The sequence below is a fragment of the Lontra canadensis genome, unplaced genomic scaffold (assembly GCF_010015895.1).
Source record: "Lontra canadensis isolate GAN:19392208 unplaced genomic scaffold, GSC_riverotter_1.0 scaffold25, whole genome shotgun sequence".
Taxonomy (NCBI): domain Eukaryota; kingdom Metazoa; phylum Chordata; class Mammalia; order Carnivora; family Mustelidae; genus Lontra; species Lontra canadensis.
The window spans coordinates 4064209-4346415 of NW_022631019.1; the positions used below are offsets into that span (position 1 = coordinate 4064209).

Below are 282207 nucleotides of genomic sequence, written 5' to 3' on the forward strand. Positions count from 1 at the left end.
CCCAGCCTCCTGAAGCCGCCCCCCCACCCCGCAGAGAAGTGCTAAGTGGCACCAGGTCGTCCACAGGTGCAAGTTCCGTCCGGTTCAGACGTCAAAGGCAAGAGGGGGCTTTCCAGGTGCTGCTCTGATGGTCCTTCTTCCAAACAGCCCGGTGCCAGTGCAGCCTACGCGCATCCTCAGTGTAAGACGAGAGGTCAGTGAGGACCGAGCTGGTTCTAAAGAGACCCTAGGAAAGGTGTCCTGGGTTTGAGAGCAATTTTTTCAGCATAAAGTCATCAGGTGAGGAAAAAAACAAAAGATGAATGACTCTTGAGTCCAATCGTTTTATCTACGAAACCCTGATTACACTCAACAGACCAAACGAAACCTTTGAACACTGGACCACGGGAATGAACGAGGGTGTGGACGGCATCAGAGGAGCATGGAATGAGCGTGACCCCCCGTGGCAACCGTCCACAGGCAGACCCTGCCGCCGGGACCCCCTGCCTGTCGGCCATCGCCGGGCAAGGACCAGGGGAGCCCCCGCATCCTGTTATGCTCGCGAATCCACTGGCCAGCCTTCCTTCCTCTTTGGTAGATTTTTGTGGCCCCCGTTTCCCTATTTTTATTCAGATTCCACCAACCAGGTCTTTGAAGGGCTTTGTGAGGAACTGACTGTGTTCTGTTTTAATGGTGTACAAACTTCTCCCTGCTGCTTTGACCCTTTAGAAAATAAAAGACAGTAAGTACGAAGCAGCATACAGAACACTAGGGCAAAACTCGAGGTCACGCAGCTTTCAAAAGAGTTAAATTGACTCCAGATCCACGAGTTGCACAGGAGACACCGTCTGCGACAGATGCGCGCCACTCCCCGCCACCACCATCAGTCCGGCGTCAGGCTGGAGACGAGGTCCGCTTTCCCGGGAAAAGCGCCTTCCCTCACTGACGATGTCAGCATCAGTTTATCTTTCGGTAGAGTTTGGGTTTTGGGTGCACTTTCTCTTCACACGTCTCCTCGGTTTCTCTCGCTCCAATCTTCTCGGATGCTCCAGGAAGTTTACAGTTATAATCGGTGGTGATGTAAGGTATTGTCCCCTCCAGCCCGCGCTGAAACAGAAACACAGAGAACACGTGGAAACACCCACCCTGCGCATCAGAGTTTGCGGCGCTGCATCTCTTCCCCAGAAAACACGGTGGAAAGGGAGAGTCCAAGTGAGGTCCCCGCACCCCTAAGACCTCCGGTTCCCCTTCCCGCAGGGGTCCACCCGACCCAACGGGCCCAGGTACAAAGGCGACTGCCACCGTTCGGTCCAATCCCACTGCACAGACACAGCGACCAGCAGGAGAAGGGGGCGCGCAAGCGTTTCTCTCAAAGAAGTTAAGACAAGCAGCTGAGAGGGGAGGATATCCACCGCCTCCCCGGGCCACCACATGGATGTCCTCAGCCAACATGACCTTCCCGTGACCTTCTCACAGGTACACCCACAGACCGTCGTCAGGAAGGAGTCCTGGGGAGACCACCTTTGTTCTCTCCTCCCATTACCTGCTTCCGGGATAATGGCCCCACCCTGGGGCTCTGGGCCACCAATGATGGCCATTCATGGCCCCGAGCCTCTGAGGCCGCTTGGACCCTCCATTTGCCTCATCCAGCCTCTTCAACAAAGTGTGAGTTCCCACACGATAACCTGTTGCTGTGAGCTCTCTGGCTACCTCCAGGGCTGTCCCTGGGAGTGGCACTCACCTGGCTCTTGAAGACACACTGTGGAATGGAAACGGCCCCGACCAGCAGACAATTGACATTTCTCAGCTCCTCCGGGGGCACAGGAGTGAGGATGTGGTAAAGTCTCTTCTCCATGTCGATCCCTCTACAAATTCCTTGAAGACACAAAACACACACAAATAATCCTTTCTGGAAGATATTCTACCTCCCTCCCACTGAGAATTGTAGAATGGCTTTTCAAGTAAGAATTTCAACTTCAACTGTGTTTCACTTTGAAAATACAAAGTTCCAAGGGATGGGAGTACATGACCACTCTTAGCCAGGAGTGGTCGAGTTCTCTTGGAACCCTTCCCTTGTTCAGCCGTGAGCAACCGAAGTGCGCTATTGCCGACGTCCCAGACTGTCTCAAGTAAGGCACACCCAGGCCAGGAAGAAAAGCCACCGTGGGGAACACGCAAAAGACTCAACCTTTCCCTGTCATCAGTTCCTTCCTCATGGTGTGTACCAGGTGACACAGCTTCTGTGGAAACACTTTTCACAAGTCGTGTTGTCTATGTCTTATGTAAGGGTTTTGCTCATTTTCGGCTACTTAGGTCCAGCACCCTTCCAGAAACGTACCCTGACATTTACTGACCTCAGTGAGCCAGGGGGTCACTGCACGTGAGGCGGGCTTGGCGAAGGAGGAAGGGCGCAAAGCAGTGCCAGGCCAACAGGCCCGGGCCGGAGTGACGGGAAACACCAGGATGTGACATACTCACATCTGTCCTCAGATCACCCGACAGTGCCAAGCCCAGCAGAGCAGCGGTGGCTCCGACTGGCAGAGTAAGAAGAGATGAGACGGAGGCATCGGACAGATTCTGGACACAAGCTCCCACCCCTGCCAGTGGCCTGGATGTGTCAAATGAAGGCAAGGGGTGCCACGGTGGACCCAGAGGTCTGGTGTAAACACCAGAGTGAATCTTCCAAGGACTCCTCACAGGCCCGGGAACAGGAGACGGTGCAGCGTGGGAGGGGATTTGGGGAGAAAACTAGGACCTCAGTCTTGGACCTAAGTCTCAGATGCCAGTGAGATACCCAAGCGGAGAAGTGAGTGGGGCCTTGAGCTCGGACATACAGCTGTGCCGATCCTGTGGAAAGTCAGCCTAAAGATGGATCTAGGGCCCTAGCAGGTGGACAGATGGCCTAGGGAAAACATGTCAAGGGACAAGAAGGCCATGACCAGGCCCTTAGAAATCCCAGATTTAGAGCTAGCAGGAGCAGCAGAGAAAATGCTGCTTCCTTCCTGCCCGCCAGCCCCCAGGCCCACTGTCTAGAAGCCAGAGACACTCTGACCACTCCAGCCGAGAGACAGCTCCAAGGTCAAGACCAGCCATATACAGTTGGAGAAGGGGATCGATTCAGTAGGTATATAGACATGTTTTACTTTGACTCACCAAACCCCAAACAATCACAGATTGGAGTCTGGGCGAGTAGGATGGGCCCATTTGCGTATCCTCTGACATCATCCAGGATCTTGCAAAGACCAACCCAGCTGGCATTCACAGCGTATAGTATATGGGTGGGAGCGACATCAGCGTGAATAATCCGGAGCGCAACCGCATTGAAAGGGACCTGGAAAATAAATCCGCACCTCCCTCTATTAATTCCACTGGAAAAGCTACTTCTGGTTTTTACAAGTTGACGAGGCCGCTATCTAACGTCACCCTGGCCAAACTGCCCACCAAAAAGCATCTAAATGGAACAGAAATGCTAACGAACCCCGGTCAGCGTTCCCCTACTTTAATATACAGAACCTGGGAAATTCGTACGACGTTCCTCACCGGCCAACGCTCGCTAGAAATCCATTTCTTATCTAAGGAGACACATTAAGACACAAATCTGAGGATACCCTAAATGCGCTGAAGTCAAGGGGGACCGTGAAAACCCCACTCGCTGAGAGGTCTCCTAATGTCAGAAAGCAAACCTCCGTTCAGTGAGAAAAAGCCTCCATCATTTCACTATGGAACATACGGAAATAAGAAAAATGGATCGAACTCCAGGAGCACAAGTGGAGACCTGAACAGCACAGAGACTAGAGGCACTGACTCCCCACCCCACGCAGTCAACGTCGACAAATCACTTCTGACCATCCCCCCAAAAAACTTAACAACTAGGATGGTTAAAGTTAAACTTAACCTCCTGGTGATCGGAAGCCTTCCCGATGACATAAGCATACACTCTATGCGTTGTATCACATACTGTACTCTCACAATAAAGTGGGCTGGAGAAAAGAAAGTCATTAAGAAAATCATAAGGAAGAAGACATTTACAACATGGACTGACTGTATTTATCAAAAAACCCCACGTGAAGGGGGCCGCGCAACTCAAACTGGCGCTGTGTAACAGTCAACTGTAATGACCTTTAACGTGTAGCTCTCTGGCAATTCCCAAATTGTGAAGTACAGAAGTATTTGGTTTTTTGCTTAGATTCCAAAACCAAATTTGAAATAGTAACAGGCAGATACAGTTACTGGTGTATAAGCTTCAAGGTCCGCTGTAGAGCATCTCAGGGTAAACGACCCCACTGACCAAAACCCCATTCCACTAACTGCCTGAGTGTCTCCAGGGGAGACGATCTCACCACCAGGCCTGGGAGACACGTCCTCGTGGGCCAGCCCCACTGCTCCTGCCTCAGGAGTGCCCCCCGAGGGTGACCTCAGGCCAGCGTCTCCGAGGCTGTAATCAGGGAATGAAAGAGCTCCTCCCTCCGCGGGCAGCCAGGAATCCACCAGCCATGTCCAGTGCTCAGCAGAACGCCGCACACAGGGAGCGCTCAGTATGGACAGCGGAGGGTGAACACTCTGGGCTCTAGAGTCTGGCTGCCTGGGCTCCAGTCCCAGACCCCACTTTTACTAGCCACCTCAGGCAAGCTGACTCAGGATCCCTGACCTCGGTTCTTGCATCTGTAAAATGGGGAAATAACAAAGCCATTGTGAGTAAAGAAGGTACCACAGGCTTAGAACAGAGCACGGCAGATGGTAAGCATTTAGGAAATGCTGCCTAGTGCTATTCTAATCTTTTGACATCTGGAATTCCAGTATCATGGTCGTTTCTTTCTTTCTTTTTTTTTAAAAGACTTAAATTTATTTGAAAGTGAGAGAGCACAAGCAAGGGGAGTGGCAGAGGGAGAGGGAGCAGAAGAAGCAGGCTCCCCGCTGTGCTGGAAGCCCGATGTGGGGCTCAATCCCAGGATCATGGGATCTTCACCTGAGGCGAAGGCAGACACTTAACCGACTAGAATCCACTTAACCCTAGAATCCACTTTTCACAGTAATATGAAATGCTTTCAAGACTGGTCTCTGGGGGGCTCCTGGGTGACTCAGTGCGTTAGGCCTCTGCCTTCAGCTCGGGTCATGATCTCGGGGTCCTGGGATCGAGCCCCACATCAGGCTCTCTGCTCAGCGGGGAGCCTGCTCCCCCCCCCCACTCTGCCTGCCTCTCTGACTACTTGTGATCTGTCAAAATAAATAAATAAAATCTAAAAAAAAAAAAAAAGACTGGTTTCTGGGGGGCTCCTTGGGAGGTGCAGTTGGTTAAGTGCCTGATTCTTTATCTCAGCTCAGGTCATGATCTCAGGGCCCTGAGTTTGAACATGGCATTGGATTTCCACATTGGGTATGAGACTACATTTAAAAAAAAAACAATAAAATAAAGGAAACTTAAAAAAAGAAAAGAGAGAAGTCTCCAGATGCCAGGAATCACTGCGAACACTGACTGAAACCATAGAGCTGTCCTATGAGCTCTGGCACGGCCTCCGTGCTCTGGCTAAGATATGGACTCACAGCCAGCTCCACAGCGGGAGCACCGGAGCTGGACTGCCCGGTGCCACCTCTGGGGTCAGCCAGACGCTCTAGAGCAGCAGAGAAGCACAGTTGTGCCCAACACAGGGCAGCCGCTGAGAGCACGGACTCTCGAGCGAGGTCACTGCACCCCTGTCTGTAAACTGAGGCCGTCACAGAACCCACACCACGGGGGGGGCGAGTGAAGCGTCACCCCGCAGCTAGAGAACACGCGCTGGCAGCCCCACAAGGGCTCGGTGCATCCACAGAGAATTCCTTGTCCAAGTTCGGGTTACCTGATAGGGCGTCAGGCCATGTAAGGGACACAGCGGTTTTGGCACGGGAGGCTGCAGCTGGCCAAGGTAACCGAGTACCGCCAAATCCCGAAGAACCTTGTTGTGGGACTCTCTGCGAAGCAAATCGGGATGAAGCAGAGCTTTAACCTCAGGACAGAGTCCATCAGTCATTACACGGGTTATGCACCGAAAGACTACACAGTCCCACCATAACGCCTGCAGACCCTCTCCACAGCCCCACTGGAGAACATGACCTGTAAAGACTCTCCTTCAAATACTCCTGGAAACCAGAGCTGCAGGCCCCCTCTGGATACGGGTCTTCCTCGGTTTACAAGGTGGTTCCACCCTCAGAAACCCCAAAGAGGGGAAAATACCGGATATCAAAAATGCCTTTATAGGGCCACCTGGGTGGCTCCGTGGGTTAAGCATCTGCCTTCAGCTCAGGTCACAAACTCAGGGCCCTGGGATCAAGCCCCACGAGACCTGCATCAGGCTCTCTGCTCAGCGGGGAGCCTGCTTCCCTCTCCCCTCTCTCTGCCTGCCTCTCTGCCTACCTGTGGTCACTGTCTGTCAAATACATAAATAAAATCTTAAAAAAAAAAAAAAATGCCTTTAAGATACCTCGCCTACCGAACGTCACAACTCAGTCTCACCTACTTTATTTTTTTTTTAAATATTTTATTTATTTCTTTGACACAGAGAGACACAGCAAGAGAAGGAACACAAGCAAGAGGAGTGGCAGAGGGAGAAGAAGCAGGCTTCCCGTCAAGCAGGGAGCCCAATGTGGGGCTCGATCCCAGGACCCTGGGATCATGACCTGAGCCAAAGACAGAGGCTTCAGGACTTAGCCATGCAGGCACCCAGCCTCACCTACTTTAAACGAGCTCAGGACACTCACATTAGCCTCCACTGGGCAGAATCACCGAACACAGAGCCTATGTTGTGTGGGTGCAGAATGGCATCTGTCCCCGTGGCTCACCGTCCGGGCTGACCCGGAGCCGTGGACCACTGCCACCACCCAGCCTCAGGGCAGAGCGCCATACAGCATCGTGCTTGCCCAGGAAAAGACCAAAATCCAAAGTACCGTTTCTACCACATGTTTACTGCTTTAACACCAACATAAAGTGGGAAAATTGAAAAGTCACACCCCCTCAAATTGAGGCTGCCTGTGTTTCCGTTGGGACAGTAACAGCTCAGAAAAGAACAGATTCTCCTTCATGAACACGGGGCTGTGAGACAGATTCAAAAACCCCTGGAGGACTCATTCCTTCTAAGGAACCGAGGGCAGCAGGCCTCGTTCTACTGCAGAGAACTACAATCTCCAGCCATGACGGTTTAATTACCTGTTTCTTGGAGTTTTCCTAAACGCAAAGTCCGACTGGACACACATCAGTTTATGTCCGGTGAACACAACTGGACTCTCCTTTTCTTCGTCGGCAAACTCCAAACTCTCCGTGAACTCCGCCAGCTGGAAACCTCTGTTGCGGACTCTGGACTTGCTCTTAGTGTACAGGCCATCCATGTCGTCCACGTAGTCAGGGGTCAGGTTCGGCATGTACTTGCTCCGGCCAGAGCTGAACTGCACGACGTGGCTGGGAGACAGCAGCCGGATGAGATCGATGAGAAGCAGAAGCCCTTTGTCTGTGAGGAAGAGGACACAAGCAGCTGGCGTGCTAATCAAACAGTGACAGGCTGCCATGAGAAAGAGGCACAGCTGTTCTGGGACAAAGAAAGGACCACGAGGAAGAGTCTCCTAAAACTGGGCCCCGGTGCTACTGCCTGAAGCCAGAGCCGTTCATGCTGCCCCTCCTCTCGGGCCACACACGCCTCCGGGGGCTTACCTGACACCCAGCCCAGGGTGTTGACGATGAGAGGGGACTCCCTCTTGTAGGAACTGAACACATACTTTATTATCTCAATGTAATTCTCATAGTTGTTTTTACAAGACGGCTTCCCATAATACACCATTTTCTGTGGTGTCCTCTGGTGGGTGAAAGGTGGTCCTAGGAAGATGAAGGTAAGAGTTTGAATCTGTGACTATTTAAAAAAAGATGAGGTGGGGGGGCGCCTGGGCGGCTCAGTTGGTGAAGTGTCTGCCTTCAGCTCATGTCATGATCCCAGGGTCCTGGGATTGAGCCCCACATCAGACTTCAAGCTCAGTGGGGAGCCTGCTTCTCCCTCTCCCTCTGCCTCCTTCTCTCTCTGTCTCTCATGAATAAACACAATCTTTAAAAAAAAAAAAATTGCTGAAAAAAATTTAAAAAGACCTAAGAAACTGGAAAGACATCCTGTATTCATGTACGGGAAGATTTATCATTAACTGAGATGCCAGTGTCACCCAAGGCGAGCTAAAGATTCAGTCAACGCAATCCCTAACCAAAATCCAACAGCCTTTTTCACAGAAATGGAAAAAGTTATCTTCAGATTCATACGGGATTGCAAGGGGACCAAATGGCCACACGATCTTGAAAAAGAATGAAGCTGGGAGGACTCACGCGCCTCCATTAGCAGGGAACTGGCATAAAGACAGACATATAGGCCAGTGGAATAAAATAGAGGGCCCAGAAATAGGCCCTCATATGCAAGATCAAATGCTTTCCCACAAGGGTGCCAAGACCATGCCATGGGGGAAAGGACAAACAAATGATAATTGGAAAACTGGATATCCACATGCAAAAAAATGACATTGGATGCTTTCCCTATATCATATACAAAAATTAATTCAGAATGGACCAAAGACTTATTAAATATAAGAGTTAAAACTTACCAAACTCCAAGAACATCAGGAAAATCTTAATCATATTGGACTTAGTAACACTTGGATATGACATCAAGAGAATGTCAATAAAAGAAAAAAGAAATTGGGTTTCATAAAAATTAAGAACTTTTGTCTATCAAAGGACACTGTCAAAAAAACAGAAAGAAGGGGAAAAAAAAAAGAAATAAGACCTAGAGGATGGGAAAAATCATTTGCACACTGTTTATCTGAGAAGAGATCAACACCTAGAACAAACGATGCCTACACTCAGTAACAAGGCAGTTCAGAAATGGGCGAAGGACTTCACAGACATTTCTCCAAAGATCTAGAAAAGCACAGGAACAGCAAGCATGGGAACAGAGGCTCAGTTCCATCAGCCATCAGGGAAATCCAAATCAAAGCCACAGTGGGTTACTGACGCACACCTGATAGGCTGTCACCCAGATGACGAGACGTGGAGAAGTGAGAGCCCCGCGCACCCACGGTTGCAAAGTGCAGCCACCGTGAATAACAAGCTGGTGGTTTCTCAAAAGATTAGACACGGCGTTACCACACGACCCAGCAATTCCCCTCCTGGCGTCTCGCTGAAAGAACTAGAAGCAGGGACTTGCACAGGTAACCGTAAGCGGATGTTCACAGCAGCACGATTCCCTGTAGCCACCAGGTGACAACAGTCCCACTGTCCATGAACAGCTGAACACATCAACAAAGTGTGACACGTGTACACACCAGACTGATACTCGCCCACAAGGAAATACATTTTTATTATCTGCTACGATATGGACTATCTTAAAACCCTGATGCTTGGAGGGTGCTGGGGATGAGGGAAATTAGGGGATGGGGATGGAGGAGGGCATTGTGGGGGACGCATGGAAGTGCTGAGTCACTGTACGGTAACCCTTAAACTAACATGATGCTGTGTTAACTAATTGGACTGAGATAAAAACATAAAAAAATAAGCAAAAAGAAAAAAAAATGCTTAGTTAAAAAAAAAAAAACAGACACAAGGCCAAGTAGTCTGTTTTCACTGACATGAGGTGTGTGGAGTGCACAAATTCACAGGGACAGAGTAGAAGAGAGGTGGGCGGGAGCCACAAGTGTTCTTTAACAGGGACAGTGCTTCAGCTCAGGATGACGGAGAAGTTTCCGATACAGGCAGGGGTGAAGGGTATGTGACACTGTGAGTGACTGAACGTCACTGAGCTATGCGCGGGGCGACAGTTCAAACAGTAAATATCGTGTTGTGCATATTTTACCATTTAAAAAAAAAAGCAACATGGGACTTTGGTTTGGAGTCTGAACCAGCAAAGAACATTATTAGTAGGGTAACTCATGAATTTTGAATAAAGCTAACAGTATCGTGTTAATGTAATTTCTTGGTTTACAATATCATACGGGTTTACATACGACGGGCACACCACAGGAAGACGTGTTTCTGGTTTATACAAAACTCAATGGCTATCAGCTCCATGTACCCAAACAGAACCCTAGAAAAGTATCATAGTATTTTTAAGAGGCTAGAAGACTTATGGGAAGACCATGAGTGTGATAAGGGAAATGTTCACTTTTCTACGTTCTTTTCTAGTTTTTATTTACTAATTTTTTTTTCAAGATTTTGTATTTATTTGAGAGAGCGCAGGAGGGGAGGCAAAGAAAGAGGGATGAGCAGGCTCCTGCCGAGCAAGGAGCCTGATAAACGGCCTAATCCCAGGACCCTGGGATCACAACCTGAGCTGAAGGCAGATTCTTAACCAACTGAGCCACCCAGGTGCCCCTGTTTTTAATTTTTTTAAAGTAGGATCCATGCCCAACGTGAGGCTTGAACTCACACCCCCGAGACCGACGGATACATGCTCTACCAACTGAGCCAGCCAGACGTCCTTTAAATTTTTGGTTTTTTCAAGATCATTATACTTGAGGTTCTTTTTTTTTTTTTCTAAAGATTTCATTTATTTATTTGACAGACATAGATCACAAGTAGGCAGAGAGGCAGGCAGAGAGAGAGAGGGAAGCAGGCTCTCTGCTGAGCAGAGCCCAACACGGGGCTCGATCCCAGGACCCTGGGATCATGACCTTAGCCAAAGTCAGAGGCTTTAACCCACTGAGCCACCAAAGCGCCCCAATATACTTGAGTTTTATAAAACCAAAACATGAAAGAAATGTGTAATACATACCTAGAACTGGCTCCGTAATATTAAGTAAAGAAATGCAACCTGGAGGTGTAAATTCTGTCTGTCCCAGGTCACATTCCAAATAGTCAACGCAGGAAATACTGAAAATTTGAAAGAAATAAAGTAAATCTCAACTAGCTTTCCCCTGTCACAAGAATAAATCAGATCTTATAGACCTTATGCAATACGCAGACCCAACCCACCCCATGCAGCCTATTAGGTAGAATGCTCCAAAGAGGCAAACAACATAAAAACAAATATAACAAGAAAATGTGATGCAGGCATGGTCACAGTACCCGTTCACAATACGGATACAACTCTGTCTTTCCTAAAACCCGATGTTCAAAACACAACAGAACGGCTCCCTACTCTGAACCTCTGGGTATGGACAAACACAGATTCTGAGACCAGGAGACTCTTTTCGCAAAGATACTGGTAAGTGACACGATCAATTCACCCCGAGAGGCCGATGTGCCTCAGTCCAAAGCACGGTTCAACAGGGAGTGCCGTCCCCCCTCTGAGCGCCTTCAGACAGATTTGGGAGACGGTCCCCGCCGTGAAGTCAGGATGGATTCCCGTCTAGTTTCTTAAATCAAAAATCCTATCTCATGACCCAAATCTAATAAAAATCTTAACAAAAATGAAAACACTCTTACCTGTTTAACAACTGGTTAATGAGGTATCTATTAAATGTTGACTTTCCAACGTCTTGAGAGCCACAAACGAGAATGACAGGGCAGCCGTCTACTTCTTCTGGAGGCAAAACAAACATTGACGCCTCAAATTAGCCACCCACTTTAGGGCTCGACAGGTAACTCGTGATTCTCTGAGGCCCTGAGGGATGAATGCTCCCTTTATCACCAGGTCACTCACCACAGGACACGGTGACCAACTCCTCCATGGCCGACAGGGCACTCTCTGTCAAACGAAGGCCGTTTTTCTTCTTCTCTCTTCTAATACCAACAGACCTCAGGGCTAAATGTTCAGAGTTAATCTGGAAGGTTGGACTCTGAAATTAACAATTTGAGTTTTAAGAAAACATGAACACAAGTGCACATTTCTTCCTCCAGTTCTAAATTATTAAGCCTCAAACAGTCATTGAACTAGGAAAGGTAGACCTGAGGCCCCCTCTTGCCCCCCCACAGCCACCCCTTCAGGGAGTATCGTCAGCTACTCCTCCAGTCGTTTCCGTGCCTGTCCTCCTGGCTCACACGCACTTCCAAGCTGCCATCACCTCTGCAGGAGACCCCGCAGGGAAGGAAAAGGTGTCCAAATTTAAAAAGCAGCTGCCACAAGGGAAGCAAGGGCAAAAATGAACTACTGGGATTTCATCAAGATCAAAAGCTTTTGCACAGCAAAGGAAACAGTTAATAAAACCAAAAGACAACTGACAGAATGGAAGAAGATATTTGCAAACGACATATCAGATAAAGGGCTAGTATCCAAAATCTATAAAGAACTTAGCAAACTCAACACCCAAAGAACAAATAACCCAATCAAGAAATGGGCAGAAGACATGAACAGACATTTCTGCAAAGAAGACATCCAGATGGCCAACAGACACATGAGAAAGTGCTCCATATCACTCGGCATCAGGGAAATACAAATCAAAACCACAGTGAGATCCCACCTCACACCAGTCAGAATGGCTAAATTAACAAGTCAGGAAATGATAGATGCTGGCGAGGATGCGGAGAAAGGGGAACCCTCCTACACTGTTGGTGGGAAGGCAAGCTGGAGCAACCACTCTGGAAAACAGCATGGAGGTTCCTCAAAAAGTTGAAAATAGAGCTACCCTACGACCCAGCAATTGCACTGCTGGGTATTTACCCTAAAGATACAAACATAGTGATCCGAAGGGGCCCGTGCACCCGAATGTTTATAGCAGCAATGTCTACAATAGTCAAACTGTGGAAAGAACCTAGATGTCCATCAACCGACGAATGGATAGAGAAGATGTGGTATATATACACAATGGAATACTATGCAGCCATCAAAAGAAATGAAATCTTGCCATTTGCAACAACATGGATGGAACTATAGGGTATCATGCTTAGCAAAGTAAGTCAATCGGAGAAAGACAACTACCATATGATTTCCCTGATATGAGGAAGTGGAGATGCAACATGGGGGGTTAAGGGGGTAGGAGAAGAATAAATGAAACAAGATGGGATTGGGAGGGAGATAAACCATAAGTGACTCTTAATCTCACAAAACAAACTGAGGGTTGCTGGGGGGAGGGGGTGGGGAGAGGGGCTGGGGTTATGGACATTGGGGAGGGTATGTGCTATGGTGAGTGCTGTGAAGTGTGTAAACTTGGCGATTCACAGACCTGTACCCCTGGGGATAAAAATACATTATATGTCTATAAAAAAATAAAAAAATAAAGATGAAAAAAAAAAAAAAGCAGCTGCCACAAGGACAATCCAACAGAGACCATACATGTTGAACAGGTTGGTGCTTTAGAACAAAATCAAGACCGTCTCCAAAGACATAAGGTAAAAAGACAAGGAACACGTGCAGACCGGGCTGGAAGAAGGCTGAAGACAGGCCACTATGCCCACGAGCGCTCCAGCAGAAGCACCAGGAAGCCACCAACCAACCCACAGAATGGAGGAGCAGGCCCTCGCTGCGGCCGGCGGGGCTCGGAGGGAACAAGGCCTCCATGGTGAAGAGATCAAGGAAGGGACCCACTCACGACCATATCCTCATGCAATTCACCAACCGCAGGGTAAAGACATAAAAGGAACAAGAATCTGTTCCTATCAGCAACTCTTGATTCGAGGAAACAGAGGAGCAAGGCCTTCAAGGTTTCGAGGGAAAACTCTGTACTGTGCTCAACTATCAATCACGGAGGATAAAATAAGGGTATCCTGTGAAATGACATCATATAAAGGTCACTGCCTTGTATGAAAAAATAACTCTACAACGTATTAACACATAGTGGGGTGGGGGGGGAGTTACCCAAGCAGGAGCATTAGGAATATAAACAGTGGTGGTGAAGTCCCAGAAAAAAAAATTAAGCCGACAATGAATGAAAACCGAGTATCAAAGTGTTTGGAACCTTCACTTGCAAGAGGCAAAGGCCTGGTGACACGGGGTTCCCATTTCCCCCCCGACGGCCCTCACCGGGCTACTGGGTCTGCGCTAGATGAAACGGACACCGTGGGAACAGTCTACTCACGCCCCCACGCTCGCTGTGTGCCTTCTCCGCTCACTACCAACCCGACACCTGCCCACTAGCTCTGCTCCCACTCAGAGATGGCCCTGACCCGTTTCCCAGAGAGGAACGAGACAATCAAAAGAGAACTTGTGTGCGCACCAGCTACTCGGGTGAGCTGCCAGAGCTCTCCAGGCCGGCCCCTCCCACAGACACCAGAGCCAGAGGCCCTCCCTCAGTGGCCTCACTTCCGCCCTCACCTCCCTCCGCTGCGTCCTTAGCACCCTCCCCGCTCTGACCATTCCCACTTGTTGTGTTCAAACGTGGCGGGTTTTACATCCATTTTAGCATAAAACCAAAACTCTGGCCACACTTCTCCAATTACCGTGTCATTTCTTCCCTTCCCTTTACAGCTAAACTCTACAGAAGCAAAATCCCTTACTATTAAAGCCGAGAGTTCCTCCCTCCCTAGGCTCTTGACCCTGATGTGGGGAGGTCACCCCCTCAGTAGCCTACTGCCCCTGTGCTTGTCCGAAAAAGGCTCCTACCTCCCAGCTCTGTCCTCGGGCCCCAACTACCACCAGCGGCAAGTGACACAACTGTTCACTTCCAGCTCCTCTGAAGACTTCCTGATCACAGTTGCCTGGTTTTCCTCCAACATCGGTGACCCCTCTTCTCAGTCTCTCTGCTCCCTCATCTAGACCTCTTCTTGGGAGTGCCAAAGGGCTGTGACTTTGAACCCCCTTGTCTCTCTTTATCATCTTCCTTGGTGTTATTATCCTACCTCTCGGCCTTTGGGCCACTCTGCGGAAAGCTCCTAACTCCAGACTCACATGTGCAAATGCCCACAGGACAACTCCAGTGGAATGTCTAACAGGCATGTCAAGGTGAAGATCTCAATCTGCCCCTCCCACATGCCCCCATTTCAGTAACCCCCTGCACCCAAAAGCATGTATTCCTCGGTTTTTCCCCATCTCACATCCAGTCAGCCTCATAATCCCGCAGATTAGGTTCAATGTATGGCCCAAGGGAGACAATTAAAGCCGCAGAATTGGACTAAGAAATTAGTAACATGAAATAAGTCAATCAGAGTAACACAATTATTATATGATCTCGCTGATTATGTGGAATTTGAGAAACAAGGCAGAAGATGATGGGGGAGGAGAGGAAAAAATGAAATGGGATGAAACCAGAGAAGGAGATAAACCATAAGAGACTCTTAATCTCAGGAAACAAACTGAGAGATGCTGGAATGGGGTGGGGGTTGGCTGGGTGATGGACAATGGGGGAGGGTATGTGCTATGGTGAACACTGTGAATTGTGAACTAATGACTCACAGACCTGTACCCCTGAAACAAATACATTATATGTTAATAAAAAATATAAATATTTAAAAAAAAAATTTAAAAAAGAAATCAGTGACATGGTCAGCAAAAACTTGGGAGGTGAAAATAGAGATGGGAGAAATTATTAAGTACACTGAAGTACATTCATAGAGGAAATTTACACTATCTCAAGTTAATAAATCAAGATAAAAAGATAACCATTTTTAGGGGCGCCTGGGTGGCTCAGTTTGTTAGGCGTCTGCCTTAGGCTCAGGTCATGATCCCAGGGTCCTGGGATCGAGCCCCACATCAGGCTCCCTGCTCATCAGGAAGCCTGCTTCTCTCTCTCCCATTGCTTGTATTCCCTCTCTCACTGTGTCTCTGTCAAATGAATAAAATCTTAAAAAAAAAAAAAATGATAACCATTTTAAAATTTCCGACAGGCAGGGCACCGAGCTGCAGTCAGTAGAGCATGCAACCCTTGATCTTCGGGTCATGAGTTCAAGCCCCACACTGAGGGGTAGATTGTACTTAAAATTCAAAACAAAAAACAGAAAAACATAAAGAAATAACGTAAAAATTCCAAAAAGCATTTAAACACCTACAATATGAAAAGGTGGCTTCCACGGGGGAATAAAACTCACACGGAAGGGGAGACAATGTTTTTCATGATATGCCTTTCAACGCTATTTTACTGTACTCACATATGACACTGTGTACAACCTACAACACTGATCTTCCGAGGGGGCATCCCATAGTCAGCTGACATGACTTTTCCTATGAAAATAATTAGCAAAACTGAATGAAAACTGGTCCTACCTCTTGTACGAAAACGTAAGATAACCCTGGATGGCTGACTAGGAAGTTCACAGTGGAGGTTTTCAGTTGTTCTAGCATCACAATGGAACACAGAGGAGAAAAATTCTTCATCAACCAACATCTGTCATCTGTGAAGAGAATAATAAACTACCTTAGAAATAGTAACTCCATTAAATTCTACACTGTTTTAGGACCACCTTCTCCTCGGCTGAACTGTCAACTTTTTGAGAGCGGGAATTATGTTCGAAAGCTTTCTTCAGGAAACCACACTGCACACAAGGAACACACCTGGATGGAGAAGTCAATCCAGGTTTGCTTTTGCTACACAGTAGCTAGTTGTGTGGCCTGGGGCCATTTTTCTCATCTGTAAAATGGTGAAAACTAGTTTCACTTTAAAAAGAGACATAAGAGGGGCGCCTGGGTGGCTCAGTGGGTTAAGCCTCTGCCTTCGGCTCAGGTCATGATCCCAGGGTCCTGGGATCGAGCCCCGCATCGGGCTCTCTGCTCAGCAGCGAGCCTGCTTCCCTTCCTCTCTCTCTCTCTGCCTGCCTCTCTGCCTACTTCTGATCTCTGTCTATCAAATAAATAAATAAAATCTTTAAAAAAAAAAAAAAAAAAAGAGAGACATAAGAGTGTGCCATGTCTTGGCAATAGGAAGGATCTAAAAACAGCAGCCTTATTGTAATATACTTACAGGAAATTATCCAGTTTTTTTCCTTACCCCGATTAAGATGAGATCTGAGCAGAGCTCGGGCTTCCCTTTTCATCTCCTTCTTGCTTTTCTCAGGCATGGAATAATGAACGGCATTGATAGTCAAGCGAGAGTGCGTGTAGGCAGAGAAGACCTCTCGGGCAGGCTGGCCTTGGCCGATGGTGAAGCCAAGCACTTGCACCTGGCCATAGAGGCAAGTCACACGACAGATCCCGCTAAAAGTAAAACCCTATCAAAGAAGGGCAAAGAAAGGAAACTGTGACGTTACAAATTCTGTTGCTGGAGACTGAAACTTTCTAAACTTTTTTTTTTTTTAACTAAACTCTATGCCTAAGATGGGACTGGAAGTGACAACTTGAGATCAAAAGTAACATGCTCCACCCACTGAGCCAGCCAGGCATCCCCTCTTTTTTTTTTTTTTTTTTTTTTTAGTTTTTTAAACTCTTAACTGCTATTCACATACCCAAGGGGAGGGGATTTCCAAGTAACTAGGTGACCATCGGGTACTCAACCTCTCTAACCTAATTCCACATCCCAGGACAGCTAGAGAGATAGCTGGTGTATCCGGACACACGAACGAGGGGGTCCCAATGAACTGGGTCTGCCGTTCTCACGGATCCCTACCTCCACCAAGGCCCACTGCCAGCCACTTTCCTCCTGCACTGGAGGAAGACCTCGGAGAGCAGCGTCCAAGTGAGGAGCACTCCGGCTGCGCCTGTCTGAACACCAGCTCTGCCTCTACCGCGCCCCTCTTATCAAGCTACCTCTGCTGTATCTCACTGTCTTCGTCCGTAAACTTCCGGAAATAACGTAACGACTGCACAGGAGCTAGGAGTAGTAAAAGGCTTCGCAAGCCTGAAACACGTACAACACACAGCCCGGCATTTTCCAAGCACCCAGTAAATGGGACCTACTAGTATTATTTACCACTACCCCCTTCAGCTCTGAAAACCTAGAATCCCACCGCAGGGTCGGTCCTGGTCCCCCCGCTCAGCACCACCGCCAGGAGGAATGCGCTCCACCTGCGCCGGAGAACATGCAGAGCCGGCAGGGTCTTCTGCCAGCCCCTCCGGCGCGACCCACCTGCTCGAGCGGCAGCAGCAGCAGTGCGCGGCCCGGGCCGGCTGGCCGCACCGGCGGTATGGGGAGGCTCGCGGGGCCGCTCGGGGCGGGGGCTGCGGCCGGAGACCGGCTGGAGGCCGCGTTCTTGGGCCTCCGGGTCGCCGCGCGCGACACCAGGCAGCCGCTCTCCCGCCAGTCCGCGCCGGCTGCCTGAGCCTGCAGCAGCCGCCGCCGCAGGCGCCTCCGGCCGCACCAGCGCAGGGTCCCGAGCCGGCGGCGGGGCCGGCGGCTGAGAACGAGCTGTGTCCGAGTCTTACGGGCACGCAGCCACGTGGAGCGGAAAGGACCCCGTTTCAGCATCAGCTGCGAGTCAGCCATGCTGGCCTCCGGCGCCTGCCGCGCGAGAATCTCGCGAGACCCAGTCGCTCCGCCCCGCGGCCCGTCGAGAGGCTGAAAGAAGCGTCCTGGAGCCGCGAGCGCTCTCTACCGGGGGGTGGGTCGGTCCGGGCAGCGCACCTGGGCCTCCACTGGCCCCTCCGGGGCTCCCGCGGGCCTGGGGATTCCGGGGCCTCAGCCTTGGCCACACCCCTCCGGGCCATCCCTCCGCGGGCCCTATTTACATTATGCAAAAGCCCCACCCCGGCCAGATACCCCGCTTTGAGTCCTGGGCCACCACTCCGGAAATGCACTTGGAATTTTTTTTCTTGCAGAAAAAGAACCAGGATTGGCGGTTTAAGCAAACCCGGTCTATTTCCATACTGTGTTTGCATGCAGTTGTCTTCGGCCTGAACGGAGCCCCGGTGGATAACAAGGCAAACCCACCACGATTCACTCAAAATTTCAGTGTCAGAAAACAGGCTGGGAGGAGGTCAACTCAAAGCTATGTCTCATTTAGTAAACTGAGGCCCGGGTAAAAAATTCTAAGATCCACAGCTCTCAGGGCGCCTGGGTGGCTCCGATGGTTAAGCGCCTGCCTTAAGCTCAGGTCATGATCCCAGGGGCCTGGAATCGAGCCCCGCATATGGCTCTCTGCTCAATGCAGAGCCTGCTTCTCCCTCTCCCTCTGCCATTCCCTCTGCTTGTGCTCCCTGGTTCTCTCTCTGTCAAATAAATTAAATCTTCTAAAAATAAATAAAATAAAATCCACAGGAGCCTCCACATTCTGTCCCCCAGAGAAGCTTTGTCCCTGCCTCCTGTCTCTGACCACCATCCCCCTCAAATGCCAGGGCTCCCTATCTCCGTTTCTTTAAGTAGGATCAGTGCCCAGGGTGGAGCCCAGCATGGGGATTTAACCCAAGACCCTGAGATCAAGACCTGAGCCAAGATCAAGAGTCAGCTGCTTAACCCAGGCAGCCAGCCAGGTGCCCCTGGGGCTCCCTTTCTGAGCCAGGTGAAACCACAGGCACCAGAGCAAGGACAGAAGCCACAAGCATGCCAAGGAAGGGTCAGTGGCTGCCACCTGGTTTGCATCCGTGCCTTCCCCCTGCCCAGTTCCTGAGAAGGACCACAGGCCCAGAAGGCCAAGGCAAGCAGCCAGGCTCCTATGACTGGGTTCCAGCCCCACCCCTGACATAGGCATGAAATTGGGAAGCATCTGGGCGGCTGCTCTCTATTCTACTTAAACGGCAACGTGGTCAGAGAGCTTTGCTCGGCCATGGCAGGCAGAGGAGCGTTTGGCCAGCATGTCACTCCTGGCAGCTCACCTGGTCAGCCTTCTGCTCTCCCTCTCCTGCTGCTGGGCCCTCAGCTGCCACAACACAGAACTGTCTCCTGACTTCAGCCTCGCCGGGGATTACCTCCTCGAAGGTCTGTTCCCTGTGCACTCTCACTGTCCGGGGGTGAGACGCAGGCCCACGGTGACTGTCTGTGACAGGTGAGTGAGGGGTCCTGTATCGAAAAGGCCCTCTGCCGGCCCTCCTTGGTGAAGACCATGCCCTTTCTGCCCCTGGGGCTACCGCCTGAACCACCTCCAGTCCCTCACCATCCTATAGCCACCACCTTCAAGCCCTGGCTAGACCTTCCCTGGCACCAGTTCTCCTTCCTCCTCTTCCTCTCCTTCTTCTTCTACTTCTCCTTCTCCCCCTCCTCCTCCTTCTTCAACTTCTTCTTCTCCTTCATCTTTTTTTAAGATTTTATTTATTTGACAGAGAGGGAGCAAGCACAAGTAGGGGGAGGGGCAGAGGGAGAAGCAGGCTCCCCACTGACCAGGGAGCCCAATGTGGGACTCAGTCCCAGGACTGTGGGCCACGACCTGAGCCAAATGTAGATGCCCAACGAACTGAGCCACCCAGGAGCCCCTTCCTTGGCACTTCTGCTCAGGTTCCACTTTGTAATATGTCATTTTGTCCTGGCTATTAGAGTGCTTTTTTTGTAAACCCCTTCCAGTTGTTTCTAGGCTTTGTGACATAAGGAGGTGACAAGGATTAAGCAAGCATGGGGGTGCCTGGGTGGCTCAGTTAAGTGTTTGCCTTTGGCTCAGGTCATGATCCCAGAGTCCTGGGATCAAGTCCCTCATCAGGCTCCCTGCTTGGCAGGAAGCCTGCTTCTCCCTCTCCCACTCCCCCTGCTTGTGTTCCCTCTCTCGCTGTCTGTCAAATAAATAATATCTTTAAAAAAAAAAAAAGAGGATTGGGGCACCTGGGTGGCTCAGTGGGTTAAGCCTCTGCCTTCAGCTCAGGTCATGATCTCAGGGTCCTGGGATCAAGCCCCATGTCGGGCTCTCTGCTCAGTGGGGAGCCTGCTTTCCCCTCTCTCTCTGCCTGTCTCTCTGCCTACTTGTGATCTGTCAAATTAAAAAAAAATCTTTAAAAATAAAAGAGGATTAAGCAATTATGACTTTTCCTGCCTTCCATGCCCTCCCTGCTCCTCTCCAGGTTCAAACTCCTGAATCTCCCAATGACAAGCCTGGTTTCCCATGAGGAGAAGGGAAAGCAGTAGATGCTCTAGGAGTTTAGTAAACATATCTTAGATCGGTGCCTTGCCTTCCTGAAGTTGAGAGTCGGTAAAGAAGAACATCTGCTTTTCTCCTAAAGAAGATAAGCTATTTGCCATCTGTGCAAGTCGAAGATTTGGGATGCTCGATGACGGACTGGGACTCAGTAGCAGGATGCCTCAAACATAAAGCACATCTGAGATTCACACAGGAGGAAGGTTCTGGAAAGCCTAGTGCAGGAAGACTGGCCCCAAGAGCTACAGCCAGGGAAGAGAAGATTTGGGGAAGAGGAGACATGTGGACACCCACTTCTGAAGGCATCACGGTGGGAAGCACTGAGTTTCCTCTGAGGGACTCAAGGACAGAACTGATAGAAATGATGCAAGACCCTTCCAGCAGGCACAGAGGGTGGGAAGGGGAATGTGCCTACACACTCTTCAGGAGACCTGAACCATGTCCCTGTAGGGACGCAGCCAGTAGTTCCCAAGAGGCAGTGAGGAACACAGGCCCTCACCACATTCATGAGTGTCCTGGTGAGAAGCACTAGTTAAACAAGGTTAAACAGGTGTGTGGTTAACTTTTTGTGTCAGCCTGACTAGGGTATGGTGCCCAGTTGTTTGGCCAAACACCTGGCTAGATGCTGCCGTGAAGGTTAACATTTAACTCAACACGGTGAGTAAAGCAGATGTTTTTCCGTCGTGTGGGTGGGCCTCATCCGATCAGCTGAAGACCTTAAGAGAAAAGATTGAGGTCCCCTAATAAGGAAGGAATTCGGCCTTCACACTCAAGACTCAAGCAGCATCAGCCACGGAGGGCATTTCCGGCCTGCCCTGCACACGTCAGACTTGTTGGCCCCACAACCATGTGAGCCAATTCCTTAAAACCACCTTCCTTCCTCTCTGTACATCCAGTTGGCTCTGTTTCTCTGGAGAACCCGAGCCACAGCAGGTGTCTCTGATACCGGACTTCATTGGCCTTCCAGCGCTAATATGCTTATCCGGGGGGCATGGTTTGCGGTTTCTCCAACTTGTACCCCCCCACCCCACCCAAAGGCCTGTTAACACAACTGTGTGTATGGCACAGGACCCACACTGAGGTCACGGTTATGGGCACCGGACAGATGACCTCCGAGTTTCCTTCCTACCCTCCAGAGAGTGTTGCAGCAAGGCCCTGCTCTTCTTGGCTCTCAGCTTGGCTCTCTCCACAGACCCAACAGCTTCAACGGCCATGGCTACCACCTCTTCCAGGCCATGCGCTTTGGCATCGAGGAGATCAACAACTCCACAACCCTGTTGCCTAACGTCACCTTGGGGTACCAGCTGTACGACGTGTGCTCTGAGTCGGCCAATGCGTATGCCGCACTAAGTGTGCTCTCCGTGCTGGGGACGTGTCGCGTAGAGGTCCAGGCAGACCCCGCCCACTACTCCCCTGCCGCGCTGGCAGTCATTGGGCCTGACACCACCAGCCACGCTGCCACCACCGCAGCCCTGCTGAACCCCTTTCTGGTGCCCCTGGTAAGCTGGGGGCCCCGCAGTGTGTCCACCTCCCCTTCTGGCAAGTCCAGTTGCGGCTGGGGGTGGTGGGCTGGAACTGCTGGGCCCCAAGGCCCGTCTGGCCCGCTGGATCCTCTGGGTGGTCCCCACTCATGAGTCACATTGCAGGGGGCTCTGCCCTGTCACAGTCCTGGCGCCACCATTTCTTCCTCCACAAGTGCTGCTTCCAGACCTTCTTGCTTCAATGATCCTGAGAAAACCATTCTCCTTTGAAAGCACTGCCCTTCACTCTCCTCCCACCACTGTCTTCTTTATGAAGAATGGAACACCCTTTGTTTCCTGCCCCACAGACTTCTCCCCTGCCCTCCTCCTTCTTCCTGCCTTCCTCTCCTCGTCCAGGCTCAGGCTTAGGCTCAGAGAGGTGTGGTCCACCACTCAGAGGGCTGTCCCCCAGGCCTTGCGCCCTCCTCTGCTTGTCAGCCTTTCCCAGGCTTCCTCCTCTGCCTGAAAGCCTGTAAGCTGGCCTCCCCATCTTTTAGGCACCTCCCCTCCCAGCACTGTCCTCCCTCTGCCCTCTTTCCACGGAAACTTACCTGCAGAACCTTCTAGTCTTGTTTGCTTCTCCCTCTTGCCATTTGCTTTTCAACCTCCTGCCCTGGCCGCTGTCCCACCACTCCTGCTCTTGTGATCTGGAGGGCTTTCTCGGTCTCCAAATCCAACAAATGCTTTTCAGTCCCTTTTACCTGACAGGACAATTCTGTGACATTCTTGACCAGTCCTTTGGTGACATTCTTTCCTCAGCATTTATGACCTACCCTCTCTTATTTATGGCCCCTCCTCCTCCTTATCAGTCTCCTTTAGAGAATCTCTCCCATCTCTTCTGAAAAAGTGGATGATTACCAGAGTACAGGATGCTCCCTTTCCCAAGCAGGCGTTGGGAGTAAAAAAATTTCCTCTACTGTTCAAGATTCTTCTGGCTGGTCTAAACATTAAATTGACATGAGACAGATTAACAGGAGAAAGTCAAAATTACCTATGTATAGGGAATCCACATAAACATCAGAGGTTCAAAGACAGGTAAAATAAGGCTTATATGCTATTCTGAACTAAGGATAAGCTGTAGGGGTCTGGGACTTCAAAGGAGAGGAACACAATTCATAGGAAGAGAAAAGAGAGTAAATGTTTAGTAAACAAATGTTTGCCAGGCCTTCCAGAAACAAAGGGACATAGAGAGGAATTTTATAACAAATTGGACTTTGCTAAGATTCCCCCCTTCCCACCACACCTAGTTCCTATTGTATTGTAGTTCTCCCTGGTGACAGTTTCCTAACCTGGAGATCTAAATTCTTTCAGGCAGTTAGGGGAAAGGTCAACATTTCCTCCTGAGTCTTTTGTGGCTTAATTATTTCGAACCGGAAATTAGCCCACGTGCCAAGGTGGCATATCTTGGGGTAATTCATTCAGAACCCCTACCCAGGCCATGAGCCCCATGGCTCAATTTCCCATTCTCTAACTCCTGTCCTGTGTTCTAAGCTCTGAGCCTCCTTCCTGGAACCTCATCCAGGATCTCCACCGCATGGACCCAGCAGGCCCCAAACTGAGCTCACCTCCCTAGAAAACTGGAGCTTCTTTCTTCCTGCATCCTCCCCTCCTGCTTCTCTACTCAAGCCAGGAAATGGGCAGGCCTACCTACATTCCTCTGCCCCCCACCCCCACAGTTAGCCCATCACCGTGGCCTCTGCATTTACCTTCTAAATGCTGCTCAGTCCGTCTCCTCTTCTACCTCACCACTGCCACATCTCTAACTCAGACCACCAACTTCTGTCATCTAGACGGTTCCATCAGCCTTCTAAGGGTTCTCCCGACTCTGGTCTTGAGCCTTTTCTAACATGTTCCTCATTGAAATCAGAGATTCATTCCTAAAGCACAAGTTGGACCATATCACTTCTCTGGCTAAACTTTTAGGGGCTCCCCATGGCCTATAGATAAAGACCAAGTCTCTGAGCCTGAAAATTAAGGCCTTCTGCCCTGACCAGACAGACTGACTTTTGTGCTCCTTCTTCCAGACGGGTCATCTGCCTCTAACCTTCTGGGTCATTTCACTCCCTCTGTGCAGCTTCTGTTCCCTTCCCCTTTCTCTCTCAGAACTTCCCCTTGGGTTTCTTCCTCTTCTCCAGATGTACCTTGTCAGCCTCCTATGTCCAGCGGAGCTCTCCTTGAGGGCCAGGGCAGGAACCAGGTGTCCCTCCTCCCCAGGTCCCAGTACCCAGCAAAGGGCCAGCAGTGGGGGTGGGGGTGACTTAAGATGATGCCACTGAACTTGCTGAATGGAACCCCCACAGGTCAGCTACGAGGCCAGCAGTGGGATGCTCGGAGTGAAGCGATTTTACCCCTCGTTTCTGCGCACCATCCCCAGTGATGAGTGCCAGGTGGAGGTCCTGGTGCTGCTGCTGCAGAGGTTTGGGTGGGTCTGGATCTCGCTGGTGGGCAGCGATGGCGACTACGGGCAGCTGGGGGTGCGGGCACTGGAGAAGCTGGCCCCCCAGCAGGGCATCTGCATTGCCTTCAAGGACATCATACCCTTCTCTGCCTACCCGGGGAGTGAGAGGATGCAGGCCATGATGTTTCGCCTGGCCCGAGCGAGGACCACCGTGGTGGTCGTCTTCTCCAGCAGGCAGCTGGCCAGGGTGTTCTTCGAGTCCGTGGTGCTGGCCAACCTCACCGCCAAGGTGTGGATCGCCTCAGAGGACTGGGCCATCTCCAGACACATCAGCAGCGTGCCCGGGGTCTGGGGCATTGGCACGGTACTGGGTGTGGCCATCCAGCAGAGGCTTGTCCCTGGCCTGAAGGAGTTTGAAGAGGCCTATGTCCGGGCAGCTAAGGGACCCCATGGGCCTTGCTCCGAGGGCTCCTGGTGTAGCAGCAACCAACTGTGCAGGGAGTGCTGGGGTTTCACAGCACAGCAGATGCCCACGCTCGGAGCGTTCTCCATGAGCTCTGCCTACAACGTCTACCGGGCTGTCTACGCAGTGGCCCATGGCCTCCACCAGCTCCTGGACTGTGCCTCTGGAGCCTGTTCCAGGGACAAGGTCTATCCCTGGCAGGTAAGGTAGCCCAGCCTCTGGCACCCTGAAACAGGGTGATTACCTGAGGCAAGCAGAGTGATCACTCTCTGGCATAACTAGGTACCAGGGTAGGGGACAAAGGCCACCGATCAGAGGACTGATGTCCTCTCTTAGGCTTCGCTTCTCTGAACCTCAGCCCCTCCCACTCACCATGCTTCAGATCCAGGACTAAAAATCAGTGTAAAGGAGGTCCTTTGTTAGAAGCTTCCTCTCAGGAGGCTGGTTGGGAGGGTTGGGGGGCTTCCTTGGAGGAGAAGGAGGGCTCTGAATTTCCAGATGGACGGAAACCACCTCAATAGAAGCACAAGGCCCCAGGCACTTGCTTCCTGAGCCTTCTAGGTCTGGGCGACTGAGAAGGAACAGTTTTTGCCATCTAGGGCAGCTCCCTGATCCCTGTTTATTTCAGCTTCTGGAACAGATCCGCAAAGTGAATTTCCTTCTACACGAGGATAATGTTATATTTAATGACAACGGGGACCCTCTCAGCAGCTATGACATAATTGCCTGGGACTGGAGTGGCTCCAAGTGGACCTTCAGGGTCATTGGCTCCTCCACGGGGCCTCCAGTTCAGCTGGACATAAACAAAACCAAAATCCGGTGGCACGGAAAGGACAACCAGGTAAGAGATATGGTCCCGCACCAGGGGACTGCCTTATGGGCAGCCTGGAGCCTGGGGATGCTCTGGACACAGCTTACAAAGAGCAGGAGGGGGATCCTAGGTACTAGGCCAACAAGGCTCTATCCAGCCCTGCCAGGGCAGCCCCCCAGGCAATACCCAGATGGTTGGCTGCTGCTGGTTTACAAAACCAGGGGCTCTGCCCTGGGAGTGAGCAGTGAAAACAGATGCACAGAGATCATTGCCCATTCTACATGTGAGCATCCCTTCACCTGAGCCACTCCGTATGGTTAAAAACACCTGTGGCTTCTTGCAGGTGCCTAAGTCCGTGTGCTCCAGCGACTGTCCTGAAGGGCACCAGCGAGTCATTGTGGGTTTCTACCACTGCTGCTTTGAGTGTGTGCCTTGTGAGGCTGGGACCTTCCTCAACAAGAGTGGTGAGTGCCCAAGAGAGTGGGCGGTGACTGGGCACTCCTAGGGTCTGTAGAGCAGATGAGGGGATCCCCCTTGGGTCACACATGTGCAAAACCAGGGCCTTGCTCACTTCGCTGCCAATCAGGTATGGGACGGAGAACACCTGCCACCAAACTGAATTCCGAGGAAGCAGAAAGAGACAAGCAGTTGAAGTCCTCAGACCCACTACGTCTTTTACTAGAGAGCTCCCAGCCCAATTCCTACAGGAGCAATTTTATCCTAAATTCAACGTCTTTATGCAAACAGATGTAGCTATATTCCCTTGGACCCTCCCATGCTACCTGTGCAAAGTCCCTTCCATTGCCCATGCTGAAGACAGTCAGCACCTTGAACAGCTTGGCTTGAATGCAGACACTGTTGTATCTGCAGCTGAAGAATCAACGTATTCCACCCAGCGATGGAAGGTCAAGATCAGAGAGCAAATTGGGGTAGCTAAGGGCTCAGCCCAGAGCTGGATCCATGAGCCACATTCTTTCCTTTCACATCTCTGTGGGCATGGAAATGTGTCTCTTCTGTTCTCAGAGTCAGAGAAACCACAGAGTGGCAGCACAGGAAGGTGGATTTGGTTAAGGGAAGTGCTGGGCAGGGATGAAAATGCCCTTCCTCCAGGGCTGACTGCTCCTATGGGATCATAGCCTCACTGGCATGTGGGCAGAGTCCCCAGAGTGAGGTTCTCCCTAAGGACCTCTTGGTTTCCAAGCCCAGGGGTTCATGAGCTAGTTAGAACCTACCCAAGCATCTCCCGAATCTGTAATTCATACAGGCATCTGGAAGAAACACTTGGCCTGGGGACCACACTCAGGGCCACCCCCATCTCACCGTGCCCAGTAGCGCCCAGCTCCTGTGGGACAGCCCTCCCAGCACCCAGCAGGCCTATGTGGCCTCCCTTCCTCACTCCTGTTCTGCTCATCTAGCTCTCAGGAGCCTTCTGGCTTTCCTTCCAGACCTCCACAGCTGCCAGCCTTGTGGGAAAGAAGAATGGGCACCTGAGGGAAGTGAAACCTGCTTCCCACGCACCGTGGTGTTCTTGACTTGGCATGAACCTATCTCTTGGGTGCTGCTGGCAGCTAATTCGCTGCTCCTGGTGCTGGTGACTGGGACTGCTGGCCTGTTTGCCCGGCATTTAGAGACCCCTGTGGTGAGGTCAGCTGGGGGCAGGCTCTGCTTCTTCATGCTGGGCTCCCTGGCAGGGGGCAGCTGTGGGCTCTATGGCTTCTTTGGGGAGCCCACCCTGCCCACATGCTTGCTGCGCCAAGGCCTCTTCGCCCTCGGTTTTGCCATCTTCCTGTCCTGCCTGACAATCCGCTCCTTCCAACTGGTCTTTATCTTCAAGTTTTCTGCCAAGTTACCCACCTTCTACCACGCCTGGGTCCGAAACCGTGGTCCCAGCCTATTTGTGGTCACCAGTTCAGTGGCCCAGCTGCTCATCTGTCTGACTTGGCTTGCGGTGTGGACCCCGCGGCCCACCAGGGAGTACCAGCGCTTCCCTCAGCTGGTGGTGCTCGACTGCACAGAGGCCAACTCAGTGGGCTTCATGTTGGCTTTCGCCTACAATGGCCTCCTGTCCGTCAGCGCCTTTGCCTGCAGCTACCTGGGCAAGGACCTGCCAGAGAACTACAATGAGGCCAAATGCGTCACCTTCAGCCTGCTCCTCAACTTCGTGGCCTGGATCGGCTTCTTCACAACAGCCAGCGTCTACCACGGCAAGTATCTGCCCGCGGCCCACGTGCTGGCGGCGCTGAGCAGCCTGAGCAGCGGCTTCGGAGGTTATTTCCTCCCCAAGTGCTACGTGATCCTGCGCCGCCCAGAGCTCAACAGCGCGGAGCACTTCCAGGCCTCCATCCAGGATTACACGCGGCGCTGCGGCTCCACCTGACCGCGGAGGCGGGCAGGACCAGCCCAGGGATGGGGGTGAGGGGCGGGCCTGACACCTCCTCGGGCTCGGGGGTCGCGGGTCGAGCGAGGCGCGCGCGCCCTGCGCTCTCCGGGAGGCCCCGAGACCAGCAAGGTGTACGCTCGCGGAGTCCAGCCCAGGCTCCGGGCTGCCAATAAAGCGGTGAAATGTGCGTCCCGGTTGCGCTTGCTGTCTGGGGCGAGGGTGGGGCGCTACCACCCCCAGGTCGAGGCCGCGGCGGGGCCCAACCGCAGCCGGAACCCATGGACGCGGTCCCAACCTGGCGAAGAGCATGCGCCCAGCTGGCCGTTGCCAAGCAACTCCGGGAGGCGAGCCCGACGCCGAGAGAACTGGGCCCGGCCCCCTCGCCCCACCCCATTGGCCGTTCTCTGCCTGGCCCCGCCCCTAGGGCGGGGCCAAGGCCCTGCGCCTCTGGGTCCCTCGCTCCGTCCGGCGCGCCCTGACGTCACGTCCTGCGGCGCCTACGGCGGCGGCGGCGACGGCGGCGTCTCCGTACGGTCGGCCGTGCACGTAAGGTCTGGGCAGTTGGTCAGGGGTGCTGTGGAGACGACGAGGTCCGGGGTCGGTGGAGCCGACGCGGGGAGCACGGGCCGGGGTGAGGAGGTCGGGGGGAACGGGGCGAGGGAGGGAAGAGCTGCGGGCCGCCGTCGCCGCCTTCCGCCCGGCCTCCCGGGACGTGTGGGCGCGCCGTGGGTTCTGCTCACCTGTCCGCCCCCGCAGCCCTCCCCTGCCACGGGTCCTCTGGCCGTGCCAGGCCGGTCACTTCGCGCCGACCCCCCGATTCTTTTCCCGCACTGATTCCTCCCACCCGCTCCTCCTCACGCCCGTCCTGCCCCCCGCCAAGCCATGCTTCCGCCCCCTGTGGTCTCTGGCCTACCCAGTGTGGGCGGCTCGCCGGGCCCGCACCCCCAGGAGGCGTGCACCCCATTCCTGGCTCAGCTGGCACGCTCTAACCTTGACCCAGGCCCTCGCTAGGATCAATGTTGACTGGTTGAGCAGAGCGCGCCTCCCCTTTCCCCCTTTCCCTCGCTACTGCTGGGATGGGCCGCCACTGTGTCACTTTTGCCTTCCTGTCCTCCAGACAGACCATGGATGGCTCCTTCATCCAGCACAGCGTGAGGGTTCTGCAGGAGCTCAACAAGCAGCGGGAGAAGGGCCAGTACTGCGATGCCACCCTGGATGTGGGGGGCCTGGTGTTCAAGGCCCACTGGAGTGTCCTGGCCTGCTGCAGCCACTTCTTCCAGAGCCTCTATGGGGATGGCTCAGGGGGCAGCGTTGTCCTCCCTGCCGGCTTCGCCGAGATCTTTGGTCTCCTGTTGGACTTCTTCTATACCGGTCACCTTGCTCTCACCTCAGGGAACCGGGATCAGGTGCTCTTGGCAGCCAGGGAGTTGCGAGTGCCAGAGGCTGTGGAGCTGTGCCAGAGTTTCAAGCCCAAAACCTCAGTGGGGCAGGCAGCGAGTGGCCAGAGCGGGCTGGGGAAGCCCGGCCCCCGGAATGTGAACAGCCACCTCAAGGAGCCGGCAGGCTTGGAGGAGGAGGACGTTTCGAAGGCGCTGGGTCAGGTCCCCAGGGACCAGGAGATCAGTGGCAGTCACAGCCCCGAGAGGCCCCAGCTTGCTGTCCCTGCCCACAGCGAGAGCCCCTCCTTTCACCGTGGGAAACTCAAGCCGACCTTAAAGCTTTGTCCCTCAGAGGACAAGGAGCCCGAGGATTGCAAAGTCCCCCCAAGGCCCTTTGAGGCTGAAGGTGTTCAGCTGCAGAGCGGGAATAATGAGGTATTGTGCCCAGGGAATGGGGAGGTGGGAGTTAGCGGGAAGAGATTGACGCTCTTCTGGGGTAATCTGGACCCCAAGGTAGAATCTTAGTTATGTGGGTCTGGAATAGGTTTTCTTTGAACCTAGGAATCTGGCTCTAGTCGCAGCCTCAGGCTGACCTTTCTATGCGTCACAGCTGTCGAGGACTGGCAGCCTCTTGGGGTTGGAGAGCTGGCCTCAGGGTTACAGGGGTTTCCCGACGGTGGTGAAATCCGGCCTGACTTCCAGCTCCCCACAGAGAGAGCCACTGCTCTCCAAATCCAAGATTCTAACGTGACCTGCCTTAGGACCCTGATGGGAGCAGTCACCGATAAAGGGAATGTGTGTGGGATAGGCCTTGGGATGGAACTGGATGGCGCTGGCTGCCCTGGACATCTGTCCCCAGAACTCCCACTGATTAATTTGGTGACCTCGCTTCCTGCTGCCTTTTCTGCTCTAGTGGGAAGTGGTGGTTCAAGTTGAGGACGACGGGGATGGTGATTACGTTTCAGAGGCTGAGACCTTGCCAACCAGGAGGAAATCAAACGTGATCAGAAAGCCGTGTGCGGCTGAGCCAGCCCTGAGCGCAGGTTCCCTGGTAGCAGAGCCCGCTGAGAACAGAAAAGGTACAGCGGTGCCAGTTGAATGCCCCACGTGTCATAAAAAGTTCCTCAGCAAATATTATCTAAAAGTCCACAACAGGTAAACGGTCTGTTTTTTAATTTTCTTTTCCTGTCTGCCATTCTCTTGGTAGGGGAGGGGCCCGCACTGCACTCTTCTGGGCCTTGTGGGGGCCGGGGGCTCCGTTGCAGATTCACGTAGTGCCTGATGTCCGCCTGCCTCTCCTCATCGGGGAGTGAGAACCGGGCCTGGGGTTGGATTTCTTCTTCCTCCTTCTCCTACTCCGAGTGGGTGTTTGCACGCTTGTTAATAAGTCCCACCCACTGTGGACTGTGACCTGTAGCTGCCTTCTAAGGGGATGAGAGAAGCTCATGGCCTCGTGCTGTATTTCTGAAGCCTGGCAATGTGGGCTTTGGGCCAAGATGTCAGTCTTTAGGGTTGGTGCCTCCTGTGATTCTGGGGAAATGGTCGTTTGCTTACACCTGTGTTTGGAAAGGTAGCGAGAGGCCGTATGAAGCTATGCTAACTCACAGTAAAAGTGAAAATGAGTTCCGTTTCTTAGATGCACTGGCCACATTTCAAGTGCTCCAGAGTTGGGGGGGGTCCCTGGCTGCTGACTGAGCACAGACAGAACATTTCCATGGTCACAGGTTTCTTGACAGCGCTGCTCCAGGTCTCTGCGAGGCCTCCAGGGGTGGCCGCTAAGAGACGTGCTTTCTAGACCTGCCGTCTCATAGTCCGAGTCGTCCCTAGGCTGATTTCTTGCCAGGCCAGGTTGGGCCACACACGCTTTCTCAGCGTGGTGCTCTGGGAAGCCGGCGGTGACGAGCTGGAGTCATTGCCAGCTGAGGATTGCTCGCCCTGCTGTGGGGCAGCTGCGGCCACTGGGGTCTGGGGAAGTGCCAGTGTGGGAGGCCCCCTGGGTTGGTCCACATCTGCCTGATGCTCCCCCAGCAGGAGGCTTGGGGGCAGGCACCGTCTCCATCCCTACCTTGGGCTGCAGGCTCCTGGACTGGCCTTGAGACCTGGGAAGGGATGATGCCCTCGCAAGGTCACTGGGACGAGGACAGTCCGTGGAGGGGCAGGGGAGAGAACCACCTGGCCTTGGAGAACCGGTGAGAGCACTCCCGGTGCGCTCAGGTGCTCTGAGGTCACGGTTCGTTGGCTCCTTCGTTCTGCTGGTGGCCGACAAGCCTGTTGTGCGCGCTTGGGGGTAGCTTAGCGAATACAGCAGAGGCGTTAGGGCGCCTGCCTCTCAGCAGGGCCGCGCGGACTGGAACTGACAGATGCCAGCTTGACCCTGTGGGGGAAGACGGGAAGTGCCGCAGAAGAAAGCAGGGGCTGAGCCCTGCCCAGAGGTCGGGGAGTTCAGGGTGAGGTGGTGGTGCAGCTCTAAAGAAAGGAATTTGGAGGAGACTCAAAGGAGGTGGGACCTTCACCAAGAGAGCGGCTGCGGGGAGTGTTGTGGGTCGAGGGGGGCCAGAGCAGAGGCCCTAGTGTGAGCGGTAGGTCGGCAAACATCAGGGAGGCCAGAGCTGGGGAGCGATGTAAGGGGCTGGCGGGCCGTGCCTCCTAGGTGCCAGGCCTTTCCTCGGGGTGAAGTGGGCGGTGTTGCAGGGGTGGGAGCAAAGGGGCGCTGAGGTCTGACTACATCTCAGGGTCACCCTGGAGGCTGGAGTTCACTGTGACGAGACGGGGCTCAGGCAGCCGGGCAGGGGATGGCCCGGGCAGGGGACGGCCCGGCCGCGCTAGGCGGTAGGAGTGGAGGCCAGGCGAAGCGGTTGGGTTCTGGCTGTGGTCGTGATGGCAAAGCCCACAGAAGCTGAGGTGGACTGTGCGGTTTCTCTGGGGAGTCGGGACCCAGGGATTATTTCTTTGGCGAGATACTAGCCAGCTGGGCCCGTGTGGCTCTGCAGGGCCCCTCCGCGTGCAGCTCTGCAGGCTCCCGTGAGGAGGAGGGCTTCTGGGCGCACCTGTGTGGCTTCATCAGCCAGGTCTGACCAAGCCAAGTGGGGAGCCATGGCCAGGACTGCTCTTCCTCTCTGCTGTGGAGCCCAGCACTGCCGGTGGGGGAGCCGGAGGGGCGCTGGGTGCGGGAGGGGCGCTGGGTGCGGGAGCGGCGGGAAGTCGCTCAGGCCCCACACCCTCTGTGCCTTTTCCTGGCAGGAAACACACGGGGGAGAAACCCTTCGAGTGTCCCAAATGTGGAAAGTGTTACTTTCGGAAGGAGAATCTTGTGGAGCATGAAGCCCGGAATTGCATGAACCGCTCCGAACAGGTACCTGTGGGTTGGCCCAGGATTTGTGGGCAGGGCGTGCTGGCCTTTGTCTTCCTGCCGTCTGAGAGGGGCCCCCAGGAGACAGTCTTAGACAGGACTGTAAACCCCGGGGAGCTGGAGTGTCCTTGGGTGCCATCGAGTCCACTCCCTGGTACCACAGGTGGGCACATCGGTCCCAAGAGCAGGAGGCACTTGGTGGGAGGCGTTTTGGGCTTGCCCATGTGGGCCCCGGGACTCTGGAGAAGGGGTGTCTAAGTGGGGGATGGCTGCTGAGAAAGGCCACCTGCCCGCACACCATGGGCTGGCCCATGTGACGTGGCCGACTAAATTCTACCCTCTTCTTCCTAGAGGCCTGTTGCTGGGGGTTGCGGGGGGGTCTCTCAGTCCCTTCCCCCAGTCTGGCATGGTGGGTTTGCAGAGCTCGGCGACCGTCAGGGTCAGGGCAGGCAGGTCACGTGTTGCCCTCTCCCACCCTAGCGTCCCCCCCCTCGGGCAGACTCCTCCCAGCAGCGAGTGGAAGCCCGGGCAGAGGCTGCCGTCGCAGGCAGAGGCCCCCCCCTGATGCCGGCCCTGCTTGCCCCTCACACTGCCAGGTCTTCACGTGCTCCGTGTGCCAGGAGACCTTCCGCCGGAGGATGGAGCTGCGGGTCCACATGGTGTCCCACACCGGAGAGATGCCCTACAAGGTCAGGCTTGGCCTGTCCCCAGGGCGGTGGGCAGAGGGGCAGCCCCAGGATCCCTCCTGCCAAGCCCCATACATGGGATGATGTTGGGTGCCACCTCCTTGCTAGCTGTCAAGAGGCCCAGCCTTCCCTACCCGTCTTGTGTCCCCTACCTTCGGGCAGGGACACTGGCCCTTTCTGGGCCCTTCTTTCTTTCCGTGGAGGGCGGGCTCAGTGTCCCTGTGGGCCTGGCACTGGCAGCCCTCTCTGGAGCATCCTTTACCCCAGGTCAGGGAACCTCCTGGCATCTTAGGCTTGGCCCTGCTGTTGGGTTCCTGCCCCTACAGCCTCGGGGCAGCCAGGGTCCCCTGGGTGTGAGTACCCAAAGAGGTGACCGTGGGCTTGTTTTCCAGTGCTCCTCCTGCTCCCAGCAGTTCATGCAGAAGAAGGACTTGCAGAGCCACCTGATCAAGCTGCACGGCGCCCCCAAGCCCCACGCCGTGAGTGCCGGGCCGGCCGGGCACTGGGAACTGGCAATAGCGAGGAGGTGGTCAGAGCCAGGCAGGCTCCGTGGCTTCTGTTGTGTGGAGGACAGGGAGCCCCTCCCTGCCCTCACCCCGGTCTTGCTCCGTCTGTCGCATAGTGTCCCACCTGTGCCAAGTGCTTCCTGTCCCGGACGGAACTGCAGCTGCACGAGGCTTTCAAGCACCGTGGGGAGAAGCTGTTCGTGTGTGAGGAGTGCGGGCACAGGGCCTCCAGCCGGAATGGCCTGCAGATGCACATCAAGGCCAAGCACAGGTGTGCACGGGTGGTCTTTCCCCAGGCCGGTGCCTGGGCCTGGAAGACAGACTTAGCTGAGGCTTGTGTGGGACTGGAGCCGCTCTGGTGGTGGCACCTGAGGGATGAGAGAGTTTGCCGGGCAGAAGGGTGGGGGGAGAGTCTTAGTGTCCCGCGGCTCCCCGGATGGGGCTGGTGTGCTTTTCCCTGCCGGCACCACCCCAGCCCTTCTTCTGCACAGCTGGTCTCCGCTGGGGCCTGGTCCCCCGAGTCAGGCGGCCGTGCTTCAGGCGTGATGGTTTCCTTGGGCCAGGGGCAGAGTGAAGGGAGCTGCTTCCCTTGCTGATGGTGTCTGTGTCCGTCCGTTCCCCCCACACCGTCCGGGCAGGAACGAGAGGCCGTATGTCTGTGAGTTCTGCAGTCACGCCTTCACCCAGAAGGCCAACCTCAACATGCACCTGCGCACGCACACCGGCGAGAAGCCCTTCCAGTGCCACCTCTGCGGCAAGACCTTCCGCACGCAAGGTGAGGCGGGCCCAGCCTCTCCCTGTGCTGGGGCCGAGGCCCAGCGGCTGAGCCCCCCCGCCTTGTCCCCACAGCCAGCCTGGACAAGCACAACCGCACCCACACGGGTGAGAGGCCGTTCAGCTGTGAGTTCTGCGAGCAGCGCTTCACGGAGAAGGGGCCCCTGCTGAGGCACGTGGCCAGCCGCCACCAGGAGGGCCGGCCTCACTTCTGCCAGATCTGTGGGAAGACCTTCAAAGGTACTTGGTTTTGCATCCCTCGCACGTCCCTGAGCGTGCCGCGGGGGATCTGAGCGGGCTGGAGTCTCTGCGGGGAGGGGCAGCAGTGGCTTCTGTGCGCGCCTCTTTGGCATGAAACCTTGCCGGAGGATCTCGTTTCCTGTGCTTTCAAGACGAGCTTGGAGCTGCCGCAAGGTGGGGGTGGAGGCTCCGGAGGGTTCTGTGCAGGGCCCTGGGGATGCTGTGAGGCAGCCACACACCCGGACCGCCCTTCACCCCAGCACCACCTGCTCAGTTCCCTCCTCTCCTGATGCCGGGTCCCTTCCCTCCCCTTTGGCAGCCGTAGAGCAGCTGCGCGTGCACGTCAGAAGGCATAAGGGCGTCAGGAAGTTCGAGTGCACGGAGTGTGGCTACAAGTTCACCCGGCAGGTAGGCCTGGAGCCAGAGGCCCCACTCCTACCCCCTTGGGCCCCGCACCTCTCCCGGGCCAGCCCTGAGTCCTCTTGCCCCCGCCCCAGGCCCACCTCCGGAGGCACATGGAGATCCACGACCGGGTGGAGAACTACAATCCGCGGCAGCGCAAGCTCCGGAACCTGGTCATTGAGGACGAGAAGATGGTGGTGGTGGCACTGCAGCCCCCCGCCGAGCTGGAGGTGGGCTCGGCTGAGGTCATCGTGGCGTCCCTGGCCCAGGGCGGCCTGGCCTCCCAGCTCCCTGGCCAGAGACTCTGTGCGGAGGAGAGCTTGGTGAGCCCGAGTGTCATGGAGCCCTCGCTCATCATCACGGCGGCCATCCCCGAGGACTGTGACACATAGCCGCCCTGCCGTCACTGCCCGCTTGGCCCCAGCCCCCAATAAACCACACGGCTTTGGACTTCAGCGTTTCAGCCTGTCTGGCCGTCGTTCCCCAGTCACCTAGTTTCCACGGCTGTGCCGCTTTCCCACAGAGTCTAGAAGAAACGGTACCTTGCCCAGCCATCTCTGTACCTCGGGCTGCTGCTCAGCCAGCAGCTTCCCCACCTTGTCGGGAGACCTCAGCAGAGCGAGACACTTGGGTGCTTTCCTCTGCGCTTGTCTCTGTCTCCTTCTAGAACTGGGCGTGGGGCGTTGCTGTTTCTCAGCCGTGGTGCTGCCACCTGGTGGGGGTAGAATTCATTACCAGAGCTCTGGAGTCTCGGCCCCTGAGGACCTTGCTGGTGTGCAGCAGATCCCACTGGGGAGCCTGAGGATGGGGCTCTGGTTTGCAGGCCCTGGACCCTGGCTGGCGGAGGACCACAGACCAGATCCTTCCCTTGGGAGGGTCCTAACTTGCTTTGCTTGTCGAGGGGTCCTGGAGTTCAGGCAAGGCCACGTCTAGAATGACAGGAGGCCCTGCTGGTCCCCGGGTTCACCAGCCACAGGGACAGCAGGGCTGGGTGCCAGATCACAGAGGAAGACTGCGGGGGTGCTCAGCGTTATTAATAGCACTGTGACCTGACGCAAACGATTGCTTCATTTCCTCATCTTTAGTGGAATTAGGACCAGCCCAACCCTCTGTGCCAGGATGGTTGCAGTCATCTGCAGCTGGGTGGCAGACCGCCCCGGGACTTCCCTCGAGGCTGGAGGGCGGGGGTCTGTGCCTGGCAGGAGGGTGCTGGGTGTGAGCCTGGGCCCCTCTCCACAGGTTTCCTCCCAGCACAGTGGCTGGCCGCCAAGGATAAGTGTTCTACAGGCCAAAATTGTGAGGCCTTCTCATGACGTAGCCCTCCAGTCACGTAGTGTCACCTTTGCCAAGCTGTGTTGGGCCAGATCGTCACCAGAACATCACTCCCCAGATTCAGGGGGAGGGGATGGGTGTTAAGGACTGCACACAACCGTTCACAACCACCCCACCCGGAGCACAGGGCCCTGCTCAGTACTTGGCACGGAGCAGATTTCTGAATGGGGTGCTGACGGTCATGACCGAGATCTTAAGTCAGGGACTACCTAAATCCTGTCACTGGGACTTCCCCGAAACACCAGCCCCATGCTCTGCTAAATTCCTCCTGGAGTTTGAGGAGGACAATCTGTTTTAGACCCAGAACCAATCTAAGCTGCTTTGTTTTTATTTCTTGACCACGGGGGCACTCAGAGGTAAAGACCATATTCCGGGATTCAGGGACAACCACGGATGCCCAGGCTATGCACGGTCCCAAGGGCACTTCAGTGCAGTTGTTACAGAGGTGACGAACTATGGCCTCAAGATGCTTCCTTCCCTTGCTCAGGCCTTGGTCCTTCCCTTGGAGTCTACATGAGGAGGCTTTCTGGGCTTCATGGCCCAAGGGACCCATGGCTTCTCCCCCTAGCCCGGGTCCAACATTCGCCCACTGCAGATGGGGTCTCAGACCCTACCTTCAGGAGTGGGGGAAAGCAAGATGGGGGGCAGAGTGCCAAGAGGGGGAGTCGGGGAGGCCAAACCAGCTCTGGAGTGGCGAGTGAGGGCAGGACTTGGGCACCTGCATGCTGCTCGTCTGGGGCTCAGCCTCCTCTTCCCGCCGCTTCCCACCTTGTACTGATCAGAGACAAGGAAGGGCCTCAAAGCTTTGCTCCAAGACTTTTAGGAGCCCTGGGCACTCCCAACCTCTGTCCCCTCCCCCATCTGGCACGGCGACAGCCCTACACTGCTCTGCCTCTGCCCAAAGTTTCCAAGACCTCAGCAGCAGGATAAAGACCATGACACCGAGTGTATAGGAAATAGTTTTATTTCAAAAAAGTATATACTGAAGGCATCCTACTATCTTAAATAGGATCCCGGACAGCCAGGCCTATTGAACAAATAAATAGGCAAATCTGCCCCATGCCCTGAGGCTGGAACTAGATGTTGGACACCGAATGGGGTGTGTCCTTTAGTACGTAGGTCTCTGAAATCATATAAATATACTTTATAGTAAGTCAGCATTAAATACCAGTCACTGAATTTTCATAACTTAATTTGTCTCATAGACTGAAAGTTCTGTGCATCCAACACAGACGGTTCCACCCCGAGTCGACCCATCTCTGACCCCAGCCAGTGTGCAGACATCTCTAAGTGCCACCGGGAGCAGGGAGGGTGAGGGAGGGCCGGCCGACCCTGGACCCCCCCGCTGGGGTCTGCTGGAACCTGCGCTGCCGGGGCCGCCGCCTCCCCTTCCCACCCTGGTGTCCCAAACCGAAGATGGGGTCCGGGTGGAGGGGACCTGCGGATTCCGGCACAAGCGCAGAGCCTGTCACTGGTGCACACCACGCCAGCCACCATCTGAGTGGCCTCTGGACACGGGTGGTCAGTCACGTGGTAGCTCGTCACAGAAAAGTACCAAAAAGAGAGGAGTAGGAACAGGGACGGGCCCCCACCAGGAGAGAGCCTCTGCGGCGGAGGCCGCACAGAGGCCTGAGTGGGCACCAGCCCTCATTGTGCCTCTTGTGCGGTCAACAAAGGCTGGTTTTGTATGGAAAACAAGGCGTGTGCAGTGCCCCCGTCCCAACAGAAAAGCGTTACAGGACACCTCTCCCTGTAAGTTGCTGACCCCGGGAAATCGTTGACCTTGACAGAGCCCAGTTCCGCTGGAGGGAGGCCGGGACAGTTCCAGCAACCACAGCACATGTCCACGCTGGACTGCCCACCCTGCCTTCGCAGAGCGCGCCATGAGGACCAGGCCTGCATTCTTCCTCTGGGAGGGTGTCCTGCAGACGCGCATCTACCTGCGTGACACGTCCGCACACCGAGGGCGCAGGCCACAGGGGCTGGCACAGAGCTCCGCCAGTGCTGGGCAGCGCAGCCCTGCCCTCCCCCTGCCAGGGGACGAGCCATCCTGCCTGGGCAGCCTCTGCCCACACTGGAACCAAGGACAGACGCTTCACAGAGCACGGATGACCTCCAAGGGGTTGGCTTGCTGGGAAGGCACCGGAGCCAGAGGAGAGTCATCCCCAGCCCGGGCAGCGCGGAGCCAGACCACCCCTGGGGTTGGCGGGGGGCGGGGGGAGGACAACATTCCTACCAGGAGGAGTGAAGGCGACACCTGGGGCGTGAAGAAGCCCGTGCCCGAGGGATCCCACAGCCAGGCCTGCCCGGCACAAGGGAATCCCAAGAAGGCCCACAACCCCGCCTTCCGGGCACAGTGGGTGTGCGGAGGTGACAAGGCAGGGCACGACTGAGGGGCTGGCCGCGAGCTGGAGCCGCTCCAGCCCGGGGTCCCGGCGCAGGTCTGATAGCGAGGACTCCCCACCAGGGCACGATGCGGGGGACCCCAGCCTAAAGCTCTTGAGGCCATGGGGCTTCCTCCCCAGAAGCACCCATGCCCTGTGGCCAATGAAAGTGTTTCAGTGCCACTTAGGAAGGGACAGTGCCAGTACGAACGCATTTCCAACTCCGTTCACTAGGAACGGCAACTCAACAAACACTTGCTTTCCATGTTTCTAAGGAGGGAGATGCAAATATCCTCCTCTTCGGAAGCAAGACAAATCCAACTGAAGGTTACTTGGGGACCTTTAGAGAAGACCAGTCACTCCCAAGAGGAAAACGGGCCGCTGAGCTGTGGAGCTTCCCAGAGCTCCCCCGCCACTCTCCTGGAGAAGCCCCAGGCTTTGGAGGAGCGGGGAGCATCACCCCGCCCTGCAGAAGCGGCTCCAGAAGAGTCAATCCAGACTGTTTCTTGCTGCCTCCCTCCCCAGCTCCACCCCCTTCTTCCAGGAAGGGCCACACTGTGTTTCAAAACTTGCAGCCAACCATGACAGCTGCCCTGCCCAGGGTCTCCTCTGGAAGCAGCAGGCTTCTCTGCTCCCATGGGAGGGCGAGGGCACCTGCAGACATCTGCCCGGCTGCGCCGCCCAGTAAGAGGCTACAACCTGACATCTGTGGGCTTTTGCCCTCTCCCGCACACATCTAGGAAGACGGTCCTGGAGGTCTCCAAGTCCGGTGAAACACACCACCTGGAGGGGTGGGCGGACGGGGACACTCAGCGTTGGCCTCAGCCCAGGTTCACTGGCACATCCCTCAAGGGCCCCCTCTTCAAGGCCGCCCTCCTATCCGGTCCCACTGGCCTACGGGCACTGGGATCACACACCCCTGTAAGGAGTGTTCTGCTGTGACGCCCCCGAGGGGGGATGGAGCCAGGCAGGCAGAGGCCCTCTGTCTGGGGAGCTGGCCCCCTGCGATATCTGGCACTGGACACGGTGTCTAGGACCCCACTGCGGCCATCGCCAGCCTGGTTCCCAATGCTCCAGGTCAGCGGAGGCTGCGGGCCTGGGAGGACAGGCCTGGACCGCTCCCAGACTCTCAGGGGAGGACTTGTACCCCACAGGTGGCCCTCCTCTCTGAGCGGGGAGCAAGGAGGTGGGGGCAGCGGCAGCAGGAGTCGTCCCCTGCTGCAGCCAGAGACCTTTGCCCGCAGGTGGCTGCTCTTCCTGGACCCAGGGAGGGGCGTCGGCCACTGGTCGTGGTCGCAGCTGCGTATCAGGCTCTCTGAGCACAGGAAGTCTCCGGGGTCAGACCCTCAGGCTCACTCCACAGCCCGAGCCCAGGCTGCACCCGCTGAACCCACCCCGTCCTGGTGCGCGGAGGTGGGGGCTCACCGCCCCCCGCCGCAGCCGTGTCGCAGTACCTGTGCCGAGGCCCTCCCCGGGCCGGGCCAGGGCTAGTGCAGCTCGTCGGGGCTCTGCGGCAGCCGGGGCCGCACCACATCTGCGTCACTGCTGCCGCTGTCCAGCTCAAAGCCACGGCCACCCGGGGGCACCTGGGGCATGAACTGGCGGAAGATGCTGACGCTGCCGTGCCAGAACGTGGGCTCCGGGAGCCGCCCCACGACGCTCCAGGCCCGGGTCTCTGGGTCATAGGCCTCCACCACGTCCGAGAGTTCAAACGTATTGTCGTAACCGCCTGAGACGTAGAGCTTCCCTCCAAGGACAGCCAGGCTGCCCCCGACGTGCACCTGTGGGCCCAGGGAACGGGCAAGTGGCGGCTGGCAGCCAGGGCAGGGCGGAAACCACCAGCCTCTGTCCATGGAGAAGGTGCCCGGGACCCACGGGCAAGGTGGCCTCTGCACCCTTCCCAGGATGGACCAGCATCCTTCCTACAGCCCAGCTCAGGAAACAGGCCCCATGGGGATCCCAGGCCACGCCTGGTCCCTGTGATGCTGGGAGGTCGCCAAAGCAGCCTCTGCTTGAGGCAGGCTCAGCCCCATCACACAGGTGGGAAAATGGCCCTTTATGGCTGATGGAGGCAGAGCCAGGACTGGACTCAAAGTCTGGGCTCTGAACCACGAAACTGGACGGGCGCACCTTTCCCAAACCTGCCATTAATAATGGGTAGGTCATTACAGGGCAAGACAAAGTTGCATTTCCTAAACGTAAAGTTGTTAACTGGAATGTTGTGAATTGCGACAATTGTCACAACTGCCATGCAGAGGTAGCATGGGAACGGATTTGGAAATTTTAAGGAAGACAAAAAGACGGGGGTGGGTATATACAACTGTCAGGGACTACGGAAACTGCCCACATGGCCAAATGCCGCCACGCTTCCCCAGCTCCGTCACAGGGTCGGGCTCAGCACCCCTCTTCCTGACTTCCCAGGGTCACTCCTGTCTGACCTCATGCCCTCTGCTATCCCCTTGTTCACTCTGTTCCAGCCACACTGGGCTGTGAGGCTTCTTCTAAGACCACACTAGGCACACCCAGCCCCAGGGCCTTTGCACTTGCTGTCCCTCTGTGGAATGTTCCTCCCCATATACTCTCTGACTTACAGCAGGCATCCAGTAAATACGGTTCTGCGCAGATGAACTTGCTAAACTGTCTGACCCTGGGATTTATTTAAGGTCTCAGTGCCACACAGTATGAACTGAGGGAAAAACCTGTCCTCTATTACGTGAGAGAACGCTGTGAAAAAGGCCTCAACACAGTCCCTGGCCCCCCCAGGCCTATTTCCCAAACACACCATGGCAACGCGTTAGCCAGAAAACAGGACCAGCCTGTGCTTCCAAGGCCAACCTGTTTGTATATTTACCTGATTCATAGATGGGATCTTGTCCCATTCGTTCTTCGTGGGGTTATACACGTCCACCTCCGCAGAATCGTCCCTGTGGGTGGGAGGAGAGGAGGGAATGTGTCGGAGCCAGGAGGAAGCATCCTTGGGTGTGAGAAGCTGGAGAGGATGGCCACATAGGCCCCGCTCCTGTGGGAACTTCTTTGATGCCATCTGGCAGTCCAGAGGCCGGTGGGACCTTAGCCCTTGTTTGCAGGGTCCAAGTTCAGGCCCATACCAGCTGGCCTGGGTTCTGAGCTCAGAACCAGACTCTGCTTCTCAAACCTGAAGATCTCACCTTCTGGTGCCTAACCCTCCCCACTGCTCTACACCAATGTGGCCTCCCTGCCCTCACGGCCGCCCCCTGGCTGGCTTCAGATATGAACTCATCACAATTCTTCCCACCTGTCTCCTCTCGGTCTTCCAATCTGGGCTCGTCCTCCCTCCTATGGAGGACTGGGCCAGGCCATCCTCTGCCTCACTGCCCATCGCCATGCATCCCGACTACTCCTAGGCCACGGCGCTCCCCTCCGCTGTCAGCCTCCCAGCCTCCTCCTGTTCCCTGCTGTGTCCTGGATGCCCGGCAGGACAGCCACAGCCACAGGAGAGAAGTACCTGCGCTGCCCTTCCCTTTGGGGTCAGGATCCTGCAACCTTGACATATCCTTATCCCCGCCAAAAAAGGCTCAAAGGCCCAGCCTCGAAAAGCAGAGACACTAACCCCCAAAGGGCAGTGACAGTAACAAGTCAGGGCTCAGCAGAAGGGCGAGTCCGCGCACAGGTTAGGCCTCGGGGAGCGGACTGCAGCCACTCCTCCCGCTGCCTGCCGCCATAAGCACAGAGCAGCCACTAGGGCTGGACGTACTCCAAAAAAACCTTACTTATGGACACAGAAATTTGTATTTCGCGCAACTTTCTTTTTTTAATTTATTTATTTGACAGACAGAAATCACAAGGAGGCAGAGAGAGGAGGAAGCAGGCTCCCCGCTGAGCAGAGAGCCCTATGCGGGGCTCGATCCCAGGACCCTGGGACCATGACCCGAGCCGAAGGCAGAGGCTTCAACCCACTGAGCCACCCAGGTGCCCCATCGCGCAACTTTTCTTTTTTAAAAGATTCCATTTATTTACTTATTTGACACAGAGAGACAGAGCACAAGCAGGCAGAGAGGGAGAAGCAGGCTCCCCACCGAGCAGGGAGCCGGACGCAGGGCTCAATCCCAGGACACCGGGATCATGACCTGGGCCGAAGGCAGACGCTTAACTGAGCCACCCTGGCGCCCTACGTGCAACTTTTCACGTCATAAAATAACGCTTCTGCTTTGAGTTTTTTCCTCCAACCATCTCAAGATATAAAAACCGTTCCTAGTTTGTAGTCCCCATGATGAGGACAATTAGCAGCAGAAGCTGCCGCTCCCAGCTCCTCCTCCTGCGGGGAAGTGGGCATCCCGGGCAAGGAGCCTCACCCAGGGACCGAGGCAGGGCACTGGAGAAGGGAGTGGCCCAGGACGGCAGCTGGCAAGGAGCTGAGGCCCCTGCCCAGTGCTGGGTACCCCTGAAAGAGTGGCCTGGGGACGGAAGCCGCCCGGACAGGGGGCATTCTGAGCAGGGCGTTACGTGGCTAATTAGGCTGAGGGGTTCATGAACTCAGTGGCTCTGGGACAAACACTGCAGTGCATCAGAATGAGACCTGGGCTGGGGCGCCCAGGTGGCTCAGTTGTTAGGCATCTGTCTTCGGCTCAGGTCATGATCCCGGGGTCCTGGGATTGAGCTCCGCATCGGGCTCCCTGCTCGGCAGGAAGCCTGCTTCTCCCTCTCCCTCTGCCCCTGCTTGTGTTCCCTCTCTTGCTGTCTCTCTGTCAAATTGGTAAATAAATCTTAAAAAACAACGAGACCAGGCCTTTGCCCACACTGTGCCCCTGGAAGACAATCGGGCCACTCACTCTCTCCACCTGCTCCGGGGGAGGGATTGGGGCAGAGCTGAGCCCCCCATCTCCAGGCTGTAATGGCTTAGGTGAACACATAAAAAGGAGAATGAACAGTGGGCATGGAGGGCACCCTAATGCTTTCATGGGGGGGGATGTTAGTAACTGACAGAGGCTCGGAGGTGAAGGAGGAAGGCGCAGGGGACCTCGGTGGGCTGACTGGCCCTCGCGCCCGTCTTACTCTCCATCACAGGGCAGGGAGGACACTCTAAAGGCGCCCCAGCTGGAACTGCTACTGAAGGGCTGAAGCCAAGGTCCTGGCGCTCTGAGAAGTATTTATAGCTGCCCCACCCCCTCTCTGAAGACATCTACCTTGACTTGGGGGAGGGAGAGCTGGGGGAAGGGTCAGAGGATGTTTTATAACGGGATAGAAGCTGGCAGAGATCCCGGGGCGTTCTTGCAGCGCACACAAGGATGCGTGGCAAGCGGGGCCATCTCTCTTCTGGATGTGCCCACCAAGAAAGCCTGGGAAGGGAGCCAGGGGTCTGGGGGAGCAGAGCGGAGGGGCAGAAAAGGCCAGTGCAACGTAGAACGCGAGACAAGGCTTACAGCTGAGGCTAACATACTTCCTCGGAGGCTCCCAAGTCAAAGCCCCTGGGGAGAAGGCGATGGAGGAAACCGCAAGTCAGACCTTACCCTTCCCTCCTGGTCCCAAAGCTTCCAGACAGGCTCTGGGCCAAGAAGGGAGGAGCAGGGACGCACACCTGTAAGTTCTCTCTCTCCCTCTCACACACACACACGCGCTGTGCGTAGCAGGCAGGAGCCCCGGGATGCCCAATGGCCCACGAGGAGAGGGCATTTGGCTGTGGCAGGTCATCCAGACCCCTGGCCGCCCATCTCTGCCCCACACTGGCAAGGACACAGCCTGGCCCTGGGAAACCATGATACAGTGACATCACACTAGGACCGGGGTTGGGTATCCTTGGTTCAGACCCGGTGCCATCCCGTCGGCCTCCGCTGCTGCCCGTGAAGCGGGAATGACCAGCGATGCCCATCGCCTCGGACAGTCACAGATCAACTCGGAGATGGGCCACGCACAGCTCAGGGCCCTCACAAGTGCTATCGTCACTGTCCCTGTGCCCCCCAGGTAGATCTGGGCCCTGCTCCAACCCGGGTCCCTCCCCGTGGAACCCTGAGAGAAGAGCATCGGCTCCACAGAACCGTGAGGCCCCCTGTGCCAGGTCAGGAGAGAACCTGCACACACGCACCGAAGGCCCAAGTGTTGCTGTAAGTCGAGGGGTGGAGCGGAGCCCCCACTGGGCTCTCGGACCTGGCAGCCGGGCACGACACTCTGCTCGGTGAGCACGGGGTCCCTCTGACAAGGCAGCACCTCCCCACTCAAGTGAGCTCTCCCTTAAGACTTTTTAAGATTCAAAATCCCCCTTAGGTAGGACAGGTTTCTTTGTAATAAACGGTTCCTGGGAACCACCAGGGCCGAGACCAGGATCCTCCAAGTGGAAGAGAAGGCAAAGCAACACACTGTATTTAGCTTCCGGGAATCTCAGAAAGTTCTCTCAAAGGACCTGACACTAATCAACCAACCAATCAGTCAATCAAGAGATCTAACTCCATCAGTTTGGATCCCCGGACTCAGAACACCCAGAAGCCCACAGAAACTGTTCAAAGAAATGGGGCAGAACAAAGGCTCCAGGTTTAGAAAGGTCTAGCCCGGGATCCCAGCTCCAGCTGCTTCCCCATCTAGGAGATGAGGAGCACGGGGAGGAGGGGACTCAGCACGGGGCCTGGGGAGGAAGATGGGAAGAGGTCGGCCGCCGGGGACTCACCTGATGAAGTACATGAGTCCGTTCAGAGTCACGGTCTTGGGGGCAAAGGACCAGGGCGGGAGCTGGCCACAGTCCACCAGCGACCACAGGTCCGTGTCCGGGTGGTAACACTGCATCACCATGGTCTCCTTGCCGGCCAGGGAGCCGATGGCATAGAGGCGGCCACGGCACGCGGTGGTGGAGCAATTGTCCATGGGGTAGGTCATGGGCTGCAGGGCCTCCCAGGAGTCCGTGGTGTGGTCGTAGCGCTCCGTGCTGTCCGCGGCCACCACGTACAACAGCCCATCCAGCACGGACGAACTGTGGTACTCGCGGGCCTTCAGCATGGGCGCCACCTCCGTCCACTCGTTCACGCTGGAGTTGTACCTCCACACGCAGTCGTAGAGCCGGGAGCCATCAGACCCACCTGCAAGGACGTGCAGGGGATAGGTCAGCCCCTGCCGACATGGGGTGAGTCACCCGCCCCTGCCTCTGCGAACTTCCCCCGAGGGACTCTCCCAGGGGAGGAAGTAACTTTGTTGGGTTTCAATGTAAACACCCTTCCTCTCCCCGCAAAGCCATGGCTGGGGGCTGGCTTCATGCGGGGGTAAAGGCTGTGCACCTGCTGACCACAGCCCAGGAGGGCAAGAGAGCCTCAGGCCGTAAGGACACCGCTCCATCTGTGTGGGTCAAGCAAAGGCCCTGTAGCCGGAATTCTAAGTAAACAGAAACCTCGGTCTAGACACCCCCCATACACTGTCGGACACCTCAACCGAAACAGGGCATCCGTCTCAGGGCCAAAACTTCTGGGGAGCCTCAAAGCAGAAGGGTAGGGAGCACAGGGACTGGTTCAAGGAATTCTTGCCTTCCTGGGCAGCCCCCCGCCCCAAACAAGCCAGTGCCAGGACGAGTGGAACTCGGGGGCTCTGGTTCTTGACCGGGTGCAGGTTACCTACACATGCTCCGTCTGGGTACACGCATCAAGGCCCACAAGTACAACGCCCACTCCCTCCACGTTTCTTTCAGAAAAGAGCTAACCCCTCGCGCCACCCTCCAGCGCCACTAGTGGGGCTGGCTATAATCATCAACTAAACCAGGCCTACCCGGCACATTAGAATTTCCACAGTGTGAAGGGACCCCAAGCACTCTGGGGGCCACATCCCCTCCTGTCTACAAAGCTGGCGCCACAGGGCAGAGGACGCAGGACATTCTATCCGTCTCATAGCCCTGAGCTTTTTAAAAGACAAAGCTCTTACGAAGTGCACTCCGCCTACTTTCTTCCTTGTAAAGGATAATTGTCTGGGGCAGCTGAAGCCGGCTTTGTCGCCCCCGTGAAATTCCCTACAGGCAGCTGTATGGAATGACCCAGCCACCTGTCTAAACCCAAAGGATTATCTGCTCGGCTGAGACATTTATGGAAGGGGTGTGCGAAGTTGAGCGAGCCTAACTAGTTCTGGGAGGGAGTTCACCGGCCAGACTTTCATGGGCTGGGAGAGCGGAGCTCCCAAACACAGGGCCGATCTCAGGTCGGAAAGAGACCGATTCCAGCATATTCCAGAAAAGGCTAAAACTCAGCAGCAGGCCAGGGAAGAGCTGAGCGTGTCCTCAAGCCGGGATTCCTCCACTTGTCAACCGTAGGTGGGGGGCACCAGAGTTCAGAGCTGGCTTTTTCCTGAATGTGCCGGGCTGGGCACAGCAGCGCTGATGGCCGGGGCCGGCCTCAGTTCACTGACTGATAACAGGCTTCCGCGGAGCAGGGTTCTTTCCTTATATAGCTGTCACAGACACCGCCCCTCCTCACCCCAGGGAAGGAGGTAGCCCCTTGTCTGAACTGGGATTTCTCTTTAGTGAAAAATGTGGGAGATGCCCAGGACCCGAGCAGGCTGGGACCCGCCCAGCATGACTCGGCAGTGTTTTGGGGTTTGGGCCAAGTAACTGGAAGAAAACCTCTTAGCATGTGACCATGTTTACAGTCGCTGGGCAGGGAGCAGCCTAAACACCATGTGACCCCCAGCGCACAGCCTAGGTGCAAGCCCGAGGGAACCCTGTCACTGGTGACAGGATGAGTGCGTCAGGGGGGCCATGTGGCTCAGCTGGGCGGGAGAAATCCCCAGGACCCGGAACGGATATCTCAGGGAGCGCCAGCCCCTGCCTGTCTCTGGATTCCTTAGGGAGAAGAAAGCACCCATTGTATGGGGTGAATGCCCCTCTATCCGCTAGCCAAATGGGGGTGGGGGCACATCCCCGGCAAGGAGGGGGCTCATCCGTCATCTAGGCCGCCCCCCCACCAACAAAGAGCCCACAAGCAGCTGCTCGTCCCCGCTCACACAACGGTCTTCTAGGTCGAAAGCACCAGCTCTAGAAGTGTACCCACTGGCCTGCGGGGGGCGGGGAGTGGGTAGGGAAGGGGCCGCTCTCACTGCGGGGCGGTCCCGGGATTCACAGGTTCCTCCAGCAGGAAAATGCCCTCCCCCAGGGGCGCAGGAGGCTAACCCGGGGTCCTCCCAGCGGGCCCCCAGTGCCCTCACCCGTCACGTAGATGTCGTTGCCCAGCGCCACGATGCTGTAGCCCCCGCCCAGGTGGTCGGGGAACTCGGCCAGGTAGCGCCACTGGCCCGTCTGCGGGTTGTAGCAGTCGACAGTGACCAACTCGTCGCAGTCCTGGTCGCAGCCGCCCACGAGCACGAGGATCTCGGCGAGGCCGGTGGAGGGGCGCGGGCGCATGCGGGGGCAGGGCCCGCGGTCGTGGCGGTCGTAGCGCGCCGCCTGGAAGTCGCGCGCCTCGCGCAGCAGGCGCAGGCAGGGCGGGCAGCGCGCCACCAGCGGCTCGGCCTCGACGTGAGCCAGCAGGTAGAAGCGGCGCACGAAGGGCAGGCGCACGGCCTCGAGCAGCTGCGGCCAGTGCGCGGCGCGGCGCGGCGGGTCCGCGCGCACCCAGCGCAGCGCCAGCTGGTAGGCGGCCTCCTCCTTGGGGACGCACAGCCCGTCGTCGCGCAGGTAGCGCAGCAGACGCGCCAGCGGCAGGCGCTCCAGCTGCTCCGGGCCCAGCTCGCCCACGTGGCGCAGGATGAAGCGCTGCGCCGCGCTCGCCAGCCCCGCGCAGCTGAAGGCCTCGGCGAAGTCCTGCATGTCCAGGCAGTTGGCCAGGTCGAGCTGCTGCTGCAGGAAGGCGCCGCACGCCTCCTTCACCGCCGGGAACTGCAGCAGGTCGGCAGCTCGCAGCAGCGGCTCGGCGTTGTCGCCGCTCACCGCCACGCGGCCCGTGTAGCTGAAGTCGAGCAGCAGCTGCAGCATGTCGGGCGGCACGCCGTGCAGGCGCACCCGCTCCGCGCGGCTCTCGCGCAGCTGCCCCGCGAACATGGCGCGGAAGTAGGGGCTGGCGGCCGCCAGCACGGCGCGGTGCGCGGGGAAGTCGCGCCCGCCCGCCGCCTCCAGCGTCACGTCCAGGAACTTGCGCTCGGCGCGGAGCTGACTCAGGCCGCGCAGCAGGCTCAGCGCGTGCGCGGGGTCCGAGAAGGGCAGCACGGCCAGAGGTGCCGGCCGCTCCATGGCGCCGTCGCTGGGGGCACTAGGGCGCGCCGCGGCCGGGGCCAGCGGGAGGAACACCGCGCGCGCGGCGCCGCCGCTTTAAGTAGTGCCGGGAAAGGCGCGGCCTCGGGGGGGCGGGCCCTGGGGGGGCGGGGCGTCGCTGACCCCCACCCACTTAACTCCTCCGGGCCCGGCGCCGCCGCCCGCCCCGCGCCCGGGGCTGAGTCACCGCCCGCCCGCCCCGCGTCCGCGCCTTTTCGGGGCTGCTGGCGGGCCCCCGCTCGAGCCGGGCGCGCGGGGTGACTAGAGTCCTCTCTCCGTCCGGGCTTGGGGACTCTAGAGTCCGCCCGCGGCCCACCGGGCCCGGCTGCGGAGCGAAAGCCAGCGGGGGCGAGCTCCACGCCCGGAACCGAGCCACCCCTTTCGCTCCAGACTTCCCCACTGCATCCCGAGCTCCTGGGCGGCTCGCTACAGTGCCCTTTTCTTGTTTTGTTTTGAATTCCACTGGTTCCAAGCGTTGCTGGTTAGCCGTATCGCTGGGCAGATTTCAGAGGACGGGATTTCCATGATTCAGGACCAAAGCTTGAACAAGTATAAGCTTTTTAGAGTTTTTTTCTTGGCGCATTTATAAGTGACACGGGGCCAGCTGCCAGGAATCCGCTCCACTGTGTTCCTGCAGGAGTTTCAAACTTGACTAACTCGGTCATTAACTTTCGTCAGCGCACAAGGCGCAGTTTTACTTGTCGATCCACAGAGACTCGGGCTCCAGAGCTGCCTTGAGAAGGGGCCAGGCCTGCTCAGGCTCGACCCAGGACCTCCTGGCCCCCTCTCCTGGAAATGCGAGGCGGAGGGTTAGGATGCGGTGGCAAGAATTCAGAAGAACCCACTAAGAGGCTGAACAAAAGGCTCAAGGACCAGAAAATTATAATAATACAAGTAATGTAAATAATTCCGGGGAAAACAGTTTTTCCTATTCCGGGAGAGGGGACAGGAGGGGCCCTGGGACAGTGCCTTTAGCTCAAGGTCAGACAGGGGACTGCCTTAAAAACCAGGGGTGTGGGCGTTCAGGAACGTCTGTCACTTGTGAGGGGACTGTGAAGAAAGGAATCTTCCTTATTTTGGTTCCAGGAGACACAGTGCCTGCACTTTCAACGTAGCCATGGTTTTTCTTTAATGTATGCTTTGCCCACTTTAGCCAAGACCCTTATTTCAACTCCAGTCCTTTTTGTTTCTCTGAAGAAACCTGGGTTTTGGTAATTCAATAGCCCCCACCCAGGCCCGCGTGGGCCTTGCAGACATTCCTGGGCGTCACCTCACCCACTCGCCCACATGTGTCCCCGGGTGGGCCAGGCACACGGGGTGGGGGTGGGGGGCTTTGCTGTCATTTCTTGGTCCCAGCTAAGCGGGTGCAACCTTTGGAGAAGACATCTTGTTTTGATTCCGTCTCTGAAATGCAAACTACAGGCTTTCCCTTGTCCTCATGAACCTCATCATCTTGCCATGAGAATGTATCTGGTCCACATTTCGGCATGGGAAGCGCAGGCCTGAGTAAGAAAACATTCAGGTACCCAGGCAGCTGCCTGTTGCCCATAGATGGACTGTTCACACAGCAGCATTCCTGGGCCCAGGAGCCCCGCCAATAGCTTACTTGCACAGGCTTTGTGACAAGAAAGTCTGAGTAGCCAGGAAGTGGGATGTTTGCAGGGAAAAGTACTCCAGTCCCTCTGGGTCAGAGCACGTCCACCTTGCGGAAAGCAAAGCTTTACTAAATCAAAAATGTTTCGGCAGTGAAGAACGGAGTCCAACTATTTCGTGTAACTATTTAAATAAATCAGCTTTACTGTGAAGGCTTGATGAATGATGATGATGCATATGTTTACTGAAATGGAAAGATATTCACGCTGTCCTGTCGAGCAAAAAATCTGATTACCCGCAGTGTGACCCAGTTTGTTGTCTGTGTTCATGCGCCTACAAAACAATTGTGAAGGTAACATATTCTCCAGGTGGTTAGGTTTGTTTTGTACGGGCTTGCCTGTATTTTCTGTTCTGTGTATTAAGGAAATAATAATACAAGTTTAAAATAAAATTAAAGGTTCAGTTTTTGAGAAAAAAAGGTATACTAATATCCAGGACCTAAAAGGGGAGCATTTGAAGGCATGGGTACATATCTAAGTCAACAAAGGAATGCAGTCAGAAAATAAAGAAACAGATTTAGCCCCATCAGCTGTGTTTGGAAATTTGAAGAACCTACTAACCCAGGCATGCTATCTGTTCCTTTTTTCACTCATCAACCTTAAGAGTTCAAGATGGGAATGTGAGAAATTCATTTACTGAAGTAGGACCATGTGATCGATACAGTCGGCAAACTCTTCAAATGTCATTCCACAGGCAGCCATGGTAGAAACACTAGTGTTTGGTAAAAAAGGTGTTAACTCTGTCAACGACCCATGATTTAGGGGGAAATGTTTGTATTTGAAGATTAAACTTCTGGGGAGAGGGTGGCTGGTGGGCTGGGGGTGGTACGGACAAAAAAAAGATTAAACTTTAAACGATAAAAGTTTTAAAAATTTACCTCTTCCACAATCAGGAAAGTGGTCTCTGCCTGAGTAACTTCTTTATAATAATGTAATTTAACATGATTTAACAAATAATGGTACCATTTCATTTTAAACATTTACACTCTGCAGTTTTGATCTTGGAATGCTAATTTTAGGCAGATAGGACAAGAGGGCACGGAGATCATTTTACAAAAGCCACTGTTATCCTTTTCTCCCCCCTCTGAGAACATTTAGGAACACAAACTTCAACACTGATACCATCAAAAAGAGATTGTGGCTCCTTTGCTATGGTACACCCTGATTCTGTTTCTGGAGCACCTAAAGTGTGGCTTGTGATGAACTTACTCTACGTAAAATTTCCCTTAAGGAACGCTACAGTATTCAGTATATTTATTAAGTGCATTATTATATGTAAAGGAGACACTCTAGATCAAAACATTTCAACAGTATCTGGCATAGCGTTAGCTATTAATCTTTATGGTTTACCGGTATGAGCGGTAACACAGCAAATTCATTTGATCTCTGTGCATAAGTTATTTCCCTTGTTTTTTTTTTTCCAAAGATTTTATTTATTTGACAGAGAGAGAGAGATCACAAGTAGGCAGAGAGGCAGGCAGAGAGAGGAGGAAGCATGCTCCCTGCTGAGCAGAGAGCCCGATGTGGGCCTCGATCCCAGGACCCTGGGACCATGATTTGAGCTGAAGGCAGAGGCTTTAACTCACTGAGCCACTGAGCCACCCAGGCGCCCAGTTATTTCCCTTGTTATACAAAGAGTTGACAGTACATGGCTTAAAAATTGTTTAATGACTTAAAACTATTCACACATACATATATACATATACATATATGTATTCATACAGTGGTAAAGCTACTAAAAGTTGAAACAAGACTTGGGAGAATTATTTCTTTTTCCTCTCCTGGGGACGGAAGTGGAAAAGTCAGAAAATTGCTGCTGGCAATGATCCATATAAACTCCATAGTATTAAAGCTGAGCCACCAACAAGCATTTCTGGAAAAAACAAACCTTTGGTTATGTTCATGTCTGCACTCAAGCACTGAGTTATAATGGGAGGCAGAAATCTTTCCTGAATGTTCCCCAAATGAATGTAGTGTGGCCAGTGAGATTTAGAAAGGTGAAGCTATATTTGGTAACCCAATTAAAATAACTACATTCTCAAGTTACTTACTGGGAAACTATGGTATTCTTAGTATTTTAAAACTTGTCACAACCTGTGTGAACGTTGGTTTTTTTCTTCTTTTCCAAAGAACTATAATCATCAGATTTTTTTTTTTTTTTTTAAGCAGAAAACAAGGAATCACAGACTCTGAGAATCTGGCTACTGTGGAGAATGCTCTTGCATTAATCCTTGAATTCCAAATTTGCCCCTTAGAGCCCAGGTGTAGTACAGGACACCTGAGAAATAAACTAGGTAAACCAACTACATTCTCCCACGTGTACATATTATGCTATTGAATCTGGGTCAGTTATTAGTATTCTAGTCCTTCCCTGAGTCTGGGGATAGGTTGGTACATATAATGTCTAGATCTCCTCCAAACGGTTAAATTTCTAAGGGGAATCAATGGAAGGAGGCCAAGAAGGTCCTCCATGAAAATACTGGAGTGGCGGGCAGGGAAACTGAAGCAGACTACATCAGGTAGTACTGGTCACATCTGTGTACTAAGAACTACTGTAAATGAATAACTTATTCGAGAAATATGTATTGTGGGAAGCCTGGGTAGTTCAGGTCATGATCCCAGGGTCCTGGGATGGAGACCCATGTGGGGTTCTCTGCTCAGTGGGGAGCCTGCTTCTCCCCCTACTCTGTCTGTAGCTTCCCTTGCTTGTGCTGTCTCTTTTTCTGTCAAGTAAGTAAATAAAACTAGAAAAAAAAAGAAAACCTATTGAATACCTATCCTGAGCAAGAGTTATCACTGTTACATGACACAACCCAGGTTTGGAATGTTCTTTCCTCAGTGTGACTGAGTGGTTCCATTCAATATAGATCCCCAAATTCTAGGGTTTTGTCATCAAGTCCATTACTTTTTTTTAAAAGATTTTATTTATTTATTTGAGAGAGAGAGAGAAAGAGAGAGAGAGAAATCACAAGTAGGCAGAGAGGCAGGCAGAGAGAGAGTGGGGAAGCAGGATCTCTGCTGAGCAGGGAGCCCGATGTGGGGCTCAATCTCAGGACCTTGAGATCATGACCTGAGCCCAAGGCAGAGCCACCCAGGTGCCCCCATCAAGTCCATTATAATAGTGAACAAATTCTTTATTTCACTTTAATGGGAAGGAGACTTAGTATTTACTATGTGAAAAATTACATCACAGTCAACAATGATAAGTTACAAAAAGTCCCTTATTTGGGGACCCCTGGGTGGCTCAGTGGGTTAAAGCCTCTGCCTTTGGCTCAAGTCATGATCTCAGGGTCCTGGGATGGAGCCCCACATTGGGCTCCCTGCTCATCCGGGGGCCTGCTTCCCCTCCCCTCTCTCTGCCAGCCTCTCTGCCTACTTGTGATCTTTGTCTGTCAAATAAACAAATAAAAATCTTAAAAAAAAAAAAAGTCCCTTATTTGTACTTCACCTCCAATCAATATTCTTTTCAGCATTTACACGTTAAAACTAAGGATCCTTCGTGGTGGCCCTTCTTATTCAGGCAAAACAAGCTGCTCCTGGTAATCAGGCCCTGGACAACGCTGACTGACCTCAGGACATTTGCTCTGGCCACGGCGATCAGGTAACATTCTAAATGCGACTAAATGACCTGAATGTGACCACTCTCTACGAAGCTGTCGGTGACGTTTCCACAGGCCAAGTCCAATGTCGGTCTTCAATCTTACTAACTTTCTAGAGACCCTCAGTTTGTTTCCACATTGGGGAGCCCTCCAATCCCGGAAGGCACTGCTGAAACCACAGTAAACGACCATTTATGGAGAAAGGAACTAGATCAAACTTTTATAAGTTTCAGAAACTGAGGCTCAGAAAAGTACTCCTGAAATAAACCCAGTCCCTTCGCCAGCAGTTTCCTTCGGAATTGTCTTAATCGAAACGGCGAGGGCTTCCCTCCCTCAGGTTCTTCCAATCATCCTTCTGATTTAGCAGGTCCGGGGGTCAGTTTTCTGACTCGAATTTAAAATTTTACGTCCCTCCTCTTCAACGCGGTTCCTTCGTCTTCGGAGCTGCCCAACCTGTACTGAATCACCCGGACTTTTCCTCCCGTCGAACGGTTCTCAGAGGTTCGGCCGCCGGGCCTGCTCCGGGGCTTCCGCAGAGCCGACCACCTCCCACCCGGCGGCCAGTCGTCGGCCTTCGACGCGTGAACTTGGGAACCCCGCAGGCCCAGCGAGTGAACACCGCAAACTCCGTCAAATACCAGTAAAACCAGTCGGTACCAGATCCCTGAACCGCGCCTCCCCTCACCCCGCCGCTGTAACCCCGGGCGGAAAAGGCCGATAATCCAGTGAAAGTAAGAAAACAGGGTGGTCCCAAGATCAGGCAGAGGAGACAGGGGGAAAAGCGAATGTAAGACCAACATCTTCCAAACCCCGATAACCCCGGCACAGTTTTCAGAAACGCCGATCCTCGACACCCCCACGCGGGTCCTACAGACACCGGGAGGTCCTCGGTCCCGCCGTCCCAGGACCCCCGGGCCAGGAGGAGCCGGCCAGAATATCCCGGCCGCGAAAACAAGTTGGCCCCGCCGGGTCCGAGCCCAGGGGGCGGCCGCGACGTCAGCGCCCGTAGCCCCCGCCGCGGCGACCACGGCCCCACAAAGGGGCACGAACCCCCAAGTCCAGAAGGAGACGGCAGCCGCCGCCGCTGCCGCCCTCCTCGACCAAGGCCGTCAGCCCCGCCCCCACCCGCCGCAGCGACCCCCTCCCCTCGCCCCCGCGGAGACCGCGGCGCTACCGCTCGCGCCGCCCCTCCCCCACCGCAGAGCCAGCGCGAGCCTCCGCACCTCCCCCGCTCCGGCAGCCTCTGGTCCCGGAGACACCGCCCCCACAAACCGGGCAGCCGCCGCGGAGCTCTATGGGGGCTGGAGTCCGCGAGGCGGCCTTTGTACGCCTCAGAGGCGGAGTTGGGACTACTACTCCCACAATGCTCCGCGTCTACCCCCGCGCTTTCGGCTTCCCGTCGCCCACAGACTACATTTCCCGACAGCCCTCGCGGCTCTCCCGCCCTCCCTCCCGAGACACGAGCCGAACTGGGCGTCAGGTCGGGGAGCGGGTCGGGTTCCCGCTCGCCGCCGCCGCCGCCGCCCCCCGCAGCGACTCTCCCGCCTCTCCCACCGCGCCGGCCGCAGGAGCTGCATCGCCAACTCTGCTCGGCCGTGGAGCTGCCGGCCCGGGAGCACTGAGCCCCGGACGCAACGCGCCGAACCCCCTCATCATCTCCAGCCGGGGCGACCCCTCCCGGGTCCGCCCTCGCTCTGCGCGGCCGCCGGAGCCCCCAGCCCTGAGCGGCTCGGTGGCCCGGCGCCCGCATCCCGGTCCCCTGCACTCCCGTAGCCGCCGCCCCCCACCCTGAACATGGACTCCGACTCTTGCGCCGCCGCCTTCCACCCAGAGGTGAGTGAGGGCTGCGTCCCGACCGCCCCTGACCACCTCGACTCCAGTCCTGCGCTCCCCACAGCCGGACCCCCGCCGGCCGAGCGCCGCCCTCCCCTCCCCCAGCCTTCCCTCGTCGCCCCCTTGGGCGCCCAACCCCGCCCCCCACTCGGGCCCGCGCCCCGTCCTCCCTGCCGGCCCTCGCCTCGGCGTCCCTATCGCGGGCGTCCGCGTCTTCACGGCGCCCCTTCCCTCGGGCCGCCGCGCCCACCCCTCCCCGGCCTCGCGTAGCCCCGGGACCCGTCTGCGCCCCCGTCCCCTCCCCGCCGGCTTGGCTTACTCCTTCCCCGCCCCCGGGGACTCAGTTCCAGCCGCCGCCGCCTCGCGTTCCCGCTTCTCTTAGGAGCCCCCTCCCCCTTCCCGGAGGAGCTCGCGGTCCTCCTCGGACGGGGACTCCGCTCCGCGCGCCCCCGCCTGCTCCCTTAATCCCCCGGGCCCGGTAGTCCGCGCCCCGCCCCCTGACTCCCGCGCGGCCCCCGCCCCCTTCGGTGCCGGGGGGCCTCGTCCTGCCGGGTCCCCACCCCCGCAAACACCCGAGTCGAGCCCCCCACCCTCTGCTCGCTCTCTACCCCCTCCGAGTCCCCCGTCCCCCGCCCCCCGGCCGCGGGCTCTTTCGCCCCGCCCCGGCTCCCCCTCCTTCCGGGGATCGGCCCTCGGTTCTCCCGGGCGGCCCCTCTGGCGCCCCCGCCCCGGTGCCCTCTCCCTCCGGAGGCCCGCGGGGCCGGGGTGCGGGTCCAGCAGCAGGCGGGTGGGGGAGGCGGCGCCGGGCGCGTTCGCCCGCCGCGCTGCCGCCTCGGCGGTTCGCGGGGCCCACCAGCTCCGGACCCCGAATCCCGCCCGGCTTCCCGCGTCCCCTCCCCCGCGGGATGGGCCCCGTACCTTCCGGGGCCGAGTGTCGGCGGGGGGCGGCTTCCGCGGAGGGCGGGGAGGGGGCCGCACCGCCATCTGCTTTTCCTAAAGGCTGCGAGGCAGGCGGGGCGGGGGCGGCGCAGGTCCCTCCGCCCAGGGCCCGAGGGCGCCGCCGCCTTGCGCTCGGCGTCCAGGCCCCCGACCCACTTGTGCGTGTCCCCCGCCGAAATAAAAGTTCTCCCCGAGAGTTTGAGGGCCGAGGGCTGCGGCCCTCCCACTGCGGCCGGAGCGCGGGCGGTCAGTTCTTCCCGGGGGTGGGGGCAGGGTCTCTCCGGCGCAGGAAATGCCGGGGCCGCTCGGAGGCGGGTGCTCCGCCAACCTGCGCGCCCCCCGGGGTCCGTTTGGCCGCGGGTGGGAGGCGGAGGTGGTCGGCTAGAATCTAGCGGAGAAAATAAGAAGTGGGGCCCTTGGAAGGAGAGCTGCGGACAGTACGCCGGGTGCCCGCCGCTTTCTCTGCCTTCCGTCCTGGGAAGGGGCTGGGCTGGGTCCAGGAACCCACCCCCCAGTTTCCTGTCCCGCGTTCGTCCTTGCGGGGTAGTGGGACCCTGGGCCCTGGAAATGGTAGCTGAGCACGTAAGGATGGGGTTGGGGTGGGTGCTGAAGTGCGTAAAGGAGACCTCGGTAAATACGCTAGTCCAGTAAGCCCGAATAAAGCAGAGTTGTTTTGCTTAGTAGCAAATAAGGGTTCTTTCTCCCAGGGCGGCTCTTCCTCAGAAGAAAAACCCTTCTTGTTGAGGGTGTTTCTAGATTGAATGGAGACAGGACACAAGCCAAACCCTTCGTATTTCATTTTCAGGGTGCAAGTAAACCCAGCCTGAGCATTTCTGGTTTATTTTCTGAATCAGAACATTTGGGTGCTGAGCCCCTGGATGTTGGGTGCTGCTGCGGCAGGGGAGGGAGAAGCAGGAAGTGCTAGGAGGAGGGGGTCCGCCTGCAGCCCTGGCTGGGGAGGGGTCAGGCGTAAGTGAGCTTTGTAGGATCAGGGGCAGTAGACTTCCGAAATCACTTAAAATACTTTGATTTCAGGGGCGCACGGGTGGCTCAGTGGGTTAAGCAGCTGCCTTCAGCTCAGGTCATGATCCAGGGGGTACTGGGATGGAGCTCCTCATTGGGAGCCTGCTTTTCCCTCTCCTTCCACCTGCCCCTCTAACTGGCGCTCTGCCTGCTTGTGCGCTCTCTCTGTGTTGAGTAAATAAACAAGTCTTTAGAAAGATACCTTGGCTACAGCTGCCGCTGGACTTTGTTTTCAAAATGGAAAATCTGTAGCAAAAAAGTAGTTGTTAGAGCTCCTGATAGGCCTGCAGACCATGATAATGTTGGAAAATGCCACGGGAGCACTAAGAAGTAGACTCTTGCTGGTGTTTTTATCTCCTGCACGGTTTCCCAGCATGCTCGGCGGAACATCACAATACCCCTCTTTCAGCCTTCTGAGTGCAGTGTTATTTCTTGACCCAAACCTACCTTATCTTGTTTCTGAGAGTGTTTGTAAATGTAGCGGTGTGTTTTTGAGTCGCTGACAATAAAAGCTCCATTTGGCTTAGTTTTGTTTCTGGATTCCACCTGCAAGTGCCTCCTCTCACATGCACCCCGTCTTCTCGCCCGCTAACAGGAGTGCTCCCCCAGTTACAAGAGGCGCAGGACTGTGGAGGATTTCAACAAATTCTGCACCTTTGTCTTGGCCTATGCTGGCTACATTCCTTACCCAAAGGAGGTAAATCTTTCATGCTTCTGCTGGCAGTGAAACCAGTGGCCAGTGAAACCAGTGGCGGGGTGGGGGGGTCTGGGTGGGGTCGTGTGGGGGGACGCCAGACAGCTGTCAGGTAGAAGCCTTTCTTGAAAATAGCCCAGCCTGGCAGGTGGTTCCTAAAAGTCTGACGGAACACGCGGGCTTGTGTAGAAAGGATTTACTAGACTTATGAGTGTTGGTTTGCAGGTGACACGTATGGTGGCCATCTGCCCTGACTGTCCAGGGCTTACTGAGGGCCTGCAGTGGCCGGGCGGTGTATTACAACATCTGGGACGGGTGTCGATCCCCATTTTACAGATGAGGACGCTGGGGCACAGGCCTGGGGTGCCGCTGGGTGGTTAGGGTCCTCACTGTCCTTCCTGGTGAGCCACTGGCCGGTTGCTATGTGCATCGTATTATAGAATCTTGGGGACTTGTGGCCCAAATCCCATGTTTTAAGGGATTTTTTTTCCCCGTGCTAGATAATGGGTACAACTGAGAACCGCTGTTGTCACGGTGCTCAAGCTTGTCTTGTTCAGGGCTAAAAAGAAAGGAATCTGGTATTTCGAAGAGACCAGACCCCGGCACTGGCTTATCTTTTCTGTTTGCTGTGTACGTGGGTAAATGCTTCCTTTGTGCCACGCAGATTGTTGCCACTCTTTGCAAATAAAATGCTTGAATGCTGTGAAGGAACTGTAGGGATTAGCTCACTGCTTTGGGGCAGTAATTATATAGTTTGATTTTGTAGTATTTGGGATATCTGCAGTTTTTAGAAAGATTGTCAGGAATTCTCAAAACTAATTTAAATTCATTTAATTAAAAAAAAATACACCCCTTGGGAGGGCAAATGGAAGGGAGATTTTATAGTCGGGGAAGATAAGGGGGTCGGAGAGGGTATTCTTCGCAGCTTTCTAGAGGGTTAGAGGGCGTCGAATGAGTTCCTGGCGCTGGGACAGGGGCCGAGGGCTCAGCAAAGGAGGGTTTTCCTCCTGGTGGGTTAGCATTCTATCTGGAAGGTCGTGGTAAAGTACGCAGAACACCATTCCAAAAGAGCACCCCTTAGAGAGCGGTTCTGATCGCCCTTGTTGGTGGGCTGGGGGCGTGCCCGGGGAAGCTCTGCTGCTTGCCAGGGACTGGGCACGCCCCTCGACCCGGCTACCTGTGCTTCTGTCCTTTCAGGAACTCCCTCTGAGGAGCAGCCCCAGCCCTGCCAACAGCACCGCTGGCACCATTGACAGCGACGGCTGGGACGCTGGCTTCACTGACATTGCGTCCGCGGTGCCCCTGCCGGTCTCCGACCGCTGCTTTGGCCACCTGCAGCCCAGCCTCCTGCAGCGGGCCAAGCCCAGTAACTTCCTGCTGGACAGAAAGAAGACAGACAAGCTGAAGAAGAAGAAGAAGAGGAAGCGAAGGGACAGCGATGTGCCCGTGAAGGAGGGGTACATGGGGAGCCTCTTGAAGCTGGAAGCCGCTGACCCCTACGTGGAGACCCCCACGAGTCCTGCCCTGCAGGATATCCCCCAGGCCCCCGGCGAGCCCTGCTCGGGCTGGGACTCCGACACCCCTTCCAGCGGGTCTTGTATCACTGTGTCGCCTGATCAGGTCAAAGAAATAAAAACTGAAGGCAAACGGACTATTGTCCGACAGGGAAAGCAGGTGGTATTCCGGGACGAGGACAGCACTGGCAATGACGAGGACATCATGGTGGACTCAGGTGAGCACTGACGGGCTGCCGTGCGGGGGGCTGGGGGCCTGAAGGGTGGTCCCTTCCCTGGAGGGTGACAGCACAGTGTGCCCCCCACTCCTAGGAAGGCAGGTATCCGAAGGTGGACACCGAGGTGTTTAGGAAGGGGGTGATTGCGGCCAGAAACAGCTGAGGTTCCGGGACAGGCTTTAAAATATGAAAGTACAGGGACGCCCGGGTGGCTCAGTCGGTTAAGCGGCTGCCTACGGCTCAGGTTATGATCCCAGCATCCTGGGATTGAGTCCCACATCGGGCTCTCTGCTCGGTGGGGAGCCTGCTTCTCCCTCTGCCTGCCACTCTGCCTGCTTGTGCTCGTTCGCTCTCTCTGACAAATAAAATCTTAAGCAAAAAAAATGAAAATACATACAGCTTCCCAGTAAATGTCTCACAGCTAGTTCCTGGGGGCGCCGCACACGGTCCAGTGTCCCTCGTCATGCGCGGACTCCGCGGCCTGCCCTCGAGTGTGCGTGTGTTGAGGATCAGGCTTCACTGCGGCTCCGCTGCTCTGCCCCGTCCCAGCCTGGGCTGGGGGGAGGGACCCTGCTGGGGAGGGGGCGCAGGAAGCGTTTTCTGTCCTCTTCACCCGCGTGTCTGTCCCTTCAGATGACGACTCCTGGGACCTCGTCACCTGCTTCTGCATGAAGCCGTTTGCCGGCCGCCCTATGATAGAGTGCAACGAGTGCCACACCTGGATCCACCTGTCCTGCGCGAAGATTCGGAAATCCAATGTTCCGGAAGTGTTCGTCTGCCAAAAGTGCCGGGACTCCAAGTTTGACATCCGCCGCTCCAACCGCTCCCGGATGGGCTCGCGGAAACTGTTTCTGGACTGACTGTTGGTGAGCGAGCAGAGCATGGGCGAGGAATCAGAAAGGACGAGGGGCCTTTTGGCCCCTCTCTTAGTTGAGCACAGAACTCTCAGCTCTGGTGCGGGCAGACCCCTGCCGTTCAGGTGCCTAAGCCAAAGGACAGGCTGTCCAAGGTATGACCTGTACATAGCCAGTGACTGAATAAAATCCTTGTTGGCCAAAGCTGCTGCTAGAGCTGTGTTCTCTGCAGTGGAGGCGGACTCACCACCCGAGTCCAGTGGGTTCGGCTCGCCTGCGAGCGAGGGCCGTGGTAGTTGTGGATTCTTGCTATCATTGTTAACAAGCTCCCGCCGGTTGGAACCAGTGCTGTTTTCCTGCTTCCGCTGTCTTGGGAGAGGAGATGTTCAGTTTCCCAGGCCTGTTAACGAACAGCCATACGTGTAAGCTTTTTCTCAAGTGTAAGTCTTTGACCGTAAGTGTCTGTACAGCAACCATCGAGCTGCCCCTACCTTTGTGGCCTGCCCTCTCCCTGCCTTGGCTGCTACCTGTCCGTCCCCGCAGGCTCCCAGCTGGAGTCGTCTGGTCTCACTGTGAGAGGAGCCCTGGGGCGGTGGCTAGCTAGTGATCCCTAGGTTTCCTTCTGTTTGTTCAAAGGGACAGTATGTGCCCGTTTCTTGGCGGAAAAGGGGTTGGTTGGGGGGTTGAGGTGGCCCGTGTTCATAACTCAGTTTCCTGTTTTGCACGATGTAAAAAACCTGTCTTTTTGCACGATATAGCCAAAAGTATTGGCAGATTTCTGCCGGGGTGCCCTTCCCAGTTGGTGTGTGAGGTCCTAGGGGTGCCCAGGCGAGCTGTTTTCAAGCGAGAGGGCACCTGGAGTCTGTCCTCTCTTTCCCTCACTTTGTTCCAGTAGCAACGTAAAGGTTAGGCCGTCACGGCAACAGCGTTCCTCTGCTTCATGAGGTAGACTCGAGGGGAAGGCCTCGCCTGTGGTTGATTCTTAGGGTGCCCTCACACAGGCTGGCCTGTGGTTTCACAGGGCACGGTTAGGATTTGAAAGCTTTTTTGTTTCGTTTTGTTTTTTTTTGGTTTGAAATTGGTGAGTGAGTGATACGGTAACATCGGCCTCCAGGAGTGTACCACTGAGCCGTGCAGACTTGTTTAGATCTGAACTGGGGCCCTGGACTGCGGAGGCTCCTGGGCAGGCCAGCCTGGAGAAGCCAGGAAGTTTGCCTCCGGCGCCCACAGGGCTCTGTCCGAGGGCCGTGGACTCTGCGGCGCTGGAGACTCTGGGGCCTGCAGGGACAAGAAGGCTCCCACTTTCTCCGAAGTTGACAGTGCTCTTTAGCAGTTCAAATACTCTTCTCAAAATTGTTTTTGTTTTTATTTTTTATTTTTTGGTAAGTGGACGGGTGTGTTTTCATACACATGGTTTCTTCTGAAGCATGAAAAGGGAAGAATGCCCAAGTTGGTCATATTTAATTTATAGCAGGGCGGACCCCCAGCCTCCCTGCTGGGGTCTTCATGTGGCTCCCTGGTGCCGGGGGACTCTGTTCACATTCTCTCCCCGAGGCACAAAGGGGCTTGAACTCGAATTGGCTGACCAGAGCCCGTGTTGCGCTAGTATCATTCATGCTTCGCCAGCCAGCTGCTTTTTGTTTTTTGTTTTGTTTTTAATTCTGTTGCTTATATTAACACAGAAATAGAAGTAGTTTCTGAAACCCAGTTGATCGTGAAGATCCCCAAGGGAGAAGTTCTGCTGTAGAGAAGAGTAGTAAGAAGCAGGCTTAGAAACCACTTTCTCCCCAGACAGCTGTCTGGCTCTGATGAGGGCAAACGTCCAGGAAAAGTTGGAGAGGAATTTGCCAAAGATCTGCCCCTTGACGTTGCCTGTCCAGTGTCTTCACCACGATAATAGCCAAAGTTCCAAAGTGTTTTTCTTTTTTAAAAAAACTCCACGAAGTTTTAAAAGTGCATTTAAAAATACGTGTGGTTTTAGAGTGGAACTGCCAGGCGTGGCGATTCCTGTATTGCTCTTAGAAGGTTCCATGCCTGGTGACTCCTCTGGAAGGTGCTTGATAGTCATTTCGATCTGTTTCCTCCATTTCCCTTTTGTTCTTTTAACAGATGTATCTATCCCTGTGGGTGGTGTCTAGGAAGTCAGGACACCTTGGTTTTTGTGTTAGCTTGAGCTGGGCAGCTGCAATCAGCTTTATGCAAATTAGGCGTGGCCCATCTAGGGGCTCCTGGTTGGTGGCTAATAAAGTGAGGGGAGGGAAAGCTGTCATCCCAAGAGTAAGCCCCTCTCATTGGCATTGGCCAGGCCAGACACTTAACATCGTTTACATGGTTCTGTGTAATTATAAAGTTTATGTGTATAAAGCGAAGCTGTTTCTGTGAAACTGTATATTTTGTAAATAAATATATTGCTACTTTGAGGTTCATTCCTAGCTTCAGGTGTTTGTTTTCTCTGGGGGAGGACAGTGGTGTCTCTGCTCCCGTCATCAGCTTCCGTCATCAGCTCTCCCAAACCATGATGACATGGAGACTTGGGGCGGTCGAGTCCCAGTCTGGTGTAGCAGGACGAGGAGTGCCCTAGTGAACTCCGCAGGACCAAACCACGGTGCGAACAGACCGGAATGGCCTTCACAGTTGCACCACGCTGTGGGTTAGCTTGAGCCCCCGTGAGTGGTTACCTCTGAGGTTCTGCAAGCCGATTTGCAGCCTCCCAGGGGTGCTCATTTTGCCCCTTTACACTTGGGGGTCCCCATCCCTGTGCTTTTTCTGTCTCTCAGCCGGGTCTGCCCGCCTATAATCTGGATCCATTAAGAGTCAACTAGTACTTCCTTTCAAGCAGCCAAGATCCCCGCATCAACACCTCTTAGAGTCTTGGAAATACTGGCCAGGATGGGCTGCGAGCCCTTCTCCTGTTTTGGGGCGTCCAAGGCTGTTGGGGGGTGTGTCTTCTCTAAGCCAGGAGGCGAGGGCCCTGGGCTTTCGCGAAGAGATGGAGCTCGCACTGGCGGCGGTGTTTGGGGTGTCGGGCCGGGGATGGCTCTGGAAGCACCCCGGAGCCTACCAGACTCGGGCCATGCAGGTCACAGGGAACGCGCGAGGAGGTGACCCGGGAGGAGAGCGGAGGCTGGCCCGCCTCTACCTGCCGGCGGCCCCGCCCCGCCCACAGGCCCGGCCTGGTAGCGTAGGCCCCGCCCCGCCCGCTAGACCCGCCCTGCGGGTCTTCCCGCTCGGGTCCGCAGACCTGGTCTGGTCCCGCAGGCCCCTCCCCGCCTGCAGACCCCGCCCCGCCCGCTGACCCCGCCCTGCCAGTCCAGCTCGGGGCCGCAGGCCCGGCCTGGTCCCGCAGGCCCCGCCCCGCCCCGCCCGCTGGCCCCGCCCCGCCCGTCGACCGGCTCTGGGCCCCGCCCGCCCCGCAGGCTCGCCGCCGCCATCTTTGTTAGGGGCAGCGGGGCCTGGCGTCTGGAGATGCCGAAGTCGTGCGCGGCCAGGCAGTGCTGCAACCGCTACAGCAGCCGCAGGAAGCAGCTCACCTTCCACCGGTGAGGGGCGGGGGCGCCGTGGGGCGCGTGGGCCCGGCTCCCGACCCGCCCGGCCCGGCCGAGCGGCCGTGGACCCCGCCGGAGCCTGAGGCCTGGCGCGCCGGGTGGGGACGTCAGGGCCGCTGCCCGGCCGCCGGGGAGGTCGGAGGGCGTGCAGCCGGGCCCTTCGCGGAGGGGCCCGCGGCCCGGGGACAGGCGAGGTGACCGGCGGCCGGGCGCCGCCTTGGCCGGCCTGGGCGCGTGGGGAGACGGTCGGAGAGGCCGAGCAACCTGCGGAAGGCACACAGCCTCGCCGGCGGGCGGCCCGAGCGGTCACGTGCGGAGGAGGCCGGGGTGAGCCGCCCCTTCCCCAGGCCGCGCCCCGCAGCCCCCAGCCTCCTCGGCAGTTCTGGGACGTGGGCCTGTTCACAGACGCGGCCTGGCACGTGGCAGGTGCCCGGCACGTCCTGGCCGAGTGCATTTCCGAATGAATGAGCGGTGGTGGCGGCCGGCCGTGTGGCTGCCATGCGCTGGTCACCCTGCTTAGCCCTGGCCAGGCGTCCTGTCCGGAAGCAGGGGGGCATGGAGGAGGGAGAACGTTCCGGGCTGTCCGGGGAGTGGGGCCGGCCGCGCCACCTTGGCGGGAGGTTTGGGAGTGTGTCGTCACCTTCCCAGCGCTCCCAGTGTGTCGGCCCTGGTGGGTACCGGGTCCCTGCCCCGGGGAGCCCAGGGTCCAGCCACTGCCCCTTAAGGCACGACCCCCAAGGCCAGCTGCACTCTCTGTGTCCACTGCCCCTCCCATCACCATTTTCCTTCTCAAAGAGTGTTTTCATTGAAGTATAAGACCTGCAGAAAAGCACGCAAGTTCAAAGCCCACAGCCCAGTCCATTCTGCGAAGTGAACACTGGTGACTGCTGTGAATCAGAACAGCACCGGGACCCCGCTGCACCCCCTTCCAGCCCCTTGTCCCCTCTCGTCCCCAAGGGGGACGGGATGCTCCCTTCTGGCAGTCAGAGTGGGGCACTTTGGCCTGTGTTGAACCTGGCATGAGCTTCTTCATGTCTTGTGCCCCCAGCTGTGAGTCACCTGCGTGTCCTTCCTCTGCACCTGCCCTGTCAGTGACTATACCAGAACTGACTTGTTCTACGATTAAGGGGCGTTTGGGCGGCCCTGTGTCTTGGCCATCACAAGCACAGGACTGTGGACCGTGTTGCTGGGGCCAGTCTTCCCGTGCTTGTGTCTCTGTTGGTTTCCGTGGGGCACATCCCAGGAGTGGAGTTGCCTCCCGTTGCCTCTGGAACTCACACCAGCCGGACCCTGGCCCCCGCTACTCCCACAGAGGAGCTCCGCCAAGTCCCCGGTGGCCCGCTCAGCGCTGCTCCCTCCTCATCCGAAGGGACTTCTCTGCAGCGTTTGGCACGGCCAACCACTGACCTCTTGCGACACTCTTTCACTTGGCTTCTAGGGCCCCCTTGACCTCTTCCTCTGTCACAGTGCCCCTCCACGGTCTCCTCTGCCGGATCCTCCTCATTTCCAGCACTAGCCTTGGAACCCTTTGGGGGAGGGCCGTGGCCTTGTACCCTCCCCACCCACACTCACTCTCCATCTCACCTAGGCTTTACCCCCCTTTACACCGGGACGGTCCCCACTCTGACATCTTCTGACTCGTGTCCCCTGCCGCTCCACTTCGGCACTTGGACATGTAAAAGGCATCTCAGGTTTAACAAATAGAACCAAAATTCTGATCCCGCAGAACCGCGTCCCATCTTAACATATGGGACTCCTTCACTCTATTTTGCCGCTCACAGGCAAACCTTATTGCACAGTTTGCAAAATACTTCCAGGTAGGCCTGCTCATGACCCCTCCCCCGACACTCAGGTCCCAGAGCCACTGGGTGCCCTCCTTCCTCTCTCACCTTCTGCCCAGAGCTTCCGGGGACCGCCCACCTGCCCCAGGGCCACCTCCTGAGGTCCTCACCCCTCCTCTTGCTCCCGCCCTCTCAGCCAAACTCCTCTCAGCCAAACCGCCTCTGACAGTGCTCCGACCTGCTGGGCCCTCCTGTCACAGCGCCTTTGCTCTCGCTCTTCCTTCTGAAGCCCACACAGCTCGCTCCCCTGCGTCCTGTGGCCTCTGCTCAAATGTCACTTCTCAGGAGGCCTTACTGACCACTAACTCTTTATTCCTACGCAGCCCATGTCTGTTTGGTTTACTGTTTTCCTGTTCTAGAATGTAGGCTCTGTGAGGGTGGGACTCACTCAACTTACTCCTACTTCCCAGGGCCAGGGGCAGGGCCTGCATGCAGCTGACTCCCCAGGGCACCAGCAGGCTCACCCTGCAAGTATACCTTCAGAAGTAGGTATGCTGTAAACAGGCATGACAGAAGCTTCCAGAAATTGGATGTGCTTTAGCAGAGTGCAGTCACTGAATTCTCCAAGCTGTCCAGTAAAATGCTACGTGGCGTTTTCAGAATGCCTCCAGACTCTGCAGTGCTCACTTGAGCCTTGCGGATTGCTTCCTGTCTCCCTCCTCTGCCCCCAGGTTCCCGTTCAGCCGCCCGGAGCTGCTGAAGGAATGGGTGCTGAACATCGGCCGGGGCAACTTCAAGCCCAAGCAGCACACGGTCATCTGCTCCGAGCACTTCCGACCCGAGTGCTTCAGCGCCTTTGGAAACCGCAAAAACCTGAAGCAGAATGCCGTGCCCACGGTGTTCGCCTTTCAGGACGCCGCGCAGGTGAGCGCAGCGCTGCCTCTGGTGTCCTCGGCTCCAGGCTGCAGGGGTGCAGCTGGCAGTCGGGGTGGGCGTCCGGTTTGCAGGGCTGCAGAGGCCGAGGCTGAGAAGTGCAGGGAGGGCAGCGCCACCAAGCCCCTGGGATTCAGAGCCCAGCTGTCCCACTGGCCATGACCTTTGCTATAGGCCATCACGCCCGGGTGGCTCAGTTGGCTAAGCGTCTGGCTCTTGGCTGATCTGTGCCATGGGATCGAGCTCGCAGACAGTGTCCGTCCAGCTGCTTGGAGGGTTGCAGGGGCCATACGGTGACCGGCCGAGAGAGGCCTATGGTGTGCCAGGTGGGGTGAGAGGCTCTCCTGGGCTGGTGTTGTAGGTGCCAGGGTGGTGGCCTGAGCTAAAGGGAACTGAGGTCGTAAGAGTGGACGGCCTTTGCAGGCCCAGCGGGCTAAGAGGGTGGTGGTAAGTGAGGGCCGAGCTTGCTGAGCCCCAGGTGGAGGGGGGGCCCGGATTCTCTGGGTTTGGCCCTGTGAGTCTGGAGTTGGATTTCCCAGCAGGACTCTGGGGTGGCCGTCGCTCCGTGGGGCGGGATGTGCAGGTTTGGCTCCAGGGAGAGCTCCCAGGCAGCTGGGCCTTGAGGCCATGAGGGGGATTATCTGGAATTTCATAAATCCTGAAGGTGTACTGAGTCCCAGAGTGCGGGTGTCACACTGGGCACCTCTTCGAACCCGGAAGGCAAAGCAGCGGTGGAGCAAACAGCAAGGCCGCCAGGTCCCTGCGCTGCTCGATGGTCCTGGCAGCGAGAGGCAAGGCTGTTACAGGGGTGAGGAAGCGCGGGCGTGGGGGCCCAGCAGGCCCTGCGTCAGGGCACCTGCCCTCCATCTGAACTTTGTGCCCATCTGCTGGGTCGTGGCCTCCCCTCCAGGTCCGGGTTCACAGCCCTTGGAGGAGGGACACTCCCAGTCCTGTCCATCTCCCCCCTGCTGGCCCGCATACCCTTCCTGCTGGCTTTTTCCACTCTGCAGGGCAGGGGGGCCACACTTACATTTGCTCTGGTTCAGCTTCTGTCTTTGCTGGGCCCCTGTGGACAGGGTTTTGTTCCCAGTTTTACTCCCAGTGCCCAGAACATTCTGTTGTCAACACGGAAGGCCTTTTGTTTTCAGTTGACACGTAGTAGACTTAACATGGGATCTGGCCTCTTGACAAAGAGGACTCTGGCCTGAGGCTGCTCCGCAGGGTCTAAAACCTCATCTTCAGCGGGACTGAGACTCTGCCCTCTGAATAGCCCCCTCCTCTATCAGTGCCCGTTGCTAGTGGAGCCTGATGGCTTCTCACACACTTGTGGTGAGATGTGAAGGGGTATTAGTTTAACACCTTGGGGGGCCCAGAGCTAGGGGTGGGGGCTGCTGGTTCCCACCACAAGGTCCTGAGTCAGATGTTCTCTCCAAGGTCTGCCACTCCTTGAGCCAAATTTGAGTCACTTTCTACGTGCCTAGAATGTCAGGCCCAGGGGGGACACACAGGAACCAGGTCCCTGGTTCAACGGCCTCTGACCTGATTTGGGGACAGCTTTGGGGACAGTGAGCTGGTGGGTGGTGATGAGAGCTGAGCCGGGTTCAGAGCACCATCTGGCTGGATCCACGGGGTTGAGCAGTGGGGTGTGGGATGCAAGAGGCCGGGCAGCCAGCAGGTGTTCTCGGGGTGACCTACTGCACCACTGGGGAGCTGCGGACGGTGCTGTGTCTCTTGCAGCTGGTGAGGGAGAGCACGGACCCGGCAGGCGGGGCTGCATATGCAGACGGTCGCAAGGAGGAGGTGAGTGTGCACGGGTGCCCCCGTCAGGACCAAGTCCTTGGCGCAGAAACAGCGCGCAGCTGGGCCGCCCCTGTCCCCCGGCTGGCCTGCCCTGCTTTGTCATGCTTGCCCCCTGAACCGGGGTTTAGGATTCTGTTTTCCTAGAGAAGGGAAAGCAGGGCCTCCCATGCCTCCATCCTGTTTAATACCGGGCAGCCCAGGTTGCTTGGAGGACAGGCTTGGGCCCGGTTTCTGGGGGTCTGATCTCAGGCCTGGGAGGGGAGGCTGTTTCTCGGTTTCTATTGGTGTCTTGGCTGTGGCCCCCGTCGGGAGAGAAGAAAGGATTCCCTGTGGGCTGCCCGCTTCTGCCCTGCTGTCCCCAGGTCATCCCTGAGGTGGGGCGGGCAGAGTGCGGCCTGGGGAGGAGGACGGACAGTGCCCTTGAAGCACCGCCCCCGAATGCTGGCGGCCCCACCGAGCAGGTAAGGCCCCGGGGCCCAAGGCAGCACGGGGCTGGTGGGTCCCTGCACCAAGGGATTCGCTTCAAACATGTTGAAGCAAACTGGTGTCCAGGCCACGAGCGCCATGGCACAGGGCCCCGATAGCAGGAGCACCGGGCTCGGCCTCGCCTGCACGCGCCTCTGTCCCCAGGTCCTGGCGCCGAGACCGCAGGGAACCCCGGCCCCCGGGCAGCCGGCCGGCCCCGTGCAGCCGTCCGATCACAGCTACGCCCTCTTGGACTTAGACGCCCTAAAAAACAAACTCTTCGTGACTCTGAGGGAGAACGAAAAGCTCCGAAAGCGCTTGCGGGCCCAGAGGCTGGCGATCCAGAGGCTGTCGGGTCGCCTGCGGGCCCACAGGCCAGGACAGCTGGGATCCCGGGCCGGGCTGCGGCCAGAGCCAGAGCTGAGCCGCGTGGCCAGGCTTTCCCGTCCGAGCCTCAGGGCTCGGGCCGTGGACCCCGCTGTCCTGCCGCTGACATGTCAGGGGACCGTGAGGCGGGCCAGGCACACCCCCGCCACCTCGGGGGACGTGTAGCCGCATCGGCCGGGACAGGAAGGATCCGTGAGCGCGTGCAACTGGGTCCTTCCGGAGGTGACTGGGGCAGCTGGCTTTTTGGGGAGAGCTGGGCGGGGGTCCTCAACCACAGCGTGGGGTGGCGACCCGGCCAGTGTGGGGTTGCAGCGCATTTCCTTGAGGGGTGGCCGGGCCAGGGAAGGACACGAGAGCGGTTGACAGTGGCGCCCAGGCAGCAGGAGGGATACACTGTCGCCTGGATGGCGGCTCAGAGCGGCGGGGCCCCCTCCCGGCCTGCTGTGAGCGACGGACCGAATAAAGTGTCTTCCTCCGCGGCAGCTCTTCCTCCTTTATTTAAAAACGAGCCCGGGTATCCCGTTTCTCGAGTTTGCTTTCCCAAAAGACCTGCGTTCGTGCCTGTTTTCTCTGACCTCAAGAAACCTGAAGAGGATTTTCACTTTTATGATGAAAGGCGTAAAGCAGAAATAGTGTTTCTTTCGCTGCGGGCTGGCCCCCCCCCCCCCTTCCCTGGGAATGAGACTGGGCAGCGGCTGAGCCTCTGGGTTGCAGCCCGAGTTCACGCAGCCGCTGTGAACGCGTCCTCTGGGGCCCGCGAAACCAGAGGGGGTTGGTTTTGGCTCTGGGGACTCGCAAACAAACCACCTCTGGGAAAACAGGGATCCTAGCCCGGGTCCTCTCCTGACTCCAGCAGAGTCTCGTGTGGAAACTGAACCACGGCGTCGAGCTCAGCCTCCCGGTGAGCACCGTGGTTCCGGGGCGCGGGCTGGAGCGGGGAGGCGGCGTGGGGAGGGCCCTAGCGCTCGCGGGGTCTGCTCTGCCCTGAGCGCGAACGCACAGATGCACCGGACACCGTCCCCGGTTCTCAGGAAAGGTTTATTGTGGTGGGAGCGCCTTCCGTACAGTCTGTTTCAGACAAAATCAAGAGACTTGGTGCCCCAAAGAGCCACTGCCGTGGAGGGAACACACGGCTGCGGCCAGAGCCCGAGAGTTCACGCCACGCTTATTGCACGATTTACATTCAGAGCAGCAGCTCCGAGAGACTTCTTAAAATGGAGATAAACATTACAGAATCGGACGACCTGAACTGTGTTGAAAACTGGAGGGAGGGGGCGTTAGCGATGACTCCGGTACCGCCGCCAGGAGCAAAGCCTGATTTTAGCAAAAGCTGCGGGGGGTGGCGGGCTGGGGGCCTGTCTGAACCACGACCGGCCAGGGCCTCCTGGCTCGTGGGTGACTCAAAGTCAGCAGACTGGGCTGTTTGTTCAGGAGCATCCTGGCTCCTGACATGTTTTGCATCCACAGAGGAGACAAATGAAGGAAAAGGGTCTTGGGAGCAGACACCAGAGGTCCCCCGACGCCCCCCAACACGAGGAAGGAGCCCGGTGGGAGGAGGTTTGGGCGCACGAGAGCCACCTGCCGGCCGCACCTGTGAGAGCAAGCGAGGCACCAGTGGGCCTTGCTCTCCCAGGGCAGGGGGATTTGGCACGTACCTGAGCCAGGGTCCTTTCAGTCCCTGCCCCATGCTTCCCCTGTCCTCAGAGCCTCTCGGTTTCTGGGCTCCAGTGGAGGCGCAGAGGCAGGTCCGACCGAGCCGGGGGGGCGGGCTGCGAGGGACATGGCTTAGCTCACCTCTGCCTTTTGCCGCAAGGACACAGGTGGCTCCTGGGAGGAAGTGACCTGTGACAGGGCTGGGCCCTGGGACCTGAGGGTTCTACCACTTTGTCCCAAGCCACGTGCCAGTGGAATGATTCGAGAAGTTCTGGGAGGAGGACGAAAAAAGACACTAATTTCCAAAACCATTCGTTCTCAGATAAAAAGCAGATTTATAAACCCACACAATCCTCCAGATTCACTGAATAATATTTTAGCAGGAAAAAGCGGTTTTTGGGAAGTTGACCGAACAGACGCACTATTGTTCTGGAGACCTCTGCTCATGAGAACAACTTCCTTCCTTTCCGTTTCGTTTTCCATGCTCAGTGTGGGTTTTAGGAAAAGTAGTTCAGTCCTATGGGTGAGGGCAAGATGTTCCATAAACACCTCAAGACAGACCGGGCGCTACCGGGGGTCGGCAGTCAGCACGTGGGCTCAGGAGCCTAGGGGTCCGGGGCCCAGGGCCCTTCCCTCCAGGGACATGATCCTTGGGAAAAGAGCCACAGGCCGTGCTGCGGGTCTGGTCCAGGTGGGGCTGCCTCAGTCCTACCGACAGCGCCCAAGAAAGCGGGGGTCTGTGTCTCTCCACATAATTGATATAGTACCACCCTCTATAGGAATAATATAAAATAAACACATCTGATGTCTGGGTTTTTTCCCTGCTTCTGAACTTGTAGACTCCTAGGAAAGGGTTTTTTGCAGCCTCTTGTAAATCTGGTTTCTCAAGCGGTTTATCCATCTGTGTCGATCCTGTGAGCTGTGAAAGACAAGACAACGTATCAACACGCAACTGTTTCTGCGCCCCTTTTCCCACTGGCGGAGTTCAGCCGTCCCCTGACCGGAGGCAGAGGACACCAGAGAATCCCACGGTTCCGGAACATACAGGAGTAGCCGGGTCCGCCACCGCCCCTCCTCAGGGCGCCCCACAGGCTCTGAGCAAGTCACTTGCTCCCAGGTGGGTAACCGAGGGAAGGTGGCTGTCACTCGCACTCCATGTCCCTGGTCCCCGTGCTCGGGGCAGGCGGCTGCCAAGAAACAGCTACTCACACTGCTTTGGTATCCTAAGTGCCTCGTTGTCCAGCGCCATGACCTGGTGTAGGACGCCGCGGAACTGGTACAGAACTTTCAGGCTCTTGTCCTCGCCCACGCACGGGTCATAGAAGCCCGGCAGCCCTGCCTGTAACACACACAGTCTGACCCCGCGGCACCCGAGAAAGCGCTCCGAGCCCGGCGCCGCCGCCACGGGAGCTGCACACCGCAGAGCTGAGAACATCAGGAAGTTGCCTGTTTAGTCCTAGGCCCCCCTCGCAGGACAGACCCGTTCTCCCCCACTAGACACCCCTGTCCTCGCAGAAGCCCCGTCAGCGCTCCCAAGAGCGCTCGGTATGTGGCCCGCGCTAATCTATGGTTTGGTTGGCCTTTACCATGCCCAGCGCTGGGCTCCAGCGTGAGCGTCCCAACGAACTACGGATCTCACACTCTTTCTAGAACAAGGCAGAGTAAGGAGACCGTAAGCTCCATGGAGACAGGATGTACGTTTTGTTCGCTGCTCTCCCTGGCACACAGTAGGTGCTCAAAAAATCCTTGCCGAGGGGACGCACAATGTCAACAGCGGTGGCGCAAATGTAACTGGGGCACCGGGCAGCAGGTCACACAGCTGGTGCCGGCGACGTGTGGTTCCACTCCAGCAAAACAGCTGTTCCGGGCACCAGGCCGCCCTGCCCCCCGTAGGCCTCTCGGGTCCGAACCCCGCGGGTACCTTCGACGCCTCTGTGAGGATGAGCTTCGAGTCCTTGACCAGGCACTGCAGGGGCACGGTCACGTCGATCACCTTCACCTTCTCGCTCTTCCTGCTCTTGTCGTTGACGAACTTCCCGTACCAGGCGTTGACGATGATGAGCCCTGAGGACCGGCGCCGTCTGAGCAGGGGCAGGGGTCTCGGCTGGGCACCCCTCGCACTGCCGGACCACAGGAGCCCCCTGCGCCCACCCTGCCCCAAGAGAGGCCAGGCCTTCTCACCCATTCTGGACTCCTCCGCCTCGATAATTCTCCGGACAGATTCCTGCATCAACCGAACCTGCAAAGAACAAGGGGGGGCACCACAGTCAGGTCCTTCCCGGGCCCCACCTCCTGGTTCAGCTGCAGCCCCGTGCCAGGGTGCGTTTTAGACCCTCCTCTGTTCACAAAGAACCCAGGGGTACCCCTGCCTTTCTCCTGGACATTTCTGTTCTGTCACCCAAGAACAGTTCACTGAAAGGGAAGAGAGGAGGACTGGGCCCTCCCGTTCTTAGAAACGCCTCATGATGCCTTTCGAGGCTAACTGGAGCTCATCTTTAGCACCGGGCCTAGAGTTCCCGGTACTGTACCCACGGGGATCGGAAAGATTGAGGTGCCCAGCGAGGCCGGAGGCCCACGTGCGGAGGGCGCCGTGCTCCCCAAGCCCCGCTGGGCGCCGTGCGGCCGGCATGGGGTGAGGGGCCGCCGGCAGGCGTGGTCGGAGTCGCGTCTCCGCAGCACTTACAGCGGCTTCTGCCTCTTGTTTCTTCTGCAGAATGTCAGTGGCTGTGCTTTCCCTTTGCTTTTCCAACTCCCTTAAGCGAGAAAAACACAGGCCACATGTTAGTGCGGAGTGAGGCAACAGAGCCCCGCGCTGGCCCGGCGCCCGGCACACAGCGCGAGCGGCCGCCACGCTCTTGCTTTGGGAGCTTCAGACAATGTTTCCGAGCCAGGCGCAAGCAAATCTGTTCGTTGCAGGCCTCGGCAGAGTCCCATTCTTTTGTCCCTAGATGGCTCCCCCTCCGCCCAGGGACCCTGGCCGAGGCAAACAGCCCCCACCTGAGGGGACTCTCAGCCCGGCAGAGGTGGGAGGAGAGGGTGGGAGCACCGGGGAGGCCACACTCTGGGATTACCAGAGAACACTTGGGCGGGGGGCAATGCTTCCTGCTTTAGGTACAAAATATACTTTCTTCTTATGTAGCCGAGCACTGGGACTCCGGGCAGTGTACGCCTGTCCCGTCAGACCAGCCCGCGCTCCTCCTTCTAGGCCTCAAGCCTCCCGGGGCAGCAGGGCCCCGCACTCCACGGATTCAAACTCGGCGGGGCCCAGGGAGGAGCATCTCTGAGCTCCGCGACCTATTCCGTCGGACGGTGAGGAGTAACGACCGTAAACCACGTGGGACTGCTACGGCCAGAGCTTCCCCGAGAAGCCGCACCATAAAGGAACGTTTCGGTGACTCCAGGACCGCGCTTAAGGCACGCCTGTGTGTCCGAACTCGAGCCCCTGCTGCTGGACTCGGTGCCGGGAAAAGAAACAGTCGGAGAGAGAACAGGGGCCCGTTTCTGTGGTCATGCTGTGTTGTCTGCACAATCTTGGAAACTAGCTCTAGCCCTTTCTGGAAGTAGGAGGGACAAGTGAGGGGGGCCCGCAGCAGGGCCGCTCACGAGCGCAGCTGGCGCCCACCCAGCGCTTACTGCGGGCCGGACGCCGAGCCGGGGCTTCGCGTGTAGGAGTTCATTTTCGCACTGACTCTCTGAGCAGGTTCTATTATAATCATCTCCACCTTAAAGACAAGGAAACTGAGGCACAGAGTTGTGTACTGATGTCCCCGTGACATGCTAGGAACTCACTTCTCTTTCTGAGCCCTGAGGTATGGTTTGATGACCAGACGGTGCAGAGCGAAGTAGACCACAAGCGGCCCCACAGTGGCGTAGAACACGGCGCTGGGAAGCAGCTGGTCCGTCAAGTGAATAGGGAAGAAGTAAGTCTGACTGGCCCTGTTTAACCTGCAAATAAGAATGGAACAGAACACTGCGATGAGTCGGGTTTCCAGGGCAGGGTAGGGGAGGTGTCAGCACGGGAGAACTCTCAGATACAGAGCGCCAGGTACGGCTAGTTTCCAAATTTACACACCTCCCGGTCCCTATTCCCAAGTTTAGCTGCTAGGTCCGACGTCTAGGTCGGATCTTACTACCTGCTAACCTCCTGGTCAAAGCAGGGACTACCCCTTGTCCAAGGTGGCCTTAGAAGACAGAAGTGGGCACCTCCCAGGGTCCTGGCGACGGAGACCTCTCCGCCGTCAATTCATCCATCGAGAAAAGTGCGTGAAGATTTCCAAAGCTGGCAGGTTAAGGAGGTTCTGCTTCTGGTAACGGCCCAGTAGCTCCTGTTGGACCAGTCATCCCACAGGTAGCCACTGTCAACTCAGAGCACAGACAACAAAGACTCCCAGGGTCGGTGGATTCACAGGAGGGCTCAGGGGCCCGGGCGCACAAAGGCACTGGTTTCCTGTTTGTGTCAACGGCTCTGAGCCCGAGGGCAAGTCTTAGCTCCTGCTGCCTCGATGGTAAACACCGGAAAGAAATCTGCAGTCCTAAGAGACTGAAGACCCAGAGCTCAGACTGAGTGGCAGCCATAGCAACTGGGAAGTGGGGGTCCCCCAACAAGGGAAATCAGAGACGGGGAGCCCCAAGTTCTCTGTACAGATGTGGCACAAATCCCCAGCCGATCCCTGGTCTATCGGCAGCCTCGGCTACAGGGGAAATAATTGTGCTACTCTAGCTGCTGCCACACACATCAGTCCCAGGTCACAGTCCGACTCTGGCCAAGTTAATCACCTTTGAAAAGAAAAAATCAACATGTTTTGGGAATCTAGGCACAGTTGGAATACAGACCTCTACACGGTACTAGTCACCATACCCAAGTACAATACAAACGACTCTACATACCTAGATGCACAACAGAGGAAAAAGCTAAGGAGACCAACCCCAGAGGACACAGATACTGGATGGAGCAGAGAAGGGTTTTAGAGCGCCACTTTATGCCCAAGGACTGTATTCGCTGCAGGGGCTTAGCAGCAGACTGGAGGAGATGAGAGCAGTCAGAGAACTTGCGGACACGGCAACAGAAACTATGCAAGCTGAAGAACGAAGAGAAAAGAACTGAGGGCAAATGGGCAGGGCCTCGGAAACTGTCGGAACAATCTTAAGAGGTTTACACTTGAGTAATTAGGGCACCAGAGAGGAGAGAATGGGGCAGGATGAAGATTTGAAGAACTAATGGCCCAAAAGTTCCCAATTTGATGTGGACATAAATTTACAGATGCGAGGGATTTAGCAAACCCCAAGCAGCATAAATACAACAAAAAACACATGGAGGTACGTTGTAGAACAAACTGCTGAGAAAAAAAAAGCTAAAAAAATAAAAACCCTAAACCACAGCAAAACAAAAAGTTAAGTAGCCAGAAAAAAAAAAAAAAGACATCACCCTCAGGGGGATGATGATTCAAATGACCACTGGAGAGGCCAGAAGCCAGCAGAATAACACCGTCAGGCGCTGGAAGCACAAATCTATTAACCCTGAATTCTATATTCGGGGACAATATCCTTCAGAAGAAGAGCAACATCAGAATTGACAAAGAACACTCAAAACGTAAGAAACTGAACAACCCAACAGTAAAACAGACAACAGGTGTGAAGGGAGACTTCACTAACAAAAAAAGATATGGATGGCAAAGAAGCATGTGGAAAGATGTCCACCGCCTGGGCCATCAGGGAGACGCACTTCGGAACCACAGTGGGACACAATCACACGCCGGCCAAAGCAGCTCGAGAGAGCCCGACAGGCATACCAAGGGCTGGCGAGGGTGCAGAGCCACAGGGCTCTCCAGGCTGCTGGTGGAAGAGCAGCTTCGTAACTTCCTACCCAGGGGCACACACACCTCCCATTTGGCTCAGCACGCCTGCTCCGAGGTACTTACCCAAAGAGAAAGGGAAACTTAGGTTCACACAAAACCTCTATGTGAATGTGTACCGGCTTTATCTGTAATCGCTAAAAACTGCCAACAACTGAAATGTCCTTAAACTGAGAAGCAGATAAACTGTGGTGTATCAACACAAGGTAATGCCAAAGAACAAGAAAGAGGGACACACTGCTGACGTGTGCAACTGTATGGCTGTATCTCAAATGCATGATGCTCAAAAATGAAGCATGAAAGCTTCATGCTGTGTGATTCCAATTACGTGACATTCTGAAAAAGGCAAAAATGTAGGGAGTGAAAACAGACCTGTGGCCAAGGGCCCAGGAGACTGTGCAAAGGCCAGGAGGCAATTCTGGGAGACAATGGAAATGTGCTATATCTTGATGATGATGGTGTTCACATGATCGTTGAAACTTATGTCAAAACTTATGTGACTGTCAAAACTCCCAGGACTGTATAATGAGACAGATGAATTTTAATTTATGTAAAGTTTACATCAATAAAGCTTGACCTTAAAAATTACGGCAATGGGGGCTCCTGGGTGGCTCGGTCATTAAGCGTCTGCCTTTGGCTTAGGTCATGATCCCAGGGTCCTGGGATCAAGCTGCTCAGGTTCCCTGCTCAGCAGGAAGTCTGCTTCTCCCTCTCCCACTCTCCCAGCTCATGTTCCCTCTCTTGTTGTCTCTTTGTCAAATAAATAAATAAAATTAAAAAAAAAATTACAGCAATGATAACAGCTTAGTTCTGGGGTAGGAGTGCCCACAATGAAACTATTTTAGATTAATATAATGTAAAATAATAATAAAGTGATGTATCTAGATAAAATATAAATTAATAAAATATAAAAGCAGAATAAAGAAAAAATACAGGTATTTTCTTGGTAAAGAATACTAAGAGGTCATCACTGACAGACCTACACTATAAGAAAAGCTGAAGGGGAAAAAAAAAAAAAAAAGCCGAAGGAAGTTCTTCGGGCCAAAGAAACGAGTATCAGAAGGAAAATCAGATTTTTAGGAAGGAATAAGGAACACTGGAAATGGTTAAAAAAAAAATGGGGGGGCAAACATGACCCCCCTTAATTTATTTAACACAAATGTATGTACAAATATATATATAAACTACTTAAAGCCAGAATTACAACACTCTTGTGGGGACTGTAATGTGTGTAATTACAATGCATATGGCACGCACAGCATAAAGAACAGAGGGAGGGGAGACGGCCCCAGAAATTTTCAAAGTTCTTGAATTTTACATGAAGTGATACGAATGAAGTCTAAGCAGCTGATAAAAGGTTAATGACACGTAATCTCCAGAGCAAACCCTAAGGGAAAAACCCCGCTGCAAAGAGGTACAGCCAAAAAGTCAACAGGTAAATCCAAATGGAATGTTAGAAATATTCATTAAGAGAAGACAGAGGATGGTTAGAAGAACAAGAAACCAGAAGGGAAGAATAGAAGACAGATCATAACAGGCCTAAATCCAACCGTACCAACGATTACATTAAATATTAATGGACTAACAAATGCTCCCATTAAAAAGCAAGAAACTGGATGGATGGATTTATGCTATGAGACACCCTGTGTATGTGGACGTAGACAGGTTAAACGTAAACAGAAAAGGATAAACCACAGACACAGGAAGGACAAGAAGCTGTAGCAGCTGTACGGTGCCTGATAAAGCAGACTTCAAGTCAGAGAGCACTGCCAGAGATGGACTTCACAAAGCCACAACTGGCAAAGGAAGAAACAGAATTCTACACTCTTAGCTGGAACTTTTAACACCGCTTTCTCAGCAACTGACAGAAATCTGGTCTAAATCAATAAACTTGTGGTTTCTGGTGAATGCTGTCCACCACACTGACCTGCTGATATTTACAGAACCAAAGCCCAGCAAGTGTGGAACGCACGTTCTGTTCAAGCACACATGACTGCTGGGTCACTTACGTGACGGGCTATAAAATAAAGAAGTCTCAAAATATTTAAAAAGACTGGAAATATACAGAATATGTTCCCTGACCAAAATGAAATTAAACTGAAATCACTGATCAGATATACAGAAAAGCCCAAATATTCAGAAATTAAGCAATACATTTCCAAAAGTGAAATTAGGAAACAATTTGAATTGAATGACAATGATACAGTAACATATCCAAATTTGTGGGATGGGGTAAAACTTTTTTTTTTTTTTTTTTTAAGATTTTATTTATTTATTTGATAGAGATCACAAGTAGGCAGAGAGGCTGAGCAGAGAGCCCGATGTGGGGCTCGATCCCAGGACCCTGAGATCATGACCTGAGCCAAAGGCAGAGGCTTTAACCCACTGAGCCACCCAGGCGCCCCTAAAACTGGGTTTAAAGCCTTAAGTGTTTATAATATAAAAGAAGAAGGGTTTTAAATTAATAACCTAAGGCTGGGCTTTAAAAATCTAGAAAAGGCAGCAATGTGAAACTGAAGTAGTAGAAAGAAGAAAAAAGATCAGAAATCAATGAAAGAGAAAACAGCTAAATAACGGAGAACATAACAAAGCCAAAGCTGGTTCTTTGAAAGGTTCAGTGCCCCATCCAGACTGGTTAAAAAAAAGGGGGGAAAGAACACAAATGACCAGCATGAGGAGTGAAGGCTGAGGTCATCACCAGACTGCCACAGACAACAGTAAAAGGGTAAGGAAGGGCATATTATGAGCAACTTCATGCCAACAACCTGACAGTCGAAATGGGCAAATTCCTTGAAAAACACAAAATAACAAAGCTGACACAAGATGAAAGAGAAAATTGGAGAAGCCCCATATTTATCAAAGAATCCATTATGAAAAATCCTCCTACAGGGGCACTGGGGGACTCAGTTAAGCCTCGGTCTTTGGCTCAGGTCATGATCCCAGGGTCCTGGGATAGAGCCCCACATCAGGCTCCCTCGCAGCAGGGAGCCGACTTCTCCTTCTCCCTCTGCTCATGGATGCTCTTTTTCTCTGCCAAATAAATAAAATCTGAAAACAAAATCAAAAGACCCTCTATAGAGAAAATTCAGTCTCAACTCATTTCACTGGTGAATTCCACGAAACTTAAAGAATAAACCATTCTTGGGGTGCCTGGGTGGCTCAGTCGGCTGGGCATCCAACTCTTGATTTCGGCGCAGGTCATGACCTCAGGGTCACGGGATGGAGCCTGTGCTGGGCTCTGTGCGCTCGGCGGGGCGTCTGCTTGAGACTCTCTCCTCCCCCTCTGCTCTTGGCCCTGCCTGTGCGTGTACACTCTCTCAAAAAAGAACAAACCATTCGCACAAAATCCTTTCAGAAAAGAGGGGAAGAAGGAATGCTTCCTAAATCATTTTATCAAGCTGCCGTAACTCATCCCCAAATCTGACAAATACATAATAAAGAGAGAAAATTGTAATCTGCATCCCTTATAAACACAGATACAAAGAGCCTTAGTAAGGTATTAATTAGCAAATGAAATCAAGCGCTACATAAAAAGTACTGTATGTCACGATCGAGGGGAGTTTTCCTCAGGAATATAAGGTTGGTTTAACATTCAAAAACCACTGTGATTCACCAAATAAGCAGAACATAAGAGAAAAGTTAGCAAAGTAAGATCATGTGCTTGGGTTTATACAGCGATACAGTCTGGACAGTTCAGCCCGCTGACACGGGAAACCTGAGCAGGAGTGAAGGTGCTTCTTGCCAGGAGAGAGAGTGGCATTCTTGGGATGAGAATTCAATTCAGATTACGTCCTGCAATATCTTCATATGAGAAGTATTTCACAACAGAATCGGAATCAGAAAACCGTGTCTTGTTAGTTGTCCCAATTTGGGAATCCAAGGGATCAGATTGCAGACCATCTGTCGCTCTCTGTGTGTCCTTTACTAAATCTCAGGGGTCTTCAGATCACTGGGAGGAGAGGCCTGGTGCGGTTCTGGTCCTGGTGACCTGCTCTGGCTCTCATCTCCAAACCACAAAGAGGTGTGATCTGCTTCCTCCCTGTCTCTGTATCTCTTCCTCCCTCCTTCTGCCTCTCACAGAGCTCTGTCAAGTGCCAGGCTGCGTTCTAGGCTCCAGGAGTGCAGTACAGAACACAGTGGACACAGTTAAAAGAGCTTCCGACGAGGGCCAGGGAGCTGAACGGATGATCAGAGGGAGACGCACAGTGGAGAACAGACGCGGGAAACGGAAAGGATTTGCCTGCGGGGTGATGAGGGATGCTTCTGGCAGTCAGGTGACTTCTGGGGACTGAGGAACAGCAGGCACACAGTGTGGCCACAGAGTGCGCGCGCTGTTGTCTGGGGCAGCGTGGAGGCCGGGCTGGCTGGAGTGGAGTGAGAAGGGGCAGGTGGGAGGGGATGGTCAGCAGGAAGTGAAGTTCTGGAGGAATCCAGCTTTTGCCCGGGATTGAGAGTCACCGAGGGCTTAAGCAGAGAGCGACAGACACTGACTTATGTTCAGAGGCTCTGCCTGTGTGGAGAGCAGCGTCACGAGGTGGCGAAGGAGAATGGTCGGGAGGCTACCAGTGCAGTCATTCAGAACCGGACCGTGGGAGCAGAGGGGGTGAGGGTCGGTCATGTGCGGGAGATGCTTTCTGAGGACAGCGGAGATGGTTCTGAGGTGCATAAACTTTGGTGTATGGAAAAAGTGACCAAGGCCAACTGCAAGGTTTTGGAACAGACCAGCTGGAAGGCCGGGGCTCTCCTGACCTGCACAGGGAGGCTCTGGGGAGAGCAGATTTGGAAGCATCAGAGTTGCGAGGGGCCATCTGAGAGGCTGGTGGAGATCCAAGCAGCAATGTGTAAGAGGAAGTGGGATACAGGGGCCGGAGGTCTGACAGGCGGGCCTGGCCGGAGCTGTAAGTGTGAGCGCTGTCAGCACAGGAAGGCGCTTCAAGCCAGCAGGCCGGGTGGGGCCACCTGGGGGTGGGGGGCGTCTACTCGGACAAGGACCGGGCCCCACTGTGACGCCACCATACACAGCAACCGGCCAGTGAGGTAACAGAGACGGCACGGAGAGGCGAGAAGGCAGGAAGGCGCGCCACTGGGGCAGGGGAGCAGGGGAGGAGGGTCTGTGCGGATGAGAACGACTGCTAGGGGGCAGGGGGCAAACAGGCGCCGCACACGCCGGGGGTGGCCCGGGATGTGTCACGTGCGCTAGCGGCAGTGGCGAGGTGTGGGTGAGCGGGGCTGGCCCCGGGGTGCTGGGGAAGGGAGTTGCAGTCGGCTGGTGGGTGGTCCCTGACTGCAGAGCCTCAGACCCTTGGGGAACACTGGGCTTCCGGACCCCGGACACTGGCTTACACGCCGAAGACAGAGGCAACCGCATCTTTGAGAACAAAACTACAAAGCCAAGTCTGTTTCATCCTTAACGCTCACCGGGGTGGGCTACAGGCTGCCAGAGGACACTCGGCCAGAAAGACCCAGTTCCACTTACTTGACTTTGAGAGAAACGCCCTGAGGGACTCCGACGCTGACCGCCGCGCCGAGGACGCTGTGCCTGGAGATCTTGCGCTCGGCCCCGTACTCGACCACCGTCCCGAAGAAGCCCGCCCTGGGGGGAGCGCGAGGCCTGAGCACGCGGGGCCCCGCAGCTCTCCATCTCTCGCGGTCCCCGTGGGCAGCTGTCACCCAGAACACAGGCCGGGGCCCCCTTCCTGCCCTCGGCCCCCACCGCCCCAGGAGTGGATGAGGACGGACACCCTCAGTGCCCGGGCAGAGCGAAGTCAGCCCAGCCGCAGTGCGGCCCTTCTGTCAGCCCACGGCCTCCCGCAGGAACGCTCGAGAAACGTCACAGAAACGGCGGGCGTCTTGCGGCCACGGCCCCACCGTCGGACCCCCCTCCGCAAGGTGCACAAAGTGGAGAGCAACCCGCCGGGACTTACTTCAGTGACCCTTTCACGCGGGTCTGGTCATCGTCCTGGAATTTGTGCTGATAGCTGATCAGTGCAAAGGAGTGAGGGATCCCAAGCTGGGGACACAGGGGGAGAAGGGAAGGCACGGCTAGTGGCTGAGGTGCCGTGTCCCACCCGCTGCTGAGCGCCCATCACGGGCAGACCTCTCGGGCCGGGGCCCCACCCTGTGTGCGAACACTTACTAGGGGCCAATATTTAACACCTGGGGGAATTCACGTAAAAACCCACTTTCCTGGCTGCTCACAGAAACAGAACATTCTATGGCCAGGGGCCTGGGTTCTGACACCCCAGCCAGCGGTGGGTGCTGGGGAGCAGCTGCCTTTTGAGGTGCGGGGCCCCTCACACCCTGTGTCCCTGCCCACCATGGTGGCACATGACAGAGCACATGACTCCGCTCTGGGCTTACTCACCACCCCAGGCTCTCTCCCACCCTGATTCTGAGGGCTCCTACTAGATGTGAAAGGGCCACTTGGCTTGGGGTAACAGGAACACAGCTTCCCTGGAAGCCTGAGGACGGTGTCTCAGCAGCCCTGAGCGCTCGTGCATGGGACAGCCCCCTGCGGGCCCCACGGCGCTGAGATCCGGGGAGGGTGGCTCCGGTGAGGGATGTCAGGGACACACGAGGGAGCAGCTCTTCCTCACCTGCAGGGCCACAGTGAAGTGGCTGGTCTTGGTGTCCCGGACGATGCTCGTGTTCATGGCCGACTGGATCCCCCACCGCCACTGCAGGTAGCCCACCGTGTTCTTGTCCAGGTTCCGGGCTAGGACGGTGGTGAGGCCAGGCCGGATGCCACGAGACGAAAACTGCAGAGCACAGTTTGTCGTCACAAAGCTGGGGACACACACACACAGAAACGGTCCTGGATGACACCCGGTTCTCAGCTCCTCTTGGCCCCTTCCTCTCTGCCACGCTAAGACCCAGCTCACTCTGCCTTCCCTGAAGCCCCGAGCCGGCGCCCCACAAGGAAAACAGGACACGGAGCCTCTCTCCGTGAGACGGATCGAGAGAGGGCCTTGCTGCCATCTTCCTAGTGCCTCTCCCTGCTCATGTTCATGGCCCACCATCCCATTCCACCTTGAGCTATGACCAAAGAGGCACCCGAATGTCTGTTACCGAAAACCACTAGGTCCAACCCTACTGCAGGTCAGAACCGCCTGGGGTGGGGCGCAGGCCGCACACTGGCAGCACGCGGCTGATCTAAAAAACGCTGATGCTGGGCTCCCGCCCCGGAGTTCCGACATACAGGCTTGGAGTGTTCAAAGCTTGCCAGGTGATTCTGACGTGTGGCAAAGCGGGAGGACCCCTGACCCAGAGACCACCCCAGACCAATTATGTCAGAGTTGGGGGGGGGGCATCAGTAGCTTCCTCAGGACTGCCCATGGCCCTGCACTTGAAAGCTCGTACAGTGAAGCGCTTGCCCGGAAAGGCATCTGAAGTTTGTTTCCAAGACAGTCAGCCCCATCTTCTGGTTAAAAAGGGGTATTTCATGTCAACGACAAAGGAATTCACACCACTTTACCCAAAGCGTTAAAAGGTGAGCAAACAGCCAAATGTTCACCAGATCGCCAAAGTCTGATTTCCTTCTCTCTTTCCTAAGCTCGGGGGGTGCCACTTTTGCCATTAAGTAATGACAAACGAGAGAGCACTGATGGCGATGCTCTTGCAAACTTCAGCAGCTCCCCACGAATTAAGAACTTTGTCCTCCCCACCACGGGGCCCCCAACCCAAATGTTCCCTCATTTCTCTCAAGTCACCCCGGGTGCCAGCTGTGTTTTTCTGCTTTAGCCACGCTGGGGTCAGGGGAGGCAGGCAGGGAGGAGAGAAGCCAAAGTCACCCTAGAATTTCAAGACAGATGGTGGCATTTAAGAGAATCAAAATAGAAGGACTGAGATCCTTATTTAATTAAAGTAATACGACTTAGTCTTTTTATCCAGCATGTCCCAGAGACTGATTTGAGAGAGGGAGGGAGAGAGAGAGCAGCAAGGCAGGCACTTCCCGGGGAGACAGAAAACACTCTACAGGCTGTCTGCCTTTTCGGGGCTGGCACTACACCCCACCCAACCTTGTGATCACCAGTCTGGACTTGCAAATGCCCTGGCCCTAGGATCAGGGCACCCCACAGCGCAGTCGTCGACCAACTGGCATCCGTTTATACATCTGCATTCTCAAGTCTTATGAACTCTGGGCACGACGAGGACATTCAATTTCCAAAGGCCGTCGACCAGCAAGCCCCAACCCCCCTCCCCAGGCACCACTCAGCACTTTGAGGCTCAGGCAGAATAAGATGGCCAACAGCTTTCCCTCGGTCAAGTGTCTCCTGAATGTGTCTGGGCTTAAGAATGACCTAGGTGCTTGATAAATACAGATTCCTGGGCCTCCCAGAGCACCCAACTCAGCCGGTGTGGGGAGCAGGGTAGGACTCTGTGCTCTCTGGCGGCACCAGAGAAGACAGACTGACGCACACGAGTGCTTGGGCCAGGGTGTTAGGACAACGTGTGTGTATACTCTCAGCCTAAAGTAGTTAAAAGCGCAAATCCTCATCACCTCCCAGACCCACTGACTCCTAAGTCCTGGAGCAGAGGCCTGAGAAGCCGTGTTCTCACCCACGCATGTGTGATCCCCCACAACGGGACTGAGAGCGTCTGTCGCTGCTGCTTTCAGCCTGTACATCCGCAAGCTTGGTCTCTACCTGTCCCAGAGGCCACACCTGTTCTCTCATGACCTTTCATACCCTGTGTCCCACCCACCCGGCAACTCGCCCTTCCTACTGGACTGGAGCAGGGACTGGTCTTGACCAGCGGGACCGGGCAGGTGTGCAGATACACATCCAAGTGGAAGTGAAAAGCTTTCTTTCCAAACATATACTTCCTCCCAGGACTCCTTTACTTTCTCCCCCAGAGGAAAGAGAATTTTATTTGACCTTCCACCCAGTTCCTTTAGCTGCTCTCACAACGTAACCCAACAGGGGAGCTAAGGACACCTCTGGGGTTCTAGGAGGGCAGCGAGTTACAGGTCCAGGAGTGGGATGTTCCTGCAACAGCAAAGACGAAGGGGACTGGGTTGGGGGTGCTCGACGCTCCAGCGTCTGCCCATCTTGCTGATGACCAGGCAGTCTCAGCAGCGCCCACTGCTTAGCACACACCCTTTCCGGTACTTCAAACACATTCTCGGGGACAAAGAAATGTCCACAAGTTCGTCAGTATTTCAGGCCACTGGCCAGCTTCCCCGTGAAGCTGCTTTCTCTCTACTCCCCTGGTGCTCACAGCCCTGGGTGAACAGGAGGGAGCCTCATTCCCATAAAGGAGGAGACTGTGGGCTGCAGAGCAGCAGCCGGGCCCGGGGCAGACAGGCAGCAGATGACCCCTCCCCGTGCCCACCAGTCCAGTGTCTGCGCCATGGGAACCCTGCCTTGGCTCTCCACCCACGCCGCAGGTTTGCCCCTGACGACCTCGTAGGAGAGAAGAGGTAACTCCAGATGACCTTGACCAAAAAAATATACAGGTTCTAGTCTGCTAAATCCACAAAGACCATCAAAGAGGATTTCTCTGTATTTACCATCTTGGGGTGAGATTACGGAACAGCTTCAGACCAAATAAAGGTCCCTGCAGATCCCCGGCTCCAAATTCTAACTGTTCAAGAGAGAAAAAGAGAGTTAGTGGTGTTTACTCTCACAGCAGCAACCCAGGTCTCGGGGAAACACCTCTGGTTTTAATTCCTTCTTTTAATTTAATGCCACTGGCCCTTGCCAGGACTCTGCAAGTGGGGGTTGGAAGATTTTAGAGCCCAACGTGGGGCTTGATCTCACGACTCTGAGATCAAGACCTGAGGTAAGACCAAGAGTTAGATGCTTAACTGACTGAGCCACCAGGGCCCCTGGAAGATTCCCAAGACCTCATCCAGACCTTCACCAAATGGAGGGCTGCTGCCACAGATCCAAAGGAGGCAGGTTTCGGAAGGGAGCCCCTCCAAAGAAAACACTGCTGGCCTCCGATGGTCTCCCTCACTCAGTCAGAAGGGGAGACTGGCTTCCATGCCCGGCTGCGTGCAGAGCCGCCTGCCGCGGTCCGGAGCGGGGGCCCCTGCCCTGTGTTCTTGCTCTGCTTCATGGCCCGCGGCTCTCCCAGGTGACTGGAGATGGTCGTCAGGGGTCTGGAGCTAACCCATCTGCAGTCCCACACTCAGCCGGGGAAGTCCAGCCAGTGCTGGCTGCCTCGTTTACTAGTCTGGGTGACTTTCAAGACCTCTTCAATGTTAATTTGACGCAGGTCCATTTGCTCAGCAGAGCTGGCTGCGAGACGGCCGCCCATCGTGGCCCGGAGCACTGACGCGGCACCTGCCTTCCGAACCGGGCAGGAAAAGGGAAGAACCTACAGGTCTCTGCTGAAGGGGAACAGAGACGCGGAGTTTCTCGCGGCTGTATTTCTGTGAGTCGGCGTCTCAAGGGCAATGTTGCTGCTCTGTCCTGTCTCTGGGCTGTCCAGCAGATGGGGGGATTCTGGCTCCAGTAGGAGACGCATTTTTCTCTTGGGGACAGTCACCTGATGCAAGTTTGACATCCGGTATCCTGTTGTACAATGATGTGGCCAACCTAGGTCTTTTTGAGGGTTGGCTTTTAGAATGTCAGTGTTCAGAAATCAGGCTTTGCAGTGGGTAACATGACCCTACCCGTCGACATTCTTACCTCTCCCCATCCCTTTGCGGAAGTGACTCGTCTAAGTGCGAAGTTTATGGAACCCCCTCCGTTCCCATTCTGGGTTGAGAGGCTTCCAGAGAGGATGGCTGTGTCTGTAGCTGTCAAGGGTGCCTAGGAAATGATATTTGCTGGTAAGGAATGAGTCAAAGCACGAGGAAGCACGAGGACAGCAGTGTAAGGAATACACTTCAAGTGCATGGCCAAAGGTGCTGGTGACCACAGCTCCAGGGTCTAGGGACGCACGAGGACCTCAACTGGTTCACTTCTCTCCCACTTTGCTATCTGAACTGCATGTGGCCACCAAGAGAATGGTTTTCAAAAGCTTTCCTGGGCAAATTTCAAAATTTCCAGGGGGAAGACCGGGCTGAATGCTGGTTCTTAGGATCAGACGGCACACTGGCTTTGTCGTGTGCCTTCCCTCCCACAGCGGCATGTCTGGGACTCTACAGTCCTTGCTCACCACCAGCACCGGGGAAGGGACTGAATCCGTGGCCCTAGTAGCCAACCCTGGAAGCTGTGCCAGACAGGCAAGTTTCCCAGAGTTTGGACTTCATCTTCTGGGTTGATGCACTTGAGAATAAAAAGAGTTGAGGAGGTAGAGACCTTCTGTGAGCCTCAGCAGACCCCCCGCCAGTGTGCAGAAAGATGACATTTTAGTGACCCTGGGTTCAGCTGAATGTTGTATTTTCTGCACACAACAGAGTGTGCCTTAAAATGGAGACTGGTTCTTTGAATCACCCATGGAGGTCTGCTTTCTCACCCCAAATCTTCCTGACCTTGGTCTCTACTTCTCCCAGACCACTTGCACTTCTGCTGGGGGAGCCCAGCGACCTCAGAAGCTAAGTGCCCCCTGGCACTCATGTTGCTAACGCATCAGCAAAGCAGTAACAAGGTTGTGCCTGGAACTACTTTTTTTTCTTTAAGTGGCTAATTGCATCCTTTCATAAATAAAGATGAGAAAAACCGTATCTGCTCGGTGCGCCGTGCCTCGTTAACCTGAGCCTCACTGCACTCGGCGGGGGGAGTCTGGGCTTTACCTCAATGGACTGGGATATGTGCATCTTGTTAATTTCGATCTGCGGAAAGCCACTCCCGGACACATCTTCGTACTCCTCCTCATAGCGATCAAAAAGGTCAGTGGCATCGATGCCAACGCTGATGGTCCCCTGGGGCAGAAAAACAAGCAGTCAGCAGCAGGGGTGGTATTTGTGGAATGAAAGACAATCTACACTCCGGCAGCCAGCAGCACACTGGCTGTGGGCGGGACTCCACCACGCGGCCCACAGAACACCAATGTCACAGTTCACGCCAAACAGCAGCAGAGCTTCACCGACCGCTGGGGTCGGGAAACCAGTCATGCCGGCAGGCAAATGAGAAGACAAGTATTTTGGGGAAAAAAAAGACCCATACAATATGAATTTTAGGGCCCAAATAGATCACCTCCAGATTTAACCTGTGAATGCAGAAACCACCTAGATACGAGCCACATGAATTAAACATTTTAATGTTTGATTCTAAACACCTTTACATTATAAAACTACCTTAAAACCCTTCTTTTAAAAAATATTTTATTTATTTATTTGAGAGCGCAAGAGAGAGCATGAGCAGGGAGCCTGATGTGGGACTTGATCCCAGGATCCTGGGATCACGACCTGATCCAAAGGCAGATGTCTAACTGACTGAGTCACCCAGGTGCCCTTAAAACTCTTTAAAACATAAAGTAACTTCAAAGATCAAGGAGTGCAAGGTGTTGGGGTACCTGGGTGGCTCAGCTGGTTAAGTAGTCTGCCTTTGGTTCAGGTCATGATCCCAGGGTCCTGGGACTGAGCCCTGTGTCAGGCTCCCTGCTCAGTGGGAAGTCTGCTTCTCCTTCTCCCTCTGCTTGCCACTCCCCCTGCTTGTGCTCTCTGTCAAATAAATAAATAAAATCTTAAAAAAAAAAAAAAAAAAAAAGAAGTGCAAACAAAATCAATTATGAATGGAGATTGAAAAATTGTTTCACCTTCTAAAATTAATTTGAGAATTAAGCTATGAGAAATGGGACACCATATTCTCTCAAGAAATGTGAAGCTAAAATTTGCTGATATAAAATGCTCCATCCTCAGAAAATCAATGTTTATTATTTTTTTTTATCATCGTAAGATTTCTCAAATGGGCATATATCTTAATCCCACATATAAAAATCTGACCACACACACATTTTTTATTCGGTTCCCTGCAGCCCATTTTAAAAAACTGTACCGAGGCCGAATTTACAAATAATGACAGAAAGCGCACTGCCTGAGGTGCCCATTTCGGTGAGTTCTGACAGACACGCGACTCGCAAAACCAACCTCCACAATCACGACACAGAACATTTCTATCGCCCCAAAAGCAGCGTGGGCGCATGTGTTTTTCTGCCCAAGAAGGGGACATGTGAACAAAGACGTGAGCGGGAAACTAGGGAGGAGGCCGCGGGGCTGGAGCAGAGGGAGCGCATGGCAGACAGGAAGGCTGTGGGTGGTTGTGTGTGGGTGATCTGTGGACGTTATGGTGGGGGGCGTGGGGCAGGGGGCTATCCAGGAGATGACCAGTTGAACCCTGCTGTTTCGGTGGGGTTAGCAATTAGTGTAGGTTTTCATTTTTAAACCGAGTATTAGCATCATCAACAGTTGCCTTAAGCTAAGAAGCCAGACGGGTTTGGTGCTCAGGCCTGACCTTCGTATCCTTAGCCTCCGACATCGTCTCATCTAGTGGTGTGTCGGGGGCCACCGCCTCTCTCCACCCTCAGCCTAGCCCCGACATTTGCTGGTGTGGTGGCTGGCAGCCAGTCGCCTTCTCCTAGTCTCCGCTGGTATGAGAAGCAGGAGATGCTGTTGCCCGGCTGGTACAGCAGGCAGGTGGCCTGTTCCTCGGCCTGGGACATGGGTGAAGCTGTGGGCAGCCGTGTGTGCGGGAACCTGCAGGTGCGTATGAACAGGGTGGGAAAGAGAGGCAGCCGGTCCTGCGGCAGAAGGTAGCACACAGCAGTCTGAATATTCCTGCCGCAGTGTTTTTCCTCTACCGAAGGGTATCATCTGGAGGTGACACTTTCTGTGAAGGGCCACAGGAACTATTTTAGGTGTGGGTCCTACCGTCTCTGTTGCAACTCAACTCTGCTGTTGGAAGGGAAAGCAGCCCAACTAGCCAGCAAGGGACTGACCCTGGCTGTCTGGTAAAACTGTTTATTCATCCTGAAATCCGAATTTCATAGAATTTTCATGTCTCAAACAAACAAACAAAAAAACAGACAAAAAACCCCCTCCAACGTGGAGTCCAAAGTGGGGCTTGAACTCATGATCCTGAGATCAAGACCTGAGCTGAAATCCAGAGTCGGATGCTTAACCCACTGAGCTACCCAGCCGTCCCCTTTTGATTTTTCAACTGTTAAAAAAAAAAAAAAAGTAAAAACCATTCTTAGCTTGTCACATAAAAACTGGCAGTGGGCTAAATGTGCAACTCCTGATGTAAATCTGTAGGACGTTTGTGTTTTTGGGTAATATTTTCTTTTCTGATAAATTCTTCAGGCAGCAATAAAATTAAACACAGTGTATGTCTAACAACAATGAAATAAGCACTCAATTTCCATTTTCTCAGAGAGCTGATGAATTTGTAACTCATAGGAAACGTTTTTCAATATCGATCATCCATCCACAGCGCTAATTCAGACCATAGGAAAATCAAGTCTTACACCTGCTAAACAAAGTCCAGGGCCTTGGTCAGTAGCCGCCGCTCTTCGTTAAAGACCACGCCCAAAAGTGAGCCGTGGCAGCAGGGACTGTCCAGGTAACTGTGGATCAGACAGTAGTTCCACTCTGCTAATTTCACTCATTTGTCCATTCTAAGGTTTGTACTGCAGAGGAAAGATAAGGCAATCGCTGTTTATGTGTTTGTTCTATTAGCAAGAGAAACTCACAGCTGCTAATGAGGCCCATTTTATATCAGCGTTACCTTATGCTTCAAACAGAAAATCAGTGAATCTTAATACTGGTTTGATTTGAATTATAAACATGCAATACTGGGCGCCTGGGTGGCTCGGTGAGCTAAGCCTCTGTCTTCGGCTCAGGTCATGGTCTCAGGGTCCAGGGATTGGGGCCGGCATCTGGCTCTCTCCTCAGCAGGGAGCCTGCCCCCCGAGCACCCCCCGCCTGCCTCCCTACTTGTGATCTGTCAAATAAATAAAATCTTTAAACAAACAAACAAAAAACCAACAAACAAACAAACAAACAAAAAACACATGCAATCCTGTGATTTGTAAGAAACGTATGCCCGGTCATTCAGGTGACCCAAATACGTACTTCTTATTTGTATTTGGTCTTCATTTGTAGGGATCCTGGCTCACAGCTCCCAAGACCCCAGACATTTCTGCTGGTTAGGGTGATAAATGCATCTTCTGTTACGTTAATGAAGGTGCCTTTTCGTCTTCCTCCAAGGGCGGGGCGGGAGGGGGCCGCTGGTTGCCAGGAGGACCAGCCAAGTGACTGGAGGGCTGGAACCTTCAAGCTCTACCCCCAGCCTCCAGGGAGGGGAGAGGGATCAAGAGGTTGAAACCAGTCAGTCTGACTATGCAATGAAGCCTCCGTGAAAATCGAAAAGGACTGGGTTCTGCGAGCTTCACGACGGGTGGGGACAGTGCAGGTGCAGGGAGAGTAGGGTGTCTGAGAGGGCGCGTAAACCCAGTACCTTTTCCCAGCCTTCACTCTGCATATTCCCACCGGCTGCTGATTCGTGCCCCTCTAGTGAATTAAAGGAATCTGAGAAGGAGGGTGTTGGCATCTATAGCCCTGGGTCAGAAGGCTTGGGCTTGTGATGGGCATCGGAAGTGGGGGGTGGCAGCAGTGTTGTAGGATTGAACCCTCCACCTGTGGAAACTGATGCAGTCCCTGGGCAGACAGCATCAGAGCTGAACGGACTTTTTTTTTTTTTTAAAGATCTTATTTATTTATTTGACAGAGAGAGATCACAAGTACGCAGAGAGGCAGGCAGAGAGAGAGAGGAAGGGAAGCAGGCTCCCCGCTGAGCAGAGAGCCCGATGCGGGACTCGATCCCAGGACCCTGAGATCATGACCTGAACCGAAGGCAGCGGCTTAACCACTGAGCCAACCAGGCACCTTTTTTTTTTTTTTTAAAAGCAGGTTCCACACCCCATGTGGAGCCCAACGTGGGGCTCCAAATCTCGACCCTGAGATCAAGGCCTCAGCTGAATGAGCCACCTAGGCACCCCTGGACCGGAGCTGGATTCTTGCTGATGGCAGCTGCCCCCATCCTCCACGCTGGAACTGAGTGGGAACCCTAGAAGAAAGTGTTACTGTAAAGTCAAAAAGTCCTAGTGTGAATGTAAGCTTCTGTTTTTGTGGTGATACTCAAATGCCAGTTCTGGTAAAGTACAGCGTTATGGTAAAAGTGTCTTATTAAAGCAAGAAACCTACGGAGGAGAAAGAGCCTCAGCATTAGTTACGCTTACACGGATGCGCGACTGTGTCAAAACCAGCTCCGATAATCCACCTGGGAAAATTAAGCTCAAGCTGTCAAAATGTATCAAAATGTACAAATATTTTTGTGTTTTCTGAGTAACAATAATTTTCTGTGAAGCGGATTCCCTTTTTTTTTTTTTTTTTAAAAGTAGGCTCCATACTGGGTATAGAGCCCAGTGTGGGGTTTGAACTCATGACCCTGAGATCAAGACCTGAGCTGAGATCAAGCGTCAGACGCTTAACCCACTAAGCCACAAAGACACCCCAAAGCTGATTCTGAAAACAAAAAAATTTGCAGCATGTCTGTGTATTACAAATTGAGTATTAGGAACATCTGGGCCTTTAAAGAACTCCTTTTTAAAATGGCAAAATAAACCCCGTAGCTTTTAAAATATTTAAGAAATTGCAATCACCAAAAATAAAGCGTGTCACTCTGAAATTGAGCTCTCGAGGAAGGACAAACTGAACAAACAAAATAAGAGCTCCAACAGTTTATTTCAAAATTCCCTAAGAGCACTTTGGAGTATCTCAATTTTTGGTAAGAATTTTTTTGGTGGAACTGTCATCTTTAGTTAAATGTATAGTCTGTCTTGGAATGGAATGAAACTGAAAAGGCCTGCCTGCGGCTTTGTGGCTGGGCTGGAAATCTGATGAAGCATGCGAAAGATCATAAAGAAAGACAATTTATTGAAAAAAAATAAGTGTCAAAAATATTCTAAATGGAGGCAAAAAGAGAATACCCTATGAAAACACTTGGGCCAAAGTATATGTTCTGCAAAGTCGAAATTTATAATTGAGAAAATACTCTCAATTAAGAATACTATGGTGAAACCAGACAGAGGGTCATGGGGAAGGGAGGGAAAATGAAACAAGATGAAACCAGAGAGGGAGACAAACCGTAAGAGACTCTTAATCTCTGAGGATTAAAAACTGAGGGTAGCTCTCCAGGGAGGGATGTGGGAGGGATGGGGTGGCTGGGTGGTGGACACTGGGGAAGGTACGTGCTATGGTGAGAAAAATAAATGTTAAAAAAGAAAAAAAAAAAAAAAAGGAATACTATGGCATACAGAGAAGAATCAAATATGCTAAAGATTTCAAATTTACTAGGGGCGCCTGGGTGGCTCAGTCTGTTAAGCAGCTGCCTTTGGCTCAGGTCATGATCCCAGGGTCCGGGGATCGAGCTCTGCATCGGGCTCCCTGCTCAGTGGGGAGCCTGCTTCTCCCTCTCCTGCTTCCCCAGCTTATATTACCTCTCTCACTCTCTCTCTCTCTGTCAAATAAATAAATAAATAAAATCTTAAAAAAAAAAAAGATTTCAAATTTACTAAATACAAATGTATTAAAATGGCAGGTAAGGGGGGCACCTGGATGGCTCAGTCTGCTGAGCATCTGCCTTTGGCTTGACTCATGGTCCCAGGGCCCTGAGACTGAGTTCTACACTGGGTTCCCTGCATGGCGGAGAGCCTGCTTCTCCCTCTGCCCCCTCCCCCTGCTTGTTCTCATGCTCTCTCTCTTTCTCAAATACATAAAATCTTAAAAAAAACACGAACAAACAAGCAAAAAGATGGTAGGCAATGTTACAGAAGAAAGACCACCACACGGAAGGCACATTCTTTGGGAAAAGAGCAGTGCCGTGGGGTGCCTGCGCGTGGCTCATTGGGTTAAGCCTCTGCCTTCGGCTCAGGTCATGGTCTCAGGGTCCTGGGATCGAGCCCCGCATCGGGCTCTCTGCTCAGCAGGAAGCCTGCTTCCCCCCGCCCCCTGCCTGCCTTTCTGCCTACTTGTGATCTGTCTGTTGAATAAATTAAAAAAACCCAAAATCTTAAAAAGAAAAAAAAAAAGAAAAGAGCAGTGCCGCAAGGCAGGAGTGAGGGTCCAGAGGAGGCCTCCCTGCGAGCCCCGCTTGCTGGCATCTGACCCTTGTAGAGCCCTCTCCTTGATTCTGCCCAGGACCAGAGACTCGCTCCTGTCCTACAGACCAGTGGGTGTGACTGGTGTGGCCTTCGGAGCTAGGTCACGGGACACCAAGCAGTTTTCTTCTAGGCCTCTCTGGAGGTGCTTTCGTTCGTTCGTTCTTTCTTTTTAAAAAAGATTTTATTTATTTATTTGATAGAGAGAGATCACAAGTAGGCAGAGAGGCAGGCTCCCTGTTGAGCAGAGAGCCCAACGCGGAGCTCAATCCCAGGACACCGGGATCATGACCTGAGCTGAAGGCAGAGGCTTTAACCCACTGAGCCACCCAGGCGCCCCTGGAGGTGCTTTCTGGGGAAGCTAGCTAACAGAACACTCCACCAACCCCCCGAGATTGCTATGTTCTGAGGAAGGCCAAGCCAGCCAGGGTGGGGAGAGCCACGTGGGAGGCCCAGGAGCGCAGGCGCCATCTTCAACATGACCCCGCTGCCACTGGACTACACCCGCATGAGGAGACCCCCAGCAGAACCATCCAGGTGAGTCTGGTCAACCCACAGGACCATGAGAGAAAATCAAATTGTTCATGCCACCGAGTTCTGGCGTGGTTGGTTATGCATAACCAGAACACAGAATATCAGAGACAAATGTAACTGATAAGCTGATTAAAACTATTCAAATGTATGCCAAAAAGAATTCTCCTCCCTACCCCCTTCTCTCCCTTCCTTCCTTCTTCCCTCTGTCTCGGCCCTACACCCAACGTGGGGCTTGAGCTCACAACCCTGAGATCAGGAGTTGCATACTCTACCAACTGAGCAAGCCAGGCGCCACTGCTTCTTCTTTTAATTTTCATATAATCAAGATAATTTTTATTTTTTATTTTATTTTATTTTTTAAAAGATTTTTATTTATCTATTTGACAGACAGAGATCACAAGTCGGCAGAGAGGCAGGCAGAGAGAGAGGAAGGGAAACAGGCTCCTCGCGGAGCAGAGAGCCTGATGCGGGGCTCGATCCAAGGACCCTGGGATCATGACCTGAGCCAAAGGCAGATGCTTAACTGATTGAGCCACCCAGGTGCCTTGGTCAATAAACATTTCAAAAAACTATAAAATTTTAATGATTTTAAGCACCCCTTCACACTCTCAAAAATGTCCTGGTCTGGATGATGCAAGACAGTCGCCGCACCTATGGGCCACGGGCAGAATGCTGCTGACAGTGAACGATGCCAGCCTCTGAGCTCTGCAAGCAGGGTGACCGGGTCTGACCTGAGTTTCTGCAGGCTCAGTCTGGCTGCTGTGCTGGGGGACGGAGAGGGGGAAGGAGGGAGGCAGGGAGAGCAGGCAGGAGAGGTTATTCCGTAATCCGCAAGGTGCTGATGGCAGGAACGGCAAAAACCCACTGTCCTAGGTATGCGGGTCTCATAACTGGCTGCCTCATTCAGAGTGTTAGTCCTGAGAGTTTACGGTTGGTTCTCTACGGGCAGGCAATCATATCTTACACCGAAAATCACAGCCCTTTCAACATTTACATCTCTTTTACAATTTGTCAAATTGCGTTGGCTTCAAACTTCCAGAATAATGTTCAGTATGGTTTTATTTCCTTTCCCAAAGAAAACTTTTAAAGTGATAGATATTTGTGTTAACTCTGCACTGACTATCAAATGACTCATAAGCGCCCAGAACAGCCTTTAAAAGTAAAAAAAAATATTGCTCACGTCATCACTTTTTCAACCATCTTGTTTCTTTAAACAAGGCCAAAATAACCAACCACTTCAACCAGCCAGTGGCTTTTGAGACTCAACAGCCTCTGGTGCTGATCCGAGTCTACGGAAAAGGACTAACCCAGAAAGGTCATGAGAGCTGCCACACAGAATGTTAGGCTCCAGTGCCAGCCACGGCTGATGAAACAGACTGTCCCGGAGATGAACGATCATGTCACTGTGAGCTCACAAGGACATGGCTTTTAATATTTTAAGGAGTGGTTTGGATGCCTGCCTTCTGCTGTTCTTCCAGTTCAAGGAAATAACCTTTCGAAAACGGACTGGCCCCAGCACCAGAACTGGACAGCTTTCTTCTCTACGCGCTAACCAGGCGTTTGGCTGCAACTTACAACTCACTTTCAAAAACTTTCAAGGCAAAATGCTTTTATACGAGAAGTCTCAACTTTGAGGAATGCAAGTCAGATCCGAATTTTGACAGAAAATCAAAAAAGATAAGGAAAAAGAAAAAACAGATCTAAGGCTAGACAAACCGATGCGCCAGAGCTCTCCCAACACCTGCTGACTGAACACAGCCAGGCTCGTGTTCTTTTACTACTAAATCCCATTTTTCAAATAAAAAGAGTTTACAAAGGAAAATACCCACACATGTCACCTTATTTTTTTAGTAGAGCAGGGTCATCAAACTTTCGCAGTCCGGCACCAGACAGCACGTGAGGCTCTGTGGGCAACTACAGTTGAAACTGCTCAATCCTGTGCTGTTATGGGAAGCACGAACAGCCACAGGTAATACTTAAATGAATGAGTGTTGCTGTGTTCCAGTAAAACTTATATTTAAGACCACTGAAATCTCAGTTTCATATCATTTTTATGTGTCATGAATTATCCTTCTGATTTTTTAAAAGATTTTATTTATTTTTAAAGATTTTATTTATTTATTTGACAGAGATCACAAGTAGGCAAAGAGACAGGCAGGGAGAGGAGGGGAAGCAAGGTCCCCACAGAGCAGAGCAGGGATCCCAATGTGGGACTTGATCCCAGAATGCCGGGCAGAGGTCTTAACCCACTGAGCCACCCAGGCGCCCCTTTTTAAAAGATTTTATTTATTTATTTGACAGAGATAGAGAGAGAGATCACAAGTAAGCAGAGAAGCAGGCTCCCCGCTGAGCAGAGAGCCTGATGCGGGACTCGAGCCCAGGACCCTGAGACCATGACCTGAACTGAAGGCAGAGGCTTAAGCCACTGAGCCACCCAGGCGCCCTTACCCTTTCTGATTTCTTAAAAACCATTTAAGATGTAATAAAAGTGGTTCTTAGCTCACGGGCTGGAGAAAACTAGGTAGTAGGCCTCAGTTGGCTGACCCTCGTTCCACGGTACTTAACTCTGCTATCAGCATATAAAACAACGATGACAGTTATGAAGCTCTTTACATACCGTCATGACGCACTGAAAAACTGTCAGTGGGACACACAACAGCCACAGATTGCCAGCTGAGACATTTGTGACTGTGTAGGAGCTGGAGGATTCAATCTGTCATACAGGCCAGTTTCTGCCTTCCCCCTGCCAAAGTACCTCGACTCCGGGGCACACGACCCAGAAACCCAAAGTTTCAAACTGTCTTCAAGCAACAAGGTAACAGTAATAACAATGTAGAACGACTTGTCAAGTGAGTATGATTTATTCAGTGTCTCAGGTTTTGAGGTCTTCAGTAAAAATCACAGATTTAAGGAGCTGAACACTAGCGGCCGTAGCTGGAGAGATCGCCTTTGAAGCATCTGGTCCAACCTCTAAACTACAAGCCCGCTGGGTCATCATCTTCCTGGCGTCCAACGAACCACTCATAAGTCAACTCTTTTTTCTTTAACCATTACATAAAAAGAGCGCCACGGGCAGACTAATAGTTCCCATCCAAGCCACCATCTGAATTCCCTCTGGAGCTTGTTCAAATACACATACCCAGGTAGCAGCCCAAGACTACCCTTCAGCTGCCCTGAGAATCTGCACTTTTTAAAAAAATATTTTATGTATATATTTGAGAGAGCACATGTGTGTACACAAGCACCAGTGGGGGGAGGGGCAGAGGGAGAGGTGGACTCCCCGCTGAGCAGGGAGCCCGATGTGGGGCTCCATCCTGGGACCCGGAGATCATGACCTGAGCCAGAGGCAGACACTTAACCGACTGAGCCACCCCATTTTTTTTAACTGAAAATTTTATCGAGATAATTGTAGATTCACATGCAGTTGTAAGAAATGAGAGAGATCTGATGCATCACATTTCTTTCAATGGCTACGTCCTGCACAACTACAGTACAGTATCACGGCCAGGATACTGACATCGATACAATCCAACCTTCTTGTTCAGATTTCCTCAGTTTTATTTACTTTTTCATTTGTGCACGTGCATTTAACTGTATACAACCTGATCACCTACTTGGGTTCATGCCTCCAGAACAAGCCAGCATATGGAACACTGCCACCGCCACAGGGATCCTTGTGCTGCCCATTTAGAGCCACGGTCCTCCACTCCCCTCCCCTCCCCTCCACCCAACCCCTGGTGACCCCAGGTCTGCTCTCCAACTCAACAGGCTTTTAAAGATTTTGTCTGGGAGAGGGACGGACAGACAGACAGAGACAGAGGGGCAGAAGGACAGGGAGAGAACCTCAAGCATACTCTGAACAGATCGTAGAGCCTGACATGGGACTCGATCTCACAACCCCGAAATCACGGCCTAAGCCAAAATCTAGAATCAGACACTTAGCCGATGAAGCCACCCATGCGCCCCCTACCCCCGACAGTCTTTTAACTCGAAGACACTGCATCTGCAGAGTTGTGGCCACTTTTGGTTGCTCTATTTCCATGATTATGGACAAACATCAGTCTTCCGGTGCAATTATCTCCAATAAGTAAATTTGGATTTTTGGTTAAACCAATAGGATTGTTCTCCTGAAACCCTCCTCCCTCCCAAAGTGACACTCAAGGAATACCAAGAGCGACAGGATAAGAGATGCGAACCCAGCCTTACTAGAAACTGGAAAAGAATGGAGGTGGTCATTGACTGAGCAGAGAAAGATACGAGGCTTCTGCTGGCTCCGGAACCAGAGGGACCAGTCGCCCACTCAAAGGAGACAAGTGACAGAGGCTTGCTCTCTGAAGAAATCACAGGAAGGCATGCCAGGTCCAGCGGAGGTGGAGTGGGGTGGGGTGGGGTCGGGTGAGGCAGGTACTGTAAGCAAGGAACGAGGTGAAGTGAGACTCACACGGAATGGTCAGCTGCCGACTTCCCACCCCCTCAGCAACAAGATTGCCGGCAGCCAGGTGAGAGACTGGGGGTTTCCTCTCCAGAGAAGTACCACCTGGTAGGTAGAAAAAGCCTTTCAACACCAACCTTTGTGTGTGTGCGGGGGATGGGAGTCTCCTTCCAAACACCCCAGAGTTAAGGTTATCGGTGTCAAGCCCTGCCAAGTCCATGACTGTTCCCTGAGTCTCACTGCCTCAAGGGCAGCCGGCCAGAGATTAGCAGACATTTGAGGAAAACCTCCAACACGGAAGTCTAAAACCAAGTAAAGATCAAAAAGAACCAGAAAGAAGCGGAGGATACAAATGCCAAAGAAAATGGCAGGAAATGACTTAAGTAATACGCTCAGTAAAAGAAAAGAGACTGCATTAATCATAAAAAACAGCATTTATGAACGCTTAGTAAGTGTTGGGGACACTCTGAAGTATTCGACATGCATTACTCCGTTGAATCTTTCCATTAATAACGAGGTGGGTACTGTTACTGTCTCCATTTCACGGATGAAGACACCAAGAACAGAGGCCACGTGTCTTGCTCAAGGCCACGCAGCTGCGGGGTGTCAGAGATAGGACAGGACACAGGGCAACTCTCTACACGGTTCAAGAACCAAAGCCCTTCCTTGTACCTCCACAAGAATTTGGAAAACAACAAATTGAATAAAGTTCTTGGCTATTAAAAAATACGGCAGGATTTTTCACACTGATAGGAAGGCAAGAAAACCACCTATAAAAAGAAACTCTCTAACAAGTAGAACTGATCAAAAATATGCAAAACAGAGAGGAAAACATTAGCAAGTGAGACGATGAGTCCAGAGGGCCCAATATGTGAAACGGAAGGAATGTGGACAGAAGGAGAGGAGAGTTCGGAAGCGTGAACGTGAGAAAACGCGCCAGGGCTGCGGCATGGGCGTGGGGCTGGGGGGTGGGTCCGCTGCGCGCTCCGGACTCCACTGAGCAGCTCACCCAAGGCCTCCCACACGCAGCTGCGCCGGCCCAGACAGGAAAACCCTACAGGCTTCCACAGGGGGAGAAGACCACCCCATGGGAATGAGAACAGGAACGGGTCTTCTCAACACCAGTCCCCGAAGCTAGAAGACACTGGAATGAGGTCTTCCAAGTTCAGAGGAAAGAGGACTTCCAAACTGGAGCTTCACATCCTGTTGAACTGTAGGTTGGGAAAAAACACACACACACAAAAACCCTGTTGTTTTTTCGGTCTAAAAGAGATCAAGAGCAGCCATTTCTAACATTAAACACAGAGCTCTCACTAAACGCTGAGACACACTTCCTACCGTGTGCGTGTCTATCTATACACACACTGAGAAAGACCCGACACGAGCTTTACGCTTAGTTAGGTCTGAAGAGCCAATCGAGACCTTCCGACTTAGGGGAAGGCCGCGTTTCACCTCCGGAAAAATGCTGCGGCACCATCTCTCCCAGCTGAACTTCTACACGTCCTGGGACCCCTCGAGCTCAGACCGAGGAGCTCGTGGACGCAGAAACCCGGAGACCAGACACCCACTCGCAGGGGAAGGCGTACACTGCGGACGGCAGCGAAAATGACTGAGTCACGACTTCGCGAAACGCACAGACGTCTGCACGAGTAGGAGGTGTGGGTAGAAAATAAGTCCCAGAGGCCCACCTAGAGCACGGACCACTTCTGTGAAGCTCGAAAACAATAAAAACCAAACAGTGGATCACTCAAGCACATATCCAATTTGTGACAAAGTTTAAAAGGCAACAGAAGAATGACCCCCTTTGGCTGGTGTGTCTTTGCAGCCCAGAGATGGGGCAGGAGGGGGCCACGGAGGCAGACGCCCGGTGCAGGCAGGACTCTTGTCCCGGGGTCAGGCGGGGTGTACCTCCACGTCCCTGACCGCTGCTAGCGCTCAGACGTCACACGTGATCCGCTGTACGCATGTGTATGTGTAAGTACTTACGTTATTATTTTCTCTTTCAAGAGACAATAAAATGGGGGAGAAAAGAACCAAGAAATTTGACTTCCAGGATTTCCCTTCATGAAGCTGCTGGAAGATGGGTTTTCTCCACAGGAAGGGACAGAGGGAGCCCACCGAGGGGAGGGGGGTGCTGTTCCGGGCTCCCGGGCCCAGCAGTGCCCCTGTGGCTGCTCCTGGGGAACAAGGTGTTGCCTGAGAGAACAGAAACACATGCCTAGGAAGCCAGTGAGGAGAGTCGTGGGGCCCCAGCCGTACAGCAGGCCAGAGAGCGGGGTCCAGACTGGAGTGGGACCGGGGAGGGTGAAGCGGGGCCTCAGAGGATGCCAACAGGATGGGTGAGAGACAGAAGACCTAAGAGCAGGGGCGCCTGGGTGGCTCAGTTGTTAAGCGTCTGCCTTTGGCTCAGGTCATGATGCCGGGGTCCTGGGATCGAGCCCCGCGTCAGGCTCCCTGCTCTGCGGGAAGCCTGCTTCCCCGCTCCCACTCCCCCCTCTCTCTGGTGCCTCTAGGGCAGGGGCAGCAGCGAGGCCTGGAAAGACCAGAGGGGAGTGGCGAGAGCTTGTTTTTGTAGTAGGTTGAGTAACTGACTTTCTCAACTATTTATGCGTATTACTTAGACCACAAAAAAACTGAGAAAAATGTTCCCATACCTCAGACTTCAAAACTAGAGTCTCCTTAAAAACGATTAAAACCTTGGGGTGCCTGGGTGGCTCAGTGGGTTAAGTGTCTACCTTTGGCTCAGGTCATGATCACGGGGTCCTGGGATGGAGCCCCGCCTCGGGCTCCCTGGTCAGCAGGGAGTCTGCTTCTCCCTCTGCTGCTCCCCCCACTCATGCTCTCCAATAAATAAATCTTTAAAAGTGATTAAAATCTCAAAAAGGCCTTATGCATATTTAACAATCAGTAGACTTCTTGTGCCTGTAAGTGTCAAAAATTTCCTCCCTGGGAAGAGCCACGTAACCAAATGACACCATCACTCAGAGGCAGGGCCTGGAGTGAGAGACCCCCTGCACCCCAACTCAGAGGTCATCAGAGAACTCCACCCAGCCCGGATGGGAGCACCACCTGCCGGCCGGGAATCCACTCCCACACTGACTCTGTGAACAGCCGGGAAAACTTATTTTTATCTTAATTATATAACTCCCCCCACCCCCCCACCCCCCTGGAAGATGTAGGTCCTTGCTGCTCTGTGTTCAGGATGAGATGGTGGAGAAAAGTGTGGTTTCCTTTAGTCCCCAGCAGCCCGCCTTGTTCCTCGCACCAAGCCAAAATCGTCTTTGAGCTGTTGGTTCTGTTCTCCGCAACTACCACAAATTAAGACCAGTCGCTGCTTCTCCACGAGGAGGGGGAAGCTGTGCCTCTCTGACCTCAGCTCCTACTAATTCCCTCCACCACTGCTGCACATACTCACCTCTTTGCTATTCCTCGAACATACCAGACCCACCTTATCCCTTTGAACTGGCTGCTCCTTCCATCCAGAAGGTTCTTCCCCGATACCCACACGGTAACTCCTCTCCTCTTAGTTTCAGTGTCGCTTGCTCAGCAAGGCCCGAGCACCCCATTTAAAACTGCAGTCCTCCCCCCTTACCTCGCCCTATCTCCCCGCTTTGGCATCATCGCCTCCTAACATAGTACATAATTTACGTGTTGCGTCTGTGGTGTAGTATCTGTCTCTCTCAACTCGAATCCCAGAGGGCAGGGGCTTGTCTGCTGTTCTCTGCCGCATGCCCACATCTGGAGCAGGGCCTGGCTCGGGTACGGGCACCCGGTCTACACCGCCTTGTGAACCCGAGTCACCTTTAGCTTACCCACCCCCAAGCCACCACTGCTCTAAACTGCTGTTGCTATTAGTAAGCCCAGGCAGTGCAGACCACCATTTCTCCCCGGCTCCCCTTCTCTGAGCTAGCCCGGGTCACCTTTCCACTCTAGTTCACTGCGATATTCTAGAACTGTGGTTTTGTCCTCCAGCCTTGGGTCACCGGAGAATATGACAGACACATCTTCACTGACATCATTCATAGAAATTCTGAGCATGCCACGTGACAGCCCTTCTCCCATGACGAGAAGCTTCTCACCAGGCTGGAGATGGTGCATTCATCAACCCTCTTTGAGGGGAATCAGTCGTTCATTCAGTCAGGAATGCTCCGTTCTGAATTATTGTCATGTTTGTATTTTATCTGGCCATAAGGATAACGTGAGAAATTTCTGTCAAACGCATTCTCAGTGACTAACTGAAACTTCCCCCAGGAGGCAAGTGCGTTAAGAGCAACGTACAGCCGCTTTCCAGCTGCTGGGCCCAGGGTGGCTCTTGAGGTCGTGTCCGCAGAGTCGCTGTGGGATCAGAGTCGGAACCTGTGTTGCCTGAGCTCAGCGAGGATCAAACGCAGACTCACCGGAGCTTCCAAGGATGCCCCCACCCCCGTGTCCCCACACCCCCCAAACAGCAGTCTCTCACTTGGACACCTTGATTCGGAGCGGTGACGCTGACAGGATGAGGGAGGACAGCCTCCTGCCTCCCGCAAAGGCTCTGCCTCCTCACTCGGTCCCATCTTCTACGACAACTTCCCAGTCCCTTCCCCTGCGGTGGCTGCCTATTTCTGCAAACGCTAAATTGTTCCCTCCTGCCATCGAACACAACAAACATATGGGTCCAAAGAGCTTTCCTTCGGCACAATTTTCCTGTCAGCAAAGCCGAGTCGGTTTATGACATCAGAGCCATTTCCCCCGAACAGACTGAAGTCATAGCCACGGGCTCATTCGAATGCCTACGACCGTCAGCCGCGGCAGCCGAGACACAGCTTTTTAAAAACCCTTTAAAAATAATTGAGTAATGTAATCCTGCATCTTTATGAAAACGTTTTGGGATTTAAAAATATTTTTACTGTTACATGTCTTCCTTGATACATTATTTAAATTCTTTTCCCGATAAAGCTGAATCCTATTTTTAAGCTATCGCAGGAGCCAGGCCGATAAGCCGGCCTTTCTGAAATCAGAGAGGAGGTCTTGCCAGGGAGCTTACGTGGACCTCTGAACGGCGAAAAGGAAACGGACAGGACGCAGCGAGCCCCTGAACTGTAACGTAATGGGATCAGCAGGCGGCCCGCCTACCCCCGGAGGCCCCCCCAACGGCTCCCCAACGGCTTGTGACTTAGCGCTCTGCTTCGCACAGAATGGGAACAAGGTCCCCAGAAGGCGGCAGTAATGTCCGCTGTCTGACCCCAGAGCGGCCGCCGTGGCAGGGAGGGACGGCTTCCGGGCATTAACAAAGGAAAGAATCAAGGGAACCAACCTCAAGTGAATGCAACACGAACAACCCTATGGTGGGATCCTAAGTCTTTAAAAGGCAAGCTCTGTAGACGGATTGAGCCAACGAGACAGAGATCCGGAGGATGGAGGGAGGGAGGGTGGCCGGGGCAGTGCAGCGACAGTCCAGTCGCACGTGGCGCTCTCGATGGGGACGAGCCTTGCCGTCTGGCCCGGCCGTGAACACCCTCCCAGAGCTGCTCAGTGCCGGGGCCCGGGAGGTCCTCAGATGCCACCAACCTGAGCCTGGGGGTCTCCGCCAGAGGACTTTCCTCTCATGCAGCAAACACAGAAAACAGAGGCGAGGAAACTAAGGACTTTGGGGTCTTCTGACCCTAAGCAGTGGGTTTTGGGGCAAACCTTCCATTGCACACAAGGGGAAACTGAGCTAAGACAGGAGAAGCAGCCTGAGCCAGGGCCCAGGATGGGAGGGAGGACTCTGAATCCCTGTGCAGAGCTCCTGCTTCCAAGTGGAAGGTTCCACTACACCGTCTCTGGCATCTGCTCGTGAGCGTGTCTACACGCGTTCCGCTGCCGGCTCGCACACCGGAGCTGGGCGCTGCGCTCGTCATTTCTGAGCCCCACAGTGCTTTCCCAAGCTCATTCGTACAAGCCAGGACTCACAGCTAGCTGGGCACGCTGAACACCACTGGGCCAAGGCCGCAGCAGAAGGCTGATGGTGTTGTCAGAGGACCATTTTGAAATCCCAGTTGCCAGACCCCATCCAGACCCAACCACCACGGGCCCAGAACTGCCTGGCCAAACCAAGTGTTTCCCATGCAGTGCTGGAGGCAAAATAAAAATGAAACTGAGTTCCAACCTCACTAGTACCTGATAAGTACCACTATGCATTTCTTTAGCAGGCTTGTCTGTCTCTAATAAATTAACTCCTATTTCCTATTTTTAAAATCATTTCCCAGGACGCCTGGGTGGCTCAGTCAGTTAAGCAGTGGCCTTCAGCTCAGGTCATGAGTGTCCTGGGATCGAGTCCTGCACTGGGCTCCCTGCTCAGTGGGGAGCCTGCTTCTCTCTCTGCCTCTGCCTGCTACTCTGCCTGCTTGTTCCCCTACCTCTGACAAATAAATAAATAAAATCTTAAAAAAAAAAAAAAGGTTAAATCATTTCCCAGCTTGTATGACAGGAAAGCCAGACAGCTTCATTCTTTTTTTTTTTTTTTAAGATTTTATGTATTTGAGAGAGAGAGAAAAAGAGAGAGACAGAGACCGACTGAGGGGAGGTGCAGAGAGGGGAGGGAAAGGGACAAGCAGACTCTGCCGTGAGTATGGAGACTGACACAGGGCCCAATCCCACGACCCTGAGATCATGACCTGAGCTGAAAACAAGAGGCCGACAACTCAACCGACTGAGCCACCTAGATGCCCCCAGATGGCTTCATTTTACAGACAAGAAGACGAAGCACAGGTCACATGCTTTGCTCCGGGTCCCGCATCATTGTATGAGTCAGGAATTCCAATCTGTGACTTTTCTCACCTGACCTCTCTGCCTGTTCTTGGTATATACATCCTACTAGAAAATTCCCGCCCAACAAACTCTTTCTGGTAACAACAGAGAGAAATGCCTGTCCAAGATTCAGACGGCAGTGCCAAAAACGGAACCTGCCTGCCAGTCCCTTGGAACAGGTCAGTGCTCAGCCTGATGGTCATCGGCAGTGTCCTTCCTCTGTGGTTTTCTTAACAGAGGAGATCGCACTGTATTCTTAGGATGAGAACGTTCCAAACCCTTCCACTATGAAAAGCAAACCCTCAGAAATGGAATAAAAGACCCAGCTCAAAACCTCTCCCTTGAAATGCTGCATAGCCCACATCTGGCTATCACTCACTATTTCTGGTTAGAAAACGTCTTATTTGGAAGTGGTTTATGCAAGTAACGCAGTATTAGGAATTTTACAATAACTTGCACGCTTGTGTGAAACGGTCACAGCTGTGCTACCTCATTCCACAGAAACATGGCCCGGAGACACATTTCCACAGAATCCCAATAAGCAATCACTGCGCACACCCAGATGGCCAATTTTATTGCAGGACACAGAGGCTCAGGCTACTGTGACGTTCTCTTTCCCCTTCGCTGCTCTGAATGCGGCAGAGCTCCAGCCAGCGCAGCAAAGACACCAGAGCAACAGCGTGCTCCCGCCGGGCTCCCAGCCCATCTCCCCAGCCCTCGCTCCATCTGCCAGCGCCGACCCCTCAAACCAGACCTCCCCACAGTGTGCGGCCCTGACCGCTGGCTCCGCGAAGGTCCCCCATGAGCACGGTTCAGGCGCCCCCGAGATCTTTAGTGCCCTCAACTATGTCACCCGCCCTGAGTCGGTTTGGCCGGTGTTTCAATTCTCCACCAGCCTGTGACCAAAAGCCGCTCGCCACCACTGACGCCATCATCTGTTGCAGGGAGGCTGGGTAGAAAGGAGAGGTGTGGGCATTTATAAATATACTTTGAAATGCAGGCTTCAAATAGACGGCAGTGTTCTGAATATACAGTCCTCTAACTGCTGTGGGAATCTTTAAAAAATCCACTTTCTGGAATATATTTGATCAAAAGTTCGTATTATCACCCCTCCCAGCTGTACACCAGCATCTGTTCTTTTCCTTCAGGAGACGCTCCGGCCGCCTGCCAGGCCACCCTGGTCACGCTGACGGAGGCCGAGCCCCGCTTACCCACGCACTGAATGGGAACGCGGGGCCGCATTTGGTTAGCCACTTGCACATCTGGTACCTCTGACTGACTGACGCGTCCCATTTGCCGCAGGGCTGGGACACGGACTCCGAACGCACTTCCCTAACAAACCAAAGGACAGAGATGCGGTACGTGGGACTGAGAAGTAGCTCCCAGACTCAGGCACGTTGCTAGGTCACAGGACTCAAACTCCCCTGGGGACTTGACCGAGTCAAAGGGGGTCATCTTGTCGCTGCCACAAGAGCCCAGTGACTGGTGTTCACGGCCCTGTTGTCCGGAGAGGATAAAAGCCTAGGCCCCTGCACAAGGCAGTCTGGAAGTGTCCCATGTCCCAAGCGATGCAGGGAACCCAGCTGCCTCAGTGTGGTCAGGTGGCCGCCCTCTCCCTGACAGCAAGTGTCCCCTGACTGTCACCCAGCAAGAGTGCGGGCAGCTCGACTACAGGGAAGGGTCTCGGGGACCCGCCTGTGCTGCTTGCTGTCTGGGATGTCGCCTTGGCTTTGGGGAACCATGGGATTAGTGTTGCCGCCCTGCACACGGCTGAAAACCCTTTTCTCGGTCCTCGGCCACAGCTTTGCTGAAAGCCACCGGGAGCTGCTTTCCATAAAAAGACGCCACCCGGATAAACAAAACTTTGTTCCACCAGTTTTGTACGTTACTACCTTAAAAACAAACCAACCAACCAACCAACCCCAGCAGCACCACGGACTCGGGCTGGCCTCCCGCCTTGCGCGCCCTGCGCCGTCCTCGCGCGGGCCTGCTCACCTTGGGGTTGGTGCGCTGCTGCAGCCTCCGCTCCTCCCGCTCTCTCTGCAGCCGCTCAAACTCTTCCCTGATTTCGGCCGGCGTTCTCCTCCGCTCCACCACCTGCGGCCGCAGTAGGAGGAGACAGTTAAGGACCCAGAAAGCAAGGCAGACAGACGCAAAGAGCTGACATGGTTAACTGGCGAGTCCGTGTGGCCTGGGGTCGTGTTCCTTTCCCCAGGACTTAACAACGCCAGCGACGACCAGTGCGGTTTTCTCCTGCGGACACGGGCCCTGGTGCGGCGAGGCTCACGGTCACACCCACTCAGCTCTGCCCTCATTGTCCCCGCGGCCGTGCTTCTCCTCAGCTCTCCGGAGAGACGGAAGCACGACTTCCCTGGTTTCAGTAGCTGATGCGAGGCTGCGCGAACCTTACAAAGAACACATCACCTTATTTTTAAATTTTCATTTATTTTTTGAGAGACAGGGTGAGAGAGCGAGCTCGCACACAAGTGTTGGGGCAGGGGGTGACAGAGCGAGAGGGAGGGGGAGAATCTTGAGGCTCCACCCCCAGCCTGGGGCCCTGCTCGGGGCTCGATCTCACCACCCTGAGATCATGAGCCAAGCTGAAATCAAGAGTCGGACACTTAACCGACTGGGTCACCCAGGCTCCCCAAGAACACATCACCTAAAGTCTCATGGTCTAAATTTCCCAACGGTCCCAGCACAGACAATAAACCTAAAAGACGGAAGCAAAGGGCAAAGGGGCCCACACAGCCCGACCGTCTCTCCCCAGCGCGCCAGGGCCATCGCTAGAGATGCCTTCTGGGCTTGGACCAAGGGGTCTTCAGCCATCAGGTTGGGCATTTTTTGCAACCTTCCGCACTACAGTACGATAGGACCCTGAGGACGTAGGATGTCGGGTGCACTTCTGCACCCACAGTTCTCATACTGACGGGCAGACCCCCTGAACACTGGGGGCCACACAATGATGTCAGATCGATGAGGAAATACAGCCTCCCACTGCGGCTTTTCTTAGCACGTCATGAAGCAGAGATCTCCAAGAGGCAACGGAAGGCCACTGTGGGCCTAAGGCCCCATATCTGTGAAAGAAGAAACTGCACCATGTGATTTTAGGGTCCAAGATGCCACGGCCTGTGAGAAACACCGAGATCAGGGTGGGACAGCGTCAGGAGCTGGGCGGGGGGAAGCCCCGAGAGCACATTGCCTGTAGCAGTGGGAGAAACATAGAGGAGCCTTGAGAGGCTGCTCACAGAACAGCTAAAAAGGGAGGTGATGTGAGAAGAAGCAATCCTGGAAATCACAAGTTTAAAAAATTGTTTAAAAAAATACACACTTACAGCAAAAAATCAAAATAGTACAGGAGGATATAAAGCAAACAGTGCAACTTGCCTATAGCACCCTCTTTCCCACCATCCCTCCCACAGGCTAACATCGACTTTTTCTGTGTCTTCTAGACATCTCTGTGCTCACATACGCGTGTGTATGTGTATTTTCTGTGTCTTCTAGACATGTCTGTGCACACATACGTGTGTGTATGTGTATTCTAACACATAAATGGGTTATAGTCTAGGTTTTGTGTACCTTGGTTTTATTATTCAGCATTAAAGAAAAAGTAATATAAAAACTGGCTTATCCAAAACAAACAAACAAACAAAAAAACCACTGAGAAATGTGTTTACTACTTCTCTCTGGAAGTAAAGAGAAAAAAATAAAGAAAACGTTTTCTCCTCTCATAACCTGATACAACCAAGAATTACTAAAAGGCGGCAGTAGTTCTCTTAAAGGAAGTTTTAAAATAAAAACATAAAAATCATCCAAGAACAAATAAATCAGTGGCACCAGTGACTGCTCTGTGGCCTCCCAGCACCGTCCTCGGTCGTACTGAACGGATACAGAGGCTCAGCCCGCTGGTTCTCTGCAGTTGAGGCGTGAGCACCCACCCTGCGTCCCTACCCCGGACTGAGCCAGGGGCAGAACCGGGGCAGGGAAGCTCAGGGCTTCAGCTTCTATCGCATCCCTGTCTCCCACCAGCTTCTCCCTTCAGCACAGAGAATAAAAGCCAAAGAGCTTCAGGGAGATAGAAGTTACCAACTACTCCATTTAACCATGAAGATCAAGAAAGATCAGGAAAAAAGGATTTAAAGTATTTTAGAAATTCTTCACGACCTCTGAATCCCAGCCTATGACTGTGGAACCTGCCAGTGGTGACCTAAGTGCTGCACTACCAAGGTCAAGCAGGGTCTGGATGGGAAGCGCCTGCCGCACGGATCCCGGAATAACCTGCCTGTTCTGCCTGGACGAGAAGGTTTCCCACCGAATAATACTCTGTCCAGCGGGACACCGGTGTTGATACTGCAGACAAAGCACAAGTTTGACAAGCCAAGCTTTAACCAGCAACACAGACTCCGTGAATATGCCTCTCTCCTGATATTTTTTAAATACACAGATTTGTAAGATTTCAGGAGTTAAAAGACTGGAAAGCGTCAGGCTCTGCAGAGGCCAGAGCAAAACAAGATTTGTTTTAGAAATTCTAGAGCTGTCTGACCTTTGCTGACTGAACTAATAGCTGTAAATCCCTCTCTCTGCCATACTCTGTGAGAAGCTGAAGAGGCACATATTCCAAACGCGTGAAGTCATTCCATTTCTAGTCAATTTTACACAGGTTTGGCAAACAGCTGGTGCATAATTAGAGCGGACAACAAAGTCAAGACGATTGGCACCTCCAGAGCGGTGACGAGCTGGGTAGCGCAGGGCAGAGTCTCGCTTCCAAGGCTCCCGACACAGTTTGTCCTTTCTGCCCTTTACACGCAGTGCACCACGGCAGAGAAGGGAAGGAGACCGAGTCAGCCACACGTCACTTTCCTCCATCTCAGTTACCCTTAGATAGACGTACCCAGGAACACAGTGCCCAGAACCATATGCCAGCTGGTGAATACCAGACACTTTCCGTTAACAGGGCAGATCACGTGCAGCCCCTGACTCTACACACCTGTCCCGTTCACCTTAACTGTCCATTCACCAATGAGGTCCGTCCCTGCGCTAGCCAGGAAGACGGAGCCGCCTTGTGGAAGAGGGGGTAGGGATCCCTAAAAGCAAGGCAGCGTGGTAGAAGGACAGAAGGCAGGCTCTCCCACCCTGCCTCTAACCTCCTGGCAGCCTCAGGGGTGTGGGGAGGGTCACGTCACTTCTCTAAGCCTCGGATCCCTGCCACAGTGATGGGGATAGACTACAGGATTCCTGAGGGGTTGTCTGGTCTGAAAATCCCGAGTCCAGCTACTTGACTTTGGTTTTGGAACAATTTTAGAAAATTATTCAGAACTTTAGAAAAATTACAAAGACAGTACAGGAAGTTCTCCTACACCCTTCCCCTAGCTTCCCCCGATGTTAACACCTCACACAGCCCCAGGACAGCGGCCAAATCTCAAAGCCAACCCTAGAGCACTCCAAGGAAAGGAACCCGGACATTCTCGATTTCACCAACTCTTCCACTAACATCCCTTGTGTGTTCTGGGATCCGGTTTAGGCTCTGGCCTTGCATTTTGCCATCCCATCTCCTTAGTCTGTGAGAGCTTCTAAGTCTTTGTTTTCATGACCTTGACCATACTGCAGCTCTGCCTAATGCGGGCTGCTGTCGCGTAGCCATTGTAAGATGGACGTCAAGGAGACAGGGAAGAGTGAGATGTGGATATCGGCAGGGCCTGCGGACAAAAACTAGACCGTGGGCAGTGTAAGCCAAAGGACGTTATGGAACATCTCCCAGTGCTACTGAATCACGGGTTCTCCTCTCCACCGGCTCACGGTTACCAGCTTCAATGCCACCAAGCACTCCCAGCTCAAAGGTGAAGCTAGCCACTCAAGCCAAGTTCATTTTCAACATGGGTATTGCACAAACACTACTAACCAACTTGGGTAACTAAAATGGCTGGTTTCACAAGTGGCGATCACTTCTTCCTTCGGAATCCTGCTGGAGAATGACAAAGCCTCTCGAAGGTTAAAAGAAAAAAAAAAGGGCAAAAGCACAGGTGGCTCAACTGGTTAGGCATCTGAGCTGCCTTTAAAAAAATCGTATTTGTCATAAAGAGAGAAAGAGAGCGAGAACACACAAGCGGGGGGAGCAGCAGGCAGAGGGAGAAGGCGGCTCCCCACTCAGCAAGGAGTCCGATGCAGGACTTGATCCCAGGACTCTGGGATCATGACCTGAGCCAAAGGCGATGCTTAACCGACTAAGCCACCCAGATGCCCCTAAGCATCTGACTCTTGATTTCGGCTCAGGTGATGATCTCAGGGCCGTGGAATCAAGTCCCCTGTCGGGCTCTGTGCTGAGTATGCAAACCACTTGGGATTCTTTCCCTCTGCCCCAAACCCCTGCTTACTCTCACTCTCTCTAAAACTAAACAAAACAAAACTTGAAACGGACTAATGGCTGAAAGCAGGGCTTGTATCTTGTGCAGCCTGAACAAGCTCAGGTTTCCTCCCCAGGGCCCGCCAGGTGGGCTCTGACATCTCGGGACTAAAGGCGTCTCAGGTGCTATGGTTTTGACAGTGCCCTCCCTCCTCATCCACTGCCTGTATGGTCAGACTAACAGGTATGTGGCAAGCGGATACTGTCAGCAATTAGAAAAGTTTAAAAGTTGAACAACACCAGCAACAGTGCAAAGGGAACTCAGCTGAAGCCAGAGAATCCGCACGTTAACCAGCAGGGGTGCGACGGTCTCCTTGAAGGAGTCAGGACGCCAGCCACACAGAATGCTCTGGAGTGAGACCGTTCCTGTGTGACATGGACGACGGGCTCCGTTTCTATCCTATGTCAGGCACCCATACCTTTCTTAGTAAATATCGGGGAGTTATCTTCATGGGCTCTTCTTTGAAGGCATTTTTATCTTCAGTGAAAGCTTAGTATCAATGCAAAAAAAGCAAAATGCAAAAAAGCTTAGTTATCAATGAAAAAAAAAAGCCAATTCTGATCGATGAGAACTTAATTTCCTTATAAAGTAGCTTACTAAAATACATGAATAGAAAAGCTTATCCATTCACCATCTGTGACTGCCTACATACTTTTATAATCATTATTGTGTGTGTGGTTTTGCTTTGTTTCTAATGGGGAGATAATTTGGTTTGGCGAGAGGAAACCAGGCAGTATTTTGTCAGGAAGGCGTTACCCCGCCACTCCATTAGATGGGCTGATGGTGCTGGGATTTAACCACCCAGACTCCAAAGGGGGAGCCTCTGGCCTTTCAGGGGCCCTGAATGCACCCATCCAAACCACAACTGACCCACGTGTTCAAAACACAAGGGAGCTTGACCATGTGCACAAAGGATGAGGAGAAAGTCAGTAAAAAGACGGGATTCTATTTTCCTTTCAGGAATGGAAAAATGTGAAGCTATCGGACCTGACACTTTGCTACAAGGAACTAACGTGACGTGAAGCGCTGCTGCCTCCATCAAGCCACACGTCAGAATCCAAACGCCCGCTGGAGCCAGGTGGGACACGCGGACGAAGGGTGGGCCAGTGGTCAGACGACAGGAGGCGGTAAGCCCTGGGATGGTGACAGCACGGCCCGCCCACGGGGGAGGCTCCTCACAGGACAATTCAGATATGCTGCTACCAGATTTTCCGATTTTTCCAAGAGAAGACAGACAACTGGATATTTATGTAAAACCTCCCATTTTTATAAATGTTAGCAACTACAATTTATTGCGTGGGCATCCAAAACCTGGCCACAGGCAGAAGATGGCCCATAAGTGGCCATAAATACGAAGCAGCAGTGGCAAGGGACTAGAACCCGTGTGGCTTCTCTTGCACTCCTGCTCCAAAGGCCTGGAGAAGGCTCCAATACTAGTTAGAAGAGAGGCCTCCAGCTCGAGATTACGTACCGAGAGAACTTCAAGGGTAATTTATGCCCTTGCATATGCCTTGTAATTTATGCGATGAGATAGAAGCCAGGGAAGGCCAATTTAACGCTAACAGCCTCCCACCATTTCTCGGGCATCAGAACCAAGTCTCTTTAATGAAATTAAATTCTAACACCTACATGTTCTTACAGCAACTTAAGAGTTTTCCCGCTAATTCTCATATTCGATTTCCCACTCAAGCCTCGGGCCTTCCTGCTGCAGATGGTAGCGCGGACGTGCACGAGGCTTGGGCGGAGGTGGCGTGAAGGAGCACAGAATTGTGTGACTTTTGTGACTCTTCATACAGCCTGGCTGCCGGGGGGAGCTTATTTCACGAAGGGCCATTTAGCCCGGCCGTTCAAATCTGTGCTGTGCTTCTGTTTCTTTCACATGCACAGCACGTGACCAACAGGAACACGTCCCAGACGGGGTTGCAGGTAAGCTGGGGTGGAGAGAGGGCAGAGAACCGTGCCGCCCGGGGGGCGGGGGAGGGGGGCCGCAGGAAATGCAGGTGAAGGCAGAACTGTGTTCTGCAGAAACGGTCTTCCATCAACCCCACAACTGGCCTGGGCCCTCCCTGGGGTTAGGAATTACTGGCAGCATCTACGCCCTTAGCTTTTCACCCGACAGGTCAGGACACTGAGGACAAGCTGGGTGACTGACCTGCCCAGGTACACAGCGGTACGCAGAGGCACAGCTGAGCCTAGAACTCAGCCTCTGAGACCAAAAGAACAATGAGGATGGGACTCTGGCGCCTCTCGGTATTCTACAACCCACGATCACAGGGTGTGGAGCTGGAGGGCTCTTCCGGGACACAGGATGCGCAGTTTCTCTTACCTCCCATCCTTCCATTTCCAGTCCTCTCTTCCCATATATATCATAGATGGCTCTGGTCTGGGGGTCGCTGAGCACTGCAAATTCAGAATGACACATGCTAAGAGAGCACGGAATTCTCCCGTCGGAGCTGGAGGCAACATCACCTGGTAAGCTCACCTCTTCCTCCTCCCTATCCAGCCCCAACCTTCCATCCCGTGTGTCCTTCCTCCTAACTGCCTCTTAGATCTGATCTAGGATGTGCTCAAAGGTGGACACGAATGAGAAATACTGGATTTTTTGTGTCTCAGCTACTCTTAAATTGTGAGGTTCACCTTATAGGAGGCTGCTTCCGAGTGTCCCTAAAGAACAGTTGTTTCTAACAGAGCTCAGTTTCTGCCGTAGCCCGTAACGTGCCCGGGCTGTTCATTCCAGTCTCTAAAGCCTGTTCAGACAGGCTCTGATTGTAGAAAAAGTTGATTTATTATTTGCTCTATTACAGAGTCTCACTAGCTCCGAAGACAGGTTCTTTACCCAATCTTTCCTTTTTTTATAAATCATTTAAGGACACAAACACCTGACACTATGGTGGGGCCCATGTCACCTAACTCAGTACATCAAAGTCTTTCAGTGAGGGACGAAGCCCTGGAAGGATGTCCGAATGAACACAAGTGTCAGGAAAGCGAACGGTCATTCCTCTTCTCCTCTGCCAGTTTCTGTTCAAGACCTCTGAACCTTCTCTCCCTTGAGACTTCCCATGTATTTTTAGGCCTAATTAAAAAAACGATGTACATGATTCTATCCATATTCAAATCTAATGGGGAAGAAAGAAATGCTGACCGCTGGAAAACGTGGGAGGCAGACTTCTCGAGCTGCTCTCGAGGATTTCACAGGGAATTACTTATTCACGGCTTTGCTTTGCTCTCCCCGTTAGGGTGAACACCGGGGCCGGCTCTTCTGCCGCCGCAGCGCTTCCACCAGCTCCGCCAGAGTTTTCTATTAACTCTTCCCTGAATCTCTAGACCCGCACGAATGGGCTGCGGGTGATCTGGAGAGCCAAAGTATCACGGCCGTGTAGCCCGCTGGATGCGACAGAAGGAGCAGGCTCCTGGTCAGGACGCCGTGGAAGCGGTCTCACCGGAGTTACGGGCGATGAAGACCCGCCACTGAGCCAGACTCACGCCACGTGCCACGGCCCGAGTGTTCCTCCTCAGAAAAATCTAATTTTACAGTAAAACCACTAAGTGAAATACAGCATATGCTCTTACGACTGCAACGAGAAGTCTTTATTCTCTAAAGAAACATGTTACTAATTTTTGGTCTAACCAAGGAGCAAATGACCAAATGGCTCTGGAATAAACAGCCTGTTTTACCTGGTGTGTGTCCTAGGAGTAAATTAATATTTTTTAATCTTTCTTTTTAAAACTGTGGCAAAATATGCATAACAGAGAATCCATTTTAGCCACTTTGAAGTGTACGATCCGGGGCACTGAGGGCAGTTGCGCCGCTGTGTGACCAACACCACCGCGTGACCAACAGCTTCGCCTCCACCTCTGGCAGAAACCGGGGACCTATCAGCGACTTGAACGTTTTACACCCAATGACATTACAGAATTTTCTTTCTCTAGTACCTGAGATGTAAGCAGAAAACCCTGCGTTACGTGACTCTACTCCCTGCTGGCCTTAAGATCGTTCTCCTTCTGTTAGAACCTTTCCTTCACTGAATGCTCCGGAGCCAATAAAATCGGGGCCAAAAAAAATGTTCTCGTACATCTTCTCATAACAAGAGAACAAAGGGGGCTTGTCGGCAGCGATCAGCCTTTTACTACGAGTTCCCTTTACAAGAAAGCCAGCGAGCGACTCATTGCCCCAGTGCTCCCCGCAGCCCAGCCTGTCCGCTGCTCTGCCCGCACTCGCGCTTCCCACTCACTGGACACATATTGATTTCTGAAGCAAAATACTGCTCTTTCAAAGGACCCTGTCAGTAAAAAAGCACTGACCTAACCCTCCTCTCTTATACACGTCTAAGGACTCTCTTTCTGTCCTCTACAAATCAAGTCTCTTAAAAATCGAGCAGCTGCTTCCAGGGCGTCCGCGGGAAGCCAAGCCCTCCGCTGACCTTCATAAGCCTGGTGAACAAGGTTAAACAGTCGTTCTGCTTGTGATTTGAGCTCGGGGTCTCGGTGCTTGTCGGGATGGTAAAGCATACACAGCCTCCGGTACGCGGCTTTCAACTCTTCAGAAGAGGCCTACGGAAAGAAAAATCCAATTAGAGAACAATCAATGCTCCTTAAATATTATCATTATCAGAATCAGCCTTGAAATGGGAGCCTGTCAGCCACTTTCCAACGTGTTTGCTCTCCGCACCCGGGACATAATGAAGTTAAGCTTTATTGCTTCAATAAGGCTTCTTTTTCCCCCAGTTAATAAAGTGATCAATTATGGACATCAATAGCAACTGTGTTTTGCTGGGAAATGCTGCAATCAGATGTGTCTCTAATACTGGTTCACTGTGCTCTGAGCTGAAACAAAAAACGTCAGAGACCCGCTTACTTTTTAACCTAAGTTATTTGAAATAAATCATAACAAAGTACTCCTAACAGAAAATTGGCTCAGAAAGGGAAAAAGCTATACACCACTAGACAGCAATGCCATGCATCTTACGCAGTTTTCCAACAAAAATCAAAGACAAATAAAAAAATCAAAGACAAATAAAACTGTAAAGCCAACACACGCCCCCGGTTCAACTTCTAATTCCAAAAGGCAGCACAGAAAGCAGGCAAAAATCCTTTGCTACCCTACAGCAGAAACCAAAGCCCTCCTTCCCAAATCCAAAAGACGCCCCCCTGCCCCCAAGGCCCCAGTCCTCACAAGTCCTCAGCTGGAGGGAGAACATGCACCATGAGAGGAGGAGATGACACGGAGTAAATAAAATGGACTCCGTGTTTCAGCCACACAGAAGGGAGGGACATGGGGGTGAGGACAAAACCCACATTCTGCTTTGCCTGGCACACAGCCACTGAGAAGTTTGCAGGAACAACCTTCCTCAGAGGCCCTAGCACACTGAGCTACCTATGTGGCTGGCCCCTCAGGCCTGTTTTTTAGGCAGTATTAGATCTGATTTTGTATCAGCCTCAGGGACCATTCTGGTCCATCAGAGGCGATGCTTAACAGGCAGCTCTATCCAGATGATCGCCCCAAGAAAGAACATTTTATTTTGGGAGGCAACTCCCTCACCATTTTGATCACAGAAGCCCATTTCTGGGTTGTCGACAACGTGCCAGAGGGGGCCAAAAAACCAGGCATCTGGGCAGAGCCCTGGGACCAAGTCTCAGAGCCTGTATCGGCAGGGAGAGCCACCACAGGGACTCATCAAGGGATCAAGGTGACAAGGAAACACGTTTGAGCATATTTTCCTGTAATTTCTACAACTTTTCAGTATCTTCCAATTCCAGGACTCATGAAGTTTTTTTTTCCCACTAAGGATAAAAGGAAAAATTTAATGTACTTTAGTAGTAATTTCTGGCACAAAATTTAAATACTTTATATGAGTATGTTATTCAGACGGCAGAAAATCGGCAACACTGAGCATGTTTACTGCAAGTTTTTTTTTTTTTTAAAGACTTTTATTTATTTGAGAGAGTGAGCGAGTGGGGGGGGGGAGCAGTGGGGCAGATAGAGAGGGACAAGCAGGCTTTCCGCTGAGCAGGGAGCCCGATTCGGGGCTTGATCCCAGGACTCTGGGATTATAACCTCGGCTGAAATCAATCGCTTCACCGACTGAGCCACCCAGGTTTCCCCTACTAGAGGTTTCTTTCTTTCTTTCTTTTTTTAAAAAAGATTTTATTTATTTATTCACGAGAGACAGAGAGAGAGAGGCAGAGAGAGAAGCAGGATCCCCGCTGAGCAGGGAGCCCGATTCAGGACTCAACCCCAGGTCCCCAGGATCATGACCTGAGCCGAAGGCAGACGCTTAACCATCTGAGCCACCCAGGAGCTCCCCCACTAGAGGTTTCAAACAAGAAATTCTGGAGGCCTCCAAAGGAAGACTGTGCACGTGACTGGTAAGATGTGTCAGTCACACGTGCCCAGTGCCCCTCAGTGCCTTCTGGACAATGTCTTCACTTCTAGGCCCACTGCTTCTTCTTCTGGGAAGGAGGTGGCTGGCTGGCTGACCTCTCTGGGCCTTTCCAGCTGACTTCACATGATCTGTTATCCAGAAAGAGCTATCTGTGAGCCCCTCAGCCTGTGCTTTAAACCAGACACAGACCTTCACTGCTTATTTGGGCAGAGGCTCATCTACACGTAGTTTTAAATCAGCAGCTCCCTGAAGAGGGTCAAAGACCTTGTTAACTGAGTATCCCTTGTCCTCTTGGAATCAGGCAGACTTCTGCCCCATTCTAGCTCCCCTGCCTGCGTTCGTTCTCTTTGGTGCGGCCTCTGAGAATTATACTGTCCAACAACTTGCAGTTGGCTGCCTTCCCTCTTTCTCTCCATCTGCTCACCTACAAGATTTCCTCTGTGGTGACACACCGACCTCCAAGTTTACTGGTGAAGAACACAGGCTTTTGGGGCAAATGAGCTTTCTGACTCCTAGCTTGCTCATCCGCAAAAGGGAGAAAGTCTCCGGGATGGGGAGACAACGGAATGAGAGCGTGACCACACGGGGCTTTCGCAGAGTGCCCGACACAGAGCACAGCTTACAAAGTGTGGATCTTGTAAAACCTTCTTTGTATTCTCACCTTGCAGCTGTGGACACTAGTACCTCTCTCCCCAAGGTCACTGTGAGGAGTAAAGGACGTTAAGACCCGTACAGTGCTCAACAACGCTGTGCTCACAGTAGGGATCTGATCACTCCAGCTATCATAACCCCAAGAGTAGCTCAGTATCCCCCGGAAAGCAGAACAGATCAGAGAGAAGGTGTCACTCTAGCACGGGCTGGCAGGAGCGCTCAATCGTGAAGCAGTCCCTATTTGTGAAAATCCACTGAGCTGCACACTTACGACACGCGCCCTCTTCTAGATATACATTCTGTTTCAATAAAAAACACGAGACTCCATTGAAGACATGTACGTCAGTCAACATTCCTGTGTCTGCAGGTCTTTTTTCTTTTTCTTACCCTTGATTTCTTTCCCTGCCAACACCAATCATGCAATGCGTTTCTTGCCACACTTGGCCAATATGCGCCCTGTACCAAACTCATTGTTTTAAGCAAATAATAGTTAACTGAATAAAACAGATCTCCTCCACGTAGGTTTACCCACGTAATGACGTAAAGGGGGCTTGTTCCTTCCTAAACAGCAATTACAGGTTATTTTCTTTCTGCCAATTTCAATCGTTCTTTCCAGCATCTCATAAGTTACAAGTGCATGATTAGACAGGCCCGCTGACTTCTAGCTTAGGCTGCTGTTTCCTAGTTGTTAAAATTAAATGAGATGACAAAGGGGGAGGGGGGATATCTAATCTGAAAGACCTTCTGTAATCATATTAATAAATGACTTAATGTGCTATCGATTAAGTAATAGAAATGAGAAGTTTCATTTTTAATAAATATTACATTCAGGAGAAGGTTAGATTGGACCTTTCATCATAACTGAAGAGCTGAGGTCACTGGGTCGATATTTCATAAATGATAAACTCTTTATCATAAAAAACTGGTATTATTTCAAAATCTGTGATATCATTAAAAATGAAACCTACAGCTGCACACTCATTTCTAAAATCCTGTATAAAGAGGTGTATTGTGCTTTTAAGTCTGAAAAGTTTTGCAGCGCCTGGGTGGCTCGGTTGTTGGGCTTCTCCCCTCAACTCAGGTCATGACCCCAGGATCCTGGGATGGAGCCTCACGTGGGGTCCCTGCTGAGCAGGGAGTCTGCTTCTCCCTCTCCCACTCTCCCTGCTTGAATTTCCTCTCTCACTACCTTTCTGTCAAATAAATAAATGAAATCTTAAAAAAAAAAAAAAAAAGTCTGAAAAGTTTCATCATCTCAATCATCTGTTTCATTTTTTTTTTTTAAAGATTTTATTTATTTATTTGACAAAGAGAGAGATCACAAGCAGGCAGAGACAGACAGGAAAGCAGGCTCCCTGCTGAGCAGAGAGATGGATGTGGGGCTTAATCCCAGGACCCTGAGATCATGACAGCCAAAGGCAGAGGCTTAATCCACTGAGCCAATCAGGCGCCCCCACCTGGTTCTGTTTTTAATGTAAAGTCAATCTATTATAAATTCAACCTCATAGATCATAAAACTCACAGTGAAAAGGTCCTCTGTGACCTGACCATAGAGTTTAGTGGTCTGTTAAAATGGTTGGATTTCATGCTACAGGATACAAAAAAGAAATTTCTGCAATAAGGCACAAAAATAAAAGGCTCACAGATTAGAAATGAAAAAGAACTCTGTATTTGCAGACATCACTTACATGGGAAATCATAAAGAACCTACCTAAAAGCTACTAAGTGAGGTTAGCAAGGTCATGGGGTACAGGGTCACTACACAAACATCAATTTATTTCTACAATCTAAAAACAAACTTAAAAAGACAATACTGTTTAAAGTACCATCAACAAACACGGCCTGCTCAGGGATGGACGTAACGACTGTGTTCAGGACATGTCTGCAGGTAACCCCAACACAGTACCGACCGGAATCGCAGCCTGGCTTTAACTACTAATCAAAGACTTCTTGACAAAGTGAAAAAGCCCTGGACCTAATGGCTTCACTGGCAAGTTCTACCAGAAATTTAAAGAGTTAATCTCAATCCTTCTCCAAATTTTCCAAAACACTGAGGAGGAAGGAACACTTCCAAACTCATTCCAAAGCTAGAAAAAGATAGCAGAAGAAAACCTTACGAACGCTGATGCAAAAATTCTCAACAGAAGAGTACTAAACAGAATTTAGTATACTAAAAGGATTATTATACACCGTGACTGAGTGGCATTTATTCCTGGAATGCAAGGATAGTTCAGCACAAATCAATATAATATACTACACTAAGAGAATGAAAAGAAAAAACCCCACACGGTCATCTCAATTGATGCAGAAAAAGCATCTGACAAAATTCAACACTTTATCGTAGTAAAAACATTCAACAAACTAGGAACAGAAGGACACTACCTCAGCATAATAAAAGCCATAAAGAGCTCTTACAACTGAAGACAGATCTACAGTGAACATCATATTCAATGGTGAAACACTGAAACATTTTCCTCTAAGATCAGGATCCACACAAGTATGTCTGCTTTTACTTCTATTCAACATAGTATCAGAGGTCCTAGCCAGAGCAACTAGATAAGAAAAAGAAATAAATGGCATCCAAATTGGAAAGTAATATAATCTCTGTTCCCAGACTATATAATCTTATATGAAGGAAACAAACAATTCCACCGACACAAAAAAAATTTCAAACTAATAAATGAATTCAGCAAAGTTGCAGGATACAAAGTCAACACGCACAAATTAGCTGTATTTCTATACAGTAAAAATGAACGATCTTAAAAGAAAGAAAAACAGCTCCACGTACAAAAGCATAAAACAAAAAAAGCAAACCCTAGTAGTTAACCAAGGAGGTAGTTTTTTTTTTTTAAGATTTTATTTATTATTTATTTGACAGACAGAGATCACAGGTAGGCAGAGAGAGAGAGGAGGAAGCAGGCTCCCCGCTGAGCAGAGAGCCCGATGCAGGGCTCAATCCCAGGACCCTGAGATCATGACCCGAGCCGAAAGCAGCTGCTTAACCCACTGAGCCACCCAGGCGCCCCGAAGAGCCAAATAATCTCGAAAAAGAACAAAGTTGGGGGATTTGTATTTCCTTACGTCAAAACTTACTACAGAGCTACAGTAATCAAAACAGTGTGGTACTGGAATAAAGACAGACGTGTGGACCAATAGGATAGAACAGAGGGTCCAGAAATACACACTCACATATATGGTCCAATGATTTTTGACACGGTGCCAAGGCTACTCAATAGGGAAAGGACAGTTTTTTCAACAAACGGGGCCGGGAAAACTGGATATTTGTTTTTAAAAGAATGAGTAGGACCCTTTTTCCGTACCATATAGAAAAGTTAATGCGACGGACTTTTGTGTTGACTCCGTATCATGTAACTTCGCTCACTTCACTTCTTATTCACTAAAAATGGATGAAAGACCTCAACATAGAGCTAGAAGTGTAAGACTCTTAGCAGAAAACACAGGGCAAAAGTTTCATTACACTGGATTGGGCAATGATTTCTTGGTTATAACATCAAAGGCACGGGCAATAAAAGAAAAAAATAGACAAACTGAACTCTGCAAAACTAAGAACTTTTGTAAATCAAGGGATACTATCAAGAAAGTGAAAAACAATCTAAAGAATGGGAGAGAATATTTGCAAATCATATTACCTAATAAGGAAGTACTACCCGGAATACATAAAGAACCCCTAAAACTCAACAAAAACAACCAACCTAGTTAAAAAACCGACAAAGGACTTGAACAGACATTTCCCCAAAGAAGATATACTAATGCCCAATAAGCACAGGAAAGGATGCTCGGTATCACCAATCATCAGGGAAAGGCCAATCAAAGCCACCATGAGACAGCCCTTCACACCCATTAGGAGGCTACTACAGAACAAACATGCAATAACAAGCGTTGGCAAGGATGTGAAGAAACCGGAACCCGTGTACACGACTGGTGGAATGTAAGATGGTATGGCTTTCGTGGAAAAGAGTGTGGTAGTTCCTCAAAAAAATAAAAACAGATTTACCAGATGACTCAGCAATTCCACTCTGGGCGTTGAGCCAAAAGAACTGGAAGCAGGGTCTCCGAGAGGTATCTGTAAACCCACGGTCACAGCAGTATTATTCACAACAGCTGAGACATGGAAGCGGCCCAAGCATCCATCCACAGATGAATGCTTATCAGCAGAATGTGGTACAAACACACACACAATGGAATGGTTAGTCTTAAAAAGACACGTGCTAGAACGTGGATGAACCCCGAAAATGACATACCGAGTGAAATAAGCCAGTCACAAAATGATGAATCCTGTAGGATTCTAGATTCTATGATGAGGAATCTAGTAGTAAAAAATCAGAGACAGAAAGTAGAATCATGCTTGCCAGGGAGCTGGGTGGGAGAGTAGACAGTTATTGTGTAATGGGTAGAATTTCAGTTTTGCAAGATGAAAAGATTTCAGGAGACAGATGGCGGGGACGGTTGTGCAACATCAGGTATGTGCTTAGCACCATGGCACTGTAAAAATCGGGTAAGATGGTAAATTTTATGTTATATGTATTTGACACTTTAAACAACTGAGGAGCACCTGGGTGGCTCAGCTGGGTAAGTGTCTGCCTTCGGCTCAGGTCATGATCCCAGGGTTTTGGGATCAAGCTCCAAGTCTGGGTCTCTGCTCACCGGGCAGTCTGCTTCTCCCTCTCCTGCTGCCTGCTGCTCCCCCTGCTTGTGCTCTCTCTGTCAAATAAGTAAATAAAATCTTAAAAAAATAATAGTAGTAATTGGGGAAAAAAACCCTCAAAATAGAAAAAAAGGACTTAAATGTGAAAGCTGAAACCATAAAACTTCTAAAAACATCATTTTTCTAACCTTGAGTTAAAGATCTCCTATATGGAATAAAAGAAAAATACTTGTAAAATATGTATGTAATAGACTTGTATCCAGAATATATGAAGAGCTCTTACTGAAGAAGACAATCCGATAAAATTACGAGTAAAAGATTTAAACAGAGACTTCAGCCAAAGGTGATACAGGAACGGCTGGTTAGTACATGAAAAGACATTCAGTATTGTTAGTCACTGTGGAAGTGCCAATTAAAAATAAAAGTAGATACCACATAACCACTAGAATGTCTAAAATGACAGACTGAGAATATTAAATGTAGGTGAGGATGTGAAGCAAAATAAACATCATTTTCAAAAATATGAACAAAAGCTTTGTCATTAGCAGAGAGATAAAAATGGCATCAATTCTAACAGTCAAAATAGGTTAAAGAAATTAGTCAATGGCTATGTTTTTGCTAGTTGAATTACCTTAAAAAACCTTTACTTTGGGGCGCCTGGGTGGATCAGTCAGTTAAGCAGCTGCCTTCGGCTCAGGTCATGATCTCAGGGTCCTGGGATTGAGCCCTGCATTGGGCTCTTTGCTCAGCGGGGGGCCTGCTTCTCTCTCTCCCTCTGCCTCTGCCTGCTGCTCTACTTGTGCTCTCCATCCCTCTAATAAATAAATAAAATCTTGAAAAAAAAAACCTGCTATTTTTATTAGAAAAGTATACATATTCTTCATGGATAAAATAGAAAATAGAGATAACAGGTTTTAAAATAAATTTTTTTTTAAAGATTTTATTTATTTATTTGACAGATAGAGATAGGCTGAGAGGCAGTAGAGAGAGAAGAGGAAGCAGGCTCCCCGCTGAGCAGAGAGCCCGATGCGGGGCTCGATCCCAGGACCCTGGGATCATGACCTGAGCCGAAGGCAGAGGCTTTAACCCACTGAGCCACCCAGGCACCCCTAAAAATTTGTTTTTTTAATAGAATTTTATAATGCCCCCTTTTTTCAGTTAAAAGTCTTTGTGAGGTTTTGTTTTTGCAGCTTTTATTGGTCATCAAGTATTTTCCACATCATTTTAAATGGCTGCACAGTATTTCAAATATGGCATTATCAGTTTATATAAGGATTCCCTATGAACAATTTCCATGTGTCTTCAAAAGGCTGGAGTGGACATTCCTATAGCTAAACCTTTATGTGCATCCATGATTATCTTCTTGCAAAGAAGTTTCTAGAACTGTTGGGTTAAAGGGTGTAAGATTTCTGTTTTAATCTGCTGAACTACTCTCTATTGTCTAAGATTTAACTATTTTAAATTTAAAAATTTAATTTTATCAAAGGGATACATAAAACAGTTTATAAATGGAACTATTAGACTTACAACCAAAACAGCATTCATCCCCACTCCTCAGGTGATAAGTACTTTAAAATCTCTCAGCATTTTCCTTATTTATATTTCATAAATCATATGCTTATATCCTTAATTTTATTTTATTTTTTTATTTATATTTTTTATTTTTTTATTTGTTTATTTGACAGAGAGAGATCACAAAGCAGGCAGAGAGGCAGGCAGAGAGAGAGGAGGAAGCAGGCTCCCTGCTGAGCAGAGAGCCCGACGCGGGGCTCGATCCCAGGACCCTGAGATCATGACCCGAGCCGAAGGCAGTGGCTTAACCCACTGAGCCACCCAGGCGCCCCTTATTTTATTTTTTTAAAGATTTTATTTATTTATTTGACAGAGATCACAAGTAGGCAGAGAGGCAGGCAGAAGAGAGAGAGGGGAAAGCAGGCTCCTTGCTGAGCAGAGAGCCCAATGTGGGGCTCGATCCCAGGATCCTGGGATCGTGACCTGAGCTGAAGGCAGAGGCTTTAACCCACTGAGCCACCCAGGTGCCCCTTTTTCTCTTTTTTAAAGTAAGCTTTACATCCATTGTGAGGCTCAAACTCAGGATCCTGAAAGAGACATGCTCTCCTGACTAAGCCAGTCAGGGGCCCCTCAAAATGTTCTTTTCTTGTATTCTGCCTTAACCCTTGATAAATAGTTGGCTGAGGATAGAATCCTAGCTTGGAAATATTTTCTCCTCAGAATTTTTACTGTATTGTTTGTTTCACTGTCTCTTAGCTTATAGTACTGAGCTGAGAAAGGTTAATGTCATTCCAATTTCCAATTCTTTGTGACTTGTTTGGAAACTTGTAGCATGTTCTCTTTAACCAATGATTTCCTTAGCATGGATCTTTTCTCCAACCCACGGTGCTCGTTACTTAATTGGCCCTTTCCATCTACAGTCTCCTATCTTTTAGTTCTGAGAGTTCTTCTCATATTGTTTAATATAATGTCTTCTTCTTCATTTTTTTTTTAAAGATTTTATTTATTTGAGATAGAGAAAGCACAGAGAGAGAGCACAGGTGAGGGTCAGAGAGAGAGGAAGAAGCAGGCTCCCCGCTGAGCAGGGAGCCTGATGTGGGACTCGAACCCCAGACCCTGGGATCATGACCTGAGCCGAAGGCAGACGGTTAACCAACTGAGCCACCCAGGCGCCCCTCTTCTTCTTCATTTTACTTTAATATGTAAGAGTTGGTCTTCTAATTTTAAAATTTTACTTTGATGATTTCCTCATCGTTATCTTCCAGCCCCTCTACAGAATTTTCATTTCTATCTTATTTTTAATTTCCAAGATCTCCTTCTTTTGTTTATATTTCTTTTTTAAAAAGATTTATTCATTTAGAGAGAGAAAAGTGTGAGCAAGCGGGAGGAGGGGCAGAGGGAGGGAGAATCGTGAAGCAGACTCCCAGCTGGGCACAGAGCCTGAGACAGGGCTCAATCCCAGGACCCTGAGATCATGACCTGAGCCCAAATCAAATCAGATGCCTAACCCACTGAGCCACCGAGGTGACCCAGAACAAGGTGATCATTTTAAAAGAGACATATACAGGGGTGCCTGGGTGGCTCAGCCGGTTAAGCGGCAGACCCTTGATGTCCTCAGCTCAGGTCATGATCTCAGGGTCATGAGATCAAGCCCTTCCTGAGACTCAGCCCTCAGCAGGGAGCCCCTCCCCCCACTTGTGCTCACTCTCTGTCTAAATAAATACACACATACATAAATAAAATCTTTCCCAAAAAAGTATCACTTTGTTCTTATTCCTTTCATGTAATATTTTATTTCTTGGAAGACGATCTAGCTTTCAAATTCCCTGCACTGTCTGCTTCCGTCATCTCTCTCTGCTGTCGCATGATCTTAGAAACTCACGTTGTGGTATTCCTTCAAATATTTACGTTCTCTGGTACCAATTCATACCCGACAGTAAGGCACTAAGGAGCTATCTGGAAGCTCTATGTGAACAGGCCTTGTTGTCTGATGAGCTCCTTTATGAAATGCCTACGGGAGCACCCGGAAGTGTCATTTGGTGGTATTTTCTCTTTGATACGTCAGTTTCTTCACGGAAGGACGCAGAGAACAAGGAAAAGCTCTAAGTCTCCACGCAGGATGTCATCGCTCATGTGTTCCCTGCTTTTGCAAGGCTGCCACTCTCGCCTCTCCTGTGCCTACGGCCTTCCTGGTTCAATTTCTGCAGGGAATGATCGTCCTGTCTCCTGGCTGGGCGGGTCAGCACACTCACCTCCTCAGCACTGAGTGCTCCATGAGAAAGAAAACAAACTTTGTCAACATGGTAGACATAACCGGGCACACTATTTTAAACTGCATTTGTTGGGCGCCCGGGTGGCTCAGTAGGTTAAGTGTTTATCTTTGCCTCAGGTCGTGATCCCAGGGCTCTGGGATTGAGCGTGTCAGGCTCTCTGCTCAGCAGGGAGCCTGCTTCTCCCTCTCCCTCTGCCTGCTGCTCTGCCTGCTTATGATCTCTCTTTGTCAGATAAATGGATAAAATAGTAAAAAAAAAAAAAAAAAAAAAAGGTGATTTGTTTACTATTGAGGATGAACATTTCTCCATGTATTTATTTGCATTTTGGACAACTTTTTATGAAATAACCCATTTTTTCCTTTGTATTGTTTTAAATGCTTCCGTCTCAGCAGAATACATATTAGTTCCATTCATATCGTTGCCTAGAACTAGTCACAGGGCCTCACTCAACACTGGGGGCTGGCAAGTGCAGTCCCACCATGGGCCGGACCAGCAAAGAACCAATGTTCTTAGAAGACCCGACAGAGCCAGCAAGCAGCAACTTACACCTCACGCTTACATCCATCTGAGGAACAGGAAAGTCACTAGGTCTGTTGCTGCTGAAGCCCATACTTTCCAGCTCAAACTTCCAGCTGTGTCTACACTGCTGTACTTCAGCAAAGCTCCAAAACTACGTTCTATTGGATTTTGGGAAGTTTGCCTAATTACCACAATTGAAGATTCATTACTGTCCGTATGTTCCGTGACAATCTGATTGAAATAAACTGCATCAGCTAATAAAACCTGTAATTTTTTACAATACTTGGTGCTCATACAATTTAAAAGAAAAAGCAGATTTCAGAGCTAATTAACACCAAGCCAGCATGGGTGCTTTGTGCTGAGTAAGAGCTGCTTCATGGAGAGGAGGGGTTACAGACTACTTGGTGTCACCGAGGAGACCAAGGCATGTACTCATCAGGCACTAACTGGACTTGGAAAAATTTCCCACTTCATTTTGAAAAGGTTCCCACCACACAGCCCGAAGCTTCACATAATAAAACCTCTCACCCACAGCCTTGGTACCTTCTGGTGCCATTTTCCCTGCTCAACACAGCCTTCTACAATTTTCATTTTCATGTTGAACACAGATGGAGGGTCTGGAAAGAAGCTGGGGTTGATCTGCAAACAGCAGGACTCCGACAACGTACGTGGACTCACAGGCAACCTCGAGCACGGTGTGGACCGTGCTAACTCGTCCTGCCTGACCCATCGCTGTAAGGAGCACCTCCAGTGGAACACGACTTCTAGTGAGACTAACCTATGTAGTCTGTCCTTAACATTCAGCTCTGACAAAAGAAAAAACTCCAAGAACAATCTAATCCATCTGAAATGTACTTTTACTAATATTACTGATGCTCGTACAAAAGGCGATAAACAAGTAACCTTCTCCCACCGCAACAAAGGAACAGAAGAGGAACAAAAGCCTGCCAGACGAAAAGGGACGAGCCCAGCAGGGGCTGCTCTCTTCAGCAAGTCCCCAGTCCTGTGTCTGGCTTACTCCGGGAGCAGGCATAAAGGTGAGCATTCGAATCTGCGCTCTTCCTCTTGTATCTGGCTTTGAACAATTCTGACAAGTGGCCATTCAGATCTGCCAAATGACAACTGATAAACTCCTACCAATAAAGTCCTCTAGAACGATCTGTTGCCAAAACTGCAATGTGATCTTCAACACAGGCATTCCACAAAGCAAAAAGCACCCGGACATGGCGGGTATGACACCAGCAAATACTGAACTCTTCCAGTCAGTGCACTGACCGAGCACCTGACCTGTTCTGAGTGCCGCAGGAGGTACAACAGAAATGCAGTATTAAGATTACAAACTAGGTGTGCATATGTGTTTCCCCTAAAACAAAACAAAACCAAACCCACGTGGATTTAACTAAACAGTAAGAACACAAAAATGCTAATATGAATGGTGGCGAAGTAAGTTCAGGGAAGTCAGGATTGAAAGAAAACCGCATGAAGGTGGCGGGATCTAAATGGGAACGAGAAAGGCGGGTTTTGATACGTTCTGGTGTCCAAGACGGGCTGGGGCATTTCAGGGGAAAAGAACGTCCTAAGGAACAGGCCGACACTAGAGCGAACGCCAGCTGGAATTGAACTTGGGCATCCGTCCACCTGCCCATTCATTCAGTAAACACTGGCCCTGCCCTAAGAGGTACAACGGTGAATCAGACAGCCATGGTCCCTGACCACAGGACGCTTACTCTGAAGTGGAGGAAAGCAGAGCATCACCACAAGGAACGCAGAAAACATATAAAACAACTGATTTATAAGGGACTTTCAAATGGGTCCAGGAATGTGACCCCTACCCAATAAACAGCGGGAAGCCACAGAAGGCGTCTGGGTAGGGAAATAATGTTATCAGTACTGTTCGTTAATATTAATTTGGTACAGCTTGACTATAACCGACAAAAATCAAAACCAGAGACCTAGAGAAAACTCCGGCAGAAAGGTAGGTCAGGAGGGCTCCTTCGCTGCCCAGAAGTCAAAGCGGAAACTGAGCATCAGGGCTGGCTGGGGTCAGGAGGAGCCTTCACGAGCTAGGCAGGGCTGTGGGACAATCGAAAGGGGCTCAGTACAATATAGAGAAAACAAACCAAAGAGCACACCTGGGGTTCGGCTCAGAGGCATGGGTTGGGGAGAAACTGGAAGCATCAGGCTTTGGGGAAAAGGTAAATTTGAACACCTAAGTACAAGGCCCAGAGGCAGGGGGAGATGCAGGAGAAGCAAGAGATTATAAAACCAGCCAAACTCAAGAGGCCCAAACCTGGGGGAATTGTGAGGAGCGAGAAGGAGCACCTGACAGGGTAAGGAAGGATACAAAGAGATCATTCCAGAAGGCTGGTATTTTCCCATTTGAGGCTTAACACTCACAGAACACCTGGAGACTGGCACTGGAGCCTCCATTTTATAGGTCAAAGCAGTGAGGATCAAAAAGATAAAAGTCTGGTCTGAGAGGGAGAAGGAACTCCCTCTGGCCCCCTGACCCAAAAGCTGGCTGGAGATTAAGTGTCCGTGTGGCCCCGCCCAGACCGAAGCCTGGTCACAGAGAAGGAGCCAGTACTCAGGAAGCATCTAGCACACAGCGGGCTCATCCAGACTGTGAAGCTCTCGGACACATCACTAAGAGCAGTCCTTGCGGACTTTCATGCTCAGGACACCAACAAAAATGTACCGGTGTTTACCTTACCTAATAACGTGCCCATTATTCTGTGGAGCGCTCTCGTGCGTTCTTGCTTAATCTTCCCCAAAGCCCTAGGACAGTGAAATTATTGTCTGGATTTTATGGATGAAGAGACGGGCTCAGAGAGGGTAAGTGGCTTGCCCCGGACCAGGCTGCTAGGAAGTATGACTCAAACCTGACTACAAGGGCTTCGCTCCTTAAGACGCCGACCCCTTTTGAAGCTCCACCGCCTTTCCAAAGAACCACCCACGAGGGTGTACAGGGGCTCCCCATGGAAGGTGCTGGGCTCAGTGGTTTCGGTGTACTTCTCGAAAACCCCTGAGCGCCGTCACAGCTTTCTGGAGTACAGGGGTCAAGTGGATACACTCTGTGTCATGTGATTTTGAAAAGTCAAGCTCCTACCACCATTTTATTATTTAAAAAATAAATATTTATTTGGGAGTGAGAGACAGAGAGCACGAGTGGTGGTGGGGGGGAGCGGCAGGCTAGAGGGACAACAGACTCCCCACTGAGCGCTGAGCCCAACATGAGGCTCGATCCCAGGGTCCTGAGATCACGACTTAGGCCGAAGGCAGGCACTTAACCGGCTGTGCCACTCAGCTCCCCCCTACAGACATTTCAGACTCTGCTTTGAGAAGGCAGGCTTGAGAGAGAACAATTAAACCATGAGTAAGTCAGAAAAGCTAAACATGAGGTTGATCAAGCAACTGCAGGTTCTACACGTAGAGGTGACCCAAGTCCGCTGTCTTACATGGAAGGAAAAAACTTACAAAGTTGACAGAACTCTTTACCCCCAAGATGGCAAAATAAATTAAGAAAAAGATGAGGCAATCAGTAATGACAGAAGTCTACATACCAACAAAGAAAAAGGTAGGCCCCGGTCACCTTCAATGTTCAGGGGGTGGGGGGAATCCTGTCCTCCATGTCCACTTCTGCTGATGACAGAATGTGAGACCAAAGGAGCCAGAGGAGCAGAAAGTCTGATTCCTGATCAGAGGTCATTCCAAGGGCTGAGGAGAGATTGTCTGATCATTGTACAATTTGGTTTTCATTTCTCTTCCTCGTCATGTCCATATGTGTATTTGGTGCCCTTGAGACACAACAGTAAATAAAAAGGCCAGCATCTTAGGAAAATGAGCTCCAGTTCCTTTCTGGGTCAGAAGTGGTGGTCACAGAAAGCTTGGCTTTTTTTTCCTAAAAAGCCTGACCTTATACTTTCTCTCGTCCATGTCCATCTGTTATACCCTGCCCACTCATGCAGACTTCTAGTGGTTGATGTCTGCTGGCATTTTACTACTGAAGAATGTTCCGGCTCCTGCAAACTAGGGAGGGGACACTGTGCACTCGTTGCATGCAGAAGTCGTTCCAACAGTCCAAGAGCCAAACAGGACCCAGCTACCGGGACATGAACTTGGAGGAGGCTCCAAGCTCCTTCAAGGGAACACGGGCTTTGTAAAGTGTGGGGCACAACGGTAGTAATAAAGCAGCAGTGTTCCCAATGGTCTTTTCCCTTCCTGGTGCCCCCTTTTAAACTTTTATGCTATTTTATTTATTCATCCCTGTTAGTTGTCTTAAATCCTTTCTTGAACAAGGCAGGATATAAATAAAATCAAAATGAAAGTTTAATAAAAGTAAACACTAGAATTCCACAGCCAAGCAAAACATATTGCTTGTGTGACCCGTATTTTCCTTATCTATTGTTTACTTCTAAACTCACAGCAAATATAAAACCTTTCAATTGAATTCTCTTTAACAAACCAAAAAAGGAAAAAAAAATGCAGAACTAGAGCATTAAAATTTCAAGAAGCAATTTTTTAAAATGCCCAAAGCAGAAAAGTAATAACTAGCTTATGGTTCATTAAAGAAAACACATTTTAAAATTTAACCTCGGGGTATCTGGGTGGCTCAGTGGGTTAAAGCCTCTGCCTTTGGCATGGTCATGATCCCAGGGTCCTGGGATCGAGCCCTGCATTGGGCTCTCTGCTCAGCAGGGAGCCTGCTTCCCCGCCTTCTCTCTGCCTTCCTCTCTGCCTACTTGTGATCTCTGTCAAATAAATAAATAAAATCTTTTTAAAAAATTTAATAAAAAAAAGTAAAATTTAACCTCATGGTGTTTGCTAATCCTATTACAGGATGACATTTGGAACTAACTGGGTATCCTAAGAACTCTGTCCCCACCCAGAAGGAAGATCACCAGAAGCCTCTCCGGACCCTGCTGGGTACCCTCCTGACCCCAGTGCTGTCTTGTCTCTCTGCTCTGATCAGGGAGGTCCTCTCCTCCCTGCCTGGCCCCTTAGGAGCTGACAGCTCACAAGAGTTACGTCTTTGGGTCCCACTCTGCCTTTACCCCAGACACTCACTGTCTTTAGGGACTATCCCTTCCCTCCTACCCTGAGAACTCAGCTAGGCCTTCTGGGAGCTCCTCCCCCGAGCCCTCCATGTGGAAAACTCATGACTTTGCAGGAAGCAGAGTTCAGAGAGATAACTGCCTTTTGAAGATAAGAAACTCAGTATTTTGAACAGAAAGAGAAAAGAAACCTTTAGGAATTCATAACCTGATGCTTAGCATAGATTTTGGCTCTATTTTTTTTTTTAAAGATTTTATTTATTTATTTGACAGACAGAGATCACAAGTAGGCAGAGAGGCAGGCAGAGACAGAGGTGGAAGCAGGCTCCCCACTGAGCAGAGAGCCCGACGTTCCCAGGACCCTGGGATCATGACCTGAGCCGAAAGCAGAGGCTTTAACCCACTGAGCCACCCAGGCGCCCCTGGCTCTATGTTTTTTTAAATTAATATTTAATGGTCGGATAGCAAATTTAGCCAGGATCAGGTTTAACCCAAGTTTTCTATGTACACGTATGTCTTTTAAAATAAGCAAAACCTCATGCTTTGTCAGAATTCAAGAAATAACAATAAACATTAAACGAACATCTACTTGTACAAGGCTGTGTGCACAGACCCCTGTCACATGGCAACACTCCAGCACACAGCGTTCGGGCTCACAGTAAGTCAGCGCCTAATCCATTACTGTCTGTTCCCTCCATTTCAATGTAAAAAAAAAACGGGAAGCAGAAAGCGTAGACGACTGGCCCAGAGGCATGAACCCGAGCCTCCCCACCCCCAAAGTAAAGACTGCGACCCAGGACATTCTGGCAAAGCTGCACAGTGTGGCCTCCCACTCTCAGTAGCTCGGAAGGACTGCAGCGGTTCAATGACCTGTCGCCCGGGGGCAGCGTGGCTGGCGACTCCTGCTCCTACTGACCTTGCTCCTGCTCCTACTGACCTTGCTCCTCAGCCTCTTCGCTTAGGGGACACCTGCCTAAGTTCAGTTTTTGGATAACCAAGGCTTAGCACTACCTGCTGAATGCACACATTTTAAGCAGACTCACTGTTATAAATACCGAACTCTGAGCAAAATGCAGTTGATGGGAAACTCACCGAAGCAATGACCTTCTCAGACCCATCTTGATATCCTTCCTAAAGACTAAGTTACCCGCCCATCACAAGGATAGGTCAGCAACGGATGAAGACACCCACAGCACCTCGCTACTTTAGGAACCCGGGTGTCCACCTGGCTTGGCTGACACGCCCACGCCCCAACTTCTACAGACATCCAAGCCATCCTGGTTGCTGGGCTGCCTGACGTCCCCCTAGGTCGATCCGGACAGTGGACCTTCCTCCAATGCTCTAGCCCATTCCATCTGCAGTCTGAACTTGAACGTTTAGTCCCACTCTGTGACTGCAACCTCCAGCCAGAGAAATCCAGACAACCCAAAACTGCAAAAGTGTGCACCAACACACCCTAAACCAGGGAAGGAATGAAAATGCAGGGACTCTGTGGAAACTTTTCTGGGGGCTGACAATTTTGCAATTCTAGTTTCAATGAAGGCTGGTATGGAAAGATGGAAAAACCCAGAATACTGACCTCCCCATATGGACTGCAAGAAAAAACCTTTTCACATTAAGTTTATCTTTTACCTAACTGTGTTTTTATTTTATTTTTTAAAAAGATCTTATTTATTTATTTAGAGAGAGAATGAGAGAGAGAGAGAGAGCCTGAGGGGAGTGAGGGTCAGACAGAGAAGCAGACTCCCTGCTGAGCAGGGAGCCTGATGTGGGACCCGATCCTGGGACTCCACGATTATGACCTGAGCTGAACGCAGTCACTTAACCAACTGAGCCACCTAGGGCCCTTCACTGTTCTTTTTAAAAGTGTTTAAAACCTGAAGAGACCTGCCCCTTTGAAGCTAACCTGATTGGGGCCAAAGATCTTAAAATGGGTTATAAACACTGCTCAGTGTCCTGCAGGAAAACGAAGAGTTTCTTTTAATGGTAATACAACATTGATAAAGTAGGAATTTGAGTAGATTAGGAATAAATTCCGTTTAGAAGGTGTCAATTAAAATGTCTATAAAGGGGCGCCTGGGTGACTCAGTGGGTTAAAGCCTCTGCCTTCGGCTCGGGTCATGATCTCAGGGTCCTGGGATCGAGCCCTGCATCGGGCTCTCTGCTCAACGGGAAGCCTGCTTCCTCCTCTCTCTCTCTCTCTGCCTGCCTCTCTGCCTGCTTGTGATCTCTGTCTGTCGAATAAATAAATAAAATCTTAAAAATAAATAAATAAATAAATAAATAAATAAATAAATAAATAAAATGTCTATAAAATGTATAAAGACCAAGAAAAATTCACAGATTGATTGGTCAGGAATCCTTTATCCAAATAAATTTTGGAAAATCATCTCAGAAATCTCAGATCAGTTAGATTTTAGGCCCCTGATGATGCATTTGACTACACTAAACCAGAGATGTCAATCTGCTTCTAATGTGCCCAATTAATGATAAATTACTCCCTCCACTCAGTGCGACAATAGCTCTACTCTGTAAACAGGAAATCCAGAACAGTGGAGAAAGGGAAACATTAAAGATCACATAAGTCTCATTTAGAGAGAGGCATCTAGGCCTAACTGCCTGCTTCACTTGCTGAAATACAGTATGAGGGGATATTTTGAGGTTTAAAACCTGGGAAAAGAGATTTGCAAGCTGATTTTTGACATTTCTGTATTACTCCAACGGTAACCGTAAAGTAGGCTTGTAATTTTAAAAATTTTAAATAGAACTTTCGGTTTTCCATTAGGTTCCTTCATTTGAGATTTCTAGGGAAAAGTATCTCAACTTTCTTTTCTTTCTTCTTTTTTTTTTAAGATTTTATTTGAGAGAGAGAGAGAGAGATCTCAAGTAGGCAGAGAGGAATCCAGAGAGAGAGGGGGAAGTATGCTCCCCCCTGAGCAGAGAGCCCGATGTGGGGCTCGATCCCAGGACCTGAGATCATGACCTGAGCTGGAGGCAGGGGCCCAACCCACTGAGCCCTCCAGGTGCCCCAGTCTCTGAACTCTCTGAACACAGAGCTGAGGTACTCTGAAATACTGGCGGGAAGGGGATCCTGCCTCCCACAGGTAAACAAACGGCATCAAGCTATAGAAGGAATAGAACTGACAAGAAATATATCCACAGGTGTAAGAGTTAACATTACTTCTACTCCTCCTCTAACCCTCCAGCTAAATCATGCTATTTCAACTTCAGGTTGATTTCTGATCCCCCCGCCCCCCAAAATCCTAGTAAATATCAAGTCCAGAGATCACCTTGAGAGCTTCTCTTCCAGTAGAATCTTGAGAGAGAAAATCTGCACACCCTGACATTTCACATGGAGTTTGTTGGCAAAGGGAACGCAAAGTGACTTCAGCGAGAGAACGTGTTTCATGGGGATTTCACTTATAGCCATAAATAGGAGAAGTGCCATAACTCATTGGGAAAAGTGATCTTTTTTAAAAGAAATATTTATTTGGCTCCCGCTCATCAGTCCAATAACAGTAAGTCTTAAGGTTCCAGCAGTTTCAAGGTACACCTTTGACTACCATTTACCGAGGACTCTGGCCAAACCTATTATTCTAGATCTTTTTGACCATATACATCTGCCTAAGACTCAGTAAGCCTGGTAAATGGGCAAACTGCCACTCAACTACTGATAACCCAGACTATAAATGAGTGGTAAGAAAGGCTGGTTTCGGGGCGCCTGCGTGGTGATCCCAGGGACTTACGATCCAGCCCAGGTGGCTGGATCTGCTCTTCCCTCTGTCAGTCCCCCTCCAATTGTGCTCTCTCTCAAATAAATAAAATCTTTAAGATATTTATTTACTTATTTATTCATTTAAGACAAAGAGAGGGAGAGAGCATGAGCAGGACCCTGGGATCATGACCTGAGCTGAAGGCAGACGCTTGACCGATTGAGCCACTCAGGTGCCCCATAAATAAAATCTTTAAAAAATCTTTTTATGGGCGCCTGGGTGGCTCAGTGGGTTAAAGCCTCTGCCTTCGGCTCAGGTCATGGTCCCAGGGTCCTGATATCGAGCCCCGCATTGGGCTCTCTGCTCAGCGGGGAGCCTGCTTCCTCCTCTCTCTCTCTGCCTACTTGCGATCTCTGTCAAATAAATAAATAAAATCTTAAAAAAAAAAAAAAACCTTAAAAAAAAAAAAAGGCTGGTTTCAGAAAAGCTAGTTTCATTTACTGCTTTGCTTCTCAGAACTGGAGAAAAGTTAGTAACTAGTCAAACAGCTTCATTCAAGGGGAAAGGAACCGAAGGCCAAAGAAATGGTTTACCCAAAGCCTTAATGTTTATTAGTTACAAGAACCTCCAGCTGCCCACACGATTTGCAGTCGCCCCAGATATGTCACTGGACGTTTTCCTAATACGAGGGGGCTAATGCATCTGAGGGATTTTTATACAGGTGCCCAAGGACACAGACCAGAACTGGCAGCTCTGTGGGCTGGCTGGCAATGACACTGAGTGTAGAAGTCAAGAGCTGAGGCTCCAGTCAGACTTCTGAGGGCGGAATTCAGGTTCCTGCACTTTCTGTTGGTGTTGTTCTGGGCACGCAACTTCACCTCTCTCCACCTCGGTTTTCTCAGGTATAAATCACGGATTATCACAATGCTTACCTTAGGGGCTGGGGTGAGAATTAAACAAGGTAATGTAACAGGAAGTGCTCGCTCAGCCTGGTGGCCCTGCCCAAAGCAGCACTCAAAAAATGTTAGCTCTCACGGACATCGTGCACACCAACACTTACGGACAGCACATACTTGGCCGGCTTTGCCTAAAATAGTCAAACTTGGCTAATTGTGGTCACTGGGAAAACTGAGAGATGGCATGAAAGGTTCTCTAGCAGGGCTGAGAAGACTGAGCCCAGCAGCTTGCAGATAAACGATCCACCTTAGGACCTGACCTTGGAAGCCTTCCTGCCCTTCACGCTGGTATCAGCTGGCCTAGCCTACGAAACGGACTGGGCCCTACTGCATGCCAGACACAGCGTGAGACTTTTTCTTTCACTGAGTGAGGAGACAGGGTGCAAACCCTCGAGTGTGGAGAGGGGCGCGTATGCTGAGGCCGTGCTTGGGGTACCGCGGCTTCCTTGTCTCTACAGCGGCGTCCTCACCTGTGGCCTCCGAATAGAGGCTGTAGGTACGGGACGCTCTTTCCTGAATTTCTGGACAGCGGCTCAGGGAAGAGGAGGGCACAAGACACGTGCCTCTGGGCCTGGATTCATTTCAAAAGCGGGACGTCCCCATGAATACTCGGGAACCCGACAGACGCCGCGGGAAGGTTCCCTTGTGGCCTTGACCTTGGTGCCTGAGACTCAGTTTCCCATTCTGGCGGCCAGGGGCGATGATACAGCCCCTCGGCCGAGGCAAGTCTGCGAGCTGGGCGCGGCACGGGATCCGGGAGGACCGGGAACCCCACTCCAGGAGCCTCTACCTCGGGGACCCCTTCCCTCCTGTGGGTACCGGAGCCTCTGGCCTTGCCAGGACGCGGCTCCCTGGCCGCCGGGAGCAGGGGCAGAGGCCGGCCGGGACACCCGTGATGCAGGAGTCGAGGCGGTGGGGACCGCCCGGACGGCGGGCGGTCGCGCATGTCGGGCGGGGTCACGCGGCCTCCCCGCCGGGTCCCGGCCGCCCGTGGCGGGGACGGAGCGGTGGCCGCCAGCCCGGCCCTCCCGAACCACGGGGCACGGCCTCCGCCCAGAGGGCGTCCCACCGAAAGCCTCACCTCCCTGCGCACGTTCAGCAACGAGTAATAGTCTTCATTGTCCAGCTCCTCCTCGCTCAAGGCCGTCGCCATCTTCGCAACCTTTCACCCCGCCAAACCGGCAAGGCCGTGCTCAAGAGGGACCGGCGAGCCGCGACCCCGACAGCACGGGCCCGCCCGGCTTCGCCACAGCGGCCCCTGGCGGACCGGAGGGGCTCCGCCGCCGCCCGCGCACCGCAGGAGCGCGCCTGCGCCCTGCGCCCCCGCGCGGTCGAGGGCGGGACGCGGCGGCTGGGGTCCGCCACGTGCTGCTCGCGGACCTAAATTTCAGCCGGCCTCCCTGAGGGTCACATGGGACCCGGCAGGGAGGCTAGGGGTGGTCCCTCTGTCCCCTGAGACACCTCCCTTGTCCCCCACGCCGGATCCCAGTGCGGGGATCATTCTGTCCCAAACAGCCCCGCCCACATACCCCACGCGGAGTCCACCCAGGCGGGAGACTCCTCGAGGCCCCACTGGCTGACTTCTCTTTGCACCGGAAACCTCCAAATTGGTATTTATTCCTGCCCATCCAGAACCCTGCCCAGAGGACGAGCCTCCTCAATGTCGGGTTTTTAAATTTTTTATTTAATTTTTTTTAATTGCCCTATATTTAGGAGCATCTGGCCATTTTTTTCTGCTGCTTAACTGACCAGGCAATACCCATTGGGTTCCTAATAGAATTGCCTCTGGCAGGCATCTATACCTCCAGTCCCTATCCCAGAGCCCTCCTCTTGTAAATTTCTACCTTCTGATTTAGCAGTGGAGTCTAATTGATTTCAACCTGGTGCCTGCTGTTTGGTGCATTATTAAAGATGTCTCGGTTACAACCACCTAAATAATTTAAATGTCTTCGAAATGATGCCGTTATCAAGAGGAGGTGGACAGCAGAGCTTCCATGCTCTTGCCCCCTGTTTGGTTCATGCTGACCTGTACCAGTCCCTCATTATTTCTCAGGAACCGTTTGTTGAGCTTTGACTAACGATCGGTTTAGAACCATCCCTGTTGCCCTTCCTAAGCAGGTCTGCTGGGAAGCCCCAAACACCTGTCTGTGCATTTGAGAAGCTGATTTCTTTCTCCTCCTCAGTTTTGGCCAGATGTTCACCATCTGGGCCTGTGTATGGTCCCTTCCAAGTTGCTCGGCCCTCTTAGGACCTTTTGGCGTGAGACAAGTAGGTGAGCTGAGACAGGTTATTCAGGAGTGTTGAGTCAGTCTGGAGCCGACCTCAGCCCAGGTTGTGGAGGAAGAGCTATTTCTTCAGCTGGGTGAGACTTTTTCACAACAGCTTTCACAGACGCTCCCATGCCATCCGCAATTGCAGCAATTTTTTATGGTCTTTCCTTTTTTCTCCTTTGCAGAGCGGTGATTAGGCCTAAGCTGCTTGCTGACATTTGCTGGTCTTTAAAAGAATTTCTTACAGAGAAGCTGGGGGAGAAAACTACGACGTTGAGACATTCCTTTTTTCCTTCGGTTTGTAGACATTAATTGGGCCATAATGCTCAGTTGGGTAGAGAAGTTCCTTGCCATCTTCCCTCTGCCTTGGAAAACACTGTAGGAATTCTATAAACGGAACCCAACATATGTTTCCAAGGGCCCAGGTCTGTGTTTCTATGATTGAGAATGACCTGGTTTTTATCGCCACTCAAACGAAATAAATAGTGACTCAGGGATGCTCTGTATTTGTCCCCTTCTGGGCGCACGAGACTTTGTATTACGGTTACTTGGAAAGCGAATGTGACAAATGGAAGATAAGCTTAGATACACCACAGGCCTGAGAGGGAATTTATTTTGGAGGTTGGCTGTTTTGTTTCTCCCTCCAAAAGCCTTCATCTCTGATGGGCGAAATAATGGAAAGCAGGAGCAGCACAAATTGATAAGTTACCACACCCACCCAGCCACCACTCATGCCTGGGCAGCCGCCGAAACTCAGCCACATTAACTCACTGCCTTGCATTTTTGTTTTCTCTTTATTGGGTAAAGCCACAAAGCAATTTGTAACTTAGCTGCAAAGCCAAGCCTGATACACTTACATAATATATTTATATAGCTACGTGTGTATGTCTTATACATATGTACAGATAATAATTTTTGAATTCTCTCAGCTGTAAATAGAAAACATAAGGACATTTTCCTTCACCACCATTTGAATTCAGAATGACCCCAGAATATTTGACCTTCCCGGCACAACCATCAGGAAGCAAGCTTCCTCTGTTCAATGGCTTAATGTAGTTGTGTTGGGGGGGCTCCCTTCTAGTATTAAATATAGGACGCTCGGATTTGAATTTCAGATATGCAATGAATAATTGTTAGTATACGTGTACTAATATTGCACGAGCATTTACATATACTAAAAAATTCACTGTGTATCTGAAATTAAATTTTTTAAAAAAGATTTTATTTATTTATTTGATAGAGACACAGCGAGAGAGGGAACACAAGCAGGGGGAATGGGAGAGGTAGAAGCAGGCCCCCCGCCGAGCAGGGAGCCCAATGCAGGGCTCGATCCCAGGCCCCCTGGATCATGACCTGAGCCGAAGGCAGACGCTTAACGACTGAGCCACCCAGGCGCCCTGAAATTAAAATTTAACTATTTTTACTTGCCACATCTAGCAACCTCAACTGGAAACCCTTCACTCCTTCCCCCTTTTCCTGAGTAATACTTGTAAGAGATGAGCTAAGCAGCCCTGACCCAGCCCCTTCTGCACTTGGGCTGAATCCATACCCCCTCTCTATAATTCAGGAGGAAAAATTTACCTCTAATCTTTTTATTATTCTCTTGTCATTGAGTCCTGATTAAGATTCAGTGCTTGCTTGCCATTCATAGCCTGTTCTCCCTTTCCCTCGTGAGCTCTGATAACCCTGTTCAGAGGAGTTTGGGGGAAAAGGTTCCTTGGCTGAAGAAAAGAAGGGACAGCGTGCAGACACTCAAAAATTAAATTTTCTTGGGGCACCTGGGTGGCTCCGTTGTTAAGCATCTGCCTTCAGCTCAGGTCATGGTTCCAGGGTCTCGAGATTGAGCCCCGTGTTGGGGTCCCTGCTCAGAAAGAACCCATTCCCACTCCCCCTGCTTGTGTTCCCTGTCTCGCTGTCTCTCTCTCTCTGTCAGATAAATAAAATCTTTAAAAAAAAAAAGGAATTTAATTTTCTTAATGGGATCTCCTCCCTTAGCATTTCAGGGACTTGTCATTTACATCTTCGGCCAAGATGATAATTGTAGAAGGGTTGAGGCACCCAGAGGAAGGGCCATACCTGCTGTGTGGAGATCGTTGCTGAGGAAGCCTCTGGCGGGGATGGACTGGGGCTTTGCGACTCACCAGGTTTAGAACTCACCATCCCAACACAATGTGCATCTCCAAAATCTCCAGTCCAGAGCTTCTGCCTTTGGAACTCAGCATTCTACCCATAATGTCATCCACCCGTCATGCCAAGGGTTTGGGTTTTCCCTGCTGTTTGCAACTTTAGGTCCTTGGTCCCGGTGTGTTAATCCATCCTAATCCATCAGCTCCCTGCTGGGGTCCCCTTCGGATCTGCTTTCTTGGTCATTCGGTGATAGCATAATCCTTTCACCTTTGGCTCTGTCCACCGCAACCATTCTCAGTTTGGTTTCTCTTCCTTATCTCCCTTTCTGCACTCCTCCCAGGCTGTCGGAAGTAGCTGGGGAAGGTCTTGGAAAATACAAAGTTGATGCTGTCTGACTTCAATGGGCCCCCAGTGTTACTTGGCAACCCTATTACCTTCATCTCTTATTTACACTCTATAAATTCCCCACAGTGTCTACTCAGCTTATCTTTGAATTTGGAGACAACTCCAAATTGGGTACGGGTGTTTCAGCAATTTATAAGAAGGAAATGGTTTCCATTTTAGTGGAATTGACACTCTAAAGGGGTTTGGCGGGTGGTGAGGTGCAGGCAGTAAATCAGTTAGTTAATAAAGAAGATAATGTCCGATGCTAAGGGCTACAAGTAAATTAAAACACGGTAATGCAATGGTGGGACATGTCAGAGGGAGGGAGATCACATTAAGTGGGCTGGTTGGTTATGAAATATCTATCTGAAGAGGTGATTTTGAACTGAATGATGGGAAGGACCCAGCTTTGTAAGACCTCAAGGAAGAACCTTCTGGTGTGGAGACTCAGAGATGGGATGAGGTTTGGTGTGCTCCAGGAGCAGGGAGCAAGGCCGTGAGCACAAGGTGATGCAGGTTGGGGAGAGCAGTAGGAAAAGATGTTAGAGGAGCTGAGTCAGGACAGGCTCATGGAGGGTAGAAGTCAGGAATTTAAATGTTATTCCAAACACAACAGGGAGCCATCGAAGGACTTTAAGCAGAGAAGTAACATGGTCCAGTTCCCACCCCACTCAAGGATTACTCCAGGGGCGTGGGGTTAGAAGGAACAAGAATGGAATCAGCCCCTCACCCGACGACCCCGTTAGAGGTTATGCAGTGTTCCGGGAGGAGATGGTGGTGGGCTTGCACTGAGACAGAAGCGTGGGGCTGGCAGGCATAGACTGCTCCTTGCACTGATGTCAGCAGGAACTGCCAATAGGTTGGGTCTGGGGGACGGAGTCGGGGAAGAGAGACATCAGCAGTTACTCCTGCATTTTGGTCTGCGCTGCTAGGTAGTGAGACCATGGATGCTGTTGAGGAAGCAAGGGAAGATTCTGGAGGGTGTCACAAAGAGTTCTTTTTGGGAGACGTAGAGCTACGTCTTTGCTAGACCTTGACATGGAGGTGGTACCTGCTGCTTCTGCTTCCTTTCCACTCGCTCTTTGCACCTCTTGCCATCAGACCCTTGTTCCCATCATTCTTTAGAATTCCCTCCTCAAAGTTTCGGGTGGCTTCCTGAGCCCCAGATGCAGTGGCATCTGTCGAATGCAGACAGCCTGGACCTCAGGCAGCTGGTAACAACGTCGCCCCTCCTTCACTGTAAGCTCCCCACCTCTGCTTCTCGGTCTCTCTCTCTTGACCTCCGTGTTTCTCTGCATCCAACCCCCTTTCTTCCTCTGCGATCTGGGTGCACACATCTCCCAGCCTTATGCCTCTCAACTTTCTTCATGGAGTGTTGGTTCTAACTAGAAAGAAAAATTAATCTCTGAACCATTCTTGAACTTGTGCATCCTTTCTTGCATCTCTGAGCTTCCAGGAAGGGTCATTGACCTTCAGCCTAAAAAACAGCCTTGTGGAAAAAATTTTTGGGGGGGTGGGTTGGGGGACTCTGCTGTTGAACAATGCTCTCGGCATTTGTCTATCTGAAAAGATTTTTATCTTTCTTTATTAGTATTAAAGGGTTTTTTCCCCTCAGGGTAGAGGAAGCTAGTTTGGCAATTATTTTGTTTTCCAGCACATGTTTCCAGCCTCACTTCCCTTCCTTCAGGCGTCTGCAGGTGCTGCTGTGAGGGGACGCTCTTGTTTCTTTGGGGGAATCTCAGTTAAGCCTGTTAGACCTTCTTAGTGTGTTCTGTATACTTTTTAAAAAAGATTTTATTTTTTTGCGAGAGACAGCAAGAGCACAAGAGGGACAGAGGGAGAGGGAGAAGCAGACTCCCCGCTGAGCAGGGAGCCCGGTGCAGGGCTCGATCCCAGAACTCTGAGATGAAGGCAGATACTTAACTGACTGAGCCATTCAGATACTCCTCTGTATGCTTTCTTTAAAAAGAGATTTATTTATATATTTATATATTTATTTATTTGAGAGAACAAGGAGAGAGGGAGACGAGCAGATGCCACACTGAGCATAGAGCCTGATGCAGGGTTTGATCCCAAGACCCTGAGATCATGACCTCAAGATCACGACCTGAGCCAAAACCAAGAGCCAGATGCCCAACCGACTGAGCCACCCAGGAGCCCCATTCTCTATGCATTTTATTCTCTCTTTTGTGTCTTCCTTCTTTTTATCTCTATGGCTTTGTGGATAGTTCCACATGAACAACCTTCCACTTCTCTATGATTCTCTCATTTTTGTAAGTTTTCTTAACTACTTCATTGAGGTATAGTTTATGTGCAGGAAAATATGCATATTTAGAGTGAACAATTTTATGAGTTTTGGCATGTGTATGCCCATGAATCCATTATTATAATTAAGACGATGAACTACCAAATCCACTGCTTATCATTGTAGACTAGTCTGCATTTTCTAGAATTTTATATATGGGACATACATCCTGCCCCATGCTTAGACTCTCACTGCAAGTGACCCTTCCCTTGTCCTCACTGTGGGCACCCCTGGTTCCTGAATGCCCTATTTCCTATTTATTTGTTTCATTCCTTGGCTTTGATGGAGTAAATCTCCCCTGTGTTTTGAGACCTTAAATGCCCTTATCCTACCTTTATATATGATGGTGAGTTTGCTAGGTAGATAGTTTGACTGGGTACAAAAATCTAGGTTGTAATGATTTTTCCTCATAATTTTAAAGGCATTGCTAAAGCCTTTAGCCTGTTTCCCAATGTTGCTGTCAGTAAGATGGATTCTGTTCTAATACCAACAACGTTGTAACTGTTTTTTTTTCTTCTTTCTTTGGAAATACTGTTCTTGTTCCTGGTTTTCTGAAGTTCCGTGGTGATGTGCCTTGTATGGTCTTCCAAAATTTATGGTGCTATGCAGTTAGTGGGTTCTTTTCTGTCCATCACTCTGGAGAAGTATATTTGATTGCTTGATAACTGAATTCCACTCAATTGGGGTTTTTTTGTCTGTTCTCATTGGATCTATGTTTATTGCGATGTCAGACCTCTTGGACTGATTCCCATTCTTTTGTCTTTTTGATCTTTGTTGGAGATCCAACTATATCTACCAATTCTTTTATTGATTTAAAAAAATGTTTGTCATAATGTGTGTGTATATGTATATATGTATATAAAGATTTTGTTTATTTATTTGTGAGAGAGAGAACTAGAGAGCGAGCATCAGTGGGGGGAGAGGCAGAGGGAGAGGGAGAAGCAGACTCTCCACTGAGAAGGGAGCCAAACATGGAGCTCAGTCCCAGGACTCCAGAATCATGACCTGAGCCAAAGATAGATGCTTAACAAACTGAGCCAACCCCGTGCTCCACATTATATTATATTTAAAAATAAATTTCCAGAAGTCTCCTTCCTTCCTTCCTTCCTTCCTTCCTTCCTTCCTTCCTTCCTTCCTAAGATTATTTATTTGAGAGACAGAGAGAGAACACAGCAAGGGAAGCAAGCAGGCAGAGGGAGAGGGAGATGCAGGCTCGTCGAGCAGGGAGCCCAATGAGGGGCTCAATCCCAGGACCCTGCGATCATGACCCGAACTGAAGGCAGACGCTTAAATACTGAGCCACCCAGGCGCACCTATTTTTTCGTTAAAATAGTTTCGTGCAGGCAGTGTGTTCTCTCACATATCTGAGAATGTATCTAAGTTTTATTCCACCTTCTCACTTTTTGTATTCCTCCTAGTTTTTTTTCCTGTGTGTGTGTGTGTGTGTGCGCGCGTGTGTGTACTTTCCTCAAATCTCTGGTGACCCTTGGCTGTCTATTCATGGACCTCCACATGCATGTTCAACACTACTCTTCTGGTGGGCTTCTTGGAGAGTTGTCAGGTAAGGTCCCCCAGATGTCGGGTCTGTAGGTCTTTTCTTTTGGCTGGACTGGATTTCCCAGAGAGGAGTCCTACTTTCCCTGGCTTGGGGTAGGTAGAAGCTCCGCAGGGAAGGGAGTAGCATTTTAGTATGATACCCAGTAAGTAGTGATGCTCTGATGTCTAGACTCCAGAGCCTTTCTTGGTGAGCCTCACTGGATAATAAACCTCCTACGGGGTGGGGATGGGGGACTAGTTGCCTGCCTGGGTAGATGGGGGAAAGACACCTGGGGTTCTAAACTATCCTGTATGTAGTCCAGCAATACCCCTGCCCAGTCTCCAATTCCTGAACCACTCCTGGATCCCGTAGTACAAACCAGTCCACTTTTCTGTTGTCACTCCATAGGTATTTGGCTGAGTGGAGAAAGCTGTAATATTTTTGTCATGTCTTTCATCCCATGTCATCTCCTCTCCCATGCATTATGTCCATAGGTGCTTATACTTGTTTAATTCCTTTATTATCCTTTTATTGGGATTTCTGGAGGGATTTTTGTCAGTTTTAATCCCAGTCTCTTTGTACAACGTAATGTCCATTTGTACCACGTATATTCCAGTGACAAATTTCCATCATTTACACATTTATTTCCTCTGTTAGACGGTAAGCTCCTGAGGCAAGTGTTTGAAATAGTTTGTCTTTATATTTCCAACAGCATTGTGTGTCTTGCATATAATAAGAGTTATATATAATAAGTTACATACATGTATTTAATGTGTCTTGAAACCAAGAGGAAAGAGAGTTCAAAGCAAAACAAGATGGAAGGGGAGAAGCAGAGACATTTTCATCCACTGATAGGCAAGGAGACAGAGCTCAGCCTGGGTTGCCAGGGTTCCCAAGAGCAGAGCAGAGCCAAGGGAAGCCCCGAGTCTTTCTGGCTTGGGATCGATCAGCCTTCTCTCCAAACATCCCTGGTCTCAGTGCATGGCCGTATAGTGTGGTTAGCTGCCCGTCTCCCTTCCCTGGAGAGCCAGGTGGAGGTGGCTTTGTCACAGAGGATGGGCGAGTGGGGATCTGTCGTGACCACAGAGTCAAGCCAGGTTTGAAGAAATGTCTTCTTTTAAATGAAGTGCCAACTTCAAAGAAAAATGTCTGGGTATTTTGTTGGTTGGGTGGTTATTTTATTATTTTTAAAAGTTGTTATTTTTTTAAATTTTGAGTAGGCTCCACACCCAGTGTGGGGCTTGAACTCAGGTCCCTGAGAGAAAAAGCTGCAAGCTCTACCGGCTGAGCCAGTCAGGGGTCCCTATTTCATTTTCTTTTGTTTTTACGTGTTTCTTCCCCCCCCCCCAAACAGTAAGAACTTTTTACTGAACAAGAGGCCCAAGGCTAGATGGTTGCAGAAGCAGACAGATCAGCTGCTCAACTATACCATGAAGGAAGAAGGCCCTTTCCATGTTGTTTCCATGTTGTTCCTGGTGTTCTTGAGGAGTTGGATCCTCTTACAGTGCCTGGATGGCTGCTGTAGGTCTTTAAAAAAAAAAATACAAGAATACTTAATCTTACAAAAATAGCAGGAATCCTTGTAAGGAGGGGGGGATGAGGAGTTGTTTAATGGGTATAGAGTTTCAGTTTTGCAAGATGGAAACCAATCTGAAGGTTGGCTACACAATGAAGTGAATGTATTTAACCCTGTTGAGGGGCGCCTGGGTGGCTCAGTGGGTTAAGCCTCTGCCTTCGGCTCAGGTCATGATCTCGGGGTCCTGGGATCCACCCCACATTAGGCTCTCTGCCCAGTGTAGAGGCTGCTTCCCTTCCTCTCCCTCTGCTTGCCTCTCTGCCTACTTGTGATCTCTGTCTGTCAAATAAATAAATGAAATCTTAAAAAAAAAAAAAACAACCCTGTTGAGTTGTACACTTAAAAATGGTGAAGGTGGTCAGTTTTATGTTGTGTGTATTTTATCACAATTAAAAACATTTTAAAAATATGTTGGGAGTCTTGACCTCTTAACTTTGGGTGACTTTAAATCCAGAGATTTTATTCCTGATCTCACTGCCATCAAGAAAGCCAAGCAGTAAGCAGAAATGTTGCCGGTCAGTTAAAGATGGAAAGTTCCGGAACACAGCTGAGAGTCACTACTGCTCAAGGCCAACCTGACACACTGGGAGGACTCATGTTGCATTTCTGAATGAGTTTTCAACGTGATGGAGGCATGACTTCAGTTGTAGATAGTGGCTGGCCGAAGCCTTCATTCTTCAGTGTTAAAGCAAAGATACTTCCAGAAGACCAGAGCAGGGTCTCCACCACATTGCTATCAATATCTGGTGCTGGGTAAATTTCTTGTGGGGTTGTCCTGGGCACTGTAGGAAGCTTAGCAGCATCCTGGCCTCTACCCACTAGATAAGCAGTACCCTCCCTAGCTGTGACCACCAAAAATGTCTCCAGAACTCCCCTGGGGAACAGAGTCACTCTGATTGAGAACTCTGGGTTAGAGGTGAGGACACTGGTCACGAACCACAAGGACCCTCTTCTCCAACATCGGCTTTTCTTCCTGCAGGCACCCGGAGAAAAAATTTTTAGCTTCTAGAATTTGATGAATTGAAAAAAAAATATTTAAGCTACCATTTATGGAATATTTCCTATGTGCCAGACATTGTGCTAACTGATTCATTTAATTCTCTGATGTAATTCTTTTTTTTTTTTTTAAAGATTTTATTTATTTATTTGACAGAGAGAGATAGAGATCACAAGTAGGCAGAGAGGCAGGCAGAGGGAGAGGAAGGAAAGCAGCCTCCATGCTGAACAGAGATCCTGATGCGGGGCTTGATCCCCAGACCCTGAGACCATGACCTGAGCCGAAGGCAGGGGCTTAACCCAATGAGCCACCCAGGCTTCCCTCTCTGACGTAATTGTTATTAGCTTCACTTGACTGAGAAGGAAGCTGGGCTCAGGCAGGCGTTTGTCCCAACCCTTGGAGCTAGAAAATGGTGAGACCAGGATTCAGACACAGGTCTATCTCTGTTTATGACTGCCTTGATGTTTAATTGTTTTTTTCTCTTTTAGATTAATTTGTAAAATGATGTTTCAGGGGTCTTTGTGCGTACAGGGGGTAATGTCCGCTTTATCTTACACTTCCCTGGGTCATACGGTGTGAGACGATGTTATTGGGGACCCTCGAGGGCGGGGAACGTTCTGTTGCGCACTCAATGGCCCTGAGTCCCACATCAAGTGTCTGTGAGTTAGGTTATAGGTACCTTCTTTCATCCCTGGCGAGACAGGTGGCTCAGGGGCCCGACGTTATCCCCTTCCCGGTCGGAATACTGCTTGAATATCCCTTAACCAGCAGAGGGCAGACCTGTGGTCCCAATTGAAAGCAGTGGGCGAAGAAAATTGTTCTTGGAGGTTGGGAACAGAGGGGGAAAGGCTTGGGAAAATGGCAGCTGCATCCTTTGCTCGTCCAGAGCTGGGGCCGTTTTTTAAATATTTTTGTGGGCAGGGCATTTCCTTGTCCTGTCCTTTTAAAAAAATGCACCACCTCCTTTCCATAATGATAATGTAAAGTGGAAAGACCCCCTTAAGTTTGCTTTCCCCTTCCCTGAGTTATCGGCTATTAAGCTGATCTTGGTCTGTGTGACAGTGTCACAGGACCAAGATCTGTCTCCGCTGGGAAATACCGTTAAGAAGGAGAGGGTTTTCCTCTGCGTCCTCCTAGCTGGTAGGTTCTCAGGGGCTCAGTGGGGCCATGTGTTCAGGTCCCAGCGTGCTACCCCCAGCGGAATGCTGAATCCAGAAGGGGACGGCTGCCTTCAGAGAGGACAGGTACGCCGGTCCTTATTTTATGAAAAAGAAAATTACCCACAGAACTTTTAGCCAAACTTCTATCTGGGCTGAACCTCTGATGAATTTACCCAAATCTTCATTCTCCCATGTTCACCTGCCTGGAAACCGCAGGGAGGGTAAACAGAAACTTCTCCAAGTTTGTGCCGTCTCCCGGAGAAGCTCGCTTTCCCCTGCTGCCTGGCCCTTCTGCTAGCTCTTCGTAGAACTAGCTACGTGCCTGGCAGAGCCATATTAATCATGGTAAGCTGCTCGGGCGGAGGCTTTCCTTTCCTGTCCGTGTTACCACCCGCATTTCTGTCGAGTTGAGCGTTTTCAAAATCTCTTTGGAATCAGAGTGCTGGAACGTGGGTAATAGGAGCCTCTCTCCTTCCTTTTCAAACTCGTCTCCCCCTTCACTCCCGGACGGACGTGCCTGATGACGCTCAAGGTTGTTGCTAAGCCTAGTACAATGGTTGTTTGGGAAGAAATCCAAAGAATGTCACAGATTTCGGTTTGTTTGATGAAGGAAGAGGAAGGCCCCCCTCTGAGCAACGAGTTTCCTCCAGAAACAGCCCACCTCTTGGATTCAGGTGTTGCACATGATTTTAGAGTAATTAGGTCCTTGCAAACAATGCGAAAGGACAAAAGTTTCAAGGTGTGGGATCACCATGGCAACGACTGAAATTCCCTGCCTTGCCCAGGTTTCAGAGAGAGGAACTGGTCACGGCATTCCTCTGAAATTGTCCAAAGCCTCAAGACCTGCAGGGTCGCCCACTCAGGGCCAAGAATGAGAATTTCTGCCTCTCCCCGGCAAAGTGTCCTGGTATGTGTGGGTGGTGGGTAGAATAGTGTCTCCCAGAAATGTAAGTCTCAGTCCTAATCCCTGGATCCTGTGAATATGACCTTCCTTGGAAAAAGGGTCTTTGCAGATGTAATTCAGGATCTCATGATGAGATTATCCTGGGCTTAGGGTGGGCCCTAATTCCAAAGTCCTGTGTTCTTACAAGAACACAAGGGAGATTTGAGGCGTGGACACACAGGACAGAGTTCCTGTGAAGATAGAGGCAGAGGTCAGAACTATGTGTCTGTAAGCCAAGGGATGCCAGGGGCCACCAGAGGCTGGAAAAGGCAGGACTGGAGCCTCCAGAGGGAGCATGGTTCTGCTGAGACCCACAATGGGGACTTTTGGCCTCTGGAACGGTGAGAGATTACATTTCAGTTCTTTGAGTCCCTCCACGGTTTGTAGCACTTTGTTACAGTGGCCACGGGAAGCTCAGATCATGGGTGACTTCTGCTCCCTCCATCCCATGCCTTTTTGTGCTTGAGTTCTAGCCAAGGAGCCTTACCATTGACTGGAGAGCACACTTTCTGCATAAGAAAAGAAGCAAAAAAGGGAAAGCAGATTTGGGGTGGAACACGCAGCCGGCTGGGTTATCAGAACCCACTCTGGGGTCTGTGGGCTCTGCCTGGTCTACAGGTGCTCAACTTGGGGACCCCGAGAGTGCCACTGTCCCTAACAAAAACTCTAGGTCCGGCTCCTTGGCCTGTCCTGTCTTTCCGACTGCCACAGGCTCTCTGGAAAGCTTGGATCCGTGCTGCTACCCCCTTCTCACTCTGGTCAGAATCCCCGTTCTGTGGCATCATGAATGGTTTCCATGGAAATGAAAGGTTGAGATAGAACGGTGCCAATGTGTGTCTGAACTTTAGAATTCAACAAGGGCTATTGTCTCTGCCAGCCGTGGGGTTTCATTCATTCCGAAGATGTCACGGGGGGGTTTTGGAATGTGTGTCCCTAACTTCCTGATTTTCTGCCATATTCCAGCCCACCTGGCTAATGCAATGTGGAGCGACAGGGGAGCACCTCGGGTCTTCACGCACCTCACTCTTCAGGCTCTCTCCTAGCTTTGCCTGTGCGTGGAAATGTCAACAAGGAAGGTGAGATTTGCTGTAAATAACCAGATGGTCCCCACGGGGTAGGCTGCAGGCGAGGCGGAAATCCTAGTGGGAGACATCGCAGCCAACACTTTACCAGTCGAAACTCACCTCTGGTTTAGGGCATCAGAACCAGCACACAGAGGGGGAAGGCAGACCCAGGGCGGTGGGATGGCCCTCATGACTTTGAGGACAGGGGCTAGGAGTCCACACCTGCCTCCTGCCAGTACCCGTGCACAGACTTCTCCAAGGGTCAGTCACAGGGAGAAGCAGACTGTAACCTGTCCCCTACCTGGCTCCTGGTAACTGATGTGGTTGGATGGAGGAGCCAGGGGCAGATTCCCAATCACTGGAACCCTGCACCCTCTCCGTACAGGAGACACCACCAGCTGACCCTTACCTTAGACCCTTACCTGCCCACACCTTGGTAGGTGGGGTGACTATATATATATATTTAAAGATTTATTTATTCATTTGAGACAGAGAGCATACACACAGAGGGAGAGGGAGAAGCAGACTCCCCACTGAGCTGGGAGCCTAATGTGGGGCTTGATCCTAGGACCCCTGGATCATGACCTGAGCCAAAGGCAGATGCTTAACCTGCTGAGACACCCAGGTACCCCAGGGTGACCATATTATCATCCAGACCAGAGTGATTTTCAGAACAAAAGGTGCTGCTGGTTTTGTTTTGTTTTGTTTTGTTTTTTGTTTTTTTTTTTTTTAAAGTAGGCTCCCTGCCCAGTGTGGAGCCCAGTGTGGGCCTTCAACTCAGGACCCTGAGATCAAGACCTGAGGTGAGATCAAGCGTCGCTGCTTGACTGACTGAGCCACCTGGGTGGCCCTGAAAGGAGCTGCTCTTAATTATATCAGGCCCAGAGGCACTATCTGGACTGTCCCCAGAAAAGAGGGACATTTGGTACCTTACCTTTAGGCCAACCTGTACCATGTTCTGCTAATGATCTCAGGGTTGACGTGCCCTGTGACCTAGTGCTTGGACTGTGCTCTCTTTCTTTTTCTCCTTCCTTCCTTCCTTTCTTTCTTCCTTCTTTCCTTCCTTTTCCTTTCTTTCTTCTTTCTTTCTTTCTTTTCTTTCTTTCTTTCTTTCTTTCCTTCCTTCCTTCCTTCCTTCTTCCTTCCTCTCTTCCTTCCTCTCTTTCTTTCTCTTTCTTTCTTTCTTGACTCTTACATATTACCCACACCAGCGCTGTCTGATGGAATTTTCTGCAGGGCTGGGAATGCTCGGTCTCTGTGCTGTCCGATATCATAGCTACTAGTCAAATACAGCCATCGGGTGCTTGAAGTGTAGCTCATGTAACTAAGGAAATAAAATTTAATTTAATTTAATTTTTAAAAAAGATTTTATTTATTTGCCAGAGAGAGAGAGAGAGAGTGAGTGAGCGAGAAAGAAAGAGCATGAGGTGGGGAAACAGCCGGCCGAGGGAGAAGCGGGCTCCCCGCAGAGCAGGGAGCCAGATGCGGGACTCCATCCCAGGACTCTGGGATCATGACCTGAGCAGAAGACAGAAGCTTAACTGACTGAGCCACCCAGGTATCCCTTTACTTAATATTTTTTAAAAAGAGTTTACTTACTTATTTATTTGGGGGTGGGGCAGAGGGAGAGGGAAAAGCAGACTCCTCACCAAGCAGGGAGCCCGACGTGGAGCTTGATTCCAGGACCCCTGGATCATGACCTGAGTTGAAGGCAGAAGCTGTAACAGCTGAGTGCCCCCAGGCACCCCAAAACTCACCTTCTGATCACAATATGATACCACTTGGAATGCATTAGTGTGGCTATTCAAAAACAAACACACAGAAAGTAGCAGGTGTTGGCAAGGATGGGGACCGTGCACTTGCCCATGGGAACATAACATGCTACAGCTGCTGTGGGAAATGATAGGGCAGTTCTTTAAAACCTTAAACAGGATTACTGTAGAATTTGAGGATTCTACTCCCAGGCATGTATTGCAAAGAACCAGAAGCAGGGACTCAAGGAGATGTTTGGATACCCGTGTTCTCAGCAACATTATTCACGGTGGTTGAGAGGTGGGAGCAGCCCAATTGTCCATCAGCGGCCAAACGGATAGACACAAGGTGGTCCGTGCCCAGAGGGTGTGCGATTCAGCCTTAAAAAAGCAGCAGATTTTGGCCTGCGACCCTGGGGATGAGCCTTGAAGTCCGTCCCTCCTGCTAAGTGGAACGAGCCCGTTGCCGAAGAACAAGTGTTGTGCGATCCCACTGATGGGAGGTTCCTAGAGGCATCACCTCCTAGACACAGAGCAGCGTGGGGACTGCCGGGAGCTAGGGGGCCCCGGAGGGTGCGAGGAGGACAGAGTATCAGCCGGGGAAGATGTAGAAGTTCTGGAGGAAGATGGCGGTGGTGGTTTCACCACAAGGAACATGTTAAGTGCCACCGAGCTCTAGCGTTCAAGACGGTCGCAAGGGTACATTTTCTTTTGTAAGAAAATTGGCCTCTTCTGCCGCTTTCTTCAAACCTGCTCCTTTTCTGAGGACTTTTCATCTCACTTCGTACCAACTTGATTTTTCCATTTGTTGATGCCAAAGACCTTTCCGTGCTCTTGCAGTCCACAGTCGGCACGCCCGTACCGTCCAGAACCTCACCCCTGCCATATCGCCCAGCACGCTGCGCCACGGACCACCCCTCCACACTCATGCCCGCAGCCATGGCACGTCTTGGCTCTGACCCGAAGGCCTTGCGTTATCTGTCCTGCTGCACAGGCCTCCCCCTGCTTCTCAGGCACCCGGGAACGTCCCAGTCTGCTGTTCTGTCTGCCTGCAGCGCCCTTTGCCCCAAATCTGCATGGCCTGGTCCCCAGCCCCCACCTTCTTAGGTGTGCACCCCTATCTCAGTGGGCCTTTCCCAGGTCACTCCGTCAAAGCTTTCAGCACCCGTCCTCCCTCCCCTTCCCCTTCCCCGTCTTCCCCCTCCGCCCCCCCTTCCTATCCTTCTTGCTTGGTTTCTCTTTTTCTCATTCACATCCATCAATAGCTAACATATGTTTCACTCATCCTGTTTATTTTCCGTTTCCCCGCTAAAATGTATGTTGTTTAAGGCAGGGATTTTAAAATCCAGCTTCCCCCAACCCCAGGCTCAGATCAGCACCCAACATGTAGCTAGGACTCAATCTGTATTTGTTAAATTAATGAAGGAATCTGGTGGGGCAGTTGCTCAGGGCCCATCTCCTTCAGGGACTGGACTCTGAAGGATGTGAATGCCCTAATCTCTTCAATGTTCAGTGGACTTGAAGCAACTTCATAAGCTCGGTTTACTTTTCATCTAAGTCTGTGGTTCTCAGGGTGGTGGTGCCCCCTCAGGGGACATTTGTCAGGAGACCTTTTTATTTTATTTATTTAATTTAATTTTTTTTTTTTTCTTAAAGTAGCCTCCACGCTTAGCACAGAGCCCAGCCTGGGGCTTGAACTCACGACCGTGAGATCAAGACCTGGGCTGAGCTCAAGAGTCAGACACTTAACCTACGGAGCCACCCCGGTGTCCCTGTCAGGGGACATTTTTGGTTATCACAAGGGAGCAGGAGGGGTGTCCCTGTACCTCTAGCTGGACAGCTAGGATGCAGGACAGCTCCCCACAACAAAGAATTACCCCAACACAATGTCACCTATGCTGAGGTTGAGACCCCCATGTTCAACCTAATCCGTGCGAGTGTTGTCTGGGCTGCACAGAGTGACAGGTGAGTTCCTTTCGGGCTGTTTTAGGCTGGATCGTGTCCTCAGGAAAAGACGTATTGAAGTCCCAATCCTCAGTACTTCCTGACGTGACCTTATTTGGAAATAGGGTCTTTGCAGAGGTCATCAAGTTGACATGATGTCCTTATGTGGGTCCTAATCCATGGGACTGGAGTCCTTATAAAGAAGGGACACCTGGACATAGACACGCACCCACGGAAGACCACGGACCCATGTAGCTTCAAGCTCAGGGACAGCAAGGACTTCCGTCTTCCACTGAAGCTGGAAGCCACGGGGAAAATCCTCTCCCCTTGGGTCCTAGGGTAGAGCTCACGCCTGCCCACACCTTGGCCTCCTGACTGTGTTGTTTTAACCCACCTGGTTTCTGGCCCCATGTCAGGGCAGCCCCAGGAAACTAACCCAAGGGCAGAACCAGTGCTAAACCTAAACCTGAGACTAATGGGGTTGTGACAATTACATTAGCGCTGGGGGAAAATGAGAGATTTCACCAAGATGGTGGTCAGACTCTCATATGGGCAGAGAGACAAGGATATTTCGTCTTTTAGGTATTACGAAGCTCATGACCTAGAGTCGGCCAAGAGCACTTGGATAATAGATGTTCAAAGCTACCCGTCGCCAAAACCTTTCATGGGAAAATTACCCCAGCACAAAGTGCTTTTTGCTAATATTAACTTTGGTTCTATTTCAGATCAATGGAGGCAAAAAACCAGGAGATCCCATAAATCCCGTTGAACCTGTCATGGCTGCCAAATTATGCTCTGATAAAGCTTTTGGTGGCTAACGATATGGCCGTTCACCTGCATGGATGCGACTGGGAGGGGGCTTTCTGGAGAGCATCCGGCCCATGGTGGAGACACTTGTCAGAGAGAGTGTTTATCCGAAGCCTCTTTGTCTCTAACGAAGGGTGAAGCTTTGAACGTGATTATTTCTAAACAAATAAATAATAAGGATAATTTAAAAATAAACAAAGATCTGGATTTAAAGGCTACTTATTGTCCCAGGACCAAGATTAATGGTGAGTGGCAAGTTTTCAGGAGAGATAATGTCTTTTCACATATAAAAGATCCTATTGATTTCCTGTTGGTATTATTCGGAAAATGTGCCGTGTGTGTCTATGGGGCAGAGACAATCTTCCATCACTTGCTTTATGGGAAGAGAATGGTTATTGTGTCTCTTCCCATAAAATATAATCTCTTTTCCTCTTCCAAAAATCTACCTGTTCCTCTGGGAATTTCCAGCTGTAATCTGGGGAAGTGACTTGATTTTTTTCTTTTCTTTGGCATGTGCCAGTATTTTTATATTTGGTTTCTTTACATTTTCTCATTGTTTTCTGGAATCTGGCTTTTCTAGATTGGTATTTGAGCCCATCTAAAAATTGCTTAAAAACCAGTGCCATTGAAACACACACGCACCATGGTGGATGTCAGGTTCTCTGTGACTCGATTGGGAGGACCCCTCCCTTATCCTCCAACGGGGGGCTGGGGTGAGTGCCTAGGAGGGCTTTGGAAGCAACGAGAGGTTGCCTAGCGTGTTGCAACAGGATAAAAATGCAAACGACATTATCAGGGAAGGAAGGAAATGTGTTTTCTGAGGATTGGGGCTCTCAGCATTACCTCCGGGCATTTCTTCAGGATCAATGAAGATACAAGGGCAAAGTCCTTCATATTTAAATATCGTGCTCTGTGTAGCGGCTTCCCAAGCTCACGAGTTTGCCCACGAAGAGCCCAGCAATGCGGTCCCGTCTAGATCTTGCACAAGGAGGTCTGACCTGTAGTTCCAAGCTGCAAAGCCTGTCCAGTGGCTCTGTCTTCACCTCTTTGTTAACACAGACCCGCCCTCCGTTCTCCTAGCCCGAATCTACCCACACTTGCAGGTGCAATCCCTCCACAACCCCCCCGCCACACTTTCTGCCCTCTACGCCGGTTTTTCTCTCCTCCCCGAACCCCTGTGGTACCCTGGATGGACCGTCCCAGCCAGCGCTGGATACAACCACCTCTCATTGTGTTTGTGTGTGCGCTGTTTGCCAGCATTGCCACAGGCCTGCCCTTCCTGCTTCTCTCCCCTTTCTCTCCCGCCACTTCTGTGCTATGCCTGGAGCCAGCCCATTTATTTTGCACTATTGCTAGATGATTTTTTTTTTAAAGCCTAAAAAAAAAAAAAAAAAATGTGTGTGTGTGTGTGTGTGTGTGTGTGTGTGTTATATAAATCTCGATGTTATGGGCTGAAATATGTCTCCCCAAATTCACATGTTGAACTCCTAGCCCCCAGCACCTCAGAATGTGACTGTATTTGGAGAGGGGGGTCTTTAAGAGGGTGGTTAAGTCAAAATGAGGTCATTAGGGTGGGCCTTGATCCAACAGGACTGGGGTCCTTATGAGATGAGGGGGTGAGACACACAGACACACAGAGGGGCCACCTCGTGAGGACACAGGGAGAAGGTGGTCAGCCATGAGCCAAGCAGAGAACCTCAGAAGAATCAACCTGCCAACACTTTGCTCTCTGAAATCCAGCTTCTAGAAGGGTGAGGATATAAATTCTTGTTGTGTATGCCCCCAGTCTGTGGCACTTTGTTACAGGAGCCTTAGGCAACTAGTCTGATCCACCAATCACAGAGCCTAGTGACACAGGACAAAGCCCAAATTTCTTAGCTTGGTGTTCAAGACCCTTTATGTCCTTGTCTCACCCCAAATTCCCTATCTGTCTCCTTCCTTCTTATCGTATCCCTCCAGGCACCCTATCTGGGTGACTCCCAGCCTCCTCCTACCCCAGATTCCCTCCCATCCCTGCCTCCTCAGAGCACTGTCTTCCCAGACAGCTCTCTCCTCGTCCCGCAAATGCAGACCCAAACCAAGGCCAACCCAAGCCCAGATCCTCCTAAAGCTTCAGTGATAATCCGTTAACTAGGGAAGAATCATAGAGGTTTATGGTGGATCCTGAGGTTTTCAAACTAGGCTCCCCAGGGTCCCCCTCGGGGCTACTGTTTGTAATGGGGGGGCGGGTGACAGCAACAGAAAAGGGTCAGCCCCTTCCAGCCATCCACCAAGCAGAGAGCTGCTGGACTTTTTTCTGTGTGATTTGTTTGCTTTTCCACATGTTATTTAAAAAAGGGCTCAGTGGGGCGCCTGGGTGGCTCAGTGGGTTAAAGCCTCTGCCTTTGGCTCAGGTCATGATCTCAGGGTCCTGGGATGGAGCCCCTCATCGGGCTCTCTGCTTGGCAGGGAGCCTGCTTCCTCCTCTTTCTCTCTGCCTACTTGTGATCTCTATCTGTCAAATAAATAAATAAAATCTTTTGAAAAAAAAAGGGGGGGGGGCTCTGTGATGCTGGAGAGCACCACCAAAAATCTATCCTGGGTGGAATGACAACAAAATGTCCAAAAAAGTCATACAAAGCTAACAGTCCTTGGTCAGGAAACACTTAGGCTACACAAAGCCCGTAACACTTTTGTCTAGGTTTCCTAGAACTGTACTCGTTGTAAGGGGTAAACTCAATTATCAAAACTCATTGACTCCAAGAATGTAGCTTCCAAATACTATTGCCCATTCCAATTCATCAGACAGGCAGCCGTTACACTGTTAATGTAATCATGACTTGCCTGGTTATTAATCTATTTTCTAAGTATGAAAGGATGGCCGTTTGGATTCTCTGATACAGATGTGGACATTTGCCAGGTCACATGTGGCCGGGGGTTTGTTGAACAATGACTTCATGAAGAAATCAATTCCTGTCCCCTTCGGCTGACCTTAGGGCTGTCTTCTCAGGCTCGCTTTTCTCTATTGTAATCTAAAAATTAAATTTCAGTCTTTATGATTTATGCAGTGCTATTTCTTTCAGATTTCAACAGCACGTCTTAGATGTTAGGGAGGTCTCAATGAGGCAAGAAGGGGGAAAGGCTGTAATGACGTCCCTCTCTGAATTAAGCTAATGTCCCTCTGCAAAGTTTGGAGCACATTTCTTTGGACCTTTCTGTTTCAGAGTTCTGGCCAGAAGATTTCCCACCCATAGGACTTAACGCTTTCTTCAACCAGGCTTTTAATATCAAGTATCAAATATCCACCTGTGAATGTATAGCGGGTGTGCCAAATGCCCATGGGATAAGTGAGTCAGGACCGTGTGGCTCCATCTTTCCCGTGGAAATACGCAAGTTCTTTCTCGTTCCCCATGCCCCACCCCCACCCTGCCGACACCCCCAGCTCTTGAGTCTCAGACCCCCGGCTATTTTCAGAGAGAAAGGCAAGTCCCTTGGAATCAAGGTGCTTGGTTTGTTCAGACACAGATGGATATCCTGTTGAGATGTGACCCTCTTCCTTCCCTCTCCGCTGCTTTTTCTCATAAAATCCTGTAACTAGATTCACAAGTCAGTATCATCCGTATGATTACTCGGTTTCATCCGAGATGCCTATGTCATAGATTTCCTATGTTTCTGATCAGTTACCATGGATATGGTTTTGGTTATCAGAGTTCTCCGTGACTGCAAGCTGGACTCTGTGGGCCTCACCCACCGGAAGGACTGATCGGCGCCTTGGTTATTTGTTTGTTTTTAATTCTTTTTCGTGGAAGTAGAAGGACGACAGATCCAGGGGAAACGGTGGGGAGGGGAACTGAAGGATTTGGCCATCTGCTTGCTTATTATCCGACATTCGCCTCTTAGCCTCGCTCAGGGCGTTCATTCCCAACATGGTGGAAGCTTTGGGGACACTTCCCTCAGAGACGGTGGAGTTTGGGACCATTTCCTTCCTCTCCCTGCCATGCTCCTCAGACCATAGCATAATTCCTTGTTCACCTGTCTGCTTGCTCCCCTCCGCCAAGGCGACACCCTGAGGTCCTTGAGGGGGCACCCCCCCCATTGCCGCATCCCCGAATCCTGGCGGAGCGGCTCGGCTCCGAGTTCGGAGTATGGGTTGAATGAATGAAGGGCTCTTTTCTTGTACGTTTCTCCTCTTAGCCGAAAAGAGCAGTTAAATCTGAGATCCCTCGTTTGAGACCTGCCTGGGATGAAGACCCGCTGGGAGAACACGGGAGGAAAGCGAGGGGCACGTGAACAGCGCGGGGACGTAGGGCTACTCTGGATGCAGGGCTGCCGGCCGGCTGTTGGGAGCCGGAGTTCTCGGGTTTCCCTCTGCCCATCACTCAGGTGGCGACTCTGCCAGCTTCTTGCCGTTCACTCGACCTCTCTGTTCCACGGCTTCTGCCGTCCCCGCTTCCCGCACGCGATTTCGGTTGCACAAGACCCATGCTGGCCTCTCTGACTTCTTTTTGTGTTGTAATGTTTAAACTGCAATCTTGAACATTAACTAGTCTCCGTTCCCTGTTGCTCCTATAGTTTCTTCCTTCAAATGCCCAGAGCAACAACCTGGTCCAACCCATCGTCCTGTATAGGGCAACACATAACCAACGGATTGGTCGGTCCTCAGTGAGGGGTACCCTTGTCCCAGACAAACATGGCTAGAGGTCAGCGTCATAGGCTGGAAAGCATGGTGGGTCAGAGAGCTTTCTCCCAGCCATATGGGCCTGCAGGGCTGTGGTCACGTGGCATCATCTCACCTACACCCAGGGCTAAGCAGCCTCAATGTGATTCAGGGGCTGAAGCTCAGTGGGGTGGGGAAGGGGCGGCTGAAGCCAATCAAGGTGATTTTACCTCCGGCGTTCTTGGATTCTCGGAGAATCCAGGGCTGGGCTGGGCCAGAGCTGCAGCCACCCTTGCTTCTGCCCTGAGGATGATGTCATTGCCCAAGAGGGCAGAACCCAGAGCAAGGCAGGGAAACTGAGCTAGAGCCAGCGGATTAGGTAGGTCCCGAAGCCCAAGCTTTCTCTCGGCTTTCAGCTGTGGGAGCCAACACATTTCACTGCTGCGGAAGCCAATTTGCCTTGGGTGTTTGTATTTTGCAGCTGAAAGCACACGGTGGAGGGGTGAGAGGTAGGAGGGGGAGGGGAGGTGGCGGGAGTCTTGGGGCATGGGAGATAACGGGTCCTACATACGCCTCAAATGAATCGGGGGGGTGGGGGCGGTGTGGCTGGGCCACTTTCACAGGTGGTGGACCTGGGCAATCACACAGGGTCCTGTGCTTGGCTTAATGCTCTGCCGTCGTTGTCTTGCAATTCCGAAGAATTTTTAAATGGAGGTCTGCATTTCGATCTTACACCCGCCCCACAAATTATACAGGCAGTCCTAGGCAGGTGATGCAATGTATGGAAAAGGAGTCATAAACTGTAAACACTATAGAAAACATTCTTTTTATTATTTACAAGCCTCCTCTCCTTCCTCCCAGGGACCGACGCTGCTGTGTGGACCCCCCTATGTGCAGTCACTGTTCTTCCTGCCAGGAAAGCCCCTGTTCACACAATCCGATGGTCTGCTACCAGACCCCCGATAACCTGCACAGGCAGTAGGTGGGCTCAGATCCTCTGGGCTTCCACGGGAATATGGAAAGAAAGGTGGAGAGTCATTGTTGATAGCAATTTCTTTTCCATTTCTAGGAATTTGGGGAAGCATATGGCCAAAGTTAAGCTAATTGTTTAACTGCTAAACAAGCAAGAAGAGCAAACACACACACACACACACACACACACACACACACACTATGAGGTTTTCTGGATCTCCATTAAATCCACTGCCCTGTGCGCAATCTTCCTCCGCCCGTCAGTGACCTGGGTTGGACCCAGCGGCTGAACCGTTCTACCTGCATCCTTTGTGTGTGCACACACATGCATGTGCACTCATGACTCTCAGATAGAAGGAACGGCTGTCTGGATAAGCCTGTCCTTTCATCCTGCTGGTATTTTTACTGAGTGAGTGTTACTTTGGAGATAATTAATGTGTCCCATTTTAGTGCAAAAATATACCTTGTCTCAGGTCACATGACAAATGTAACCATAAAAAGTTTAAAATGCTATTATTTAAAATTTATTTTCTCATAAAAAATGGTTCCTGAAATGATCATAATTTGAATAACTTACTCCATAGTTATGATCCATTATGCCCTGGCCTGGGTCCAGGTTTGGTAATCCAGGAGCCTCCTGAGATCCGGTCGGGAGTTAGGGCTGTGACCACGGTCTCCATGAGCAAGTCCTTCCCGGGAGGCTCAGTTCGATGTCGCCCCATTTTGCATCCGCCTGAAACTCAGGCTGGACATCATCCCTTTTACACGCCTTCCTCCCCACCCCGAAAATGGCATTTCTTTGTGAAATTACAGTGGAGGTATAGAGATTTTTATAAAGTGGACTTTAATCTTTAGCTAAAGGGAAGTGCGTGATGCCAGCTAGAATCGTCAGGACTAATGTCTCCTTTGTGCTTCATCAGTGATTCTAAAGTCTTCGCTTTGGAGATCCCCTTCCCCCAAGATGGTCTGAACTCTGGACATCGGAAGTGCTTGGAAGCAGGATTCCATGGTCATCATTTAGTAATATCTGGACCTTGAACCCCTGAGTCACACTCCCCGACTGACCCATCTGGATCAGTGTGTCTGCAGGGACATACTTCTCCTCGTGGTTAGTGGGTGCCTGTTCCCCCCAAACCCACAGGGCTCTTGGACAGCGTGGACACTGAGTGAAATTCTCCCTTGTGGCAGAAACAAAAACATGGGCCATCGGCTCATGTGCCAACCCGCATGGGCACAGTCAGAATTTAGAAAACGTTCGCCTTCCAAACTGGGAGAGCTTGCCACACTGGAGTAGCCCATTGCTGTTAGCCTTGCCCCCACCCCTGTTCGCTCCCTGCATCTGATGGGCTTCTCTTTGGGTCTTGGTCCCTGGGCCAGCGGCGTCGACATACCTGCTTGTTAGAAATCAGGATCTCTGGCTCTACTCAGACCTGCTGAATCAGAGACTGCGTTTTAACCAGCTCCGCCGGCGAACAAGTGCGTGTTCAGGTGGGAGAGGCATGGGTCTCGAGGGCAGACCCCATTTGGGCTGCCGGCTCCCACACCTGTGTCTCCTCCTCTCCCACCCCCTCTTGCAGGTGTCGGCGGCTTTGACTCCGGGAGCTTGGAGGAAGCATCAGGGAAATGTCTATGTGGCTCTTTCTGTCTTAGCTTCTGGGAGTTGGCAAGCAGCAAGGTACTGCCTGGCAGGGCTCGCCCTGCAGCTGGGTGGGAGTGGGGACCGCGGCTGGCCGACCTGGGGGCCCTACCGGTCCTATGCCTCCTCTCCCCTGGGCCGTGGTTCTAGACGGCTGGCTCGGGCAGTGCTGGGCACCTGGCCCCTCGTTGGCTGCCCCAGCCTCTCAAGAGCAGAGGAGAAGGTGTGAAATGACTTTGACCTTGGTGCCTAGTCCGATCCCTCTTGCTCTGAAAGTGCTTCTACATGTTGGCCTGGTACGTTCTGAGCACTGTGGAATTTTGGCAGAGCGTCCGCTAAGTATTTTTAGTTCCTTCCTCCTTAATGTTTGCCAGAAAACCACAGTCATTACTCATGAGCAGGGCAAATTTCCTTCCTCCTGGTCTCCAGAAGAGTTTGGGTCTGCCCTCTGATGCCCACCGAGGGTCCCTTGCCTTGGCTTTGGAGCCGCCCCTGGAATCAGCATGAAGCCAAACCACGTAGCACAAAGCACAACACTGTGTTATTTTTTTTTTTTAACAGAACGAGCCCCAACTTAAAAAAAAAAATTTTTTTCAATTGTAGTAAATACAACAGAAAAAGTACCATTTTAACCATTTTAAGTACAGTCACAGTGTTGTGAGCCCATCACCACCCTCTGTCTCCAGAACTTTCTCATCTTCCCAGAGGGAAACTCAGTCCTCACCAAACGCTCCCTCCCCATCCCTGTCCCCCAGCCCCTGGCTCCCACCCTTCTTCCCCTCCGTCTCTGTGTCTGACTCCCCTAGGACCTCACAGAGGCGAATCACACAGTATTTGTCCTCTTGTGAGGGACACACTCCAGGGAGCGTAATAATTTTCAAGGTTCCCACGTCTAGTGTCCTAAGCGTTTAAATCAGGCACTCCTGTAATAAGAGCAATGCTAAATTAACACAACTGCATTTTTTGTTTTAAACCAGGAATTTCTGGTTAGGCTAGTGCATGTTTGCTAAGACAGGGCAGCTCTGCTTTCAAAGAAGGGATAGCCAGCCAGGGGGATACCGAGCACAGACCACCCCTCGGCGCCTCCATGGGCATGGTCTGGGGAAAGCTGCCTTGGCCCCATCAAAGTCCACAGGATTAGGGTTTAGATCTTTCCACAAATGCCAAGACGCCAATTACCTCCGCCAAGGGGAAAGTGCCTGCATCCTCAGCATCTTCAATTTTGGTTCCCCGTGTGGATCTTATTTTTAATGGCAGTACCTTCCAGACCACAAGGGACAAGGCTCCCTCAGAAAAATCTCACCATTGGTGGAGGGATAATGGCCCTAAGGATCTAGTTCAGTAAACACAGGATTCTTTTGTGATGCACTTTCCAAATGAAGCGCACACTTTGGGATTAATTAAACTCTTTTCTAGCTGCCTGCCAGTGTAACCTTTCTTTTATGCTTCTTAGGGGGGCACACGATGTAAAAAGTCAAATCTATTATGTTCATGACTTGGAGGGAAAGATCTGGGACAAAATTACCTTACACACAGTTGTGGGGATTTTTTTTTTTTTCTTTTTCTTTTCCTGAGTGTTGGATCCGTTGGAGAGTTCTCTGAGCCGTGTGCTGGCTAAACAGAGATCTGACCCAGAAGAAGAATGATGTGGAATTAAAGTCATACAGACCACAGGTGATGGTGTGAACCCCCGATTTCTTGGCACATTTGGGAGGCTGTTCAAGACGTATGCAAAAGTTGAGCGCTGACTGCTTAAACTATAGCCACGTTCTTGCTCCAATCTTGTGGTGATTTTGATGCATGACATTTAATTAATTTCACAGTTAATTCTTTTCACTGTTCCTCTTTTGACTGTCACTCTCTGATCTCTCAGCTGGTTGGGAAAAGTCTGTGCCGGTCATTACCCTTGCTGGAGCCAAGACAGGGTCATCGGGCAGCAGCAGGGAGACAGCGGCATGGAGCAGTGGGCTTGAAGCTGAGACAAGATTCCAGCACGAGGGTGGTTTCCTGGAAGACGCCTGGTCCAGAAGCTCCATCTCTGCGTCCCATGAGTACCTTGCAAAGCTTCCCTTTCCCTGGCCTCAACCTACAGGAGCTTTGAAAAGAGGCTTGCCTTTTTAAGATATTTTCCCCTCCTGTTCTGTCAAAATAACATACACACACAGCAACAAATAAGTAGAAAAGAGATAATGTTCAAAAGCAAACTTCTCCCCCCACACCTCCCAGCCCTCCCCCCAGAGTGACTTTACCTGTTCCTTGTTTTAATTCTTCCGGAGTTACCCCCCACCGCGCTGCTCTAGGATTACGCCCCTACTGCTGGATTTGTCAATTTGGGCCACTTACCTTTGACTCCTAACGGGGAAGATGAGGTTGAGCTCACCTAACTCCATCCTTTCCCCTTCACCCTCTTCTGTCTCTTACGTTGATAACTGTTTTCCTGAGCTGACACATACCATAAAATTCATCATGTTCAAGGGCATGATTCAGTGGTTCCTTGCTGTGTTCACAAAGTTGTGCAACCACTTCTAAAGCCAGCACAGTTTGCCTTTTGCCCTCCACCAAGAAACCCCATCTCCATCATCCCTCCTCCCAACACCCCCCCACCCCCCAGCCGGGCAACTACTCATTTCTCCACATCTTCACGGACACAAAAGATTTGTCTTTTTTCTCATGGTCTTCCTAGTAGATGTGAAGTGGTTTGTGACTCTGGTTTTGACTTGCATTTTCCCTAATTACTAATGATTTTGAGCATCTTTTCGTGAGCTTACTGGCCATTCATAGATCTTCTTTGGAGAACTATCTCCACAGGTCTTTTGTCTTTTTAAATTGGATTGCTTGTTTATTGTTGGGGTGACAGAATTCCTTACGTATTTTGGGTACTAGATCCCTATGAGATACATGGTTTGCAAAAAAAATTTTTTTTAATCATTTTATGGGGTTGTCTTTTCACTTTCTTGATGGTGTCCTTTGAATCACAAATACTTTAAATTTTTCGAGACCAAATGCATCTATATTTGCTTTTACTGTTCGTGCTTTCTGTGTTATATCTAAGAAATCATTGCCTAATCCAAGGTCATGAAGATATACTCCTATGCTTTCTTCTAAGATTTTTATAGTCTCAGCCCTCACATTTAGGTCTCTGGGGTATTATGTTGAATCTGTGGGCCAGTTTGGGGAGCTGCTATCTTAAAGATGTTAACTCTTCCTGACCATAAGCTTGGGTTCCACAAATGTAAGTCTTCCTTAATCTCTTTCAATAATATTTCGTGGCTTTCAGGTTTTTTTTTTTTTAAGATTTTATTTATTTATTTGACAGAGAGAGAGATCACAAGTAGGCAGAGAGGCAGGCAGAGAGAGAGGGGGAAGCAGGCTCCCCGCTGAGCAGAGAGCCTGATGCGGGGCTTGATCCCAGGACCCTGAGATCATGACCAGAACCGAAGGCGGAGGCTCAACCCACTGAGGCACTCAGGCGCCCCGTGGCTTTCAGTGTTTGATGTAGTTGTAAGTGGAATTTCTTTCTTTCCTTTTTTTTTTTTAATTTTGTATTTCTTTTCAGCGTAACAGTATTCATTGTTTTTGCACCACACCCAGTGCTCCATGCAATCCGTGCCCTCTCTATTACCCACCACCTGGTTTGGAATTGCTTTCTTAATTTCATTTTCAGATTGTTTGTTGTTAGTGTACGAAAATATAGTTGATTTTTATATATCGATTTTTATATCCCGCCGCCTGGTTGATGTTGTTTATTTGTTCTAACAGTGTGTGTGTGTGTGTGTGTGTGTGTGTGTGTGCATGCGTGCTCCTTAGGATTTCCTATATATAAGAGCATATCATTTGTGAATAGTTTTACTTCTGTTTTCCCAGTCTAGATGCTTTTTTGGTTTGTTTGTTTTGTTTTCTGAATCGCCTGGCTAGAAGTTCTAGTTCAATGCTGAACAGAAGTGGTGAGAATGGCCGTCCTTGTCTTACTCCTGATCACAGGGTAAGTACTGAGTCTTTCAGCATGAAGTGTCTTGTTAACTGTGGGCTCTCCACTGCTGTCTGCGCCAGGCCGAGGTTGTTCCCTTCCATTTGTTACGTGCAGGACCTGCTGGATTTGAGCAACTGCTTCTTCTGGCCTGCTGAGGTGATTATGTCCCTTTGTCCTTTATTCTATTAACATGGTTGATTTTTTTTAAAATTTTATTTATTTATTTGACAGACAGAGATCACAAGTAGGCAGAGAGAGAGGGGGAAGCAGGCTCCCCGCTGAGCAGAGAGCCCAATGTGGGGCTCGATCCCAGGACCCTGAGACCATGACCTGAGCCAAAGGCAGAGACTTAACCCACTGAGCCACCCAGGCGCCCCAACATGGTTGATTTTCATATGTTAAGCCAACATCGCATTTCTGGGAGAAATCCCACATGGTCAAGTATGCCTTTTTCTATGTTGCTGGACTTTATTTGCTAATATTTTATTGAGGATTTTTGTATCTATCTTCCAAAAGGTTATCGATGTGTGTTTTTTTGGGTGATGTGTTTATCCAGTTTTGGTATTGGGGAATGCTCGCCTCATAGAATGAGTTGGGAAGTGTTCCCTCTTGCTTTATTTTCAGGAAGAGTTTGTGAAGGAATAGCATTAATTCTCATTCAAACATGTGGTTGAACTCACCAGTGAAGCCGTCCAGGCCCAGGCTTTTGTGTGGGAGGGTGGAAAGTGGGAAAGTTTTTGACTACTAATTCAGTCTCTTGTAGGTCTATTTGTATTTTCTATTTCTTCTTTTCTTTTTTTTTTTTTTTAGAAAAGATTTTATTTATTTATTTGACAGAGAGAGACAGCGAGAGAGGGAATACAAGCAAGGGAAGTGGGGAGAGGGAGGAGCAGACTTCCCGCTGAGCCAGGAGCCCAATGCAGGGCTCAATCCCAGGACTCTGGGGTCATGACCTGAGCTGAAGGCAGCCACTTAATGACTGAGCCATCCAGGCACCCCTTCTTTTCTTTTTTTTTAAGAGAGGGAGAGAGGGCATGTGTACGTTCATGAGCAAGCAGGCAGGGAGGGACTGAGGGAGAAAGAGAGAGAGAATCCTAAGCAGGTTCCACACCCAGCACGGAGCCTGCGATGGGACTCCATCCCATGACCCTGAGATCATGACCTGAGCTGAGATCAAGAGTTGGATACTTAACTGACTGAACCACCCAGGTGCCCCATATTTTCTATTTCTCGAGTCCCTTTTTGAGTTTTCCCTCTAAATGTTTGGTATTTACATTATTATTTTAAAACTTCTAAAAGTCATTTTCTTAATTTTAAATAATGGGCCAACATCTCGATTTTCTGTGCATCAGCTGTCCGCAACTTCACTTGGCCCTCCAGTTAGTCAGATAAGGACGTTAGTGCTCATCCTTTCCTTCCTCCTTCCTTGTTCTCTCCATCAGCCTTCATAACAATAGGGTAGTATTTGCATTCTGACAACACAACTAGCTCTCGGGAGCCTGGTCTATGGGGTGAACTGAAAAGCCAAGAGCCAATGAATGGCTTTACGTCATGATGACATCCTCAGGAGTGTTTGACTTCAAGAGTGAACTCTGTGCCTTCTTTCCAAATGTTAAAAAAGTTATCCTCATAGTCCATTGATTGCTTAAAACTGTGACACATTTTGTTTGCTTCTTTTTTGGACCATTTTTTTAAAGACTTTATTTTTATTTTAGAGAGAGAGAGAGAGAGAGCAAGTGGGGAGGACAGGGAGATGGAGCCTGATGTGGGGCTTGACCCCAGGACCCCAGAAACATGACCAGAGCAGAAGACAGACGCCTGGTGGACTGAGCCACCTTGGTGCCCCAACCATTATTTCTTGTATACTTTCTGTTGTTTTTTTCCCAAGGTCTAATTGTCTTCTTTCCTTCTTTTCTTCCTTTCCCTTCCCTTCCTTTCCCTTCCCTTCCCTTCCTCCCTCTCCTCTCTCCCTCCCTTCCTTACTTTTTTCTTCTTTCTTTTCTTTCTTTCTTTTTCTCTCCTTCCCTCCCTCCCTCTCTTCCTTCCTTCCTCTTCTTTCTTTCTCTGCCTCCCTCCCTCTCTCTCTTTCTTTCTTCTATCCTTCCTTCCTTCTCTCTCTCTTTCTCCTTCCTTTCTTTCTTCTTTCCTGTGACTTGCCTTAATCATATTCTTAATTACTTTTTTTAAGATTTTATTTATTTATTTGACAGACAGAGATCACAAGTAGACAGAGAGGCAGGCAGAGAGGGGGAAGCAGGCTCCCCGCTGAGCAGGGAGCCCCATGCAGGGCTCGATCCCAGGACCCTGAGATCATGACCTGAGCTCAAGGCAGAGGCTTAACCCACTGAGCCACCCAGGTGCCCTCAATTCCTTTTCAAATTCTCATTTATTCCATTTATTTCCACCAGAGATTTTGTCCTGGAGATCCCTGCTTTCCTGTTCCAAACTAGATGGTAGCTCGTGGGGTCTCCAGCAGCTTTTGGAAGCAATTTTCTGCTCCAGTCCTAACCACTTGGCCCTTCTGCTCTTCCCCAATAATGTCAGCAGCTCTGATCTCTGGCTCTTCCCTTTTCCTGCTTCAACCCTTTCTAAATCATTCCTTCTGATTTTTCTTCCTATCACCGTGGAACTTTGCTTTCACTTGGTTTTCCCATCTCTAAAAGGAAAAGTCTAGATCTTTCTATAATAAAACTTCAGCAGAATTTAGAAGAAGGAAATGAGCTTATATTGAAAATCTGCCTCAGAATGCCCAGGAGAAAGAGGTGTGACACAAAATCAAGGAATTGATTTCATTGTTAATTTCTTGTGACTTTTCCCTGCTTTTGACTAATTGTCCATCCTGCAGGCTAGATTAATTTTTGAATTTAATATCATTGTATAGTGTTCAATCAGAAAAAGGGATAATCAAGGTTAAAACTGTTGTACAATTAAGTCATAGGTTTCCTGTCCTCCTAAACTGGAAATATTAAGAATTTGCTTCTTTCACGTTAAAATTAAGCCAAATATTGATAAGTCTATCAGCAAGTTTTTGAGGAAGATAATCTAATGCACAATCCTTGTTGAGTACTTATTAAACACAAGACTGCCTGCTTGTAGTGGGCCGAATTTGTATTTGAATCAGGTGCTTCACTGGAAATTTTTTGGCTACTTCAACGCATTTTTTTTTTTTTTAAAGGAAAACCAGATTGGATGTGCAAATATTCTTTGTAAGAAGACAGAAAAATCATTTTGTTACGAGCAGTAAATCAAGAAATCAAGCTGTTACACCTGTGAACGTTAGGGGTAGGCTGAGTGGATGCTCGGGTTGTGACAGATCTCACGGTATCTCACATCCTATTACAAAGCACATAGCAGCGATTCAAGTTTTAAAATTTGCACAAAAAATTCAGGCCAGAAAGAAAGTAGGGTAAACTAGAGTACATCAAAATCATATAAAAATTAAGATGTTTGACATCACATGTGACTTTTAAGATTTTTAAGACGTATTTTTGCCTTCATCAATGCAAACCTTTGGGCAAATGTTAGATCAGATGTACAAGTGATATGAGAAAAATTGCCAACTCATGAGACGTTTGACTTGTCTGCCAATCCCTCATGTGGGAAATGAGGAAGAAAACCTTATCCTTTGCCACCTTCCTAGCCCAAACCAGCTAAAAGGTCTACGCAGGTGGGCTCGTAGCGGTTTGTGAAGCTGACTTAAACAGATGCTATCCCAAAGACAATGCACATCGCTTGGAACTTGGAATTGACACATCATAGGTTTCCCCCCTTAATTTATAGTGCAGTAAAAGCGGTTATAAATGTAGATGCACTCCACCCTTGCAAAGAGTTACCATTTTTACGATTTTGACAAATTCACACTCTTGGTTTTACCCTCACCCTGTCCTAGGTTCAAGTATTTAATATTTAACAATCTGTATTCTATAAATAATAGATGTGTCCGTCTTCACAACTGAATGCCAGCCGCAGATTTTATTGTTGACAAGAGTGATAATGTCCTTTCACCTTCTTAACTTTTGTTACTGTTAATTTTCCCTTTGTGGCAGAGAGTCGAGGGAGGGGTCTGGGTCATTCTGGAGGAAAATGAGCATTTGTAATCCAATGGGAACTTAGCACCAGGAGGAGCTCGGGTAACTCTGTGACTTTATCAGTCTTTTGAGGTCACAGGCTCATGCATGGAACTTGTGGAACTGGTAAGTACCCGAGTCACCATCCGCCACCTTCCCATTACAGGGGGGCAACCCAGGGTTTCATGGAACACATGCTGGGGTCATGCCTTCTAAGTTCAAAGAAGATTCTGCAGGCTGGTTGTTGGTGAAGGAATTTGGTCAAGGTCCTTTGGCTAATATTGGGAGAATGGATGAAATTCAGTTTAGTTTAATAGATGGTTGGAAACCATTGAGAAACAAAGTCCTGGCTCCCTAGAAGTTTGGATCATAAGATTTCTCCTACTGAAAATCCTGCAAATGGACTTCTTTTACATTTATAATAGAACCCAGACTCCTCATCAGGCAGCCAACAAGCACCCTTAAGTTCCAGCTCCTTCCTTTCCTGTCTGGTGTTCATATCAGCTCGACCAAGTTGACCAAGTTTGTTCTATCCCCAGGGCCATTGAAAAGGCTATTCTCATGCTGGTATGCATTTCCTCCAGAGAGTCACAGCTCCAGCCAGAACGGCACCCCCACCCATGGTCCCAAACCCCCGATCAGGCATTCCCTGTCCCATTTCCCTGCTTTGTCGATTTCAGAACACCTGTCACATGGCACACTGCCCTTATTTGTTCTCTCTCTGGTCGTCCATCTCCCACTCTGTAAGGGCAGGACACTGTCTCTGTCCTCTCCGACCTTATCATCAGGGCCTGGGCTGGTACAGAAACGCAGATATTTGTGGGGTCACTGAATGAATACAGAGAGGGGCAAACGTTCTGAAAGCAACTATGATGCTATGGGATGGTGATGCCCATCTGGTCTTCAAGGCTGGTCTTGGTCATCCCTCTCCAGTAAAGCCACCTTGAGGTCCTCCCACGGAGGTGACACTTTGATGGCTAATTGTATGTGTTGACTTGTCTGGGTGGGGCAGGGGGGATGCCCAGATTAAACATTATTTCTGGTTGTGTCTTGGGGAGTGGTATTTCTCAGTGATGAGAGCATTTGAACGGGAAGACTCAGCAATGTACCTTCACTTTCTGGTGTGGGTGGTGCCATCGTCCATGGAGGGCCGGGATAGACTCAAAGGTGGAAGAAGGAAGGATTCACCCCTTTTGACTTCCTGCCTGCCTGCTTCAGTTGGGACATCTTATCTCATCTTTTCCATTCCTTGCACTGGCTGGGATTTAAATCATCGGATGCTTGGTTCTCAGGTCTTTGGACTCAGCCCGAATTACACCATGGACATTCCTGGGTCATCAGCTTGCGGACAGCAGATCGTGGGACTTCTCAGTTTCCGTAATCACTTGAGCCAACTCCCATAATGTCTCTCTCTCTCCCTCCCTCCTTCCCTCCCTCCCTCACACACACACACATCTTCTCTCTCTCTCTCTCCATATCTCCTGCTTGTTCTGTTTCCCTGGGGAACTCTAATACCGTGGCCCTTCAGTCTTCCTCTCTGGAGGGCAACTTGGAGCTCCTTCCCTCACCCTAATGGGCTGCAGGATCCTTGGAGCTTCTGGGAGGCAGTGAATGAACAAAGAAGAGCTGAATGAATGCAGTTGAGCATTTGGAATTTGTGAAAAGCATTTCTCCTCATGAATCGTGTGTGCGTCATTGGTGACTCTAGTTCAAACCACCCTTTACTCAGAGGGTACCGTATACGAGCCTGCGCTACCTCCTCGTTTACAAACCCAGCAGCCAGGCAGGCTGGTTCTCTTAGTTCAGTGTGATGGGCTAAATACGCTTTGTGAACACCAATAGGAAATAACTTTTTTTTTTAAGATTTTTTAATTTATTTGTTTGACAGAGAGAGACACAGCAAGAGAAGGAACACAAATGGGGATGGTGGTGGGAGAGGGAGAAGCAGTCTTCCCTCTGAGCGGAGAGCCCGATGCGGGGCTCGATCCCAGGATGCTGAGATCATGACCTGAGCCAAAGACAGAGCCTTAACCCACTGAGCCACCCAGGCGCCCCACCAATATGAAATAACTTTGACAAAATCAATAAATGACATGTGTCTGAATGTCTCCACTTGAGTCTTGGGTCTTGCTTCTTAAATTCCTGCAACCTCAAACCGGGCTTCTGCAGTTTGGAATGAGGATGACTGGCTGGACAGAGACGTACCACAGAGACGTACCACAGAGACGTACCACAGAGACGTACCACAGAGACGTACCTCTTCTGTAAACAGAAGAGAGTGAACAGCAACCATTGTGTCTTTCATTTCTATGAAACATCTTGCATTTTTTTAAACAAATTGATTTTTAAGTAACCTTTACACCCAACATGGGGCTTGAACTCACGATCCCGAAGTCAAGAGTTGCACACTCTACCAACTGAGCCAGCCAGGCGCCCCTGAGACAGCTTGCATTTTCAAAGGAACTTTTACAGGTGTTCTCTGAAACCCATAGCTCATGGGATGCCGTAGTCGGCGTCATGCACGTTTTCTAGGAAATCGAAGCTCACAGAAGCCATGTGACTCGCTCAGTGCCCCTGTGTCGCTTTGACTGAGGCAGGCCCTTGGTCCAGAGCCTTTCGCAGATGCTCCCAAGTTGCCAGGCAGCGCTGGGAACAGCGAGGGAAGCTGAGGACTTCTCTCGCTCACAGTGCCGATGGCCAAGTAAGAGTCTGGAAGCAAGCTCCCTCGAATTTTCTCTCCGTTTCCTTTCCCGTCTTGCACATTTACTGCTAACTCTGTGATGATTCGAAGAACTGTGCTGGGTACTGGCTCCAGCCTGTCTTGTTCAATAATCCTCTGTAGGATTTCACTGTGTCTTTGGGGAGGCCTGGGTGCAGACCGAGAAGGGGCTTGCTGCCAGGGCCTGCACGCGCCGGCGGGGAGCGGGGGAGGGTGGGGGGCAGCTCTCTCTCCTCGCCCTCATCCTGGGTCTGGCATTGGGAGCTCATCCGGGGCATGACGGGGATGGGGCAGCGCTGTGTCCGGCTGAACACCATCATGTTAGGTCTGGGGGCTCATCGACATTGCCCCTCTGCATGGGCAGCTTCTCCTTTCTCTCTGGTGCTTGAGACCAGGTATAGCCTCAGCTTGCCCCTCGACGAGGGAGAGCTCAGACAGAGACCTTCCCTCCCTCTTCCCAGACCTGCCGTAACTCGGGGACTATTTTTACCCAGAGAAAGTAGTCTCTGAGGAACAGTGTGGGAAATGAGGGAATTTTCTCCTTGCCTTCGACACCGAACGTCTGTGTGCACTGGGACAGGCAGACTCTCTTTCTCATGCAGGGTTTCCAGCCCTGGAAGGTAGGAAATAGTCTGGTGACTTGTCTCATCAGGCCGATAAGAAAAATATTAAATGCCACACCCATGCTGACTCAGCACCGACTGCTCTTCTGCAGCTGCTGGCGTGGCTGTTTGCCTTCAAAAGGACGTATCAGTGGATGGCAAGACACTCATGTTAGACGGATGGGCCACCAGACTGCGGGGCTGTCAGGAGAGATAGGGATTTCCCCGTGGTTTTGAACCCATACTTGGTAAGCGAGGCAGGGTCTCATTGAGCGTACAGTTGGGTAGTGGCAAGGTTCAAACTTTTATTCCAACAAAAAAAAAGGACTGAGTTTGTGCTTCAGACTGTGAGGTAGGCTAGCTTAGCAGGGTTTCCCCTCTGCCCTGTTTAGGAAGAACGATACATGAGAAGGTGCTGGCCAAAAGAACAGTCGGTTTTATCCTGATCACACAAACATTGAAAAAGTGAGCCTCATGTTTGACTAGTGTTCAACAGACAACATCACTTGGCATTTGTATCGCTGTTTTCCTCTGCAGAGAAACTTTGTAACTGGCACAAGGGGGGAAAGTCTCAATATTGTCATCCTTACCATGAGAAAGGGTACAAGGCATCTGATTGTGTGAGTGTGCGGAGCCATGGGACGTGTATGTGTGTAAGTGGTTGAGAGCCCACGACAAAAATGCTTAGATGCGGTCCCTGATGCTTGCATGTGTGCGTCTCAAATAAGTCGAGACAATCTATAAATAAAGAATACTCCAGAGAAGGAACCTAGAAGATAAAGGCATAAAGCAATGTCCCTTCCTATTCCAGCTTTCCAGGGTCTACCCCTCCTGAAGGCAGAGACTGGTGGGGAGGGGGTGGGGCGTTGCTGATGGTTTGGACGGCGCCTCAGAGCCCAGCAGAATCACCGGGGTTGGGGGGCATTCGTTGAGACAGAGAGCGCTGGACTCTTCTCTAGGATTTTCTGACTCCATGGGTCTGGAATAGCACCCCAGGATCTGCATTTCTCAGAATATCCCAGGAAATGCTAAATGCAGCTAATCCAGGAGCCCCCACCTGAAGGACCACTGATCCAGCAGTGTGTCCCACCAGAAAAGGGTGGGTGCGTTACTCACCGAGGGACACCCCCACTTCTGACACATCTGACTTCTCGACATTCGGAAGGTAGACAGATATTTACAGAACTGTCCACATTAACAAAGACAAACTGAGATCAATCCCTTAGTCTCCTGACACGTAAGCCACATCGACGTTGGCTCTGATAATCACGAAATGATAGGACTCCGCTTTCCTGCATTCTGGTTCTCTAAGAAAAGGGACAGGCTACAAAATTGTTAACATTTTATTCTTAACTTAATTAGTAATATTTTGTTCTTAAATTATTAACATTCGTAACAGGTTCGTTTTCTACCTACCGGCAGCAGAATAGGTGGGAAGCAAACTCTGGATTCTGGGCTTTGTGATATAGCAGAGAAACTCCGAGTTCACGTCTCCTGGGTGGGGCCACTCGGATGGTGCTGGGAAGGAGCTGGGTCACCCGGGGAGGGGACTGGACCAGAGGATGAGGCAGCCATGCGGTGGCGAGTTTAATTAATCCTCCCCCACAAACATGCTTCCCCTTCTCAGAATCATTCTTGACTCTCCTTTCCCTTGCACTCCACATGCGTTCTGCCCGCAGATCCTGACTGCTCTGCCTTCAAAATCGATCCGGAGCCTGACTCCTCCTCGCACCGACAGATCTCACTCTGGTGCAACCCACCATCTCCTCTCGTGTGATTGTGCAGTTGCTTTGTAACTGGTCTTCCTGCCTTTTTGCTCTCGCTACCCAACCCCAACCGTCTATTCTCCATACTGTGGGCAGATGGATGACTCCAGTTCTCAGGTCACATCGCAGTGCTCCTATCCTCTCTGATGGCTTCCCCTTGCACTCAGAACGAGAGCCAGAGTATTCACGTTGCTCGGAGCCCCCACCATCAGATCTGATTGCTCGGAGCCCCCACCATCAGATCTGATTGCTCACTTCTTCCCTCTGAGCGTGTCTCCCACTGTGCTCTCCTCTGCTCACTTAGATGCAGTCGTTCTTGTTCTTTCTCCAATCCACAAAGTGTTTGCCTCAGGGCCTTTGCACTGACTCTCCCTCCTGCCTGGGATGCGTTTCCCCCAGAGACCTGTAGGGCTCTCCCTCACCTGTTTTGATCCTTGTTCACTTGCTTTCCTTGATTGCCCTTTTGGAAATTGCAATTCCGTTCCTCACTCTTGTTCCCTCTTTTTCCCATATCTGGACTCCGCTCCCCCCACATAGCTGTTACCACTATCTCATATACATACTTAACTTTTAAACTTTATAATCCATCTCCCACGGCAAGAAAATTAAAACCCACAAGCAGGAATGCCCTCTTGTCTTGCTTACAGGGCCTGCCAGGTAGCAGGTGCTAATAAACAATGTGTTGCATGAACTTGATGTCAAGTGTAAGGGGAGGTGGAGCATGGCACGAGGGTACTGGGAAGACCACACAGGAGACACAGGAGAGGAAAGGAAGACGGACGGTGAGGTCTGTGAAGGGGAGCTGGTAGAAAACCCACTCACCTCATTGATTTCAGCAACCAAAAAGCTGCACACGGACTCTGAGAACCCAGGAAGCATGTACACTAGGTAAGGTCCTCTGATGGTTTTGTCCCTCTCTGTATTTTCTCGTTTTCCTTCCGCTACTTCAGGTAGGCAGCTGGCTCTGCATTTCGAGGCCTCCAACAAGCTCTGGGACTGGCAGATTGTGGGGATAGCTGCAAGACGCTGGCCCTTGTTTCTGAAGGCCTAAACCCGTAAGAAAACTGAAGAATGTTCACAACGGAAGAGAAAGGAGCAGGTTGGCTTGGAAGAAGCCAGAGGGTCCCTTGGCGTGGGCACGGGGTGTCTCCTCCTCATACCCCAGTATTAGCAATGATTCTAGAGCCCAGGCCTGGCTAAGGGTGCAGGAAAGTCCAGGGATGATGCGAACGTGGTCCCCACTCCTTAGCTGCCACCCCGGCTTTCTCCCACTTTCTAGAGGCTCCTTGTCAACGTGTTCGCGTCCTCAAGCCCTTCAGTCTTGCCCTACCCACACCCAGTCTTGTTTGGCTTCCGCCCTTCTGCCTTCATCAAAATCCCTGGTAACTTCCAGGCCGGATTCACTTCCGTCCTTTAACTGGATGTTTGGTGGTGGTGGTCAGATACACTCAGCATAAAATCCACCATTTTAACCACACCGTTCGGCGGCAGGAAGTGAGTTCACACGGCTGTGCAGTCGACACCACAGCCTACTTCCAGAACTTTCTCATGCAGCCCAACTGAAACTCTGCCCCCATTAAACACTAATGCCCCGTTCTCGCCCTCAGCCCCCCGCCCCCGCACCTCCGTTCCTTCCGTCTTCCGAATATGACGGTTCTAGAGGCTTCATGTGAGTGGAATCGTGCAGGATCTGCTGTCTTGTGACTGGTTTATTTGTGACTTAGTGTATTCTGTCTTCAAGGTTCATCCCCATTGTGGCATGGTCAGAATTTCATTCCCTGGTTGAGGGGAGCGACATTCCATTGTGTGAACACCGTATTTGCTGATCTGTCTGCCCACGTCTGGGTCACTTTCACCTTTCAGCTCATTCACAGTGTAGACACACAAACGTGTGTGTACAAATATCTGTTCGAGTCTCTGCTCTCGGATCTTTGGGGGTATAGACCTGGGAATGGAATTGCTGGGTGATATGGTCGTTCTGTGTTTAGCTGTTTGAGGAATCACCCTACCGTTTCCGCAGTAGCTGCACCATCTTACACTCCCACCAGGTGTGCACGAGGGTTCCAGCTCTCCACACCCTCCCAACACTTACTATTCTCGTTTGTTTTTTTCTTTCGATGATAGTCATCCTAGCGGATGGGAAATGGTTCTACATGACTTTTCCGTGGCATCTGACTTTATGGACACTTCCTTCTCAAAACGCGCTTCCTCCATTTCCTACATGCTTCCTGGGTTTTCTTTTCTGCTTCTCTGGTTGTCCAATGTTAGCATTGCCCGGGGCTGCATGTAAGGTCTCTCACCACATGTATTCACATACTCCAAATATTTGTTACTCTACATGCTCAAATACTCCATATACTCCATATAACTCATACTCCATATAATTCATATAGCCCATATATCCCTACATCCCATATACTCCTGGTGTCCATATGACTCATATAGTTCATATAACTCATGTAATCTGTGTAACCATATTCATACTCTCCGTATACTCGTATACTCCATATAACTCGTGTACTCCATGTAACACATATGATTATCATTTGAATAATGATAATAAATTAATTTTAAAATCAGGACTGTGGCTTTTAAAAACAACACAATTTACGCATAGGTACTCCATATGTCTAAAAAAATGAGGTCGTGGCACCTGGGGGGCTCAGTCGGTTAAGCGCCTGACTCTCGGTTTTGGCTCAGGTGATGATCTCGTGGGTCATAGGACTGAGGCCTGTTCAGGCTCCGTGCTCAGTGGAGAGTCTGTTTGAGGCTTCTCTCCCTCTGCCCCTCTCTCCACTCATGTTCTCTGTCTCTCTCACACATAAATAAATAAATCTTTAAAAATCAGATAATACAGGAAGGTTTTGGTGTGAAGTCTCCTTCCCATCCGGGTCGCCCAGGTTCCCCAGGTCTTTATCTTGGAGGTAATCCCCTGTTGTGGGTTTCCTTATATTATGCCCAACTATGCTTGGCATTCACAAGCCTTTATAAATACCCACACGCCCCCTGCTTTTTTTTAAACAAATGGTAACACCTTGTTCTGCACCTGAATTTTTTCACTGTGTAATAGATCTTGGCAACTGTTCCATATCAGTACCTGGAGAGGAGCTCATACATCTTCATGGCATGACCAGCACTGCTTCAACTTCCCACCCAAGAGCCTGGGATGGCAGAAACACATAGGCTGCAGCAAGGACACATTTTATTGGAAAGCTTCAGTTTTATTTGCATTCCATGCCAATGTTTTGTTCGGCTTCTTAATGCATCTGTGCTTATTTTAATATAACGATCATATTTTTTAAAGTGATGCTCTGGGAGGAAGGACTTTGTTTATTCTGAGACTTTATATACCTCGTTGGGCACATGTACCTGCTTGGACACATAGACATGACATCGTAAGGTGATCACAGTGACCTTGTGAGGCAGGCAGGACAAGGATGATTGAGCCCCTTTTGAGAACGAGGTGGCCCTCGGCAATGTCGAGGGAGCTGCCCCAGGCAAGTCTGTGGGGGCACAGCCAGGAGGCACCAGCACCTGACAACATGTCACACTGCCTCTCCGGATTCAGAGGAAAGCGGATGGAAAACCAGGATCTAGAAAACAAAGTGCAGCAGGGTTTACACAGGAGGGATACTTGTCTAACATGCTTTGCGGAGTGTGGGATGAAAGCCTTAGCTAATAGGGCAGGAAATGAGACCAGTGTTCTTTTATTTTAAGGAGCCCCAAAGTACTGAGCTTCAGTGTGAGACTAGTCTGGACCGGTTATGGACTGAATTGTGTGTCCCCCAAATTTGTAGTTTGAAGCCCTACCCCCCCCAGTACCCCAGAATGTGACTGTATTTGGAGATGGAGCCTTGGAAGAGGTGATTAAGTTAAAATGCGGTCATTGGGACGGGTCCGAATCCAACATGACTGGCGTCCTTGTTAGAAGAGGAAATTTGGGCTCGAAGAGAGAGAGAGACACCAGGAGTGCTGGTGTGCAGAGGAAAGACCACATGAGGACACGGGGAGAAGGTGGCATCTTCAACCTGATGAGAGAAGCCTTGGGAGAAACTGAACCCGCCGATGCCCTGCTTCTTGACTTTCAGCCTCCAGAACTGTGAGAAAATAAATTTCTGTTGTTTCAGCTCCCCCAGTCTGTGGCACTTTCTTATGGCTGCTTGAGCAGATTAGTCCAAAGGCTCTCTTTAATTCCTCTCCGTGTGAATTTCTCCCCACCCCCACCCCCATCCCCGTGCCCCAAACAGTGTGGTTCCTTTGGATAAGGCTGGCCTGAGCATTCATTCATCATTCGGTGTTGACTGCACCTGTCCCGTGCCTGGACCAGTCTGGGCATGAGGCTCGCAGCAGTGGCCGCTGCCAAGCCTCTGTTATCCTGGAGTTTCCAGATCTTCTCCCATCTCCTCTCCCGGCTCCAAGAGGATACGCGCTTCCGGCTTCCTCCCCAGGTGAGCTACAGCTAACATCTACCAGGGAAAAAGGGGGAAGAGGTGGCATCCAAAGTAAATCCAATGACCCAGATCATGATTTATAGATGGATCCAAATGTTTGTTTGTTCTTGCTTTCACAAAGAAGCTTCTCTTGTCGATGGCCTTGCTGAACATGGGCGTGCAAGGCAGAGTTGCTGAGGTGGATTATGGTTACGCCTCGTCTCATAGGGAGAGCGGTTCAGAGCATCGAGCTCAGCCTGCCTGGAGGCTGGCCGCTTCTGACAACGCTCCAAGCTATTAATTTCCTTGTGGGTGTTTGTGTGTGTTCAGAAACCACCCGGATTCAGAGAAGGGCTAGGATCCTCCCAGCACAGGTGAGGACCGCTTCCCCTCTTGGTGGGAAGACTGAATGGCTGAGGTGTGGGTCAGCCTCTCAGGCCAACGGCAGCACCCCCCCCCCCCCCAGCTTCCCAGGTCCTTTAAGCTACCGGGAGTCAGAAAGAGCTAGCGTCACCGCGAAGCCCAGCCGTGACTCATCTCATCTCCCCAACTTCGCTCTCCAAATGTGCTCTCTGGACTTTCTCAGGCAAGCCCGAATGGCTCATTGCAGACACCCATCATTAACGTGCCTTTCACGCCTCTTAATTCCCCCCAGAGCTTTCACAATCATCGCCAACCCGAGCAGGGTATCCTTCCCAGAGAAAGACATTCATCACAACCGAACTCAACCTCCCATCTCCAGTGTGGGGAATTACTTCAATTGCCAATGGGAAGAAGGAGCCAACAGGTATCTTTAAAGAGGCTCTATCCACCGGAGGATCGAAAAGAAAATATCCCCTTTGAGCATTTAGTCACACACATCAAAGGAAACAACACTTTCAATCTTCATTTGCATCGTACAAGCATTAGATGTGGTCCAGTTACACTGAGCTCTGCATGAAAAGGCAGAAGTGCCAGTACTTTCCAAGCCTTGACGGAGACAGAGAGAAAATGCAGCCAGGCAAATAATATATCACCCTGCCAAGGCATTTTCCATTTTTAAAAGGACAGAACAATTTTACATTATTTCTGGAGCCTCTTTGCAGCAAACATCCCTTGACATTCAGCTAGCACCCTGGCCGGCCCCTGTTCCCAGTCCGCTGCTCCTCTGTGCTGGTGACCGCATTGTGCCTTTTGGTCCGGGAGCTCCAGACGTGAGCAAGGCAAGTGGCCAGGGGTTTGGAGCCCGGGCAGACTGAGGCTGGCTCTGCGGAAGGGGAAGGGGAAGACATCACCCTAGTGGAAAGAACGTGACGTTTCAGGTCACCCAGAGACGCTGGATGGAGAACCCACATGCCGGCCACAGAGCTGCCGGGAAGGAAATGCGAGGCAGGATTGGGGTTCTTCGGAGATAAAACAATGAAGTGCGCTTGCACTTGACGGGAAGGCCTCTTGGGGAAGCAGAAAACGGCCACCAGTTCTGGAATAATTAGCACCAAATGACTTCTAGTTAGGGTGACAAATGAATGCGTTTTCCCGATCTGGAGAAGCAGAATTGGGCTGTTAGGTAGAATTTTCCAAATTGTTCTTTCTGAGGTGTTCTGTGGCTCCCTCCTGGCCAAGTATGAGGTCTTTTGTCAGAGGGCGGACTGTGGGTTTTATTGTTTCAAGTCCTCGGCCCCAGATGGTCTGAAAAATCTCGGGGTGCTGAATGATTAAGTCCAACCTGCCCTCAAAAACGTTAGCGGGCAAAAGGAAACAGCCCAACGTGGAGGCAAAAGAGCAAATTGACTTTATCTGTGAGTGATTATGTTTGACAAGATGAAAAAAGGAAGAAATCTTTTGTCACAGTGGAAAATTGTACTTTGAGAAATCTTTGCCCAAGTCTTAAGACTCTGCTTTACGCAGTTCAAATTAGAAAGGAAATAATCCCAGCCCCCTTTCTCTCCCATATAAAGAGCAGAGAAACAACACTTCATTTTTATACATTTACTACAGCGGAGTTTTAGAAATCAGATCAGGAGTTCTCAGTCTACTCCAGCCAGCACTTCCATTAACTAGCAAATTCTCTTTCGAGAAACCTATTTTTGAATTGCTATTTACTACTAAAAGTTTAATTTTTCCTTTAAGTATTTGTCACACATGCAGTCAAATTCTTTGTGGGTGGGATAACAAGGCAGATGGGATTCTTCTCCAATAAGAAGGAAGAGCCAATTCTCACTCAGAAAGGGCGAAAAGATCAGGACTGTTAGAATCATTCTTCTGATTTCACATTTATCTTGTACCCGCAGCATCACAGTCTGCTTAGAATTGGAAAGAAGGCGTCGCAGGCAGGGAAACAAACTGTTTTGACTCAATCAATGACTCAAATTTGACTGCTTACATTTTTTTCCTTCACTAATTAAAAACAAAATTAACCTTCTTTTTAAAAAATCCCGAACTCTTTTTTTCTATTTTACACAATCTTCTTTCAGGTATCCGTGAGACTAACTCTCTCAGCTCCCACAAGTCTTTGCTCAAATGTCGATTTCTTTCTTTTTTTTTTTTTTAATTTATTTAAGTAATCTCTATGTCCAACATGGGGCTTGAACCCACAACCCTGAGATCAAGACACTCATGCTCCTCCGACTGAGCCAGCCAGGCGCCACCCCTCCCCCTCCCCACAGCCCCTAGTGTCAATTTCTTAATGATGTCTTCCCTGATGGTTTCTATTTGTCAGCACCACGCTCTAACCTGCTGAGCTAACTGGCCTTGGACCTGACCATTTCTATTTGAAACTACATCTCCCCAGCTCTGGTGTTTCTGATCCCTTTTGACCTGTTGCACGTTTTATTTTTCCCGTAACGCTTATGGAGTTCCCACATCTTATAGATTTTCTTTATTATGTTTATTGCCTTCACTTGAAGGTGAGCACCAAGAGAACAGAAATCCGTGTTTTTTGTTCAGAGATGTACTTCCATTGCACAGAGCGGTACCTGTCACTTAGTAGGATGCTCAATAAATATTGAATCCCTGTATCAGAGAAAATTGTCCAAGATTTGGAAAGGAGCAAGCCTGTCCATTCAGCAAAGTGTTGGGCATTGCCTGGAGGACCCTCTGGGAGGATGTGATTCTATCAGAATGAACACCTCTAACTGCCTTTCTGTGGACGGGGTAGAAGCAGAATGCTCAGAGGAATGCAGATGATTCTTGCCGGTGGACGCAACTGCGTTCTGCCCTATGGAAAGGAGGACCCCACATGTGGAACTTTATTGCCCTAAAAGATATGCACCACTTTTGCATCTTCTAGCAAGCATTCTTGCTTGTGTATAAATATGCCTCCGTTCTTCAAATTCTCCTTCCAGCTGGGGTCAACATCTTACTGGTTCCCTCATAATCTAAAGAGCTCAAGACAGTTCTTGACACAGACTCACTTTATATTTGTGTGGGAGTCATGATTTTTATAAGCTTTTTGAAAATTATGAGTGAGTCAAAAGGTGAATTATACTCCCTGCCCTAGGGAACCTTAGCTAGTCCTGTGGTTTTAGACACCGTGGAAGGCTGATTTCTCTCTGATTTGTATCTCCAGCCACAACTTCTCTGTGCCCCACATGCACCTATCCTTGTTGCCTTCTTGATGTCTCCACTTGGCTCTCTGACAGGCATTTCAGAATTATCATCCTAAATGGGATTCTGGATGTCTCTCTGAAACGTGCTTCTCCTCAGTCTTTAAGGGGCAACACTTACCAACTCCATTGCTGAGGTCGATATCCTAGGAGTCTAACCATGGCCCCAACTGTGGTTGCTTTGGCACGCGGCAGCTCAGACAGTTGAGTAGTTGTGATAGATCACAAATATTCAAAGCTGAAATATTTACTAACTTGTCCTTTACTGAAAAAAATTTGCTAATCCTTGGACTGAATAATGGCCACCAAAGATATCAGGTCATAATCCCTGGAACCTATAAATGTTACCTTGTTTGGAAAAAGGGTCTTTGCCAACGTGATTAAATTAAGGATCTTGACACAGGTGAGATGGTCCTGGATTATGTGGGTGGTCTGTAAATGCTGTCAGAAGTGTTCTTGTAAAAGAGAAACAGAGAGAGATTCTCTGTGTCTCTGTCTCTCTGCCTGCTTGTCTTCCCGTCTGTCTCTCTTACACATACACAGACACACATACACACATGGGAGAACAATATGAAGACGGAACAGAGTTTTGAAGATGCTGGCCTGGAAGATTGGAGAGATGTGGCCAGCAGCCAATGCTGACGGCCACTGGAATCTGGAAGAGGCAGGGAATGGATTTTCCCTAGAGCCTCCAGAGGGAGCACAGCCCTGCCAACACCCTAATTTTGGCCCAGTGAAATGGATTTTGGACTTCTGGCCTGCAGAATTGTGAGAGAATAAGTTTCTGTTGTTTTCAGTCACTAGGGTGACTTGTTACAGCAGCCACAGGAACCTAATACACTTGTTTGAGCCACCATCGGATCCTGACTGCCATCATCTCCTGGCGAGACTCTGGGCTTTCTCTCTTACCCTCTTGCAGTCTGTTTTCCACCTCATGTCCCAGTGATTTTTTGAAAACACACTGAGATATACTCCCAGCTCAACACCCACCATCGACTTTCTAGGACCTTGGAATAAAATCCAAAGATTTCACCATGGATTCAAAGTTCTGTGGGATCTGGCCTCAGAGTCCTCTTTGGATTCATGTCCCACACTCTTCCCGAATGGCTTCATCGTAGCTCCTCCCACACACCAAGTGCGTATTTGCCTCAGGTCTTTTGCACCTTCTGCTTCCTCCGCCTAGAATGTCCTTCTACCCCTGCCCATAACTGCATGGCTCCCTCTCAGGCTTCAGAGACCCCGCCCTATCTAAAATAGCACCCTCAACGCCTCACCCTCTTATCCTACCTCATTTTTCTTCAAGCATTGATCATTTTCTAACCTTCAATTATATGTTTCTTTATCATCTGTCTTTCCTACTTCCATGCCAGCTCCATGAAGGTAGGCATTTTTTTCTGTTTTGTTCACGGCTGTATCCCCAGCACCAAGAACCAGGACCTGATACACCATAGGCACCTGAAAAATATTTGTTGGGTGAATGCATGTGAAAAAGATTGAAACCATATCAAAAGAAGAGGAAGCCTTACTTCTGTTTTCTGCTTTAGGCTCAAAGGAAACTGCAGGTTTCTTGTTATCTTTCCAGAAACCTATTCTATATGTGCTAGAATATCTAAATGGGCAACAGGGCTTAGATCTGTGTCCCTCTGAGAGTAGTATACATCTGTGCCCGGTGACTTTGTTCCCGTTCGACAGTTAAGCTGGAGAAACTTACATAATAGCACTTGGTGACAGACACTCCATCTTTTTAATGGCTGTGTAATATACCACAGCTTCATATTTAGAGAAAAATAAACTACTCACTTCATTTGAAACATGGAGAACTTAATGACAGATAGATGCTGTGGCCAGTCCACGCTGTGTTTTCGGGTTCCAGTGGATGGCAGTGGTCTGGTTTTTCTCCGGTGTTCCTGGGTGCCCATCAGAGACCACGGTACTGATACCTTCCTCAGCTGCTTTCTCCTTCAGGTGTTTTGACAGGTTATTTTACTTTCAACGACTAAATAAAGTCTCCTTGGAAGACTGAGAGTCAAAATAAATTGCATCGGAGAATGCTGATGCTGATAGGAAAACAAAGAAAAGAGAACTCAGGAGCCTTCTGGATGCTCTGTTCAGCCTTCAGTGGTGGCCAGGTGGTGATGAGCAAACTTCCCATTTCTATTCCCCTCCTGGAACCATCCAAACAGACAAGGAATGTGCAAGCAGGGGGCTTGCGTGGTAGACACTAAGGGCATTTGCCTCTCCTTCCGATCAGACTGCTTGCTGCCTGCAAGTCCTTGCTCTCTGGGGAGTTTGGGAACCCTACTAATGTCTCTCTGGGTCCCAGGAAGCAGAGCTAGTGTCCTGGTCTCATAAATCTGTTAGCTTCAGGAGTCATACCTCACTTTGCATACGTGCCCTTCTGAACCAGCCAAACCTATCTCTTTAAGCTTTTCCCTCTTTTAAAAAAAGAAGGCATTTCTTTGGTACCAAGTTCAAATTCAATAATAATAATAATAAAGACTGATTAGGCTATAATACCAGAAGGCTCAAGAGGGAGGGAAGAGAATTTAGTTTCAATTAATTATTTTAAGATTTAAAAAATGTTTTTAAAAAGATTTCATTTATTTATTTGACAGAGAGATAGAGAGCACAAGTAGGCAGAGAGGCAGGCAGAGGGAGAGGGAGAAGCAGGCTCCTTGCTGAGCAGGGAGCCCCATATGGGACTCGATCCCAGGACCTTGAGATGATGACCTGAGCTGAAGGCAGCAGCTTAACCGACTGAGCCACCCAGGCACCCCTTAAGATTTTATTTTCAAGTAATCTCTATACCCAATGTGGGGCTCAAACTTACAACCCCGAGACCAAGAGTCACGTACTCTATAAACTGAGCCAGTCAGGCACTCCACGACTTTAGTTTTAAAGGGAAAGTCCAGAAAAAAACTGGATTGATTTTTTAAGTTAGGCATGAAGCTGAGATACATCCTGTCAAAGGCATCCAGCTTTAACTCCCAAGGAGGGTCCATGGAGAGCAGGTGCCCTCAGGTCTGTTTCATGTAATAGCCGGTCAATGTAGAAAGGTTTTACGATTAAAACAGTTGTTTAAACAACATCTCTTGAAATCCATTACATTTCCAATGAGCTGAAATGCAGCCCTACTAGCTCTGAAGATCTCAGTATGTGTAGACTCTCTGACAAGTCTGTACTCTTGCTCCCTGAGAGTATACCCTGGAGAAGACAACGGCCGAGATGCTGTGTACAGAGGCAGGTGGGGCGCGAAGAGGAGGAAAGAGGAAGGAGGGTTTGCAGGCTTGGGAATATGGGATATCTAGGGAAAGGTTGGTTCTAACAAAGCTTACAAATTTTCTTTCTTTATTTTTTTAAAGATTTTTTTTTTTATATGACAGAGAGAGAGGTCACAAGCAGGCAGAGAGGCAGGCAGAGAGAGAGGGGTGGGGGAAGCAGGCTCCCCGCTGAGCAGAGAGCCTGATGCGGGGCTTGATCCCAGGACCCCGAGATCATGACCTGAGCGGAAGGCAGAGGCTTAACCCACTGAGCCACCCAGGCACCCCAAAGCTTACAAGTTTTCATCATGTTTTATCTTATAAAGGCAAGGGGGACATGGGATCTCCTGTATTATTTCTTAAAACTGCATGAGAATTTACAGTGATCTTGAAATAAAAAATTTAAAGAAAAGAGCAAGAGGAGAAACTTTTTTTTGAAAGTAGAACTTTGGGATAGTATTATTTTTAACCATGCAGCTTTTAACAAGGCGCAGGCAGAGGAACTCCTTTCTTTCTTGTCCTGTGTTGGGAAAGAGTGAACAGGAGCCTTTACGCCTCTGAAAGAGCTCAGTGCGTGCTTTTCTCTGCCAACTAGCTAACATGGAGTCTCAGTAACTTCTGGTTTAAGGAGGCAAGTCTTAGCACTCTTATTATCTTCATCAACTGCAATGATAAGGAAGCACTTTAATTACTGCAGAACGCTGACCAGGAAAGAATAGCCTTTTACAATTATTATTTTTTTTTTTTTTAAGATTTTATTTATTTATTTGACAGAGATCACAAGTAAGCAGAGAGGCAGGCAGAGAGAGAGAGAGAGGAGGAAGCGGGCTCCCTGCTGAGCAGAGAGCCCAATGTGGGGCTCGATCCCAGGACTCTGGGATCATGACCTGAGCCGAAGGCAGAGGCTTTAACCCACTGAGCCACCCAGGCGCCCCCTTTTACAATTATTTTTGAGGCAAAAAGTAACAATTTAATATTCACCTGTCCCTGGACAGTAGCATTCTTTCCTTGAAGAACATTGGGACCAAAATGGGCCAGGATTCAGAGGGTTAGGGTGTCCAGCATATTTTCTGACTCCTCCCCTTCCTAAATGGGCTCATTTAGCCAGTTTCTAAGTGGTGTGTCCCATACTGTAAATGCTCACGTGTTGGAAACAAGCAAAGACAAACACCTGTTGTTACGGACTGAATATTTCTGTGCACCCCCTGCCCCTGGCCAAATTTGTAGGCTGGAGTCTTACACCCCAGGTGGTGGTATTAGGAGGTGGGGCTGTGGGGAGATTGGGATGAAGTTGTGAAGGTGGGGCCCTGTGATAGGGTTAGTGCCCTTTTAGGAGTCATGAGAGGGCTTGCTTCGCCTCTCTGCTTTCCACAGTGGGAGGAGGTACGGTGATCTCAGACTTCTAAACTGTGGGAAGTTAATTTCTGTTATTAGAAGCCACCAGTTGCCAGTACCTGGTTGTAGGAGCTTGATGTGACCGAGACACCAGCACAGCCAACCGGCGCACCCCACCCCTAACATCAGCCACACCGCACCCCTAACATCTCAGGGTTAGCAGTTCTCAAGCCATTTATTTCAGGATTCCTTTACTCTTAAACATTATTAACGACCCCAAAGAACTATTACTTTATTTTATTTTTGTAAAGATTTTATTTACTGATTTGAGAGAGAGAGAGAGAGAGAGAGCATAGAGGGAGAAGCAGACTTCCTGATGAGCAGAGAGCCTGACGCAGGGCTCGATCCTAGGACCCCGAGATCATAACTTGAGTTGAAGGTGGACACTTAATCGACTGAGCCACCCAGGCACCGCCTCCCAAAGAACTTTTATATCTGATATGTTTATTTTTATTAAATATTTATTGATTCATTTTAGAGAGAAAGAGCGTGAGGGGGGCAGAGGGACAGGGAGAGAGAGAATCTTGGGCAGACTTGGCACGGAGCAAGCACAGAGCCCCATGTGGGGCTTGATTTTAGGACCCAGATCACAACCTAAGCCAAAACCAAGAGTTGGGACCTTAACTGACCTTGCCACCCAGACTCCGTGTGATATGTTTATTTATAGCTTATGTACTATATAGAAATTTAAAAAATATTTGAGTTCATTTAAAAATAATAAACGACTACATATTAACATACATATTTTTTTTAAATAAAAACGAAATTTTCCAAAACAAAAAAGTTAAGTGATAAGAGTGGCATTGTTTTACCGTCCTGGACGTCTCTTTAATACCTCATTTAATAGAAGACAGCTAGATTCTCTGATCTGCTCCTGCTCTCAGTCTGTTTTGATGTCATACATTATGTGGCCTCTGGAAAACTTCACTGTACATGCGTGAGGGGCTGATACAGTTATTAGGAAGACAGTTTTGATCTTGTAGATCTAGCGCAAGAGTCTTGAGGATTCCCCCACCTCCCCAGGTTTCCAGGCTGCACTTTGAGAACTGCCATTTCTGTTCGAGTCTAGGGTGCTTCCCATAGGTGCTTTCCACTGCGACACTCCTTCTTTGAAGTTCTGGTGATATTCATGAGCTCTGTGTCCCCATGGCACCTTGACCTGCGACCTCCTGTGATTGTCTGTCAACCCCTGCTAGGCTGTGGGCCCAGTGGAGGGAGACACTCAACTTTATTTTATTCACCTTTATATCCTCAGGAGAGAACACAGTGTCTGGCCTCCATTAGGCATCGAATAAATTCATGTTTTAGTCTAAATACATGTTTTAATTTTGAAAGCTATATATTTACTGGGGCGCCTGGGTGGCTCAGTCGTTAAGCATCTGCCTTCGGCTCAGGTCATGATCCCGGTGTCTGGAATCGAGCCCCGGGGCCTGGCATTGGGCTCCCTGCTTGGTGGGAAGCCTGCTTCTCCCTCTCCCACTTCCCCTGCTTGTGCTCCCTCTCTCGCTGTGTCTCTGTCAAATAAATAAAATCTTAAAAAAAAAAGCTGTATAGTTATCACTATATTATAGGAAATAGGGACAGTAGAAAACAAAACTCCCCATCAGCCAAATATTATGTCTTGGGTGTATTTTGTATCGGTCTTTTTACAAAATACAGTTTTTTGGAGCTAGTACTATATCACATACAATAAATGAACATCATAATTTTGAATAATTTTTTTCCCCTCAGGTAGCAATGGTTAAGTTTTTCTTTTTGATGTCTGTGACTGCATATCCAACCCGTGGCCCTAACCCAACGTCCTAAGTAAATATCTAACATTAGCACGCTTAGGATGCTTCCAGATCGTTGTTGTAATAAATACAGTGATCCTGTGAGTACCTTCACACATACAGCTTTTTGGACATTTAGTGTTATTTCCTTAAAATAGATTCCCAGAAGTAAGATTACTGGGTCAAAAGATGCAGACGTTTTTTATGGCTTTTAATACCTACAGTAAAATTGCTTTTCAAAAGGGTTATACTAATTTTCAATGCCACCAGCGCTTTCAGGAACGTTTCACTACCCCAATCGTCAACATAGGCACTATTAAGAATGTCGATCAGTAAAGTATTGTACCCTAGTTGTCAAAATTTTGCATTTTTTGAGGCTCATGAAATGAAAGTTTGTTGAAGAGCGAGTGTCTAATACAAAATATTCTTTTGGGACATCTTTATTTCTGGAAAACTTGAGATTTGGGTACTTGTGAACACTAGAAAAAGAACGCATGTTGTTAGGACCGGCACAGAATTCACTTTGACATTCAGATCCTAACGCCCAAATCCTCCAACGGGGACCTTGCGCTGATTCTGCACAGCGGAGGGATGCGACGTTCCCACTGCCAACCACACAAGACGCACCCAGAGGGGCTGGAGTTCTGCTTCTGCAACTTTTCTCCCCCCTCGAACTTGCAGGTGTCTGCCCTCTCCTTTGTTTCTTGGCACCGCCTGCCCACGTGCGCCGGTGCTGAATTTCTCCGGCCCGAGGCCTCTCCCTCCCAGCCACCTTGCGCGGATCCGGGCTGCTCCGTGCACCCAGCGCCGGAGCGCGGGGCGGACTCGGACTTGTAGGGCAGCCGCGGCGGCGCGTCCGTCCCCCGCAGGAGGCTCCCGACCTCTTCCAGGCGGGCCTCCCCGCGGCGCGCGTGCGGCGGGCGCCGGCAGCTTCGCGGGGAAGAGCCCCAACCGTGCGCCCGGGACGGAAGGAGACTCGGCCTGTGTCGCTCTCCGGGCCGGCGCTGCTCCGAGATCGCCTCCGGCGGCCTCATCCTGGGACAGGCACTTATGAGTCATCCGCTCTGCGGGTCACATGGCCAACGTGACCAAAATAAAGTTTCAGTATTTTAAGCCGCTAGAAAAGGGGACAACGGAGCACACCGGAGGCGGGCAGCGGAAGGCGGGCACCGGCGGGCACGGGCGTGCCGGGCACCCGCGCGAGGGGCCGCGGCGGCGCGGGCGCCCGGGGTGGGGGGCGGGGCGCCGGGGCCGGGGTGAGGGGGGGAGGGGGAAGGGGCGGGGCCTGGAGAGACGAGCCCCTCCCCCACGGCCGGCAGCGACGCCCGGACTCCCGGGCCCGCCGGCTCCGAGCACGGCGCCCGGCCGACCTCCGCCCCGAAGCCCCGGGCCCCGCTGCCGGCGGGCGGCGGCAGGCCGAGGGATTCCCGAGATCCCGCCGTGTCCTCCACTGCCACAGGGACCCCACGCGCCGGCAGCGGCTTCCCCGGGAACGTCCTTCAGCCCCGGGAGCACGCGGGAAAAGCCCCAGCGCGCCAATGAGCGAGCGCCTTCCTCCTGACGGTCACGCTCGGGGGCGGGGCTTCCCTTCGCCGCTCCCGAGTTCCGGGAACCCCCTTTGATTGGTCTGGACGGCCTGGGAAACACTGTAGTAACGCCCAATCAAAGCGCCACGTCTCGGCCTCGAGGAAATATTCCGTGTCGGCTCTGTCCTAACTGGGCAGTTCTTTCCGGCTCTGGCCACTGGGAAGCTTTGTTTAGGTCTGGAAGGCGGGCTTTCCTGGGAGTGGGTGGGGAGGGGGCGTTGATTCTTGACCAATCCTTTCATTCCGTTGGGTGGTGACCAGCCAATGGGCCGGGCGGATAGGACGCTCCTCCCGGAGAGTAGTGAGACCCCTGGTGCGGGGCGATTGGTGGCGGGCACTATGAGTGGCAGCCGCACGGCCCAACAGGCGCAGTGCGTGGGCCGCGGGGCGGGGCCAGGGCGGGTGCGCGGCGGCGGCGGGGTGGCTGGGCCGGCGGCGGCGGCGGTACGAGGCGCGCGCTCGGGGTCCCGGTCGCGAGGAGGAGGAGGATGTGGCGCGCGGAGGGGAAATGGCTGCCGAAAACAAGCCGGAAGGTAAGAGCCGGCGCGTGAGGGGCCGGGGACGGCGCGGCGGGCGGCGGGACCCGGCCCCGCCGGACATCCCGGGCATCGGCGGCGCCGGGCGGGAGCGCGGGGGCGCGGCGGCGGCGGCGGCGGCGGGCGGGCGGGCGCCCCGGGTCGGGGAGGGGGCGGTGGGTGGGGGAGCGGAGCGCGGCCGGGTCCTGAGGTGACTCGCCGGGCGGCGGAGCGCGGCGCCGCACACCCCCACCCGGGGGCGGGCTGGGGCCGGAGGGGCGGGGGGCCGGCGGGCGGGGGCCGGGCCCAGCGAGGAGGAGGAGCCGGCGGAGGGAGGGCCGGCGCCTCCCCCACCCGGACCGGGCATCCCCGCCGCTCCCGGGCCCGGCGCGTTCCCCGCCCCCCGAGCCGGGCCCGGTGGGGGCCGCGGGGCGGAAAGTTTATCCGCCTCAGGCCCCCTCCGGCCCCGCGCCCCGCTGCCCCGGGCCGGTCCCCGTCGGGGGCACGGTCGGCGCTCAGCCCCGCCGCCGGTGGCTCTCGGGCGGCAGGGCCAGGCGGACTCCGTCCAGCATCACCGTGGAGCCCCATGGGCGCCTCCCAGAGCCGGCGGGGGTCCCCGTGCTTCTCCCCGCCAGGGGGACCCCCTCCTGAGCGTCCCCGGGCAGAAGGGCCTCGTGTGACCCCTCCCCCTTCCCTGCCTGGGAAGGGGGCCTGCGCAGCATCCCCGCCCCTAGCAGCCGTTCCCATGCTACTCCTGCCCTTGCACCCCTCACAGCCAGGAGGGTGGGGTCTCCGTTTCTATGGCAAGTGAGGCTCTCCATACTCCCTTGCCCTTTACCTTCTGTGACCCTGATCCTTCTTTGGCAGAGGGGTCTGTCTCAGCCTCCTGTCTTCTGTGCAATCTTTTGGGGCCTCCGCACACCGTCTACTGACCCTTTAGCCAGGACAAGGGGACTCGGGCTCCCCCTGTTCTTCTCTCACCCAGAGGGTAGTGGGGGCCTGTGCAGCTCTGAAGTCATTTCTAAATAGGAAAGCAGATACTTCTCACAGATTAGGCATACTCTCTGCACACTTTCCCGGGTTAGGGTGAGCTCATTTCCTGAATACCCTTTGAGTTGCCCTCTTTTTCTTAGGGGAGAAAGTGGACATTCTAGTGCTCCTTTCCCCATTTGGCTAGCTCCCCTAACATGTTCTCTGTCCTCAGAGTTTCTTGTCTGGGTGAGGGTAGGGGCCCTGACCGGATGTAGGGCAGAGCTTCCATTGTGCCTAGTACTCCGGTAAGAGGGGGATACGGTGGTCACACGAGGGTCTGTTTTTGCTTCCATTTCACTCTTGCCTCTGAGGTAGGGACAGCGTTCACCAGTTGACGCTTCCCCACCAAGAATGTGGTCTTGTGCCCTTGTTTTTTGGTGTTCCCATCACTGTCTTCTGTGCAGTAAGAACCTGACTTTGTACATCCTGCATTCAAGAGTTTTTGAACCTTCCCTGGAAATAAACTTCCCATTTCTTTTTTAAGAGAACCCATATCCTCCTTATGGCTTCTGTTTCCCAGTCAGCCATATTTAGTGAGCCTGTTACCTTGACTTTTTCTGATTTTCTTAAATTGTATTCATGTTGGCTGGGTAAGAAGAAGCCATATGCCTTTCCATCTAGAAAAGGGAGTGTAGACACTCATGTCGCCCACGTGCCGTTCGGGAAGGGGTTGCTAGTGTGCTTCTTGTTGTACTAGAACCTTCCTTTGGCCTCGTGTTGTCTCTCATGGGATCTGAACATTTTTTTTTTTTTTTTAATCTTGTAGCTTTCAGGTGAAGGGAAAATTTGGGTGCTTTCTATTTTTTTTTTGCTGCTCTGGTTCTCTTTTGGCGAAAAACACGATGCCATGCATTTGTTGGTATATATACACATGTAGGTATGCATTAAAAGACAAAGTCACATCTGTCACTTACACACCGTAAGTAGGAAGGGTTACATGGCTAGCTCTGCATTCTGTGTGTACGTGGGGACCTTGACGTGTACCAGTATGAATATATATTACTGTTGTTGGTAACTCTTCTGGTTTAGAAGAATCAGAAAACTCGTTGATAAATGGCTAGTTTTTACCACTCTCTCATTTGTCATTTGTACTGCACTGAAAAGCAGAACGCCGTCCTGAACGTTCACGAAGTCCCCGAATACAGAAGTGCACAGCCTCGCCGACGCACACCCCGACTTGGGCATTCTGAATTCAGGGGCAGCATTCTCTGCTTGATTTTTCGTAGAGTGAAAAGTTCTCATCTTGATGTCTTTACTGCTGGGTATGGGAAAGAGGTTTCATGTATTTGGGGCAGCCATAGGAGGGGATGAGAATATGTGTTTCTGTGACAGAACTAGGAAGGAGCAGCCATAAACATGGCACTGTTTTATTTTGGCCATTTAAATAATTGAGAGAGGTTGTACACATTAGGAAAAGGTACCTTTGGGAAGGCCTGTGACACTTGAAGGGTGGGAGGGGCTGACGTCCAGGTTTGTCTTGAATATCCCAGTTTGCAGGTTTGGCTCTGGGGCAGGGCCATGATGGAGCCTCCTGTAGGGCCCCACTCCCTTCACTGAGCTTGGAATGGCTGCTCGCTGCTGTCACTCAGCAGCAAAAAGTCTTACTTTTTGTCAGGCTGAGTGTGGAGTCTCATCCTCCCCAACGAGCTCGTCAGACTGAGCATTTGGACCATTAAGCATTTTTGGAGCAAGGAATCTCTCCACCTGGAGTACTAAGGAAGGGAGGCAAGGGGATTTGGAGAATTGGTCAGCATTAGGCTTTGACTTCGAGACTTTGCCCTTCAGGTAATATGGAGTTACCCAGTGGGCATAAAACCCACTGCCCCAAAGTAGCACTTTTAAGCTCGATTTCCCTTTTCCCTAAGTTTTTATACTGTTGTTATTGTGTCTGTATCTATACTCAGCTTGATGGAATTGTGTATTTTTAGGGTATGGTATTAATGACCTTTGGAAGAAGACAGTTGAGTACCTGCTGTAGATGTTGGGGTGTTTATAGGAGAGTGAGTGTTCCCATCTCACTTCCCGTCGTGGATCCTTTCCTGTCCTTCTGCCTACCGCCGTCTGCCTCTCTGGGTCTCCTCTGCTAATCAGGTGTTCTGCACAGCGGGCAGTGGGAGGACAATGTAAGGGTTACAGGAACACACTTGAGGTTAGTGTGTAAAGTTGGACTCTTTGAGTTAAATGTGGTTGTGCTTTCCGTGTCATTCGCCCCATTGGTTACGGGAAATCAGCTTTTCCCTCTTCCTCTTCCATTGCATGCTGTTCTCTGGGCGTTAGGCCTGCCAGATGGGTTCTCTTAAGGACTTTTCTTTCTTACATCTTTTTGTTAGAACATCACTCTCTCCTCCACCTCCAGCTTTTCGGACAAGGTTGGGTGACTTAACGAGACCTCTCTTCCCTTGTCTTCTTGAAGACTTGACTTCTCCTGCTCCTAAATGTTGGGTTTCTCTGTCTCACCGGTTAGCGGATTCCTGGTGTTGACATGCGCACAGCAGCCTCTACTCAAGGTCAGGTTGGTTTGGAGTTTCCTTTCCGAAAGGGTAGGGCTGCTCTTGTTCTCCGAGACATATTTATACATCTTGCTTACCCATGTGTTTCCATTTCTTTAGTGTTTAGGCTTCGCCTCTGAAGTAGCCTGTTCAGTGTCAGGTGGCCTTATTTTAGTTCTCTTTTTGTGCTGGATGTAGCACATGTGCCTGGTGGGATTACAGTTTTTCTGACTGCTTCTGAGGTAGCCCATCTTGTGGTTTAACTTTTTTTTTTTTTTTTTTTAACCACTCTCTCATTGCTGCGGGCCGTTCTTCATTTCCCACTTCCCAACATTCAGGAAAATACCTCCTTGTGTGCAGTTGTCCCGATTTCTCTGGGAAAAGCAATGGAAGGTGATTCTCATATTCTCTTTCTTTCTCCTTGTAGTTGTGTCTTTTGCTTCCTTTGGGAGATCTTTGAATTTGTCCTTCTGGAGAGAAGCTGTTTTGGCCCCCGTATTCCATCACTGGGCGCATTCATTCTGGAGACGGTCGCTGAGCGTCTGTTCTGTGCAGGGACCTGTGGTGGTGATGTGACTGCTTGAGGTCTCAGGGTGGATGACATTTCAGTGTTTCTTGTGCTTGTCTTTTCATATATTCTTTTAAGGAATTCTTTTCTGAACTTTAATTGTTTGGATTGTAATCTTACAAAAATATACTCGAGTGGTGTACTATCCCACTGAACTCTTACCCCTCCCTGTAGGACTGGGGGTGTTGGAGTGGGTGGAAGGCAGCGTGAGAGGCATTTAACAGCTTTCCCTCAGACTATGTGTAGGGTGTATGTAGAAAAAAGTAAGGTCAATCTTTTAAAATGGCTAGGCTTAACTTTTAGGTCACTTAGATACACGGTTGGTTGGAATGCTTGTTTAACATTTGAACAGCAGCATACCAGGTATTGTGTAGAACGTGCTAGGTATTGTGTAGAACATAAAATGAAATGCATCCTTTATAGGAGGAAGGGGGAGAAAAATAATTTCCTCCTAGGATGAACTGGTATGTTTCATATCCTCAGATAGTAAGAACTGTATGAGATGCTGTTAAATTTTTGCTGCCAAGTGTTATATCTAAATTTATGCCTAATTGCAGTGACCATTCTTAGGCTAGGTATCTGATATAAATTATGACAGCTTTTGTTTATTATGTGACTTCTAATACTTTATGCTTTCTTTAGTAGTACTTTTATTTGTGTCTTGTCTTTCGGGGGGAGTAAATTGCCTCTGATTATTTCTGGATGTAGGTTTGGTATACGGAATGATGACAATAGTAATAAAAAATTAACCTGAAATGCACTTTTTTTCATTCTGTATTAAATCGGATTTCCCCTCCACAATGTTTGTAGAAAACCAGTTCTAGTATTTCACGCTTAAGAACTCTCGTTTAGGGTTGTTACAGTATGTGGTTTGGCAGTGTCCTTTATTCATGTGAATATATGACTGAAGGTTTTTTTTGTGGTGACAGGTGATGTTTGTTTCCATTATAACAGATCATTTTCTAAAATGTTCTGTATCTTCTAGAATCACTTATCCTGCCTGTTTTTGATGTTCCAGATGACCTAAGTCCTACCTCCTTTTCTTTCCCATATGAAGTTTCCTTATTGCCCTTGTTATTATTATAAAAAAGTACCTGCAGGTCTCCTGTATTTGTAGTCTTTCTGTGTTTACTAAAGGGTGATGCTCACCATTCCTTTTGTCCTGTAGTAAGGGGCAGCGTCACTCTGTCTCCCTAAGGCTAGAGGGATGAAATGGGGTTTAAGCCACAAGGCCAGGGTTGATAGTATTTGTAAGTGGATAGCATCCCAGGGTGAAACACTGTGTCCTTCTGGCATCTGGGACTCCTCATGTAGGATTTTGGAAATTGGTTTTTGCTGCATTTAGCCAGTTTTCCTTCTGTCTCTTTGGCTTGATAATCGTAAATTTCTTTGGGCAGAGCCAACAAGTACACTACTTCATTTGGGACCTTCATTCACAAGGAGATGGGGGTCTTCTAATGTTGCTGTCACATTAGCTGTAGTCTTTGGTGTTTGAGGGTGAGACTGTGGAGAGTTCCTGTGTTCGCCTCCTTTGTCCACATAACATGAATAGGGTTGCATGGTCATTCACTCTCTTTTGCAGCTTATAGTGTGTAATCTTTCTCTGTCTCCTTCTTCCTCTTGTTCTTCTTCTCCCCCCACCCCCCGCTTTTTTTTTTTTTTTTTTTGGCGCACCCGATCAGGTTCAGGATATAGGTTGACCAGACATTTTCCGATACCTGTATTTTGTGCCACCCTTGGACATAGTGTCCATCAGTCCTGTCATTAAGATGTGTTGCCATTCTGTCATATGTGATGGTCTTCCATCCCATGGTATTTGTCCTGTGTTGGTAAGGACAGTGTTTCTCTGTGTATGTTGACAATAGGCAGCAGTCCTAATTTTGTATATGGAAGGACAAAGTAAAAGTTGTTTTCGTCCCCCCCATCAGGATGATGGCTGTGTATTTCTGCGGATGTATTGCATCTTTCTGCTTTGAGCGCCATTGCTTGTGGAAGGTCACGGGCCTTCTTGGATAAGGATTGGGAATGCTTCCTGAGCATTTTTTTAGCTCATTACCCTGGACTGAAAAATACTAGGTACCCCATTGCAAAGAGAGGCCAAGTGTCAGCCATATTACTTCCCTTTCGTCTCTCTCTCTTTTTTTAGAAGATTGTTTATTTACTTTCAACTGATAGACGTGTCATAAGACGGAATGGCCAGAGATATTTTTTAAATGATTCTTCTTTATTCACCCTAGTATTTTGGTCATTCTTAATAGAGTTGGATGTTCTCTTATACATGAGTCCTTTACTCATTTGGAAAAAGTGCAGTCACGTTTTATTTTATTTTTTTTCAGATTTAGCCAGGCCTTTCAAGTCACGTAACCTATCCTTGCCTGAGACTTCCCAGAAAGTGACTGCGAGGGAGATGTGCTGGTCTGGGGCTGTGTTCCTCCGTCTGTTCTCTGCAGTGTGGTCCTGTAGTTCCACGTGTACAAAATGATGTGCCTTGAAGAACTGTTTGGATCTGAGTTCTTAATGGTTTTAAATACATTACTGCTTGGAGACCAATTAAGTGGCATTACTCTCACCCCTCATTTTACTTCTAGTGTCATCTGAAGTATCTTCCTCTGACCTTCTCTCCAAAAAAAAAAAAAAAAATCCCCAAACCACAGTCATAACAAAATCCCAAAAAAGCCAACTGTGAAGGCCAACTCTGACTGCCTCTGCTGTACAGTTTGTGTCACTAGCTTTGGACGTGTTGCTTAATTGGTGCTTTTTATGTATACAGTATTTAGTGGGGCAGCCCTGTGAGAAAGTCTCTGAAACACATAGCTTTTTCAGTCAGTTAGCTGCAGACCACACATTGTATCTTTCGTTTTTTTTTCTTATCGGTCCCAGAGGTGAGACTGTGTATTTAGTTACTTAAGAACACTTGCAAAGTGGGTTGTTTTCCTCCTTTATTTTCATCTAACCACTGGAACGAAAACTGGGCTTTACTTCTCATAATAATAGTAAGTTACTGTTTCCCTACTTTTGTGTTCCTGTCTGTGGGCAGATGGGGAGCTCACTTTGTCCAGTAATGGCACTGGGACTAGGCAGGGCTCAGGCTTACTCTGTAGCTGACACATTGCTTTAGAGACGATTTCTACTCTAAGCAAAGCCTGGTGTCTGTAACACGTGATAAACCAGATGCTTAAGTTTATTTAATCTTTTTTACAATATGCGTTTAACAAGATGTATCTGTGTGTTTTATTAGAATGATCTGCAGATACAACTGCAACTAAAAAACAGAGAAAAACAAAGCCTTTCTTTCTAGTTTTGAAAAACAGGTGTTACCTTTTTTTCCCCCTTCATTGGAGTTGATTTAGAGTGCCAGGAAGCATTTTTGAAAGTATAGTAATACAATCAAGAATTAATCATTTTGAAACTCAAATTTTTAATTCTTGAAAGTTATTTCTGAGGATGTACGTGCCCCATTGGTTTTCTGGGGTACTTGGATATCAAACCATTTGGAAGTGATAATAAGAAATTGGTATAAAGTGTAAAATTATAAAATAGAAAAATGATGTGCTAGTGAAGAAATTACCCATTTATCATTGAAGATCATCTACAGTGATGATAGGAAGTGTAATTTTGGATATTCTAAGGAAAAATGGGGTGTTGGCATGGGTACCATGTTGAAATTGGCACACACAGATTTTGTCTGAAGAGCACTCCCCAACATGGAGATGCTTAGAAGATAAAGAAGCTGATGGGATTGATTATTTTAAAATGCTAGATGTTTTTTTCTCTTTTTAAAAAGGTAATTGGAATAAAATAACCCTCCTTAGTGAAGAAAATGTAAACTTTAATGGAAGTTCAGAATGAAATATTTAAAAAGTGAACATAAAAGATAAGGATTTTTTATTGCAAATCCACAAGGGGGTAGTGATGTTCTATCAAAGATATTTGTGGTGGAAATGTGAGATGATCTCTTTTAACATTTTAGATTTACAGATAAAACCGGTTTGTTTGCATTTTAACTTAATAAGATCTTTTTAAAATGTTTATTGGCAAAATTGTTTATTGCTTAAATTAAAAAAAAAAAAATCCCATTTTGGGTGAATGGCTATTTTAAGCCACATGAATGGTAAGGAAGAGAGGATGTCCTTGTAGTGTTGTGCTTTGCAGAGGTTACCAAGGATCTGGGGGTCACTTATTTTCTAAGATTTTAATAATGTAATAAATTTCCTGGGAAGTGTTAGGCATCTAGGAATCAGTGACTTACGGGTCCTTAGTAAAAGGATTTTGGGAAATGGTGTCTAAACTTTACATAAGTTTATATTACCGGTTGTATTTTCAGCCCTGCCAAGAGATGAAAAATGTGAACAATCCGCACCACTAGCAGCTTTTAATAGTTCTAAGTAAATCAGATTTTTATAATCTCTTTTTTTTATTAGTTTATATCACATCATTAGATAAAAGCGTTTTTTTCCCCCCTCGCACATAATTCTAGTAGCTTGCCTGAGGTCATTGAGTCCCACCCCATTATATTCAGACTTGGTTAAAATTAGGTGTGGTGTGTGGCAGTACCAGGTAATTTTCAGTGAAGAACTCAAACTGTTCTCATGTGCTCTTTTTTTGAATGTGATGGAGGAAGATTTAAGGTGGGGATGGGACTGTATTTTCCTTATTTAGAGACGCGCTAACCATATTTTTACAAAATAATACTTTTAAGGAGACAATGAAGCTGTTCCGTGGTTTAGAAGTTATGCTTGTTTGTGGCGTACACATTGTGCGGTTTTCATTTTTGGTCTGGGGACAAGGTCAATACAGCTTTTTCTCTTTTTCTCTGTTTTTCTTCCTCCCTGTCCTGAGCAAGGGCTTCTTCTCTTTCATCTCCTTTCCTAAATGAGTGCTGATTTAACATCCCAAAAGGTCCACTGTTTCTTCACAGACTCCCCTGAGCTCTGCTGGGAGCTGAACTATGACGTCAGCATTTTCATTCATGAATTTGCTCTTCTAACTCTCTTTTCTCCTTTTGTATTCCTGAACTGACTTCTGGCACCTGCACAGATCAGTTTACCATTAGTCAGCCCATAAATCAGCGATAAAAGGTAACGCAGATGATAAGATACGGGGCTGTTTTGATGGAGCTCTGGTTGCTCCTGCTGATTTCCATCAGTGTAGCTTGGACGGGGTTTCTGGCGAAACAGATTGAAACCTAACAACAGTCGGTTTAATTACCTCATGATTTTGTGGGTGAGCTGCGTTGTGAGCGCCCTGACACTACAGTTTGGTTCTCCCTGAAGTTCGGCGCACTCTGCCGCGGCTCCTTTGGTGAAAGTAGTGTTTTCGGCGGGGACTCGGGTGCCCCGGAGCAGCTGCTCTGTTGCGGAGAGGTGAGGCCCGGCATTAAGTTAGGTTCTGCTCCGACGGCTTCTGGAATGCGTTTGGATGCTTTTGGGGGGTAGCGGAGGAGGGCGCGGTGTTCTTGCAATATTTTCGGCAACTCCGCTGCTGGGGACTTAGCTTTCCAGCTGGCCGGGAGCTGCTGCTCTGCACCCCGGGGGCCCGCCGGGGAGGGGGTCTGAGGCGGCTCCTCTCCCCGCCGGTGGCCAGAGCACGCCGGGGGACTCCCTCTCGCTGTGGACCCCCGTTCCTCCTGCAGGGAGGTCGCTGCTTGTCATTTCGGACTGCGAGGGAGCAGTTCCCGCGGAAATCTTACTCGGAGTTTTCCTCTGCAGGGCCGGGTTTGAGCATCTTCAAGCCTCCTGTAGTTGATGAATCGTGAGCTTTCAGAAAGTTCATTTTCTCTGCTTTCTCGGGGGTTTGTTGACTTTCTGGATATCTAATTGCCAAGAAACCTTCGGAAGTAAAGCGTGTTCTATTTAGAAACCCGTGTGGCGCGGCTGCAGCGTGCGGTGGAGTGGCCGAGTCAGACGGCGGCCATCTTGACTGACGCCTCGCGCTGCTCGCGAGGCGGCTTCCTCAGCCCCGGGGCTGCTCAGAGGTGGCGTCTCCCGCGTCCTCGCTGGCTCTGGGCTCCTTTAGGTCGCGCTGGCTGACGGGGAGCAGAGACGCGTGGTCTCTCGTTGAGCTTCGTCCTCTGTCCTTAGGTGCTCGAAGAGAAGAAGTAAGAGCAAGTAGATGCGAACAAGCATTTGAAGATGACTTCGTGTTTATCGTAATTTTTCCTCAGGATTAAGAGGAAAATTGTTTAAAATTATTTCCATATAATTTCTGTGAAGGAATCTGATTGCACATACTGTTGAAGAAAGGAGTGTCTCATGGTAGAGGGTCTCTGCAGACGTTCCCTAACGTTCAGCCCTGTGTTCTGCGGCAGGACTGACGGACAGTTCCGGGTTCTGACGTCAGAGCTCGGGCCGCGCGGGACAGCGCGTGGGTGCTGTCAGCCTCGCCGCGGTTCCGCCGTGCCCCGGACCGAGCACTGCTAGATGAGTCCTCTGCTCCCAAAGGCTTTAGGTGTCCTGCGTGGCTTTTAGCACAAGCCCGCCGGTGGCCCCCAGCTCTTGCTCTTCTCTTTCGCAGCCGGGAACCTGGCAGGTAGCACCAGGGAGCCCAGCTGACATGTGATTCCGGCTGTTCTTGCCGCCGCTTGTGCAGGCCCCGCTAGAAGCCTTAGCCCCGGGCTCCCGCAGCCCTGTCTGCTCTCCACATTCTCCTTCATTACTCTTGGACCTGGCGCAGCTTCTCATCCTGCTGTCCTCCGCTTGAGGTCTCGTGTACTGAGTTGGTTGACAATAAGTTTGAGACGATTCACGTGTTGGGTAGAGGGTTGTCCTGGTGCCGACTCTGAAGTCTCTTCTCGTCCTCACTTAGGCTGATAGACGGTGAAGTCGGACGCGGGGGTTTGCCGTCTGGCTGCTTCGCTGGTGCGCAGCTGCTCTGTCCTGCGCGACCGTGTCTCCTCTTTTTGAGGTACTGCCCCAGGTCCACGGTTACCATCGTTGGCTCGGGCTGTGGAGGAGGAATGTGAACGGTGGTCACCGAAGGGCCTTCTTCCGGGCGTATGTAGCCGCCTTGACTTTTTAGGTCTAGTCCCGGTCACAAGTGTTTACTTTAAAAAATGGAAAAAAGTGACTAAATTTGTTAAGGATACACAGCTCAGAAATGTTCCTTCTGCTCGGTTGTTCCCTAGGACACATTTAGCTCTCTCATGTGGAGGAGAGTTCACAGTTGGGAGAAGGAGACTTACATGACGTGATCACAGGTGAAGAGGTGTCTGCTAACCCAGACTCTTATGTTTAAGGTAGTCTTACTAATGTTTATCTAGTTAGATTTTCTGGACTTGGTCGATAAAACTTTTATGAAATGTATGGATTGCCAGTAATTCAGTAAACATGACTCTTCCTGTTCAGAGACTCCTGGAGGGGCACCTGGGTGGCCTGGTCCGTTGAGCATCCAGCTCTTGATTCTGGCTCAAGTCATGATCTCGGAGTCAAGAGATGGAGCCCTGTGTCAGGCTCTGTGCTCAGTGCCGAGTCTGCTTGTCCCTCTCCCTCTGCTTCTCCCCACTGCTCAGGCTCTCTTTCTTTTTCTCACATAAATAAATAAATAAATAAATAAAATCTTAAAAAAAAAAAGAAAAGAAACTCATGGATTGGGGAGTTCCGGCGAGTCTGCTAGAATCCGTTGAACAGGGTCTTCTCCTGGGCATACTCTTCCATATGCTGCAGGCCTGGCATTTGGAGAGGCCTCGAACATCATTTGTGTTTTAGAAGGTTTTTTTTCATATTTAAAAGTACTGAGGGGCAAGTTAAAGTTCCTGGTGTTCTTGTCAACATTCTCTGCCCTATCCTTACGGTCTCTGCTGTTAGGAAGTGTGCCGGTTGTATCATTTGCCTTGACAGAGGTTCCGATGGAGGTTTCTTCCTGATTTAATTTTATTGATAGTGGCCATTGTGTTTGAAAAGAAAGCTATAACAAGCAGAAGGTGGTGAGTGGGCACTCAACATTTTTGAAGTACTTGTTTATCTTCCTAGGGGTCCTCCAGAAATTGATCATAGATTACTTGACCAAATTCAAGGCCCAGAGATTTATTCCAAGCGTCCTGGGAGGCAGGGAGTATCTGTCTTTCTCCACGGAGCCTGATTATTCTACGTGTGACCCACTGCTGCCTGTCCGGGTGTCTTCTGATGCAAATCTGGTGATAGTGGCAACCTTTCTGGCTGGCTGAGTCTCCTTGACAGCTGTTATCTGTCCTCTCCAGGGATTTTTAGTCTCAAGCCTCCGTGGCCATGTCTGGATTTAGCTGTTCTGGTGCTGCTCTGAGTGGTTGTGGGTGTTCCCGGCTACCTGCTTCACCGGCCTGCCTCAACACCACCTCCATGAGCGGCTTCGCCCTTATCATTTGGTGAAGGAGCATAAATAGAGACCATTTGTTCACAAAGAATGGACAAGTCATGATTTTCAGAACGCTTTTAAAATTCAACAATGGTGAGTGGCGACAGTGTGCAGCAGTGCGAATGTACTTAATGCCACTAAATGGTGTCCTCAAAGAGGGTTAATTGGTAAGTTTTAGGTACAGTTTACTACACACACACGGGCACACACACCACGCTCCAGATGGGTTCAAAACCTAATGAGAAAAGTAGCTTTAAGGTCCTAACAGGAAATATTTGACAGTATTTTCGTATCCCAAGGTGAGGCGTTGTGCCTTAAATAATGTGTCATAATCTGTCTCTCAAACACAGACACACAGAGTAAGTAAATGATGGTAATCAGGCCCTGAGTTCATTTCTACAGGAAAGTGGATGCTAGGACACTGGATGCCCTACTTCAGAGCCATTTTGAGGGCAGGGAACACAAGCCGTTGAGGTTAGTTCAGGGAAGGTGGATTCTGTATAAGAGCTAGGAGCGCTCTCTGCCTCCCAGGACAGAAACGGAAGTGCAGCCAGACGGTTCGGGAGCTGCGCCCGGAGGCTCTGAGGTAGGAGGCTTTTCCTCCGGAGACCCCGCGGGCTGAGCTGGGGTCTCTGCTGGGATGCGACAGCTCCCAGCTCTGCTGCTCCGTTTCTCCTCGCGGATGAGCTCTCTCTGCTTGCACGTGGCTTCCCTGCTCCGCCGTAGCCTGTCGCGGCCCCAAGGTTGGCTCCCGCGTGGGCCGGTGCTCGCCATTGCCGGGCGCCAGTCCCGAGGGTTCGTACTGGGAATACTCGGGACGGAGAATTGGACTGACTCCTCTCAGCCAGTCGCTTTGTTTCCACAGGCCAGGTGCTCGTCCTGGCCTGGCGGAGGAAGGACGACTGGCTAGGGTGTGTCGGTGGTTAGGGTCTGCGGACTGCTCAGACGGGTGGAGGGAATCGCGGGAGAAGATTCTGTAGCACCGGGCCCTGGCATCTCCAGCTCTGTCTCCGTTAGCGTAAGGAGAAAGGCTGTTGACTCCCAAATGGACTTCTTTTGTTCGGTTGCTCTCGGGAGGACACTTTTAGAAGAGAAAATGTTCACGGTGCGTCCTCAGCCTGCCCGCCGAGGTGTGCGGAGTCCGTCAGTCCCGGGCGTGGGAACTGCCCCAGGGCCCGTGCTGTGACCCGTGGTCGGTCTTTGCCTCGTGTGGTTCTCGGGTAGAGTAAGGCAGCCTGGGATGTCCGTGTCATCTGGGGTTTTCCACTGGTCACATGCTCAGGTGGGCTTCCTCCCTGTTCTCTGCGCTGTGAACCACTCCACTACACAGCCTGGAAACACACATCCTTAGTGAGAAAGGGAGACGCTACGTGGTGTGGGGGAAGGAAACAGAACGGCCTCTCTTTAAGTGTGTGCGGCCGCCGGGATGCACACTTGTTTGGCTTTTCCTTGATCTGTCCATGGTGCCTCAGAGCTGGTTTTTCTTGGTTTGTCATGCTGGCAGGGGCACGGCTGTGAGGGGCCCGCAGTGCGCATGCCCTCAGTGCTCTGCCCTTGCCTAGTGACGGACGCCTCACGGTGATGACCGTTGAGTATGTTGAGAAAAGCAGTACTTGGTATGTTCTGCTTAACAAGAGAGTAATGTATGTAATGGTTGATTGATTGATTTAGTAGGCTCCAATGCCAGCATAGAGCCTGATGTGGGGCTCCATCTCATGACTCCGAGATCACGACCTGAGCTGAGATCAAGAGTTGGACTCTTAACTGACTGAGCCACCCAGGCACCCAGAGGTATATAATGTTTCATTTTTTATTTTTTTTAAGATTTTATTTATTTATTTGGTAGAGAGAGAGATCACAAGTAGGCAGAGAGGCAGGCAGAGAGAGAGGGGGAAGCGGGCTCCCCGCTGAGCAGAGACCCCCGATGCGGGGCTCGATCCCAGGACCCTGAGATCATGACCTGAGCCGAAGGCAGAGGCTTCATCCACTGAGCCACCCAGGTGCCTAGTATATAATGTTTTAAAGAAACATAAAACCATCAAAGTAGTTTTTAGTAGTTAAAGGGATTTGATTCCTTTTTTTAATAACAACTTTATTGAGATCTGATTCATCTATGATAAAATTCAAAATTCACCCTTTAAAATATACAATTTAGTGGTTTTTAGTATATTTACATAGTTGTGCAACCGTCACCACTATCTAATTCTAGAACATCTTCACCACTCCACAAGAAAACCTCTGCCTGTTAGTAGCAACTCTATTCCTCCCTCCTCCCTGTTCTAGGTCATCATTCATCTACTCTCTGTCTTTATGGATGTGCCTTTTTTGGACATTTCATATAAATGGAATCCTACAATGTGTGGCCTTTTATGACTGGCTTCTTTCCCAAAGCACAGTGGTTTTAAGGTATGTCTATGTTGTAGTATATGTGAGAACTTCATTCCTTTTATGGGGGAATAATACAGTACTCCACAGTTACACTACATTTTGTTTATTCATCATTTGGTGGGCATTTGAGTTTTTCTACTTTTTGGCTATTGTGAATAATTCCACTCTGAACATTTGCATACAGGTTTTTGTGTGGATGTAAGTTTTTGGTTTCCTTGGGTATATACCCAGGAGTGGAATTGCTAGGTCATGAGGTAACTCTGTGTTTAACTTTTCAGGAACTGCCAGACTGTTTTCCAACGTGGCTGCACCATATTACATTCTCACCAGCAGTGTTTGAAGGTTCCAATTTCTTCACATCTTTGCTAACACTTGTTATTATCTGTTTTTTTGATTATAGCTGTTCTTGTACATATGAAGTTGTATCTTCTTGTGGCTTTGATTTGCATTTTCCTAATGAGTAACGACTTCAGCATCTTTCCATGTGCTCATCAGCCATCGTGTATCTGCTCTGGAGACATGTTTGTTCAAGTCCTCTATCCACTTATGAATTGAGTTCTTTGTTGTTTGGCTTTTGGGTTGTAGCTGTTCTTTGTATATTCTGGATAGCAGTCCCTTACCAGATGTGCAATGTGCTGATATTTTCTCCCATTCTATGGATTGTTCTTTGACTTTTGTGATAGTGTTCTTTGAAGCACAAAAATTTTTAAGTTTCAAGTTCAGTGGATCTGGTTTTTCTTCTGTTGCTTGGGCCTTTGGTATCATAAGAAACTATTGCCTAACTGAAGGTCATAAAGATTTATACCGTGTTTTCTGAGATTTATAGTTTTACCTCTTACATTTAGGTCTGTGATTCATTTTGAGTTAATTTTTGTCATTTTGTGAGGTTAGGTAGGCTTCCAACTTCATTCTTTTGCATGTGGATGTCCAGTTGTCGCAGCCTCATTTGTTGAAAAGACCGTACTTTGCCTGTTGCAGTTTCTAGGCATTCTTGTCAAACACCAGTGTGCCATAAGCGTGTGGATTTAAGTTGGGAGTCTTGATTCTTCTTCTTCTTTTTTTTTTTTTTTTTTTAAAGATTTTATTTATTTATTTGACAGAGAGAGATCACAAGTAGGCAGAGAGGCAGGCAGAGAGAGAGGAGGAGGCAGGCTTCCCGCAGAGCAGAGAGCCCGATGTGGGGCTAGAGCCCGATGTGGGGCTCGATCCCAGGACCCTGGGATCATGACCTGAGCCGAAGGCAGAGGCTTTAATCCACTGAGCCACCCAGGCGCCCCAAGGGAGTCTTGATTCTGATCCATTGATACGTATGTCCATTCTCATGCCAGTACCACACTGTCTTGATTACTGGTTAAGTTACGGTTAAGTTTGTAATTACATTTTGAAATTGGGGAGTGTCGGTCCCCCAACCCTGTTCTCTTTCAAGATTGTTTTGGCTATTCTGGTTCTCTTGAATTGCCATGTGAATATTAGGATTGGCTTGTCAGTTTCTGCAAAAAAGCAGTTTTGATATCAATAGGGATTATGTTAAATCTGTGGGTCAACTTGGGGAGTTCAAATCCTTTTTATGAATCCAGCTCTGCTGTTTGCTTTGGGAACTACTGGTAACTCAAGCAGCAAAGCATCTTACCTTAAAAAGAATATTGTTTTAATTTATTAATATAGTAGGCTGTCTTGCTGGAAACATTGTAATTCCCTGTGAGGCTGGAATTGGACCCTTCAGGTTCCAGGAGAACAATTAGCTATTCGTTTAAGCTATAGTTGGCTTGGGTTTGTATTTTTTCGGTCTGAAAGTTTGCTGATACCTTGCATGTTTTGAAAAAGATGTGGTATTCTGCATAACACTCATGATTAATAGAGAATTAACAGATCCCAGATACGAATATTTAGTTACCCAAGAGTTAGAGCATATTACAATGAGATTGTGACGTTAAAATTTATGTAATTGTCATTATCCCGTCTGTCAGGAGATAGTTTAGGGTCTCGAAGTCCTGTGGGGGCCATGTAACCATCAGTTACTGTTAATTCTCCTAAATCAGTTTGGTTACTCGACAAGTAAAAATAAAGTGCCATGGGATGCCTGGGTGGCTCAGTGGGTTAATCATCTGCCTTTGGCTAAGGTCATGATCCCAGGGTCCTGGGATTGAGCTCCCGCATCAGGGTTCTCTGCTCAGCAGGGAGCCTGCTTCCCCCTGCCCCGCCTCCGCTCTGCCTGACTCTCTGCCTACTTGTGATCTCTGTCTGTCAAATAAATAAAATCTTAAAAAAATAAATAAATAAAGTGCCAGACACAGAGGACACACACGGCCTCTGTCTTCATGGACCTGGCTGGGAAACTGACAGTAAAGGTGCGGTGTGCCATGAAGAACTCTGCTATGAAGGCGAGTGTATCATAAAGGGATTTGACTGACCCGCAGGATTGGGGGAGTCTTCTTGAGCTGAGCTCTGGAGGAAAATGGGAATTAATTGAGGGAAGAATGAGGAAAATAAGTTTCTGGTAATCGGATGAGCTGGTTATAGTCTTTTTTTTTTTTTTTTTTTTTTTTTAATATAGCTTTTGAGAAAGAGTATGCAGAGACTTGACTCTGCCCTGTGACTTTGCGCAAGTAACTTAACCCTTCTGAGCTTATTTATGTAACGTTTTTTAATCTTATGAGGGAGTGCATAACCGTTTTTATTTAGAAATACTTAAATGAAAATTTAAATTTAGGCTTTTGATTAATTGTATTTATAGAATCCAAAAATAATTTTTTTTTTTGGTCATTTTTCCATTGTTGATTACTTAGGAATGCAGGACTAGTAAAGTGAGTATTTTCCTGAACATTTTTCCTAGTCTTTGGAATTGGGATTCACTTCAGTTCATACATACTCCAGAAGCCTCTGGTCTGCAGAGGAGCAGGTATGAAAGTGACTGATTCAAGGCAAGTCATAAAGAATGCTGTTATCAGGCACTGGGGGAGCGGGAAGACTTCTTGAAAGAGGTAGAATTTGACCTGGCATCACTGACAGGCAAACATGGTAGTTGGAGGAGAAATTCTGAGCAGAGGGAGTGAAACAAAAAGGCATAGAGCCAGGAGAGTACAAGGGGTGGCTGGAATTCTGTGTGTATGTGGGTAGATGAGCCTGGAAAAGTAGGGAGGGGTCAGGGTGTAGGGGGGTGGTGAGTCAGACTGCAGTGTCTGGTTTTTATTTTGTCTGCTCTGGGAGAGGCTTTGAGAGTTTTGTTTTTATTTTTGTTTTTGTTTCTGTTTTTCCCTTTAACAGTAGAGTGGGATTGACTAGATAAAGTCAATTCTCCTTTAAGGTGCTAAGAAGGGCCTCCTGCTTACGTCTCCAGCTTTCTGGCCAGTCTCCGGCCATGGGATGTTTTTGTAGATTCTGATTGGTGGGGGCATAATGTTTTCTCTTTTGTACTTGGACATTGCCACTGCCTGGACTGAGAAGCTGCACCTTCCTCCAGCATACATGTACACAAACTCAGACATGTGTTTTGCTCTGCTGGCTTTCCTCGTGCTCTGGGTTTCAGCTTCAGGGAGCTTGTCCAAGAAGCGCCTTTGAGCGTCCCTCTCTTTTCACATGGGACTGCGTGCCTTTCCTGTGTGCACCCACAGCACTCTGCGGTTTTCTCTTTTAAGCACATCCGAGTTTGTATTGAAGTTGCTCCTTTATTTCCCTTTCTCCCTCCATTAGGCATCTTTAGGCAGAGACTGCAGTACCTGGCACATGGAATGGGCTTAGTAAATGTCTGTTGGTTAAATGAGTGAATGAATGAAGAAGAAGGGCTGGCGCTGGGAGAAAGTAGCTTCCGGCAAGAGTGTCCGTAGCAGAAAAGTGTCCGTAGCAGAAAAGATTAAGTGTGACTAAACTATCTGTGTTTGTGAGAGACAGAGTCTTGTGGGCCTTGAAAGATGAGAATAGTTGAATGTGACTCCCAGCTTTTGAGCCTTCAACAGCTGAGACTAGGGAAGGTCACTAGCCAAGATAGGCAGTTCAGGAGGATGTGTTTTGGGAGACTGGATACAAATGTATCGGTAATCTTTTAGATGCAATACCTAAACAATATGACATTTCAAATGTGGGTCCAAAATTAGGCAGTCATTCCTGTCACTGTGTTTTTTTTTTTCTTCTTTATTGAACTCTCAGAGGGCAAGGGGGCCCTGGTGATGGAGTAGCCTCCTTGGCACAAGGCAGGTGGTAGACCTGGAGTGGCAAGTAGAGATATGCTGGCACAGCCTCTGGTAGAGCGTATAAGCTCCGTGAAAGTAGAGACCTGCTTTGTCTTGTTCATTGTTACATCTCTTTGCCCAAGAGCAGTGCCATTTGGTTGAAAGAATGAATGAATCAGTTCAAAAGAATTGGAAGACATAGTAGTGAGTGGAATTGTCGTGGGAGAAGAAGGGATGTAGGAAAAGAAATGTGCCACCAGAGGGGAGAGGACCAGTGGCCACTGAGAGAGAAAGGTCAGCGGTAACAGAATAAGAAGAACATACATGCAGAGGTTTGGGAGGAGGTTATAGGTTGTGATGCTGTAGAGAGTTTGGGCAGAAAGACGACTAGAAAAAGTTAACCGTTTTTGTCAGTTCGGTAGCGAGGTGAAAGAATGAGAAGGAGATGGGGGGGCAGATAATCCCTTCAGAGGCTGTGGTGATAAATGTGGAGTGTTGGTGAACATGAGAGTGACACGAGAGATGAAGTCTGAGCTGAGAAGAGAGGTCCCTGGGACCTGGTGGACCACAGAGGTATACGTTATCTGTTGCTGCTATCATGGTTGCTACGTACTTAGTGGCATAGAACAGGGCACCCTTATTCTATGATCCAGTGGATCCCAAATTCAGTTAGGGCTCTGCTACGTCTGCTGCCTCGCAAGCCTGCAGCCAAGGGGTTTGGCCAGGGTTATGGTTTCATCTGAAGGCTCGACTGCGGGAGGAAACTCAGAATTCCAAGTCCACACGGTTTGAAGGATTCCCTTCTCTGTGGGCAGTTACACTGAGGGCCTCCGTTCCTGGCCCCACGGCCCTCTCCAGCTGTGGCAGCTTGCTTCTCAGAGCCAGCAAGGGAGGGAGTCTGCTAGCCAGACAGAAGACACTGTCTGTGTCGCCTGATCACGGAAGTGATATCCTGTCACCTCTTCCCTGACCTGTGGGGCGGGAGGAGGTCACTAGTTCAGCTGCACACACAAGGGTGAGTGTTAAATGTTAACATCAAGAGATGGGGTCATGGAGGGTCCACCCTAGAGTTTGTCCACCACAGTGCGGAGGGACGATGGCACTAGAAGGCATAGGGCTGTTCTTCAGAAAGTGGCCTATAGGATGCAAATGGCAGGATGGGAAGTTTTGGAGGTGGAGGTCCAGGTGAGTGTTTGGATACAGTTGTTGGTGACATTTCTCAGGAGACCTTCCCTGTCCTCTCTCTATCCCTTAACAAGGTGGGTAGGTGCCTCTTGAAGTGCTCTTTCCTGTTAGACAGATTAACAGACCGAGTTATAATTGCCACCGATAAACCCTTCTGCCTTGCTAAGATTGAATAATTTACCACCAAATTCTTGGTCAGTGGCGGTATCCTGCCTTGCTCGCCATAGGATGTTAGCGAGGTAACTCACATGGAAGTGTTTTATTGGATGTAGAGTGGTATGCAGACAAAGCTATTAAACTGTGCCTTCTCCCCCCCCCCCCCAGGTTCAGTAGGATGTGCGGACTTTAATGTACATTTTACTTGTTAACACGGTTTGTTATGTTGTACCTAAGTTATTGAACTGGGCTTTATTTAATACTATGCTATTTTTAGGGCCTTTAGAGTAGTGTTTGCTTTTGTGATAAATGACCCCAAACTGCTGTACCTTTCAAGCCCTTGTATCCAGTTTTTATTGTTTGTGAAAAATCTGTCCTTGCTGTCCCTTGTCACTCTTTTGCTTCTAACGATCTGTCAATTTCTAGGTATCCTTTCCCCTTCTCATTTGTTGTTTCTGATCTTCTCAGGGCTTGGCAACCTGATAATTAAGCTTATTAGAACTGTGAGTAGTTTAATAGTAATCAAGCTAGGAATACGGATCAGAGAGCTCTCCTCACAATGAGGTGTAGGAGCTTTTGTGCGTGGACTTTGTAAAAAAGCTCTTTTGGCCTCAGAGTGTGTCTTGGCTTCCTTCCTAGCTCTGGCTGTGTGCGGATTAGGTGAGGTTCCCACATAGCTGAGTTCCATTCGGGGGAGTGCGGCTGCCATTTTGGCATACGCCTCATTGCTCTGTTATGAGAAACATTGTCGTTCTCCCCTTTAGTTTTGATGAGGTTTTAGTTTTGGGGCAGTAGCAAGTGGTGATGGGTGATGGGTGGTCTGTAGTTCATGGACCAAAAATACTTAAGGGGGGGTATGGTAAAAAATCTTTCCACTGGATCAACATCTAGGCCTGTGGGGGCCTGTGGTGCATTTCCTCGGTAGTCTTTGGGATGCTGAACGCCCGGCTTAGGTACTCGATATGCTGGGGTATCTCTCAGAGTCTGCGTTCGCTTTAGCTTTTCTGTCAGTGTGTCTTGTGACTTTCTCTGCCCAAACTTCTGCACTGTCTCTTCGTGGAGAAGCCTTACTGGATCCTTAGGGAGAAAGCCTTTGTTCTCGTGGAGACAGCACAGGAGTGTGTGGGAAGACCTGCTCCAGGTTCCTGCTCTGCTCCTTTGTAGCCAGTGGCCTTGGCAAGTGTCTGTAACCATGCTGTGGTGTCTCCTTTTCTAGAATAGGCGTCCTGTCTGCTCTGCTACCTGCTGGGGCCAAAACAGAATTTTATGTTTCTCGTACGTAATATCAAATGCCTAGTTTATTGGGCTGATTTTGTTGGTATTTTATAGTGCTCTGTCTTTGAGGATTTAAAAAAATTGTTATCATTAGTGCTAGTAATGATAAGTGCTGCTAAAACAGTGTAATTTAAAATTTTATGTAGTTTTTTCTGAGTATGTTCTATTAGAATCTGTTTGTACAACTGTGGACATTTAATAAGTGCTCTTTGATTATTTTCAGAATATTGAGTATACTGGCTTCCTAGCCAAATTAAATTTATGAAAATTCTAATGATACTGTGATTCACATCTAGAAAGAATGATTTTTTTTTTTCATTCTGAAATCACTTTAAATACACTTTACATGAATCTCTGGTAATAGCGAATCAATTAATGTGATTTCTCAGGTCATAAATCAGGCTTGATATATTGTATTATTAATTCCTGGGTAAGCTTCTTAGAACTTCAGCTATTTTGTGGTCTGTTTTAGCTAGTTGTTTGCTTCTGAACTCAATTCTAGGTGTTGAACTCAATTTGAGAGCCTAAAATGGTTTGTGCCCCAATTACCTCAGAGGTTAGGGCTTCACTTTTTTATTTAGCCGGCCCTGGTAGTAGGGAGTCAGCCACCTATCATCAGATGGCTTTCCTTTTAACTTGAGTACATACTTTAATTTTGTCTTTGTCCCACAGGAATGTTTTAAGGGTTATTATAGTAGCACCTATGGTATATTTTAATTTTCTTGAAAAGAGGTAATATGTGAGCACAAAATATTTTTGTCCTGCACTATCTACTTTTCCCCCCACTAGCCTTTTGTGGTTCAGAAAAAGGGTAAAGTCACTTGTGTTTAGGGGTACAGTTTCAGAGATCATTAGCCCGATTTTATGGACTGTCTCCAGAGCAGGGCCTTTGCCAGACCTTGTGCTCTTTCTTGTGTGGCAGGCTTGTGCTCTCGTCAGAAATGTTTCAGTATCAGCTCTCTTGGTGTTTGTGAACTCTGTTGAGAATTTTTAACCCTCAGTTCTTTCTGAAGGGTCTGAAGTTGCTTATCGCTCGATTGTTAGGGGACTAGAGGGTGGATGGCAATTCCGGGCAGCATTAGGGGTGGGAGAGAGGGTGGCCGTCCTAAATCCCACCATCACCATGGTAAGACATGGGGCCACTCTTTCTCTTTTCCATGAGCTTCTGGGAATGTCATTTGTCTGGGAATTCAACCATCATTTGAGCTTCCTTTGTGTGCCAGACATTAAGTGTTAAGTACTAGAGATACCGGGACCAAAAGCCAGACATCCCTTTAAGGATGCCCTTGAGATAGTCTTATTTTGAGTATGTTAGAAAAATACTTACCAGACAAGAAAAACTAGTAGATTGGTTTTAGCTGCTGAATAGCCTGAGGGATTAAAGGTGGACTTGTAGGTTAACAGAAGGCATTTCTGAAAGGAGTGATTTCTTCTGTAATTAAAAAAAACCCCACGCAAATGGCATTGTGCAAGAGGCTGCTAGCTGATCAAGAAATCCATCTCCTCTTCCTGGGCATGTAGCCAGACCACATTTCCCAGCCTCTCTTGCAATTAGGCGTGGCCTTGTGGCCAAATGTTAGCCAATGGCGCGAGAGCAGAGAAGTGTGCCACTTTAGGCCTGGCCCGGAAAACCCTCCAGGCATGGTGTGTGCCCTGCGTACAGCCTGCCCCTGCTGAGGCAGAAGAGCCTGGTGACCCGAGGAGGGTGCCGGCTCCCAGAGCTGCTACTTGGAAGGGAGCTCTCTGCTGATCTTGAACACCTGTTTTGGACTGCACACCGGCAAGAAGTAAATATTTTTGGTATTTGAGCCATGATACAGTTTGCTCTGAGTAGCCTTCCTGACTAATCTAGTCAGCACTGGTGAGTGTAGTGGAGTGCTAAGAATTTCGGACTCTGCTTCAGTTTTGACTATTTATATGTCATGTTATATGCAACGACCAGTGAATTTTAAGAATCAGTTGAAGTCATGATAAGATATGTGGCAAAAGTTTTTGAGTGTATCATTTCTGCTGATACAAGTTCTTACTGTTCAGTGTGGCCTCTCTCCGTCTTTGATTTAATGAGCTGTGTGGGGCCTCACTTGGCTTTAAAGGGACTCTATGGAGACTTAAACATTCAGAGTCCTTATTTCAAAGAAATGTAAATACAGTTTTCATCATGCAGCTTCTCTGTTCAAAAGCCTGTAATCACTTCTTATTATGTAGCATTTTGTTTCATTTATTCCAGCATCCCAAAACTCTGTGTCACCCCCTGACCTGGGCTGCCGAAGGGCATCCACACTTCCAGAGAGTGTGCTAGGTATGCAGATAGTTACGGAGTTTCTCTACTGCTACCATCTGCTCCTTTTAGCCTTTAATAAATCATGCATTGTTTCTTCATTACACTTTTTTAGTACTGTCTGCTGGCAAGTCGGTAGAGTACTTTTTGAAGGCAGGGAATATATTTAATAGAGCTTCTGTTTCTCCCCTCTTGGGCACTTCTAGAGATGCTGGACACTTTGTTAATTGAGTAACCATCCCTGTAGTTTCTTTTAATTATTTTGCTTGAATTTTCTACTATAGTTTTGTATTATAGTTTGTGTTAACAGACAAATGTGCTTTTTTAGTCTGTAAGGAATTCTTAGAATTATGGAGGAATGTTACCACTGGAAGGATCTTTTTAAGTGAATTCTTGATCTTTTAGAAAAACTTCTAGTTCCTGGTAAACAGGGTATGGCCCTGAATCATGGCATGGGCATCACCCAGGGCCCGATAGAGGCACAGGGCGGGGCCACACTCACACCTGTGCGTCAGAACCTGCATTTTTAATAAGGTCCTCAGGTGACCCGCACATAAAAGTTGGAGAGTCTCTGTTGAAGGTCAGTCCCCCCATTTTACTCTTGAAGAAACTGGTTAAAGTAGGGAGTTGCCCAGAGTCACACAGCTGTTTATTTTAGTGGTTCCCATCTTTGGATACATCTTGGGATCACTTGGAAACATTTCAAAACTACTGATGCCTGGGTCCCAGCCCCACACAGTATGACTTAGCTGGTCAGGCTTGCAGCCTGGGCATCAGCATTCAGAAAATCTCCTTGGATGACTGACTTGCTGCCGAGCTGAGAGCTGCTCACCTGGTAGTGCGAGAAGCTGGCTTTCCTGATGCTTGGGTGGAGGAGGCCTTTCACTCTGCGCATGGGTGTCCGTTCAGAGATGTTTTCCCCACCCGACTGCTCATCATCATGCGTCACGCATTGTATATCCACAGCATTTACCCTGCTTTCCACTCACTTCCCCCATTGGCAGGTGCACCATGAGAGCAGGCCCTGCTCTTTGACTTGTTTGCTGCTAGGTCCCAGCTCCTGGGACAGTGTCTGGCACACATTAGGTGCCCCTTTAATATCTGTAGGACAGGTAGAAGGAGTTGTGACACAGAGGGAACTGCGGGCTGCTCAGATGGCACCAGCAGGGTGACCTGTCATTGGAAGGCTTCCGAAGGATGGTTGACTTCAAGAGTCAGCCAGGAAGGACGGCATGAAGACATGAAGCTGAGGGTGGTCTTGGACCCAGATCTGTCTGCCCTTGAACTTGCACTTATAGAGTGTTGTCCTGGGGGCAGAGAGGCCAGCCGTTTGCTTCAGACCTCAGCAGTTAGTGGGACTGGGATAGAGGCTCCACTCTGCAGACCCTCAGATGGGTGCCCCTCCTACCCAGAGCCACCTCTGGCTTGGTGTTGTGTTGAACAGGTTTTGGAAAGCGATCTGAGGGTCCTCGGGATGAAAGGCCTATCCCAGAGTCTGGCCTGTGGGTCTTCAATATAAGATAGCCTTTGCTCATGGAAGTTTTCTTGTGTTTTAGCCTTTTTCCCTTGAGAACCTGGTGTTTTTGAGGATAGAATGACTTGCTTTCACTCTCAGTTTATGTGAGTGAGTTTCTTTTCTGGTTAAATTAAGACTTCATTTTGCCAGTGTTGAAGAGAAGTCACGGTTGATTGTGATATTTCTGTTACTTTTTCTTTTTTTAGCATTTAATTCTTCTGATTTGTTATTTGGTATGTTTTACTGCTCATTTACCTGTTGTTGAACTTTGAAGTTTAGTGTAAAAGTCCTTTTTTATGAAGCCATTCATTAGTGTGTCCCACTGTATGTGAGTCATTTCTAAATCTTTTGACGTTAAGACTGTTATTAAGATGTCTTGTTAAGTGGTAAACTTATTCTGTCTTTTTTGGGTAATAGGAAGCCAGAAAATGTTAAGCCTTGAATGTAGCACATCCTTTTCAACATCATAAAATTTCAAGTTTCAATTCCAAAAGGACATTAAGATGAGATGTTGAATTCTGTGGTTAGAAGGCTGTTGCTGGCGGCTCTTACAGATGTTACTCGAAGTCAGACTGCTGTCGGCTTTCCATCAGCCACTCCTTATAATGTCCTGTAATTCCACATGCACAGTCACGGGAAGAGATGAATGTTGATTTTCCAAAGGTTTCATGAATTCTGAGCTTAGTCCTTAGTTTATAGGGAGAATTCTTAGGCTCAGATGTTACCACAGGTTGCTAGTCAGTAAGTACCACTGTTGATTAAATCAAACAAAGAGACATTAAAAGCCCTTGAACAAGAATTTTCCAGAAACAGTAAATAATTAGGGAGCTGATGGTTATCCTAATAGCTAGCAGTCACATTGTGGAGAAAGACCTAGTCTGTGGTGAAGCGCTTGATCATGGATGTAAGGAGAGGAAAATTAAAAATTCGTAGAGGTCAAGTTTAGTCAGATTTCAAGATTTCATACTCTCTTTGGCACAAAAAATTCAGGGAACCCTCAGTTGTTAGGAAATGTTAACACTGGTAAGGATTATTCTTACTAAGCATGGAAACAGTGGCACTTCATATTCCTGTTGTGGTTTTGAATTTCAAGCACTTTGCGCACATCATGCCCTGCGATCCTCCACATGACCCTGTGAGGCAGGAGAGGCGCCAGTGCTGCCCCTTTCTGATGAGGTCATATGGAGGGGTCAGTTTACTTTTCCAAGGATTGCTAGTGAGAGAACTGAGCCTTTCCTGTTTTAAATATAAAATGCGAAGGGTGGTGGTTGAACTTCTAAACTGTCCTTGGTTTCCTAAGTCCACACGTATGTGGTTTGTAATGCAGGATGAATAATCTAAATTTTTTAATACTGCACCTGAAGAAGGGTATTTTTAGGACCAAAATAATTGACTGGCAAGACTCACAGAAATTGTTTTCCTTTTTTTAAATGTACTGTTTTGTAGATTTTTACATGACAAGTTTAATTTTATTTACATGAAGCAGCCCGAGAGCAGAGACCTGGTCTTCCAACCTCCTCCTGACTTACTGCACTGCCGTACTGTTAGTTGGCACCCGTTAAGTCCTTTGGAATGAGCCGGGGGTTGGGCGCACTGTTGGGAAATGGTTAGCGATGTTGTTGAAACTGACTAGACTATAAAATGAATATGGCATTGGTTCTTAGCAAACATTTCCTGTATTTACAGCACATATGGTCCTTATTAAAAAATCCTGCACATGATACGTGTTCACCAGCACATATCTTTTTTCTACACACCTATATTGTGAAACACTCTGAAGCCTTCAGAAAAATTGCAGGTGTAGCGGGAAGAGCTTTTTGCCCTCTGAACCTTGTGCGCATAAGTTGCTGGTATATGTCCTCACGGGCTTGCTTACGTGTTTCCTGCAAACCAGAGGTGAGGGCATTCTCCTCTGTAACCACTGTAGTGATCAAAATCAGGAAACTAACACGGAGGCATTTCTACCCTCTGATCCTCAACTGCTCCTGCAGCTGGCCAGATGACCCCACGGTGACCTTAGTAGAGAAAGGTCCAATCGGACCCTGGGTCACACTCTGTTGTCTCCTCAGGCTCCTTTAATACAGAGGAGTTCTCAGTCCTTTTTGACTCTCAGGACCTTGACACTCTTGAAGATTACAGGCCGGTCATTTTGTGGAATGTTCCTTAATTTGGATTTGTCTGATGTTTCTTCATGATTAGATTCAGGTTTTGCACCTTCGGTAGGAATATCACAGAAGAGCCAGTATATATCTTTTTCAAAGATTAGTTTTACATTTTATTTTCTGTTTCCTTAGAGCGTTTCCCAAAGTGTATTCTGCGGAACTAGCACCTACTGTGTTCTCAACACCGTGCCACCTCTAGAAGGTAGGACTCGAAAAGCTTTTGACTTACAGGAAGGGGTGGGCTTGGCCGTAAGAGTAATTCCATCATGATAGTGCAGTGGAACTAGCCTGTGGCTGGGCCTTAGGGGACCTGCGTTCTGCGTTTAACTTTCTGTGTGATCTTAGATGAGTTACTTAATCCTTCTGGGGGTAGCAAAATAATACTCCCTTTGTAAAGTTTCTGGGAGGGTTCAAAAAGGCAAAGCATTTAATCACATGGGAAATTCAAAGCACTCTGCAAATGCTAGATACTAATACAATAGTTCTATAATTCTAGTATCTAATTCCCGTGACTTCGAGTAGGAGCCGTGTGGTATTGTGGGAAAAGCAACAGGTCACATTTGAATCCCATTTGAGTCACTCGCTGTGGCTCCTGGGCAAGGGAATTTGAACCTCAGGTTCTTCATCTGTAAAATGAGGGTAATTATGCCCTGATGGGTAATTGTGAAAATTAAGTGAGAGAATGCAATGTAAAATCTTTTCTGGATGCCTGATGTAGAGTCCCGCAAATGTTTACTTCCTAATAAATAGTTGAAAATAAATTTACTTGATCACGTGCAGCTCAAATTGAAATTGAATGGAATGAAGCACGAGAGGACGCCCCGGGACCTAAATTGAAGCTGCCGATTGCACAGCTTCTGTGCTCCCACTTTATCTGCCTCTGCGCGCACATTTTTAAATTGAAAATGTCAATTCCTGTTAAATAGTGAAAAAGTGAAATAATGATAAAGTTTATTGAACCTGCATTAGAAGTTGACCTAAACTCAGACCAGAGATTTGGTGGTATGATTGACAGGGAGAGCGGGTAAACCTGGGCCACCTAAAAAAAGGCAGGGTGAGATTTGATGATCACGCACTCAAAGAAGAGGGAAAGGGGTTGTTAAATAGCGAAAACTAGTTATGTTTTCTATGAAAAAAACAAAACAAAACAAAACCCCCAAAAAACCCAAACTATTTTTTTTTTTAACTTCAAAAGTCTTTTGGATAATTACAATTGAGTAATTCATTTGGAGAATTTCTTTTAGAGAGTTATCATACTGATGCTTGGTGCATAATTAAGCACATTGTTGCTTAATTAATATTTATTTTGGATGCATAGTGATTTGAAGGTCTTAGGTTAGTGACGGCTGTATTGCTGCTGTGAATGCTGTGCTGACTTGAATATAACAATATGTGCTTATGTTTTCCTGAATCAGTTCCTATCCTACTAATTAAATCTAAGCACATAATAATTAGAGCTGAACAGAAAAATTGTAGAGTTTCCTTTTAATTTTACCATTCCAAGTTGTTGATCAAATATATTCCCAATAAGATTCAGCATTGGATACACTGTTATACCAACTTCTTTTGAACAGTTTGGTCTAGAGGTTGAGAGATTAATCATAATTGACTTGATTGAATAACAGTGTTCATAATTATTCATGGAACCAAAATTGTTTAATTTTTATTAATTATGAATCAAAATAAATTGGATATTATCATTTCCAGGTTAGAGTTAATATAGTTAACATTTCCTGTACAGGAGTCAATAAGGGTGTTCGAAGGAGAGAGTTCTATATATCTTTTTTGATTTAGATAAAGGATTTGGTAATGTGAGTTTTGGTTTTTTGAAATAAAACATGAAAATAAGAATTCTACCTTTTGCCTAATTAAGTGAAAGAGCATTTTTGCATATTTTAGAGAGTTTTAGTTAAATTGTATGATGCCTCTAAAATTATTGTTTGGAAAATATTTAAAGGTTGTCTGGAAAGGATGGTTTATTCTCTAGAATTACAGCTGTCAGCCAACCACATCATCTGTCAGTTTCAAGAGCTTCACTAGTTATTTTTACTGTGAAGTAGGTTAGAAAACTATTTTGCGAAGTCATATATCATACACACATATTTTGCTAGATAATGATAATGAAATGTTTTCCTGTCTTTGGTTGACGCTTCAGTGTTGCAGTGTCAAAGTTTAACTATTTGGATTAAATGCTCAGACGCAGTTGAAACTGGTATATACCTTACTTTCACTGTTAACTCAAGATATTCTTAATAGTCTTAGTACTGAGACAAACTTTTAAAAACTGGCCCAATGACTTGTCTAATTACTGTATCATTTATAGTTATTCCAAAAACATTAAAAAGCAGCTTTTAATTAAAAAACACAAGCTTGTGCAGTATGGCCAAGCGAGCAGTTCTTTTCCAGTATGAAAAGCAGAATTACTCTCCCATCACACTGTAACTGGAAAAAATGAAATTTGGAAAATACGAATTTAAGATTCTTCCTGTTTGAGTTCCTAATATTCTTGCCCCAGTATAAAAATTGCCATCTTCGTAATACATAGTGGGAAAATTTACCCATTGTTATATTTCTAAAAAACATCCAATTTATATTCAGCATGAACCTAAAATTCTGGAAATAGCACAGTTTAAAAACTGATTCAGGGTAACCCATTGGCCTGTCATACTCCTCTTCCTTTTGAACCCATGACTGCACATCCCTATAAAGTGCTGTATTTGGAGTCGTGATTGAGACGGTGCTTACACAGACACTCTCCTTTTCCTCTTGAAAAGAGCCTTTGGGCCAATTCTCTGCTGCCTGGTTTGGTATCAGAGTGGAAGACTGAAGCCGCTTCTGTGGCAGCTAGTTGTGCCGTGGAGAAGAGTGTCTCTCTTTCTCGCGACCTGTGCGCACGCACACCCGCGTGTGTGCACACGTGTGTCTGTACACAGGCGGGAGCACGCAAGTCTAGGTGTATGTACACACATGTACACACACGTAGGCGTACACACACGTGCGCTTTTTATAGCCACAGGACAGCTGGGTCCCTCAAGGAGGCTTACAGGAATAGATACTTAATGTCAGGTTGTGATCACAAACAAAAATAGAAGCTGGGGTTTAATCTTCTCTTCATCATTGTTCAAAATTATACTTTAAATAGAAGTTTTCTCGGAGATATGACTAGTCCCGTACAGTTCAGAGTAAGCCCATTGATTGAGCACCCATGTAATACTGTTTTCGTAAAAGGCATCCTGTAAATGGTGATGGTTTGAATCGAGTATAGATTTTAGAATTTCACCTCTGCTTCCAGAATTGTACACATCATGGGAGATTTAAAAAAAAAAAAAAGGGAATAAAACCTCTTTAAAGGAAGAGAGAAGGGAGGTATTGGCTCATGTGATTTGGTATTCTGTGCTTTAAAGTTTTATGGCCCACGGTGCCTCCCTGGGGAGGATGAGGTGCAGGGAGCGTGCATAAGCACATAATATCACAGTGGTTTTATAGAGGGTAATTAATACAGAACTTTCTATGAACATTCTCTTAGTTGAAACTTTGTTTTCTGGTTTCATAGCAAGATTTTTAAAAAGTTTAATTTTATTTTGCTGTTAAAATTTTAAGCAGTTTTTAAGTTTTTCAAGTTTTTATACTGCCTCTAGAAATAGAAGATTGGGCATTATAATTCAATTGGTTGTGTAGTTCATGGACCAAAAAAAGATTTAGTATGCTACAATTCTCTTAAGTTCCTCCCTTTAAAATATTTCCATATTATGTAGTAAATTTTTTCAGACTTTATTGCTGTGCCCAGTATTTTTCTTTTAAGGTCTTTCCCTTGAGAAGAAATGTGTTAATCAGATAAAAAATGTTTGGAGAAGATTTTGTTGTGATTGTAGAAAATTTTTTATTCTTTTATGTTTTTCACATGTTCAAAAAATAGGCTATGCTAAACAAAATTACAGTAAGTGACTGGAAAGATATATTGTTGTATTTAACTTTTAATAATATTAACTAATTCCTGTATGCCTATGTAAGATTCTTTAATTGTAAGGCATTTAAATTTATTGAATGGCAGTAAATTTCATAGGGATTTATGCCTGGAGGAGAATTGGAGATTACTTAATTCTCCTTGATTTAGAAAACCGAGAATATTAAGTAACTTACCCAAGGTCACACAATTAGAAAGTAGCAGAACTGGGTCAGAATCTTGAATTCTTGATTTGGAGTTCAGTGTTTTTATTATACCTTTTAATATCAGAATAAAGTTATTTTAACTATGATTTTAGCATTACAAAAGAAAAATTGGACTGTGTAATTCAAAAGTTTGACCTAAGTGTGCCAAAACTGGCAAGAAATTTTGAGCAAGGCAAAGGGACTTTGTTATGGGAATGAACTCAGAAATGACCTGTAAATGAATGAATGAATGAAATAATACATAAAGGAAATGATCTCTTCTAGAAGGTATCTGGGAGACTGATTATCAGGCAGTCAGACATACCATCTTGTCCGAAAGTAATGAACTTTGTTTGCTCTCACTAATTTAGGAGAGTTACATTTTGATGAAAGATACTACTTATATAGATATGTATATATAAATCAAGTTAATTAACATGGTATGTTTTTAGGTTTAGGCTAGAAGGACCAGCCTCTGTATTTACCTAGGTAACTACCTGTAGGTGTAAATTCCTTATATTTATAAGATTTGTAATTTGGTTTTGAAAGGACAAGTCTCATTTGTATTCTTGGGGATGAAGTAGTATTAGCTTATGAATAAAGTAGTCATATTTTATTATAATTCCTCTTCCCTAAAAAACTTAAAACTTTTTCAACTGGTTGATAGAAGATTTCTGGTTTTTGTGAGGTTAAATCCTTTTGCAATTCGGATGTACTTCATGGAAACCTGGTGGGAGACCCTTTAAGAGTAATGTTCTGGGGATGGGCAGCTGCTGGGATATTCCCTGTCCACTCGCTTGTCACGGAGCAGAAAAGCTCGATCTTATTTTAGAGCCTCTCAACCGGATCCCTGTTGCCCCTGATCTGATCAGTGTGTAAATGAGCATTGCTAACCGAGAGGAATGGTGCTTTTGGTCTCACGGTGACCAAACTTAAGCTGCCGTTTCTGACCTTGCCAGTATACTTAAAAGGAGATTTTCCTCTATTATTTTCTCTGAATCTATTGTTTTCTTCTTTATAGATGATCATGGGAACAGCAATAGTAGTCATGTAAAAATCTTTTTACCGAAAAAGCTGCTTGAATGTCTGCCGAAATGTTCAAGTTTACCCAAAGAGAGGCACCGTTGGAACACTAATGAGGTAGATAAATTTCTATTTTTAGGGGTATAATTATTTTAAGGGCAAAGTTGTTAGGTCATTTGGCATAGTATACTACTTTTTACTAGTTTTAAAATAAGAATACTGAACTAGGGGATTGTAAATGAGAAAATATTAATCTGGATTTAACAGAAACCTCTGTTTCTTGAACTACCTGTAATCTGCTTGGCTTGCGTTGAAAAATATAAAATGTGCACGCTGACTTACTAAGGTAGCATGAGTTACTATACTTGTGTTCTCTTGCATTTTGGCGTCTTGCATTTGGTGGTTAACTCTGCCTGCATCTCAGCTAAACACTAGTTTTTATGTTGTCATGAATTAATAAAGAGACAGCTCCAGTGTTCCACAAGACATGCAGTGTCGTGACAGTATGAAGTTTCTGTAGAACTGGGAAGGGCAGGCTTCTTATTAGCAAAACAGCTGTCAGTCCTCTCTGATGAAAAGAGTTTGCATGGAGTGTTGATGGGTTTACCTTAATGATAGGATTTTTTAAATTAGGAATGGAGGCTGTATGACAGATTGTGTATTTGGCATCTGATTAGAAGATTGGTAAAGTAGAATGAATGAAAGTATCTTTTTGGATGATGTTTCTTGTTTTTGGTAAGTCTTAGCCTGGGAGTCTTCATATTAAGGGTGGATTGCTTGTAATCTTTTTAATTTTGAAATCTGAATATTTCCACATAGGGTAATACCCATTTAGTGTGGTGATGAGAACTGGGTATGTGTCCATCGATCTGGGAATTCTATTCCTTTAGTTCAGATGGCTGTGATTACTGGTTTTCCGAAGTTGATCTAAGTCAGTTTGTGTTGGTGGTTGAACATTCGCTTCCAAATTAAGTTAAATACCCTCCCCCTGCCCCCCGTATTGGGCCCTCAGTTTTGTTAAAAGACACAAGAAGACAGTAGTGCTCCTTACTTATCCTTGCCTTTTAAAGATGATTCTGCTCTAACTTCCTGACCTAGAGTGCTTTTGTTTTGAATTTTAAGAGGTTATATGGGTGAGACTCTGTCTACTTAATCCTAGTTTGCAGATTTAAATACTTAGTAGACCCTCATAGCTTTGATACCTTGTCTCAACTGATTTTATATTTCTTTTAAGGTATGTATATTTTGATTATTTGCATTAATTATATTTCCCCCTTAGACAGAATACTTCTACCTTAACAAACATTAGGTAGTTTAGAGGCCTGTTGTTTTAATCAGTCATTGATTAACTATTTTAAACATGAAAACAAAGTAAATATGCTGACAATTAGTTTTAATCATAGATCATTACTCTGTCAGCAAAATAGTATGGTTTGGGAGCCATTCAGTAGGTCATAACTAGGTCATGAATTATTTAAAAACTCAGTGTGTTTCTTAGTATTCCCTGAAACATGGCTCTGCTGCCTTACTATTGTATGTTAGCTCCAGTTTATTTATAAATGAAGCAAAGTACATAATTGGTATCTATTTTTCAATATTATGTTTTTTGTGAAATTGGCAATTTATTTTTAATTATGACTTGAAATTATATTTGAAAACAGCAGGCGCTTAATTAAAATTTGTGGTCTTTAGGGTCTTCTGGAGATGGAGTCGTAGAACCTGAAGCTGGTCGGTAGACGGTTCAGATCCTTGCATAGGACTTCACCTCTAACTTATTTATCTCTGGTTATTGACGTGTTCCCCTTTACTCATAGTTCAGATACATTATAAAACACCTAATAAAGAGTTTTTATGGAGGATGAGCTTAAAAGGAAAATACGGGGTTGTTCCGTATTTTCTTCTAGGACCCCGGCCCTCACAGCTCCTTGGAGACCACTGATTTAGGTCACAGTGTTGCGAAAGTCCCTTTCTAGACAGGAAACTGTGGCCCCCTCTCTGACTGGCAAACCATAAAATGGGGGTCTGAGACATGTGGATTGTTTTGTGCAAGTTACCACTGCTGCTGGAAATGCCAGTGAACAAAGTGTGTTCCCAAGGGTGGCTGGAGGCAGGACAGGTGGCTCAGCTGGCAGGGGTCGAGGCTCTCACACCCTTTTCCCTTGTGACCCGTTGTTCTCTCAGTAATTTGTCAGCTCAACACTGACAAAAACTCTTAGGAGAGAACTGAATTTAAAGGCTGGCCCATATTTCATTTCAATGTAGAGGACATTGCCTTTCTTTCTTGTTTATTTTTGGCTTAAGGAAAAATAGGGGACTCTTGGAGTGACAGCCGAAGTCTTAGGAGTCCTTAATTCTGCAGAGTGTTACGTGGTGATGGTAACCGGTCCTTTTTAAAAAAATTTTAGACTGGCTTGGATAACGGGAACAAAATCAGTGCTTCTATTAAAGCACTTCCTTCCTCGGTCTAGCTGGGGATTGGCATTCTCCCCCGTTCTGCAGCCGGCCGTCCTGCGTGCTGCCGCTAAACCTGGGGGCGGCTTGTCTCTCGCTGGGGCTTTTGGTCCTGTTTACGGCAGAGTCATGCTTAGTCAGAGCTGCCCATGAGGTCTGTTGAACTGCTCACGGAGTTGTTTAGTCATACCGCCATTAGGAAGGGCCGCTTCCCGCTGGTTGGGAGGGAGGGCTGTGGCTTGGTGCTACTGTATCTTTGTTGAGAGGGACAGTGAGATTGTGTCCATCGCATGTTGCCATTTATCGAGCCCCTCTTGTCTGTGCTGGTGGCTGGGCACTGTGTGTAATTACTTCTGAGCCTTAAAATAATGTTACAAGATAGGCCATATTTCCTTTTACTCTTTTATTGATGAGGGTACAGTGGTAAAAAGTGGTTAACTCATTTGGTCAAGATAGCATACTTGTTAGGGCCAGTCTCTCTCTAAGCTTGATTTCTTGTATGTTGCTTACTAATTCTTAGGAACATTAGTTCTGTTGTTATGTTTTCTTGGCTTTTAATCAAAGACCCACAACTCTTAACCACATTAGTGTGCTCGGCAAATCCATTCTGTCATTTAATTTTGGATTAAAAAGAGTTAACATAGGATTAGTATTGTGGGGTGTTAGTATTGTGTGGGTTCATAAGCAAATATTTGGTGAAGCTGAACGTCACTAAAAAGGAAGGCTACCAGAAGATAAGGAGGTCTTAGGGCCCAGCTAAGCTCCTGTAACCTTTCTTAACGCATTGGAATAGATAAAATCTCCTGCACTTCCTGAATGTTACTTGCAATTGCAAAATAAATGTTGTGTCTAGAAACAAATCACTTCGGATTAGGCTTTTTAGCCACACACAGCCTTAGCCCATGTTCTTGCAGGCGTAAAGGAGGGGTGATGTTGGTGGTGGCAGTAATGACGGCAGCCAGCATGGACTGAGCATGCGCTGTGAGGCACTGGAGGGTCCTTGATGTGAGTACTTAAGTTTACTCCTGGAATTCGTCCTGTGAGGCAGACTGTGTGGTTATCCGTAGGGTATCAGCCAAGAGATCTGAGCCACAGAGATGTTCAATTACGTGCTCAGGAGTGCTGGACTCGGGAGTCTAACATGCGGCTTGATTTTGGAGCCCATTTCCTCTCCAGTTCTGTCCCAAAGAACAATTTCAAATAGACTTTCTCAAGATCTCACAGCTGTTTAGTGACTTCTGATCCTTTTGTTGTATAGAATTGTTTGGCTTTATTTATTTACGTCTTCAAGTATTATATTGTACATAAACTTAATATAGTTTTGCATTGTATTTTTTTTAAAGATTTTATTTATTTATTTGAGAGAGAATGAGAGAGAGAGAGGGAGAGAGAAAGAGAGAGAGAGAGAGAGCAGGAGAAGGGGAGGGTCAGAGGGAGAAGCAGGCTCCCCGCTGAGCAGGGAGCCCGAGGCAGGGTGGATGTGGGACTCCATCCCGGGACTCCGGGATCATGACCTGAGCCAAAGGCAGCCACTTAACAGACTGAGCCACCCAGGCTTCTGTGTGAAGTATTTTTTAAAGGTAGTACTCATTTCGGGGTGCTGGGATGGCTCAGTCGGTTAAACATCTGACTCTTGATCCCCGCTCAGGTGTTGATCTTGGGGGTATGATCCAAGCTCCCGAGTTGGGCCCCGTGCTGGGTGTGGAGCCAACTTAAAGAGATAAAAAAAGGTAACACTCATTTCTTAGGGAAGTAGTTTTGTTCTTAATGAATATTAATGTGTAGGCTCTGGATAATGAAAAAATATTAAAAGTAGAAATTTTGAACCTGTGTGTAACTTGAGGGTTAGGCTTGATTTTTATATCCAGGGCAGGAGAGAAAGAGCGTATTAAACAGAGCAGAATTGTTGAAGACCCAGCTCTTTACTCCATAATCAGTTTGGCATTCACGTCTTCATTAGGTGAACTGTTAGAAGGTTTCTGCATTTTAAGTTAATATTTTTAAGGCCCAGAGCCAGAAATGATTATGCTAATGCAACTTTCTGATTGCACAAATGACTATCCATAATTACACATATTAGTACTCCATGTATGTTGTCCAGACCGAAATTCTTTTGTTTAGCCATTAATTAGCTGTTTGACTTAAAATACAACTGCTGCATCCCCCCCAGTCGCTGGATCTGGATTTCACACGGCACTCTTCCGAAGCCGGGCTGAAACCGCACTGACAAGCCTTTATAGCGAAAATGTTCTGCTTCAGTGTTCCAGTCACTTCTGTGCGCGGCTGTTTTTGAACTGTTAGTGCTCTTTGTTTTTCCTCTAATGTAAAGTTTCTCTGGAGGAAGTAAACAAAAGAGAATTCTAGTTTGTACTGATTGTAAAGAAAGTTGCATCAAAAGTTTCAGTTGGTGATAGTGTCAGAGATTTTCATATTAGATGCATCTTTTTTTTCCCCTAAAGATTATTATTTATTTATTTGACAGACAGAGATCACAAGTAGGCAGAGAGGCAGGCAGAGAGAGGAAGGGAAGCAGCCTCCCTGCTGAGCAGAGAGCCCGATGTGGGGCTCGATCCCAGGACCCTGAGATCATGACCTGAGCTGAAAGCAGAGGCTTAACCCACTGAGCCATCCAGGCGCCCCTTACATGCATCTTTTTTAATGGTAAACCTGTCTGTGTAGAGCGCGTGTATCTTTCCACTGGTATAGCCTAAGTCGTGCCAAAGAACCGGAAGAAAAGAACCCCTAAGTGAAAGCTTTTTATAGGGAGAGACTTTGCCTTTTTAATGCCTGAATACTTCTGCCTTTTCAAAATTTCTTTAGTCATTGTGTGTGTGTGTGTGTGTGTGTGTGTGTGTAGGCATAGATTCTTGAGTGTTTTTTGGTGTTTTTTTCTCTTGGTATACCTTACAGAGTCATAGTTTCAAGGGTTGTGATTTTTTCCAATGATTGGTTTTTCTAGTGTATTTATATGTTCTCATTTTGAAAGACAGACCCACATTCTGGGGGGGGATAATCACTTAGCACTCTGCAGATTTCCACCTCTCAAGCTAAACCGAAAAGCATTAGTGTTGTGAAGGTGAGTGAGGTGTTTGGCCTTGATGACTCCGAAGGTTAGTTAACCCTGAGATTGGCCTTTGTTTTGTGTGGCTTTGGGCATTGGTAATAGTTGGAATGGTCCCAGGTGATTCTCAGAGTCCAGGCGGGGGCTCTTCTGGTTCAGGTGCAGGTAGGAAAGTGCAGATACGAACAGCACCACAGAGAGCCAGGTTTTAAGAGGGAGGCCATTTGATTTTTGAGTACAGTGTATGGTACCAGATTTCAAACTAAGTGTGATGATTTTGTAGCAGTTGGGTTAACTATAACCCGTCTGTTTCACTGAGTAGTATGAGGTCAGGTAGACGGATACTGAAGTCCCAATGAGCACGCGCCTGTCATCAGAGCCTGTGTCAGTTTAGCTGTGGTGGTAGCAGACGGAGAGTGGCTGTGTTGAAATGCTGGGGTGGATGTCCTTCTGCATCTCTGGGGGAAGATGGGTGAGGAGAGGTCAAGATAAGTGGGTTTAGCTCTGGGGAGCAGCTGGAGAAGAAGCAGATCTTACCTGCAGAGAGTAAAGTTCATAACGTTTGAATAAGATCCTAAAGAAAAAAAATTTTTTTTTAAATTTATTTATTTGACAGAGATCACAAGTAGGCAGAGAGGCAGGCAGAGAGAGAGAGGAAGGGAAGTAGGCTCCCTGCTGAGCAGAGAGCCCGATGTGGGGCTCCATCCCAGGACCCTGGGACCACGACTTGAGCCAAAGGCAGAGGCTTTAACCCACTGAGCCATCCAGGAGCCCTAGAAAAAAATTTTGGATGAAAATTCCTGTGGACCTGCTTCAGTTTTGCCCCCAGTTGTTTTTATTACATTGTGTTACTTAAGAACGGAACACTTGGAAGAATACTTGGCCCATAGTCAGTTTTCAGTAAATATTTGTGGAATGAATGAAATATGTAAAAATACAAAAAACTCAGTGTATATTTCTGAGCTGTTGGGAGTTCTTATGTAGATATGAGACTCAAATGTATATATGTTACATAAAAAAGACTAGAAAATTAATAAAATTTATGTTAACAACATTAATTAAGTGTGATGGATGATGTTTTGCCAAAACCAAATTGTCTCTTGTAACGTGAATGTAACAGTGACTGTTCTCAGGCAGGGTCTTTTGAATTTGGCACACAACACTGTCTTGTGCCCTGCAATGATCCCACCCCTCTCCCCATTGAACTATTTAGAAACTGATTTTGGCTTAGGAGGCATTTCTGTAAGTCTCTTGTCAGACCTCGGTGCAAATACATGATTTAGTCTGAAGTTGACTTCTGGATTTTCTCATTAGTCCGAGAACAACTTTAAACAGGTTCCCAGGCGGTTGTAATTATAGCCCACAGACTTGAGCAGTGGATCTCTGTGTTAGAAAATTGGTTATAGGTTTTATTTTTTCAGGTTATAAATTAAGATGTGAAGTGAGAACTTTCATAGTGAACTCAAGGACCACTGAGATCTTGGAAGGCGCTCACAGCTGGCAATCAGGAACTGGCTCTGTCTCGTCTTGGCTCTGCCACCAGTCAGCTGAGTGCTAGCTAGGTAAGCCACCCACCTGGCCTGTCCTGAGTCTGAGTCTGCCGTGATTGTGCTGAGTGGTCTTTAGAGAGGTGTCGTAAGCCCCCTCCTCCAGTTTTGGAGGCTAAATCACTGTTGCTTTCAGAGCTGTTAGGGAGCACAGGGCATTCAGGGCAGGCTTGGGTCCAGCTGGGCTGTGTGTTCATTTTTTGCTGTTAATCATCCTTTGTTTTTATTTTTAAAGTCTGTGATTCAGTGGTTGTTAGTACAGTCTCGCGACCATCACTGTCATGTAATTCTGGAACATTTTCATCACCCCAGCAGCTCGGGTTCTCCATCTCTCCGGACTTGGCAGAGTCAGCCCCGTCAAGGGGCGGCCAGCCTCTTTTTAGGGGACTCAGGGTTCTTCTTGGATATCTCCTCCAAGTTTCTATACCTGTGTGGAGCTGGAGCTGAAATCAGAGTAGATTGTCTTTTTGTCCAGGTTTTAATACAGAGCTCTGTGTCCTGAGATTGTTTTCAGAATGTTCAAGTGCCGGTGAGGATCCAGTTGGGGCCTTGTTTTTCTGAGAGAAGAAGAGGGTTTGGGGAGAGTTTTTGGCTGAAAACTGAAACTGTGTGCCCTGCAAACTCCCATTAGTGGGTGACTTGGGGATGCAGTGTCCCGCTCTTTCTGGTAATGGTGGGAGACTCTGTGGCCGTGACTTTGCATAAGGAGAAGCTGAGCCCTGCCGGAAGTCAGCTGAGATTGGAAAAAGGAGGGAATTGTGGAAAGCGGGGCATTCGTTTTAGCTCACTAGCTTTCAAGCTGAGCTGGTGTCCGAATCACCTGGAGGGGCTTGTTAAAACGCAGACTGCTGGGCTGCACCCCCAGAGTTTCTGTGCCAATAGGTCTGGGGTGGGGCCCAAGAATGTGTATTTTTAACAGGTTCCTTGTGAAACTTCTCTAGATGAAGATTCTCAGGCCCTTAGAATCGTATTCTTAAGTCACCTGACTTCAGTCTCAGCTCTGCTACCCTTCTGTCGTTCAGGTGTATTTTGATATACTTTGGCTATGTGGGGTACACTTGAGCTTTCTAGGGTCTTCTCATATACTTAGAAGTAAGAGAATGCAGTTAGTTTTTTGGTATTTCTCTAAAGTATTGGTTAATGTCTTGTTATATTAGAAAGCCCCTTTAAAGTATGGGTGATGGTAGGGGTATGTGGAGGCATATCCTAATTTTTGTGACCTTGTTTTGAAAAGCTAGCATGAGGAATCATCTCACTCCCCCTTTCTTTCCCATCTCCATTTGGCCCAAATAGCTGAAAACAGCAGAACCCTAAAGGTGACCTTCGTGGCCTGCCTACTTACCTGTCTGCCCACCTTCCTGTCTTGTTAATCCTACCTTCCATATGTTTCTAATGATAAGTTCTGTTATCTTGGTAACTATGAAGTTCTCTTGAAGATTTTAAGAGATGTTCCTAAAATATAACCTAAGTTTTCCAGTTTAAATGCTTTTAGAAAGCTGGAAAAAAATGGAAAAGAAAAACACATACAAAGGAGTCCTTTCTAGATGCCTGAGAAACCACAGATGGGCTGGGGTGGATGTGATGAAGATAAATTTGTGTTTGGGAGAGTGTTTTCTCTGTAAGGGAGAATATATGGGCAGGATGTGTGGATTTCATGAGGCTTTCTCGTATGCTTGTGTGTTCTCTGGTCTGACGAAGGGTGTTAGAGTTGAAATAAATGTAAAGCTTACAGAACCTGTTGTTTACATTTGGGGAGAAAGGAGGAAAGGAGGAGCTGGGACTCTGGGGAATTGGACAGGACTGAACAGGTGTGTGTGTGTGTGTGCACGCACACGTGCACATGTGTGCACATTGGCGTGGGTGCACACCCATCCTCGTGGGGCAGCTGTGATAGAACCAGGGTAGAATTCTGCGGCAAGCTTCATTTTGCCTTAAGTTCATTTTCCTGTGATTCCAAAGGAGTTTGTGGGAAAAAAAAGGAAGATTCCATGTCCAAGAGAATAGGAAGCCTAAAAGTAGCTTGACCTGGGCTAGAAAGTAGAGACCCTTGTGCCTTAAGTCAGAGGGAGCATGTGATGGAGGGGGTTGGCCTCCAGAGATGCTGCAGCAGGAGCACTCGAATCCAGGCCATCCATTTTACTTGTTCTGTTTACTTTTTTTTTTTCCTTAATTAAGGTTTAATTTTTTTTAGAGCAGCTCCAGGTTCATAGCAAACTGAGAGGAAGGTACACAGAGTTGCCGTACAACCTGTGCCCCCAAACATGCATAGTCTCGCCGACCACCAGCGCCCTTCCACCACACTGGAACCTTTTTTGCAATTGATGAACCTGTGTTGACACATCACCACCACCCAGAGTCCCTAGTGTACATTATGGGTCACTCTCGGTGTTAAGATGTCTTTTCATGACTTGGTAGCTCATTTCTTTGTAGTGATGACTAACACTCCATTGTCTGGATGGACCATGGTTTGTCTCTTCATCTACTGAAGGACATTTTGGTTGCTTCCAACTTTTGACAGTTACGAATAAAGCTGTTGTAAGCGTCTGTGTGCAGGAATTTGTGTGGGCATAGGTTTTCAGCTCCTTTAAGTAAGTACCCAGGAGTGGAATTGGTGCATCCCATGGTAAGAGTATGATTAGTTTTATAAGAAGCTGTCAAACTCTTCCAAAGTATCTGTACTGGTGGTGTTCCTGCCAGCAACAGTGACAGTCCCTGTGGCTCCACATTCTCGCGGCATTTGGTGGTGCTGGTGTTCCAGATGTGGCCCTTTCAATAGTTGTGTAGTGGTTATCTTGTTGTTTTAACTTCCCTGAAGATGGGTAAATGGAACCTCTTTTCAGTACTCCTCTGCCCTCTAGATCTCTCTTTGGTCTCTTGATGTCTTTGGCCCATTTAATTAGGTTGTTTGCTTTCTTACTGTTGAGTGTGAAGAGTTCTCTGTAACTTTGGACAACAATCCTTCAGGAGATGTGCTTTTGCAAGTATTTTCTCCCAGTCATTCTCTTGATTTTGTCTTTCCTAGGGCAGAGGTTTTTTATTTTATTAAGTCCGGCTTATCAGTCATTTCTTTCATGGATCCCAACTTTGGTACAGTAGTGCTACCCCCAAGGCCAGGTGGGTTTCCTTCTGTGTTTTCTTCCAGGGGTTTTATGGTTTTGTATTTTACATTTAGGTCTGGGTCCATTTTTTATTTGATTTTTGTGAAGGATGTAGATCTAGATTCTTTCTTTTTTTTGCCTGTGGATGGCCAGTTGTTCCAACGCCATTTGTTGAAAAGACGGTCTTTGCTCCATGGTATTGCCTTTCCTCCTTTGTCGAAGATGAGTTGACTGTATTTATGTGGTCTGTCTCTGGGCTTTCTGTTCCATTCCATTGATTTGTCTCTTTTGATGATACCACATTGTCTTGATTACTGTAGCTTTATAGTAAGTCTTGAGGTTGGGTAGTGTCATTCCTCTGACTCTGTTCTTGTCATTCAGTATTGACTCAGCTATTCTGGGTCTTTGTCCTCTCTGGGTAAACTTCAGAGTCATTTTGTTGCTATCCACGAAATAACGTGCTGGGATTTAGGTTGGGATTACATTGGATCTATAGATCAAGTTGAGAACTGACATCTTGACAGTATGAAGTCTCCCTGTCTGTGAACATGGACTATCTCTTTGTTTGTTTACATAATGTTTTGATATCATTCATCAGAGTTTTGTGTTTTTTCTCATTAGATTATGTACTTATTTTGTTAGATTTATGCCTAGTTATTTCATTTTTGGGGGATGCTAAGATTGTATTTTAAAATTCAAATTCCACTTGTTCATTACTAGTATATTGGAAGGCAATAGACTTTTCTATAATTGCTTATTAGTTCTGTGATTTTTTTTTTAAAAAGGCCTAGCATCTGCAGAGTAGACATCTGTGTTTACTGATGGGTCCGAAGAGCTTGAAACAGTACTTTGCACGTAGTCGGTCTTCAGTTACCAAAAGCCTTTTGAGAATTTCCCCTGAGGGACCACATTCTGTGTGTAACTCATGCCTGAAGAAGTTTGCTTTTTAAAGAAAGGGTATGTAGCACGTTAGGGAGGGAGGAAAGGCCCAACACATAAGGTCAAGGACAGAGTCTGAAAGGCCACACCCTCTTCCTGTTCTGGGTGGGAGACCTGGCCTGTTCAGAGAAGCTGGCCAAGACAAATGCTATTTTGTTAGAAGCTGGGATCTTATTTAGAAAGGGCTGCCAAAGCTGCTTTCTCAGAAGAGAAGGGAAGAAAACACTTAAATATATTCACCTTTTTTTAAAAAAAAGATTTTATCTATCTATCTATCTATCTATCTATCTATTTATTTATGTAGAGAGACATAGCGAGAGAGGGAACAGAAGCAGGGGGAGTGGGAGAGGGAGAAGCAGGCTTCCCACTGAGCAGGGAGCCCCACGTGGAGCTCAGTCCCAGGACCCTGGGATCACATCCTGATCCGAAGGCAGACACTTAATGACTGAGCCACCCAGGCACCCCAATATATTTGTGTTTTTAAAAAGTTAAGGAAGATTCGACAGAAAGGGGCAATGGCAATTGCTTCCCATTTCTGAGAAAGGATACATTAAAATAGCTTGAAATTAAGCAGGATCTATAAAATTGAGGTCAGAGTAGAGTCATTTTCCATTTTTCCTATCTTTAAACCATGTAGTGACAGACACCCCTTTCCCGGCATCAGAAGACCGTTGTTAATTTGCATACTAGGATTTTATTTTATTTTTGTACTGTTGAACAACATTTCAACTTCTTAACTCTAATTGTTCCATTTAAGAATCAGTTTTGTTAGATGCTTTAATCATTATTAATCAAAATTTTTATATTTATAGGTTTTCTGGTAATTTTTAACAGTCCATTGCAGTTCAGAGAGCCTGCTGTGGAGTGATTATGTATTTTTTATTTCATAAATGAAGATGGTGAGATGTAAGTAAGTGTTTTAGAATTAGCATGTAACGTCATCTAATGTAACATCATCTAATATACTGTTAATTTACTTCTTTTTCTTGCGTATCGTCTGGGTGCTCTTGCTGGACTATGAGGTCTAGGTGGACAGGAATCTTCATCTGTTCTGTTTACTGTTGGATCCGAAGAGTTTGAAACAGTACCTGGCATGTAGTGGCTGTTTAGTGACCAACAGACACTGCTTAGGTTTGCTACTCAAGTGTGCTAATACTTTGTCTCTGATTCTACAGCCTGGGCTAGTAATAGTCACTAGTAGTGACAAACCGATTCGCGGGAGCTACCCCTAAAAAAGTTGTGATGTGGAGAAGAGCAGAATGGGTGCTCCCTGCTTGCCCACAGGTTCTCAAATCCATAGAAAGAAGGGTCGAGGCAAGCACACTCAGTCCTTATGTCAAAATTAGCAGGCAGATAAGTCAGTTAGTCTGTCCAGCACGGGAGGGAAGGTGAGGCAGGAAGCCAAGACTGTCCTCTGTGGAGGAGCTCTGGCCATGTGGGAAATGAAACCAGGGAGAGGGAGGACCCTCCCGCTGCCCCCCCCACCCCCGCAGCTAATTTGCACAGTATGGCCCGCGTAGAAAGGTAGCCACATCACCCCAAAGTCTACCATCAGAAAGAAAATTGCCTTCTTTTTTTTTTTAGAGACTTTATTTATTTATTCAACAGACAGAGATCACAAGTAGGCAGAGAGAGACAGAGGAGAGAGAGAGAGAGGGAGGAGGAAGCAGGCTCCCTGTTAAGCAGAGAGCCTGATGTGGGGCTCCGTCCCAGGACCCTGAGATCATGACCTGAGCCGAAGGCAGAGGCTTTAACCACTGAGCCACCCAGGCGCCCCAAAAGTTGACTTTTTTGATAGAAGTCTCTGCAGACATTTTTCTGTGCTGATGTGGCTGTACATTTTATTCATTAACTCAGACTAGGTTTACTGGGCATGTGGTTTTGTAATCTGTTTTTTTTCTGAATAGATTGTGTCTGTCTTAGGGCTTCTTCTGACGGTGACCCATGACATCGTGTTATTGACTGTGTGTTAGTGTTCCGTTGTGTCTCGTGCTGTCAGTTACGCTTAGCGGTGTGTTTGAGGGCCTCATTTGTGCCAGGCGCAGGTTGAGGATCATGTTCCTGTTCCCATGGAGTTTATAGCTTAGAGGGAGAGACAGTACCTCAGTAAACAAGGCGACAAGAATTTCAGCGAGTGCTAAGAAGAAAATAGGGTACCGAGGTGTGAGTCCTTTGGTTGGGTGGTTTGACTTTCTTAGGAAGTGACTTCTGAGCTGAGATCTGAATGATGAGAGGGGGCTAGCTGCTTAAGGATCTCGGGGAAGAACATTTTATTTTAGGCGAGGCAAGAGCCAAGTCCGAAGGCCCTGTGGCGGGAGTGCATTTGGTTTGAGAAGCAGAGAGTACATCTGGAGGTGAGATGGGCAAGGTGGGCAGAGAGCAGTTCTCAAAGTGTCTGGTAGGCATAAAGGTTTGGAATTTTATTTTAAGAGTAACAGTCATTGGAGGATAAGCTCTCAGGAAGTGAGTGGCATATTGTATGGATTTTTTATTTCCAAAGTCTTTCTCTGGCCGCCCTGTGGCCAACAGGGGAAGCAGAAAGAGCAGGGAGGAGGCTGGTGCAGTAACAGGCGCTAGTGGTAAGGGTGAGGCTGAGGAGTGTACTGTATTTTGGAGGTGGAGGTGTTAGGACTCGGGGGACTGGACGTGGGAGGTAGGAGAAAGAAGTCAGGAACCATTCCTAGTTTGTGGCCTCAGGCCCGAACTTGGTGCTGGTGCTCACGATGGAGACGGAGAAGACTGGGGGAGGTGGGGTGGGTGGAGAGTGTTCTTTGGGAGGCATTGATTTTGCGATGTCTGTTAGACACTGAGGTGGCAGCATTGAGTAGGCAGCTGTCTGGGAGTCTGCGAGAGGTCCTGTCTGGAGAGATAAATTGGAGAGCCATTACACTAGATGAGATCACCCTGGGGGCAAAAGAAATTTTAGGAGAAGGGATGAGATAAGCCCTAAGTGGAGCAGGAGGAGGCAGCAGAGCCCCGGAGTGGTGGGAAATCACACCAGTGTGAGATGGAAGCCCAGAGAAGAATGTGTTTCCAGGAGGTTGTATCAGTTTTCTTTTTGCTGCTGTAACAAATTACCACAAATTTGGCGGTTTAACACAGCATAGATTTATTATCTTTAAGTTACCTGTGGGTCACACATCTGATCTGGGTCTCACTGGGCTAAAGTCACAGTGCGGGCAGGGCTGTGGTCGGCGCTGGAGGTCCTGGAGGAGAGTGCTTCCTTGCGTGTGCTACCTTCTGGAGTCTGCCCACATATCTTGGCTACGGCCCCTTCCTCTGTCTTCAGAGCCATCCACAGAGTGTGTCTCTGACCCCGCGTCCATGGCCTCGAACTCTGACCTCTCCTGTGTCCACTTCCAATTTTAGGGACTCTTACGATTATATTGGTTCCATCAGATAATTCAGGATAATCTCCCTATTTTAAGCTCATCTGATTAGCAACCTTCAGTCTTAATTCTGCCTGCAACTTTGCAATGTAACACAGCATATTTCCAGGTTCTGGAGATTAGGATGTGGCTATCTTTTGGGGGTGCTAATCTTCCTGCCACAGAAGGTATAGTCACAGGTTACTGAGAAGTCAAGTAAAATGAGGATGAAGCCGCCATTGGATTTGGGCACCTGGAAGCTCTTAGTAACCTTGATGGATGGTTTCAGTGGTGTGGTGGGTGTGGAGGCCCCACCGGAGTTGGGGAGAAGGACGAATGGGTGAGGATGTGGGGCCTGCAAGTGTTAGTGACTTTTTTTCTTTTTTTTTTTGAGATTTTATTTCTCCATTTGACAGAGACAGCGAGAGCGGGAACGCAAGCAAGGGGAGTGGGAGAGGGTGAAGCAGGCTTCCCGCCAAGCAGGGAGCCTGATGTGGGGCTTGATCCATGGACCCTGGGATCACGACCTGAGCCGAAGGCAGGCGCTTAACGACTGAGCCACCAAGGCGCCCGATGTTAGTGATTTCTGATGTGAGTTTTGCTGTGAAGGAAAGGGACTTATGGCTCAGTTTACAAGCATTGAACAGAGCATAGCTCTAAGAGAATGAAGTGGGATCCTTCTTTGGTGCAGAGGTTCAGGGAAGACCTCTACTCAAGAGGCCAAGTCTGGTGTCAGGTGGAGTGGGTTACCTGAGCCAAGAACCTAGATTGAGACCAAGACACGGTTTACAGAGTTGGTGACACCTGAAAGAATTAGTGTGGTTATTTATAGTCAAGCAGAACGTACTGATGACTCGTCTGCATGCGCCCGGGTCAGTGCTCAGGATGTTGGTCAGCAGCTGCTGCAGGGTCCCTACCATGCCACCTTGTTGGCCAGATCTCCGAAGTCCGTGTAGAACATCTGCCCTTCATTCCTCGTGACCCACAGTGGTCTGGCCCAGAGCCATGGGGGAGAGCGCGTCCTCCCTGCGGCGCGGAGCGCAGTCCTTTCCTGCCTCCGTTTCCTCCCGCACTCCAGTATGTTTTGAGAACATTCGTACGCAGTAGTGCTTCTTGAACAGTAGGCTCTGGGCAGAGTAGGCACGAACCAAACAGAGCCCCGTCCTGTGGAGCTTGCATTCGGGAGGACCCGTCTCATAACTGGTACGTACGTCCAGGGCTGTCCTGTCTGGGAGGCGAGGCGCTGAGTTTGTGCGGGCCGCTCTTCTCGGGCTCTTGGGTGCTCTGCCAGCTGGTGGACCCTCTCTTAACCTCATTGTTTGGCCGCTGCCTGGAGCGGGCCTGCGCTTGCTGTTGTTGGCAGAGCTCCTGCTCCTCACCCACGGCCCCCTGCCATCCCCCCTCACATCCCTCGGGGGCGTCCTGAGTGCACCTCACACCCTTCCTTGGACAGGCCTTCCCTGGACCTCCATCCACAGGCGTCCTCTTTCCCTTTTGTTCCTCCTGCAGGTTAAGTTCCTGATCCGCAGTGTGTAATCACGCTCTTAAAATGTCCTCAGCTCTCCCGCCCTTCTCTCCTCTTGTTGCACCCACCTGGACAAATCCCCGTTCCCAGCGAACCCTTCCCGTCTCCTGGCCTCTGTGTGCCGCACCGCAGCGGCTCAGTGTCGCTGGAGAAAGACGGATGAAGAGTCAGACTTCTGTCTCTGTCGTTTCTTGGTCACCGAGTGAGCACCGAGCACCACCCACAGTTCTCTAGGATTCTCCGCCCACTAAGCCTGTTCTGACTCCCTGACCACTTCTTACTTTCTGCGGGTTTCTCGCCAGACCACCCCCTTTACCATCACCACCGCCCCCGCCTCTCAGCTGCCTAACTGCTTCACTGCAGACCCTCCCACCGTCAGCCAGAGTCTTCTAATCTCTGTCAGAGGCCCGTGGTCCCGGGAGATCTGGACGCCAGCGCCTTCCCCCAGGACTTCAGTCTGGCAGTCTTCCTGCGTTCTCCTGAATCCTCGGTCCCTCCATTTCTGCCAGCTCGTTCAGTTTAATATCCACAAAACCAGCTTCCCCAGCTTCCCTTCCCATCTCTGGGATTTTAAAGTCCTCAACATGAGAAATTTCCTCTGCGCGCTCACTTACCCAGTTCCTCTTCCAGCTCCAGTCTACACCCTCCACCCCCTGCTCCAGTGAAACTGCCTGTCTTTTCCAACATCATGCAAGTTGCCAAACCCCGCAGACACTCTGCAGCCTCTTCACAGCCCTCCCTGTTCCAGACGCTTCTCTGTGGTTGTGATTGAGCGTCTTCTGGGCGCTCCTTCCTCTTGGACCTCTGCCTCTCGGCTCCCCACGCCCGTCTTTCTTCTCATCCAGCCTTTCAAGGGTCAGGTTCCCCTAGGCTCTGCCCTCAGTGTCTCTGTTCACACCACACACTGTCTTGAGGTATTCTCATCTATCCACATAGCTTGCGGTACATCCGTGTGCCCCCAGTTACAGGCCCTGGCTTTTCCTCAGACACCTTCTCAGATGCTTATGGGCACCTCATGCAGCTTGTCCACAGCTGAATTCTGGATCTTTCCCCAGCTCTGCTCCCTCTCTAGTCATCCTTACTGTCCCTCTCTCCCACCCCCAAGATCGAGTGCAGCACCAGACTGTACTGTGTCTCTCCCTGCCCCCTGCCCAGGGCTTTCTTGGACTTTTTTTGCAGCAGAGTAAAGAAGCCTGTGGATACCTTCTCAGGTGTCTCAAAGCAGACTGTTTACGGGGTTACAAAGGAAACCAACTATATTGAAATAGTTATCAAAAGCTTACTAAAACACAGATCTGATTTGTGATATGACAACATATATACTCCTTAAATGTTCTTAAAGAACAGGATCTAGCGGTGGGTCTGTGACTCTCATAAATTTGAAGAAATGATACACATAAATGATACTTTGTGTCAGGACATCAGTAACCGGCATGGAAACATCTGAGGTTTATACGCTGCAGGTACAGCCGCTGTCACTGGGGCTTGTTTCCTGCACTCTCAATCAGACACAATGCTGCGTTTCAGTTGGAGGTTCTTCTCTCATTCAAGTTCATGAACCCGGTTCCGTCCTCACTGTGACCCTTGCGCAGTCCTAGCACCACCATTGGCACTGCTTCCCTGGACGCCTGTGCGAGCCTCCTGTGTCACTCCCTTGCCTCTGCTCCGACCTCCTCTCGTTCACTCCCCTGAGGCAGCCAGAGGTACTTTCTTAAAATAGTGAAACGTGAATCAGGTCATGTTTTCCCCCCACTTTACACTCCTCAAGTGCTTTCCACTGTTGTGTGGATATGAATTTAAACAGATGGCCGGCACTCTCTGGCCCACCTGGCCGCCCTCCGTCTATTGCCTCATCTCAGGCCCTCGACCCCACGGTGGTTGAGCCTCATCGATGCTCTTTCCGCTCTGCTGTGCTGCCTCGCTCTTCCCAACCCGCAAGACCACGGAATGGGCTGTTTGTGTCCTTGTTACACGCGGTCATCTCTTGCTGCATGACCGTATTCCCATATGCTGAGTGCCTTTAAACACCGCGTGTTTCCTGTCTCACAGGTTTTGTGGGTTCGTTGTGCAGCAAGGCCTGGCTGGGCTTTCTGCTCTAAGGTCTCCTGAGGCTGCATTTGGGGCGTTGGTCAGGGTGTCGGACAGGATTCTCATCTGAGGGCTTGATGGTGGAAGGATCCTCTTCCTAGCTAATGGGGCTTGTTGGCACGTGGCGTTTCTGGTGAGCTGTTGGACTCTGGGCCTCAGTTTTTTGCTGGTTATCAGCTAAAGACAGCCATCAGCTCCGCGTTCTTTGTGCCTTCCTCACGTGGCTGCTTGACTCAAAGCCAGCAGGGAACAGAGAGGCCTAATGCTGCAGTCTTCAGTGATGTAATCACACGTGTGGTCACCCACATCCCTTCATGTGGCTGTGTTCTGTTTGATAGAAGCAACTCTCAGGTCCACAGGTGTGGGTCCTCCTGCCCACACTCAAGGGGAGGGAGTTTACACTGGAGGCCAGGATGGTGGGAGCGATCTTAGAGCTGGTCAGTCCCCTTCCACCTGACCCTTGACCCCAGGCATCTACATTTTATCCTTAAAAGAAGACACACAATTTCCACATGTCTCTCCAGAGGACCTTCTCACAGAAGGGCCTGTGGTCACTATGTGCCAAGCCACACAGGACATACGGGAGCTGAGTCTGTGTCTTAACAAATCTGCAGTCTCAGAAGCGTCCATGAGGAGTTGTCCAGGTGGTAGATGGAGATGGGAGAGAAAGCCACTTTCCCAGCTCCTTCTCAGCCCTCCTCTTCTGCTCACTAGCTGGTCGTTTACAGAATCCCTGCCCTGTGCCGAGTGTCGCGGTCGTTCTGGGCTTGGACGCAGGGGGAGGGAGACAGGAGCTCGCTGTTCGGGGCCCTGTGTTTCCCTGGTTTCTTAGCTGCATGCAAGGACCTGGGAACTGGAGGGTCTGCCAGTTTTCAAACTGAAAAAATTTCTTTAAGCAGCTGAACCATTTTTTTTCCCCCCAAACATAAACTTACGGGAAACTTAAATCTGTATAACAGAGCAAAGTAGAGATGGCCTGGCTGAACCCGGGGAGCAGCTCTGCTCCGCCTGGTGGGCTTCTGGTGCCCTCCACAGGCGGCTGCCACGGTGCAGTCTGGGCCCTGGGGTGTCGGAAGCAAGGTTGGAGTATGACAGACCAGCATGCTGGCTCCGGAGCCTGATGCCTGGAGGGGTGGAGACCAAGTTCCGACAGACCAGACCCGTTCACTATCTGCATCAGTGGCTCCCACCTGGGGCTGTTTCTGACCCTGTAAAGGGTCTTCAGAAACAAGTGGGAGTACTCCGGGTGTCATGGTCAGTGTATGTGTAGGTCTTCTCTGATTCTGCACAAATGGTGAAAATGCCCTTGTGGAGGAGCTTAGAGAAACTGGTCCCTGCTTTTGCTCCCAGTGCTCTTTATGTTGGTGGTTCTTACCCTTAGCTGAATGTTAGAATCATCTGGACAGCTTTTTAAATATATCAGGGCCTTAGGTCCCACCCCTGACCAATTAAATGGAGGTCTCTGGGGTGAGCCCCAGGCTTAGGATTTTTAAAAGCTCCCTGGGAGATTGTAAGTGCAGCCAGGGTTGAGAATCACCACCTCAACTCTACCGTTGACTGCTTTCAGAAGGAGCCTTCGTTGTAATTAAACAGACTGTGGTTAAAAGTAAGCAAAAGGAAATCTGGAGGGGAACATTTGTAATAGTCAAGTGGGCTTTATGAAATGTACAAGTACATTATTAGAGCACACATCATTGGAAGCAGCTGACACTTCTGAATTTGGACTAAGATTCAAGCGGTGGATGCAACTCAGAGTCTGTTGTCTGGGCAGAGGCGCTCTCTTTCTGTTTTCCCTGTTGCCTTCTTTATCCTTTTCCTTTCTGAATATTTTAACCTAATGTAATGAAGCACCTGTTTGTGACAAGTTTTTCTCTCTTCTTTTCCTCCCGCAGTCCATTTCCATCGCTTAGTTACTGTTCTCTTTCCATACTTCATGGCTTTTCAGAGTTTGTTCCATTTCCTGTCTAATCCCAAGACACTGTGACCACAGTGATCATTCCTGATACAGTGGCCATCGGGTCTTTCACAAGATGATAAGTTTCTGAGAAACTTAAGTTGTTAGAAAACTGATGTTGTTGGCTTAGGGAAGGATCTGGAAAAGCTCAGACCTTACAAAGGGAGTTCTCAGAGTAGGTGTTGGCTACTGATGGTTTCTCATAATTGTTCCATTGAGAACAGTGTTATTGAGAGTAATTGAAGCCATCCTTGTACACTTGCAGATCTCTTTCACTGTGCTCCTCCTCTCTGACACCGACATAAGCTCACAATGACAGCAAATTTAGTATGGCTTTAAAAATACTTCACAAATATGTAATGAGGATTAATCTCACTTTGCTTTCTTTGGCCAAAAAAGTTGTTTTCCTTCAAACCCACACATTAATTTTCAGTTTTCTTAATGTTTCATTTTTTTGAATTATTCATCTGTACCACTAAATTCATTCTCTGCCTGTGGTTCTCTCTGGATTGATGCTAATGTTAACGGTTTAGCCTGTATCTTTTCTTCCTTTCATGAAATTCACTGGAAACACACTAGTCTTCAGTCAGGCTGACTCCGCTGGTTCTTGACTTCTTTAATCTTTGAAATGTGGGCTGGAAATGTTATGTGTGAGTAAATGTTACATGTTTGTTTTATGTGTGTATGTGTGTTCTGGGCATGTGGGTAATGTTTTATATATGGGTGTATTCTCTGTATGTGGGTGAATGTTATATATGTGTGTGTGTTTTGTGTGCATGTGTTAATGTATGTGTGCCTGTCTATTGATGTGGGTAAATGTCCTAGGTATGTATGTATGTGTTCTGTACACGTGGATAAATTTATTTGTATGCATGTGCTCTGTACGTGGGTAAATATGTGTGTGATGTATGCATGTGTGTATTCTCTGTGTGTGAGTGCATGTTACGTGTGTGTATGTTCTGTGTATGTATGTGGGTGAGGGTCAGGTGTGGTCGGAAAGCACTCTCAGTAGGCCTGTATATCACACAGTGCTGAGGTCATACAAGCCTGCTGGGGCTGGCAGCCTCCTCTTCAGCTCAGTTGCACCTGCGGCGCTGTGTGCCTCCAAGATAATCCCACTTACTTTCTATAAAAAATTATTTTATTTATTTAATTATTTTATTTTATTTATTTTTATTTGATTTATTTTTCTCTTTTAGAGAGAGAGAGAGAAAGAGAGAATGCATGTGCACAAACGGGGAGGGACAGAGGGAGAGTGAGAGAGAGAATCTTAATGGAGCCCGATGTGGGGCTCTGTCTCATGACCCTGAGATCAAGACCTGAGGCGAAATCAAGCGTCAGATGCTTTAACTGACTGAGCCACCCATGCTCTCTGACTCTACTTACTTTTTCAGATGGTTTGGAGAATTCCATGAGTTAACAGTTAAAACTCACTATAATACATTATAAAGCTTTAGTTCATTTGCCCCTATTTATAGTAAATAAATACTAAATAAAACAAAAAGCACCAACTTTATGTAAAATAAAATGTTGATATGTTGGATTACATTGAAAGAACTTCTGTTTATCAAAAAGCACCATTAAGTGAATGAAGTCCATAGAGTAGGATTGACCAACAGAGGCTTATAATCAGAACATTTTGAGAAGTCCTGAAAGTCACGAAGAAAAGAGAGGAAACCTAGTAGAAAATGAGCCAGAGACATGTCAACATGACAACAGGCATGTCACCGGTGGTCAGTATACATAGGTCCTTATCAGTCATCAGGGAGAAGAAAACTAAGGCCATGGCACCATGCTATTGTACACCCAAATGATTAAATTAAAAAAGAGAGCATCAGGTGCTGGCAAGGACCAGAGCAGTGGGAGTTCTCATACACTGCTGAGGGGCACCCAGGTTAGTGCTGCAAAACTAGGGTTACCGACACGCACGCCACGCGTCTCAGCAGTTCCGCTGCTCACGTATATTCCCACAGCAATGGGCATATGTATACCGAAGATACGTATAAGAACATTCTCAGGAATGTGATTCCAGATGCCCCCAAGCCAGAAATAGCCCAAAGGCTCCCCAACAACAGAATGGAAAAATTAATTGTGTTATATTCATATAATGTAAAAAGCAGCAATGAAAATGAATGAACTTATGCTATATTCAGGAAATGAATAACTCACAAACATACTGTGGTGTCAAAGAAACCAGACTTGCAAATTTATATATCGTGTGATTCTGGGTATAAGTTCAAAACAGTTGAGAAGCAGGAAAATTAATCACAGGTTGTATGTCAGAAGTAGATACCTTTGGAGGGTAGGGGAGGGTCAGTTAGGGCTTCTGGGGTGCTGGTCACGTTCTAGTTTTTGATCGTGGGTGTGATACGTATACACGGACCCGTAAGAATATACTTGTGATTTGTGCTTTTTTGTTTGTAAATAATATTTCAGTAAAAAATTGTTGAAATGGCCTATAATGTAAACTAGATTATTATTACGGAGCAGTGAGAAATGAGCAAAATACAGCCACCTGCAGGCATGGAAGAATCTTGAAATGCAGCGTTTGATACTATTTTTGTAAAGTTTGGAAGGAGCTGATGCTCAGCCATCATTAGGGAAAATAAGTGCTGGTGGGTATCAGGGCAGCAGAACTATGAGTGTTAGGGAATAAGGGATTTACTTACTATAAGAATAGACTGAACGCGGCTGTGGGAGAAGATGGAGACAGAATCCAGTGGACGAGTTAGAGGGTTGGAGAAGCATCAGGAATCAGCTCCTCAGTGGCCTGGCAGCCAGCAGGGTTCTGGGAGGCCAGGCAGGACAGGCTGTCACCTCCGCCAGGCTGCTGCTGTTTCTTTTCTCCCCTCCCCGCCCCGCCCCCTCTTGAAAGATTTATTTATTTATTTTAGAGATTGCATGAGTGGGGGGAGGTGCAGAGCTAGAGGGAGGGGGAGAGAGAGAATCTCAAGCAGACTTTGTGCTGAGCAAGGAGCCCTAGGTTTGGCTCAATCCCAAGAACCTGCGTTGATGACCTGAGTCACACGCTTAACCAACCGACAGTCTCGCTGGTTCCTCAGGCTGCTGCCTTTGTAGGTCTGCTGCCTGGCATCTGGTGCTAGGTGGGGCCTGGAGCGGGGCTGGTGGTTAAGGCAAGAGGGTGTCTTCTCTTGGTTATCATGGCTACTAGTTGGGGAATAAAGCTAGTGTTGGAGGAAGAAATGTGGATAAGCTGGAAACTCTAGCTCCTGTTTCTGTCACCACCTTTTGAGAGCAGAGGCTCTTCTGTTTCCCCCTTTTAAATCTTGGGCAGATTCATGGAAGGGATCCTGGCAAAGTCCAGCTTGACCAAATTGATTGAGGTAAAAATGGCCACAGCAGTGTTTGCACGACCTTGTGAATATCGTAAAATACTCTCTGTTGCATGTGAATGACACCTCTGTAAAGTTGGTGTCTAAACAGAGCCTGCTATAGGTTGAAAAGCCCAAAGAAAAGCTAGGAAATAACGAGTTCAATAATCAGGAGTTTGGTTCCCTCCCAAGGGTGGTATGTTAGGGACTCTTTCCTTGTTGTGGGCCGGGCTCCGTCACTTTGTCCTGTGGCTGCATTTTCCTGCAGACGGCCTGTGGCAGCCCGTGCACCCGGGGGCCTGGGAGTTCGCAGCCCCGTGCAGGTGGTGGTGCAGCGGGGTGCTTTATCAAGTTACGGGGGCACAGTGTGTTCTAGCCTGCGATTTCTAGCTTTTTAACAATTAGAAGATGTTAACGTGAATGATTTCAGTGTTCCATCTTGGGATCTGGAAGTTTCAGGGTAGTAGTTGCTGCTTCTCCATCTGTGTCAGTGTTACTGTGAGGCTTATTCTTAGGGTGGTGACCGGGACTGTGGGGAACAAGGCCTCCAAGGGCTCCTGACATGTCCGTGAGTAGTTTTGAAAATAGGTTAATAGGATATTCTTGTCATTTTCCTGTGTATATTTGATTTTAGAATTTCAACTAAGATTTCTTTGTACTTAAAAGTAGATTATACAGATTCATTAAAGCATTCATAACAAATCTGTTTTGATAATCTGAGAAATCAAAACATTATCGTCGTCTAAAACTTAGTGGGAAATGCCCTTATCCACTCTTCATTTACACGGAGCCACTTTTTATTTGAATGTTTGCTCTCGCTCTTTTTATCCTCTTTGTAGTGAGGCAGCGATTGCTCAAATGAAGGAAGTTCTGCAGCTTTCCTGCCTGGGGCTGTAGTTGTACCACAGTCAGGAAATGGGTGCGAAGGTTTTTACAGAAGTTCAAAACAAAGAGTATCTTGTACCTTTAGTATGCAAAGGCTAGAAAAATTTTTGCTCTAGACTTTCAGCTTTTTGCTGTTTTGGTGTAGAACATAAAAAGCAGGGTATTTGAGTGAAACAGTTTAACTCCTTAACTAACAGGAGCCCCCAAACCATTATTTCTACATGGTCAAATTTATGATATAAAGTCTCATTACTGTTACTGTTACTTATAATGCCTCTGGACTATGTGGAAAACTTCAGAGGTACATTTGTTACATAATGAGATTCTTAGGGTTTTATTTTGAATCAAATGTCACACTTTATAGTTTTCCATTAAGAAATACATTTTTGGCCCCTGCCTGGCTCAGTCCAGGGGAAGCATGCAAGTCTTGATCTCGGGGTGTGAGTTCGAGCCCCATGTTGGGTGTAGAGATTACTTTAAAAAAAATATTAAAAAAGAAATATATTTTAAAGAAGATTTTATTTACTTGACAGAGGGCGAGAGTGTGTGCGTGCACAAGCAGGGGGAGGGGCAGAGGGGCTGAGTGGGAAGCCCAATGCAGGGCTTTATCCCGAGATCATGACCTGAGCTGAAGTCAGATGCTTAACCAATTGAGCCACCCAGGCGCCCCAAGAAATACATTTTTGATAATTTTTATAAGCTAGTTAATTAAGCATTTTGTCTGTTAATACGTTTGTTCAGTAATCATTTTCAGTGCCTACTGTGTGCCTCAAGCTCTGGGATAAGCCTAGCCATGTGGAAGTAAGGAAAAAGGTGGTCACAGTCATGTTGGAAGACATACATAAAAAATAATTGCAGTATGGTACAATAAAGGATATAATGAAATTATGAAGTGTGTATGTACAAGGTAAATTTGAGGCCTATAAATGGTGGCTGTTGTATAAAAAATGACACTCAAGGTATATTTTGAAGATGATTAGGAGTTTGTCAGGCAAAGAGAATCAGCAAGACCACTTTCCAGGGGAAGGAACTAATTGTGTCAAGGAATGGAAGGAGGAGTGATTTCCTTGGGTAATCAGGAATGGCTGGCGTAGGGTTTAAGGAGAGAGATGGATGAATGAAGGTTAGAGAGGCAGCAGCCCGCTCACAGAACACTTTATATGCCATGCCGGGTTTATATTTTTCATCTCATAAGCAATAGGGATCAATGGAAAGATTTTAATCAGAAAAGCAAAATGATCATATTTTCATTTTATACAGTCACTCTGTGGGCAGTTTAGAGGCTGGAAATCTGGAGAGTAATCCATACCAGAGATAATTAAGACCTGTTTCTAGGCAGGGCAGTAGAGAAGGATCTGACCTGAGAGCTAGAATCAGAGGAATTACCATGACCTCTAAGATAGGATGGCAAAGGAGAGGAGAAATTATTGAGACTCTGGCTTGAGTGATAATATAGATAATAAAATATGGGAAGGAGAGCAGGTTTTAAGATACTGAACTTAGTATTTGTACAGTCGAGTTTAGAGCACCTGTGGAACACCTGGACAGAGATACTGGAAGGCAGCTGGATATAGATTTGGGTGCTCAGGAGAGAGCTTGAAGAAACTGACCTAAGGTGATATTTTCCAAGGAGAGTAGGAAAAATGAGAGAAAAGGGAAGTTCGAGAAATGATCTATTTTCCCCATCCTCTCTGGAAAGTAAGAGAGCATCCTCAGATGAATAGGAAGAGAGAATGGGAAGAAAATTGAGCTTGTGAAGGAGACTCAGAAAGAACAGTTGGAGAGGAAGAGAACGGGGAGGATCACAGAAGCCAAGGGAGGCTAGAGGAGTAAGGAGAATGAGCAAGAGGGATCAGCAGTACCATGTTGCAAAGAAAAATTCTTTAGATATTAAGAAAATATTTTTCAATTTTTGTGATTAGTTTGTGATATTAAGATATCATTTAGAGGAGGAAATGGAGGGTTATCTATTTAAATGGATTTGGGACAATTGGCTTACCAATTGAAAAAATATAAGGTAAGTCTGTATCTCATACCTTATGCAAAATAAATTTAAAAATTAAATATAAAAAGGGGAAATAATAAAAATACTAGAAGAAAATGTGGGTCTATATTTATAAAGTATTCAGTTTTTTGATGACACCCAAATTAGATAGGAAGAGGCTATAAATTGGACTGCATATAAATTCAACCATTTCTGTGTGCTAAAAATACTACAGAATTAAAATGTAAATGGCAAACTGGGAGAAATATTTGCCACATATTTGACAAGGGTTTAATATCCTTAATATATAGAAGATCTATTAATAAAATGAGTAACTGGAGATTTCTGGCTAAGCAGTTACTCATTGAAAATGGATTTATCTCTACTTCCTTCCAAAATTTTGATAAAATGATAGAAGAGAATCACAAGAGGTATAAATCTGCAAAGATAGAAAATATGGGAGTGGGGAAAATTTTTGTTAATGGTAGACTAAGTGGTTGGGCTCTCCTTCTTGCAAGTAGGAGATACAATTTAACCCAAAATTTATGTTGAAGGTAATGGGGAGCTAGAAAATGGTGATTTGTGGGGCTAAGATCTGTGGGAGGAGGGAGGCTCATAGATAGGAGATCAGATTTGAATCTACTTCTGTCATAGAGGAATCTGCTAATTAAGAAGAGTCAGGCAAGCAAGAAGCTGGAAAGCCAAATAGAGATTTTGATGGACTTAAAAATTGGAGGGTGAGGGGCAGAAATTATACTTTGATACATGTAGACTGGGGAGGAGGGACCCTGGAAAACTTCTTGGGCTTTGAGCAGGGATCCCAAAGGCCTGGATCCTAGGAATAATAGTCTCTCAGAAGTGCTGAAGTCCAACTTCAGATCCTTTCAATTTTTGATTGGATCAAGGTGATCTTGACAGAAATAAATGTAAATTCTTTCTGGAAGAAGATAATATCACCCAGAACCTCAAATGATATCTGCATTTATTTATAATGACTGGCACTCATCCAGCAGATGAGAATTTAAGACAATTTGACTGAAACCAAAAGAAACAAGAGACTATGGAAGTGGATCCACAGGGATCCAGATAATGAAGTTTTAGAGAATGGTGTTGTATGTAATATGTTTAAAGAAATAAAAGACAAGATTAAGAATCAAGGAACTGGAACTTTTAAAAAAAAGAGAAAAAAAGAACTAAATGTAAATTCTAGATTGAAGGATTGTAACTGAATTGAAATTAAGATCTTAATCGATGGGCTTAACAGAATAGTGGTAGTAATAATTTGAAAATAAATATTCAGAATGATGAGAAATGTGGTGAAAAATGGGTAGGAAACACATAAAAGAATGTATGTATGATGTGAGATTCAGTGAAGTTGTTTAATGAGTATGTAATTGACATCCCAGTAGGAGGAGGAGGAGGAATCTTGCCAAAACAGTATTTGGAGAGCAAATGGTTGAGAATTGTCTGTAACAGACAAAAGCATCAGACCGCCGATTCAAGAAATACTGTAGACCCTAAGCTAGATAGATACATTCAAATAAAATCTCACTGAAACATAAGGTTGCTTTTAGAACCAAAGATAACAAGAAAATCTTAAAAGTAGGTGGAGAAAAATTACATACTACATTCAAAAGAGCAATAGGGGTGTTTGGGTGGCTCAGTCAGTTAAGCATCTCACTCTCAATTTGGGGTCAGGTCATGATATCAGGGTCATAAGGTTGAGTCCTGTGCTGGGCTCCTCACTGGGCGTAGAACCTGCTTAAGATTCTCTCTTCATCGCCCTCTGTATCCCCCTTCCTCTCGCCCAGGCTCGCACATGTGCTCTCTCTTATTTAAAAAAAAAAAAAAAGAAAGAAAGCAATAATAGTGACAGCTAATTTCTCAACAGAAGCAAAGGTTAAAAGACAATTGAATGATATTTTAAAAAATGTAAACAAGGGGCGCCTGGGTGGCTCAGTGGGTTAAAGCCTCTGCCTTCAGCTCGGGTCATGATTCCAGTGTCCTGGGATCGAGCCCTGCATCGGGCTCTATGCCCAGCGGGGAGCCTGCTTCCTCCTCTCTCTCTCTCTGCCTCTCTGCCTACTTGTCATCTCTGTCTGTCAAATAAATAAATTAAAAAAAAAAAGTAAACAAGAAAGGAAACTGCCAATCTAGAATTCTATACCCAGAAAGAAAACCTTTCAAAAGTAAAGACAAAATACCACCTTTTCAGATCAGCAAAAAGTAGAAAGAAGTAATCTCACCAGACCTGCACTGGAATATAGTAAAGATTCTTCTTTGGGCAGAAGGGAGATAATCCTGTAGGGCAGCTTTAAGGTTCAGGGAAAGTGAAGAACAACACGAGGGTGAATGCAAATGAATCTTGATGTATATAGGACAACAATAATGCCTTGAATGGTTTAAAATATACGTAAAAATTACATATATATTAAGGTAACATAAGTTGTGGGGATGTAAACAGATTTAGTATCCAATGGTGTTTGCACTGTCCAGGAAGTAGTAAAAATAGTAATATACTTAAGACTGGTAAATCAAGGTTGCATGTTTTAATCTCTAGATATTCATTAAAAGAATAGTAAAAGAATGTATACCTAACAAACTAATAGAGGGGAAATACAGAGGAGGAAGAGTTATCATCAAGTAAAATTTGGTTAATCCAAAAGGAGGCAAAAAGAAGAAGGAACATAGAACATTTGGGAAAAATAGGATGCAAACAGTAAGATGATAGATTTAAACCATGACACTAGTAATTATATGAAATAAAAATGAACTAAATTTTTCACTTAAAATACAAAGATTGACAGATTAGTTTACAAAACAAAGTGATTCATAACTTCATGCTGCTCACAAGGGTTCAGATAAGTAGAAAGTGTAATGGTAGAAGAGGACATATCACTTAGACACTAACCAAAAGGAAACTTGTGTACTATATTAATGGAGTAGAACCTAGGGCAGAGAAGCATTAATAGGGATAAAGAAAGACATAATGATAAGATAGTCAACTCAACAATTCTACATCTATATTCACCTAAAAACATAGTCTCAAAATACACAAGGCAAAAATTGACAAAGAATAGACAAGTACCACAGTCGTAGTGGGAGATTTAAATACGCTTTATTAACCAATAAAGAATCATGGTATAAGAGATCTCAGTTACACAATTAACAAACTTGAGATCTTACTGGGTTTATCAGTAGATTGAACACAGTAGGACAGATAACTAGTAAACTGAAATGATAAATATTAGAAATGAAATATAGAATAAAATGAAATACGAGATTAATGGGGCACTGTATCCAGTATCTGTAGACTGAACTTTTTTTTTTCATACAAACATGGAACATTTATCAAGATTGCTGATCCCCAAAGTCATTCTTGACAAATTTCAAAAGGTTAAAATCAGACTTATAAACATAGGCTTACTATTTGAAAAATCAGTGTAAATCACTGAGTTAATGAGATAAAACTGAAAAGTAATGTGATAATGTCAATAGATAATGAAAACTAACAATTTAAAATGCAGTCCCATGACACATTATGACTAAATAGTAACAGTCCTTAATTTGATAGAGATTACTTAGAGAAGTCCTATGGCAAGCATCATGTTTAATGGTGACATGCTGATGAATTTCCTTCTGAGACTGCAAAAGAAGTAAGTTGTTTGTTACCATTTCTCCTACTAAATTTAATAAGACAAGAAAAATAAAAAGTCAACAGTCAGAAAGTAAAGAAAAAAGTGATTCTGTAGGTGACATGATTGTATATAAAGAAAGTCCAAAAAAAATTTCCTTTTAAGTTAATTATGATTAATAAATGCTGGACACAGTTGGAATTTTACATATCAACAACTAACAAAAAATGTAATAAAAATATCATTTGCAATAATATAGTTGGATTTTTCAGAATTAATCCAAAGAAATATGAGGCATGTATACAGAAAACAATAAATACTGAGACAAGTTAAAGATCTAAATAGATGTACCATGTTCATGGATTAGAAGAAGACTCAATATTTTAAGATGTTGATTCTTCAGAAGTCCATCTGTGCATTTAATATAATACCAGAGGAAATATTAGCAGGTTATTTTTTTTTTCTTTTTTGTGGAACTTGATAAACTGATATTGAAGTGTTCTTGGAAATGTAAAAAGCAAGGAATAGCCAGAATAATTCCGAAGAACAAACTGGGCTGGCTTACTGTACTGGATAGCAAGACTTACCAAGCTGTAGTAATGAAGAGTGTTGTTTAGGTAAGTAGACCAAATGACCAAACTAGCCCAGAAAGAGACCCATTCTGATCTGGACACTGGATTGATTGCACAGGAGGCACTGCTGGATAGTAGAGGAAGGACAGTCTTTTCACTGAGTGGTGTTTGGTTAATTAGATACTCAGGTGGGAAAGAAAAGAAAGGAAATGTGACCCTGTACCTTACAAACATAGAAATTAATTCCAAATCTGTATCAGGCTGGATCCAATCAGGAAAGGGAAGCCAAACAGTAAGTTGAAAGAAAAAGTTTAATATGAAGAATTTTTAACTGTAACGGGGAATTGAAGTAAGGAGAGATTGGCTAGTAAAAAAAAAGAAGATAAGAGTAGCAGTTGGAGAACAGTTGCTCCCTCTAGCGCTAAGAGAGAGAGCCCAAGGTAAAGTCCCCTACTCCTAGGACCGGGACTCTGTGGCTTAATGCGAGGCAGAACCATGGTTGTTGGTGCCGTGCTGGTGGATGTTGGTGGAGCGTGATGGAAATCCGCCCGCTGGAACTTGGCAGAAGTTGCTCTCTAGTGCATCGTAGGAAAGCTTTTTGTGGGGAACTGTTTTACGATATTTGCTCTCAAATCCCCCAAGGTGGTGGTCCTGGGGGAAGCTGCTGTGGCCAGGCAATGCTGGCCTCTGTATGCTGCAGTCTCTGGAGGCCAGAGAAGCTGTTGCATGCACAGCAGGAGCTGGATGGGCGCTGGGTGGACGCTGGGGAGCTGTGTGTGCTGCGGGAGGTAGATGTGGAGAAGCCACCTGTGTTGAAGGAGCTGGATGCTTGTGTGAAAGTGTTCAGAAAGCTGTATAGATCAAGATGCCGCTGGTGGTTTGTTTTTTGTTGTTGTTGTTGGTTTTTGTTTGTTTGTTTTGCTTTGTCTCCCTAGCAGTTAAGATTCTGGTGTCTCGCGTTGGTATTCATTCAGCATTTATTTAATACATGTTAAACATTCTCTCTATGCCAGATATAGAAATGTGTTTGTTACCAGATACTTGAGTGGACAAAATAGACATTAAACTTACTTTTTGCAGCGTTTTATAAGTCTAAATTGGATAACCAGCCGTTCTGACAGGCAGTGGTTCATGCCCTGCTGTAGTCCCCGGGGAAGGCTCTATCTGTGTCTGTATCGGGATCTGTATTATCTGTATCTGTAGCGGTGATCCGGCCACCTTTTGCCTTCACTGGGAGACAGCCATTAAGCAGATAGTCATAAGAATAGGTATGTATTTACAAAGTCGGATAAAGGCTGAGGAAGCAGAAACACAGGCTGTTGGATGAGAGGAGGGTCTCGGGTCTAATTTAGACTGGAAGCCAGGGAAAGGCTTTCTTAGGAAGTGATATTTTCATGACAGGAGACAGGAGGATGAGGAGGAGTTACCTTGATGAGATCAGTGATCAGAGGAGTTTCTAGACAGCGGGAAGAAGAGTGTGGGCCCATCTGAAGTGGTGGGAGAAGCAGGGAGGGGCCGGGGCTAGGAGAGGTGGAACTCGGGCTGAAAGGGCTGGCTGGAAGGGCAAGCCTCAACCATTCTGTAACTTGAAAGAAGCCTGGCTATGAGGTGGAGGCTGGGGTGGGGTGTAGAGTGGGCAGCCTTGTGCTCTGTTGTGTAGGTGGGGGATGTGAGTGCCTTCTGTTGGGAGGGAGAGACCTTCGAGGAGAGGGCACTCTTTGGCCCAACAATTATTTGAGTGTCTTACATGAGGCAGTATCCTGCACTCTTGGAATATATAAGACAACAAAAAAAGAGATCTCTGTCTTTAGGGAGCCTACATTCTAAAGGAGGAGACTGAAAATAAACAAAATAAGGTGCTACATGTATTATAAAAAGAAAACTAGAACCTGTTAACAGGGAGACGCAAGAACGGAGGTTGGGTGGGCGGTGGGATGTAGTTGTAAGTTGGGGGCTGGGTTTGATGCCACTAGAATGTGACGTTCACCAGGGCAGAGATTCTTGTGTTACTCACTGCTGTAACCCCAGAGGCTGGAGTGCCCGGTACATCGTAGGTGCTCAGTGAATGTTCTATGAATGATGAGCGATGCTGGATCCCGAGGATGGGAAGGAATGAGTTGTGGGAAAAATCCATTCACCTGTGTCTCCCTGACGCTCGAGCCACTGCCATACTCACAGCACTTCCGACACCAGGCATTGTGGGGTGTCCCCCCACCAAGCTGTTCTCTCTAGCACCAGCTGGGTGTCCTACAGTTTATCTCACTTCTGACACCGTCTACCCAGGGATTACATCAGATACACAATAAGGGCTCAGTCCCACGAGACTGCTACCGGCCCCCATCCGATGCCGGTGGCAAGTGCAGGTGCTCCTGTGCTTCTGATGGGCTGTAAATCTGAGGTTCATTTCATTTGCCAGAGTGCTCACAGAACTCGGGGAAACACAGGGTCTGGGAGGTCCTGAGGGCAGGGCTGGGTCCCTGAGGGCGCGGGGTATATCAGCTTTCCTGTATGGATGTGTTTGCCAGCCTGGAAGCTCTCAGAACCCCGAACTGCTGGGGTTTTAGGGAGGCTTCCTCAGCTCCTCGTGAGTGGAGAAACTCCTCCATTTCCAGCCCCTCTCCCCTCTCTGGAGGGTGGGGCGGGCTGAAGGCTCTAAGCTTCCAATCCTGGCTTGGCTTTTCTGTGACCCGCCGGCCTCAGGAGCCAGCCCGGAACCCATGTGAAGGTGCCTTGTTAGAACAAAAGACGCTTCACGTGCTCTTTTCATTTAGGGAGATATGGGGGGTGTAGGAGCCCTGTGTCGGGGATAGAGTCGAATACCAAACACTGGGAAAAAAGATAATCTCACTTAGGCAAATCGTGAGGGTTTTGGGAGCTCTGTGCCATGCATGGGGCCAGAGAATAGTACGTGTTTTCTGTTCTCTCCCATTGAGAGACCAAAATGAGATTAGTCATGGATGAAGATATCTTATAGGGAAGGTATGCATATTGTAGGGGTATTAATACTGATTTCCTCAATTCAGAGTACAGTAGTCACTCCTTAACCAGTTTGCTTTTGATATTAGCACTTAAACGTGGTCAGCTGCCGACACTGCTCCTCCTGACGTGCCGCCAGAAGGTCAGTTGTGGCCAGACGCTCTGTCACAGTGCCTGTGCCATCCACGTCACTCTACGTCCTCAGGGAGGCCTTTTATCCTCTCATGTCATCACAGGGAGAAGGTCAAGTACAGGACAATGAGATATTTTGAGAGAAAGTCCACATTCACATAACTGTTATTACAGTATATTTTTATAATTGTTCTATTATTAAATTATTGTTAATCTCTTAATTTATAAATTTAGCCTTATGGCAGGTTTGTATATATAGGAAAAAATACTCTCTATATAGGGTTCGGTACCAGCTGTGCTTTCAGGCAGCCACTGGGGGTCTTGGACCATATTCCTCACAGATGAGGGGGGACTACTGTAACTATATTTGCTTCAAAGGATTTGACTATTCAATTTTATTTTGAATTCTTGGAGTTAATGTTGTTTCATGGCATTAGTTTTTTCCACTGTACGTTTTCTCAGTTGTATTAGTAATAATTTACAGATCTTCTTATCCCCTGGGATATTACCCAATTGAAAGGGGACTCCTTTCAGTAATTTTAAAATCAAATTGGTGTGATATATTGATTTATGGGTTGAAATTTTTTTTACCACCTGTCTTGCTGCATTATACTGCCGTAAGGTTGTGGTACCGGCAGGTGCGCGTGGGGTGGTGGCTCTATGCCACTTCAGCCAGGCTAGCTGGACTTTAGCAGGGTGGCAGTGGTTGTAAACTGAGTTTAAGGCTGCGCTTTCTGCGGTCACTCTGGTCTGTCAATCGGACGGACCCTTCGGGGAGTTCTCGGGTAGCCTTTGCTGGGGTCAGCCTCATGACGATCCTTTTGTTTGCTTGAAATCCTGTTGACAGACCGTAACTCCCTCCAATTTAGGTGCGCATGAAGATTGCCCTTTATTTGTCGAGTCTTCCGCTTTCTGCTTGAGGGTTCCGGTGTCGTATATAATGTCAGAGCACAAGAAGATAGAGCTTCTGGCTGAGAAGCATGGGGCACTCTTGTGTTGAGAAGAGCTTGTTCAGCCACAACCAGAAGCTGGCTTACGTTCGAAGGACTGTGTCTCTGAATGAGCGATGCGGAGTGCACTAAATTGCCTACATCCTTTTGGCCATAGGTGGGCTCCCCTTCCCGTAGAAATCACTTTATTATATTTCTGTTATGAAAGTGTATAGACGGGGTGCCCGGGTGGCTCCGTCGGTTCAGTGTCCGACTCTGGATTTGGACTCAGGTCATGATCACAGGGCTGTGCCGGCTCTGCGCTCAGCATGCAGCCTGCTTAAGATCCCCCCTCCCCGCTGCTTGCACGCATTCTCTCTCTCGAGATAAAATATTGAAAAAGGTATGCGCACATGTATTTTATTATAAAAATAATGAATGGTCGTTGGAAGCATGCTAACAACAAAGGCACATAGAGATTAAAAATGGAAACTTTTTCTTAAAATTATACACCCTAGGAGATAACCATTGTCAATGGTTTGATTTATATCCTTCCCTGGACTTTAAAAATGCATATGTAAATCGTGTGTACGTGCAGTGTGTGTGTGTGTGTGAGTATGTATATATGCACGTTTGCATGTGTATAAGTCTCTGTGTGTATTTGTGTGTGTGAGTATACACCCGCCCTGAGGAATCATGTGTGCCTCTTGCCTGACCCCGCCCCCCTGCCCCGCTACTTCCCGCACAGGTGCATGGCTGTGGATGCATAACCGCAGAGCAGGGATGTTCTGTAAAAATTTTAAACCAGCCCTTTATTGGTTGCCTCAGCATTTTGCTCGTGTAATTAGTGATGTACTTAACGTTCTTGTTCCCGTGTTTTTGCACACTTCTCCAGTTATTTCTGTAGGAGAGAGGCCTACCATGCGGTTAGTTGCTCATCTAAGAGTGGAAACGTTTGTCATGTGCCCTCCAGAAAGGTTGTGCCAGTGTCTTTTCTCACTAGCTGAGAGTGTCCATTTCCACAAACCCTAACCAACACTAGGTTTTTAAAATCTTCTCTCGGATGAAAAAATGATGTCTCTTAATTTGCATTTCTTTGCATATCCCTAAGATTTGGTATGTTTTGGCCGGTTGTGTTACTTTTCTGACTTGTCTGATCATTCTTCTACTCCCCCCTTCCCCCCGGCTTTTTTTTTTTTTTTTTTAAGATTTTATTTATTTATTTGACAGAGATCACAAGTAGGCAGAGAGGCAGGCAGAGAGAGAGGGAGGAAGCAGGCTCCCCACTGAGCACCTGATGTGGGGCTCAATCCCAGGACCCTGGGATCATGATCCGAGCCGAAGGCAGAGGCTTTAACCCACTGAGCCACTCAGGCGCCCCTTCCCTCCCCCCGGCTTTTAAAGTACATTCTTCATCTTTTCCTTTCTGATTTCTCTGTGTTTTTCTGTAAACAAGTGTGGGTATAATTTTTTGTGTCTAGTCACCTGTATTTCATTGTCAGTTTTCTTAACTCGTTATACGTCTTGTGGCAGTCCTGTGAATCATGCACTCAGACTTTGAGTCTTTCTGGCCCAGAAAGCATCCCTGGGACAGTCTCCCCACCCCACTTACTCATTATTCTCCCTAGATTTTCTTATCTGTTACGTATTTTTATCCTGAGATGTTTAATACAGAGAAACACTTTTATAAATGAGAAGAGTGAGGTAGAACTCTTAATTTCATCCCCCTCCCAATACATGCTGGTTATTGAGTCATTGATCCTTTTGTACTGATTGGAAATGTTGCCTGATCACTTTGTGCTAAATTTTCACAAATTTTCTTTATCTTGATGCCTCTCTTCATTGATCTTCGTCCGTCCCACATTGTGTGCTTTTTCCTACACACACATTTAATTTTTATCAGTCTAAGGTATTTTGAAAATTATTGCTCCTATTCTAGTCTTAAAGATCTTTCTAAAAAAGAGAGTGTGACTTCATCGGCCTCTCTGACTGACCGGACCGCAGTTTCTGTAAACGGAGGTCACAGTCCTTTTTTCCTTTTGGCAGCAAATGTTGTGGGTTGTTGAAGAAAATGAATGAAAGCAACTTTTCTTGCCACTGAAAATAGAGTTGAAATAATCTCTAGCTTTCTTTTCTTTTTTTTTTTTTTTTTAAGATTTTATTTATTTACTTGACAGAGAGGTAGAGAGAGAGCACAAGTAAGCAGAGCGGCAGGCAGAGGGAGAGAGAGAAGGAGGGTCTCCTGCTGAGCAGGGAGCCCGATGCCAGGGTCGATCCCAGGATCCTGGAATCGTGATCTGAGCTGAAGGCAGCTGCCCGGGCGCCCCTCTAGCCTTCATTTCTCTAGCTGTTGTGTTCGACCTTTCTTCCTGTCTTGGCACACATCAAAAGTAGAAGTATTTTGGGGTGTGCTGGGTTAGTGGGTGGGTTCTCTTGAGGTCAGAGCCCACTGGGTAGGGGTGTGGGTGTCCCAGCCTCCTGGCAGAGCACGAGGGGATCAGCATCTGTAAGCTGCACGTGGTGTTCCTTGTGTCATCAGGAAGTGCTGGCCTAGGAGAGGTACTTGAGCTCCAGGCTTTTCACTGTAGGTCATTATAGCTTCATAAAGAGTTAACATTCTGAGAGCCAGACTTCTTTAAAAAAAAAAAAATTGTGGTAAATATACATCACAGAAATATTTATTCTCTTAGCCATTTTTAAGTATACAGTTCCTCAGCAGTAGGTACATTCACGCTGCTATGTGACTGTCACCACCATCTACTTCCTGAACTCTTTCCTCTTGCAGAACTGAAACTCTCTTCCCCTTAAACACTAATTCCCTTTCTTTCCTCCCTGCCAGTCCCTGGCCGCCTCTCTTCCACTTTCTGTTTCTCTGAATTTGCTCCAAGTTTCTCACAAGTGGAATCACGCAGTATCTGTCTTTTCGTGACTGGCTTTTTTCACTTAGTGGAATGTTCTCAAGGTTCACCCGTGTTGTAGTGTGGATCAGAATGTCTTCCTTTTTATAGGCTGAATGATGTTCCGTGACATATACACACACTTTATGCGTCCGTCCTTTGAGGGACACGGGTCTTGCTTCCACCTTCGGGTGTCGGGACTCATGTTGCTGTGAACATGGGTGTATAAACCTGAGAGCCAGACTTCTTAGAAGAGGTATCCCCCCCTGCCCATTTTTGCCTCTTCTTCAGATACTCCAGTCTGAATTTAGCTTCTGTTATTCTGCAGAAACTTCTTTCTTAAATCACCAGTGACCTCAAGTTGTTTAACGTAAGGAGCATGTTTCAGGACTTGGTTTGGTTTCTCAGATGTAGTCAAGCAAGTTGACCATGCCTTTCACTTCGGTTTTTGGGTTGGTGTACGTCCCTGGGTTTTCTTCCCACTGCTGGTTCTTCGTTCTTGATCTTTACCCACCTGCTAACGGTGAGATTTCCTTGGGGCTTGAAATTAGTCTTTCCTGTGTGGCTGTTAAATGTGGGCATTTCTGGGAATCTGAGGGCCTTTACTTCTAGATTTCCATTCTTTCTTGCGGTGACCACCCGCCGCGCATGCTACCCCCAGCCCACTTCCACAGTCTCAGCCTGTCCAGGCTCCCTAGTTTGTTTTGTGAGCTCAGCACTCTGCCGAGCTCCACACAAGAGCTGCCTGCAGGTATCTCTGCTGGAGGTTCTGACGGGCTTCTGCTTCGTGTCTGAAATAGACCCGATTGTCTTCCTCTCTGTCTCTCCTGTCTCAATAAAGGGCCTGTCCCAGGTGCTCAAGTAAGGCCTGGGGGTCTGTCTAAAATAAACCTCTATAATCAGAACAGGTTTAGGTTTACAGAAGAGTTGCAAGATGATTTTAGAGAGCTTCTTTGTACCCCCCGCCCAGTTTCCCCTATTAACATTACTTTGGTATGGTGGTCCCAACCAGTCAACCAGTCCTAACCCATTATTATAAACTAAACTCTGCCCATTATTCAGATTACCTTGGTTTTAAACCCCTGAAGTCCTTTTCTGTTCCAGGACCCTACCCAGGATGCCATGTTACATTTAGTCATTGCGTCTCCAGAGGCTCCTCTGCACCGTGACAGTTTCTGACTTTTCTTGTTCTTGTTGACCTTGACAGATCAGCTATTTTGTATGATGTCCTTCAGTTGGGTTTGTCTGCTGTTTTTCTCATCACTAGGCCGGGGTTATGGGTTTTGGGAAAGAAGACCCCAGAGGTGTGCTGCCATCCTCCTCACAGCCTGTCAAGGGTGCTGCTGTCAGCATGGCTGCCTGCTGACCATCTTAACCTTGATCACCCACTGGGGTGGTGTTGATCTGGTTTCTCCATTGTAAAGTTACGATTTTTCCCCCTTTAGAGGCCATTTTGACCCCTCCTTCTTTTACTCCACAGGGAATCCAAACCTACGTGTTCTGTTTGCAAATAAACGTCCTTTCTGTCCAAATCTCTCTCTTTTCACAACGACCACTGCTGTTTGAGCCACAGTTACCTGTGCCCAGACTGCTCTGAGGGATCTCCTGGCTCCTGTCCTACATGCACTTTGCTCCCCGCCCCCACACCAACCAGTCTCCACCCAGGTGCCAAAGAGGTCTTTTAAAAATGCGCTTGTGTTACTGTACCCCTTTTTACAATCCTTTGATTGGTTTCCTGTTGTACTTAAGATACCATCCCAACTTCTCTGCGCGATCTGCAAGGCCTGTGGGATCTTACGTCTCTGGACAAGCCCCTCTCCCCTCCTTCTCCCCGAGTCCCTTCTGCATGCTCAGATGCTTCCTGCCACTTTGCCTTTTACATGTCACTTCTGCCTAGGAGATGGTCACCAGCCACCTTGTTGGCCTTCAGATCGCAGCTGTGTGGTATTTCCTTAGGGAGAACTTGCAGGCCCCCTTGGGCTGAGGGCCTTCCCCAGTGTAGTTCTCCACAGGCTCCTGCACTCCTTCTGCCTTTCGTTGTGTGCCCGGTGCCTGCCCCAGAGTTTTGTGCTCAGTATTTGAGTAAATGAATTTATCTTTTATTTAGAATAATGGGTAGAACTGCACATGGAAACCAGTTTATCTTCCTTGTTTTAAGCATGCAAATATTTCAGTAAGTTTTTGAATTTAATTCTGGCATTCCACTGCTTTGGATCCTATCTGCATTCTTGTAAATGCTTTGTGTAAGGTCCTGTGATGGTTGTAGCAGTGGATGGAGAAGTGTGTATGCACCTCAAGGACCTACCTATTCATTCATTGCCTCATCCTCCAAATGTTTTTGAGAGCTGCAGTGTACAGAGCCCTGCACAGAGCCCAGATGGTACTTTTGGAGCCTGTGGGACATCTTCCATTCCCTCGGGCGCTAAGTCATGGAGTAGGGTAGATCTGGATAGATGTATTTTGAATTCCAGCTCTGCCAAGATTTGTGTCTTGAACTTAAGCTTTGCCCATCTGCAAATGTGATAATAGCATTATTCCTCTTGTAAGTCTTGGAAAGAATGAGATAAGCAAAAGAATATATGATCAGTATCATAATCATTGCAGTCACACAGCTGATGTTGATTGCTATTTAGGTTCTAAGCACTATGCTAAGCCGTTGATATTACTTAATGTCATAAATTCTCACAGCAGCCCTATGAAGTAGGGCTCACATTATCTTCATGTTATAAATGAAGTGAGAGACTCGATTAAAAAATTAAAGAATTTGTCCAAGGTCATGGAAGTAAGTAAGTGGTAGAACTGTTACTGGAAGCCAGAACCGCGTGACCTGATTTCAGAGCCCAGGAAGGACTCCCTGTGTTTTGTGAAGCCACCGACCTTCTAGTGCAGCTTCATTTTGGATTTTAAAGCCTTTTTTGGGATCAGTTGGCATTTTAAAAATGTTAATAGTTTTGGGAGGAAGAACTGCTTTAAGCTGTTGTCAGCTGGAATTTGTTCCTTAACTATACACTTTGGCCACTCTAACATCTGTGACTCCATGCCTGCGGGAGGCAGGGTGTGTGTGGGGGGGACTGGAAGGTGGGGTTGGACCCACCTGGGCACTTTTTCTTACAGTGAGAATTGCGGCTTCTATGGTCAGACTCACCAAAACTGCAGGCCTCAGTTCCTCTTTTGGTGTACTAAATCATCATCTCCTAGTGGCAGGTCTTGGGAAACAATTTTTGCAATGACTTGTTTTAAGTAGGGGGGTTCTTTCTTATTCAGCTTGAAGTTTGAGAATCCGTGAATAGAGGAGATGGGGAAGGTAGGAGTGTTAATGATCTTGACTGGTGTGCAGGAAGCCACAGAGCAGTTGGCCTGGGCATGTGTGGTTAGGCAGCTTAGGAACAGGTAATGTATGAGCAAAATACACAGTGGACGAGTCTGTTCTCCTTTTGTTTATTTCTTATCAATTTGTATTTGGGGGAACTTGGCATATGTTATATTATTCTTTCCCCCTGGTGGAGGATAGTACCAGAAAGGAATGGGTCTTGGCTGTGACAAATTGACATAATAGAAATTTCAAATCTGACCAAAAAAATGTGAGAATATTTGGTGAATTTACTTATCATTGTAAAGCTAGGAGTATGTTGTCTAAAGCTGGTTTTGTATTCTCAGAGGATGGTCAGGGTCAGGGTGCCTTGATTTTTGACTTAGAGAATGGGGTTCCAGAGTTGGGGTTCAGCGGCTCAGCAAAAGTGGCTCTCCCACACTCCCCCGTGACTCTGTGCTTTCTCTGCTTGGGGACCGCAGCCTGGCCGCGTGGCTCACAGGGTGCAGGGAAGGGCAGAGTCTCTGTCTTGTGTGCCCACTCATTCTGAAAGTGACTTTTTGGAGGTATAATTGGCATTTAACAAACGGCACTTAGAGTGTATGGTTGTAAGTGCGCGCGCACGCCCTGCGTGGCCAGCTGCACCCCGCTGCGACGGACGTGTTCATCGCTCTGAAAGGTTCATGGGGGCTCTTTGCTGTCCTTTCCTCCCACTCTCGTCCTCCTTTTTTGGAATCTGTTAGGCCAAAAAAATGATACTGTTGAGGATAAAGTCATAGGCAGAGAGGCATTTAACCTGCAGTTTTTAGCTTTTGTTTTCTTCCTGAGGACTAGTGGAAGTGATGTGATGACTGTAACTGTAGGTTGCTCTGTCACGGGAACAAAGTTTTGAGAAGACACATCTATCTTGTATGACGGACAGTCTCGGAGAAGCTTGGCAGAGATGCATTTCTGGAAAGGTCGAAGAGATGGTAGAGATGGTGACTATTGGAAGGGCACGGAGGACCAAATGCTTTCAGATTTTTTTTGGCTGCTCCCTGTAAGAAACTTTTGTCTGGACATTTCTCTTTTTCATCTCTGAGTGCAGTCGCAGAGGTTGGTCTGCACTGAGCGCCATGTTGCCGAGTTACTGACTTCTGGTAAGGAAGTAGTGAGGTAGATCGGGTTCTAGTGTCAGGTTTGTTTCTGGCTGTCGCCTAGCTTTCTGACTCTCTGAATTTTCTCAGCTATTTATTTTTCATTTCTTTTCGGTTCTCCCATGTATTTTGTTTTGTAAGTAATATGCTTGAGGTAAACATGGCAGCATTTGTGTCATGATTTAACCTCATTAGAAATTATGTTCTTTGTCCTGTGTCTGTTTAGTTGAGAAATGAACCAATTCTCTGTGCTTATAAATGCTGGCAGGTCCTTGGCAAAAAACAAAAACAGAAACAAACGAATCTAGAATACAAATTGAGTGTGTTGGAGAACATGTCCCTCAAAAAAGTGATCCAGACATTGAGAGCTTACTATGGATGAGGATTTCCCTGGAAAAGTGTTCTTCATTGGAACTCTGATGACCCCATGGGCTCGTGACAGTGAAGCTTGGTTGCGTGTTTCCATGATGTTGTTAGTCTACGCTGTCGCGACATAGTCTGCAGTTTAGATCGAGGATAGCATGCATGTTAGTTATGCCCCTTAAGTTCTGGGGGGTTAGGATTTTTGCTCATTTCTTGTTTAATTCAGTGACTGGTCACCATTTTGGAAGGGGACCGTCTTGCAGTATATGAGCCTTCTGTGCCCCTTGATGTAAAAAAAAAGCCAGTTCTACCAGCGAGGGATTGTTTTGGGTTGAAGAAGCCTCCTTAGTCTTTGCATGCACTGGCGTGTATAAATTCAGTCCATTTGTAGTCACCTAGTGCTTGGCCTTCATGGGAGAAAAGAGAGGGGCTCCTGGAGGAGACCTGAAGATGGTCATTTGGTTCCTGAGCCACTCCATCTGGGGCCCAGGAAGGGATCTAGGAAAATCCATTGCATACATCATGTTTCAGCTTGGGCCAGTCCTTTGGGGGGAAAAAAAAAAAAGCAGTGCGGGTCCCGTAGCTTCTGGAATTCAGAGCCAACCTGTCGCTTCAACAGATTTCAGGTTAAGTAGGCAATTGCCAGACTGTTTCTGTGGGAAAACGTATGTATGGTCCAAATTCCTGTCTCAGTGAGGGGCTCTGGTGACAACACATGATTGTTGAAGCTGAATTCGAGTGCTCCCCAGGCGTGCCCTGTCCTTGACCCCTGCTTTCAGGCATTAAATTATATTCCAGGACCCTTGATTAGGGCCGTCCTACTTCCTGATGGCCTTTACTTTCCTCCATCCCAATTAGCAAAATTATTCGCAGGTTTTCTTGAGTCACCTAAAACGTTCTTTGCTGGCACAGATTTATTCAGCGCCACTTGTTTGTCAGGACTCGGGGAGAGTTCTGTTTGTGTGTTTTTTTAGCTTAGATTGTCATCATTTCCATGGAGTCACCTGTGGGAGTCCTGTTGGTTGTAGTTGGAGCGGTTCCTGACTGCTCGGGCTGCTGTCACGTTGGAACAACTTTGGCAGGGGCTAAACTGGTACAGCATTTGGGCTAACATGTTTTGGTGGTTGGTGAATTTTAGGAGTGATTTAAAAGACTTTAGAAGCAGCCTCTTTAGTGGCTTTATCCTCTTGTTTGAAGAAGAAATTAATAAGTACGTGTGTTTTGGTTAATGAAGGGGTTAGTGTAGATACTTGATCTGAGTTGATACCCTTTTCTCATTTTAATAGAAAATCTTTTAGTAAAACAAGTTGACTCCCGTTACACCGCCGGCTTGCCTTCGCCTGCAGACTGGCTGGAGCGGTACGCGCGCCTTTTTGGATGGGCTATCGATTCCTGCCTAGTGCTCCCAATTGCTCGCATGCCTCCCAGCAACAAACACATATGTGACAGACTTTACGTGAGATGAGCATTCCAGAGAAATGAAATGCTAGTTTACTTTTCAGTAGCTGTGGAACTGAAAAAAAGAAATCATGTTTTTTAGAATCGTGGCCTTAAGGCACTAACACACTTATATCTAGTGCATGAAGCTCTGCAAGTTATTTTTTAACAAAACCTAACCGGGGGAACAGAAATCTGACGTTTATAGAGTTTGTTTATTTATCGATTGCTCTGAGCCATCAGAAAGAATATGCTGTTCCTTTTAATAAAATCCTGTTGGGCAGTTTTCTATATTTTAATATATAAGTATTGTTGGAATTTGATTTTAACAAGGTAAACTCTGATGTTGGATACTGTGGGATGGAGCACAACTAGGGGCCTGGAAGAAGGATGGTGCTTAAATCAGGTCCTGTTTTGCTCCCTGTGGTGCCAGTTATGTCCCCATTACCCACCCACCCTTGAGCCCTCATTTGCACTGCCGGTTAGAGCCTGCGGTCCAGTAAGTGCTGGGGACCACGGAGCCTGAAATCAGGGCATGTGGCCTTCTCTGGTTGGGTTCAGAGAGCAGACTAAAGACTACTGCTTGCTGATTGCGTTCACCTCCTTTGGTAGCGAAAGGAGTATGGAAATTATTTGCTGTAACTCTTAATACGCTCACTATTGCTGCAAAGTTAAGTATGTTTGTCGTGACTTAGATGGTAGCTTTGTGTTGCTCTTTTTGTCTTTTTTTAAAGCAAACTCTTCTAATTTGTTAATGAGGAAGATGAGTAAATAGTAAGAAATTGAAGCCTGACCTGTCAGATACTTTTCATTGTTGGAGACTCATCTTGTCAAGCTTCTATTAATTCTGTGTAATTCCAGCAGAACTGCAAGTTATTTTGCTTAAAATGGCTTTTTTCTCCCCTCTGAATGTGAGAACGGATCTTAATAGATAGAGTTACACAGTTTATTTTATCGTGTATCACTTTATTGCTGTCTTCTAGAACATTGTTACACTAAATGTTCCAATAATGGAAATTTTATGCAGCTACTTCAAATGAAACAAATTTGCAAAAACTCAATTTTGGAACTCATTCCTTGAGGAGAGGGAAAAAACTCACCACACTGTGACCAAATTAGATTTCTGATATATTGGCAACTTTTCAAACACTGTCATTTCCAGAAAACAGGGTGTGGGGTCCAGTGGAAATGTCAGTACTTCTCAGTCACTTATAATTGGAGACATTTTGGGTTTCATATGATTGTGTGGTTAAATTTTTACAGAAATTTTGTTGGTAACAGGTAATTGAAATTTGGTTTTGTGCCTAAATAAAAATGGCTCTACACGGAGTCAGGAATGACTTGTGTTCAATTACAGGGGAGTCTTCTTTTCAAGAACTTGATTTTAAATTCTCAGAGATATTAGTTTTACTTACTAGAGCTCCTTTGTTTTGCAGAGATCATGATGCAGCCGTCCTTTTGGATTTCTTTTTAATAATGTGTGACCCTTCACCTTTGATCCCCTGACCTGCATTACCTTGGTAACCATTTCATTTTTTAATTTAATTTCATTTTTTAATTTTGGTGTACAAGCTGTAACATTTCATCTCTCAAAGTGTAACACGCTGATTTCCTCAAATAGAGATACCCCTTTGAGCGATAAATTTGCAAAATGCTGTCTTCATTTTCTGTATTAAAATTCATTTCAGTTTTTAAAATAAAGTGTAATCTGTGTTTTCATCCTTTTAAAATTTAAGTTTAGTGAGTGCATTTCCCTATACAATAGATCTCCTCTTATATTTATGTTTTGCAACAGCCAGATCACCGTGCTGATCACACGTAACTCACACGCACAGCAGCTGCCACCTCCTCTCCACATGCACCCCCGCCCTGTCAGCACGCACCCCTTCCCATGCAGATTACCTCCTCTTTCTTTCAGAAATAGTGGCAACTTGAGTTTAGTAGTCTTAGCTGCCACATTGTACAACCTCAGATTACATTTTATATTCTCAAGTATTATTGGGACAGAGAGTTGAGCCCCTTAATTCCATGTATGGACTAGAAGATAAGAAAGCCATCTTCTCCCCAGAAAGTACCTTTCGCCTCCTTTAATATTTATTTCTTTATTTGAGGCGTAAGTTAATGACAAGCAACATTTTTAACATGGTCAGAAATGTGCTTTTGTCTCTGCTGAAGCCCGGGTACTCAGCTCAGTGGTCTGTATACCTGATTGCTTTATGACATGTGCTATTTTGTGACTGTTGTTGAGACATTTTTAATTGTGTTCTGCTTTTCAGAAAATTCTTACTCAAGAGCAAAAACAAACCAAAGTCTAAAAACAAAAATCAAACTTCAGTTAGTTCTTTGAACTGGCAGGATATTCCCAAGAAATCATGTTCCTTAAAAAAAAAAAAAAAAAAAAAAAAAATCCTGTGGAATTTCTTAGCATGGCCTGCTGAAGCACAGATTATTTTTTAAGTGTCTCATTATTTTATTCTCTAACATTTAATGCTGATGCTTTAATTGCACATAGCTGAAGCTGCTCAGTGAGCACTGCAATGGGTTGACGTCCTCTCTGAGCTTTGTTGATACCTATAAAAGTTTATGTCATTCATTAGAACCACATATTAAAATTAGTTGTAGTGAGCTGCTCGTTGGAGACTGGGACTCTCATGAACGCTTCTTCAGGCTTACTAGCTTGTTTTCATCTGTTATACTCACATACTTAGAAAACTGCCTTTGACCTTGGCTATCTTTTCCAAGAATCGCAGAATACCAAGAGCTGAGAAATACAAATGCTGTGATTACAAAGCCAGAAAGTACACGGAATGAATGTCCCAGTAGTTATGAGCAACTTACTTGTTGCCTTGCATCTTAAGGTTTTTTTGTTTTGTTTTGTTTAAATGAGAATGCTTTTGGAGTTGTGTAGGAATGTTTTCCAGATCCCACCCATTATTTGTTCCTCTGATGTGTTATCCTTCCTGCCCCAAAGGAATAGTGCACAGCTCAGGTTTACTGCACAGAGTGTGCTCTACTCCTCTTGCCGAAGCCCCTGAGGGGAGCGGGCTGCTGGTCCCCAGAGAGTCACCGGCGCCCTGTTGACAGAATCAGGGCCTCTTGACATCTTCCCCGTAGGCTCCCGTGGCTCCTAGAGATAGTCAGCTGCTTTATTCCCAAGTCTAGTAAGAGCTGAAGAGACATAAATAGGGGCACAAGAGAAATGTTTTCATTGTGGTATTTTATTTTGCAATTAGGTCAATTAGGTTTTCTTTAAAGTTTTCTGCTTAGTGCATTTTAAGGTAACTTAATTTTTCTGAGAGAACGAGTGTATGCACATATTTATTATTTACTTTCAAGAAACATTGCTTATTTGGTTTGCATTTAGGGATTCGAGTCAGCTGTAAGCCACATGGATGTAGTGTCTGTAAGCATGATCCAGAGAAGACTCTAGTCTGAGAGTCAGAAAAACATGCTTTTGACTAGGGTATCTGGATGTGTCATTTGTATTTTTTAAGGTAGTTCTGCAAAACTGAACAACTGGAATAGAAAGGCCTCGAAAGACTTTCACGTTGACGTTATTAAAAACACTGAAGTCAGTTGTTCAGTTTAACAATATAGGAGTTTGTAAAACATTTCATGGATCCGACTTCAGTTTTCTCTTATGTGAAATGTAGATGCTGTTATGTTTCCTACTTGCTTTTTAGGGTTGTTGGCAGGATAAATGAAACCCTGTATGCTGGACACCCTGGGAACCCAGAAGGAAGGTGCTTTTGAACTTAAACTTCATCCTGTGGCTGTGCTGTTGGCAGCTGTGACCGTCATGCTGAGAGGCAGTTATAGTGAAGTCTGTGGTGAATGGCCAGGAGCATGGGCTCTGGGGCCAGGTTCCTGGGCCCAGTGCCACCTCCCACCTTGGCCCCTTGCAAGTGGTTTGACCTCTCTGTGCCTCAGTTTCCTCCTCTTTAAGATGGAGCTGATAATAATAGCCCCTTGCCCAAGAGGGTCCTGGTGCGTCTCTGGGGATGAATGTCTGCAAAGAAGTTAGAGCAAGAGTGACACAAGGGGTGGCAGTGGCTGTGGTGACCCGGTCAGATCCTGCACACCAGGAGAGACCCAGGCAAGGGGGGATTTCAGTGACATGGAATTCTGAGGGGGGCACACACCTTGCAGGAAACGAAGCTTCAGGGAGCTTCCCCATTGTCTCCCGACATTCTCAGGGAGAGCCGCCGTACTTACGGGGAGAGGGGATGGGGTGCTGGTGGTGATTGGGCGCCTCTGAAGCGGGTGCGACTTCAGGTGTGTAAAGGTCAGTCTGGGCACCTAACCCTGTAGGAAGAAAAGCTTAGATGAGGAAGAGCAGTTAACCCTTTCCTGTTAGTGGTTTTTGGCTGTAGAGATACAACAAAAGAGACCCGTGGGAGAGACATCCCATCTTTCACCGCTCATCTGGCTCCCAAGGAGTCCGAAAAATCGTATGAGGCTTCAGTGCTTCCTCCTAAGTCGAAGAAGTGGAAGGAAGTCACTGTTGGGGGCCACATACTTGTCTAGGGGCTTTCTGTACATTTTTAATTCTCTCAGCTTATCTGTGAAGTGACTGGCATGTTCACCCTATTTTGCACCTGAGAACACTGGTGATCATGTGGTTAAATCAGCCCTCATAGGGTCAGATTCTAGGAAATAATGGAACTGGGACTTCAGTTGAGGTGCTGTCCTTCTCCTGGCACCTGCTTCCTTATTTTATTGGCAGACAAGGCTGGACCCCTGATAGGAAACGGATCAGCCGGTTGGTTGCAGGGGACTCCGCCGTGTGCATTACTGCCCCATAGCTGTAGCAACGCTGACTGTGTGACCTGCCACCACCACTGCCAGAAAGGCTCCCTCCTCCATGGGGCACTTAGCGGGGCTCCGTAGCAGCAGCTTCCTCCATCTTGGCCGCTCGTCTAGGATCACTGTACAGCTTTCAAATACGGAGCCCTGGCGGCATCCCAGGCTCTGATCTGGCCATTCTGGCAAAATTGGTAGGTTCCGAAATATAGGAGGTTTATGTCATAAACAGAAAAAAATGTAAGTAACTGGTGCAGTACAGACCTGTGCCTCCAGAACATGGGCTGGTGCTAGTAATTCTCTAGTTGGCTGAGCTGTAAGTTCAGTGGGCCAGTTTAGTAATTCAGCCACCTGTAGTCGGCACCCCTTCTGTGGCCAAAGTCCCAGCCATCCCCTTTGTAGCATATAGTGCTCTGGAAGTGGGCATCTGACCATCCCCCAGACCAGGTTTGAAGTTGGTCCTGGAACTGAATACAGTTAGAGGGCTCTGCCTTCCTCCTCTCTCACTTCTTTTTTTCTCCCATTGTTTGTGCTTTTTCCCCTCCCTCCTTTCTTCTAGCTCTCAGCTCCTTTCTCCTCTAGCTCCCAACTACTTTCTCTTTTTCTTTGTCTCCATCCATGGGCCAGATCCCTCTGGGTGTGTCTTTTGTTTGGACCCCAAAGCACTTGAAGTCCTCCAGGAGGCCTAGCACAAAGTAGGTGTTCACATCAGCATTTCTTGGTTTGTCTTCATGTCGATCTTTTCTTTTTTTTCTTTTGACTGAGTTTTTTTTTTTTTTTTTTAAGATTTTATTTATTTATTTGACTGACAGAGATCTCAAGTAGGCAGAGGCAGGCAGAGAGAGAGAGGAAGGGAAGCAGGCTCCCTGCTGAGCAGAGAGCCCAATGTGGGGCTCGATCCCAGGACCCTGGTATCTTGACCTGAGCTGAAGGCAGAGGCTTTAACCCACTGAGCCACCCAGGCGCCCCATGTCGATCTTTTAAAGGGGTGTGCACTACCCTTCATTAGCCTGTACACTGTCAGCTTTCATTGGTGGTTCACAGACTAGGACAGAATGTTGCACAGTAGGATGGACTTGACTGTTCTCAAGGCGCTGGTATGAGGCTCTTGCTGTGTTTGCCATGTAGTTTTTAGAGCTGGACTGTGAGGCCATTTGGGTTGGACCCCTCACTTTACTCCTGAGAGGGGAAAGGCCTGTCCTCAGGGTGCTTCACTGGTCCGAATGTGCTGCTCAGAGCACCTCCCACTCTGTCACACTGACCAAGGGGAGCAGAGCGGAAGCTGGGACACAAGTGCATGTGTGTCATTTACTGTCTGCCTTGAGAGATGGTGGGGAAGCAGCCAGCCCTTCTGCATTGGTCCCCCTCCCGCCCTGTGAACAGCTTCTGCGGGACAGAGTGCTTTGGGGGTGACCCAGGGCCTCCTCGTGGCCCCCACTGGGCCGCCGCAGGAGCTGTGGCCACAGAGGGGCTAACATAGCCCTTCTTCAGGCGGCGCGGAGACCGGGAAACCTGCTCCAGGGACAGGAAGATGGGTTTGCCATTCTTAAGCGGCAGTCAGCTCTAGCCATAGAGGGAGTTAGAGGGGGAGAGGCAGCAGCGTGTGGCTGCACAGTCAGGAGATCCCGGGGAACCTCTCCTGTGTGTTCTCGTTTGTGCTTCTGTTTCCCTGGGAGACTGTGGCCACAGTTACCGTGGACTGTGTGACATGCTTCCGAATCCTAGGATTTAGACCGGACTTCGCGCTTTGCGCCCACGTCTTCCCCCGGGTTCGTGAATGCCCTGCACGATGACAGAGAGCACACGGGCCTCCCTTGGAACTCGGTTATTCGGGTTCGATCATCCAGTCCTTTCTCTCTCTGCTGTGCTGGTCCTTCCGAGTACTTGACCCCTCTCCGCCCTTCATTTTTCCAAGGAGAGACCTGAGTGAGTGTTTCACTTCCCTCGTTCCGGTGGCAGGAGGGCTGGTGCTCAGGCTGGGCCGTTCGGCATGGTTTGGGCTGCTCGCGCACACGTGCCAGCATCGGGTACAGGAGCTTGCACGTAGTAGACGCTCAGCAAACACTCGCTTTTTCCATTCTCATTAGCACAGGTAATTAAGAACAGGAGCTGATAGACCGCATGTATCTGTGCAGAGATAGATCTGTAATTAAAGTTTTAATTAAAGAAACACCAGACCAGGCAGATGGTTCTTCTGCCTGCATCCTGTAAACCAAACAGCCATGGCTTTTCGATCAAACAAGCAAAGGGGAGACTAGCATCACTCGCGGACAGCACCGGAGGGGAGGGGGACTCTTGTGAACTAGCCATAATCTAATTTTGGTAGTAGTCTATGTGATGCCAAATCCAGGGATAATCACTGCAGTTTGAAATGGAAATACGATACATCAGAGTTATGTCCCAACCAAAGCTTTTAAGCCTCCAGTCAAGGGCATTACCACAGCCCAGCTGGTATATCACAAGGCATGTGGTTTTGTGCTAGATCACAAAAGCTGACAAAGTGTTATTTAGGATCATCAGCTAAATACAGTATTAGAGTGCCATCAGCCTGATTTTTCGGCTTTTGCCACCGTAGAGCAATGCAGTATTGAGATACGGGGCGTGTGCCTGCTTGGCCCATGCAGGTCCTCCGTGCTGTTTCTGTCACAGTGACCTTAATGACCGACCAAGTGCAGAATTTAAAAAACAAAACCACCGCAGGGGATAACAGAAAAAAACTTCCCTCCGGTCTTACCACTTAGAACAGCCTCTGCCCAGGGAGCCCCATGAACTCGTTCAGGTCGTGCCACTGTTAGCAGGAGGCCTGAGCGGTGCAGGGCACAGGCTTCTGGAGGTCTCTGCTGGTTGACCTTGACCTCTTGGGACAGATGCACCCACTCCTCAGCCCCAAGTTTCTCACCCTTCCTCGTAATCGTTGACCCCTGCACGCTCCGGATTTCCTGGCACGACGGCACTGCTGGTTCCGCAGCTCGGTAGATGGCCGTTCATGTAGGTGTGTTTGGAACACCTACGTCTCACCCAGTTGTTATCCGCTTGGTAGAACCAGCGTTGAAGATGCTCGTCTTCTATTTCACGGTGAAACACCGTAGTTTAGAGGTTGGGAGAGTAGTTTTCTATTTTGCTTGATGGTAGGGGACCTTATCCCAGTTTCTTTCTTTCTTTTTTTTGTTTGAAAAGATTTTATTTATTTACTTTGTCAGAGCAGAAGCAGGGGGAGCGGCAGGCAGAGGGGGAAGCAGGCCCCCAGCTGAGCAGGGAGCCCGATGCCGGACTCGATCCCAGGACCCTGAGATCATGACCTGAGCCCAAGGCAGACGCTTAACCGACTGAGCCCCCCAGGAGTCCCTCCCTGTTTCTTTCATAGCAAGTAGGGCTCTCGCCCGTGCCACATCGGGGCGTATACAGGTGTCCCCACATTAAAGACTGTGTCACGAAGTGGTAGAACCCACAAGTACTTTAACTCGTCCTCACGCCATCTGTGAGTCCGGACTCTCACCCGAGCAGAAATGCCAAATCTATGAACGCGTGATGTGCCGTGAGCGACGTGTGTGTGTGTGTGTGTGTGACAGGGAGGGAGAGGTTTCATCGTCGTGTTGCTGGGGAAGACTTCAGTGATCGGGGGAGATGCTGTTCGTTTTCAGAAGAAGCCGGTGCAGCGTAAGCTGCTTTGAACCAAGTGGTCTTCAGTGTTGGTGGCTGGGAGATGTTGTCACACCCGCATTGAAGTGCTCCTGGCTAGTGAGTTGCCATTTTATGTGCAAAATTGGAATGTGGCTGGCGCTGAAGTCTGTTTCTTCTCTCCTCCGGTCAGAGACCCGAGCAGGGAGTCCCTGCGCGTGTAGCATGGCGTGGGCTGTGGGAGCTTTCCCGGGAGGCCACGTGCTGCTGCTCAGCGCGGCAGGAGCGTCTCCCTTCAGGGTAGTAGAGTGTTGCTTCTCCACACGGGGAAGGGAACTTCGGCAAACAAACCCCCGGGATAGGAGCTTTTTAAAATCTCTGATTCTGTGGTGGGTTTGAGGAGAGTTTCGTTCTCCCTGATACCTGGTGCAGCTGGAGCGGGCGGCGGAGCGTTGTCTGCCCTCACAGGACTTCAGTTCGAGCACTTTCTCGCTGGTTCGGTGCAGACTGAATGCCCGGTAGCGGGTGCTGTCCTGGTTGCGGGGAGCAAAGCAGTAAACAAAGAAGCCCATTCCCCTCAGAGGCTTATTTTCTGGCCGGCGGGGAGAGGCGTCCCGCAACCGACCAAAACCAGGCAGCGGTGACGGAGCGATGACCTGTGCAGCGCTCGTTCCCTCGTAGCTCCCCAGAGCGCGCAGGACGCGGGTGCGCCTGACGTCCTCGTCGCGCAGGCGCGGAAAGCGCGGTACAAAGAGGTGGGAGTGACTCGGTGTCACGCAGCAGGACGCAGTGCGGCTGGTCTTCGGCCGGTGACCGGCCTCCGGGCTCCCTGCTCTTCACACCGTGTCATCCCCCCCCCTTTTTTTTATTTTTTATTTTTTAAAAGATTTTATTTATTTATTTGACAGAGATCACAAGCAGGCAGAGAGAGGGGGAAGCAGACTCAATGCTGAGCAATGCGGGGCTCGATCCCAGGACCCTGGGATCACGACCTGAGCCGAAGGCAGAGGCTTTAACCCACTGAGCCACCCAGGCGCCCCCCATTTTCCCCTTTTAAACAGCGGCCTCATCAGTCTCTTCCGACGGTGTCGCTGCTGCAGGCGTGATGGGGAGTCCCGAAGCGGAGTGGCCGTTGGGAGGGTCCCCGGCTGCCGGCCGGGGGTGTGCAGTGCGTGCTGTGTGACAGTGTGACGCAAGCATGTGTCTGCTGAGGGGACTTGATGGCGGTGACGCAGCGGTCCGGGTGTGAGCGTGTCCCAAGCAGAGGGAGGACGCAGCACAGGCGCCCCGGTTGGACGTGGGTTTGGCAGAAGCGGGAGAGAAGTGAGGAGAGCAGCGGGGAGGCCGGGGCGGCCGCTCGGGGTGTGTGTGGTGAGAAGAGTGGGAGGAGGTGGCCAGCGGCCGTGTCCACGGGGCCTGACGGGCCACGGTGGCGTCTTCTGGTTCTC

The 282207-nt window shown here is 49.2% G+C and overlaps 8 protein-coding genes across 23 annotated transcripts in view; 5 read left to right on the forward strand and 3 right to left on the reverse strand.

Moving 5' to 3' along the window:
- Positions 1 to 307: 307 nt before the first annotated feature.
- On the reverse strand, positions 308 to 18207 carry NOL9 (nucleolar protein 9). Of its 2 annotated transcripts, none has more exons than XM_032863282.1 (12): positions 17842 to 18207; positions 16768 to 16987; positions 16047 to 16174; positions 11616 to 11751; positions 11399 to 11492; positions 10746 to 10843; positions 7655 to 7816; positions 7157 to 7454; positions 5814 to 5925; positions 3133 to 3310; positions 1721 to 1854; positions 308 to 1086 (listed from the first exon to the last, which is right to left on the reverse strand). In XM_032863282.1, the coding sequence occupies exons 1-12, from the start codon at positions 18196 to 18198 to the stop codon at positions 937 to 939; spliced, it is 2067 nt and encodes a 688-aa protein (XP_032719173.1). In that variant the 5' UTR covers positions 18199 to 18207; the 3' UTR covers positions 308 to 936. The 2 variants fall into 2 exon arrangements, with proteins under 2 accessions (XP_032719173.1, XP_032719172.1); XM_032863281.1 differs by having other exon boundaries at positions 11399 to 11495.
- Positions 18208 to 19502: 1295 nt separating this feature from the next.
- TAS1R1 (taste 1 receptor member 1) lies at positions 19503 to 28408 on the forward strand. The gene is made up of 6 exons (XM_032863280.1): positions 19503 to 19693; positions 21960 to 22266; positions 24588 to 25349; positions 25777 to 25989; positions 26303 to 26423; positions 27405 to 28408. Exons 1-6 carry the CDS (start codon positions 19503 to 19505, stop codon positions 28334 to 28336), a joined length of 2526 nt encoding a protein of 841 aa, XP_032719171.1. The 3' UTR covers positions 28337 to 28408.
- A 439-nt stretch (positions 28409 to 28847) lies between these two features.
- ZBTB48 (zinc finger and BTB domain containing 48) lies at positions 28848 to 36130 on the forward strand. Of its 7 annotated transcripts, none has more exons than XM_032863285.1 (11): positions 28848 to 28890; positions 29457 to 30153; positions 30632 to 30873; positions 32959 to 33070; positions 33664 to 33756; positions 34146 to 34232; positions 34376 to 34530; positions 34898 to 35034; positions 35109 to 35273; positions 35593 to 35681; positions 35771 to 36130. In XM_032863285.1, exons 2-11 carry the CDS (start codon positions 29464 to 29466, stop codon positions 36065 to 36067), a joined length of 2067 nt encoding a protein of 688 aa, XP_032719176.1. In that variant the 5' UTR covers positions 28848 to 28890; positions 29457 to 29463; the 3' UTR covers positions 36068 to 36130. The 7 variants fall into 7 exon arrangements, with proteins under 7 accessions (XP_032719176.1, XP_032719177.1, XP_032719179.1 ...); XM_032863286.1 differs by having other exon boundaries at positions 28849 to 28885; XM_032863288.1 differs by having other exon boundaries at positions 28850 to 28890; positions 29461 to 30153.
- Positions 36131 to 40643: 4513 nt separating this feature from the next.
- Positions 40644 to 49590, reverse strand: KLHL21 (kelch like family member 21). Its single transcript, XM_032863291.1, has 4 exons — positions 48533 to 49590; positions 46026 to 46431; positions 42243 to 42315; positions 40644 to 41172 (listed from the first exon to the last, which is right to left on the reverse strand). Exons 1-4 carry the CDS (start codon positions 49551 to 49553, stop codon positions 40879 to 40881), a joined length of 1794 nt encoding a protein of 597 aa, XP_032719182.1. The 5' UTR covers positions 49554 to 49590; the 3' UTR covers positions 40644 to 40878.
- A 6699-nt stretch (positions 49591 to 56289) lies between these two features.
- On the forward strand, positions 56290 to 62844 carry PHF13 (PHD finger protein 13). 2 transcript variants are annotated; one of them, XM_032863294.1, is made up of 4 exons: positions 56290 to 56658; positions 59216 to 59317; positions 60512 to 61046; positions 61680 to 62844. In XM_032863294.1, the coding sequence occupies exons 1-4, from the start codon at positions 56620 to 56622 to the stop codon at positions 61904 to 61906; spliced, it is 903 nt and encodes a 300-aa protein (XP_032719185.1). In that variant the 5' UTR covers positions 56290 to 56619; the 3' UTR covers positions 61907 to 62844. The 2 variants fall into 2 exon arrangements, with proteins under 2 accessions (XP_032719185.1, XP_032719183.1); XM_032863292.1 differs by lacking the exon at positions 56290 to 56658 and adding an exon at positions 57873 to 58403.
- A 2469-nt stretch (positions 62845 to 65313) lies between these two features.
- THAP3 (THAP domain containing 3) lies at positions 65314 to 71103 on the forward strand. 2 transcript variants are annotated; one of them, XM_032863295.1, is made up of 5 exons: positions 65314 to 65439; positions 67958 to 68150; positions 69897 to 69959; positions 70322 to 70420; positions 70590 to 71103. In XM_032863295.1, exons 1-5 carry the CDS (start codon positions 65366 to 65368, stop codon positions 70974 to 70976), a joined length of 816 nt encoding a protein of 271 aa, XP_032719186.1. In that variant the 5' UTR covers positions 65314 to 65365; the 3' UTR covers positions 70977 to 71103. The 2 variants fall into 2 exon arrangements, with proteins under 2 accessions (XP_032719186.1, XP_032719187.1); XM_032863296.1 differs by lacking the exon at positions 70322 to 70420.
- Positions 71104 to 71830: 727 nt separating this feature from the next.
- On the reverse strand, positions 71831 to 141433 carry DNAJC11 (DnaJ heat shock protein family (Hsp40) member C11). Its single transcript, XM_032863297.1, has 16 exons — positions 141311 to 141433; positions 118924 to 119053; positions 116829 to 116902; positions 110097 to 110198; positions 90003 to 90131; positions 88954 to 89076; positions 87828 to 87901; positions 84913 to 85102; positions 84241 to 84326; positions 83793 to 83909; positions 76254 to 76409; positions 75148 to 75217; positions 74646 to 74703; positions 74386 to 74528; positions 73674 to 73803; positions 71831 to 73383 (listed from the first exon to the last, which is right to left on the reverse strand). Exons 1-16 carry the CDS (start codon positions 141380 to 141382, stop codon positions 73358 to 73360), a joined length of 1680 nt encoding a protein of 559 aa, XP_032719188.1. The 5' UTR covers positions 141383 to 141433; the 3' UTR covers positions 71831 to 73357.
- A 54468-nt stretch (positions 141434 to 195901) lies between these two features.
- Positions 195902 to 282207, forward strand: part of CAMTA1 (calmodulin binding transcription activator 1) — an 812384-nt gene continuing 726078 nt past the window's right edge. For 5 of the 7 annotated variants that reach the window (XM_032863301.1, XM_032863304.1, XM_032863298.1 and 2 more), the window contains exons 1-3: positions 195902 to 196022; positions 223680 to 223749; positions 228718 to 228836. In XM_032863301.1, the coding sequence (XP_032719192.1) occupies positions 195978 to 196022; positions 223680 to 223749; positions 228718 to 228836 (234 nt within the window). In that variant the 5' untranslated portion in view covers positions 195902 to 195977. Of the gene's footprint in view, positions 196023 to 223679; positions 223750 to 228717; positions 228837 to 273774; positions 274058 to 282207 lie in introns of those variants that run through there. The other 2 variants (XM_032863306.1, XM_032863300.1) reach the window with 2 other exon arrangements.

Excerpts from the sequence above, each read along its gene's own strand:
- PHF13 (XM_032863292.1), top strand. The coding sequence starts at position 58,359 with ATGGAGACAGGACACAAGCCAAACCCTTCGTATTTCATTTTCAGG. Across the intron at positions 58,404-59,215 it reads CTTCGTATTTCATTTTCAGG|GAGTGCTCCCCCAGTTACAA; the intron begins GTGCAAGTAAAC and ends GCCCGCTAACAG. Across the intron at positions 59,318-60,511 it reads ACATTCCTTACCCAAAGGAG|GAACTCCCTCTGAGGAGCAG; the intron begins GTAAATCTTTCA and ends CTGTCCTTTCAG.
- TAS1R1 (XM_032863280.1), top strand. The coding sequence starts at position 19,503 with ATGTCACTCCTGGCAGCTCACCTGGTCAGCCTTCTGCTCTCCCTCTCC. Across the intron at positions 19,694-21,959 it reads ACGGTGACTGTCTGTGACAG|ACCCAACAGCTTCAACGGCC; the intron begins GTGAGTGAGGGG and ends CTCTCTCCACAG. Across the intron at positions 22,267-24,587 it reads ACCCCTTTCTGGTGCCCCTG|GTCAGCTACGAGGCCAGCAG; the intron begins GTAAGCTGGGGG and ends GAACCCCCACAG.
- KLHL21 (XM_032863291.1), bottom strand. The coding sequence starts at position 49,553 with ATGGAGCGGCCGGCACCTCTGGCCGTGCTGCCCTTCTCGGACCCCGCG. Across the intron at positions 42,316-46,025 it reads GGACTCATGTACTTCATCAG|GGACGATTCTGCGGAGGTGG; the intron begins GTGAGTCCCCGG and ends TCCCACCCACAG. Across the intron at positions 41,173-42,242 it reads AGATCCCATCTATGAATCAG|GTGCACGTCGGGGGCAGCCT; the intron begins GTAAATATACAA and ends CTGGGCCCACAG.
- NOL9 (XM_032863281.1), bottom strand. The coding sequence starts at position 18,198 with ATGGCTGACTCGCAGCTGATGCTGAAACGGGGTCCTTTCCGCTCCACG. Across the intron at positions 11,496-11,615 it reads GTTGGTCACCGTGTCCTGTG|AAGAAGTAGACGGCTGCCCT; the intron begins GTGAGTGACCTG and ends TTTTGCCTCCAG. Across the intron at positions 1,087-1,720 it reads AGTGTGTCTTCAAGAGCCAG|CGCGGGCTGGAGGGGACAAT; the intron begins GTGAGTGCCACT and ends TTTCTGTTTCAG.
- THAP3 (XM_032863295.1), top strand. The coding sequence starts at position 65,366 with ATGCCGAAGTCGTGCGCGGCCAGGCAGTGCTGCAACCGCTACAGCAGC. Across the intron at positions 68,151-69,896 it reads CCTTTCAGGACGCCGCGCAG|CTGGTGAGGGAGAGCACGGA; the intron begins GTGAGCGCAGCG and ends TGTCTCTTGCAG. Across the intron at positions 70,421-70,589 it reads CTGGCGGCCCCACCGAGCAG|GTCCTGGCGCCGAGACCGCA; the intron begins GTAAGGCCCCGG and ends CTCTGTCCCCAG.
- ZBTB48 (XM_032863285.1), top strand. The coding sequence starts at position 29,464 with ATGGATGGCTCCTTCATCCAGCACAGCGTGAGGGTTCTGCAGGAGCTC. Across the intron at positions 34,531-34,897 it reads CACATCAAGGCCAAGCACAG|GAACGAGAGGCCGTATGTCT; the intron begins GTGTGCACGGGT and ends CCGTCCGGGCAG. Across the intron at positions 35,274-35,592 it reads CTGTGGGAAGACCTTCAAAG|CCGTAGAGCAGCTGCGCGTG; the intron begins GTACTTGGTTTT and ends CCCCTTTGGCAG.
- DNAJC11 (XM_032863297.1), bottom strand. The coding sequence starts at position 141,382 with ATGGCGACGGCCTTGAGCGAGGAGGAGCTGGACAATGAAGACTATTAC. Across the intron at positions 83,910-84,240 it reads CGCGTGAAAGGGTCACTGAA|GGCGGGCTTCTTCGGGACGG; the intron begins GTAAGTCCCGGC and ends CGCTCCCCCCAG. Across the intron at positions 74,704-75,147 it reads AACAAGAGGCAGAAGCCGCT|GTTCGGTTGATGCAGGAATC; the intron begins GTAAGTGCTGCG and ends TGTTCTTTGCAG.